Here is a 288,358-nt window from a genome sequence, read left to right on the forward strand (position 1 = left end):
ATTGCAATATCTGTTCCCCTTTCCCCTCTCTCGCACTTCCCTCTCCCTCGAGTAATTCTACGTGTCGCCAAACTAGGCAGGCAGACCGCTCGTCTACACAGTGTTACCCCCCCCCCCCCCGCCCCATTCCTGAGTAACTTGGTTAAATTTTCCATCCCAATTTGTTTTCTTTTACCAATCGATCAATCAGTTACATTCTACAGTTAATTTAACCACAAGTAACTAGTCGCAGTTTCAAGTCACTTTTGTTAAGTTACTCGTTACGAAGTTACTGCCCATGATTTGTTAGTATACATGGCACGAATCACTGTGTGCAGCTGCTTACGAATAAATAAGAAATAATCGGAACACATTAAAGTGACAGTCCGGTCGAAAACATAGGTCTGGGAAAACCGCCTTATGATTTCTAATACTCCTCACAACAACTGTGCAAAATATTTCAGAAGAAATCGTATCGCGCGATTTATAATCGATTTTTTTCTATGCCGCAGTTGGTCCTGAGTAAAGGCCGCAGCGAGCTCTCGCGTGACGTGCATAAGAGTAATGCCGCACGTGACTTGCGGATGCCTGTTTGCGCGATAGTTGATTGTTGCGTGCTAGCATTTGGCCATTATGATGTTTTTGAGTAGTAATCACGCGTTATGTAGACTAAAATGCAGAGTAGCGTCAATGTAAAGACAGGTATCACGAGGCAGCCTTCTGTTCAGTACACTCGTAGACAAAAACACCTCTCTGCATTCCCAGCAACGGCGCAGTCCTCCGCTCCACTTTGTCCATTGGGGACGTCATGTTCACGTGACGGCTGACGTACATAGAGGATCCTTGGGGCAAGGAGGATGCGAGGGAGAAAAACGAAACCGGATGTCTTCAGAGGAGGATTTTTTATTCGATATCTCGAAAACCACGCCATTTTGTGAGCTGAAACTTTCCACACAGCATGTAAGCCTCCGTGGCAGTTGGAAAAAATCAACTTCCGGTTTTGCCGGACTGTCCCTTTAAGCCACTGGGAGCTCCAGTGTATAGTAGAGGTGACGCTCTTGCTGAACTCACGCGCTTCCTAGCTAGCTCAGCTATCTCAAGTACGAATTAGATCATCAATAACCTGTTAGGCGTGCGCATTCCAATTCACACCCCAGAGCCACTGAACAAAATATATAGCAAGACTGCATAGTCTCATCTAACACGTCAACGTTAGATGCGACTTCGAGCCACGGTTGAGCGTGATCCCAATTCGAGATGCGCGCTTTTTTGTGGTACTTTACATATCATTCGCCCAAGCCCGCATATCCCTCGTCTCCGCTCAACTAACCGTAAAAGAGATACGACAGACGCGAAAAGCGAAGCAGTAAGTCGAATTGAATTTCGGTTAGGGGTATTATGCCGATATCAGGCTGGGTTCCATTTTCAGGCTCCGCGTCCTTCGCAGTGGGACCGGCAAATGGGCTCAGATATCCGATTCAAATTGGCATCAAGTTTTCGAGAAGAAAAAGCTCCGCTGGGGATACAGTCCTCGTTGAAAGCCTTTTTTTTTTTTAACCCTGATACGAGTTGAGCCGTTGCAACATACACAAACCCTATTTTACTATGCAAATGAGCCTAAACCAAGACCGCGCGCATCAGTAGAGCACGTGGAGGATATGACCTTCGCCGTCTGCGGTTTATCTGGTCAGCAGATCAGCACCTAGTCCAATCATCTCCATTGCTCCAAAACACGTGGTCCTCTGGCGTGGGATGAGCGCAGTTCAATGCGCAGCAAAATGCGGCGATGGTTATTTTAACGCACGTGTTCGCCTCAGAACTTTTTAATAGAATGGCTTTCAATGAGGACTGTCTCCCATTCTGCTGTTCCACTTTTTCCTGAAAACCTTAACCTAATCAAATATTTACTACATTATTTCTAGTTAATTGGTTGTTCGGCAGTTGTATACAACATGGAAGGGATTGCAAAATAAACCCCAGCTGAGGAGTACAGACAATGCTCGTTTATCCGTATTTAGTACCCGCTTGGCCGTATATAGTTCACTTACAAAAACAGTACAGTTACGAGGAGGGATAATGCATGAAATGAATAGCTAGGTCGGTCTTGTTGGTGAGCGACTAGCGTTTGCAGAAACTTGGTTGGCTATTTGTTGGATTTGTTAGAATGTTGGAATTTGTTACTTGTTTCTGTGCGAAAGGGGTCCAAGATTAATTAATTTCTGAGCTGTCTATGCAACATATCGGGCGAAGTTCTTTTTGTTATCTTTCCGGAGTCAACTTCATAAGCAGGAATATGTGTTTGCATTTTTATAAGGAACGCTTTAAAAACCCATTTGATACCATTGTTCCCGTTCGGGAACAGAAACATTTCCCTTAAAGCGAGCACGCTACTCTGTTAATGCCAATATGATGCCGAAACCTGCGTGCATCGTATATGTAAGGATACCAATGCTGAAAAGTATGGCTCAAAATCGCGTTCGGGTGTTTACGTTTTCAGCCGATAGGGGGATTCTTCCTCACCATTTCCGAAAGTTGCAACTTTTGCTGGCAAGGAAGTTTTTTACCGCGTGTTGAAGGTACGTCGCCTCTTCGTTGTTCTTTTAACTGTCAGTGTTGATTGCAGAGAGACAAATAAACTTTTTTTTGTTATAAAAGTGCCGAATATTCGAATGTGAGGTAAACATTTGCTGGGTTGTTCCCATTTGGGAACAATGGGATCAAGTACAGGCTTCCCGTATTAAGCTGCTTCACTGTCAGCGCTTCTGAATCTCTCTGCAGATGTCTTCGAAGAAGTCTTTGACGCTAGAAAAAGCTTTGGAAATGGTTCTAGGAGGCAATAACGACGGACACGAGGATGATAGTGTTGTGCTACCCCCACCTCCACCCCCACCCCACCCCACCCACCCACACCCGAAGGACATGGGAACGTGACCGATGAGAAAGAAGACGACGCTGTAGCACGTGACGCTCTGCTTGGTGATGTAGCGGGGTAAGTGAGAGGAAGACGTTCATAGAACGAAAAGCTGTGGGGCGTCAGACATCCAGAGGGAACATCATGAACCCTTGAGAAAGAGGAAAAGGCGCACGGCCGATGCAAAATGGGTGGGGTGGGGAATATATGTTTACTAAGAAAAAAGAAACCCGGTGCAAAATGGTAAAACGTGAGGGCTACCGTTGACAAAACTTTTCCTAAAAGCATGGTATCAGCAATCTTGCCCTCAATGGGCTGCCACCCTCTGCTTTTGACGGAGAACGCTACACTCTTTAAAAAAAAGGGTGTACTTTAACTCATTTTTCTTGCCACATATATCACTCCCTTTTGGAGAGTACAATTACTCTCAAAAAAGGAGTCTCTTCACTCCCTACTGGAGAGTAATATTACTCTGTGGTAGGGCGTAATGTTACTCCCTTGTGGGTGTGGGGAGACTCCCTTTTGAACGCGTACTACATTCCGCACTCCACGTAATCGAAAACTGCAGAGTTCCCACGACCCCTGCCAAACAAGCCAGCAACCACGGTTCGTGGCCCACAACGAAACAAAACCCACCTGTTGCCGAGGGTACGGAAACACAGTTCGAGGGCAGGATAGAAAGGTCTATAGCCGCGACTGAGCCTAAAGCAATCCCCCCTTTTTGGTGGATTTGTCACCCTTTGCACTGTTCAAAACGTTTTTCAACGATGAGATAGCTGCCTTCTGGTGACAGAGATTGAAAGACACGCTTATCAAAAACATTATCGATCCATTGGTGGATCCAACTGAAATGCTTTAGAATTAAAACTTGAAAACCCTTTGGGAACTACCACTCGGAACGCTACAAAACCCTTCAACGACACTTCGCGAACGCTACTAAGCCCTTCCCACGACCCTACGCAACGCTGACGCAAGACAGCATTCGCGGCCCAAAAGAGCCTTTCGGGCTTCCTCCGATTCAGCTTGGCGGCGCTGTCTCGCAGCGTCAGCCACCTTTCGCCACCGCTTGCTTGCTCGCGTAGTAGGGTGTGCTCCTTCGCACAGCTTTCAACCCATCGCGCGTCCAGGCAGACACGTCCGAACCAGTCGACCACCACAGCTACACTGCACCACTGCCTAACACCCTAGTCATAGGGGCGGATCTAAACCTTCGCCCCACTACTACCGCACGTCACGGCACAAGCCAGTCAGTTCCACCGGCACCGTCCTAGCGTGAGGCCACCAACATCTGTCCGCCGGGACATTCCATCATCGCCGGTCAGGACCCATGTAGGGAAACACCATCTCCTCTAAACGTTCAGAACTGAGCTTCATGGCTGGAGTGGACTTTTTGAGAGGTTTCTCAGTGACTACAGGCCTGTCATTACTAGCAAGGAATGGTACTGGCCACTGTTCGCAAACCTCCTGCAAACGCTCCGCATCGCAGCCTAGAGACTTCACCCGGAGCTAGGTTGTGAATCTAAGTACGACGATGTAAGTTCCACGAGACATGTTATGGAGGGACTCTTCACAGCCTGTGATGGTCCGTTCAGCAGGACAGGTCCACTTGGCGACTTCTCTTTCCTCCCAAGAGCGGGACAAGCAGGGCATTACACAGTGACCCAAGGAAAGCAGGACCGCTGCAGACAGTGCAAGAAGAATACAAGACTGGTGTGCAAAGTTTGTGAAGTGCATCTACGCAATCCCTGCGCACAGAATTTGCAGGAGTGAGACTTGCTGCTGGACTGCCTTGATGTGGCGAGAGCCCATTGTTCCCCTTTCGGATATCTCCGTATCCGGACAACGGCTGCATATTTTCCTTTTAAATCCGTAATGGACCTTTTCCGACAACGCGTCTGCGCATGCCCAGCCCCTGTGTCCGCCATCTTTGAGCGGAAAACGTCGCCATGGACCCACCTGCTGGCGACTGTCATGTTCATTGTGGGGAGATAATCGGTTTCAAGGTTACGCGGGCGTTTCAGGTCTGGTAATGAGTACAATGCGCTTTCACCACTTTCCGCATTCTTCTTCCAATCTTCTCTTTCTTATACTTTCCAACGCAACGTGCCAGTCCGAAAAGTGTCACCATTATTGAGGGGAAAGACACGACGTTCGACATTCCGTCGCCAGGGGCGACGCGAATATGGAAATGGTCCATTGCTTATGTCCACAAATGTTTCTTCGACGACCCTTTCTTGTAGGCCTATCGGAAGGCAAGGCGAGCACCAATGGGTTTAAGTAAAGGTAGCCACTTCTCACCTCGCAACGTCAATGTTGTGAACTCGTTCAGAAGATGAGATGGAAGATTCGACAGGCTGATACAAGCTGATACAAGCTAATACAGGCTAACAAGCGAAATACGAGATGGAATTACGTGCATGTAAGTAAGCTGAGCGAGTGACTGAGTCCTGAGGTAGAAGTTACAGTTAAAGTAAAACGTCAGTAATTTACGAGGATAAATTGAGAGGGAAGTGATTAATTACATGGCCGACGGTGCAAAGTGTGAAAGAATATCTTCGACGGAAGCGTCTCTTCTTCTTCCTTGCTCTCTTACAACTATATTTAACATATAATGTAATGTAAGCAAAACATTTAAAAAAATAAATGTAAAAAACTGTATGGTATCTGTCGTCCCATCAGTCTTTCTTTTAGGTCGGTGCCATAGGACACTCAAAGCTGACAGCAAACTCAGCGAAGTGGAGTCGTTAAACGAAATATGCGGTGGTACTTTTATGTGAGAGTGCATTGAAGGGACCCTTCAGAAACAGAAAAATTTTAGTCTGGCGCGTGGAACGACAGCGCTATGTCGTCATAACAACACTGCATTCCACTTCAGCGAAAGTAGAAGGAACGAACACTATTAGAGACCTGTCTGCAGACGTAGATAAGCCACGTGCTTGTTTTGAGCTGGAGTCGTTCTTGGTGCATCATCATTCAAAATGCGTAGCACCCGGCGCTTTCACGACAAAGTGCTCCCGATAGGCGTTCTCGCAAAAGTGTCCGCTGTCAACGTGGTATGAAGACCATTAAGTCACCGGGGATGGTTGACGTCGAGGAGGAATGTCGACTAACTGCCCCCGTTTGTCTCTGACCTTCATATCTGCGTATTTTATCGATCACCGATGTGCGCAGTGTCGCAAATGACCAGGTGCCCGATTCCCTCGGTGTCGGATGCCACGCTCATTTAGAGAATATTGTAAATATTTCGCTTTGTCTTTGTTACCTTTCTCAATCACAATAGAACACGTGGTCTACATGTTACTGTGGTGTTCTAAATATCTGAATACCTGCATGTACGGTCTGCGTGTGCGCGTACACGGGCGGAAAGATTACTTTTCTTACTTACTAGTTCCGTTCAGTAGTAGCTCCTGTTTGTGAATCCTAAATGACTTCCGTTTCCGCGACTTACTTGCGTAATAATGTGTGCACCATTTCCGGCAATTTGCATTTTACATGATCTGTCCATGCAGACAGCCCTATTATGTTGTTATTGTTAGTATTATTACGTAGCTTTGGTGGCGTGTTATTACTGAGCGGTCTGCCAGATGATGTGGCGTCATGTTACTCCAGGTACACTATAAAAACAGGGCTTCACCGCATGGCATGCGCCTAGCTAACCATCGTCACGAATGACAACGTTCTCTCCATTGATTTGATAGAAACGGTGTGTGTGTGTGGGGGGGGGGGGGCGTACGCCATTCTTATGACAATTATGAAGTGCAAATGGCCCTTTTTCACATACGTGTCGTATCGTAGCGGCCCTCCAGCGAACCACGCTCAGCGCGTCAAAACAGGTGGGTAGCACAAAGGACCAAAACCGGTCCGGAGTGGGACCGACGAGCTGGCGCCGTTCGTGCGGTCTCCCCACTGGTCCCCACTTCTGTCGTTCCCGTACTGCGCCATCTAGTGAAGACGGAGATAACCCTCTCCGGCGCCTCTAGGTCATGCGCATGCTCGTAGGCCGCTGTGAAAAAGGTCCATTACTTAGACAGCACAACCATTGCCGGGATTCCAGCCTAGGTCATCTCTTAGTCTTAACATGGAACGCTCATCTGTCGTTGCCACTGGGACTGGTACACTATACAGCTAGCGTACCGTACTTCGCGTTACTCTTGCCCAAGTCCCCCTTGCGTCAACATTCCTTTGCTTTATGCAATTATTTCTGTCACACAGCGTACGGCTAAACACACATCTACGACGCTATATTCTGGTCAGTAAACGTTACAGGAGTAAGACAGCGTGCGGCAGTGCTTGCCAAGCGCAAAGACACAAATCTGAAACGGAGGAATAAGACGTAGTGGTATAGATCAGGTAATCGAATATAGCGGAAAAAAACACAACATAAGCCTCACAACGCTAGTCTCATATACTTCAATTGGGGAATAATGGCAGTTGAAGAAAAGCAACCAGCAGTGACATTCGAACCCACACCCTCTGACTGGAAATCAGAGGTTGTGAGTCCGAATCCCACTGCTGGTAGTTTTTCTTCAACTGCCATATTCTCCTATTGGAGGAGTAAGAATTTCAAGTTTACCTCCATGATCTATCTCTGACAGTACACTCTAAGAAGAAAAAAAATGAGTAAAATGGGGAGTAATTGCAGGTTCTAGTCCCCTAGACTGGAAATACGCCCCATTTTAGTCCCAGAACCCCGACATTTACTCCCCAGGACTGCAACAACAACAACAACTTTATTTTCGGCCTTGGAGAGTGGGGAGTTTCATCGCAACAGGCGATACTCTACCCCAGTGCTTGGTGGAATGGGGGGAATAAAATAACGTGCCCCTTTACAATAACGATCGAAGTCCGATGGTGTCCAGAAATGTCAGAAGAGCTTTGAGCGCAGAGCGTTGCTGGGCTGTATTGGGCCAGGGACCAAGCAATTTCGGTAGGGAGAAAGGGCGAGAGTCCAGCTGACGAAGAGACTCGGAGAGTGTGATTCGGGAAGGTTCGTAGTGAGGGCAATGAAGAAGAATGTGCTCCAGATCCTCAAGAGCACCACAGTGGCAACAGGTGGGAGAATCAATTTGTCTCAAGCGGTAACGCCACTGAGCTGTAAAGGCCACATCGAGGCGCATGCGGTGGATTAATGCAGCATCCTGACGAGATGTGTTTCGTGGCATGCGGAAAGCGAGCAAATTGTCACTTAACTTCGCGAATGGTCTTCCGAATGCAGCTGTCTACGTATACGTATGTGCCCTTGGTCAATTTGATGGCATCGTGCAGGCTGTATAACTTAGCCAACTTAGAGCAAGAAACAGTTCGCGCTTCGTTCTTCGCAAATTGTGCCCTATGTTTGCCGCAAGATCACTCGATATATCACGGTTGGCTGTCTGATTCAACGTTTTTTTTCTTCTTTATCATATCACATCACATCACATCTTCATGCATGCACACGAATTATGTAACTGGGACTCTTAGAACAGAGCGGTCTTCCCTCTGTGACATTCATTTACTCCTGTGCAGTTACTCCCGAACGAGGCTCTTTTTTTTTTGTGTGTGTGGCAACACTTTTAGTCCCCAAAAAGGAGTAACACTACTCCTTTTTTCCTAAGAGTGTATTTTAAGCCGTTAAAACTTCAATGAAATGTCTCAGAGGGCCGGAAGTGCAGGGTAGCTTCTCAACCTGTGAGCTCCATAGGACTGACTATATCTTGAATCTGACGCTCGGCGGTATAGCGGCGCGTTGTGTAGAGTTGTCCCAGGCGAATTCTGTGGATGGCTGTTTGGATGGACCTATGCTGATTTCTAGGGACGATACCATTTAGTTTCCTGATCGATGTGGGATAGGTAGTCGGACATTCTGAGATTTCTTTTTTAACTGGTGTACCGATCGTTGTACTGTCCGTCGTCGGATATATGATTTGGCGTCAGCTTTTGTGAAAGGAATGAGGAGATCAGCGTCGCTACTACACGCTAAGAAAAAAAGGAGTAAAACGGGGAGTAATCGCAGCTTCTACTCCCCTAGTCTGCAATTACTCCCCATTTTAGTCTCCTAACCCGACATTTAGTCCCGATATTTACTCCCCAGGACTGCAAGGTGTCACTGAACTTCGCGAATGGTCTCCCGAATGCAACAGTCTACATAAAAATGTGCCCTTGGTCAATTTGAAGGGCATAGGGCTGTATAACTCAGCCAACGTAGCAATTTTCCAACCACACATACTAAGAAACAGTTAGCTCATCTTTCTTCGCAAATTGTGCCCTATGCAAGTTGACTCTCCCACCTGCTGCCACTGTGGTGCTCTTGAGGATCTGGAGCACATTCTTCTTCATTGCCCTCACTACGAACCTTCCCGAACCACACTCTCCGAGTCTCTTCGTCAGCTGGACTCTCGCCCTTTCTCCCTCTCGAAATTGCTTGGTCCCTGGCCCAATCCAGCCCAGCAACGCTCTGCGCTCAAAGCTCTTCTGACATTTCTGGACACCATCGGACTTCGATCGTTATTGTGAAAGGGCTCGTTATTTTATTCCCCCCATTCCATCCAGCAATGGGGTAGAGTATCGCCTGTTGCGTTAAAACTACCCACTCTCCAAGGTCGAAAATAAAGTTGTTGTTGTGCACTATGTATGGCGCACGATTTTATATCACTTAATAAATCACGATTTGACGGTTTGCTTCAAAGTTTTTACATGCATGCAGACGAAGTATGTACCTCGGACTCTTACAACAGCGCGTGAAATGCAGTCTCCACTCAATGACATTCATTTACTCCCGTGCATTTACTCCCGAAAGGGACTATTTTTTGTGGCAATGCATTTAGCCCCCAAAAGGAGTAAAATTACTCATTTTTTTCTTAGAGTGTATGCGCAACATGGTAAGACGCGGGAAGATACGCTCCACGTGATCATCCAATGCCCCGCCTTCAAACAGCACCGAGAAAGGCTGGAAGCTGTCCTAAGCAAGCTCGACTCGCGCCCCTTCAGTTTTTGTAGGCTGCTAGGTAAATGGTCCTGCTCGAAATTGCAAAAGAAGGCGGAGAAAGCCCTCTTCGTTTTTCTCAAAGAAAGCGGCATTGCAGACCGCTTCTAAACCTTGACTCAAAAACATGAGACCCAAAGCAAAAGTGTCACGTGTCATTCACTCAAGAGTGACACATGCTACAGACTTTTCTGTGGATACCACCTACACAGCCTACAGGAAATGGAGCTGCAGGCGACATATGAAGTCACCACGTAGCTCCAGCAAACCTCCAGTTAAAAGAAGAAAAAGAAGAAGAAGAAGCGCGTTGTGTTCCACGGTGTTCAGCCTGGTATTGAAGGTATAGTTTCCATTTGGAAATGAGCTCTTCTGAGGCTGAGGCAGGCGAGAGATGCGCGGTTCAAAATCCTGCCACTCTCTGGCTTTTTCGACGACTGCCATATTTCGGTTGTTTCGAGAATAGTGACAGGACAGGTGACGTCCTACTTCATAACACGACACGTTGCCGCCTGCGTCGATCCCGTCGTATGAATGTGTGTATGAGTGAGCAAAAATGTAAGAGTGAAAGGAGGATGAGTGAGAGAGAGTGGCTGGTTTGTCCCTTCAGATGACGCACCCTGGAAGTCGCTGAGAAGGCGTGTTAGCTTAGCTCAATTGGTAGAGCCCTGGACCGGCAATCCAGAAGATGTGGGTTCGACTCCTACAGCTGGCTAACCTTTTCAGTGACTTTCATCTTTCAACGACATACATGTCAGGCACCAGTCGAGCAGACATTAGTCAGCTAAAACTGCTTTTCCTCAGTACGCCTTTCGGTGCGTTACGAAACTATGTCGGAGCACTGTATTTAGGTATCTACTCCTTTGCCATTACCACTAAGTTATTACCTCTCGATTAGTGGAAAAACCACATGATCCATTATCCTACCTATACTCCTCCACCCCTATTGTGAAGGTCTCTCTCTCACGTTTTTTCTTACGATCTTTGACCCACCCTGAACTTGCCCAAATCCCTACGTGCCATACAAGGTTTGGAATGTGTACTGTAGAGTGCAAATTGAATTAAGATGCATAATGTAAGACCCCGAGACTTGCGAGGACGAAGGGAGAGGCGCAACACGGAGTCTTCGTGTTGTGTCTTCGTCGAAGTCACTTCGTGTTGTGTCTGTCCCTTCGTGTTCCGTAGCCTCGTGGCTTTACATTATGCATCAACTTCACACGCTCGCTTGCTTCTTAGCCATCTTTTCATTGAATTAAGATGTCCGCATCGACACAGACTTACATAATCTCCTGGTTTCCCAAACTACTTTTAATAGAATAGAACACTGTGTGAGCGCAAACGATAGGTAGGATCAAGGTCCACAGGGACGAAGCTTTGAAACGGAGGAAAACGTTTGACATCGCAGCCTATACAAGGTGGGCCGTATACAGTGAACCCTCGTTAATATGACCACTGCCGTTCCCGCGGATTTTGGTCATACAGCGAATTGTCATATTAACGAGAAACGCACCCTCAGCGGACCGGACACACACCGCTACGTACAACAGAAGCCAACGTAATTATGATTTATTTTCTGAAAAATCTGTTAACAACGACTACATCAAACGATTTTCAGTCATTAATTTTTCTAAATGGGCAATAGCACCATCAATTGCGGACACGTTATCGACCTTTATCTGCTCAAAAAATAACAAGGTAACCTGTGACGCCCTTACTTCAACACGTGTCACCCTCTCAGCGAGGTACGAGATGGCCTCTCCCAGGACTACTCTGAGGGTCATGTGACGTGGTCATAATAGCGGGAATATAATGCCCGTGTTTGACCCTACCTGTGACAAAAATCTTGGTCATTGTCCGATAAACGGATTGTCGTATTAACGAGGGGGATTTACATGCCGGCGGAACGGTTCCCGAGAAAAACGGTCATAAAGCGAGTATGTCAGATTAACGGGGGTCATATTAACGAGGGTTCTGTAGCTAGACGGCACCGTGCCCTTTTCGAAACAGACCGTCGAAAATCTGACGGCGTTGACGACTTTGCCGGTTTCACCGTGGAAATATGCTATCTTCTGGTAGGAAAAACGTGGACGCTTTCAGCGTTCAAAAGTCGTGAAGGTTCTCTTCATTTTGATAAGAGTGCAGACGGAGAGAAATATCACGCCACACATGTATTCTGCACGCCAGTCGTGGCAGGGTCGCTACGCATTTTCAAGGGTAGACAAGCTGATGTACGTGTTCATACCATCACGGTTGTTTTGTTTGGCTCTCCGTGATTCACGAATACGTGCTACATGCTCCATTTGTCTTTGTTGTTGTTTAGCTTTTGTTGGAATTCACAGAACGGTTCTTGGCATCTGGTCACACTGCTGCAGCAGGATTGGTGCGCTCAGTTGCGAATATAAGCGTGGGCCCAACTTAAATGTGCACCTGTAGAAATTGTAACGGTGCGACGTACAGATGTCAGTGTATCACTATACGTAATGGTGTTCTGGAAGGTGTGTGATTCCGGAGAGAAAAGAAAAATAATCTTTAGCCTTGACAGATTATGATAGGGTACCTTAGGTACAGCGCCGAACAAAAGTACGGTACCATTCGCTGCCAGCGTGTCAATCTATAAGGACGGAACGCGCCGGAGCGTGTTCTGTAAACTTTTGTCCAGCACTGTACTTGTATACCTGGAGCCTGATTGTGCAGTCTTACAATACAGAGGAGCAAAACCACGGACCTGGGGTTGCGATTTTTCCTGGGTTTTCCTCAGACGCTTTCAGACATAAGTCGGCACAGTTCCCTTAGAAGTCGGCCCAGGACGCACATTCCTGCAGGGCGTCAGTCGTGACGTTGCCCACCTCTGTGAGGCCGACAACGGTGAGCCCTTTCACAACCACCACCACCACCTTCTTTTGAATGCGGAACAAAACATATAAACACATAAAAACCTTTAACGATAACGAGCACGAAGAAAAAATAGATGTAAGAGATGGCGTGAGGTGGAATACATTACACACCCTTAGCAAAAACAGTGGAGCAGTTACACCTTTTAGGAGGTAATAGTCGTCGGGTATGTTGTGCCCAAAAAGGTTGCTAACTTCTACCTGCTACCTACGAATGATAGGGTTACCGGTTCTGATTCCGTGAGCGGGGCCTACGTACGCATTTTTGTAGCAATTTGAATATATGATAATTGCTTTTACCACCATTATACACCTTTTATCAAACGCTATGTTGACCTAGGTGGTAACTATAGCAGTTACCAATTTCACTATAGTGAAATGGAATAATTAGCGCAACCTCGCGGGTGTTGAGCCGGTTGACGCAACTCCTATGTCATTGGATATTTTCATGAATGTAATACAGGGGCGTATGTTTGCAAATTTACTCATGGTGACCATCATTCATCATCACATCACGGAAAATGAAGTGCTGGTGAGTGACGCCTGCGATGTGATATGATGGCCTATGACGGGATGGAATGTTGGAGTTGAAGTCGTTTGTTTGGAACTGATGTCTAACGATGAGTTTCAAAGCTGATATCCAAAAATGAGCTTTGAAGTTGAAGGTGAAGTGTGCAATTCTGGGTTTGAAAGTTTATGACTGAAATTGTGTTATTAACTTATGATGTTGAAATTGTACAATCGGTTACGAATTATGAGGTTGATGGGTTGTGATACTGATGTCGAATGATGGATTTTGATGTTGATAAGGAATGATGTTGATGTAATGTTGAGTGCGAGCCTATGGACTGTGCACAAAAAACAGTGGTCTTTTAGTTTCCCAGAAGTGCCCAAAAGTGTCTTTCCTTTATCAGTTGGACACAAAACAGAAAAGACAGAGAGAAAACACAACAACAAACAAACGAAAACCAAAAGAAGGCTTCCACTCGTAAATCTCTCTAAGTGTGAGAAGTCGGTAGAAGGACGCAAATTTCGTGGAAGTCGGTTATACAAACTCCGTTGGTGTTCACTGTTCACCATTACTTCCCAGAGTGCATCCCGCAGAAAGCATTCCGCACAAGTCACGCTTATCGGATTTCTGTCGTTTCGAAAATAGAGTATAACGACGAAGCTGTTACAAAATTTGACATTTTGTGTCAGGTCATAAGCATGACAGCTCCTCGACGTGGCTTCTTAATCCAGGGCTGCAAGCGCGCCATGACTTCCTGGTGCACGACGCAGAAACAAAAAACAAACAAGGGCGTTACTGATGTAACATTTCTGCTTTGACAACTACGCATGTTATATCACGGTGGGTTCGTTTCGGCATGTATGTTTTATTTTTTATTCTGCTTCGGCTTTTGTGGGGATTATTCTGTTGACGAACGAACATATAATTATCTCAGAGAAAGGGCAATTGTGCAGAAGCGTGTCTCGTGTTCAAATTCTCGTGCACGTCGCACTCGTTACACTGTGAAAGCACAACTTCACCACATAGCACGCTCCTAGCCAACCATCATTCGGAGTGATATGAATCTGTCTCGTGCTTTGTTGAAAGTGGGAGGGGGCACCTTGTCGGGACACATTATGCATGTCCTAGGCAGCAGCCTGTCCTGTTTTGAACAAAACCAGGACACAGAATCATATCGTTCGGAATGATGGTTGGCCTGAGAGTGCTATGTGGTGAAGTTCTGTTTTCACAGCGTAACGAGTAATGACATATGTCGGCACAAACTCCCTTAGAAGTCAGCCCAGGACGCACATTCCCCCAAGAGCGTTAAGTCGTGACGTTGCCCACCTCTGTGAGGGCGACGACGGCGAACTCATTTAGCAATACACCCACCACCACCTGTTATAGCCTGAAAGAATGCCGCGCATACAACACTATGCGCGAAACCTATACCTTGCACACTCCAGGACTGGCACATTGGCGAACGTCCTATACCTCGGAGGTTGTTGTGCAGAACGATCTACAAAATTGAGAGTAGATTTACACATTGTAAGGCGAGTCACCATGTTTGTGTGGCGACATGCTGCACGTGCCGCAGGGTATAGTACTTGCGGATAATTTCGACCACCTGGTGTCCTTTTGACGTGCGCCGGAAACCTCCGACACAGGGTGCTGGAAGCAAAGTTTACCTCTCCCACATCGCTACCGTGCTCAGCCGGGATCGAACCCGCGATCCTGAGCTCAGCAAGGCAGCACGTTAGAAAAACTTGTCACCTCGTGCGTTTTCTGCAAGAAATGTGCGTTGCGCAAAGACCCCTCTAGCGTAGCTTCCATCCGCACTGCACTTCGGTCTCACCGGTTTCATTCATCCTCAATACGTACCTCAACTTCAACCCTCCACCTTCATCGTTTCTCTTTTCTTTTTTTTTTGATCCTATAGTCGTCACTCGCGTGTGGTCAACAGCTGCAAGCCAGTTTCAACATCCCCCCGGCCTGTTTTAACCAGTGTACGTGAAAGATACACACATCGACATACATGTTCACACGTGCACAGGCACGCATATACAGGGTGGTTCACCTAACGTGATAGAAAAATCTACCTGGCAACGTACTCGCCGGAGCCCACAGAACCAGTAACCGCCCCTGGACAGCCGACAAGGGTCCGAGCATCCGCAGCCTAAAATGAACATCCATTGAACGTCTCCTGGACGCGTTAGTTGGGATGCTCCAATGAATATACAGCAGCAGACGTCCCACATATATCACCCTGTGGACACCGTGCGCACCCCATCCGCACTGTGTCCACAAAGAGCCGTTCGGCACTCGTTTTCGCTCTTGACCCTCCGCCTCCTTCTTCTCTCCCGCTCTGTCGTCTGACTGCGTCGCCGCCAAAGGAGAAATCTGCGCAGAAGGCTTTTTGTTTCGCAACGCGCAGAAGATAGAGTCACGTGATGTCATAGCCCGTTGTGCGGATGATTTCAAACGCCGCTGGAGAGGCTGGAGAAACATGGCGGCGTCTGCAATGACTTGGAGTGATATGCTAATTTTCAACGCGAACAGCACCAGTACAGCTTGAATTTTGTGAAGAGTTAGGTGCATATGCCTTGTAGGCAACGGATTCTCCATTGGATGCCACTGTCTATGACCGAAATACAGGTAAACGTCCGTTGTGTCTTCGTTTGTTAGCGCTGGCGTTTTGGACTTATTTGTTCTTCAAGTTGCTGTAGCCCACTGCCTAGTGAAAAAAAATGCAATCGATCCTGGCTGAGCTTGTAATAGAGGCATATTAGGACGTGTCTGATATTTTATTTTGCGTTCCACTCACTGTGTTCTTGATGTTCTTTCAGGCATAAACGGCTATACCGCTCAGCATCAGCCATTCATTGCTGTGTGTGTTTCAGCGTCTCCCAGAGAGTGTGGGATGTTTTCTCTATGAGCAGTCTTGGAATTACTGACTGTCTTATGCGTTACAGGTAAGAATACTAGGTAAACGGGAAGCATGGCCAAACGCTGGTATGCGTATGTGCCATAGGCAGAGACCGATGATGCCCGTATTATGTCTGTGGTTTTTATCAGTGTGCCTCGGCGGCAGAACTTGGCCAGTGAATTCCAGAGGCCGGAAGACACAGAAAGGAACAATATAGAGAGACTGGTAGTCATTGATAAGGCGTGAAGGAGCGTGAAGATACACTTGCGTCGATTCCATACAAGATGCCAACTAATTATACGGCAAGTAATATGGATGTTTTTTTTTTTTCTTGTGTACATAACTTTGCGATGTTGTGATCACGATCTGTATGAACGGGAATGATCTGGATATAGCACCTTGTCACGTTCTTTCATTATTTGTACTGCTCATGGGCCGGCAGGCATGTACGAATGCATATGTAAATAAAGTATACATAGAATAAAGTATTTTGGGTGCACACTTGCGTCGTTGTGTTTATCTCATGATTAAAGTTACGATATTTTCATAGGCGCGCGATACCTATGGACCCGGAATACAGAACCCCCACAGGTCCCTCGAAGATCCGCATCGGCGGTCCTACGACGTCCATTTCGCATAATTTTCTCTTGATTAGCACGGTAGTACGGGCGTAGTTAAAACGTAGCCGGGAGCAAATGTGTACGTTCGTGAGACGTACCCAGCATCCACAACTCGACGTTCGCTGGATGTTGATGGGCGGTTACTGGTTCTGTGGGAGGATTGTGGGACTTTCGGCAATTACCTTCTAGGAACTTTTGCCACCATTAAGACAGGCTTTAGGCAAGTTTTAATTGCGGGAAATTTAGTTTTTCAATTAAACTTTGAAAATTACCAAGCGACCCACACTTTTTTACAGAAACATGAAGTCCTGCAAGGATAACCGCAGCCCCCCCCCCCAAAAAAAAAAAGAACTATGCACAGTATCGCAACAGAAATAGTCGAAAAAAGTAAAATTTCCGCTTTATCCCCGCCTGCTCGATTGTCGCAAAGAAGAGCGCACGGGAGATGCGGGGAGAGGGGGAAGAGTTCCCGCTTTTTGTTTATACTTCCCTCTTTGACCGTGACGCTGGTGACAAGCGTCTAATCACAAAGAAGGCAAAAGACGAGGACACTTCCTCCTCTAGACGCACATTTGGCACGGGCTTCTATGTGAAAATCAAGAAGGCGGGACTAAAGCGTAATTTTTACAAATTTTTTCGACTATTTCTGTTGAGATATTGTGCATAGTTTTTGTCGTGTCTGCGGTTATCCGTGGGGGACTTCATGTTTCTGTAAAACAAAGTGAGGTTCGCTTGACAATTTTCAACGTTGCATTGACAAAAATAAATTTCCCTCCGTTGAAAATTGTCCAAAGTCTTCCTAAATCGCGGCAACAAGTTCCCAGAAGGTAATTGCTGAAAGTCCCACAATTCTCCGCGAGTACGTTGGCAGTTAGAATTTTTTATCACTTTAGGTGAATCCCCCTTATAGTTTTTGAGCATAATGTGGGTGTGAAGTTAGCTATGAAAGATGAAAGTCACTGAAAAGGTTAGCCTGCTGTAGGATTCGAACCCACATCGTCTGGATTGCCGGTCCAGGGCTCTACCAATTCAGCTAAGCTAACACGCCTTCTCAGCGACTTCCAGGGAGGCGTCATCTGAAGGGACAAACCAGTCATCTCTCTCACTCATCCTCCTTTCACTCTTACATTTCCATATTTTTCTTTGTTTTCCAATCCAATCACTCTTACATTTTTCTCACTCATACACACAATCATACGACGGAATCGACGCAAGCGGCAACTGTTGAACTGGTTCTCTCAAGTGAAGTTACCGTTCGCAATAGCCTGACTAGGTGAACTATGGCAGTGACGTGATATTGGTGCTGATCAGGGGTCGAAACCGGAACTGAGCCGTAACCGAAAACCGTAAAAAAAACGTTATTTTTTACCGAACTGAACTCGAATTAAACCGTAAACATTTTTTTCTCTCCCCTTGAGCGAACCGGAAGTGAACCGAAAAAACATATGGTGCGGTAATCGTTTCGCCCAACCATAAAAAGTGCCTATACCTTCCCACTGCCGCACACTAGCTCCCTGCATAGCTCGGAATCCTGCCGAATTCATAGAGCGGACAGATTGATAACCCAAGAAGTGGTGAATCCATGCACGTCCTACAGCCTCACTTGGAAAAGGCTCACGACATCCCTGTACATTTTTGGAACTCGAGGTGTAAAAAAAAGATGTGCTACACGACAGCCACACTTTGCATTGTTGCCTAGGCTGCTTCCTTTTATTCAGCGCCGCAGTGTGAAGGCGACGTAAATTTTAATAGTTCACAGTGATATCCACGAGCAACGCAGACGTCTGGCGATAACGGGAAAGAGGTTTGCGCGTTCTCCAGAGCATGGAGGAAGGAAACTCAGGAGCGGCCTCTCGCCCTCTTTTCAACGGGGAGCAGCGTGCCGGCCTGCGCTTGGGACTCTGGGATACTCCTATCGACCACGTGATGCTTTCTTCTCTTCTTTTTCTTTAGAAAATGGCGATAGCCTTTTGCAATGAAGTTCAATGGTATGCGAGATGTACGCCATTTCCCAGCACTTTCCCGTACAGTAAAGTCTGATCTGCTGTGAACTACATGGTTCTTTGTACCTATGAAGTGTAGAGGCGAGGGAGCATGAGGCGGGAAGGAAGGAGGAGCAAGCCATCGCCGGAACCCGATATCACCTATCACGTGTGGTACACTGATTAGCACAGCACATGTAAACTGGCTCGAACGGATTAATATCGGTTCAAACCGTTATTTTGGTTGCGCTGAACCCGAACCCACACTGAACCGATAACCTTGAACCGGAACTGGAACCGAACCTCAAAAAATAACGGTTCCGAGCCCTGGTGCTGATGACGGTGCCCCCTCACAATACAGACGAGATATACAGAAGAGCTGCCTCGCTATTTGTTACTTGTTAACTTTTACTTTGCGTCCCGTTTAATTCATTTTTATGCGACCATCCGCCATTAAAACTCCAGTCATCGTCGTCTAATTTATGCTATGTGTGGAACACGGAAATGAGAGAAGTTGGCCCTCTGACATGAAGCGGTGCATTCCCGATTCTTCGTTTTATTCGCGTTCATTGTGTTTTTAAATTAATATTCGGGTTACTGTATTGTATGTTATCGCTGACGCGGACGAATGCTACTTACTAATAGCGTTTTTCTTTGAGTCCCTATCACCTCCGCTGCATACCGGAGTAATCTTGTGATTGTCCTCCTGCCTCGTTTCGGGTTCCTTTTCCTTCCTCATGAACCAGCTCGCCTGCGCCCTTGCTCTTTTGCCGTCAACTATTCATGCCAGTTCTAGCAGTGGAAATGAAAACCACTAATTTTTGCATCCATGATTAGTACATCTGATATGCAATTATACAACCCATTTTTGTCGTGTTTGTTTAGCTTGTCATGTATGCAAGGCGGACGAGTTCAATAGAGCTAGTAGCGTACTAATGACGATTGCTCTAAATACATGAGGGCGAGTTTAAAGCCACAACGCCAAGCATTGTACTGGTGATGTTACAGGTCGCATCGCAGGTACACTTGTACATCCGCCCCAAGAAGGTAACAGTGCGGATCAAACAGACAAATCGTGTTTACAATCAATGTCGAACTGATCAATCTGCAATGAGTTCTTGTGAACGGCTATATCTCACGATTCATGCACGACATATCTTGTGTCTTGTACTGGGTTGCACTACACTGCACGGTATAGCTGACACTATAGTGCGTAACGCGCAACTTAACATTAAGAAACGGTTGACATTCTTTCACCTTTATTTTGTTACTTCGTTCACTGCCAGCGTTGCTGTCCGGCTACCCACACTGAATTACTGCACGCTCAATGTACGCCCATTGGCATGCCACTCTCGATCTTTCTAGCCGGTCTCTAGCAAAGGCGTACAAGGCCGTCCATCTGAGCCTGTTCCACAGCTCCTTGGTCAAACAGGGATCACACGTCATGCACTTTAATCCCCCCCCCCCCCCCCCCCGCTTCCCATCGAGAGACCGGACTCTTTTCGTGTAATATGAGATACGCCTCAGTAAAATTAACGTACGAGATATACCGAGAATTTCGCAAAAGTGTGCCAGTATTTTTAGAAGGTGCGGCTAATAAAACGTATTGACTTCTATATAATAGTTGTGCTTTGCATATACGGTCCTGCGCTTTTTCATACAAACAACAACAAATTTGATGGTGATGATGACATGATGTGTTGCACTGTGGGGTGCAGTTTTATTTATGTATTTATTTATTTATTTAGAATACTTCTGGCATCAAAAATGCCGTAGAAGGAGGGGCAATAAACAGTACAAAAAACAGGCACAACTTCATTCACGTGACACTACGAATCAAACAACTGATATTAAACGCTAAGCGCAAGAACTCTCCAGTATAAAGCGATTGAAGAGGACAAAGATTCATATTCAACAGCTTCTTGTGGTAATGAATTTCAATAAGTAATCAAAGTTGAAAAAAAAAAGTCAATTTGTTAAACAGTTAGATCGAAAGCGGCACTATTCAATGTGTTTAGTATATTTGTTGAGAGAGCTACTTCTACGCGCCATGTTGATATATAACGAAGGATTGATGCATGTCTGATGATTCAAAATTGACAATAGTGTTTTTAAACGCTGAACCCTTACTCTATGAGATAATGTGAGAACCCCAACGCATCCAATAGTTAATTATGACGGTGAGTCATATCAAGAAAATTTACTAAACACAAAAAAATGCTTTTCTTTGTATCTTTGTATCTCTGCATCAGTCGGTTGGTTGGTGGGTGGGTGGCATGTTATTACCGAACGTGTCGTGACGATGCCCACTGGCGTGTGGCCAACAACGGCAAGCCAGTTTCCACATTACCCCCTCTCCCTCCCCCCGCCCTTCCGAACGTGTCCCGGGTTCGAATTCGGGCGTCTGGGTGGTTTCCCTGGATTTTCTTCAGACGTTTAAGTTTTAATACAACTGTCGGCACAGATCCCTGTGAAGTCGGCCCAGGACGCACTGACAGGCTGAGCGTGGCCTACTCCGGCAAGCAGTGCCATCCCCCCCATCTGCCTGCCTGTGTGGCGGCATGTTGCTCGGCGGGACGACCGTGCGTCTCGGAGAACTCTGCCGACATTTGCCTTACAGCGTCTGAGGAAAATCCAGGGAAAACACGTGGTTCGACGCACTGCAGCAAGAAGATAATGACGAGTGTTAAAACGAAGAGAACAGGACTACGGCAGGCTCTCAACTAAAGCCTAACCACAGGCAACAACACTTATTAAATAACAAAGGTCACAAATATCAAAATCAAGGACATTCAAGGACATTCACTTCCGAACCCCTCTGACACTCGTCCTTGTCTTCTTACTGGATGTGAATCAAATCATGAGCTGGTACCAACTACCCCGGACTGTTCCTATATGGTGCTACGGAAAACACCCAGACAACACAGCCGATGCCGGCGCTTGAACCCGGGTCACCTCTCAGTCTGTAGTACACTCTACAACGGCGCAGTACCCCATCCAGTAAAGCTGCAAACAGTGCGCCAGACCACACGCCAAATTCCGTAAACAGTTCTAAAATAGGGTGCCCAAGTGCTTTGGAATCCTGAAGGAATAAGGATCAGTCATTTCGCATGCCCAGGACCTAAACAGCGTTTTGCGCAATGTCGAGTGACGACTCCTTATTTCCCTGGAGGCCTATATATGCGCATGTAAACCTTATTCGAAAAACTGCCTAGCCTGTAAAGCCGGGTGCATGTTGGTCTACTGTTTAGAATGAGAAAATATGGAATACAGAAAAGGGCGCATGCAGATGAAAATAGATGGATGAACGCGTGAAGGCGAAAATAATGCTTTAGTTCCCTTATGACACCTTGCGCATTGAAACACGTCAAACAATAATATTGTCCCGGTGGACAAAGAAGAGGCTATTGCTCCGTGCATGAACACGTGCGCTGGTGCGAACAGAATTGTGTCTGGACAGATCGGGCTTCGAACCCCTCCCTGCGAGCTTGTAACAATATTGATGCATTCGCTATTGCTGCGGGTTGCACGTACCAGAATAAGTTATTTGCAGAGGATCTTAATTTCTGTGTGGCTGTGTAGCCTACTGTGTAGCTGTATTTCTGTGTGTAGCTGTACTGGCATCAACAAAAGAAGCACTATAGCTCGAGCTACGAATACAAGGGGGCCAAGACAATGAAAAGATGGCTAAGAGGCAAGCGAGCTGATTTCATTCCGCAATGCCCCCACGCGGACGGAGGCAGCCTCCTCCTGACGATGCTCCACTGGACCAATTACGGACTCCACTGCAGGAGAACACGCGCAGCCTGATAGAGCGAATGCGGACGGAGTTACCTGCAATGGCACGTCAGCCTCAAGAGCCTGCCCGTCATGAAATTTATCCACCGCCGTCGTTTCCGTTGAGCAGTGCGAGTACACTGTCTCGTCAAGAAGAAGGACGGTTCCACACGATGTTGTGTGGACTTCCGGGCCTAAATGAAATTACGAAGAAGGAGTCTTATCTGCCGCCCCGCCTTGATGACACGTTACATGCGTTGGTAGGTGCGACGTGCTTCTCCATGGAGAAGACGACATTCACCACTGGCCGAGGACTGTATACTATTCGGCTTACGCAACGCGCCTGCGACGTTCCAGCGACTCGTGGAGACTGTCTTGTCTGAAAGGAAAGGAAAGTTAGGTAGCAAGCGAGCTGGTGGTGACGATCCATGACTTGAAAACCCGAGACGGGGTAGGGACGATAACAGTGTTTGTGTTTGTCTGTTATCGTCCCTACCTCGTCTCGGGTTTTCAAGTCATAGATGCCTTGTCTGGACTATCTCCAGACGTCTGCCTGGTATAGTATATTGACGACATCATCGTACACAGCAGGACATTGGATGAGCACATAGATCGCTTGCGGCGAGGGTTTCAGAGACTACGTACATCTGAAGCTCAAAAGTGCAAGTTTCTCAAGCCTCCCTTCGTCTACCTGGGACACCGTGTTTCACCAGCTTGAGTGCAAGCTGACGCAGCGAAAGTTGAATGCATCGAGTCTTGGCCTGTGCCAACAGACAAGCCCGCCCTCAGAAGTTTCTGGGATTGTGCTCTTATTATCGTCGTTTCGTTTCTTACTTCGCGGAATTAGGTGATCCTCCCTATTAGTTGCTCAACAAGGCACGTACCTTTCATTGGGCACCTAATTGCAACGAAACATTCATTGCTCTGAAATCCTGTCTAACGAAGCCAGCTGGACTTTCGTTCCCCGTGCCAGACGCCCCATTTTTATCTTGAACACTGACGCTAGCCAGACCGGCATAGGGACCGTCTTGTCGCAGGATGGCGAGCAGAAGATGGTGGCATGCTTCAGACGAGCACTTCAGAAACCGGAGAAGAACTATTCTGTGACGTGGAAAGAATTGTTGGCCGTTGTCAAATCAGTACTTCTCCATCATTACCTTTATGGGCGCCACTTCACACTCAGGTCTGATCACGCTGCACTACAGGGGCTGCTCACCTTCCGCAACCCTTGAGGATAAGTCGCGCGATGGATTCAGACGTTACAAAAGTACGACTTTACGCCCCAACACCATTGCGCGCGGAACCATAGCAATGCTGACGCATTGTACACGTTGCCGATGAAACTCCCCATTCATCTTCTTACAAATAAAGTTGTTGTTGTTGTATATTCTTGTTACATATCACACGTAGTCCTCTGAGCTGAGGAACCATGCCCTTGAGGGTATAATTAACGTCCTCCCATCGCAGGATATGCTTGGCGGTACCCTGTGCAGTGGAGAGTCAGGAAAAAAAGCAGGCTACTTTTATAGTCAAATAAAATATCTAACGGAACAAATTCGCTATGCAGCCCATCCTAACGGTGGTGGTGGTGATGGTGAAAGGGCTGCCCATCCTAACGGATTTCATGTAACACGGTAAAGCAACCAATTGTGTTTGGACGTTCTTGAGAGCCTGTGCTTGTCAGAAGAAGATCGTTGGTGTCCTTATGCCAGTAAAAGATAAATTAATCACGAAAAAAGAGTTATGAAGTCTTGAGCCCCTTTACTCATTCCTGCGGAATCACTTGGAACGATAACGTGTGTAATCTGAACCATCAACTGCAGGAGGTTCCGTATGAACGCTTAGCCGTGCTGTCGCATACACGTTAGACCTCATACACCTGCGTGTACCGTTCATCATTGTTTCATCTATCTGTACGAAATTACTTTGTATGGTACTTTCGCGTTACAAAGATGCCAGGGATGGGCAGTAATACTCATATTTTGTATTATAATACTAATACACTTTGATTTTGAAGTGTGATAATAAATTATACTAATGTGTATTACTCGAGTAATACTGGTAATACATTATTGATACAAAAATCGCGGGTTCTCAAGAGGGAAAAAGCAGAAATATACACAATTTGCGCAGCGCTCATTCAGACCGTCATACTCCAATCACATTTTGTTTGAGGCTGTTACATTTTAACATGTTCTCAAAGGGACAATCTTGTACTGCATGTCTATTCGGTCTAAGAAGAAGGCGGGCGAATGAAACTACCTCTATGATCTGATGAGGTAGCGCTGACCAATTTCGAGCACTGTTCACTGCCAACTCTCACTGTGTCAGTCTCGATTTCGTGCAGCTTGGGCAATAAAAAATGGGCCGTTCAAAATTGTGTGGCCGTCCGTGATGCAACTGCCAGACAACTGCGACTGCCAACAGACAACAAAGGCCTTGTGAGTGTGATTACTCATCCTTAGGCACCATGAACTCAAAGGAATGCAGGAGAGCGTCCAATAACCTCTGGTCCTGAGGTCACTCTCTTTTGAAGAATTTTGGCTAATGAAATAATAGGGGTCCGTTTGTGTCACCAAAAATATACGGGATACAGGAAAATTACTGATAAAGACACCGGAGGCACTTTGTAGCTCGGACTTACGGCCTATCAAAAAGTATTACACCTTCATAATACATGTAATACTTTATTTTTTTGTATTATAAATTTATAATATATACACAAATACTGTCGGAGAATGAGTATTACAATACATAATACAAATATCCACAGACTAGTGCAGGAATAGTGTAATAATACAAAGTATTACTGGTTGAGTTTGATTATAGAAAAAAAAAGTATTACTCTTACTGCCCACCCCTCATTAGGATATGCTAATCTTCACGCTCCACCTATGGGCTTGAACCAAGGTAAAGAACCATGTGGATGATATGCTTACTTTATTTTTTATTTATTTATTTGTTTACCATCCCTCAGTAATCAGTACCCACACAGTGGTTTTAGACTCGATATCTGTGTTTTTAGGCGTTTTCTTTTTAATTTTTTCTCTACCAGACCTGGATTAGCTTATCCCGTGGTTTTTTTTTTTGGCATTTTTTCTCCTATCATCATCATCATCATTTAAACGTGTCTCCATAAACAACGTTGCTTGCTTTTTTCAGCATGAATATTTACAAATGTGCAGGGTTGCAAATGACCGGGTAAGGGACTTGTACGTGAAATGTTGGACCGTGAAGAACAGGACAGCTGTCTCCCAGTCCTTCAAAATTTGTACCATAGCGCTTTTGAATAACTTTTGCTGAAGGGCTATAAAGTTAATGACGTAAGAGGTTCGCAGACTGTTCTCACATCAACGATAAACTTGCAGTTACGAGTCTGTGCGGAACCTTTCGAGATTTGAGATCCAGGTCCGCTTCCAAAGCGCAACGACGCCACGTGCTTACCCTCAGACACCCGTAACGCACCCCACCGACACACCCTGCGTACGTACTGCCACACATCCCTAGCGACCTCCAGAGCATACAACCACGCCAGAGTCAACATGCAAACAAGCAATCAGACGCTGAAGAGTTCACGGGTGAACTCTTCCCCGCAGCAGTGTGGCACCGGTGCACGCGGACAGTATCACCTGTCTCGTCGACTACCGATGACGCAATGACCTCGTGACTACGTAGTCTGTCGTCTGCAAGAAGGAAGCACGTGAAACCGAAAGAACTCAAAAGCGGGCCAATACGTCCTCCTCTCAGATCCCTCTTGCCCGTGACGACCGTTCGGAACAGGTTGCCCGGCGTAGGCTGGCCCGTTTCTTGAGGCTGCACCGGTGGACCGGTCTCCGAGATCATTCGAGCCCAGCACGGTGGAGGTAGTGCACCGGTCGTGTGTATACAGGAGTGCTTTCAGGAGAGGGGAGCCAAAGGAGCACGTCTTGACGGAGGGAAGGGTCTAGGACTACAAGAAGAGCAGGAGCTCGGATTCTGGCCATGGGCACGTGAACGATTTGGATTTGTGTGTGTCCCTGGGAGTGTGTGAGTTTTAAACTTGTGTGTTGTGGCCGATGGCTCGAGGCGCCTGCTGATCACCATGTGGCACGAAGGATTTACAGCACGCCAACTTGTGGTGTGGAGCTGCTTGTTTGGATTGCTTTTTTTAGCAGAAGGTGAGTTGGGGGATGTTTCGACACGGCGGTCGAAAAAAAAATCCTGCTGATGTGTTTCTTGTGTGTCTACATCGCGACGGATAGCACTTGAAATAATGTGATGCTAACCCGAGGTGCAGCATTGTAGCTGACGTACAATGTTGGCCACCTCATTGCACCAACCGTGAGGAGCAACATTGCACCTCACGGGCACTTACTTATCACTGATCTGTGACTCTAAATTTTTTTTCCGAATCCTGAAGTGTAACACACACACACACACAAGTGTAAAAAACATCTGTTGTGTAGTAGTTCAGTGATGCTATGATGAACTCTTAGAGACCACACGTGAAATTCGTGTGCTCGTCCTGAGGTTAGGGGGTGATTAACTCCATCTAAGTCAAGTTTTGTACTGTAAATGTTCCCTTGAGAGAGAAAAAAAACAACAAAACACTAGAGTAGTTGCATGTTGCTCTGTTACTAAAGTCGCGAGCAGTTCCATGCTAAAGAAAATGCGCCGACTCTATTCCACACAAAGATATCGGAGAAAGTGCTTATTCCAGATAATTTTTATTTGACCTACATTTTGTATCACCTAATATGTGGTGACCTCACTTTACATATTCCTAAATTGTCACCTCACATATTTAGGGGAAGAGAAAGAGTAACCACAACAATACGAAATGAAAAATGCCAAAGTGTCCTCGCGAAAGACATTTGCACGTTCCTCGAAAACCGCCTTTCAGAGCACGACTTTCACTGCGCCATTGTGTGGTAACGGAGCCCGGCAAATTATGGCAGGGATGCGGAATTGAGGTTGACCTACTGCAAAACGATGCATTGGGTGGAACCCTAGGCTACCTAAATTACGTGCGTCGATCTATTATAAAACTCCCCGTGGCTTACGCTTAAAGGGAGCGTGCTTTCACGACACTTATACGTCTTGGGCGTCGAGGAAATACTGCCACGACGCAGTCTCGGCATGGTAATGAGCAGTTTTCCTTGAGTTAAATATTTTCGTCACTCCGATTCAGCCTAAAGAGTGCCGATAATATCCTTTAAGAATAGACGCTTAGACAGCCCCGCTACCGAGAAAGGCACGTATTGACTTCCTGCCCTGGTTCACGTAGCCTGGTATCTCCAGCGATAGGGTGGCGACCGAACTCGACTTAGCCGTAGTCGTCGCCTCTGGCGTTCTCTCATTTAACTACATAGATTACAGCATTAGAATGCAGCGAGTTCAATGTCTCTGTCGAGCTGTAACTCAGAAGATAGGCTGCATCGCGATGGTTGAGACTGATAGTTCGTGAAAGAACAACAAGAATCCAGTCACGCATTGTCGAAGATCTTGAACACTTTATCGCTTTGTCACGGCGCTTTCAAATTGAAATTTAATGTGTTGATGCAGTATATGAGTCTTGCAAGGTCGACAGACAAGTAGGTTTATGCGTCCTTGGTGTGATTCACTACTAAAGGCAATAACAATGGCCTGGAGCCGTTAGGACGGACACGTGAAAGGAATGTACGATATTCTAATTAATTGATAAGGGGAAATGGACAATCATCATGCGTGTAAACGCAAGCGATGGGTGTTGCACGCTCGATCCGCTCCGCTCCTTGATCTGATTTGGGATATTTCCTTTAACTATATAGCTTCCTGTGGCTTCTTTGGAAGTGTGCACGTATAAGTGGTATGCAGGAAGCTGCATGGTTAAGCTAAACAGGGCAACTAAGATCAAGTTGTGGATGTACCAGGCATACCATATACTCAACGTACATCCTTAAACGATTTCCTGTGACATCGTTGGGCGCGTATTGTCTCGAGGAAAGCCTTGCGACAAGGCTCTGCTGAGCTTCAAATGTGCGTCGCAGCGCCAGAATACCGTCGCCCGGACACTAACAATACCTTTAGAACGAAATTGCTGTAGCATTATTGCCCTACTTCGGTTTCGGAGGTATTGTAGAGCTTCGCTAATGTTTGTAAGGCGCTTGTGCTATGCGTTTCATAGCTGTGGGATACACCTCTCATTCTATTTTATACATACGCGTACCGAACTGGGCTGTTTAATAACTTCCGGGGAGGGGGGTGGGTATATGTTTATTCACACAAAAAGGAGATGTCAGCCAGGCAAGTGCCGGCTTCCTACTCCTCAAAAAAAAAAAAAAAAAAAAACTTCCGTGGGACTGCGCGTTATGCATGAGTTGAAGCTCTGAACGTTGGTGCGCCTTTGCCGTATTTCACCTTTGTCAGATTGTTAAGCTAATAAAATGTGAAATGGAAAACGAAAGCGAGACGTGGCTGAATTCGACGATGCGCCACCGTATACCGTTGAATAGCCATAAGTCTTCTTACCGAACATGACCGACCTACCATAACATCATATTTAGAGCGTACCCTTAGCGGTTAGGATCGAGGTTCTAGTTGTATAAGCTACTATTAACGCGATTTGTGTATCTGGGGTTCGTTTTTTCGTACAGCTTGGAACAAAAGTTCACGGAACACCGGGATGTCGTATTTCTCCATTGGAGCGACACCCTAACAGCAAACTGCAGTGGACACGCAGCTGAAAGATGAATAAAATAGCCGGTCGCCCGTTTCTTATTCTATCTCTTCCTTATAGTTAGCAGGGGGGGCCGCTCCAATGAACAAATACCCCAGAGCCGTGTTCCGTAAACTTTTGTCCCGAGCTGTACAAGAGTACAGCGAGTTGAAATATCAACCGGCTTGGTTTTGTATGAGTATTCTTTATCAGGTTCTTTGTCCCACTTGCCAGTCGAGATCGAGTATCTTGCAGGAGACTAGCTTTGTTGGAGCACGTTACCCTTACCTTTATCGCTATCTGTGTCATACTTTCTTGCGCCTTTTTAACTGACGTACTGTTAATAAATCCTTTAGTTGAGAGTCTGCAGTTCCCGCTGTTGTGTGTTTCTACCGTTGTGTCCCGTGCTCTCTTTCGCTGCAAGTTTTTACTCATGGCTATGTACCAACTACCCCAAATTTCTACCTTGGTTTTGTAATTATTTCCTTTTCCGTAGAACAACGCGACGGTAACGAATATAAATCAGTAACACGGAGTCATAATGAACGGAGAATACGCATAGTAGCTATATAGCTATACTCGGTAGCCGTACTACGGCGCCTGCGTGCTCAAAGGCAAGACGATTCTTGTATCTCACCTTTCATAACGGTACAGTGGGGCGGCTTCGTTGAAAGCGTCTTCTTGACATCAAACAATGCAGGTAGGCGCATTCTCTTCATTCGGCACAATGGCTACCTTTGTGACAGCGGACACACACCTAAAGATCACAATCTGGGCGTGCTAGCCATGTCGCCTCTGCAGGTCACACTCCGGAGAATGTATTCCACTTCACACAGGCAATGAACGGCCCTTTGTGCTTGCTGTATACAATTTAAAATCTGTGTTAAAGAGGAGCGAAAAGCTCTTGAATTTGGCCGTCCAACTGTTGCGTTGTTGTAGACACGTGGAGCTTTCAGTGTGCTGCATAAGTGTGACACGAAAGATAATAGTTTGGCGAAGGGTCCCATTGAGTTATCCGCACGTCGGAGCAGTTCGTCTTCTGGTTTCTTGTTTTAGTGTGTCTGTGAGAATGCAAGGACCCCTGAAAAATGATTGCTGACACCGACGTTCTCGCGTATTTAGCGCACGCGAGTCTCTAGCGACTTCTTTTGTCGCTCTATGGTTTTTTCTTGTTCCTTTTTTTTTCTTTCTTCTTTCTTTTTTTGTGGGAAGATGCGTCGGAGCGACCACGTAGAGGTTAAGCCAGGCACCAAGTAACGATGTTTTACTTGCAAAAATAATATATATATATATATATAAGTCTGCATAAGCATCAACAGGAGGATCATCCTCTCTTCTAGTAAGTGGTAGCTCGCACGATCCACCGCACGCAAAAACGTGATGTAAATTTCGTTTTTGTTTTCTTCATAATTGCTTATCATTTTTTTCAAAGAAGTATTGTTATTTTTTCATTCAGTGCAACAATCATCTATTGCAGTGTAGCGTGAATAAATGAGGGTTGCGTGAACTGTAGGAACTGAAGTGTGGACAGCTGAACAACTACGTCAAAATGTTAGTTGCTAACCTAAATGAAATGTTTGTTTTGTCGCCTGAATAGTGTCTCTTACTAAGCTGGGCAGCTACAAAACAACAAAAACTTTATTTTATGATTGATGGTTATGATTGGGAGTTTCACGTGGCTGCCATTTCTTCATTCTGGAACGATGGACGTAAAAGACTGCATGTTACTTCCGTCCTAACGATATCACTAAAGCTTCTTCTGAGCCTTCATGCATCATAAAAGAACTACAATAATTATAAAGAATAAAGCAACACGCCATAACAAGCGTCTTTCGTCTGTAGATCTCTGTTATTAAGTGCCCGTGCTCCGAGGCTCTTAATTTAAGTGGGCATTTGGCACATCTGTTCGATGAATAGAAACTCAATACTACTAGCCACGTTGACTTAACCTGTGAGTTATATGCCACTCGACACCGGAAGCCCTTAGTATCTCCTTCTCCGACGCCTTGCATATTCCGAGGCACGTCCTCGCATCATCCTGCATGACAATTACCCCCATGCAAACTGAGGCACGACCTTGGCACAGCTGCTTGCCATGCAACACGACCGTTATAATCCCCCCATTCGCGAAATGTCGCGGAACGAGAGTTCTTTCCTGCCTTCTGTAATCCCAACCCGAAATAGCCCTACTTGCCGCATTGAAATGATGCCGCCAGATGCCGGTTGTGGCGTGCCTGGTACGCACGCCGTTAGGTCCTCCGTGATCTCTCGCGGGTCATCGTGGAAACTGGACGCTATCAGAATCTACGTGAAGGGGCGTCACCTAGCGGGGGCACTTGCGAGACAGTCCTAACCCGAAAACATACTATTCCGTACGAAGTCGTTCAAAAGGAAGTATCCGGTCTTGGGTGCACGTTCGGGCACCACGCCCCCTTCACCGACTCTTTCGCGTGAAGGCTGCCGGCAGGATTTTTCGGAAGGGAAGTAATGGCGTTGCAACAGGTGCGAGATAATGGGGAAACTTTTTTTAATCGTGTTAATTGTAACAACAGTGTTGTAATGGTGGCTCCTCGTGTAATTTCTTCTGCGCGCGGCGTTCGTGATATTTTATGGTGCAAGCGATTATTATTGGGGCCGCGGAGTCTTAAGTGCGCGAGTTTTGGAAATGTGGATTCTTGTCTCACTGCATGTCATATTTTTCCCGTCGCTCCTGGCGTGCGTGATTGTTTTTATCAAGTAATTTGCCTGTCATGACTACCAGTAGTGGTTTCCAATTATGAATCGCAATGCATGTTCGCAGCCTACACTGAAATATTGGTAATGAGATTAAATAGCCTGGGCATGACTTCCTCATATTCAAGACACATTGAATACATTTAGTTCTCATTTCTTCTTTATCTCTTTTTCTTTCTTTCCTTCATTATGTTATGGATAGGTGATAAGTGCTATTCAGTTTCGCTGTCTAAAGGATGTGGAGCAGCCGGCGTCTATCATTAGATGGAGCCAATTCTCCATGTTTGTTTTTGCACTCATTTACTCACTCATGCACTAATCGTGATGCCAGGCTACTGGAGTAAGGCTGTAAAACGTACAGATCTGAAGGTCGAAGTGTTAAAACTTCAAGTAAATGAGAAAGAACGAAGCACCAATAAAGCATGTAATAACGAGATTTCGTACAGACTCTGCACGGAAACTTGTTACTAAATGTTTGAGTGATGTTTTTTTCTTCTTCTTTGTTTATTTCAGATATTTGTTCTATGTAAGTTTAGAGGAGCCCGTTTCTGTAAAACCTGTACGATTTCTTGCATTTTAACAATAGCCCATCGGTGAGGCACTTGTCCTAATTTATCCTCTTCTATACTTCGCTCTATTTTACCATGGCAGAATCTTCCCCATAGCAACAGAGAACGCAATGCGACTCGACTCGTGAACTATAATTTTGTCATTACTCCTGCGGTAACAAATGCGACACTCCACCCATGTCTTCGTCACGGTTACCTGCGTGCATCGGCGATGCCATAGCTTCACCATTGCTAAAACTCGATTCAGTTTCGATATCAAGCCACCATCAGAACGCAACCCTGAAAAGTATACTGGATACCTCTCCAAGGGTGCGTTTTTTTTATTCTACCCGGGTAATCCCCGGGTTACGCACCACGTGTCCTGAGTGAGATGTCACGTGACCTGAGGGAAGGTACCTCCCTTTAGAAATCTTCGTCCATTACGAGTTACGCTCGTCTCATCGAACATGGCGGCAGAGGCAGACGACGTTTTTGACGAGGACATGATTGTAGAAGTTGCGGCACTTGTGCTGCTTGACGCATTTGACGAAGGGGAAGATGATGACGAAGGAAGAAAAAGGCATGCATCCAACTAACAGCAGTCGTGCTAAAGCCACCGAAATATGCTCGGAATCCGAAAGTTAAAAGACGCGGGACTCTCACTTGACGTCGCGTGACGTCATAACCCTCTGCTACCTACCTGCTGAGCTGGGTCAGTGAGAATAGGTACCCAGCGTAACCCTCGAGCGACGAGAGTTGAATTTTCGCCGGTAGGTTATGACGTCACTTCCGTCACTCTGGATTTTTCGCCCAGTAAGGGTTTTACCCCCGAGTTACCCGGGTAGAATAAAAAAAAAAACGCAACCCAACTGAGAAGCCCGATCCTGATGCGCGTTTGCTTTCAATATTGATCTCCAGGATGTCACCTTTCTCTTTTTCTCGACGCACGATGGCTCGAAAGCGGATTTAAAACGGTCCCTACGTCGGGGATTAATGCGAAGCTTCTATTTATCTTGCGGGAGCCGAAAATAAGAGTCTTAAGAGACGTTTAGGGCCAGGTGCAGGTGAGGTGGGGATTCGGAGCGCTTAGCAGATACCCGATAGACGTCCCGGTTATTTATGAATTATGAGCCGCAAGCACAAAAGCCACTGTCTTCACTACAGGGCTATCAAGTAGTTGTAAGATGATTATCCGCCATCAAATAGACCGTTCTTTTTTTTTTTTTTTTTGTAGTGTCCATATTTACTACTCCACAAGCGAAACTGTTTTCCCATAGTGAAGTCGTGACAGTAAGAATTAGGCCATATTCTTTGACATCGGTTATCTTGAGATATAGGTTCATATGTGCGTGCGTAATCTCATCATTCGCTGAATGGTGATGGTGGTGGTGACGAAAACCGGCTTGCCGTTGTGATGCCGTAATGGTGATAGCAATTCGTGGTTTACTGCTCGAAAGACGTACGATCAGTGTGATCGGTTTCTGGACTAACTTTGTCCACCTGATGGTTTGTTAACGTGTGCCGAAATCTCCGTATTTCGTGTCCCTCGCGGAAGATGGTGTGTCTATCCAACACGTATCCCACCAGGTTGCTGGCATCCTCGGCCGGGTTCGAACTCATCGTTGGGTGCAACGGGCGACCATTAACTGAATGTACCCTTAATTAAACCATCGGTGTCCATGTGTATTGGATCAGTTCGTGACGCGGCGCACGATAAAGTATAAATGCGAGTCTACGGATTTCCGTGTTTCTAAAACACGACAGAAAAGCGCTACTTATACCCCTGCCACACGGGCAGCTTTCAATGATTCTTGAATTCAATGATCATTGAACACGCGTGTGGCGCCACCAAGCGTGTAACATGTCAACTTCGCAAAAAGCATTGGATACGACGCCCCCTGAAAAGGTCGACACGTTACACCGTAGGTGGCGCCACACGCATCTTCAATGACGATTGGTTTCAATCGCCATTGAAGAGTGCACGTGTGGCAATGGTATTATGTTCCTCCGCGGTATCTACAAATTACATCTGGAGACTGCCCTGACCAGAAGGGCGAGTTCAGCTAGAAACACTTCGCCCAAAATGTGGATGCACCCTTCCCGACTCGCCCTTGATTTTATCGCATTGTGCACAGCCTCCTTCCATACATATTCATCGAAGCATCGCGTCGATCTATTACGGTACGTTATAGCCCTGTGTATAACCTTTCACGACCTAACGCGCTCGGGTGAACTTGATGTTTGCGGAAAGAGCAAGTGAGCACCTTCTCCGTCCTCCGTTTTAATCCTCCGAAACTTGAGCGGTTCTCACTGATCGGGATCAGCCGTGCTTATTTCCCACCCGTTAATAAGGTTCTTGGGTTGTCTGTTCGTCGGTGAGGATTTGAGAAGAAAATTCCGCCGCTCTTTCCCCCATGTCGCGTCATGGTTCGCTTCCCGTGGCCGAATCGGGCAGAAGGCCTTCCTTGACCTTGTGTGTACTCTGATGCGCGAAGCAGGGCTGCACGCAAGTAAGAGGAAAGTCCTTTCGGCCGTGGATTTTGAAGTTATGGATTTATTCTGACCTGGGTGATGACGAAAAGGTAGATAGCGGAAAAATATTTTGAGTTTGAGTTCGTCAGGTGACGAATTCAATATTTTCCGTTTATTTTCTATAATCAAACTCAAACTCAAACGACAAATATTTGGTGCGTTGCTGAAAGGTCTCCGATTTTGCTGGCAGAGTAGAGCTAGTTTTCACCGTTATTTTAACGAGTTTTAACGGTACTTATATTACGAATTTTTGTCTAAGATCTGTTATTCACATGCTTCTTCGAACTTTTTTTGGTTTCGATAACTATGAGCATGGCAGCTAAACACTGTTAGGATATGCTCTATATGGATGCTAAAAGCCGACCTCTACAATCATATTTCGAAGGCGTGGCCATGTTACCACTGCAAACTTTCCGCAGTCTTGATGGAGATCATTGAGATACATTTTTTGACAGCTTCATTAAGTTCGGTGTGGTGGCGAAGGTTTTCTTGTAATTTTACCAGGGTGTGATTTTAGTGTAATAATGCATTAACAAGTTGCAAAATAAGCGTCAAATTACAATTGTTATATTATGTGTACATGACGTACATCAACGACATTTGTGAGGATACAAAGCATTTATTGAACATAAAGACGGCTTACGTCTGCATTTCACTACCAAGTATGCGCTAATGAAGTTGTCGTTTTCTTATCTGAGTAAGTGTGACATATTGGTATGAAAACTGCATTTCACGCAGTAGACCGTCTCACCAAATCGTGCTGCACTCACTGAACACGAAAGTGCCGAGCGATGCTTATTACTGGAAGCTTCAAAACAAGATTCACCTTGTGAACCGAACAGAGGTGAGGAAAGAAAGATCTATTGTGAAACTACCACGGCCTTCGCAAGCAAGGTGTGGCCTCTCGCGTAAGGGTATACTTAAATCCTCAACTGAGGGTGATACTCTTATTCTGGACCTGGGCCATTCCATCCTGGCAAAGCGAAACCTCGTGGTATCACGTAATAATGCCGCACCCTGTCACGAATTTGAACGTTTTTGAGCCGTTGCCGATGCACCCTAACTTGAGGGCTGTTACGCCTATAGTGCAACAGTGCTTTCTAACCATTTAACGCACCTCGATCCCGGCCATGCATGCCAGTCACTCGGATAACCCGACGGAACGGTTCAAAGCGGTTATTCTGTCGGAAATCATTCAACGGCCTTTGTGTTCTGCGCGGCGCTGAAGTTTTAGAACTGCGTCGAGCTTGTGGAGAGTAGGCGGATTGCTGCGCGTACTACGCGGTGATTTTGTTACCGCATCGGCGCTGCAGGATTGACAGGTGAAACGCTTGTTTGTGTTGAGTATGGCAGGTGTAAGTTTCAGCGGCGGAATGTGTGTTGATAACTGCAGGGTAATAAACGTACGGCTGTTGGCCGTCAGATTTGAGGTTGTCGCAAGAACTCGTAGCGATACTTGATATTGTATTGCTGGGTTGTATCCATAACCGCGTTTGACTTGTTTGATTGCATAAACTGTTCGCGCCGCGCCTATATAGCGATGACTATTGGCACACGCAACACCAGCATTTGCTGTGCTGAAACCCGGCACAGAAAGAACCGAGAGAGAAAAACACGTAAAACAAGTAACCTATATTTCCTAGCTACATCGTTTTTATTCGTCAATAAAACCGGTAATTGCTACGTGGTCCTGAATTAATAAATCTTATCGATAAAAGTAGCTACTTATACTTCAAATTGCCCCATTCATCATTATTAATTTATATATGTTGTTGTTGCTTTGGGTCACAATTCAGGTGGCGAATTTCCTCATTCATTGTCATGGTGTATTTGTTGTCGTTGTTTGTTTTAGTCGCAGTTGTCTCGCGACGTGAAGCCCCGAATTATTATTAATTAAAATTGTTTTAATTTCGTTAAACAAGAAACCAAAGCCGACCTTCGCATTTTTTTTCCGAAGCAAAACAAACGTTATAAGAAAACGGAGTTTGATACCCACAAACAACTGCCGGTTTATTTATTGACAGTGCTTCGTTTATGCCGCATAACATTTTGGGGTACTTCCAATGCAGACCTCATAAATTTCACGCGCAATCAGGCATGATCTCATGAAAAATGAAACACTGACTCAGGCTTGTTGCCTCGCAAATTCGCCACAGTCTGATATGCAGATTTCTCCAGTAGGCGTACAATCAATCGTTGGTTGGATGGCTAGTAAAAAAATGAAGAAAAATATGGAGGTGTTGGCCCACAGCTCTACGTTAGGTCTGCTATTCCAGTACGCTTGTGGAAGCGAGGTCTGGCTACCAAACAGCCTAAAAGGAATCTAATCGTTGAGATCGTGGATTTATAGTAACGTGCCATGGCATTCCAGATTATAAAAATGCTTGTTTCATTGGACAATATTTATTCATTCAATTAATTCACGGCCCCTTCAGCCCTTAGTTCACGTTCGCATGTTCACTACTGCGAAAATAAATCACGGCTCACGGCTCTGTCACAGCAAACAACCGCCCCAAATCCCCACCACGATTTCAAATATTTCATTTTCCGCTTATCTCCGACTACCTGGTACGAAGCACATTAAAACGGAAATTAAAAAAAAAATATTAAATTATTTGGCGTCGAATAAATGTCGTCGCACAGATGGTGAGGCCCCGCGAATTCCACCCCTCCTCACTCAGCTTTGTCACCGCGTGCCAACTAAGGAAGAATGCCGCTTTCTATACAGCGTCCATTTCTGTCTCTTGACGGGAACGAAAAATCGCCGCCAAGCAAAAAGATGCGCATTGCGGAGCACATCCGTTTTGGTAGCGATCCTCAAGGCTGAGCAGTGAGGGATCAGGGACATCTTAACCCTGATTCGATCGCAGATCCCCCACTATTTGCTTTATTATTGCTTTCAAGCAGCGTGGCGGCGTGCCAGCTTGCTCGCTAGCGTTCCACTTCGAGATTCCCGTCCTGTCAAACTGGTTCTTGCTGGCCGTCGACATAACGGTTCTTCCCTGCGTTAGGCGCCTTCTCTGCATAGCCTACTTGCCTACTTGATACCAGGAACAAACCGCCTGATGGAACGCGGCGGCGTAAAAAAGACGTCAGGTGTCGTAGGGTCGGATATTTGACGCAAGGATGCCATCTCAACGGCTTATCCGGGATCACAGGTGGATTAATCGGGAAATGATCGAAGAGCTGTTTCGGCGTCTCGTTCCCCAATATACCTCGCGGCTCAACTATAGGAAGGACGACACTGCATAGTGCGAGCATCGTTAACACCTGTAATTTATTCCATGACAGATTGCAGAGTTCTGAAAGCTCTGGATATGCAATGTTGTGAAAGTTCTGATACTTATTAATTTTTTTTGTCATGAAAATGTAGATTGGTATGGAAGTCAAGCACTTTCGCCGTGGTGTTATGTTCACGGCCAGAATCGTTTAGCAACGCAATGGTGCCGCCACCAATTCTTTCAGTCAAAGCTGCATATGATGACGAAATGGTTGGTCACCTGTACTGTTTACGGTACTTCTGCACGCCGTTTTTGACACGTTTCAACTTACCGTTCGTTGTCGCTGACGGCAGCAATTGAATAATGGTCGCAGAGAACCATCTTTTTCTCTGCGTCCATTAGGTAATTTCTGCCGTCAACAATACAAAAGAAAATGTCATTTTTCTAGAAGTATAATTGCATATAGTTCGCGATCTAGCGTACTGTCTTTAGTGTGGAATGTCCCATCCTCTAGGTAGCAATACAAGTAGCGTGACAACTGTGTGCATGTGTAGGGATTGCCCTATGACAGTGCAGATATATAATTTCGTCCCGGACTTATCCATGTGGAGTTCACAACGCGTCGATAAATTTTTCCGGGAACTATTTTTGACAGGACTTCCACTTCCAATACATTAAGTATTGTGACTTGTGACTTCTATATACGTTAGGACTACGAGACATTGCGTATTTACGTTGTGCCTCGAGATTGTTACCGACGGCTGTGACACTATGTTGTGCTTCTTGTGATGGCTCTCCGTCTTCTTTCATAGACGGCACTCTTCCTCCTACCGCCGTTCATTTTCTTTTCCTAGGGTTGATGTACTCGGCTAGCCAATCCGACTTAGTCGGGACCCACCTGCCCCTTCTTTTTTCTCCCCGTCCGTCGTCGTCATCATCATCATCATCACATATAGCACGTATTTTTGAGGCGCATTATGTCTTGTTTCATCCTTTAGTCTTCAATAGAATATTTTGGGAGGCGATGTGGTTAAGCATTGTGTCTCGTCCCATCTTCCAATCGTCAGTAAAAGACAGGCTGTCGGTGAAAGGGGACTTCATAGGGTAGTTATGTTGCTTAATGAGAACACACACGTTGTCGCTGAACGCTTCGATCGCGTGCAACTATTTTTTTTTGTATTTTCGCGCGAGAAGCATACGAGAAACGCGGGCGCAATGACAAGAAAACAACGAATTTGTCTCCGCGTTAGACTATGTAGAACTGCGGCGACGTATTACACACTTTTAGGGTCGCGCGACGACTTTAGGAAGTGTTATAGGAGCAGTGTAATAAACAACACTGCCCGCGCCATGTATTCATGTACAGGTACCCTGAAACTGATTTTATTAGGACAGCCTAACTAGTAGCGATTACCTGATAATCGTTATACATCGAAGTCTGGAGAGAGCAAGCAAATAACGAACATAATCGAATCCGCTCCAACCGTCAGAAACAGAAAACTCACGCCTTCCATATATGAGTGTTTACCTGCATACTAACCTAGAAGGGGGGATCATCTTATTGGATGCTTCGAGTGTGGGCGCATTCGAACCTGCTTTTCGTGTACGCATGCATGATGTATCATGTAGGTCGTAAATGCTTTGGCATCGAACTGATTGGAGCAATCGTAGCGGGCTGCGCACGGGTGTTGTCTTGAAGGTCAGCGTTGTGGTCTCTATTACGCACGCAAGCAGCTAGATGATCCGAGTAGGTAGGGCAGAATAAGGGGGCACTATGTTGCCGCTAGTAATGTTGGAGATATACGCTGACGGGGCATGCATAAGTGAACACAGGAAACAAGTTGCTGTCCTCGAGACGGGAACCCTGGCGAGCAAAGTGCGAAGTATCATTACGAGCGCGCTTGGGGGAAAGGGCCTTGTTACGTATACCATCACCGAAGTAATCAGGTGGGGAGGGCATTGTGGGTGCCAAGACTAAGCAATTCCCCGGTTTCTGCGTCCTCACAGTAAAGTATAAGGTTAATCTGAATTCTTGTGGGTGTAAGTGTTGCAGTCGTGAAATTGCGTGCGTTTGTTTAGCAACATTAGACGCTAGCGGTTAGCACGAGTGGAGTTCAAATGGATGAACCGGCAGTGATAATTGGAAAGCGCACATACGGGTTAAACAGTAAAGGGTACTTTCTAATTCTACTCCAATTTGCGTCCTTCTGCGGGATTCTATAGAATATTTCTATAGAATTTCTATAGAATTCTACAGAATATTTTCTATAGAATTCTGCGCAAATTGGAGTAGAAGAAGAAAGTACGCTTTACTGTTTAACCCGTATGTGCGCTTTCCAATCATCACTGCCGTTTCATCCATTTGAACTCCACCCGTGTTAACCGCTAGTGTCTAATGTCGCTAAACTATTATTCTCATATTAGTCCATATGATTCGTTAGAATAAAATTGTTAACATTTCCGCGTACTTGTACGCAATTTCAGTGTTTATGACGTGTATTTCAATCATTCCTTTTTGGAGCACTTCTTGTGATCATGAAACAGTAAGCTGCGCATTATTCGATAGGCTTGCCGAATAAAACAAGATACTAGCCTGTCATAGCACGCTTAAAACAGAGTTTCACCTCATAATACACTCCTAGCCACCCATCATCCCGAATGACATCGTTTTCTCTCCTGGTTTGTTGAACACGGGAGGCGTACGTCTTTTTGAGACACTTTTACTGTTACGTTAATTGTCCCAGAAAGCCGTACTCGCCCGTTTAATAGTTAAACAATGAAAGACAGCAGGGCCAGCAAGTGTCAGCCAAGCAAATGGACACGAACTCTGTCCCTCTCTCATGATGATGATGATGATGATGGTAGGAGAAAAAATATGGAGATGTTCTGTCCCTCTCTAGTTGTCTCTTACGTTATAGAGGGTCTCAATGTTTTTCACGCGTTGTGTGGCAAATACATTCTGTCGTTTACTAGGAAAACAGTGGATTCTTTTCTGAAATTCTTCGGACCAGATTTAAAACCCAACAACGAAACCTGCAACCCTCAGGACGAGAACATCGCGGCCACCAGAAACATATCCCTCACACGTCTCGCTCTATCCTCACTATACCATCCGACTTCCTCGAGCGTCTTCTACGTGGGATCCGCGTCGTTGCTCTCATCCTTCATAAAGCCGCATACCATAGATACAAACAACCTGCTCTTCGTTCCAGAAGGTCGTCTGACCCTTTGCCACGTTCTGGCAAAAGGAAAAGTCGGCCACGAGAGTCTCGCAGCAGGGCTGGAAAAACGACACAAAATCGCTAATCACTTCCACGAGGAAGTTCCTCCACGTTCCTATCCACGCGGGCAACTTCCTGCGCCCGCACGGCAGCGACTTCATCATTTAAAGGCAGTTACCTCAAATAGCGTATCGTGGAAGCAAGCATTACATGGATGGATGCATGGCCAGACGTCAAAATAGGTCACATGTACAGGGCGGCGATGTTTGTCTTCACATTCCACTTAACGTCGTCAGCCGAGTTAGAATGTTGGTATTCTTGAGAGATCGAGGGTGTGATTAATGTGTACTCCCTGGTTTGGGGCTGCACTCCGCTTACGCGAGTGTTTGTTTAGCACTTTATTCCGCGTCTTTCTTTCTCTGTGGTGGTGATGTAGTTTTATCATGAGGTTGAGCTCATGTTATCCGGATATTTTCGAAGTTTTGGTGGTGGTATCGTTCACCTCAATGTGTGAGAGAGGGTCGATCACCTGTAACATGAGAGAGGACACGCTTCTACTTCGTTTATTTCTGCGTTTCTTATGTCAAGTTAATGGTGTGACAGAAGCTTATCTTTCCAATGCCGTGAATGTGAATGAAGTGTGACAATTTCTTATTCTTGCTGACCACTTTTCATATCGCCTTAGCTCCTGCCTTTCTGTTATCGGGAATCTCCTAGTGTGCAATTCTGTACGACCTGTGGTGTGTGTGTATTATTGTCATCACACCATTCCGTTGTCTAATTGGGCCTCTTGGAGAGGTAAATGGTCACTTCCTCGCCTCCTTCCACGGATTTCAGCTTATATCTAGATTATATAATTTAGCTGTAAACTAAATTAGGTCTGGACAACAACAGTAGGAAATGTAAGGAACTAATAATGAGTAAAAACTCTTACAATACAAACCTTTAAACACGTTCTGTGGGGAAGTAAGCAACAACTCTGGTTCTGAAGGCGGGGCCTCTGCCGCAATGTCGACATACCTCCTGCCACTCCGGCACTAGTTTTGGTAGTTAATCAAAGTTACGATATGGCTCGTGTATGGCTAACTTTTCCCTCTTTCAACAATAAACATAACCTTCTCCCGATTAGTTATACACTTTTTGTTACTTTCTCACAGTACAGTTTGAATACAAATATAAAATAACTTTCTGCCCTATGTATGCCTTTCAGATTTAACCTGGTGTAATACACATATAGCTATTCGCTAGAGTAAGCCTCCTTTTATTTTGACGTGTAATACAATCAGTTTCTCAAGCATTCACTGGATCTGAAGCCGAAATAGCTACACCGATGTTCTTCTTCTTTTCCTTCTTTTTTTTACATTTCAAACTCGAAGACTGGGAGGTAGCGGGTTCGAATCCTACCACCGGCTGTGCTGTATTAGGTTTTCCCTAGGTTTTCCGAAGACTTTCCAGGCAAACGTCGGCACAGTTCCCATGAAGTCTGCCCAGGACGCATACTAACCTCCCTGTCACCCACTCCTTCCTGCTGTCCTCTCTCCATCTGTCCACATCAGGAACGTCGCTCATAGCCGCAGTTGCTTCGCGGCGCTAACAGAGAATAAAAAAATGAAACTGTGATCCAAGTCTGACTGGATTACATAAAGGATCAGAAAACATCGACCCCTGCACGATGCCTTTTGTTTTAACTTCGATGTCTTCCAGGTCATTGTTTCCCGTTACCTGGCTGCCCTGCCTTTGAAACAATGCATAATCGATTCGCAACGGGCCGCAATCGGCCACCTGAGCCTCGTTTTGTTACGCTCTGTCGGCATCTTTTCTGTGTCACGGGTGAAGCTATTTTTCCGCCAACGAAGAAGGTTAGATAAGCGGTCCGCCTCCGCAACAGCAGCAGAGTTATGTAGATTATATTGCATGGTCAGCTGGATATGTGCTCGACAAGCGTGTAGCGGTCCAGTTTTCGCCCATCAGTGTGAGACGCTCCGCGGTGCTCTGATGGCCAACGCGTATAATTTTACAAAATCTATTTTTGGAAGCTGCGCGGTTCTGCGTTCGACTAGTATTCGTCTCGTTTTCGAGTGGGATTTGTGTTACAGATAAGGATGGGGCGTTTGCCGAATTTTGATGGGACCAATCTGATCGAGTCTGGCACTGAGGATATGTGCTCATTGTATAGAAATATTCTGTTTCTACTTTGGCTCGATTCAATTCGTTCACTTCGTTCGTTCGTCGTTCGTTAGACTTCACTTTATTCGCAATACGTTAAAGTAATACGGAAGGTGGCAAAAAAGCAACAGAAATGCCGCTTGACGAGGGTATTCGCCCTCTTAAGAACCCTGTTCAAATGCAGCAATAAAGATTTGAACTTGCCGCCCGAACACTGGGGTGTCGCTTTTTTTTTCCTTAGAGTGATGATACCCTATAGCAGCAACCAAGAGCGGACACAGATACTGATATACTATTGATAGCACAGCCGGTCACCCGTTTCGTATTCGACCAGCCGTATTCGACCCTAGCCGTACCACCACCACCACACGATAACTACAGGACATAACACAGCACGTATTCAATGTTAAATATATATAAAAAAAGGAAGACACTGATGCGTCAGCTAGCGAACAAGGCTCTCAACGAACTTCTCGGAAGCTTTTCGATATTAATATTTCTTGAATATACTCATTCGAGAGTGTTGCGATATTACGACGCAGTGACCGCCTTTCGTAGTTGGTGCGAGAACGGGAAACTTTTTTCATCCCACACATTCAAATTTCGGGCAGAAAATCTCATTTCAACCTCAAGGGTCATTCCCGAAACAGGATTCAAATGAACGAATTATTCAAATGAATGAAATCGGTGCACGGTGGTTTCAGCATTTCTGCAACCGCGAACCCTGAATAATAATAAATATCAAACCATCTAGATCAAACTACTTATCAAGAAGAGGAATGAAAAGAAAATATTGCTGGATACCATGTTCTTCTTCCCGCGGGCAAAAGCCATGAGGTCATATGGAGGAAAAGGATTTTTAAATATAACAAGAAGCAAGTATTTACCTGAATTCGATCCTACGGATTCTCTTTTGGATGTTCGAGTACTATCACCTGCAACTTCCCTCACAATTATGTCAGAATGCCGCGTTCCTTCTTTGACTTTGCGTTCGTGAAAGATATCAACCCGAAAAAAAAAAAGAAAAGATGAAAAACGACAACTTTGTTTGATGATGATGATTGGGGAGTTTCATCGGCAGAGGTGGTACCCTACCCCATTGCTGATGGTGATAAGATAAGATAAATGCAATAATGAATCACCTCACAGTAAGGACAGAAGTCCGACGGTGTCTAAAAAGGTCAGAAAAGAGCTTTGAGGGCAGAGCGTTGCTGGGCTGGATTCGGCCGTAAAAGAGATGAAGGAAGGATTGTTTGTATTGAAGGAATTGAAGGAAGCTTGTTTTTAGATTTTTTTAAAATTTACGTACAGTACAAATAGCACCCAACCTTTCCACTCCTCTTGCACTCAGCACTTTGACACCTGTCAATATACTGAAAGGAATGATAATACATACCGCACAATACAGACAGCAAGATGTATTGAAGCAGACAGACAAGTTTGAACTTTGAAAACGCTCCTCTTAGGCAGAACACGTAACCATGGGATAGCTGCGTTGTGGTCGTGTATACGGTAGTGTCCTGAAATGTGGCGCGTTGTGATCGTGCACGGTAATGTCCTGAAATGCAGCCTGAACCTTAAATGTAGCTTGTTAACGCTGCCTGAAAGTGTTCCGACTTTCGCGAACGCTAAAATTGCAAACAAGGAATGAAATATTTATGAGTTTTAGTGTACCGTGCAGTGTCGCCTTTGCGTACGTAAGGAATAGCGTGATGGTTCTGCGCAAATCTCTCTTTATCTCTTACGTACGCAAAGGCAATAGCGCACGATATCCTAAAATTCACAATTGTCCTGCGGCTACCCGCTGCGTTTTCGCATTTATTTGTTGTTCATGTCCATTTCATTTGTATCCTGTTGGTTCCAATTTACATTGTGCTGCCACAAGCAAATGTGTCAGAGAGCTTTTTGTCAGTCAGTTTCTTTATCTTATCAGAAATATTTATCAGTCAATATCTCTGTAATATGTATTGCCATTTTAGCTAACAACTGCGGACCAGTTTAAATGCGAATTCGCTGCGCACTTGTACGCTAAAAGTTACTGATTCTAAAAATACCACGCTTCAGCTGAAATGACTGATTGAAGGTTCATCGAACCACGCGGAACTCTTTCTAACATCCATCACTTCTCAACAGTCTCGACCGGGTACGCAGGTAACACAATACCACACACACGCACAGTATTCCCTCCAATCAGCTTGTGCGTTGAAAGTGGAATTTTTCTCTATTTTTATGGTAGTAAAAAAAAAATAAAGACTGCTTCCTGTGTGGCTTTCATTTTGGCAGCCTGCTATAAGCATGCACCTCCGCTTGCCCGAGGCCCGCCGTTGTGAAACGAGTCAGACCAGCTTCTGCAGTAAATAGGCCGGCGAAGGATAACAGGGGAGAGAATTACGAGAAGATGAACAAGACAAAGCCTCTGAAACGCGTGAAATCCGGGGGGATGGTGTGGGATGTATTGCGTGCTTTGATTATGAAATGCTTCGCCGCTTGCACGACATGCTGATTAGAGTCGGACTTCCTGTTGGTACAGCGTTGCGATGTGTGAATGACTGAAGATACGTGTGAATGGAGATAATAACACGTGTCAACGCGAGTTGAAGACTTATTAGTCGTCGGCTACGAGTGACCCAGATGGTGGTTGATAGACACATTGTCAAGGTATTGTCACGAAGCGAAATGGGCCGGCGAGTCGTCGAATAAACAGCAACCGGTTTATTAAACTACTTGGTAGCTAAAACACAAGAGTGATAGCTCTCTCAACACAACTGAGTCCAAAGAATGAATGCTCCAGCCTGGAGCGCACAAGCATTTAAGCGTCGCGCCGAACAGTCTAGAAACTGCACGTGCGTTTGCCAGAGAGCAGGTGATGTGTCTGGAGTCTTCTTCTTCAACGTGTGCCGGGATGAGATGTACCGTTTCGTGCCTGCCCTGGAAGTTTCTCGAAGATGATTCGTGGCAATATACTGTGTGCTCGGCACTCGGACACTTGATGGTTGTCAAGCGTACCTCATTTTTCGAGGTATGATTGCCGTTAGCATTGAACCGAAAATGGTGTTCTCCTACATAAGTTCATCTCTGCAATGATGGAAAGCGCAGGAAGGTATGATGCAACGGAAGAGTTTTGAGCTTAGGGTCTCCAGTCCTGGGCGCGGACGAGAGGACTGAACGGTAGCTGTGGATGCCGGCACTACGGTTTTGGGCGTCCCGCTCGTTAGTTGTAGCCAATGTCGTGCTGAAGACTGGGAGGTAGTGGGTTCGAATCCTAGCACCGGCCGTGCCCTCTGAGGCTTTCCCCTGCATTTTCCGAAGACTTTCCAGAGGAATATCGGCACAGGTCTCCCTAAAGTCGGTCCAGGACACGTACTAACCCCTTCTGTCTTCCACTCCTTCCAGCTGTCCTCTCTCCATCTGCCCACATCCGTACGCCGCTCATAGCCACAGTTGCTTCGCAGCGCTAACACGGAATAAAAAACAAACAGAAAAGCAATTCGGTTTTAGCGCAGCTTCGTCGTTGTACAAGGCCACCATGACACAGCTATTACAAATTTCGTTCGCTAACCCAGTCGAACTACTTTCTTTAGCTTTCTTTTCGTCACGTCGACGTCCTTCTGCTTGTTTTCTTTTTCTTCGAAGCTGTGTATAGTGGTCACACAAGCTGCGTGCGCAGTAATGCTTATCTGTCATTAAAACCAGCCTCTGCGAAAAATGCACATGTATCTTTAGAGAGAGTTTGGAGCAACATTTGAAGAGTGCGTTCGGAATACGCTTTTCAAGATATGCGCGCAAGCCGTGATGAGGATGATGACGATAACGATCCCTCCTCACTCTACACATACATAGACAGTTCGCCTCTTCTAATTTCACGTAGTATTCTCTCTCTCTCTCTCTCTTTTCTTTTTTTTTATTTTTTCGCGGAGGCTTACCACGAATCGGTATAGCTGATCTCCTTCGTAGTCCTTGTGGTCCTGGTAGGCCAATGTGGAATTAGAAGATTCGTCCATGCAAAATCATTAGACGGCCTTAAATTGCGAGGGAACTTTTCCCGTAATCATGGTTCATGATCCCTCGATAACATGCTCTTTTTGTCGCCCGTTCCCTGCAGCTCCAACGGTGAAACACTTCCTGTGATCGTCGTCACGTATCCGTTGTTGTTGTTGTTTCCCTGTAGTGTAAAACAGCGCGGTCACCGTAAAACAGTCACTGCAGAACAGTCCACCCTCCTCGCGTTCGGCCGCTTGTTCGGTCCAGTGGGTGCCTCCAACCGAGCGAGACAAAACGTTGTCGCCTTCCCTGCTAGGTTGTTTGCTGTCGACAGGACGCATTTCACAACCTACTTCGCAGAAATATTTGAGTACCGCTCATCCTGATATGCGCATGACGACATATGCATGTCCTTTCCTCTTCGTGAGTTTCAGGACGAAGCGTGAAAAGAAAGCCGTGCTCCTAAAGTTTCATGCGTCCTGCTAGTGTGTGCTTCCTCGTTCATTAATTCTCTTTTTCGTTGAGTCGGTATTGTCCGACTCCTCTAGTCATCACCCTTAGTTCATGCATGAGTTGGACGTAAATGATGACTGTGAAGAACATTACTGCAGGTTAACGACAGCGCGCATTAAGGCAATTGGAAGTTTATTGGTCGTGACCTGTACAACGCGGCAGGGTGATGGTGATGTGATAAAAGAGAAACAAAAAAACAAAAACAAGGACGCATAGGCACAGAAAATACAAATAGGTGAATGAGTTAGAGTGATGGACTACAACATGCTGCATGGCCGTAGAAGATTTCAAAGATGATTGCCTATTTCTTATCGTTTAAAAGCTTTATACGGGCATTGTCTACTTGCATTGGTATTTTTATGGAAGTATTGCAGCTCCATGAAGCCGTGAACAAAATGCGTAATCATCTGACAAATGGTCAAAATAAGTTTATGGACATGAATATGGTGGGAGCGCGAAGAAACTAGAGGCAGACAATCTACCAATCCGATCATAATTCCAGGACTACGTTTTGCTGTCGGAGAACTCAAAGGTACTAAAAGAAGATTTACACTGAGAATGAATAGAACGCGAAGGGACAGAGACAAGACACGGACGGCATTCGCCTCTTGTCTCTGTCCCTTCGCGTTGTAGTTATGTTTAGCGCAAACCAACACGCTCTCCATCCATCTTCTCGCACTAAAAGAGGATGGACGTGAACTTGTGCAACACGTTGGTGTAAAGCCATTTTCCTTTGGTTGGAAACAGACAGCGTTCATCAGAGATGATGTTTTAGTACAGCAATTAACCGCGTGTTCCTATCGAGGTCGCCAAAGTAACCGGGACAGGGTACTTGAAACACGCTTTGCTGTGTCACGAACGTTAAAAAACATAACTGCTAATGGTCACTGTAACTGCAAGTGCCGCAGAATTAACGGTCAGTGGCGGCGGCAAAACCGGAAAATAGGGGATACGGTATGAGTGGTTAATTTCGCAGTCTTAATAATTGGCGAATTCGGATGGAGGCACGTCTGGGGAATATTCCGCGGGACCTTAATTTCGCGGTACGTTGATCCTGCACCACGGAGTTCTTAGGGTGTGTCACTTACTACCCGGGACTTAACTTCGCGAGGACTTAATTTTCGCGAAGTTCACGAATGCGGATTTTTTCGCGATTTCGCGGAAAATTAAGTCCTCGCGAAGTTAAGTCCCGGGTAGTAAGTGACACACCCTAAGAACTCCGTGGTGCAGGATCAACGTACCGCGAAATTAAGGTCCCGCGGAATATACCCCAGACGTGCCTCCATCCGAATTCGCGAACTTAATGCGAGGACTTAATTTTCGCGAAGTTCACGAATGCGGATTTTTCCGCGAAATTAAATTTAATTTCGCGGAAAATTAAGTCCTCGCGAAAATTACCATTTAGTATCAACAAAACGTTATGCAGAGCGGTTCGTCACACAAAAAAATTAAAACTTGACCGGAAGGCGCTGTCATGCTTTCGGATTTCTTGAGGATACATTAGAGCATAATCGTCGATATCGCGCTTGGCTCTCATGAGGACAAATACCCTCTTCAACGAGTCTGTGTGATGTGCTAAGGGCGAGTATGCGTTCAGGGCAGACTTGATTGAAAAAATGTGTCGTCAAGCTCATCCGTGTGGGAAGTTTCTGGTAATACACAGGGAAAGCCGTGGAAGGAATAACCTTTGTGGTGGGATTCGATATCAATATCTTCGAGACTTTAGTATGTCCTTGGATGCTACCAGCAACGTGTGGATGCTGTGTGTACCCGTTCAATTCAAACTTGAATACAGTGAACCTTCGTTAATATGACCCCCGATAATCTGACATACGCGCTTTACGACCATACTCCTGTGGAACAATGCAGTGAAACCTCTGCAAATCCCCCCCGTTATATGACAATTATGCATTATGACCAAAATTTTCGGGAACGACCATGGTCATAATAACGAGGGTTCACTGTATTCATTTCAAGCATTACCAGCGACATGTTCGAGTCGATACAGCATTCTCTGGTTTGCGGTAGTACCAATGTGATGCTGAACACTGTCAGGTAGCGAGTTCAAATCCTACCACATAATGAAAAATAACAGTTCTTCGAGAGTTCTTCATGGCGCCAGAGCCATTCTTTAAACCTTTTCTATTTTCAGGGACGGAAGAGTGTCTAAAGCATCATGATCCCTGCTTACCGACTTTTAGAGGACCTTCTAAAGATTAGAAATATTGACGAAACGATTAACTGTTGTTTTTTTGGACTGTTCAATAGAGCTTGTCCTCTGAGTCCTCTTAGCAATGTAAGCTGTAAATATCATGGGATAATAACGAAAATACGGAATCTAAAATCTGAACTGTAAAAATTCTTGTTCGAACCGTTATTCTTTGTGCGTGTGAGTGTGCCTCTGCTGTGCTGTTCGAGGTTTTCCCTGGATATTCCGAATAACCTTCAGGATGAACGTCGGCACGGTTCCCTGCGAAGTGGCCCCAGGACGCATACTAACCTCTCTGTCTTTCAATCCTGCGTGTTTACCTCTCTCTCTGTCTATTCACGTCTGTGTATGCCGCTCAGATTCACGATGTCGCCATGCCAGCACTGAATACGAAATTTCAAACATCATCCTTCCTTCGCAGCGATATCAAATGTAGAAACCAGGTAGAGACATCTCCATATTTTTTATTGCTCAATCAATAAGTCAATCACCATACACCAGCAGTACTCCAAGAGAAAGAGAGAGAGCAAAAAAAAAAAAAAAACACTACACTACCATACTTCTTCCCTGTTTCTCACATGTGTTCATCACTATACTGTCCTGCCCACCATTAATATCAGCTCTCAGTTGACTTCCGTTCCGAAATCTCTTGATAGCGTGACTCTATAAACGAACCTCCGCTGATCTGGATTGAATAACTTACAGCGAATCCTGCCAAATTTGTTCCGAACGAAAAAGGAAACGAAAACACGATTCTGGGCCGTTCTCAAGAACGTCTACTCCCTGCAAAGCCTTCCTTGGTGTACCCTCCCCACCCACCCCGCTCAACGCTCTGGTTGCCTTGGTTGTAATTCGAGGAAGCCTGCAATTACTTCGTAATTGAAGTGAGGTGGGCGGAAATGAGAAGACACACCCGACCTTCGTGCTAATGTTACGTCTGAAAATGTGCGTGCCTGAGTGTGCACTACATTCGTGCAAGAATGAGGACTAGCGTCCTGCAGTCTATATCTGTGTGCGCTGATGTAACGCTCTGTGGCTCACGCTGAACTGCTATTATGCGGGGCTCGTTATGTGATGACGAACGGGTGTTTATGCGCCTCAGGATATCAGGGTGCCGTTATTCACCCGGTGCTCACCACCGGGAGGAATATTTTGAGGAACATGCGATGTTTTGGTTTGGAACGAAGGTATGCTCTCGCCTCTCGCACGTCTTGTGCGCCAGTTAGGTGTCCGTTCAGGCTTCAGTGTGTCACTGAACCAGCGTTGCTAGGTGACCCAGTGCTGCCAGCGTCTTGCTCAATATGTAGCCCGACTTGCTGCAAATCATCATAGTTACTGAATGCATCACGTTGGAAAATAAAAGAAAGGAACATAGACGGTTCCTTTGAGATTGGAGGTAAATGGGAGATCATTAACTTGGAATTCATGTAGTGTACAATACCGCGACATTCTTGGCTGAATGCCAACTGTTGGACAACATTGAGCTGTTGCTGTCAAAAAAACATCAAGGTGGTTATACTGGTTCCGAGATATTGTTTTAAATTCACCGTCCATGGGGATGAGCGCAGGGTATACCTTCCGCGATTGGAGGGACTTCATCGCTTCCATACACACATGTACGCACATTGATTGATTGATTGATTGAGATATATACTTGTACGCAGAGCTGATTATGATATGGCACTGTTTCCCGCCATCAAGACTTAACTATATCCGATTGCTCTTTAAAACATTCGTGCGATGATTGTGATCAGTTCAAACACGATTACCCAATAGACGATTTTAGAAAGATGCGCGCGCCACCAAGCGTACGGCGCAAAGCAGCATGGGAACTTTGAGGGACACTGCTCAGTCGTCTGTCGGTTATGGTTTACCGCGGCTGACGCTGCTTCTGCGCACTCCGGGAATGTTGTTGTTCTTCTTCTACCTCCGTCTCTGGACGTCTCGTAAAGACCTGTAAGGTCCCATGAGCCCGCGCGTACCACAGGTTGCGCTTGAAAGGTCTTGAATGGCTGGTCTTCCACGATGGTGCCAATACATATATATATATATATGAAAGGTGGCTCTGTGGCACATCTCATAGAGTCAACAAAGGCAACAGTTGGCAATACAAACAACACAAAGTTTATCTTACAGTTAGCAATGCAACGGTTAGGTTTTTGAAACGTGATGTGGGCAAGCTTGTGCTTGTCCCATCCTACTGTTGGCAATACAACGGTTAGGGGAAGTTTGGGAGGATGAGTACACAGCCTTCTGTGGTTTATCTCATAGAGTCAACAATACAAGGTCTCAAAAACGTATAAAGGTACGTGAAAATGTATACAACGGTCGTCGGGGCAGCACCCTTTGCGTTGTTGGTTCTGAGGAAGCTTTTTCCTTAAAAAAAGGTCTATTGCTCTTCCTTGGCAAAACCAATCTTTGCAACAACAAAAAAAAGTTTCAGAGCGTGCGCAGACCGTGCATGCAGTACGCAGGGCCTGACCGTCAGACATCACGGGACACCATTGTTTAAATGACGTAAATATTTAACTTATCAGCATCTCATTCAGATTACGAGCTAAATTGCGAATCTGGATAAATTTCCGCTTACTAGTCCCGTCCTTTATCAGTCCCAGTCAGGACTAATTATAAGCAACCACGCAACTCACAGCAGAACCGAGTAGTACACGTAATTATCAGCCTCTTTCTATGTTAAAAGCATCTACAATTGATCCACACCTTCACACCAAAGGAACCTCATTTCTGTCGCTCCTAAAGCAAAGCATGTCGCATCTATATACACCCAACTATAAACGACATCGGTAATTTCTAAAAGTGAAGTGATCCGTCTGTGTGAAAGCACGTAACTGTCTGTTGCTTTCGGTATAGCTGCGCTTTGAATCTTCGAAGTTAGTGTGACAGCTGTGGCATATATGTATTAATTAGTAAAGATTACGATATAACAAATAAATAAATAAATAAAGATTACGATAACGAAAAAAAATTACGAATTAGTACGGCTTTTCAAACACCCGTGTGACTGCAATGCAAAAAGGAAATCCGGACGCATCAACCTAGATTCTCGTAATAGGCAAAATGTGAAAAACCTGTTATGAAAAATTTGGTTTATATATGAGCACTTCAAATGCTCAGCTTGCGAAATTTTCATGTGGATTTTAAGATTCCACATGGATGGAGTTATACTGTACTGTCCACCTCGGCATAAAAGTGCATCTTGTATAGGGGCTTCAAAGTATAACACAAGTAAATTTGTAAAAATTGTAAATTTGTCTGGGTTTCAACGTGGTTCATTCGTGTTTTTCATCATTTGCGAACTTGAACCTCCTGTTGAATAGAATTCTGTTAAACTGAAGTATTTCTTTCTTTCTTCTTCTCTCTGTGTCGCATATTGTTGTGCGATTCAACAATTTCAACGTAAAATACGAAACAGAAAATCACATCAGCTATCTAGTGGAACTAACAGCGAGAATGGCAAAATAGTTCCGATTGTGAATGTGCGTTTAGTTACGGAGATGTGTAAAAAAAGGTAAGAAATAACAATTACTTCGTTGCTTCGTCCGTCTAAAATTAAGTTTTAACGCGTCATTAAATCTTGAGTAACGTTAAAATTCTACCCTTATGTCTTACAGTAATTGTGCACCGCGGCATTATCCAATCACCACATCGCCACTTATTCGAAGCCACTCGATTTCATCAGAAGAGAACGCACGTTTATCTGCGACATTGATACCGGGAAGAGTGATTGCTCGTGACGATAAAATTATTCACGACGAAATCGTAAGGACGTCGTATGTAAACCAACTTGGCCGTCCCTCCAGGTGCTATCTTTGTCTCAATGCTGGAACTGAATCATTCATGAGGACACTCATTCGAACGGAAGCAAAGCTTTCTTCTAGACCGTCCAAGAACGGACGATGATCGGATCCTCGCGTTCAGATCCACGAGAGGAAGTTGCATCGGGGTCGACTGCGTCGTTGTTCCCTCAGCCTCGGTGAGCGTATACCTGCTCGCTGGAAACGAATGACCCCGAGATTTGAGAGAATATCGACGGCGGACTTAAAGGTCGACGCGGTGTCACAAGTAAGGGCGAATGTTTAACTGCGGAAGTACAATCTACGCGAACGTGGCAGGGAAAGTGGCAGGCAGCCCGTGTAATTACGTGGGAACGCAGGCCGAATCGTGCACGGGTTCTTGGGCAATAGGAACGAGTTGGCTTTGGTATGTGGTTGAGACGGGGGTTCTTCGGAGTGACTCGCCGTAATGTCTTGCCGGTTTGCTTTCGTCCAGGTGTTGCGCGGGGTTTATGTCTTAGTCCTCCTTCCACGTTGTAAGATATTGTGTCCAGCCGTTCAGCGTACGCAATTTTGTTCAAGAAATTCGCTTGTTGTTGTGAATGAGCCTTTTAGAGGTTTTCCTCTCGGGGTTTTCTTTGTAAAGACTCTTCCCGTCCCGGTCGTTTAAATACAGTGCCAATGATGGGGAGGACTCCGCGCAGCAGCAGAACAGAATCTTTCGCAAATATCGGCGGCTCCTGACCTGACTTCTGTTTCAATCCCATATAATTTTCGTAATTTTCGCGAGTGCATTACTTCTTTGCGGATTTAGAAATCGTCATCCTATTCGACAAACTAAAATCTCGCGAAACACTTGGCAACAATGACGCAGAAGTACAGGAAGTGAAGGTTGCAACGAACGACTGTAACGAAGTTCTACTGGGCGCCATTGAGTGATATCTTTTCATTCTTTTTTTCTTTTACAAATCAATCAATCAATCCATCATTGAACATCGATTAAACACTCATTCCAACGTCATTTCATCATACTCATGTGGTGTAAGTTTGAACGTAGGCATAAAGCTCGCGTATGGACGTTTTGCCTTTACCGACCACATGCAGATCGTGTACCACAAAACTCAGGTCCCAGGAAGTGTTCGCCTGCTTGCATACCGTGGTTGCATACCGTGGTTTCGCCTGTTCGCAGCTCCGTGGTAAGGCGTTTGCTTCCGAAACCAACGAACTGTGTCCCCACAGGGAGTTTTTCAGGGATTATTTTGCACATTAGGGGAAGCGGAAGAGGAGACGTGGACAAGGAGAAGAGATCAGCTGTGATTAGAGGAGGGTATAGTACGGTATGGCCATAACCTCCTATATACTACATGCCTGCCCAATGAGCCAAAATCGACCGTTTACGCTATCGTATGGGAGCGCGAATTTCCTATAGGGTCGGAACCACTACTATAGTCAGAGGAGGGACAACCTTTGCCTTCCCCGTAACAGTGTATCATCTACACTCTGTGTGTAGGAGCACGGCGCCATGACGTATACTGCGGATATCGCATCGAGATAACTATCATCACCCTTCAGGAAACTAGCGCCACCGTTGTGGGCTATCGGCGCCTGTATGTTTCGAGAGCATTGGACAGGCACGCAGTATAAGACGCTATGGTATGGCACGCTCTGGAGCTGACAAAACCGCAGCCATGCGACGTATCGCCCTTGAACAAGCTATGAGTAAACATAAACAAGATTACAGCAGACAAAACAGAGCGAAGCACTACCCAGGACGGCAAAACAAAACACAGAACGGAAGACAGTAATAGAAAACATAACTGTTGTAGTTATTACTAGTAGAAATATACATCACCAACCCACCAAAATTTCCACTGTTATCAACGCAACATACCTTAATACATACAGTTTGACAGTTTAGTAACTTTTTTTTGCACATTTTTAATTCCAATTTCATTTCGACGTATCTCGATGAGAAAGCAAAACGTCCTGCCTGCAGTCTCACCCACAACGTTCATCCATTTAGCCATTGTAAGGAATTCTTTTCTCTGCATCCTGCGAAAATCGAATACCACCAAGGAAGTTGTGTTCTATAATGGCTGGGCGCGCTGCGGAGAGCTAATTTGTCAGAGGCGTCGGATTTTAGCGTGTTGGGCAAGGAGAATGTGGTCTCCACAAAATTGGGCGCTGTCTCCGCGTTCTACTTTCCTTGCTGCATGCCGTTGTTGAGTGGTTCCGGAACTGAGAAACGCTCCGCTATTCTTAGGCAGTGTGGACAACCAGGCGCCTTATCGTTCAACGTAAAGAATTATCTAGGAAGTGTTAATAGAAAGCTCCTTGTTTAAGTGCGACCACATTATGTAAGTGGTACGCATTGTTCTCTCATGTCAGCTTCATAATTCGCGGGACAAAACTACGTCTATTGTTACAGAGTTCCTTGAAATAGACGCGTGAAAGCTAACAGACAGCGTTAAACACGTCGTTGCGTTCCCTAGTGTGCGGAAGAGGGCTTTGAAAGGTGTAAACACTCGTTCTGAGTATTGACTTATTAGGACAAGCTATTATTAGGGCACGGCTTTACTTATGTGTTACGGTTTGTGTTCCCCGCTGCGGAAAACCCAGTGCTCGGATATTGATGGCGTGAAATTTTCACGTGCTTTCGAGCGAAACAGTTTGACATTTCATCCGCTTCTTACACCGCATCAGATAAGGTTTGGAAAGCAACTGATGTATGGTGAGAGCAAGGGGGGGGAGGGGGATATGTTTATTAAGAAGAAAGAAGGAAATGTCAGCCAGACGGAGGTCGGCTTGCTATTCGAAAAAAAAAAGGAAAATGGGGGAAGAAAAGAAAAGGAAAAGAAGAAAAGCAAGTCATGCACTGAAGCAACGCGAATCAAAATAATTGTTTATGCAGACCGTTACAGACAGTTGATGGCAGTCCGATAAGTTGATCCGACGCGACAAGTGGTAGAAGCCATTGTTCAGTTTCTTATGGACAGTGCTGCTGCTTTTCATAGTTAGCTTTTTGGCCCTACTTATGCGCGGCATTGAAGACTTACCTCAGCCTTACCTTAATTACCTTACCTACTTACCTTAATTAGCCTTACCTCATCTCGACGGAACTAACGCATCCATTATTCGTTTACCCTATCTCATCTAATCCCTTGCCACTACTGGCTACTGCAATAATGCAGTTGTCCTGTCCACGAACAAGTTGTAAGAACATCAAATAAAACTTGCTCCTGCTGCTTACGTGTACTTCGCGATCTTTTACATTCTCAAGCTGCGTCCTTCGACTTCCATTGGCGGAGAATACTTTACGATTGGCTGTCATTACACAAGGCTAGCTCACTTCCATTCGCTTGACGTTTCTTTCTCAAAAAAAAAACAACAATGCAAAAACGTCGGAACTGATCTCCCGTTTTATGGAACGTCGTGGAAACGGAATGCGGGATGAACCTGATCCGCACAACAGACTCTGGATCCGAGTGTGTAATTTCAGGTATATACATACAATTCTCGTGAAGCTATTTCTGCTCTTTGTCGATTCCGGCGTATTGTATTCTCCTTCAAATAGGACCGGCTCAAGTGCTACCATAAGGAGAAAACGACAAGTTTGTTTTATGCGGCCCTCATTCAACATACGCACGTACCATTTGATTGAGCTTCATAGACGCACGTGAGCGTGAACGTTGCCTCACTGGACCTATATGAGAAAGAGAATATGATTTTTTTAGTTTACCCCTTTCTTTTAATTTTTATTTTTTTTGTGTGTGGACGCTTTTCATGTGGCTGGTTATGACGTAAATTGAATAATATCAAACAAAATTGAATACTGCCCGATATGGATATCAGACGGATAGAGTAATAACTGGACAGCGTGCATGATGATGACCATTTACACCTGGAAAGAGAAAATTCGAATTCGAGTGAATTGGTCTATGACGTGACGCGTATCAACACTTACAGCTCCTTTCTCTAGAAGGAGATATTGGATCTAGGGCATCGTAATTCCTGCAATAAAATACTTCACGCCATCGTCATGTATGTAATTGCTGCTGCTGTTGTTGTTATTGGTAGAAGGATACCACCTCTTTCTTTCGTTTCCGTTTTGTTATCCCGATTAGTATTGGGAAAAAGCGTCACAGTCTATTATATGTGGCGCACGAGCTTGGCATGTTTGCTAGATATATAAGTGAACTAGCTAAGCACAGATAAAAAGCCAGAAGTTATAATGTCGTATTTATAGTACGCGCACTGACTTCACATGACGTGCTAACAGAACAATACAAGGTTTGACGTTTCGAACTGTCTGCGGGCCTCATTACCAGACACGAAACGGAACGCTGTCTGAGTCCTACTGTAAGACGCTTTTACAACGTTCGGGAAGTTTGAAATTGTCTCTGTGTACCTTTTTTCTTTGGGGTTCAGCTCCTCGACCTTTCTTGAGGGGTCACTCTCTTTAAGAATAGTTCGTCGTACTTTGCTCTTGAGGCTGACGTTAGGTTACATTAGAGACAGTAATGAGAGATCGTCAAAGAACCGATTAGTGTCTCCAACTGAAGTTCCTTCAACCGTAAAACAAAGGATATTCAGGAGCACGCTAACTTACACGAAGAAGCCACGCACAACTAAAACTCTCCAGTTTCCCATCTTATACTATCACACACTTCCCCTCTACGCTCACTCTCTCCCTATACTTCTCACTGCCACTGAATCGGCACTGGCTTCGTGCTTCGTTTTCTTCTTCGCAATCATTGTTCTGGGTGAGATTCGCCAGTAATTTAGCCATTGTCTCTGCCGCCTCGGAATTTCTCTCTTTCTGCGGGAACGTTGACGCCCTAAGCCGGGGACAACAACACACCCGTGATTACCCGGGCCGTTCTTCTCTTCCGGCCTATTGCTTCGCCGTCGTCGTTTTCACAGGGGGCAACACGGCCATCGGAGGCACAACAATCGCAGAAACCGCGACGAGAAGTCCGGCGAGGAATACTTAGTGGACTTGGGAGTCAGGACGGTCGAACTGCGGAAAGGATACACTTCCGGCGGAAGTGATCCTGCGTGGGGTCACGGTGATGTAAGGAATGCTGTAACGGTAACTCAAACTGTGCGTTGCCTGTACGCGGTCTTCGGCTTTTATGAGTTCTAAACGTTTGTGTCGCTGGTCTTAATTGACGTTTACGGCGACCATTACGTCTTTATGGGTATTGGTTTAAGGAAATCGATATTCAGCTGGGCTTTTGTATCTTCTATGTGTTGCTTTCTGTATGGTTAATGGGACTGAGTAGAGGTCAATTGATTCTAGACTTTCACTCACAACATGGTGTATTACATTCTTGGTTGTCCCAAATACAAGGATTACTGTCCTGCTGTCCTCCATTACTGTCCTCCATTAATGAGCCGATGAAACCTAACAGTGCTGGAAATGTTGGCCCGTGCAAACGAAGTTTTTGTTTTCTCCTTGTCGCTCCGTCTCCGTTACGGAATAGCTCCAGCTGACAGGGAGTTTTAGCGAATCGTTTACGCTTGAACGGAACGATCGATCCGAGTGTCACACGTATTACGAATCGGCGAGCGAGTCGTGGGGAGTACGCGTTCGCATGAACGACCCACTCGCGCTGAGTCGTTTCGTTGTGTTCGGCGAGCACGACCGATTGACATCGCGAAGCAAGATGGCGGTTGTTTACAACAGCGGAGCTGTTGGTTGTGGGATACTGCCAGATGTTTACTGATGCCGACGATGTATACCCTCTGAGGTAAGTTGTTGGGTGGAACGACGTATTCATTAGAGCATTTCACACGCGTCAGCGACAAGTTGTGGCGCCAGAACATGTAGTTCGTGTGAGGAAGTTTGTGTGTATATATGCCAGGCGCATAAAGCTATCCCTATCTAGCTATCCCTATCCCTAGCTAAAGCTCACCCCTATGTCGTTCCCTGTATGGTCTAACTATCGCGAGGGGCTCACACACGGGTGGTGAACCGTTTTCAAAACAAAACTGCCTTCTCCTGAGAGAGGGAGATACATGATGACGATGATTCATCAACGTCAGACCGAGTTTCCGGACTGCGGCGTGCGTAGCAGCATGTTCACCACGCACGGTTGACGCACGGTGACCGACGTAGTTCACCTCAACTACAGCTTTCTTCAAGAGAAATCGGGGAAAGTCTGGAAGTACACTGGCGATGTGTCACATATATAACAAGAAAATATGTGAATGGTCCACCACGACCCACTTGTTGCTCGATCGGTCATTCAAAAGTATCTGTAGTTCGCTTCCCATAAGCTTTTCGAATCGGCAGGATCGGTCAATGGAAAATGAAGAAGAGAAAGAAAGCAGAAATTATGAAAAAAAAAATATATATCTAAGGGTCAGAAAGCAATATGCACATACAGGAAGGGAGTTGCCTCACGACAGAAGCCGCCGATATTTCGAACAGTGACTGTTCTTCTTCTTTGCCTGAAAAATAAAATACAAAAGCCGACACTGCAGATTTTTGTTTAAGTTTAAGTTTGTTTAAGTTTGGTACAAATTAAACTTAAACAAAAATCTTCAGTGTCGGCTTCTGTATTTTGTTTATGTGATCTACAGGACTTGACTCCCCTCTTCGTATACGCTTCTTTACCTGAAGAAGAACAGTCTCTGTTCGAAATATCGGCGGCTTCTGTCCTGAGGCAACTCCCTTCCTACATATCTACCGGTTCGCTGGATTTCTACTAATATGCACATACAGTAATTCATATTATATGGGACATCGGTTACTCTGAATTCCTTGTAAGTCTTGAATAGACGAAATCGAACCGTGTAAACGTCCAACTTTTTTTTTATTTTTTAAATACGAACGTCCAAGATCAGCATTATTCATTCTGTGCCTTCACAAATGTGAAATGCTCTTTGAGAACTGCATGCAAATGATACAGACCTTGAATGTAACTCACGTGTTGGGCCACGAGACCTTGCCTTTTACCTGTAAAATTTTTTCTCCTTGAAAAACCTGCCTCTCGTGCTGATCTCATTACCTCTGGCAGGAAATTATTGAATATGACGTCGACTTTACGAGGGCTGAATAATTTCAAAAGCTGCAGGAGCAAGCGACCTATTGGCAATATACCGTTTCATCTGTGCCAAAGACGATTCTTCTAGAAGTTTCTCTATTGATTACGGCATAATAAGTGAGCGGCTATACTTCCTGAACGATAATCTCCCATTAGACGTTTAAATGACAGCCCTAATTTATGTTCCGTAAAATCTTCTGGGTATTCGTAGCGTTGATTCGTAATATGAAATTTTTTTTTAGTTCGGTGTGGGACTTTTTGCTGCTCCGTATTCAGGCAGAAGTTGTCGGTCGTCGGGCTATACGCACGCATATGAGAACGCGAGAATTTGGTACTTTAGCACAAAAACTTTCTTACGCAAATATACTGATATACTGATGACTAGGGTAATTAAAAAGAAACAGACTCCTGAAATCATATTGTCCTCTTCTTGTTATATTTTAGCAGTGATGACCACTAGTTAACTACATGTAGTTAAACTACTAGTTAAGCTACCTGATTGTAGTTAAAAAGTAGTTCGTGTCTGTCCGAGGTGTCCCTCCGTGAACAGTACCCCTCCCATCTCTCATTACTCCCATCACTCGTCTCATGCTCCATCGAATGTAAATAGTGCATATCCCTCTTGTATCATGAAGTGTAGCAATGTATATATCGCCCCTCATAGCCTCATAAATAGCTCATAAATTGTAAATATTGTTTTGAGGCGCCGTCCATGTACTGACCGTTCCACGTCGTATTAAATTTTCCTACCACAAAAAGTAGTTATCAACTACTTGAAGAAATGTAGTGGCAACTACTAGTTAAACTACTATTTCGAGTAGTTAACTACAGTAGTTATTTACTGCAGGCGCCAACTACTTCCGATTTTGCCGCAAGCTTTACGGCACGATTGTGCTTCCGACTTTTACCTCGAGCAACTGGTTTGATGAGAACGGTGGCGCGGATCAATTGTGCCGTGCATGTGTACTAAACCTTCACTTTTATCACTGCTTGTGATTCATATTTAGGTGTCCAAGAGCACTATAGAATGATATTGGTGTTGAAGGACAACGTTAAGTAGTTATAAATGTAGTTAAAATACATCGCAGTAGTTGAAGAAGTAGTTTTAACTACCTCCCCTGAGAAGTAGTTGAACTACTAGTTAAACTACTCCATCGCGAAGTTATAGTTAAACTATAGTTAGTGGCCATCACTGTATTCTACTTTTGTAAATTTTTCATTAACGGCAAACTCACGCACATCCCCAACTGCTACCGTCCAGTGCGTGTGAGCTGTGATCTCTCGGACGTGCCTCACGCTTCGAGCATTTGGCGGTACGGCGATGATGCTGCATCGCGAAAGCCATTTAGCCGTCGTGCCGGGATGAACTCTCTTCGACCGGAGCGTGACTTTCTGCGCGGGACGGGGCTTCAATTGAGGAAGGGTGCTGTCTTCCAAGAAAGATAGTCCTTCGTGTACATACTGCGTGTTTCTCGGTCACCCCCACCGGTTTGTTGATGATTTCGCTGGACGGCCCGGAGCGATCACAACCACGTTCCAGATTCGGGCTTTACGAGCGCCAGCTTTAGTATTTCACTGGCCGCTGTCCCAGTGAACTGCGCTGTATAGGTTGTCGAACGGCAATTAGCATACATAGATGCGATTCGGCATCCTCTTCGACGTTCGGTTTATGGACGTAGTGGGAATGCCGAAGGCGTACCAAGGCATCCACGGGCGGAACATTGTGTGGCGTATGGGAATCTGAAGTGGCGAACCTGGTGAAGTACACTGGTGAACGCGTATACTGCTGAGTCACTGCAATATAGCCACACGTTCCGGAGCGGGTGGTGAAAGAGAGTGTAAAGGGAAATAAACAATACATGCTAACGGTACTTTCGATAGTAAGCGTTGATGGTACGTTGACTGCAGTGACAGATCATTGATGCAAGAATATACGGCTATATCTGTTGATATGGCAACAAAACCGTTTCAATGTGGCAGCTTCACATGGGCCGTCATGTGTCATGTCACGTGACACGGTGTCAAGGGGCGGGGGGGGGGGGCGTATGTTTATTATATGAAAAAGAAAACGAAAGAAAGGGAAAGGTTGGCCAAACGGGGTATAGGGGTCACAGGGAGTGGAATATGTTTATTAAGAAAAAGGAAGGAAAGGTCAGCCAGACGAAGGTGGCTTGGGGACGAAAAGCAAAGGAAAAGAAGAAAAGGGGAAGAAAAAGGAGAAAGGGGAAGAAAAGAAAGGAAAAATAAGAAAAGAAAAGGGAAGAAAAAGAGAAAGGCGGGTCACAGGGGTACCATATGGTGGCCCTGTAAAGCGACGGACAGACCTGCGCGGTGGATGGCCTTATAAAGCTGTCGCTTTAAAAAGAGAGAGAACATGTACGCAATTTTAGCATGCATCGCCTTTGCGTGATCCCGTGGAGCTAAGAATAACGCCATTTGTTACTTCTCAATACAGCTTGCTACGGCAGACACGTTTTGAACGCTCAATAAAATATGCAGAGACAGCATATTTACCCCTTTTCCAGCTCAACCAGTACATTGGATTAAACTTTGTCAGTAAAAAAAAAAAAAAAACTGCCGCGCAAACTACGCTTCTACATCGCAGTTACTAAAGAACGTAGTATATCTTGCAGACTTGCCAAAATGTGATTCCGTAGCTGGTACTCTGTAAAGGGTACTCATTACCCGATCGCTCTTCTATGTACGTTACCTCATTCTTTTTTCCCTGAATGACGTAACGAACTACTCTGTTATGCATGATCGCTTTTTGACAAATCGTCTGATCGCATAACAGGTTCACGACAGTTACACGCGGCGGGTCCAGACTTTTTGACTTTCCACATATGTGCACATATATAACCACATTGCGACACGGAGACCCTGCAAATGAAGACCTTTCCAACCGCGCAAAAAATACAAATAGAGCAAAGGTAGAAAGAAACGCAAAATCAAACATCCCGCACACGCTCCCAAGCACTGACCCTTCCACGACACTGACATTCAACCAATCACACATTTTTTCTGAGATGCCGTAACCGAAACGTGTACGTGCACAATCAATCTTACGTGTACATTTCTCACGACGCTATATCAAGATATGTGGGCCATCGCTGCTGCTGTTATATACGAGAGCCGTGTTCTGCAACGTTGTGTAACAATGGGGTTAAGGAATCTGAGAATGGCGAATACACGAGCGTCCTGAATTCACAATTCGCCAGCGGGGGAAGATGAAGGTGTACGCCGTTCCAGACGAGCCGACGGTGATGCTCAAACCAGTTTCCAAAAGCTGCTGGGACGAGTAGAAGCGTGCGAGACGACGTTGAAGATGTAGGTCGAGGTACTTCCACATCGTAAACACGGCATCCGTATGGTACTTCTGCGCGGAGAAGTCAGCTTGTCTGCCTGGTGGAGTGTCATGCAGAAAAAAAAAAAAAAAAAGGAAGACAAAGAAAGCGAAGAGAAAAATAAAAGAAACGAAGCGTTAATGACGTCCGTGCATAGCTGGTCAGCTGCGGTCAACGGCGGTTGAAGCCTTCAATGTCGCGCCCGTCGGCTTTGACGAGGTCCTTCGTGGAGGTAGTCCTATATTGAGGAGTGACATTATACTGACACGTGCGTACGAGACTCGGCTCCTTATTGGACATTGTGGTGTAACTGATACCATGTATACCTTTATCGTAAGTAACGGATACCAAGGTGTAAGTTTAGTGCATAGGGTTTTAAAGGACACGTTTTGTTTTATTTACTTCAGCGGTGCGCAGACTTCGCAAGGGGACAACGGTAGAAAGGGCTGAGTGTGGAGAACCGGGCAAGTTTCGCGAGTTCATAATCACTGGGAGCCAAGCAAAATATATATTTGTAGAGGATCACGAAGGTTGTTAGGGTTTTCAGCGGCATCTGAGAATGACTTTTGGTTGTCGCTGACGGAACGTCTGTCGTTGCTGCTAAATATCGCAACACGTTCCGTGACAGGTCCGCAAATTTGTTTGCAAAATGTTTGTGAAATTGTTTGCAGAAACATTGTTAATTGTTGGAAGGGGACTCCGAGCCAGGGAAAAGACGTACACACAGGACAACAACACCACTTCGTAGTACGTCTTTTCCTTGTCGGCGGTCTAGCTTTTGCCTCCACCTCCCTCCAAGCACTTGGTGAAATAAACATTATTATTATTATTATTATTATTATTTACGACTAGTTAGCCTGCATCTTATCTCTGAGAGTCTACCAGTGGTAAGAAGACGGGGACGTGGGAAGAAACAACCACAAACGCTTTAAACTACAATGTACAGTGCTGGACAAAAGTTTGCAAAACGCTCGAGCGGTGTACTTTCTCCTCCGTGCGACACCCTAGCAGCGTGCGGAAGCGAGCCAGTTCACTCGTTCAGAGGGATGGGCGAGTGTGCTGGTTGCGTCACACTGCGGTAGTTTCGGTATCGCTTAAATGTGCCGGCGAAGTGCTATGGATTGATGTCGCTACCGGAGCACCCCTTTCCTCCCTGTGAACGAATGAACGAGTCCGCTTCCGCCCGCCGCCAGGGTATCACACCGAGGAGAAAATACACCGCTCGCGCGTTCCTTAAGCTGTTGTCCAGCACTGTACCAACTGGCCCGACTTCGCCCACCGTGCATGATGACATGATCGAGGCACTGGATCCACACCTGACATGGCGTCACACTGCTCATCCCTGTTTGTTTATAATCGCAGCGCCGGTTCAGATATTTTGAAGGGTTAGAAGAGATTTAGCAGATTGGAACGTCTTTGCGATAATGGTTGCGAACATCTGGTACACCAAGCACCTGATTCCTTCAAAGCCCTGCTGACGTCACGTTGCTGCTCTTCAATTTGAAACCTTCGTTTTGGTTTTGGTTTTGTGCCCTTGAAATGCTTCTGATGTGCTAAAACTCCCTAATGCATGTGTGTTTCCCTTTGACTTCCCTGAACAGCACCCAGCATCCGCACTATCGCACCGCTTGCCCTTTCCACACCTGCGCGTACACATGCCACTCTCTCTTTCCTTCCTCTTCTGTGTACAAGGGCGAAGAGGTTTTTGCGTCCACAGACACTGCGATCTCCAGAAACCTTCCCGTTAACAGCTACCTTTGTAAAACGCGGAAAAACACACAAAGGCTGAATAGGGCTTTTAGGAGTAAGATGTCACACACCCATGATTTTTTTAAATATTTTCAATCAATCAGTCAGGAGGATGTGTTAGAATGTGCAAGAATGAACGAACAGACAAACGAAAACGGAATTGGAGTTATAGCTAAACAACGACAATGACGGCGGCTGAAGCGCTGTAATATGATTCACAGATAACGGGTAATATTAACGACATCGATACTTGAGATCTTGTCGTGCCGTCCCCTAATACCAGGGTCCGTGTAATGGATTAACGTACAACCACCAGCCTGGCTGCTTTTTCGCTGTTTTATCCTGGAAACAAGAACAATGAATTAATAATGGATGATGTTGAATGACACTGTTGCTGCAACGAGCAGAAGTCTATAATCATCCAATATAAGATGGTTGCTGCTGCTACTGTATTGTGAGCGCAGCCTTATGTGCAAAACCTTTTCTCTTTCCCTTTTTTGGTGTAGCAGGGAGCTTTCTTGTGGTAGTAGCAGAATTCGTCGAGTGGCGGCAGACTTGTGCGCTTTACTCGAAAAAAGTAATTGATTACAATTACTGTTACTACTGCGCGAAAAGTAATTATTTACCGTTACAAATTACTTCATCAAAAATTTAATAACGGTTAAAACGGTAACGCGTTACTTTTCCCGTTACCTTTAAATTACCTTTAAATTTAAGTTACTTTAAATTACGTTAAAAATTACTGAAAAAGGAATTGATTAGTAATAACGCGTCACATACAACTTTGAGTGGCAGTGTCAATGTCTTTGTTTTTTTTTTACTTTATCGATCGACCATTCACAGTTTTTGTGTGCTTCTTGTATGGTTAGAAACATTATTGATATCAACGAACCGCACGTCACTATGTTGGGTTAGGGTCATGCCACCCCAGTCGGATTTCTCTCGGGCAGTTCGGAAATTCTCGCATTGTGTTCAGTGTCTGCATGCGAGTGCGACCATGAGGCGAAATATTCCGAATGAGGCGGTACGGCAAAAAGTGAACAGAGAAAGCCACATAAAAATGCAGATTTAACTTCACCATGACCTGAGACGCGTTCTACGACATCGCGAAAGCAGGCTGCCGCACCATGGTGATAGCAAAGCCGAATAAAATTAATCGGTGCACGCTATTATGCCGAAATTTGTCTTCTCCCTCGGGAATTCGAAACGACTAACTACTTAAGGCACAAAAGAAAAAGCAAAAATCCAGCAAGGTTGCTTTGAAGAAGGTAACGGTAACGGGGTTTACAACCAGCACATCCCACACTCGGCATAAGGCCTCCACCCACCCTCACCCCATCCTCGTAGTTCGGTCATCGCCACAGATGTGTTTGAAGAAAATTTAATATAGCGTGGTATTAACATGCACACAAGGGCACAAACGAGAACACAAAGCCAGGATGAATAAGACTATCAGCAGCCCAGTATGTATAAGATGTTAGCGTTGATGTTGGGGAAAAAAATAAAATGAAAGGGAGAAATTGAATTCATCGCACGACGAATTCGGTTACTTCCATAAACGAACCCCTCCCCACACCACGAGGAGGAGAAAATGGAGTAGGAACCCTATACGTTGGGTTCATACTCAGGTGTGTGGGTACATAGCGGTATGTCACAGGATGATGTCAGCATCCTGAATGAAATGTCGTGCAGTCAGACGCAGTCGCAAGCAGGTCTTAATTTACCTGTCGAGTTTTTGTGGACATCCGACGGATACCGAGATGGATGTTGCGTAGACTGTTTCACTAATTACCTTTCCTCTACTTATAAGCCACCCCCTGGAGACCGCGGCGTGCATTCTGACAGCACCTTTTCGCCCTTCTGTCGGACTAATTAACATTCCTCCTAACACAGCAGGAAATAGCGTCAGCTATGCCCACACCTTGTATTGCCGAGGAGAGCCACGTTCGCTGAAAGAAAGTTTGCCAGCAACAGCTGTCGTTCCGCAATGCCACGCAGTATGTTCCCCAAACCGCTACAGGCACGACCACACAGGTCTCCAGTTGGCATCAGTATATAGACTAGGCGCGGTGGCGTTCCTCGGCAACCTTCATCTAGAACGTTCTTTTCTCTCTCTCTCTCTCTCTTTCTCTCAACGCTCAGATCGCGAGTCCTCTGGCTGTCAATCATCGTGACATGATTAGATTCGAGACCTTGTCCTAACAGAGAATTTTCTCTTTTCTCCTTTCTTGGACAACGTCTGGAATGCGCAAGGAAAGCTAAATATCCGCGGCAAGTGCTGGCATTGTTTCTGAGCGTAAAGTATGCCAGGAGGCGTAGATACCTGAAGGCTAAGTGCAGTTAGCGTAATGTCCAGGTAGGAGTAGCTCGCTCCGTGCTCTTGGTTGATTTGGCTGTGCATGCTTGCGAGACGGTAATTACAAGGTGCACTAGATGGCGTTTCTGTTTCGATTTGTTTGCCCACGAAAACCCGTTCTGTGCGGTACCGCTTTGCAATGTGCAATGTCATTGACATTGACAGCCACAGAGGAAGTTCATGATCTTGGTACAGCGCTGAATGTGGATGCATTGGCTAAAGGCCACAAATTGGTCGTTCGGCAAGTTCAGTGAGATGGCCAGTTACTATGAGCACATAAATGTGCAACATGCACAAATAACACTTTGCGATTAAAGGGACTGTGCAGATACCAGGAGCGCTGGCGCTGTTTCACGCTCCACTTGATATTAGCAAGTCGTCCATCTCTAATATTATCTTTATATTACATCCAACTTCGCCGTGTGTTTTAGATAACTTGCTCTTGTTTATCAGTTGACGGTTAGTTTCGTTTTATGGTATGTATCATTGTAATGTATATATATATATATATAATGCAGGAAAAAAAGCCATTAAATAAACAAGCAGATGACACTAGACGTGTTTGTTACGTGTTTGTTATATATATAATATATATATAGCCTAATGAATATTCAACAATTTCGCACTGTTTTGTAGAAACCGCGTTTCCGTAGGCATAGCTTCACACACTTCACAACCCTTTCGTCATATACACGATAAAGCACATCTGCTTTGAACCAGTAGATTATAAATGCCAGCATAGACGAGCCTAACCAGCAACATTTCCATACCCATACGCATCCACAATGCACAGCATCTCGGATTAAAAAGAACGTGACACGCTCAGCATACCCTGGCATGTATGGTACGTCTCTCTACTTCCGCCACACAATTCTGCCACTTTTTTCATTGAGAAACCTCTTGTTCTCCACCACCTCCCCCTGCCCATGCATGCCGAGCAGGTCTGTAGCGTAGATTGAATCAGTGCGAATCAGGTCGAACTCTCTCAAACAGCACTTTCAATGTCGACATCTTGGAAGCCATGGAGTGAAAGGCATTCCAAGGCATGACGATCAGTTAGAGAGGACCATTCTATTGTTGCGTCATCGGCAGGCGACGTCCATGACGTTTGTCCTCCGACATTTTTTGCTGCTGTATCGGCCGTTCGGGTCACTTCTCATGGAGTATCTCGTGCAGTGTCGAGAAATTGTTCGAACGGACAGCGGCCCTCGCACAAAGAGCGGTTCGAACAAAAGACAGACTGACAGAGAAAGGCGCCGCAGTGGTCTTTGTTCGCGGTCTCTTGGCTTGGCACCGTTAACTGTCTCTGTTCTTACGGGGACCCTTGGTATCCGTTCCGTATAGCTCTGTAACGGCTATGTGGGCCGTTTAGCTGGCGATGAAATCATAATAGATACTTGTGTTTAGGCGTGAGGGTTGTGTCACGGCATTTACATAGCCATCGCAAGACTGAATGTCGGCAAAGAGGACCATGCAAGAGGGGATAATATGGTATGCGAAACCAATTGGGATATGGATGCCTCAGCGATGCAACGAGTGCTCTGGACCAGTTGGCTGAACCGGTGCGACCACAGTATCTGTTTCTTCCCTTCTCTGCCTCTCTCCCTCTCAGCGGCACACATGTTGCTGACTCAAGTGGAACTAAATGATGGAAAACACAGAAAAGCAGATCAGATCCAATTAAAGAGGCTTTGGGAGGACTTTATCCTTCATGTACCCCCTCGACTTTTTCTACATGCCATTTTCCAATAACAGCGCTTTATTTTAATGGTCATATGACGATTGGGGCTATTTTCCTTGTGACGGGCAATACTCGACTCTAGCAGATTCCTTTTTCAACTTCTTTTAAACTCGCCGTATTGAGAAGTCCATTGATCCGGTCCTGACATGCGGGACTCCGCGTTGTATGGCCTGGACCTCATAAATTCTGTTCCGGCAAACTTGCCATGTCTTTCATTGAGCATAGAGTTGATGAACTGATTGAAAGCAATGTTTTAGAGAACTACTAACGTCTAATTTGTTTATTGTTAGGGGAAAATTTATTCAAGACGCAAAGCTACTTTCCAAACAACAAAGAAAACCAACTGTTATATACTACAGTATATGGTGCGTATAACACATTCTCTACACAGGTTTCCTACACATGCGAACATAGATGAATTTGTTTGAACTTGTTTATCACCAACCTAGGGTACACAAAACATTTTTTGTCGGGAACAATTATAACTGATTTGTAGTTAAAAACTCACAAATAACCTGCATGCCGTCTCAAGACTTTTACGCGCAATAGACGAGCTTCCTGGTTAATAACTCAGCTACAACTGTGTACACACGTAGGTGTAACCACTTTGCAATGCTCATTCACTTTCCACGGATGATATCACCGGTTTCATGCCCGCCGCCTCCACGTTTTCGCCAATGTCGTATGTACAAGCTTCCCACAAGATGAGCACAGGCCTCAATCTTTCACCACGCGTCAAGGTTGCTTCAAGTAGTGTTCCTGCTTTCACGTCTTCCCCCGAAGATCGTTGGCCATCTGGGAAGAGTCTTGACGCCCTCATCTCCCACGACGGTCGCCTACAATAGGTGTTTCGCTACAACCTACGCTGTCTCCTGTGGGACATTTTTGTCTTTTGCTGGCCTTAGCTGGGTAAACAGGCGGTTGTAATAATTTAACGAGACTACGTCCTTGTGCCGGTTATCCAGCACCTAGGCTGGCACCACTGCACATGGCATGACAGGGCATGACATTAATATACAAATCGTCATCGTCTCATCATCATGTTTGTTTGTTTGTAAGGGGGAAAAAAGAGGAGAAATTGAACTCGTCTCCCGTCTTGTTCTGCTACTCCTAACATAAATTCTCACCACCTTACTCCTCAAAAATACTTCTCATGTGCTCTACTCGCAAGTCCACTATTCACAATTATCCCAAGATCATGCACAGAGAATTCTAAAAAGGTTGTGTCCACCCCAAAGCTCTGAACAATATTCACAAGTGCCGCCAAGCCAGCGTCCCTCGTGCTCGGTGCTCAAAGTCCCAACACCTTCACTATATTGAAGACCCTGCTGTCTAGTCGAGCAAGTCTTATCCGTGAGCTGTCTCATCATCATGTCACATCCCATTCCGTGCATTATGCCTTGGGGTAGTGGGCGGCACCTCATGCGGCGAATTTCCCCATTCATCATGATTAATTTATCTGTTGTTGCTTGCACAACGAGCTTAGTAGTACTCAGTGTAGTGTATTACTGATGACGGATGCTACAACTATGGAAGGAACCAGTGAGGATCATCGTACACGTTAATTTCAAAAGAACCCCAGATGGCCGAGATTATCCGCAGTCTTATACCCTGAGGCACGTGCAGCATGTCACCACACTATACTGACTCACCTTACGTGTACATCTACTCCAGTTTCAAGTGAATCTCACAATGTCCTTCATTAATACGGTGAACCCTCGTTATTACGACCATGGTCGTTACCGAAAATTTTGGTCATAATGCGAAATTGTCATATTAACGAGGGGATTTGCAGAGGTTTCACTGCATTGTTCCCCAGGAGTATGGTCGTAAAGCGCGTATGTCAGATTATCGGGGGTCATATTAACGAGAGTTCGCTGTATTTGTTTAGCAGTTGTAGAAATGCAGCATGATTTCCAGATCCCACCGTTTAACTATGAATAGTGACTGAAGTTCATTGAACCGTATTACACGATGAGAAATAAGCCACGAGAGTGCCCTCCGCCTCCGTTTTTCATTATGTCGAGCATGCAGTGCTTGATACCGTTCGTTCCGAAAAGAAGTAGGAACATTTACCCTTCCAGTTGCAACTGCCATCAGCCCATCGCATGCGCGCACCGATGCACTGGAAGCGATGGGCCGTGCATTTTCGCGTGTATGAAATGAATCATTTTATTCACACTTGGCTCAAGCGGAAATCGATTACGGAAGTCGGAAACCATCTGCTATTATGACCTCCATTTTATGCCTCAAATGTCCGCTATTACACGTCAACAGCGGACTCACGACGGAAGACTCAATTACAAAGAATATATGTTTTTTTTTTTTTTTTCATTCTGTCTGGATTCACGTTTATTGGTTTCCTTCCTATAGCCCTCAAACTTTTACCCCCGGGCAGCTCCTGACAAATCAAGAGCCCCACCTAACTGTCATCGTGGGAGCTATTTTATATGAAATGTAGATTAATTGATTCAGGAAAAATGCAAACGTCAGGAAGTCTTCCTGCACCATGGCTGTCGTGCGCGAGTAAACCCAGCCATTTTTGCGTGGGAATGCCCTCTTTCTTGTTTTTTTTTTGTTTGTTTTTTGGCGATTATATTGGTATGGGCTTTGTACAATGTGTGTGACGCTTTGGTATGGGCCGTAATAATTCAGTTCCGGCAACTGGATGGCATACTGGAAATTAGCTAAGCCGTGGCTGGCAAACAGGCAAATAGAAACGCAAATCTTCGAAATAGGACAATCGTGAGAAAAAAAAAAAAAAAAAAAAAGAGAGACGCACGGGCGGCGAGGATCGAACCCACACCTCTAAATTGCGGGCCAGGTGCGCTGTGTATCACACCAAACTGACTTTTTTTTTTTTAGTGTGCGCTTAATCCACTGCGGGACGTGCGTGATGCAAACAACCTAGCAGGCCTGCGCACCCGCTAAACAGTTACAAAACTGAACGACGCAAAACATTATATACTGTACTACGTTGTTCATTTTACAACGTTCATAGACACAGTAAAGCATTACCACATCTTCACGGAAAATGCCCCAGTAACAACGGCACACTTCATTGTGACGAAACTTGATGTGCGACTTCCACATACAATGCATGACTGACATAAACACGCCCAGGGGCGCCTCCCAGAAGGCACCGCAGAAGCACACAGCATCCTTGCGTGTGACTAAACAGTGAACAACGTTCTTTGCACGAAATGAAGTTCGTAGACCGCAGTGTCACTCATGGAGCCGCGCTTTTACAGAGAGGTTTGCCATACGCTACCGAAAAAAAAAAGAGAGAGAAATTCAGCTACCACGCTAATGCACATTCTCTTTACTCTATAATAAATAACATCTTGTCTGTGCAATTGTGATGGCCTGTACGGTATATTGGCGTAGGAAAAGGGTATCTATTAAATTTTCACACTAGCACGACTATACGGGACGACTTGACATGCGGCCTCTATAAGAGGAACTGGACAAGTAATTCTCGCGTGTTTTCTCAAACACACACATACGTACACATGAAAGATGGAAGTCACTGAAAAGGTTAGCCAGCTGCAGGACTCGAACCCACATCTTCTGGATTCCCTGTCCAGGTCTCTACCAATTGAGCTAAGCTAACAAACCTCCCCAGCGACTTCTAGGGTCACGTCATCTGAAGGGACACATCAACCACTCTCTCTCACACCTCCTCCTTTCACACTTACATTTTTCTCACTCATACACACAATCATACGACGGGATCGACGCAAGCGGCAAATGTTGAACATGAGAGAACTGATGTTCTGAGGCTGGAACAACATATGTATGTATTTGTCCTTTCTATGTTGTTCCAGCGTCAGAACATCAGTTCTCTCATGTACGTACACATGTTGTCTTTTCTCGTCTGTAATGACCAAGCACGCAGCCGGCTTTCCCACGTGTCGACTTGTCCACGGTCGACGAAACTTATTGGTATACACAGAAGCAGATTAGTCAGTATGGTCGCTAAGTGTGTCAATTTTGTTGCATAACGTCTCGGACGCACCGCAGTGCGGCTAATCATACAATTTATTTTCCGTGATTGCGAAACATTTATCCCACCAGGCGAACAGAATGCTTTCTTGCATGCAGGGACCAAGAGGTATGCAGATACGGCAATATGTGATAAAAGCGAGATCTCGTCGTGTGGTCACGTTATCGGTTACATAAGGCGCTTATTATTATTACTTACGGTTGCTTTATTAACGTGCATTTGTTACACCCATTACATGCAACATTTGAGCATATTCGATATGGGTGAATTCGTGTAAATCGAATTTCGTGCCCTTAATATATTCGACGATAACATGACATTCGGCAAAACGTATGCTGCAATGCTGCACGTAAGCAAGGTATGGGTGTCCATGGGGAGGGGGGGGGGGTATGTTTATAAGAAGAAAAAAAATGCCGCTTACAAATCCCGAGGGCACGAGTTCGAACACCTCTGATGACACCATCAGCTATTCGGGTGAATGGTTTATCTGGATGAGATATTATATTCCGTTTATTAAGAAACGTACACCGTCAGTACCTACAATTGGGTGTAGTTAGTCCACCCATTGAGTATCCAGGTGTTGGTAATTGCCATGGTGTACTAGTGACAGTCCGAAAACAGCTACTGCACCAAACATCTTGAACTCTTAAGTTTCATCTACATGCGCATCGCCGAGCTCCACTGGGCGATCTCAAGTCATGTTATTTTCTTTTTTGTGACAGAAAATGCGTACTTCACTGGCAGGTGAAGCCCATACTGCCTGCATGGCCAGCGTCTAAGGAGCTGTCTTTTCCTGTATTTCTCCATAACTTTCTGTATCTCTGTTTCTTCCTCTTCCTTTTTTGTTTCTCTTTGCTTTTGGGAAGAGCAAGCCTTCATCATGGCTAGCCTTTCCCTTCTTCTTTTTTTCCAAGTTATCAATAAACATATACCCCAGCCCAGATTTACGTGTTTCGCTGGGCGTTTCGGATCAAAAGTTGCTGCGCGACGAGATACTCTATCTTGCCCCGCTGCGCGTTCCAGATCATCCGGTGCAATTTGCCATAATTAAGATTCAGGTGACAAATAAATTCCCTATGTGAAGTCAAGCCATGTCACAAAAAAACCTTCCATGCCGTATATGGCGTCGTCAACCCGCACAGACGCCCATTGCTAACGACCTGTGCTACCGTCAGTGTCGTATTTCTCACAGCTTCGAGATAAACAGAAGAGAAACCATCTTCTACGTGCCTACCTTTCACACACACACACAAAAAAAGGAGAAATAAAACACACACACACATTCAGGACAAGCGTCCAAATGACGGGGACAGATTTGATGCAAAATTCTTTAAAAAAAATAAAAAAAAGCGCGTAAATTTTTGCTCCTTTGCTCCTTGTGTCCTTGCTTCTATAAGGCGTCATTTGGCTGCTTGTTTTTTGTGGAACTATGTACCAACTACCCCGCGTCGCCACCCTTGTGCCTACGTTCTTTCGACTGTGTCGGAGAACGGACCCCAATTCCCGTACAAAATTGACGCGATTGCGGCTGTGCTTCGTTTTTTTCCCTCCATTTTAGCGCGAAAACAACATGACAGATATGCGACCTCTATATGATTCGGTCCAATTAAGTTTCCGAAAGTTCTCCTGTCACGGATCCTTGCTTAGTTTCGCGGGCAGAAAATGCGAGTACTAGTAAGTACGAGTAAATGTACGAGTTCCGTTGCACTTCCGTCAAGCGATGCGCTTGTGAGAAAATGGAAAGTTTCACTATGAGAGGGGATTATCGAGAACGGGCACAGTAAAAGCACAGCCCATTCATGTGATGCAGATATACTATGTGCAAATACTAAGTAAGACGGATGTACCCATGGGCGTACAAAGTTTGATAGATTATAGAAGCCACGAAGAAAAGCTTCCCAGGATTTTATTGAATTTCGGGGGGCGAATCATTGTTCACGCTTCACTCCATAAAGCAGATGCCTCTCATTCTTCCCTGTCAAGAGAAAGAAGGTTATCTCGCTATACCTCTATCACTTTATGACTTCTAACCGTATACAATAACAACGAGGAGCATCCGAAGGAAGTTCTTGGCAAAAATGTGTTACGAAAAGACGACCTCATGATGCTGAAATGTAAGAACCATTCAAATGCGCTATACTGAAGCAGCAAACTATTAAGAAACTGTTTCATAACGCGAACATCACTTCTTAACAGCTCCATTATTATGGGAAACGGAATGAGAAATGTCTGGTGCCAGGGATATTCCACATAGAATTGTAATGTATTATGTTATTGGTGCCAGGGCAATCGCACGACTTGAAAGAGGCATCATAGCACTATTCATGGTGGAATTTGCAGTTTTCCTTATAGTGATGTCATATGCAACTTATTGTGCTTTGCCCGCGTAGCAATCAGCAATTTTCGGACGCGATCAAAGGGCAATATTCAATACCAGGAGGGCCTGGTCGACCTGGGGAATGCGGCGTTGAACGGAAATAGCTGGAGCCGACAAGTCTACATGTTGCACTCCACCACTAAACCCGTTCATCTGTTTGTTCTCACCGTGTGTCGGCGTCCTGGGGTAGCCAGTCCGATTTTGTCGCGGCAAACATCCTCATTTTTTTATCACATCACCATCAGCCGACCCGGTCCGTCCGTGTCGCCGGTCTGTGTCGCCGTTGATGACGATATGTTGACTAATTTTTATTTAAAACAAAGACCTTTACAGAGGGGGCATTGCTACTCAAGCTTAAGAACTCAACTTTCCTCAGATTAAGTTGAACTTGCGAGGGAGGTGCGAGACAGAACAGACGCGTAATGCATCGGGGCATTTTAGCGAATATCCGTGGAACTATCAGAAAACGTTCATAACATGCGGTTACACCCATTTTTTTTCCTTTCAATCATCATCATCATCACACCCACGGTCTGTGGCGTGTTATATATCGATGTCACGAAATCCATAGCATAGTTGAGAATCCCACTTTAGCAAACCTGCATCATGGCTAACCTTTCCCTTCTTTTTTTCTTCTTTTTTTCTTTCTATCAGCATTAAACATATCGCCCCGCCCCCACTGTATGCGCGCCTGGTGCACCTTCCTGAAATGTCTTCCCACGAAAACATCCATACCGAATGACTGGAAGCTATCGAATTAGGTTACGATGTAAGCGATATAGGCGATAGCCATCGCTATAATGACGTGGGACGCTTGCTATACATACACTACTTTCCGTTGTGTTCATTCACCTTCAGCACCATTTTCCGCGGTATTTTCCCCGTATGGCTTCAGTGCCCACGGTCAGGCGACTGCTATATACCGCAAAAAAAAAATTGTGCCTTTCTCTTGATTTGGCTCGCGAATGCCCTCCGGAGAGTGTTCTCATCATGAGAAAGTCTTCGACTATTTCCCGAGGACATCTATACGGTCATACTTGGACTTTCATCATGGGCAATTCCCAGGGCTGCGGCTTTCCGCGTGATCCTGGAGCTGTCCCGAGGGATATTTTTTTTTTCTACTGTGCCTTCTACGAAACCGTTACTTGTGGCTCCTCGTTGGACGAGAACCATCACACTTAAGTGTCTGTGTCGCGTGTGTTTGACTTAGGATGAACGGTTGCGTGACGTGAGGAAGTTTAGATCGAGTGCAGGGGATAAGGATTATGTGGCGTTCGGCGTATTACGAGCAGATGTGTAGGTTCTGGACGGGGAGGCCATCGGGTAACACAAAGCAAAACGAGAAACGAAACAGAAAAAAGAAACGAAGACATTTACGTTGGGACTGGCGGACCCTTTTGTAGTTTCATGACGAAATATTTTTCGATAGAGAGTTGTAGTGCACCGCATACGCAATCGCCTTTGCTTACGTAAGCGTACGATGCACTAAAAAATTCACTAATGTAATAACGGCAATCGACGCCGTGTATCACAATAAGTGTAACAATCAATATGTGGAATCGAATATGGGTAGAAAAATATGGAGATGTGGTGGTTCCACAACTGTGGATTCATCTGCTCCGTGACGCTTAAAGCTGAGTGCTCACAATTAGGATGTAAACAAGTAAGATGAGAGAAACGGTAAAGAAGGAGTGAAGTTCTACTGTCTGTTACTGTTATGTGTGCGCAGCAGTGCGTCCTACAGTCTTCATAATAGTGATGTAGCAATTTTCTGTTTTCTATTTCGCAGGTTGATAAATGCTTTCATTATTGTACGTTAAAGGAAGTGCACCAGGACGAGAGCCGTCGATATTTCAGACATATAGACTGTTCTTCTTCTTCTGGGCGCCGTCCTTATCATTGTCATGGCATTTGAAGGGTTAGGGATGACTTGTTATGTCTTCAGTTTCCGCAGCGTGCAAGTTTTTATTATTATTGTTATTATCCGTTTCTTTACAATTTTTTCCACTCTAACTTAACGTTGGACCGCACCAGTGATATCTCAAAGCTGGACCATAAAGCCTTGCAAAACAATTCCGCTCATTCATTTCCAGTACACGGTATTCCTCTAGAACTCGAATGGACTGGCTCTGAAGCGCCCCCCAGATCTATCTCATTGCTATATAGCCGGAAAGTTCGAAGAACACAACTTGTTGCTTCTTGTCTTTCCATGACACCCCATACGGAGACAATGGAGAGTTTCAATGCATCCTACGCAATAGCCTTTGCGTACGCAAGGGACAGCATGGTGATTCTGCGCAATGCGCGAAGCTCTTTCTATGTCTTGCGCATGCGCAGAACCACCAATGCTATCTCTTACGTGCGCAAAGGCGATAGCGCACGATGCACTAAAACCCTCCAATGACAACCCAGCTTTGAGCACGAGAAGCCCGAAAACTGAGGTATACACGCTCTGCCGATACCTGAAAAGTACCGATTTGCAACATATATATTGCTTTCAAAATGCAGTGCTTGTGCGCTACCGTGACCTGCAGAAGTCTGTGGGCCAAAAGGAAAGCTAGGGGTGGATTTAACATATGCCCTATGTGGGCGTTGCGTTGTCCAATGACCTGTTGCCACAGGATAGGTCGACCGTCACGACAAGGGCGGTTCACGAATATTTCTAACTTCATCGCATAGTTTAGGGCAAGAGGAAGCGCGTGGGATCAGTTCATTTTATCGACGTTGCGCATTAGCATTCGATGCATTTTGAGCTGATTCACTGTACAAGAATGCAGGAATCTTGAGTTCATTGGTTGTTGGTTCATTATATCCGTACTAAAGAAGCACGCAATATAAGACAGACCTTTGCTACTGATTTCCGTGTCAAATGAGGTGAGACGTGCGATATTGTCTCATAGACTCTGAAGACAACGGCAAATTGTACTGAACACAAGCCATAAAGCGAGGACAAATGATGCTTGCAAACGACAAACGACTTGTAGTTTGTTTCGTTTCTTAAGCATGAGTGCACCGCAATCATAAACAGACGGACTGTAAAAAAAAAGCGTGAAAATTCTAAAAGTACAGTGAGAGTTAATTTTCCTCCCCTCACGCTGTTTCACTGAAAAACCTCACTTCTTGCTGTTCCTCTCCATGGATATCGTTTTTTTTTTCCTTTGTTTCATTAGGTGCGCACCCACCAAATATGGTAGGACACAATCAGTGCAAGCTCCTTTTGTTTGTGTGTGTGTGTTTTCTCTATTTTTCTTTTTCGACCTCAGCAGTAAATAGTAACATTGGTAAGCCAACAGCAACGCTGGCTGCTGTTGACAGCAAACCTATTGAACTGGCGGTAAGAAACAACAGGTAGGCTCTGTACCGACGTTTGGATTTAATTTCGACGACGGCAGCAGGCGGTGGCGTGCTAATTTCTTAGCCTTTTTAGCGTGCTATTTTCGAGCGCTGTGCCTGCCGGCGTGGCGGCATCTTGCTCCGGGGAGGGATCGTGTGTCTTGGGCCGACTTCAGAGGGAACTCTGCCGACATTTGTCTTGAAGCGACGACGGTTGCATCTCCTCGAGATCGAACAAAGAATCGGCTGGGCTCCTCAAACTTCATGGGACGCTCCCGCCGTCGCAATTACGCCAGCTAGCTAGCGTGCATGCTGCTGTGTCCAAGAATTAATTGGATTGGATATTGCATTGTGCTGGAAGAGCTGATGGCGCAACTGTAACAGTTGTGCTCTCACAACCAGAAAAGATACCCATATAGAAAAGGAATCTCAAGAGAGCCGTAAGAAGGATTAGATATAAGACATATAATAAAATGTCTCGAGAAGTTTTAATGATACTAAGGGCCTGGATTACTCAAAAGACTCACTAGACGTCATACACTGCACAACTCACTCCACCATTCAATAATGCTGAAACTGCCACTTTCCTCTCCTTGTCAAGCAACGTAAAAGAAAAGAAAAAAAATCTGGACGACATATATAAAGGTAGAGGTACACGACACAATGCTTAGAGTGAAGCGCAATTCATGAGTGCCGTATCTCCCCCCCCCCCTCCCCCGTTCTCAAGAGCTTCTATAGATTTCACCTCCATATAAGTGTAGCACGTATAGTGGCCGCAGATGAGAAAACGAGTGAAAGTGCGGTATCAGCGAAACTGACACCACGCCTTGCTTTTTTATTCTCTCCACCTCTTCTATACGTTTTAGTCTTCATGACGCAGACACTTTCAAGGCACACGAATAGTGGGTCGCGGAATACTTTCTGAGTCTGGATCCTCCCTATTCGTTGGCCTACATAGTAGTTTGTCTCCTGCGCTAAACTGCCGCCTGCTTGCGTTGACGTCCATTATAGTGATTGTTCTGTGTCAGGCACAAAAGCTGAATGATGTGTCGAGAGCTATGTCGCCGTGTCTGCTGTCGCTTCCGTTCTCTTCGCAGCGATGCTCCCGATGCTTGCCCTGGATATAGCAGGCGTAATGAAGACACTATACCAACGTTTCGCCCACGCTCTCGGTTCCTCGTAGGATCTCTGCGTTGTGTAGGATACTCTGCCTTTCGTTGACGATGTGTTTCTGTCTGAGAAGGATTGTTTGCGCGAAAATGGTTTGCGAGAAAATGAGGAAGTTGATAATGAGTAGCTACAGCTTCTGTACCATTTGCGAAAAAGATACAATAGGATTTATTCGCGTGACATCACTCACGGGGGGGCACCACTGTCGCTAGGAGAGTTTGCCACCATGATGTAAGTCTTGCGGTCCTCACCCTCCAGATCTCCCCTCTCATCGTGCTACAGAGTCCATTTTCTCTGTCTAATTTTCTGCACTGTGTCACTACCGCGTGTACCACATTCGGGTAATTTCCACGTTTTCAACGTTAGTAGTCTTGTATATTTGATGTGGACGACGGTCTCGGCTTTTCGATGCAAGTGTCCTCTGGATAATAATAATTGAGGGATTACATCGCGAGACAACTGAGATCATGAGCGACGCCACAGTGGTCGGTCTGTGGATTGCTTTTGCCCACCTGAGGGTTCTTTAACGTGCAATGAAACCTCATCACAATTCACCCCGTATTTAACGTCCCTCGCGGAAGACTGCGTGTCTAAGCAACTTGTACCCTGCCACCAAGTTGCTGGCGTCCTCGGCCTGGTTCGAACCCGCGATCTCGAGATCAGAAGGCGAACACGCTACCGATTGAGCTGCCGAGGCCGGTTTGTCCTCTGGAGAGGTGACGTGAGTTAATAAACACTATTGATAGCACAACGTGTCAGTGTCAGTCAGAAAACGTAGAAGCTTCTTGAGATTCCCCGTCAGTCCAACCCTATCGCGATTTTTTTTCTCCATTTCATTCTTATCATCATCATCATCATCCGTTCTTAGCAGGAACATGAGATGCCTCTGCGCCTTTGTTCCGCAGTAGTCGCAAATTTAACAGCTTTTGGACACGATACCATTTAATTCTCCCGTTCTCGACACATATTAGAGACGATACATTGATTACGTTCCTGCGCACTCTCATTGTAAAACATCACTCCCTCGTCCCATGAAGTTGGCCCATGTTTATTGACACAAGGTCGTGGTGCTACGCGGAACTTTAGACTCGTTTATTGCTCTCCTTCTTTTATGATAACGGCGATTTTGGCATGCGGAATCACATTTATTTAGATTTCTTGCTATTTTCTGATACAACAGCTACTATTACTTGTTTCGTCCGTATTTTTTAACCTATGGTCTTAGGTCTGCATGCCCCGTACTTGAACGCTTCAAGACCAAAACACCGTAATAATACATCATCAGAGTGAAGTCCCTTGACCGCATGTTGAGCACGACAACAGACAGTCCGCTTGGCTTCATCACGTTCCAGAGACACGTCCTGATTAACGTGACAGAAGGGTATAACTAAGGCTGGAGAAAAAAAAAAAAGACCGGAGGACACCCCGACAACTGACGGACGGTTAGGTCGCAAACCAATATAATTTTCTTTTCCCGAAAAGGTCAGGGACGCTTTCATTTCTTTTGCGATTCTCTCTCTTTTGGGATCGTTGGAGCACAACGGCGGCAAGACAAAAGCGAGGGGTCACGTTCAAACTTTTATTCGACTCTCATCGTGGCCCTGCCTGCAGGTGAGAGAAGCGGAAGTGTCTGCTCTCGTGCGTGACGTCACAGGTGATTGCGCATTCGCCGCCACTAGAGCTTCACCGAGCTCCCACGTGACCTCTCGCTCGTGCTGCCCCGTGCGGCACCGCAACGCTCTTGACTGCAATAATTGCGGGAGAATGCCGACAAGTTAGGCTGCTAAATGAGCGAAAGTTCGTTTATGGCGCTCGAAATGCGTAGAGTTCGCGGGTGAGCGGCATAGGTGGGGAGTAACGCGTTACAAAGTAGTGCGTTACCGGTAACGCGTTACATTCGACTGGTGAAATATGGTAACGCATTAAATTTGGGAGAAAAGTAATGAGTAACGTAACGTCATTACATTTTTACTAACTAACGCGTAACGGCGTTATGCGTTACTATGTGTTCGGGAACATTACTTCATCGTCTAAATTTGAAAGCTTGAGCGAGGACCGTGCCTGCAGAATACGGCAAAATCCCCGATTTTTTTTTTTTTCTATTATCCTTCAACATTGACAAGAAGGTCACATCGACACCCACGAAGACCGCAAAAGGAGGGTTGTCGACCTACCCTGGTTGAGATGTCACCTTTGTTTACCACCTCTGTTTTTCACTACCTCTGGTATTCTTCGGACGAATGGGGGAAAAGCGGCAGAAAAGTAGCCTCTACCCTCTGAACAAGTAACAAACACCAAGAGATTGGCTGCTTCGATTTGTACTGTGCGAGATAAAAGGTCACCGTCTCTATCAACCTTGACAAGGAGCACTGACTGTCATTAGACGTCCTCTCAGCCCAGCGGGCGAAACTCACAGATGAAAATTTTGAACACCAACTACTTCTGCGTTGCAATAAATCGTATATGTAAGTTGTGTTCATGCGTGGCCCGTGTTTGTGTCCAACATTGCTTGTACTGATTTCGGAATGCATGCTTATGTGACTCAACCAACAATGGTACATATTATAAGGACAACTGATGAAGTAATGCAAAAGTAACGCCATTACTTTTCAGAAGTAACGGCGTTAGTAACGCGTTACCTACTACCGCAACAGTAACGAATAACGTAGCGCGTTACTTTTTGAAAAAGTAGTGAGTAACGGTAGTGCACTACAAAATAAAAGTAACTTCCCCACCTATGGTGAGCGGCGATGCAGGGGTCCATTCACTCGCCGCTAGCTCGAAATTCTTGGTCGTGTCGTGGGAGGTGTACTAACCTGAGCTGTTCATGGATAAAGCCGTATACCCCCTTTTTTGCTAAGGCTAAGCCTCATCGTAGGAAAAATCGAATGCTTCCGCGTATGTGTATGGCGTACTTGGTGACAGGGTACAAGTTGCTCAGACAAGACCGCCATCTTCCACGAGGGACGTTAAACACAGCGTGCTGTGTGCTGAGACTTCGGCAGAAAATCCCTGAGCTGAGAAAAAATAATCCGCAGACTGACCACTCTGTCGTGATCATAATCAGTCGCCATATGAGGTCACTTTTTTTTCTTTTTCATTAGAGAGCTTTAGTAGACTTTTTTTTTTTGCATCTGTCGATGCGATACCCGGTACAGCGTTGTTCTCATGGCGCATGCGCAACGCTATCGGAGCTCAGCTAGCGTATCGTCGGTACGGATCTCCTCGAGTAATAGCGTAACGCGTTTGACTAGTATATCGGAGGTATCACGCGGGCTGTGGGGCCCCGCGACAAGAGGAAGAAGAAGACTAGGGCAACTATATACGCGAGAAGCAAGATAGCAAGATAGAGAAGCAAGAAGGAGAAAGACGAAGAAGAAGAAGAGAAGAAGAAGAAGAAGAAGAAGAAGATAGCAAGAGAAGCAAGATAGCAAGAAGCAAGATAGCAAGATAGAGAAGCAAGAAGGAGAAAGACGAAGAAGAAGAAGAAGAAGATAGCAGTGCGGACTCCCGTAGCACTCTGATGTTGCTCAAGGTGATTGCGGGTTACCCTTTCGTGGATGCAACGAAATGTATCGCAATAACAGAACCCATCAACAACGTAACACCGAAAGGCTACACGGCTCAGGGTTCGGGATTAGCCATGCGGGAGCGCTGCGACGGTAATTAACTGTACCGTCTCCTTCCATGGTGTACTAAAACCCCAACAGCGTCGGTCTCGCGTATCGTGATATCGTTTCTGATTATCGTACCGTGTACCGTACCGGGACGTTGCAAACAGGTTTTCCAGAACTCACTATTATCGTTAAGATGTCTAAAGTTATTATATTCCACGGTACCAGCGTAGGCCATCAAGGCATAAAAGTCGCAGATCCCACAGTTCATCTGTAAATCATCTCTCCCCAGTTTCGAAATAGCAGATGACACTGTCCCTTATTTTCGTATTTCCCATTGAAACAATAATAGAAACGAAAAAGAAATGTGAAGGAAAAACAAGAACAACAAGACATTACGTCGATGGTTCTCATCCTAGCTTAGATTAATTTGTCAGTGAAAGAGTAAAAAGGTACACAAACTAGCAAGACGATCCACACGCAAAACACAGCAACAGGATCAAATTTCACATCCCAGCACGGAATGTCAAACTGTGTGCCCTCGCCCACGATCGACGTCTAAACGCGAGAACAAAATCAATGAACACACTTCTCTCATGGGATATCTCGGCTGGCATGGTGTGTTATTTTTGCCTGATAAATTCCGCATCGCATCATTCGGAGCCGTGTTAGTTTCAATACACCGCGGTCAGGAACGTGCTTCCGTGGCTGTAATGGTCTTGATATGTGCATGCACAGATGTTCGTGTGTGTATGTGTGTGTATACAGTGTATACAGTGCTATGCTTCGTAGATATTCCTGTTTCAGATCCCCTATACGAGAATATTTACCGTGAGCTGTTCGAGTCGTAATCGGGGTCATATTTGATGGTGTGGGATTAAGAGACGCCGTTAAATGGGGTATCAGAGACGGGAATTCCTTATGAATTAATTAAAGCCATAAACATTTGTTACGCACATGGTCGTAGAGCTTGTATGGTTGAATTACCTACGGAGAAAGGGATCATTTCGCAAATACCAGTCTTGCTGCTCTGCATGAGATTATAAAGGGCCCAAGAAACCCTGTTTTGCAAAGGCGGTATTTAGATATGGTGATGAAGTACAGTACCTGTTCAATGCGTTGTCTCAATGCCGATTTGGCAACGTGTTCGACCGGTCAGTATCCGCTGCTTGGTGGTGGCACACCAGTCACGATAGGGACTACAGGTGGTGGTGGGAGTGGTATACACTACTACAGCCGTGTTCACGCCAAGAACGGTATCTTCGACGTCCGAGGAAAACTCTATAATATAATCTTATTACACATGATATGAAACTAACCTTTGTAAAAAGTAAGTATGACCTGTGGAAATTCTACATAAGACGTTGCAAACACTATATATGCTGGCTTTTTTTTCTTTATTCACATCACATCACATCACATCGCTGGCTTCTGGTGATTAAATACACGGACAAAAAGAGGCACCGCCAATGCCATTCTTAGCTTAAAAGGACACGACTATAGTAACTGTGCTATCGAAGATTCTCCGCCCTGTCTTTTCTGCAAGACTTTCAAGAGGTGCGTGCACAGTTTGTCCAAGAAGTCGGCCCAGGACGCATACTTATCCGCACTTGTTCGCATACAGCGGTAACGTAGCTTAACAATGACGGGTAATTTACGATAGAGCAACATGCTTATACAGTAGATAATGACTAGCTCTCAAACACACACACCCGAGGACATGCTTCCATTTGTCCACGTTTCTACTCCGATAATGGCCCCAGTTGCTTCGTGGTCGTATTCTATACCGGTGTATACCGCGGTGCTGTAGATACCGCGATATTTGTTGCGTGCTGTCTGTGAAGCTTGTAATATGCCAAATACGGAATTCGCCAACCAATAATGAAGGAATGCAAATCTATGCAGTTCTACCGTTTCCTTACTTTTTTGGGGGTAGCAGAATTCGCTTGCGCGAATTCAACCCCCCCTTGTTATTTTACCAAGCACCAACCAACCAACCTCTATGCAGAGTTGTGCCTAACTCGTTACAAGTAACTCGTTACTTGGTAACGGTTACTTTTTTTGGTAACGAAGTAACGATTCAGTTACTTTTTAAAAAATGGTAATAGTAACGGAATCAGTTACAAAAATTGGTAACTGGTTACTGACGTTACTCGTTCCTTTTCTTGAGCTCGGGGGAGCACATTTCAGCACTGCGTGTGGCGCAATGCGTGCAGATTTGACCTGCGTGCTGACGTGTGACTCAAAGTATTATTGCAGTCCCTCACTGGATGTGTTGTTGTCCTTTCTCTTATTTCTGTAATCTCCGACCATCACTCCTTCCCAAGAATGGCCACCAATTGTGCTATGGCTAGAAAAAACGCTTTTCGACTTCTAGCCTTTTCTGGTCTTTGCTAAGCTTCAGAGCGCTATGACGCAGCCCCTCGTCTGTTTTTGGGAACCGTTGGTGATCGGTGGCACGAAAACCAGTGTTTTTTCTTGTGTTTTCGTAATCTCCGATCCCCCCCACTTCGGAAATAAGGGAGAAGGTCCAGGCAAACTGATATAGATTCATGGTAACGGGCCGAGAGACACGGAACACGAAGGACGGACGACAAATTTCGAGTATCAGCGTCTTCTGAAGTGCAATTCCTCATTACTAAAGAGTTGAAGGCAAGTGACGGCATGTTTGTTGGCTCCTTTAACTATGCTGCAGTAACGTAAAACTAACTCGTTACCTGTAAGTAACGAGAACTCGTTACTTTCGTAAGTTGGTAACGAGTAACGTATTTAGTTACTTTTTACTGAAGTAACGGGTAACGGTATTTAGTTCCTTTTTTTCGGTAACGGGCACAAGTCTGCCTCTATGCAGTTCAGAGGTCTCGGTTATGAAATGCTGCATAACGCGAAACGCTTCGAGACCACTAATAGACCACCATTATTTGTTGTCTGCCAATTAGCGCACATTTAATAAAGCACAAGCCATGCAGTAAGCTATAAGCTAACAAGTGCCTGCAGAAACTAAATTTTCAACGCCCACAAAAAGGAGTATTAGAAATGCTATTCTTGCGCTCCGCATACACTTTCCGTACACACTTCAATATTTGCGGACTTCTTCAGATGTCGTTCCGACCTACTAAGAAAACTCGAGCATGATGCTTCCCACGGGACGGTATTCGATCAAGGGGGATTACCCACAGTTTGTTGGCAGCTTTAAAATCTCTGGGACCTGCGATGCTGCGCCGACAACGCCTATAACGTCATTGTTGCTTATAGGAAGTCAGGTCTCAAGACGTCGGACAGGTGCGTCGGACGTATCCAGGTGTGACATCATTGTAAAAACCTTGATACCAATACGTCATCATGGTACAAAATTGTGAGAGGAAGCCCTGGGAAACCACGCCGGCACTTAGACAGAGGGGGCGCTTTCTCGAGGAACACACAGCAAAGCCTCTTGAAGTCTTGATATGATTAACTCGACGTGGCAACATTTACACGCATGGACCAGGCCGACAATGACAAGCTGAATATCGTCACCACTACAACTAGGATTCTTCTTATGCGCTTTCGGAATATTTATCTTCTCAAATGTAAGGGGAAAGGAAATTGTATTGCCCGATGGTTAGCTGTTTTGTGCATCTAAATGAATATAATTGGGAGTAGTGCCTCTAAAAGTTACCTGTTTAGCCTCCAACATTCCAATCTAGAACGCTCCTTGTATTAAAGAACGGATAGAATTCGGTATGCCTTCAAAGCATAACAGGGAAACATCCCACATCATCATCATCCATTCATCTATGTTGTTGTTGTTGTTGTTCAAAGCATAACATGTCTAACAAAACATAGCAAAACATAACATACAGCATAAGCATGATGTAAATAAAATCGAGCGTATTTCCCTCTTGTCGTTCTATTGCGCAATTGCACTGCAGTTTGCGCTATCATTAAAATTTGTGATTCAAGTAGAGTAGCGATTCCTTTATCGGTGTACGATATTGCCGTGGTACCCAAAGGCATTCACATTAAATTCACTTCACTTCACATTCAAATTCACATTCACTCTTTAGTGCTGACGAAATGACCAGGAATACTTTCATTCGCGTGACAGGGGTGTTCTCCTATAAATATCTGTGCATGTAAGCAGACAAACTAACACATTCCATTTAACTGGCACGCCGTTCCGTTTGACCGTGATTCATAGCGAAGAGGAAGTTACCATAAATGTGACATGACATGCCCACCAGCATGTTCATGGAAGTCATTACGATCGCCTGCGCCTGCCAAAGCCGTCCGCGTTGACTCTGACGCGTTGAGACGAGGAAGATTCCTCTAACCTCACTTGGAATTATAAACCGTATACTGACCCGCATATCAGGAAAGCTCGTTGAATATGTAAAGAAATCCATCTTCACCTTCACGCATCTCACGCTGTACGAAACGCGTTTAGCGGGGGCCCCGTGACACCCGCGTTATTTCCCGTTGTGTCTGAAAGAAACTGCTTGATACGTGGTAGAAGGTGAGATATATTCGTTTACCGGGACAACAGTTTGACAATGCAGAGCGGCCGCGAGGCTTATAAATAGCATCCGGACGACTGTCGTGCGGATGAAGTTTTGTCGTGAGGCGGCAATTGAACGACCCCTGGCAAAGGGGCACAGGGCCAACGAGTCTTCCTTTCTGACCGAAATCTGTCACGGATGTTGTACGGGGTCTTCCTGTTTTTGCGCCGCGTATCGGTTTTCGTGTACACACCGGAACCCAGTTACTATTAGTAGGTCCAGCCGTGTTATACGGGAAAGAAGTAATGATAGAGTGGATGACGAACCTGCTTTATAATTTTCATCTACTCCTTCCGAGTATACTCTTCTTATTCGCCGGACTTCCTTCAGTGTGATAGACGTCCATTGTTGCAATGAATATGCTCCAAATTCTTTATGGCTAAGAATATACATATAAATTCGTTCTTGCACGTACGTGGGAAAGGACTACCATTTTCAACGTACTGCTACGTAATGCCTGAAACCTATACTTGAAAATACAGTAATTTATTGAAGTCACACGTACTTAATTGCAAGAAGAAGAAAAAAAATAAAGTAAACGGCCTGTGTTTTGTTGTTACTTCAGTTGTTACCGTTACCACTTTACCCTATCTCATAATACCGTGAAAGTTTGGCGCATTGTAGTTTCAAAGCGCGGTCCGGGTTCGCTTATTATGTTTGTGTTTGTTTTGTTTGCATTATTCCCAACAGGGCGATTTATATACGCGGCAAAGCGACAAACATAGGAAGCTTTAGGCTGCACAGCTATAAAGTACACTTACAATAAGACCATTTAATATCGCCGTAAAATCAAAGTAAAAATATGGCTGCAATTCATGTCGCCACAGGGTTAATTGCCCCTAACAGGATAGCAATTACTTTAGTATGATTAAGCAATTATTAGTACCAATACTCTCATGTTCTCTACATTTATATCCAATCTGCCAAACAATCTTTTCACAGTTGTTTCCAAACATATACCGACCACACGGTCAGTTTGAAGCTTCTCGTGTGCTGCTGAATCTGAATATGGAGAAACACACGCACACACACACACACACACACACATATATATATATATATGTGTGTGTGTGTGTCTGTGTGTGTGTGTGCGTGCGTGTGTTTCTCCATATATATGCGTATGTTTCTCCACACACACACACACATATATATATATCTTATACCCTTTGCCTGCTGCTACCTCACAGCCAGCATTCTATTCTTCTTTTAGCGATTGTTCACGATACGGCATCGCTGTATGCGGAGGGCACATCTTCCAATAGCAAAATGGAGTCACGCCATCCATTTCGCTTCCGTTTAAATCACTGTACAAAAACGAAAAAAAGATATCTTTTCTTACTGCCGTCCATTTTGGTCGTACAGTTTAGCAAATAGCCTTTCCGGAAAAACTGTTCCTACTTCCGGTTTATCTTTTTTTTTTCTTTTTTCGAGTACTTTCGATGCCGCTAGATAGCGTTATGAAAGGCGAGGACGCTCGTCTATCGAAAGTTCGCGCCAAAGTGCCTTTAAAACACCTGAGTCCCTCAGCGTACCCAACACAATAGGCGTTGCGTGAGCTGAAATACAGTTCGTGCGCGCACTTTACGTTATCTCTACTCATTCTACCTCGTTGAACTGATAAATAATTCCAGGAATGCCGTTGTGAATAAACCTCCTTTGTTTTAAATCTCTTTTATCCTTTGGCCCAACCGACCGAATTTAAATGACTATTCATCTTGGCACAGTCCCGTGCTTTTCACACCTGACTGACCTATGCGTAAACAAAGATACGCGAAATGCGAGCGAAAATGCGCTCCTCTTCGCGGCCGAATTCGATAGCGGCGGAAGACAAGCATTCTGTTAGAAGAGCGAAAATTTCCATTCGCTTGTTGGAATCTGTTATGCATGTTTGCGCTGGTGGGACGCCCGTATGAATGGCCAGCAGAGAAACGCCTCGCTGCGTTGCGTGAAGAAAAGATGAGAGCGCTTTTCTGTTGCTGGCTTTTGTGGAGCGTTTAGGGCATTGAGATAATGTTATCGGGTTTCCGCAGTGCACTTTCTTCGGCTGAATTGTGGCGGAAAATCAGAAGTAGAATCGTATTTTGATTGATACGGGACAGCAGATGGGGAATTCCGGGCGATTCTGTGCTGTGGCCACTTGGGAATGGCTGGGAATAGGCAGCGACAGGAGTGATAGATGCAGAAGTAGGAGGCCAGAATTCATTTTTCTGAAGAAGCAGGCTTTGTGAAGAATTATTGTGAAGTTTGTAGTGCAGACAATACCGATAAACTATTTTTGTTGGTAAGTTAGGGCGATGCCGATGCTAGTTTGATAGCAAAAGTTAAGTGCAGGATGCGCAGAAGGACATCGTATTCAGCATTAGTCTTCTGCTTGTTAGTATCATTTTCTTTTATATGACCTAGCCTCATTATATTCTAGGAAATCGTTTATACTAAATAAAGCAAAGATTGTGCAATGAAGATGTGCAATAAAAGCACACTATATTAATTCAAGGTCACTCGAGTCAATGCAACGGGTCCAATACTCAAGGATATCCTATTCTAATATGCTTTATTTATCCTATCTATTCCTGATTATTATTATTCATTAAAACATTTTGTGCTCGTAAAATAACATACTCAAATTCAATTTGCAATTCTTGCAATTAGAACCTCACACAGTACATGTTATTGTTTGAACTTCATAAGAGCTCAATCAAATACATCTTTCCTTCAAGTAGGCTTTGCGGGGTACAGTTGCGCTATGCAGAAAAGCGCACTTTAGGAACGCACTATGAAATCTGCTAGCGGGTTTTCTTCATTTTCACACATATTACCTTGCCAGAATGAATTTCAAGCGAAAGTATACGACTGACTTCTATTACGTCATCGTCCTTTGGTCTTTGTACGTCGTATTTATGGCGCCTGTATTTTTCTCCTTACAGCATCCACAGTCAGGCAGCATGCTGGAAAAAGTTCGAACAGCACGTGCAATGAAGATACAAATTTTGCCTGTAGAAGCGACCCAAAGATTTGCATAGCCCTGGCCAGGGTGCGAGATGGATCTGCAGATTGTCCAGACGCATCCGACGAAGGTTAGTTGCATGCATTTGCCATCGTCCGAATAAACACTGCATACGCATGACGGCACAGCCTCGGCTTATCGAGTCTGGCCTTGGTCGCATGCCGATTGGTTATCCAGGGCGACGTAGTTAATATCAAGTAAGCTGAAAGACTGCCTGATACTCAGATTGGCTCGCAGCATCTTGATCTTCGTCATTTGCATGAATGTGTACGAGTGTGTCTGGCTACCTTAATGGCAGGGACAGGATATACGGATGGCTCACGAAAGGAACAAGTAAAAATATGCCAGCTGATACACAGTCATTGGAAAGCATCCCTCGCACCGAGGGGGAAAACCTTTGGGGAAACAGTCATGCTAACATTTAATGTTTGCGTAGTTCATAGCTTGACGGGATAAGAGATAGTTGCCTCATTATATTTTGTCAATGCATGTGCTTGGAAATAGAGGGTGCGCTTTTACTTTGCAAGAGCGGCATAGCGATGGATGTACAGGGTTCGCCAAGATAAACTTCGGGGTTTGTAACGAAGATAAAACAAATAAGAACACTGTAGGAAAGCTAAAGTAGATGTTAGAGGACGTATTATGCCCCAAAATTTTATGTCGATGATGTCGCTTGGTCGTTTAGGGACCGTGAAAAATCGTGAAAACTAAAAAACCGACGCTGCCTAAACTGCTATACCTGTGTTTCAGCTTCTTTCCGTCAGATGGCGAAACAGTCGAAAGCGGCGTTGCAGGGTACGACTCTGCATTCAGTTCCACTTGGTCACTTGGTTTCGATGTCGTCTGCAACGCCGCGTTCGACCGTTTCGCCATCTGACGGAAAGGAGCTGAAACACAGGTATGCAGGTTATGCAGCGGCGATTTTCCAATTTTCACGATTTATCCGCAGAGAAACGGACCAAATGGCACTATCGGCATAAAATTTTGGGGCATATTACGTCCTCTAGCATCTACTTTAGCCTCCCGACACTGTTCTTATTTGTTTTATCTTCGTTGCAAACCCCGAAGTTTATCTTGGCGAACCCTGTACACTCACGCTGCCTGTAGAGCAGATTTTTTTGTTATGCCGTGTTACGATCCGCGAAGCAACGCATATGAACGCCGCACATATGGGGACAGATGGAGAGAGGACAGCAGGAAGGAGTAGGGGACAGGGGGTTAGTTTGCATCCTGTGCCGACTTCAGGGGGAACTCTGCCGACATTCGTCTGGAAACTCTTCGGAAAACGCAGGGAAAACTTCAGACTCCACAGCCGGTGATAGGATTGGCTCAGATTTCGCTTCAGAATGTCCTGCTAAACTACATACAGTGGCTAGAGATTTAACACGCGGGAGCAGCAACGTTGTATCCAGTCTTTTGCTGATTGCCTTTAACACTTTTACTATATTGGCGCTGTTAGTATCTGTTCAGGCTATATAGTACTATTCGACTTAATTATTAGTAGCTTAATTTTTAATAAAGTAAACGAAGAGACGCATGGAAAGGTGAGGATAAAGATGGTTTCGCGAACATCAACCTGAACCCCTATACAACTTTTAAAACACAACAGGACACGAAACAATGACGCGTGAAAACGTACATCATAGAGAGTCGTACGAGCTCACCCCTTCACAAAGTACATTGTTCGTGTGGTGCCAAATACAGGTGTTATGTACATTGTCATCATGTAGCTGGGAAAACTGTTACAGCAGCAAAAAGAGCTTCCGAAGCGAAATCGTATCCATGTTACACGTACCTTTCAAGTAATAATTGCTCCCAAAGTTCGCGCTATTATTTACATTCCAGGTCCCTTTGTTCCGCATCTGAAAGCAGAAGCGTCAGACGCAGACCGCTCATTGTCCTTGCACACAATTTTAGGTCATGGGTCACGGCAGACGAAAATACCAAGGACCGTTATTTGCAATTATTAACTGTTACCTTGCACGCAACGTCCATTGTCTGTCGTAATACACTACGGGTTACCTTCATGTAGTAAACGAGGCTGTACATGCATGCACTTCATACGGTCGATTATAAGTCATAGTTTACCGTCGATTGTTTCATGCCTTACTTTCTTGTCATTGTCGTTAGACTCTTCTGTACTGGAGCATGCAACCCGTCATCGACGGGCAAACGCTCTAGATTGTATCAATCAAAAGCAAAGAGAGTATTAGTTCTAGGGTATCTGTCACTGCCACAGAGCATCGGAAACTACTCGAGAGCGTTTGCCCGCGCTTTTCGATCGCACGATCGCACCGCACGTATATTGGTCAGCAACACTCTCTGTTGGGCTGGGTTGGTGGCGAATTTCCCCATTCATTATCATTAACTTATTTGTTGTTGTTGGGCTGGTTGGTGCTAATCAAGTTACAGGAGGGTCAGCGCTAGAAGAGGCCACAACGGAAAGCAAGTAAACAGAATGAGTTGTCAGTAGCGCTCATCCTGTGTATACTCGCTTTCCGTTGTGTCCTGTTCTTTCCTAACACTCCTTAACTGGGTACGGGTTGTTGCGTTCCGCGCGGTAAAATTGGGTTCATCAGTGCACGGCAACGAAGTTACACGTGGCCGGGGCCGCTTTGTAGATACTGAAGCTGGGCTTCCATGTCGCCCACACGTTCCTGGGAGTAATGTGTTTCCTTATCTAGTTTATGAAAACCTTGCTTCGATTGCATGATACTAATTTCCGAGAATGCATAAGTTCGTATTTCTTATCAATCTGAGACATCTATACCATAAGCCATAAGTCACGTGAACAGCTGCTACGCATATACAATTAAAGGACAGTCCAGAACTATAGTCGCCTCGAATATTGAATTTGTAATTCATTTACGTCGAACTCACGAAGCACCGAAGTCGAATATATATTAATTGTGTTTCCTGCCGTAATAATAAACGGATGACAACGAACTAATCTAAACATATTTACCAGCATGTATTACCCATACACCAGCGTCTTGACCGAACGGGTTAAGACGTCCCGGTCGTTGGTGGTAGCCAAGGCCCTGTGAAGACTGGGAGGTGGTGGGTTCGAATCCTACCACCGGCTGTGCTGTCTGAGGTTTCCCCTGGGTCTTCCGAAGACTTTCTACACAAATGTCGGCACAGTTCCTCCTGAAGTCGGCCCAGGACGCATATTAACCCCCTGTCTCCGACTCCTTCCTGCTGTCCTCTCTCCATCTGTCCACGCCGCTCATAGCCACAGTTGTTTCGCGGCACTAACAAGGGAAAAAAAAACACGCACCCATACTATGACTTGAATGCGTCGTTGTGATTACAAGCCGAAACAATCCATTGGGCATTATCACTTTCGCGTATTATTAACACATTCTATCTTCTCTGTAACTCTGCCTTGGCCTTCATTGTGTCGACCGGCAGTATTTATTAAATAAATAAATACAAAAATATATTCCGTGCACACACGCACACGCACGCACGCACGCACGCACACAAACAACAAGCAAAGAAAAGAAACAAAAGGTGGAGGTGGTAGAGTTAAGAGAGCTCGCCGTTGTCGGCCTCAGAGGTGGGGAACTTCACGGCTAACGCTCTGGGGGAATGTGCGTCCTGGGCCGACTTCTAAGGGAACTGTGCCGACATATGTCTGACAACGTCCGAGGAAAAAAACCTAGGAAAATCCCCAAACGGCACGGACGGCACCGGGATTCGAACCGGGGTACCTCCCAGTCTCGGCAGTGACATGGCCACGCGAGATGGTGGAAGAAAAAGGAATACAGGTATTCGACTCGACACATGCAGCTCTTTCTTAGAACCATTAAAGCACCGGCCCTGCCAGCACATGTGGTGTCAGCTTGTGCAACAACTGACTTAACTTCGTCAACTAATTCAAATTAGGTTGAGGCAGTTACGCCACGGCATTACGCGTGTCACGCTTTTTCGGTGGACGACGGCCATTTGTAGCTCGTCCTCTGTAAGCGGAGGAAAATCGCCGTCCATTTCCATCGCTTTAGGAATGGGGTCTGGTCGTGCCCGAGCAATTTAGCCGTGACAGAATGTTCTTGACGCCCTTCTGTCCCGTGGCGTGAGGTAATGTGTGAAATATTGACTCCTTTGGTCGTCGGACAGAATGGCATCGTTGAGACACGTTTCCCCCGAGTGTGGCAATTGCCTTTCCGTTTTCGGCACAAGGTCCGCGTTTGATGTACGTTCGGAATGTTTACACGTAACCTGATTAATGTTGTTTTCTCGAATGATGTTGATGTTTATGCGAGGGGAGAAAGTGCGAAAACTGTGATTGCTGTAGTCAGTAATGCTTCTATTCTGCAAACGCTTTGTGACCTGGATATTGTGCTTTAATTGGATTGCGTGCATTTTGGGACGTAATCTGCATCATTTGGGCTGTTCTCTTGAAATTGGGCATTTTGTGTGTGAAATACACCTGTGTCGATTGTGATATTTTTACTAATTCATTTTCTTATTTGTTCATTTTGGGCGAACCCGTGAGAAAATTCTAAATTTGTGCTGCTATAATGCAGCACTTTCCGCTCTATAGTACGTACACTACGTACGTACTGCCATTGGCTTCTGCTACCTGTGATCGATTTTCCGCACAATTCCAATATTCACCTCACCCTTCACACATCAGGAGAGAGCCCGCTCCTCCTCCTTTATTTTCTCCTATTCACCTTATCAATCGATTAATCAATGAGTCGTCTTCACCGCTATTGTTGCAAGGTACGCTAATCGTAACGTGCCTACAATCTTGAATCCAACGAGACGTGGTTGGCTAATGGCAATCGATCTCACAGATCTCCATACAATATTCTCTCAGCAAGAGCCTTTTTCATTTGTTAATAAATCAGAGCAAGTTATTACATATATGTGCGAAAAATCACCCTTGGAGCGCATAGCGGACATATATGAGTACGCTACATACTCAGCTACATCCGGTATATATTCACGCAGATGCCTCCACCGGCTACAACTTGATTTTTATCCTTTTTCCTGTCACGTGTTCACTACTCTCCACCCGGGTTGCGGAGTTGCCATTCCGGAGTTGGAATGATTCCGGAACGATTCCAGATTTATCACAGCTCGGAATGGAATTGGAATGGAATGGCGGAAACTGTCCCAGGAATGGAATGGGAATGGAAGTAGGCCGTTTTTCGCGAAAATGGAATTGGAATTGGAATGGTCTGGGCGCCCTGGTGGCTGCTGGGCTAGCCAGTACGGTTACCGGTCCCTTTTCTTTTATTGGTGGAATTAACGGAATGGAATGGGGTTGCCAAGCCCATTCCAGGAGTGGGAATTGGCCATACCTTTTTCATTCCGAGGAATTGAAAGGAATGCAATTATCACAAATCTCCATTCCTCGGAATGGTATTGGAATGGAATTGGTGGCCCCATTCCGCGATCCTGATCAGTATACGCTATAGTCAGCTACATCCGGTATATACTCACGCAGATACCTTCACCGGCTACAACCTGATTTTGATCCTTTTTCCTGTCACGTGTTCACTCCTCTCCACCAGGGTTGCGGAGTTGCCATTCCGGAGTTGGAATGATTCCGGAATGATTCCAGATTTATCACAGCTCGGAATGGAATTGGAATGAAATGGCGGAAACTGTCCCAGGAATGGAATGGGAATGGAAGTAGGCCGTTTGTCGCGGGAATGGAATTGGAATTGGAATGGTCTGGGCGCCCAGGTGGTTGCTGGGCTAGCCAGTACGGTTACCGATCCCTTTTCTTTTATTGATGGAATTAACGGAATGGAATGGGGTCGCCAAGCCCATTCCAGGAGTGGGAATTGGCCATCCCTTTTTCATTCCGAGGAATTTAAAGGAACGCAATTATCACAAATCTCAATTCCTCGGAATGGTATTGGAATGGAATTGGTGGCCCCATTCCGCGATCCTGATCAGTATACGCTATAGTCAGCTACATCCGGTATATACTCACGCAGATACCTTCACCGGCTACAACCTGATTTTGATCCTTTTTCCTGTCACGTGTTCACTCCTCTCCACCAGGGTTGCGGAGTTGCCATTCCGGAGTTGGAATGATTCCGGAATGATTCCAGATTTATCACAGCTCGGAATGGAATTGGAATGAAATGGCGGAAACTGTCCCAGGAATGGAATGGGAATGGAAGTAGGCCGTTTGTCGCGGGAATGGAATTGGAATTGGAATGGTCTGGGCGCCCAGGTGGTTGCTGGGCTAGCCAGTACGGTTACCGATCCCTTTTCTTTTATTGATGGAATTAACGGAATGGAATGGGGTCGCCAAGCCCATTCCAGGAGTGGGAATTGGCCATCCCTTTTTCATTCCGAGGAATTTAAAGGAACGCAATTATCACAAATCTCAATTCCTCGGAATGGTATTGGAATGGAATTGGTGGCCCCATTCCGCGATCCTGATCAGTATACGCTATACTCAGCTACATCCGGTATGTTCACGCAGAAGCCTTCACCGGCTACAACTTCATTTTTATCCTTTTTCCTCTCACGTGTTCACCATACTCTCCACTGCACACAGACTCCTGTGAGGTCCGCGGGTAAAGAAAAACGTCGACGGTTTTCTCAGAAGACCAATGCAGTGTCCTAGATCAGAAGCACGTTGCCCATATGACGGCGAAAATACGCCTCTCGTTTAGGCGCGCACTGTCGTTATCGACCCCGATTACCGTTCGGCTGTGCGTTCCATGTAACCCCCTTAATCATTTCCCTCGGGCCGCGCGCGCCTTTGGGAGAACACACGAATCGCCGACGGACGTGAGAAATTTACTCCTCTACCAATGTAAGGGGATATCGCGTCTGGATTTAGCCCGTTCTCCCGCATGAATGATCTCCATTACTGGTCTAATTGGGTCGCTTTGGATGCCGGAGTTTGGGCGAGTAAAATACCCGGAATAAGTGGAAAGCCGTCGGGGTTCCCACTAATTCCTGGTTGTTTCGCTCATATTAGGCGCTCTTCGAAAAGTGAAGAGCATTCGAGTAAACTCTCTGCAATTCGTGGCTGACTTGGTTTCGCAGACACGCTGAATTGAAGCGGTACATGCGCTTTTTTTTCTTTTTTCTTTTTCTCCGCGATGGCGGAGTGATTTAGGTCGGCCGAAATTCAACGCGGGGAAAATGGGGCGACATTTGAACCGCGGTATGTCGCGGCATTTCTGCAGTGACAGCAATTAGCCTGTTTGTAACTGCTCGGTTATTTTTGCCCTGACTGAGAAGGGAAGAGGTGGAAGAAACATCACGTGTTTGGACGGGGTGACTGGGTCCTGCAGTATTTGTGATGTTTCTCCAGTATAGGTAGCGATCATTGAAAAGAAAGCGTAGGTCCCTCTTTAGCTCCTTTTCGAGCTATGTACACAAGGTTGTTATAAAAAAAAATTGGCTGCATCACCTTTGTGCATCGTGCCAAATGTGTTTAAATGCCACTTAGCTTGATAGCGCCATCGTTGAATGTATATTGTTTGCGAAACTCTTTGAAACTCCATTGAACTTTTATTGAACGTCTTCTAACAACAACAGCTACCCGCATGACGGTGGGATGAGGTATTTCAAGGCTTCTAATGTTAATGCCGTGGTTAAACAGTTTTATAGCATACCGCAAACACAGTCTTGTGATCACGCATTGCTGGCACTGCCACGTGGTGTCACGACATAGTGCTACAGACTATAAAACTGCAAGCCGTGGTAGCTGCACGGTGACGCTGCAGGTCACGCTGCTGGGAGGCGTTGGGTTTGAATCCTACCACCGGCCGTGCTGTATCAGGTTTTTCGCGGAAATACGTTCCGGACGGATGCTGGTGCAGTTCCCCCTGAAGCCGGCCCAGGACGCATACTATCTCTCTTATCTCCCAGACCTTCATGCTGTCCTCCTTCCGTCTGCTCACGTCTGTACACCGCTGATAGAAATGAAATAAAAAAGTATAGTAAGTGATTACTCCGTACGTAAATGCAAACTACTACCATTGTTTTAAAATGCTCATGACTACATAGTATATGAGCACGTCTTTCGAACATCCACCGGACAGGCTGTGAAAACATGGAAGGCGGGCAGCGCCGTCACGTTTAATGAATTTAAAATAATAGAAAGGGGGAAGAGTATAAGAGAGTGCAGCTGAATAAATCAACGACAGTGTTATTAGTATACGACAGTATTCTAAGCTTGTTCCAATGTTATTTGACATATCAGTACATATGTATTTATCCATACAACGTTTTCAAAAGACCATTTTGCTTTTCCAACCCTTGAATGGAAAACCAGCCGAGGCACCGGAACGCTGATTGCTTGAATGTCACGTAACATTGCACGTATACTCGTGCAGGGTGTGCACTAGTACGCTGGTTGTTTTTGTAATTCGTACCAATTTCGCTATGTCAGCTCGGTTCAATGAATCTGGTAGTGCATACACTAGCCTCGTGTAAGTATTCTGCACTTGCACGAGTTAATCCAACGATCGCTTTCCGGATGCTTGCCACGAAGCACGTCTTGTCAAAACGCTGCATTAGTTCATCGGATGCGACACAATGTGGCTTTTACAGCTCAGTGGCGTTACCGCTTGAGACAAGTTGACTCTCCTAGATGCCATCACTGCGGTGGTTTGGAAGGTCCTTCTCCTTTGAACACAGTAACAACCTTTCATACACACATACACTGTAGATAACCTTATTCACACTTGCATGTTAATACCACGTTATATTGAGTTTTCCTCAAACACCTTTTAGATCCACTCTTTCAGTGTCTCTGAGTCGGCTTGACTCTCGTTCCCTCACTATGTAAGAATTGCTTATTGCACGGGCAAATCACCAATGCTGTGCCCTAAAAGCACTTCTAAACCTTTTGGACACCGTAGGACTTCGGTCCTCGCCGCGAGGCGACTCATTATTCCTTCTCTTCTTTTAAAGTGTTAAGAGAGGTCAGCCTATACGAGGCTTGCTACTCTTTAAAAAAAATTTCACACACACAGAATTCTATTCCATTTTACCACATTACCGCCAGCAGTGGGGTGGGGTGGCGTATCGCCCTTGTTGTTGTTTATCCGAATACGATAACATTAAGCACGTATTACACAATGAACAACTACAACGAAATCAAATACACTGATGACTCTATGCATCGGCAAAACCTGGTTATTGCGTAAAATTGCACAGCATTAATTGCGTGCGTGATCGCAAAGTTTGCTGGCCTCTGACCAAGGGGAGGATGAAAGAAACTGGCATTTTCCAAAGCGGTTCAAAGCAGGTGCAGTTCTTGACCCAGTCAAGGACGTTTACTAAAGCAAGTTTTTTTTTCTTTTTCCCCCATAGAAGTGATTTTCATTATTCAAACCACGTGGCATCTCCGGCTACTCTTTGTGGAATCTTGAACCGGTCACTTCCAGTAAATATTTCACCGGGAGCGGCATCACTTTCTATGTCCTGCAACCTCTTGCGCGGTGCTGAAGGTGACATTGAAAGGCTGTTTTACATATTATCGAACTTGTTTTTTTGTAGTGTCATTGCACTGCACGGTTGATTTGGTTAAGTGCTGAGGGATGTTTGTGACCTTGAAATTATCGGTCGTCCGAAGTGGCTACCTTGGAAGGTCCGCAGAGCTAATGATTTGTGACCCTTTCGGGAGAGAAAGCGCACAGTGCGTAAGTTAGGATGGAACGTGAAGACACTGTAGACACTGTAAGTGGTTGCGTGGAAAGTTAATGGCTGCCAGATGGTTGATGGACGATCGCCGCTTTGGTGATCAGAGCATGTCGCGCACGGCAAGTCAGTTTAGATACACGATTTCTGACTTCAACCTTACAGGAGCAGGATAGGTGTCATAAAGTTTTCATCCGTGGCTTTAGAGCAAATACATTGGTTCCTTAATTGGTTCACTGCCGACGTTAAAGATGTATAGGCCGGTATCTGTTTAATAGAAAGAAAAGAGAAAAGAGGATATGTCAGCTAGGCTCTCAAACAAACATCAAAAGATGATGGAAGATGATGGAAGACGAAGGAAATATTAAAAAACGAAAGACAGGTATATGGGGGCTAATTGATCGTGGCCACCTCCAACTGTTGTGTCACAGCATGAAGAGAGAGAGAGAGAAATACATGATGACGATGATATGGGGATGACTTCCGCTCATTGAGCAGAATGACTCACAGCATGACTCTGTAGGGATGTCCTAATTTCTGTTATATATATAAGCATGTTATCGTCAGACGCATAATGTCCAGTTATTCAGTTAACTTTACTTGTCGGGACGTGTTGTTATCCCATTGTAGGCTTCCGCTATCGCTGCTACGATATCATATCTCGCTTTTTGTGTGTGTTTTATTTCAACACTTTTGGGAAGCGTCAACCGCTTCTGACGGGAACGACATAAATGAAATCGACTTTCACGCTATTTCGTGCTGTTTTTCGCTCTGATTTCTCCGCATATAATTTACGGTGTCTTGAGTACACGAGCAAATTCTCAGAAAGCGCAGGTGACGTCCACACATTTGAAGCCCCCGCATTTTGTCGATTTCGAAACGCAACATAATGTGACGGTAATGGTGCTGACATAAAAATGTCAAAAGTGGGGCAGAATAAGACGTGAACAGAATGGGAAAATGTGGTCGTGCTAGTGTTCTGCTCATTTTTCCTGTGTCTGCTATCTGTCGCGAGGCAAGAAATCTCGGAACATTGACGAATGAGTCTCGAGGGCTCTTTAGAGAAGCGACCCGTCTGACCCTTACCAGGACGTCCTCGCACGGAAGGAGTGCTAAGTAGCAGTTTCGACACGCATATATATCAGCGAGTTTCCGTCGATCGGAAGCTGCTTACGAAGACGGTTCAGAAAACATTATCGGCAGGATACCGAGAGCTACCGCGACAAAAACACCAGGACAGGCGCTCAGTACCAACGAGAACATTCCGGAGAATGTCGGCAGCGTTAAAGGGACTATCGCATCCGTCCCGGTCGATTCCGAAACTGCAGTGCTGTTTTACTCCGCGTTCATCACTCATAATAATGCCGAAAACCCGACGCGAATTGGTAGCGTTGTTCCTGCGTAGTTTGCATGGAGGTAAGAAACTAAGGAGATGCCCTAAGCGCCTCTCCCAATGCAAGCGAGCGTGCTGTGACCCGCGCATGGCATTGTGGTTAGTTGCCCACACACGTGACCCATAAACGTCACGGGAAGACGTCATAAAACATGGCGTCCTCCATGTCCGCGGCGTATCTTACCTGAATACAGAGACGAGCTGCGGCCGAATAACTTGTTTCCGCTTTCATAACATATTTGGAGTTCGAAGTTATCACACCCGTTGAAACACAAGATAGATCATCTCAGTGTGGAAGCAATGGATCACTAAATCGCTAGAAGATATACGTACGTCATCGTGACATTGCCTGGCTTCTCTTCTGTTTTGCTATTTTGCTGCGATTTATCACGCGGCAAATGTTGAAACAACCCATAACCTTCAAAGTATTGTGCGAATGGACTCCTTGAAGGTAAGGCGTTTGCTGAAGATGAAGTTTGCTAAACTTCAAAGCCTCCGCGCAGACCGCCATAACGCCGAAACATGTGGGGATCACGTGACCGGGCAACTAGATGGGCGTGGTATTGCCAGGAGCGACCGCTAGAGGGGTCCCACGGCTTTCCGATCTTTTAGCCCTCTCCTTAGTTTCTTACCTCCATGGTAGTTTGATATAAAACTTCGCAAGAGCAGACGACGCATTCCGGGATTCCCTTTCTGGAAACGTCACACGGACGAGGCCAATCACTGCGCACCCTTTGACATGGAGAATACCAATCACGGAGCCGCCGGAGGGACCTTGGTAGCCTTGGCAACCGACCGACAGGCGGGCGGGCGAGCGAGGCGGAATGCTAGGGCACGGCGTCGTCTCTGTTACCGGCTCGCGGAATGTTGTTTCTAGTTAGTGTCGAACGTGTTCGTACAGTCAGGAGCGTAACGTCATGTTTCACGTAACATGGTTACGTCTGCACTCACACTGGTAAGCGAAAGTCAGCGTATTTACCGAGGACTTTTCACTCAGTATAGTATAGTGCGATGCGAACGCCAAGCAGACGATCTCGGAGACAATTGCCTGCGCTGCGCTCCCATTCGTGTGCCTGGCTTACGTCATCATGGTGTTGGCTGCAGACCTTTAAAACTCGTTTACTTAATATGTAAGCTGTTTTCGGAAGAGAAATTTGGCAAAGTTGACTCTGAAACGATGACGAACATTATCATCCTATCGGTATCATACATACGTTCCCGGATGCGATAGTCCCTTTAACACAGAAGCAGTCCTGCATTCATGTAACCTGACGTATATCATATGTAAATGTGTAACAAGTTGATGCAAACGTATAACGTATAAGACTTCAAACGGAGATGCAGAGGTGGATCCAGGATTTTTCTGAGGGGGGTCCTGCCTTGGAGCATGCTATTACACCACCAAGGCCAACTGAAACTATTAATAGCGACTGAAATTGAAGGGGGCAGGACATCCGGATCCCCCGCCCCAAAAAATCCGCCCCTGCGGCGAGGTCGTATGTAGTCCTCGTGATGTCCCTAGAGGGGACGATCACCAAACCGCGCAACGTCAACTTGTATCGTTCAAGCTCATACGCTAAATATCCGAAACATCAACCTGCAACGAATGCTCGTGTGACAAGCGGTGTTTCGCGGCCCCACTTTCTGGTTCCGCAGCGCTCCCAGAATAGAAGCAATTTCTCCGGGAGAGGTAATTATGTAATACCCCCGGCAATGTAAATATAGATGACGCATGATATCCGTGTGCCCTGGTCGGACGGGTTCCCATGGGCGGACGACGAACTGGAGCTGTGATGTCACCAAGCCAATAATGTTTGTTTTTGTTGTTCCTGGATGGCTGTTCGTGTTTGTCGTCTTTGTGTCGTATAGTTCACGAGAGGTTTGATTTGATCTGATTTGTAAAATAGTAAAATGGAGATGTTAGTCGCAAGCCACTCCAGGAGTTCACGAGATAGTTTAGAACTGGATGCTAGATAAAATTGATCAGTTCGTGTTCTGATTGACTTTGTCTAACTGTCATGACGTCGACTGTGCATCGCAACGCCAATTTAATACAGTAACGCTCTCATGTGTTCCACTTACTGTTACCAGGACTGACATGAACCTTCAGTACATGCCTCCACTTGAGTCAGTGTGCCAGTAAAATATGTCCCTGTTATGGCTCTCGTGAAAACGCCTGCAGATTGGCGCTTGGCAACAATATCAGCTAGAAGAAAAAAAAACAAAAAAAACGCGCACACACGCAGTAACCACGGCATTGCAATGACCCTATTCCAGATCTCTGATGACACAGAGCTAGATCCGGTTCCCTCTTATTTCGCATTTCGATCTCAATGTCAATGTCTGATATATTTCACTGGGACATCCCACGTCCGTTAAATGTATGGCTCCACACGTACATTCCCATCCTGATAGCCGAGATTCTGGAAAACGACGCCCCGCCATTCTTCCCCTTTCCTGTCGGCTCGTGAAATCACGTCGATCAGCAGCCACCCATCAATATGCGTGCCATGGCGGATGCACCTGCATAATATAGCATCTGACCAAGATCTCTGTGTCGATTTCGAACTTCCCCCGGTGTTAACGCGACGCGTGAAGGTCATGCTATCTGCATTCGGTCATTTGGGTGGATCTTCATTAACGTCGGATGTTGTCCTTCTATACAGATGAATGAGAGAGCGGTATTAATTAACGTAATTAACGATGATCCTACGTGCGCGTTTGTGAATATAGGGAGCCGATATAATTTCGTGTGTATTGGCACCTCTGTTACTCAGTTCAATATCAGTTGTGAAAATGTTCTGAGCAGAGTAGGGTCTTAAAGAAGTTATGATTCAGTGCTCGTATTACTGTTCTTTCGCATTATTCCTGTGAATGTCTTGGTCAGGGAGCTGTGGAGACTGGTAAGGAATAACGACGGTACTGTTAGAGTAATGAAGTCTTTAAGTAATGGAACATTGTATATAGTGTGCAGTAACAGGACAGGGACACACATAGAGGAAGACACAACAGGACGACTGCAACGTGTTGCGTCTCCCTCTATGTCTGTCCCTGTCCTTTTGCTGCATACTATCTACAATGTCACATTACCAACTACTCCAATTATCAACAGTGCTGAAGTAATGACAATTGGCGTGAATAATGAAATAGGTTTTCACCCTTGGCATGCCAATACTTAACGTAAGATCATTCACGATTGCGATCAGTTCATCGCACCTTACATTTGGTGTCTTATTGATTGATTGATCGATCGCGTGTTCGATGTTCGTATAATCTCCGGACATGCGTGTCATTTTCAACTTGCATTTGCGCACATTCCATCGACAGTGCATAAGTATGTAGGGTATACAAATATATATTGTCATTCCTTCATCTCAAGTCTTTCTATGTGCCGCCTTTTCCGGCAATTAATGCTGCGATATTCAATAAGTGAATCTTGTCGTCACTCTTAGTGTCCTAATGCGCGCCTTCGTATGGGTTTTGCGTGTGTTCTTTCGGCGCTCTTAATACAACTACACTCTAAGAAAAAGAAAAATGATTAGTTTTAGTCCTTTTGTGGACTAAATGCATTGCCACGAAAATTAGTCCCTGTAGGGAGTAAATGCACGAGAGTAAATGAATGTCACGAGGTGGGGTTCTGCATAGTCTTATTCCATCGAATTCACGAAGAGCACGCATTTACGTAGACTGTTGCGTTCGGGAGACCATTTGCGAAGTTCAGTGAGTATTTGCGGTCCTGGGGAGTAAATTTCGTGGCTAGGGGACTAAAATGGGGAGTAATTGGGCAGTCTAGGGGACTGGAAGCTGCAATTACTCTCCGTTTTACTCCTTTTCTGTCTTAGGGTGTAGTTGTGCTTGTATGTCCAGTCATGAAAGACAACCCCGTTTCACGAATTGGGCGAGCCACGAATCCTGTTCATTTCCATGTTGACCTCTTTGATTTCCCTATGATTCCTTTAAGGCCTCCCTACCGTATTCTCCGTATCCTATATCGTATTCCCTGCACTTATAGCACCCCTTTCCTTTTATATGACCGTGCACAGAACAACCCAATCGTAGACTTGTGCACCACTTTGTCGTTACGTATACTTGCTTGTGTGTTGTGGGACCATCGTTTTATGTACAGTCGCATATTGTCCTCGCCTTCTTGAGTTTGAGAGTTTGAGTGTTACAAAAAGAAAAAAGAGAGAGATTCCTAGTTTCGTTTTTCTTTTTACGAATGACATTCATTTAGCTATGAGCCAGCTTAGCATGCATGCTCACGTGCAACGTTACACATGTATGTGCGTGTTTCTTTTTCGTGTGCGAACACTAAGGTTTTGTGCTGTCCTTGAGCACGTAAATATTGAGTCTTGTTATCATTAGAAAAACAAACACATATTAGAAAAGGCCACGCGTAGCTGAGATATATCGCCTTATGAAGATGTGCATATCACAAAAAAAAAAAAAAAAAGTGACAAGTGCAGAGCTTTCTCCTAGCTTTAGTTTTTGCCCTATTAGGTTTGTCTTTATTGCTTTCTTGTCTGAGTCGGAAATCATAACACAAACAGCACACTTCACCGAAAGTGCGATTACATAAGCGTGGGCAGGTAGATTAAAGTTGTCCTCTTCGTGGAGCAGGCTCTTCGAAATAAAGCACCGCAGTGATAAGACCTCCCCCCCCCCCTTGTAAGAAAGGCCGATAACACTACTCAGTAAGGAATAAAGGTAAAATACACGTAAAAGTGCTGCTCTCGTGCCCCCAACCTTTAAATAAAGCGTTTTTATTTTTTATTTTTGTTAAAGCACACGCGTTATTTCATTAGAGGAAGGTGACCTTCCTGGAAAACGAGCTATCTTAATAAGATACTCTCGAGAGCGAAGTTACAGGATGAGAGGTTAACATTTCCTCTAAAAATGCGAGCACCCGGATGAGACTAACAGCGAACCACGTTTTTTCAATTAACGCCCTTAGCACGCGGAAGTAACAAAGATTTCTTAAACAATAGCCGTAATTTATTTTGATAAATAAAGGAAATTGCAGTCGCCCACGAAGCGGCTGACAGTTTATTCCCGAGGCTTTTTTTACGCTCTAGAAAACATTACAGGAAAAGGTCAGGACTACAAAAGACTCCAGAGTATATGTTGTTCCGTATCTGTCTCTACGTACGCCGACAAGATTGCAGAGCACGTGCATGACTGTACGATAAATTAATTTTTTTCTTCTCTCTTTTAGTTGCCTGATACGTTACAGGCCCAAGGGAGCAATTCGAGCGTCCAAAAAGTACTTCACACACCAGAAACGCAAAATATTTGATAAGTTACGTGATCCTCCTCTTTCTTTTTTTTTTTTTTTGCAATAAACCTATATTCCCCCCACCCCCACCCACCTTGCAAGCCGCGTCGGAACATAAATGTTTCGCGACGTCAAGCCCCGAATTATCGCAAGAAAGGCTGTAGAAAAAAAAAAAAAAAGAACGCTTTTTCTCATATCTCTGCATATCTCATGTTTCCGCATATCTCTCAATCTATAGCCTGGTAAGGTTAATTCGTACTGCCTCACTAAAAGCCTGTTGCAGTCTATTCAAAAAAAAAAAAAAAAGAAGAAGAAGAAGAAAGAAGAGATTATATCGTTTGTAATTGGGAATTCCGCTTGTCGTTTGCGTGCACAGCATGTAATGTGTGCCGTTGTGGGTTCAGTGTGGAAACGACGAATGTATCATGCACGCTCAAGTCAGTGCAAGCTTTTCTGCACTACAACGACTAGTCTAATTCGCGACAAGCTAGCAACAACAACAACAAAAAGGTTTTTTGCAAGACTTCTATCGCACGTGAGTAGGTCAAGGACACCAGAACTGCAAAGTAAAAGTGGACGGACATTGCACACCAGCAAGCGACAGAGCAGCAACGTGAAAACAGCACGATATGCAACAAGCAACACTGTACTTCCAGTCTGACGTTGGCTGTAATGTTGTTCCTGTGACGCATATGCTGGCCCAACGCCACCAAGTGACAGAAAGACTGGTTGCTTAAACGGATACGACGTAGTCATTGAGGGCCCGCCAATCGTGACTGTGCCTTCGCCGGCAGTATCTATGGTGACGAGCCACCTTGAGCCACATGAAGAGCCACTAGTAGCCATAGCAAGCCTGTGCTTGCAATCGTCCGCAGCGGTTGGCTGATACAGACAACAACCCGACCTTCCCAAGGGACATTGGTTCATTCTGCACGCTTTAGCTCTAATCAACCAGTATCGTGCCTTGTATGCCTTGTGCAATGGCATTACCTGGTCATGAAGGGTTGATGCGATGACAGTCGGGTTATTGTTGATTCGCTAAAAAAATCCAGATCATCATCATCATCACAATCGAGTTAGCGCTATGGTTGTTTCGGGGAGCACGAAACTTTGTCGTATCGAGGACTTGGATGATTATTCAATCATCACCTCATCATTTCCTATCACATACTGACCAGTGAGCCCTGAGGTGGTGAGCCACAACTCAAGTGGACAATTTCTTAATTCATCTGACACTCCATGAAGTTGTCGTTGTCTTTCTCTATAGGCGGCGCTTGCTGTTCCTGTGAAACAGCTACGCATGTTGCGAGTGGGCGCATGAACGTGGTAATTGTTAAAGTACCTGCTTTCCTACTGGCAAATTTTGTAATTTTTTACTGATCTTACATTCTTACTGCTTCAATTACATATGTGCGAAATGCATCGTTCTTACACTTACCGAAATGGTACGCAAAAATACCCTCGTGAGCTCCTTTTCCGGGCACTTGACGCGCACGCGTATGATCCCAGAGTGCGAGCAGAGGTAACGCCGAACATGCACTTCCTGAAGTAGTCGCAAACATTCATTTAAAAAAAGAAGCTTATCACCCAGTGGCACGCAGAGCGGGCTGGGTCGCGGCTACTTTCGGGTTAAAAAACGAATGCACATATAAAGCAGCATTCATCTTTTCAGGAAACACGGCAGCCCCTTCAAATGGAAGGAAGTTACGTTGACCAGGAAAAATACAGCAATCAGTGATTCAGATGCATATGAAATACCGCTACTGAAATCCGATGTTGAAGGCGGGGCTTTTTTTTCTTGGCCTACATACGCGAAGAAACCCGAAATTTGCTTCGTCGCGTGGAACTGACGCCCAACTGACGCGTGGAACCCAGAAGTGGAAAACAGAGGACACATAAATAGCAGCAGAAAACAATGTATTGTTCTACCATTGAATTGTTGGGTTTTACTCTGGCTTAGACTGACTTAATATTAGAAAGAACGAAGAAGAATTACGTAATGCTATAGATGTGATGTGATGTGATAGAAAAAAAAAAAAAGGAGGAAAGGTAAATGGAAAGGCTGAAAAAAATGGGGATTTAACGTAATGCTATATATTTTACTTTCATGCACGGCACAGGTGGTGAAGTGCGATACTTTTCGAGTTCGAGGGATACAACCGTGAAGAGGGGTTGTGGCAAGGCTAAGATTTTATAGCTAGGATGACTTTGTCCCCTTAAAATGGGACTCCGCAGCAAAATCACCACGAAGGTTGTGGTATATCCGTAACCCTTGGGGTATCAGGAACATGTGTACGAAATATCTCGTTCGAAAACTACGCAGATTTTATTCAAACTAATGTATTACGAAGCGAGCGCTTCACCTCCGTGAAGCAAGAGGGCGCTGAAAACAACACACTGCTCACGTCATCCGGCATCCGGCAAGGGAGAATGCAGGTTGCGAAGCAGACGACAATGATGGGTGACCTCACGGTATCCTCCTCCGGATGAACCGCCGTAATATGGACCTCTGTTTTTGGCTCTTCGCATTTCGGTTTCGGTTTGCTATTGTCATCATTTACGAATTAATTACTCGCGCAAAATGAATGCGAATGTTGATTCGGAACGGTGTTCGGTATGATGCTAACCCGATTTTTCCCTCTTTTTTTTTTTTTTTTGAATCCTTGCGAAGCCTCCCTTTGACAAGAATTATTTTCTGCGTGTCGTATTGGCGAGTTAGAAGCCCTCGAACACAGGTACGCGTCAAACGATGACGTCAGAGAAACGAGATCTACGACCATTTCAAGTGGATGTCTTATAAGCACGTGGCCTCTATATCGTGACTGTTTTATTGGGTGGATACGCCTGCAGTGATGCAAGAGCCAGATGAGTTTCGGTATTCGCGATGACGACTTTCTACGCTATGTCTATACCTCGTTCGCTGTAAAACGTAGAATTCATGTTCCCATCGATACAAATAATTGTATTTCACATTTATTTGCCATAATGCGGTTTGGCGTGTCGCAACCCCTTTAAGGTCCGCGAAAATGTGATAACGGTAGGCTGCTGTGGAACGACTGCTTTGAGCTAAAGTAAACAGATGCCTTGTTGTCGTGAAAGCTGAAGCAATACGCTACAGTTGCCTCTCAGGGAATCCCGCGCTATGCAACAAGATAGTCACGTGATAAAAACGACCATTATTTCTCACCTTTCCTTCCGAAAACATCCGAAAGAGCACCTGCCATTGAAGTCGAAGTTTGCTCTATTATGGAAGCATCAGGGAACAATAACATTACTTGCGCGCAATGACAAATAACGTGGAAGATAATGGACATTACCGTGGGCGGATGTCGTCGGAACGCGTTCCGTTACTTCTCTGTCTCCCAAGATCTGCCCATATTTCCGGTTCTTGCCTGACGTGGGCATCTCTGGCCTTTAGGCTTATAGTAATGCCTGTTTGGCTGTCTTTCTTTCTTTCCTCTTAGCTGGTGAGTTTATTTTACTTTCACATTTCGTGTTACAGGTATGTATTTCATTCATACGGTACCAAAATCACGGACCTTAGAAGCTCATGAATCTGGGAATAATACGGAAGGAAGTGTATGAATGTGAAATATGTAGAATGCGGGAGTGGCTTTCTCCCTTTCCGTGCTACAATTTAAGTACTGTGTTTGAGGAAAATTTAATATAACGTGGTATTAACATGTGAGTATGTATAAGACCATGTAGGGTTCGGGATGTCTAACCTCTCCGGCGGCGAAGTACTACAGCAATACGTTCAGACAAATACTTACGGCCAAACCTCACAACTATACAAAGAGCACAAGCCTGCACAAATCATACTATATACAGTTCAGGACATGCAACCTCTTCGCCAGTGAAATGCAACAGCAAGACCGTCAGCCAAGTATTTACAACAAAAACAAGAAAAATAGGGTACACTATGTACAACGGCAAGACATAAACTCAAAAGCATGTGCAACAAAACGGCAACAGAAGGCTGCAGTACGTACAGCAAAATAAATCATGCATATTGTATGCTGGAATCCGTTCTTAGATGAGCGTTTATAGGCAGCCGTTATTTTGCGACATATTTGTCTCAATCCAGCCGCCTAGTACAGGCGCAACAGCTGAACTATAGCGTACATTTTATATATTTATTTATTTATCTTTCCGTGCCCACCGACAGTAAAACCCTACAAAACGGTGCACTGCAAAACCAAAATAACGCGCTGTACAAGGCATACACTAGCAAAGTTTCATTCAGGGCACATTAAAAGGAAAAAAAAATGTGCAGGAGAATATGTAAACCAATAAAAGACAGAAGGTATGTCCGCATCACGCGGAATTTTTACATCACTATAAAAACATTGCATATCACGAGACGGGGAGTAAAAGGTTGAAGGAGATTTGCTTTGCCTGGGGTAGAACATAAAAACCAGTAGCAGCTGGCACGTAAGGTACACCTACTAGCGCCGTGTACTATTTTATAAAGGAACGTCGTATCTGGAAGGTACTGCTGCCTACTTAAGAATGCCTTATTCAACTTTAATATATTATGATGATGTTCGGCCACATTCTATTTAAATATCTATCATAGATAATGATATTATCTAGTTTAACTAGTTTCAGGCAATGAGGCTGTGCCTTCAATAAACAGCCTCATACGACAGAGGCGAACTCAAGCCTGATACAGCTAAGACCATAGAAAAGACAAATCAGCGAATCAAATATGAGGAAAGCTCCAAGAAATATGACGCGTAAATCTCGGCCTCCTCATACACGAGCTAAGGAGGAATGACGATCGCATTGTAGAATATTGTCAGATTTCATACCGAGGTTACGAATAATAACATTAACCCCCCATATTGACGCACCATCTCAAGAATAATGCAATAACGCTAAGTGTTTTCTTTTAGCAGATATAACTTTATCTAGTTTAGATATTGATTAGGATAAGATACAGTTTTGTTGAGTGGATAATAATATACACATTGAAATATATTCATAAAGATTTAAAGGGACGTCGCAGAGAATATGTTACGGGAAGATATTTCGATATTTTGGACATAATTTCGATATTTCGAACAGGAAAACAGTCTCTGTTCGAAATAACGACTACTCTTGTCCTCAGGCCCTTCCCTTACAATTTTCATACCGGTTCGCTAGATTTGCCATCTTTTACACTATACGTACACAATATATTATGTATTGCACAAGATAACATCAATATGTAACAAAGAGAAAGCACCAAAGTACACTACACAGAAACATTGTATAAACACATGACCAAGCTGTCTTGTGTTCGAATCACATTTTTATGTTACATGAACGCTAGAAAACGAAAACATGAACACAAAGACAAGTATGTGTAAACGATACGCTAAACTTCACTATGATTATTTAATTCATTTGATGAATACGATTCCAAGTCAGCCATATCAAAGAAAAGACACGGAAGCAGCTTGACTTCACTGTAGCGTACCAGGAGCCAGCCCTTATCTCTGCAGCGCTCACAAAGACGCTTATACATGGTCGCTTATCGTCATTCGGTATTCATTACGCCTCTTACCTTCTGAAGCACATTGATATATTTAGCTCACCATAACTCAACGGTGTATACGTTCTATCTTCGGCATCCATAGTCATCGTCATTAGAAGCGCACATAAACAATGCTCCCCTGCTTACACGGACTCGGTGCGATTTGGCGTTATTACCGCATTCTAGATCATAACGCTCTGCTTACGCAACGAGGGGGGAAAAAAATGAGAGGAAGATAAGGATGCTTCCAAGTTGAATAACCGCCATTCGCACGCAACGACCGAGAAATGGGACACAAGCCCCTTTTCTTTCTGTCACAAGCTAATTAAGACACTTTTAACGGGACGCACTCGCGACTTTCCCATTGTCTAGGGCGTTTCCTACGGCACTACAGTAAAAACTTTCGTCGCATGCGGGGACGCCCTCTGTGGTGGAACGACGAAACGTTTCATTCGCTTTGACTTCGTGTGAGTGCTGTTTGTTTCTTTTCTTTGTTTCTTTATTTTTTTGGGAAAAGGACAATCAACTTTCAGTGTGGGATATTTGAATGGACACACAACACAACACTGGACGATGGCGGGACATCGGTGTCGAGTAGTGCTGGGGAGGATCGTAAATAAAAGATCATAAAGGGACATAGCCAGGGAAATAAAAGTTGTGAGAGGCACAACCTTGGGCTTCGGGTAGAAGAACACAGACAGACACAACGAAACAGACAGCACGAGGCTCAGTTCGAGTTCGCAAGTTTCAGCCTTGTCCTGTCTGTTTTGTTGTGTCTGTCTGTGTTGTGTCAGCCCAGGACACGTACTAATCCCCTCCCCCTGTCTACCACTCCTTCCTGCTGTACGTAATACAAAAATATATCTGTTGTTACACAACATGCTCAAGGTTATGCTGTCCACTACTTCCTATACGTCACCACTCCAGCTTGCTTGTCTTCTCCTCCTCGTTTCAAATAAAAGTTGCCTCGGTGGACATGCTGGTAATCTCTCCATTTATTGATTGCAACATGACGGGTTTGAGTCCGGTACAACACGCCAGCACTTCGGTGGCGTGGTCCATATTACTTACATATCTACTAGGAGATGAGGCCATGAAACACAGAGAGACGGACACATACCTTACATCAGCCAGCTGCATGCTTTGATTAAAGCTATGCATTGGGAAGGCATTACAAGTTTGATTCGAACCCGCGTCCAGACGCTAGGTTACACCGTGCTTGCTACCCTCGCATCAACGTATACCACGCACACACATGCTCACACTCAACACATTGTCTCTTACATCGTTGCGAGTCACATTAACCCAGACGAACACCGTAATGGCTGGCAGCGTCTTTTCTCAAGCAACAAGAAAGTTGAAGTTCATTTTATTTTCACGGCCGCAGAAAAAACTGCATGGAGCACCTTCAAACACGTTTCTTGATCAAAGGTGCCACGAGCGTGTTCGTCTGTGTGAGAGTGACAGGCGACAATGTAATAGAGATGCGTGTATGAGGGAGAGCTGAATGTGTGCTCCCCTGCGTTTCATCGCGTGGCACGCTTGACATGGCGCAACCAGTGCAACAGGCAGCATCTCTTACCGTAAATCGGAGGCTGTGGGTTCAAATCTCACTCATGGTACCTCTTCGTCAACTGTCTTTCTTTATTATGGATACGTAGACATGTCGTGACCTGCCAGAGGCGTTGAACACAGAGACCATGTGCTGAGATTTGAGGCGCACGTTAAAAATTGGTAAAATCAATCCACGGACCCATAACTGTTAAGTTGCTCATAATTATTGTTGTCTCGTGAAGTAAAGTCGTTAATTATTCGTTATCAAATAAAAGGGATACGACGAAGAATTCAGATAAAGGAAGTGAGTGGTAAACGTTGAAGCGTGTTTTCCCGTCTGGCGATTCTGATCAGTACATAGTCGTGTTCAACTTAAGAAGGAAAAGAAATCTAATCCGTCAGCTCTCAAAATATTACTGCGCCGAATATAAAATGGCTGGACGCAGAGAGGTCACGCTCTCTCCCTGCGCCAGACAATGTAATCCATCACATTCACTGTGCTTCCGTATTGGCTGTGAAGACTGGACGCATGATACTATACGCTGCAGCAGAAAGTGCGCTCCCCTATACTGACGGCGCGTGGTGGCGCTGCAGTATTTTTCCTGGCGCGCTACTGCGTCTCCTTATCTCCAACGGCGTATATAGTTGGCGGACTAGATTTCTTTTCCTTCTTGAGTTGAACACGATTATAGCTCCCTTTCTCCTCTCCTATTCTTCTGCTTGTTTTATTTCAATTTGTTTTTGTATTTCAATTTAATTCTCATTAGCTAATGTAGTCCAACTCTGCAGCGATTCAACGTCCCCATTTTGCCCTTGTTCCTAGCATCACCGCCACCATCGGCATCACCGTTTTCAATGTTTGTCGTTGCATCAACCATATTGCCTTGCAGAAAGTATTAACTTTGCTTTTTGCCATGGAATACACACATCTTCGGTACGTAAGCTCTGCGTTATCTCAAAACAACGGGTGGTACATATCTGTCCCGAATGGGTTAGCGATGCAGATTCTGCCACTGGGTGTTCTGTTCTCGACACGCTGTCCTGATGAGTATCAAGTAATGTTACGAAATAAAAGTAGGTGACTCTGTTCGAAGGTTTTTGTTGTCTCTCACACAATTTGAATAGTAAAGAACGGATAGGTAACTGGTGTTAGAGAACAGGCGTGTCGCTGATGCTCGATAGCGTTCATAGTTATTCAGCGTCGCTGTTGTCCTGATTCCGTGTCTGATAAGCATTCAGAGTCTTAGCATCTCGAATAGAATCAGGCGACTGTGTGTGTACGTCGGAAGAACTATGGCAGCATATCGGGCATGAGAGACAAAAGATAGGGCTGGCAATTCGTTGTTTTACGTCGCGAGACAACTCTGATCATGAGCGACGCCAGAGTGGTCAGTATATGTGGATTGACCTTTCCCACCTGAGTGTTCTTTAACATGAACCGAAATCTCAGCCCACGGCATGCCGTATTTACCGTCCCTCGTGGAAGACGGCGTGTCTAAGCGATAAATAAGCAATGAAATGAAAATACACTTTCGATATTTGCGTGTCATATTAATGGGTGAATAATGAAGAAAGTTGACAAGCTAGCCGAAATACCTGCATATTTATTGGGCACAAAGAAGAAACAAAAGAAGAGGGGTATATATGTTTATTGCAAGATGAAAGAAGAGTTTAGCCAGGAGACTGAAATCGAAATATACTAACGTGCTAGTGCCGAGGCAACGAGACATCGCGAGACCAACACAACACCGAAGGCTCAGTACGCGCACTTGCAGCCCACCGCTAGAGCCTTTCAATCAACTTCTATTCCTTATTTGAAATGCGAAGAAAGAAGAAAAAGAGCAGGAGTCAACAAGAAAGCACCATGAGAAACGCCTCTAGAGTGTCTAGTGTTGTACGTAGCGCCGTTACAGTATTCGATACTTTTTTCGGTATCGAAGTATGGATCGCGATTCTTTTTTAAATCTGTATCGGAAAAGTATTTCCGTTACACATTTATGGTAACGCGATCTCCGCGGCGTTACCGATACCGATACTTTCTTGGTGCCCCACCTTTTCTTCACCTCCATATTTCTTACTCTTATTCATTGTCACTGGTCCGCCTAGCGTTGTACAAGAAGCCTATGGACACGCCTACGTGCTCCGTATCAGGAATCATAGAAAACACGCGTTCACTTTTTTCTTCGAACATGGAGAAAATAACCACGCTGCTTGAGGTCAGCGAACAGAGGTCAAGTTCTTGACAGTGCCCTCTGCGCTCTGCTAAAATGCGGTGTCGCACTGAGTCACGCTCGCAAAAAACTGTGCTATTGTTAACTTCGAATATCTTTCCTTGGTCATTGGACTCCACGGTTTGTGTGGGAAAGACAGTAACGTAATTGTCATACTGTCCTCTGTCAGCTGCCGGAGAAACCACGGCCTGCTGGGATGACAGAAGAAAACTTCTAGAACCAGCAATTGATAATAGTCAAGCAAAGTGTCCGAGCTACATAATAAATATCTTGTCTTTTTACTGCAAAACTATCTTCTCCTAGTTTGCTATTATGGAAATGGGGTGTTCACGTAAGCGAGATTTCTATGTTGCATCATCTTCGTATTTCCAACAAAAGTATCGGGCGAAGTATCGCGTTACTTTTTTAGCAACCGTAGCGGTACGCCGGTACAGTTTAAAACCCGCCGTTCAAAATAGAAGTATCGATATCGGTATTTTGATACCTTTTTGTCACGTAAAGAGTATCGGTATCGCTATACCATACTTGGGTAACGGGTACAACACTGCGAGATACTACGGTTGTCACGTTTCGCCATGAAAAATACCGGCCGAATGAGTGGGACCAAGAAGGAGAGGAGGCAAAGTGAAGACTAGAGGAAAATTGAGAGTGTTTCATGAGAGAGAAAGAATAGGGAAAAGTGAAAGAGAAACGCATCAGGAGAGAAAATATTCGTTTAACAGCGTGGACAAAAAATCAAAAACTCTGTTCCGTCTGTATTGTTGGTGTTATAATGTAGATCGAGGACAAGAAACAAGAGGCACTCCTACGACTACCACAGCGGAGATGGTCCCGTTTCAAATTCCCTCGATTGGTTCACGGAATTTGCGTAAAGTTATCCGTAGAACGTCTTCTGCGGTAAGATACCGGTAAAACGCATCCGGTATTGCCTTTCATGCGGTAGCAACAAATAACCGGCCGGGTGGCACACACTGGCTGGTTCACACCAGGGGAACCAGGGGCTGGTTCATTCCATTCCCAGGAATGGAGATTTGTGACAATTTCATTCCTTTCAATTCCTCGGAATGGAAAGGTGTGGTCAATCCCCACTCCTGGAATGGCTCGGCAACCCCATTCCATTCCTTTATTTCCAAAAGAAAAGAAAAAAAAAAAAGAAAGAAAATCAAGGAAGAAAACTCATGCATGACACCTTTGAGGCTTGTGCCTTAAAACGTAAATGTAATTCCAGAGTAATGCCATTACTTCCCCCCCCCCCCGACCATTCTGTTCCAATTCCATTCCTGCGAGAAAAGGGCCTAATTGCATTCCCACTCCATTCCTAGGACAATATCCGTTATTCCATTCCAATTCCATTCCAGGCTCTGATAAATCTGGAATGATTCGGGAATCATTCCAACTCCGGAGTGGCAACTCCGCAACACTGCTTCACACTGCCGCGTTTACGGTTGCGCTTGCTCTTACGGTGAATCATCGCCATGGCAACATAGCCCTGCTCTCCGCAAACGCAGTACGTAACGTAAACGTACGGGAACGTGAACCCGTTCCGCGATGAGAAGCACGTAAACGCAAGCCCTATACGCAAGCGTAAAACGCAGCACTGAACCAGCCTTAAGTGACACGTGCCCTGCAACCGTTACGGTCTTGACGGAACTCTCCACCAAAAAATCGTGTTCCGTCGAAATGCACTGGGCAGTCCCTCGTCCGGCCGCTGAAGTAACCCTATCCACACGTGGCGAGGGTCTTCATTCTATAGCGGAGGAGGCCGCGAGAGAATTTGAAGCGGAAAGTCGCCTGTGGTTCAAAGTAGAGCAAACCAGTATCATCCTGTGTGTCGTAACGGGCCTCGGGGACTCGGTCATCCAATAGAAAGACGAGCTAGTGATGATGGCGGTGTAACCTCGAAACCCTACCGGCCAGCGAGTAACACGTCCGGAATTTCCTTGCTGTGGGATTTGGCAGCGATATTTTGTCATCGCGTTGTCCTTGGCCTATTTTCGACAGGAACGTCCCTGATGTCTCCGAATGGGGTTCGCCATCGGAGATGGTCTGCGTTACGTAAATATTGGAAGAATAGCGGCAAATTACTTGGTACGTTACTACCACTGCAGCAGTCTACGAGCTCTTTTGTTGTGTGAAAGTTTCCATTGTCGGTGACGTAAGAGATGTGGAGTCGATGAACAAGATTGCTTGATTCATGGACAAGATGATCGCACAATCCCGAGCAGTTGCTTGTTGTGCTACACTGAACAGCATCTGCAGAACGTCACGGGTGTTGATAAGAAAAAAAAAAAAATAATAATAATAATAATATTTGCGCCGATTGCATATTCCACACGGTGCTTTATGGAATAATACTGGTATCATGATGTCAGTTATGGATAAGTTCCGAGGAATGCCTGACAAAATACGAAACAATTAAGGGATTCTAGTTAGCGTGAAAGCGGAAAAGTATCATTTTGTAAGCGATAAAAAACAGTACTATACTGCTGTATCACATAGATAAGTGTATTATTCGACAGGGAGAATCACCTGAGATGCGGAGATTGAAACATAGTTATAATTTACATGATTTTCATATTTTACATTAATTTAGTTCATAGTTGCAGTAGCGAATGCGAAGGTATTTTGAAGGATTTTTGTTAGAGAGGGTGTGACACCTAGGCCTACTGCGACGAATATTCGTACATGTCCGTAAGATGTATCATATCAGTATATTTTAGGGGATGTCGCGAAATTTCTGGGGAGGGTTGAATGAACTTGGGGAAAATTGGAAAATACCTTCGACCGCGGCAAAGTCCTCATCAAAAGGCGTGAAGTTTCTTTGCCCGATACCGTCAAATTGATACGAAAGGAAACTGAAACGGGAGAAAACAAATTATAGTTAAAAAATGCAAATACTTTATCCCGATTTCTAGTTCAAAGCAGCGATTCGTGGAACCAAGACCGAGAAAACGAAAATTCGGCGAGGACTTTCCATGGTTATTCCATATGCATGTAGTGCCTGTAATATAATATACGTAATGCCACGCCTTATGCATAGGGCCCTCCTTGCGCACATCACCTATTAAAGTACAAACGTAGAACTTTAATTGGGTGCAGTCTACATCTTGTGTTTCTTTTTTTTCGTTGTGCATTTTATCAAAGGGAAACGAGATGCAAATTGTACACACTGCTCCAGAATTGAAGTAACCATAAACGTCGGATCAGAATTTTTCGTAACACGGCGCCAGGCATCAAAGGAAAAGGCTCAGTGAACCTCAGCACGAACCCGAGTGCTCTTAAAATACTATACAGTGTGGATTGAAGGCGATATGCCTTCTCAAAAAAGCAAAATTCTTCAGCTGTGAAGTTTACCTAAAAAAAAAAGACATACAAACACAAACAGAAAAACGAAAAAAAAAACGACTGGAGAGCCGCATGAAGAAGGAGGCATGGCTAAGGACATTGAGAACATCACGTACCGACGATAACAGAACCTGTCAGCCGTCAACATGCATGTCAACAAGCAGCTGTCCTGTCTACTTCTAGCTATGTCCTTGTCTTCTTGCTGCTATTCGCCATAATGAACCTATACCAACTACCCCGGAATGTTGCTATCGTCATAGAGTCCTTGCATTGTTGACATTTGCGCTCAGAAATTATCCTATCAAGTGCTTCTTCGTGTCTAGTCACGTTGCAGTTACCTCTCGTTCATGTTAAATGCCTCCACTGGATGCGTTACTGCGAGGAGGCCATCTGAGTTGCGGAAGAGGTTATCATTCCTGACCATGGACATTGAGAGATCGAAAGAGAAAGGATGACTGTGGACATAGCCGTAATTAATCGAGGTAATTGGGTGCATCCAATCCCGTGGGACATTAATACGGAAAGGCTTACAAAACAACCGTTAGGCTTCCTGCGTTCCGTGTAACGAATGCTTATCGCCCTGCTTCAATGACGTCGTAATCACAAATGCTGCGTAAACGCAGGTTTCCACGTGGAGGGCATGATTTGTATAACGTTTCACATAATCGAGTCGTGTTTGCATGTTTCGTAACCTATAGGATGGATGGGTGCTGCTCTAAGTGTTGGCTTCGGTGACTCCTTGACCTGGTTGACTTACCGCTTATTGCAAGAGTGGATACTTGATCATAGGTTGTGTCGATGGAATTGCGTCGGGGTATATTATGACACCGATGTGGTGATTCGAAAGTACACAGCGAATTTATTCTCGGCATGAACGCTACTTCTTTCTCTATAGAAGTGGATGCGAAGATGGCGGAAGCTTTTCCTTTTTGTCTCTGATGGAACAATGATTTGTTCCACCTTATTTTATTCCACGAATATAGGCTTCCTTTTACGTGCGAACACCCAGGCAGTGTTGGGCAGACATGATGTGCTTCTTGGGGTGGTGTTTTCACGGAATCGAAGAAGAGGTACATGAACTTTGTTGCACATGTATAAGGATTATTATTCTCCACACCTGTCCACTCAGGTGGCCTGTGCAAACATGTGAGAAGAACTGCAGCGGCATGAATCCCCCCATGAACGTCAACTCTCTGTTGTCTTCGCCTCCGCCTCTTCTCTCCTTTGTTCGGTCTTACGTTCTGCAAATATTACGCGCAAACTGAATGTCAGTGGTTCAACTTGTCAGTGTCAGCATTCATGAGTGGATGATGTCATCGTGAGAGAGAAATTTGTAGAGAGTGGGTGTATACGCCACAAAAGCTACGGAGGATATTCTTGTCTGGTACTGTTGCTACAAACTCAGAAGTCTTGAAAAAGGCAGGGTGACGCAGCTGCCTAAATGCGGGGGCTCAGTGTCGCCCGCTGCGATATTATCCTGCACACTCGTGAAACGAAATCACGTCCAAAGTGCCGAAAACGAGGAACTGGGCCTGCTGGTAATAATAACAACAACTTTATTTCGATAATGATGATAAAACAATGTTACGTATTTGTTGGTAATGCATAGGAACTAAAAGCTATAAAACAACAAAAAAGACGAGACAACACAAGTAGAGCAACTTTTCTTGTCTCGTCGTCCTTGTGGTTTTAGCACTTTTAATTGCGATGCCGAGTGAGGTAATTGCAGTATCTCGCTTCTCAGAAATTACTGTAGTCAGACGAACTGTGTCGGTATATTTATTAAAGAGATTTGGAAGCAGTTTTTGAAGCCGACCTGGTTTGTACGGCGTTTTGACCCACCTACATTTTCCATTGGGAAGAGGTGTTCTCGTTCTCCGGCTTGATGCCAGAACAATACACGCCTGATGCCGTTGACTTCAACCCTGCTGATGTGCATTACATCACAGTTGTGCACTAAATCCCGCTAAGGACTACGTGCGGATGTCGCAACACGGAAAATACTGTTACTGTGAGCGCAACCAAACACGTTGTCGTTCGCAATATTTCGTTCTCTTGCTTTACCGTGTCCCACAGGTACCCCACATGGCCTTCCAGTGCCTACCTCTCGCAGAAGTTGGACATCGCGCATTCCCCCTATAGACCTATAGGGAGAGCTTCTAATGCATGAGCAATGGCCACCGTTAGAGAATGTCGTTTATGCACGCGATGCGCTCCTAACGGGACATTATGTCATATGCGCCGCGGGTTGTCACATATTCACGTCACGTCCTTCAACCGACGCTGCGTCCCTGAAACCTCCTTTCTGCTTTTTTTTTTCCTGTCTTCCAATTACATCTGGCTCTTCTTCATCGACCTTCACTCGAGTATTTACAGGTCATCTATTCTACCATACAGTGTCGCGCTAATAGTTGTGTTTTGGCCCGTTAAATGGATGGCCAGTTGCTGAAGGACGTGAGACAGGGAGAGTTCCAGGATGGAACGGTGGTTCTCGTTCATAATATGCTCACTAGCGGAATCTCGTCTGAACCGTTGGCTAGTGTTCGAAGGACACAAAACACCCTGCGGATGTGTCACGTGTATTGTCAACGGGGGTTTTCTCCGATGATTGCGAGATTGAGGTGATAACAGGGTGCGAGAGGTTCGACAAAAACAGGCTGTTTTTACTTGTCATCTGTACAAAATGGTATCGGATGAGTGAGTGACTCTTACACTGCCTATTAAGAGTCAGTAACGGTTATTATGGCGAGGTGAGAACGGTAGTCTTTTGAGCGTTGGCAACGGGTTGTCTTAGCGGGCTGAAATGGTGGCTCATGGCATTGAGGATGAACGGGGAAAGCAAAAGTGATAGTATCACGAAACAGTCACAAGGAATTCCTTGACCACGAATTGTAATTGTATGTTTCTCACCGGCTACTCGTGGACGAAAGCCCTTTCAATGGCCCCCTGCCAGGTGTTGATTACACTACTCTTTCTACGCGGTCCTCATTACAGGATGGAGCGAAGGACAAGCCGTATTGGAACAGACAACGAGACACACGAGCAGTGCCGTTGGCACTCATTCATCGATTATGAATTCAACATTTTGATACGTCTAGTATTTCGCTTAAGGCCATCTTTTCTTTCGCAGTCATTATAGGCAGAGCTCAGCTTGCATTGAGATTCAGAATCTGAACGGATATTGCATTGTCTTCGACTTCGAATTACCATAACGTTACAAAAGAGCTGAACCAAACAGTAGCATATTTTAGAAAACAAGAAATGCTTGTATGTCCTTAGTCTCCGTGACTGATCAATATCTTAAGAGAAACTGAAGCACCGCGAAGACAATAGCCAGTTCGACTTCGTCGCGACTTCTTTTTTTTTATACAATGCTAGCGTCGCGAAGCAACTGTGGCTATGAGCAGCGTACAGACGTGGACAGATGGAGAGAGGATAGCAGGAAGGAGCGGGGACAGGGCGTTAGTTTGCGTCCTGGGCCGACTTCACGGGGAACTGCCCCGACATTCGTCTGGAAAGTCTTCGGAAAATCCAGGGAAAACCTCAGACAGCACAGCCGGTGGTAGGATTCGAACCCAGTACCTCCCAGTCTTCAGCACGACCTTGGCTACCACCAACTCGGCCATGCCGCTGGTTTCGTCGTACCTCACATCCTCATTTTTTTTTCTTTATCACATCGCCATCACCATCACGTCGTAGTGAAAATTCGAGTGCAATTGCTTTGCTTGCATGGTGGCCTCGTCCGGGCAGCGCTCTACTTTGTACTGTGGATCGGAAAAACAATGTCGAAATACCGGTCCACTTTATGGTCTCGTAATCTCAGTATGTCACACTACAAAGTTTTAATAACCCGTGCTTGCAAAAGGTAAGGAATTCTTCGCATGAGATACGCTCAACCGTTTGTTTTGGACTATGCCCTAGTTGTGTGTCTGGCCTACCGCACATGGCACAGGCTGTTGGCGTGAACGCTGTGAGAAAGTGACCATGTACGAATGTGAATATTGTCATGATGACATTGTGGGCCCCATTGACTCCGGTGAGCCAAATTCCGAAACAGGAGCGCGAGCTATGCTCAAGATAACAGCAGAACAGCAGATGCATAATGATGATAGCAGGAGATGTACACTGAAGCGGCCTTCGGTAGATCAGTCGTTAGCATGTCTGCCTACTCACCCCAGGTTGCGGGTTCGAACACCGCCGATAACTTGGTGCTAGGATACAAGTCTCTTAGGTACGCCGTTTTCCACGAGGGACGTTAAATACGCTGTGCCGTGTGCTGAGGAACCTTCAGGAGGGTCAGAGTGAATCCACAGACCAACCACTGTGGCGTCGCTCATGATCGTAGTTGTCTCGCGACATAAAGCCACGAATTATCATATCAGTAGATTTATCATTTCATATATATTATCATATCATATTAAAGTAGAGGCTGGTTAGAGATGGGCGCGCATAAATACATTTTTGCCGTCTTTAAATGTAAATCCAAAATACTTCGCCGAAATATGTATTAAAATACAGTATTTAAATGCCCTAAATACTTTCATGAGCAAATAATTAAAATCAATACAGACTGAATAACTGCTTATATGAGCATTGAAGCATACCATTACGAAGTAGCAGCGTTCGTTCAACATGGTGATATTAATGATTAAATGATTTAACTAGACGGTTTTATGGTCCATGCAGCTCCTCTTTGATCACGCGATGTTGATTCGTGAAAGAAACGAGACTCACCACAGGAGTTGAAGAAAAAATATGCGTATACAGAAATGCCGTAACATCTAGACATTGGTCCTGGAGTCCTTCTGGGGTGTCAGAGCCAAAGGCTGATATATGGTACTCAGAACGGTATTTGTGGAAATGAGTAACGGTGATGACATTTGATTGCTGCCACATGTACCGTATCCACGTATGCACGAAAGAAACTTCGAAAAGTGTATTAGTGCTTCGAACGAGGAGAATAACCTCTAGCCTCTAAGTAAGGCCCCGGTCATGACAGTACATGCAGCTGTGAAATTTTTAAATATGCGCATTTTATGTATTTACATGTAGTATTGTTTGCAGCATTTAAGCAAATAAATACTCAAAAACAGTATTTAAGTACAAACACAAATACAAATACAAAGATATAAATACATTTTTCGGGCTGTATTTAAACGCAGGATATAAATACATGTATTTATATTTTAAATACGATGTATTTAAATACTGCCCATCCCTGAGGCTGGTACTGGCTGCCATTTAATGAACGCGCCGGCCTCTGACCGTTAACGCCTCTCTCTTCGCGGTACTATTAATTATCTAGCGCATGACTCGAGAGGCGCCCTTATTAAGGTTCAGGCTGAGGATGTGGAATGGTATAGACTAAGAATACTATAACCGCCCAACCACGCCTTTGTCGGGTGTCACCTGGAAACACCGATGACAAAGATAGATAACCTATTAAGTAATTTTTGCTTTGCGTGAACTGATTCACGCCTTTACCGTTTCCTGTCATGATATATGTCCACACCCCATCTTATCAAGCATATCGTAGCGTAACCCGTATCCAATTTGATTAGGCACCGTATCCAGTAAGCATCGATCTATCTTCATGATAACCGTACGGGCTACTGTGCCTTGGGGGAAATTTGTTTGTTTGTTCATTTTTATGCTGCTATATAGGTTCGGGTCATTTTGTGTGCACGCGTTGACCCTATCTCTAGCGGAAAGTGTGCATAGGGTCGGTTCCGCAACTTATTTTCGACTTTGCCGTCGGCCATACGGTATGAACCGGAGAAGTCATGCGGCAACGCATGAACGAGTTGCGGCGCAACCTGCCCGAAGTCGTTAAATGTTCTCGCGCGAATTACTGGTGCCACGTTTTATGGCTTAGTATTGTTTTATGACTAGCCATTCCAATGCCATCTCCGATATATGCACGGGACTGCAGAGGAGAAACAAAAGTAACATATCTGTGCGTGCGTAACATCTGACCTGACTGCGGCAAGCAATTCCGCCACCACGAATAACATCAAGTGGCTAACAACTGTCTGCCCCATAATTCCAGAATTCCGCCCAGAATCTTGCCAGCGGACAAGACAGAAAGAAAGCCGTACTTGGGCAGAGTAGATCTTATACCTATTGCTGAAAGAAAAATTGTGGATGACTCAGCGTCGAGAGAAAATGTATTCGTATGCCGCATATGTAACGTTAGCGCCAGGACGGGCTCCCAAGCACGCGATTTCAAGCAAGCGAAGGCGATAGCGACAATTCTTTCAACAAAAAACGAACGCGACAAAAAATATAGGTGTCGCTCTCATTCTTGCAAATCTGCAATACGCTTGCTTGGCAACGCGTCTCTAGGAGATGGAACGCTGGCAAGCCTACCTTAAAGCCTTTATCGCCATATACAAAGAAGTATAGGATAGACCACCGCGTTAGTTTTCACGCGGCAGAATGCGCAGCCACATGAACCTTTCGGTTTATAGTGTGTTACGGTTTGTTACGGACAGCCACTGTGATGTAAAGCTACATGTAAATAAATTTTCTGAATGTACGCTCCAAGAAAGAAATGAGAAATTTTAATCCTTTTCAGGACTATTTGCGTTGTCACAAACATTAGTCTCTTTGGGGACTAGATACACGGAAGTTTCTGCTAAGTTCAGGAACATTTTTGCGGTGCAGAGGAACAGATTTCAGTGTCAGAGGTGTAAAATGGGTAGTATAATTTTCTGTCTAGAACCTGTAATTTCCCCCTTCCCCAAGTTTACGCGCGTTATACAGTAAAAAAAGTGCTCTGAAGAGGTGCTGCGCGTTATTTAACGGTGCGCGTTATACAAGGAAATATTTTCCGACCGAGTTCCTTTTCTGGTCGGTGTCGTACAAATTCTAGCCTCTTCCAGGGTGTGCTGTGAGTTTCTCCCAAATCTCTTAGGGTAAGCTGACAAAGCCGACGAAAGGGCGCTGGACTTAATAAAAATCAATGATGCTGCTTAAGGATGCTACTGAGCAGTCAATAATCCTGAAATCGTCTTTAGAAGGCTGGCGTGATTGAGAAGGGACGCGAAACTGAATATGTTTCAAATAAAGCATATGCATAAATTATACACCGCCTTGGTTTATTGCGTATGGTGGTGGCAGTACAGAAGCTTGTAGCGACATTGTGGTGCGCGTTATGCAACGGTGCGCGTTATACATGGAATTTTTTTGAAATGCGGCCCGTTTTTAGTGGTGTGCGTTATACACCGGAAAATACGGTAAATGAAAAAAAAAAGAAACAGAAAGAGAGAGAGAATCTGGTAGGAGAAATGCGGAGCTGAAGAGTCATCCAGAACGCAGTCTTCCGAAAAATAATCCGGTGTTTTTCTATATGACAATCAAATTGTTTGCATCTAACGAGCGTAATCCAGCAGCTGAATATCTCCGCTTACACGAATACTAATAGACTGACTGTTAAGCTTCGTTTTATTCTTTGTCATGCAATGGGCAACAACCGGGGTACGGAAAGCATGCACGCCGATAGGATTATTTTACGCCCCGCGTCCTTACGCTATAATGTAGAGCAAACAACATCCATGTAGCACAAGGTGCTGTCCTCTATGAACTCCAGATGATGAAATAGCACGTAAAGGCACCGCTTTGCTGATACGCTAATACGTCCATATGAAAAATGACGCTCGATATCATAATGTCAACGCCACGTCGAGTCACACCGTTAACTTACGTAATTAAGGTGAAGGTGAGTATTTAAACGAAGTGTCGTAACTGCACCAAGTCGATTACGCGTGACTAAACGTCGCGGAAATCTGCATTCAATATGAAGGTCGGACACGTGATTTCCCAATCAGTCACTAATCAGACTAGACGCACTTGAATTGTGCCCGTTGTCGCACGCAACGTGTTCCTGATATGTCCCCTCTGGCATACTCGCAGTATACCCTTCCTGAACTGGGCGTTGGTTCGCACGGAAAGTGCCACTCCTTGTCTCTCTGGGACGTTTTATGGCTAATCGAAAAGGAGCGAGGAAGTGATATATTTAACATGCAAAAAAAAAAAAAAAGACGAAACACATTTTCCCCATTCTTAAAAAACAATATGTGGTTGAAGCCCTTTTTTTATTCATCAAGCCGTTCTATATCATGAGTCACGACGTGCAATATTTTCGCTGTGCAATCAAACTTGCAAAATCGCCATTAGATGGCAACCATCAGCCCGACTTGATCTCGTCGCTCGACGTCAGCACAATCTGTGTGGCATCGGGTCCGCATAGGGAGCAGCTGCCTTCATTGGCCACCAAAAATTCGTTTGCTACCACTACAGCTACGGCGCCTGCGTCGCGTCAAGCTACGTCACGAGTCATGTGATCGGCCTCCTATCGGGGCTTCGAACGTCTACGCCCTTCGTTCGCTCACACGCTCTTTGATGGAGTGGAGGGTTTCTAGAGGGTGCGCAGACCAGAGGCCTCTCTCGTGCGCGCTCCTTTCACGTTTGCTCCTTTCACAGACTGCGTGCTCGCGGTTGGTTGACTTTCACGTCGTGCAACTATGCGTTGCGGGATGTTTACGTGCGCCAGTTAAGGTACTCGTGGCGCAACCAAAAAAGTGTTTCTCCACGACAAACACCAGCGCGTTATCCTTATTGCAGTTGTGCTCTTACATTTTCCTCATACCTGCAAACCATTACGCGCAATTGAAAATTATCCTCGCAGTTTCGTATAACTTCAACGATTGTTATCGCATACTCTACGTTGCATCAGCGGGTAGACAGCTAATTTTTTTTAAGGCTCGAATTATTCCAGACGTTCATTGTACGCATTTGCGCAAACAAAGAAAGCGTGAGGCTGGAAGCATGAAGCTCTGATTACTGGTCTACAAGCACATGTTGCCTTAGCCACCTTGCAAGGTGTTTATGGCGATGTGTCCTTCCTATTGCGTAATAACAAAGCCACCACAGTTATCCTTTGTGTCAGTAACGGATGGCGCGGGTAACTTACGTAAAATCTTCACTGCGTTTTCGCGAACGGTGTTGAGCTGTAAGGTACCCTACAGCCAGAGAAAAGTGCTAGCCACTATAGTCGTGTTGAACTTAAGGTGGAAAACAAAATCTAGTCCGTCAGCTCTCAAAATATTACTGCGCCCGCAGATGGGATGGCTGGACGCAGAGAGGTCACGCTCTCTCCCTGCGCCGGATAATGTAACCCATCATCCTCACCTCCAGCGGCGTGTGTAGTTAACGGGGTAGATTTCTTTGCGTTCATAAGTTGAACGCGACTATATAGTTTTATAGCGATAGTTTCTACTGCTGCTTTTTATTATTATTCCGTATTAGCACCGCGAAGCAACTGTGGCTATGAGCGGCGTACAGACGTGGACAGATGGAGAGAGGACAGCAGGAAGGAGTGGGGGACAGGGGGGTTAGTATGCGTCCTGGGCCGGCTTCAGGGGAACTGTGCCGACATTCGTCTGGAAAATCTTCGGAAAACCCAGGGAAAACCTCAGACAGCACATCCGGTGACAGGATTCGAACCCGTGTCACCTCCCAGTCTCGGCGTGGCAAGGGATCATCTTAACCACTATGCCACGGGAGCTGGTCTGTACTGCTGCTCCGCAGTCGATTACAAACGCGGTCGTCTTCCCAACAAGAGCTCGAGAACATACCGATACCGACATTTTGCATGGATGCACAGCGGGGGGAGAAACTAAGATTCTGACAAAATCTCATTACTAAAGCAGGAGGCAATATTCCCGCAGTCTTCTACTAACGAGTAAGGGATTAGTACGACTTAGCTTCTCTTGTTTCTGCTCTGAAACTCTCTCTTACTTGTGGATCTCCGCATGCTCTCATTTCTTAGAACGTCGTGACGCACATTGCATGTGGTATGTGGAGAACTCGTCAAATACACTCTATATCATTTCTGCTGAGCATGAAAGGTCCCACTGACACGAATAAGTCGTCACTGACTCAATATTGTCTCGTAAGCGACACTCCCGCACATTCTGGAATGTCTGCAAGAATGGCACCAGCGCGTAGTTGTTTCTTGTCTCTTGCAGAACGGTGTGTGTCGCGAATGCAGCTTGTATAAGACATATAACGAGTATTTCCCAGTATCTCTATTTGTAGATCATGCTTTCCGACGTACCACGATTTTGACAGCAGTGGCGGACACGACGTAGCCCTATACTCCAGACCAACATCAAAGGGCATTCTACTGAAACATATTGACGTCGTGTATGACATCGTTGTACATGCGTGCAGAACATCTTGCTTTAATGGAGTATAAGGCGTCTCGCATATCAAGGCGTGCTATATCTAAAATTTGAGCAAACCCAATGCTCCAAACAGCGTGTAAAGAAAATCGAACCAATGTAAGCGAACTAAAGCCAGCCGATGGCCCCATTACAATTGGCTTCGGCTAAGCACTCGTGAGGCTGACCCATAAATTCCGAAGCTTTATACGTTGAGTCGTTCAGTTTATTACTGACGTACCACCTTGAAAGTCAGAGCACGCCTTCCTAGGCACATCAGAAATGAGTGTGCTCTTTCAAACATTGCATGCCCTGAGTATGATGTCCTAGAGCGATAAATGCGTCACAGACGCGAGCGTCACCGCTGACAACTTTCCAAACGACAACAACAACTTTATTTTGACTTTGGAGAGTGGGGAGGTTCATCGCTAGGGGCGATACTCTACCCCGTTGCTGGTGGGAATGGGGGGAATAAAATATCGAGCCCCTTCACAATAACGATCGACATCACAACGATTCACAAGTCCGACGGTGTCCAGAAATGTCAAAAGAGCTTTGAGCGCAGAGCGTTGCTGGGCTGGATTGGGCCAGGGACCAAGCAATTTCGATAGGGAGAAGGGGCGAGAGTCCAGCTGACGAAGAGACTCGGAGAGTGCGGTTCGGGAAGGTTGGTAGTGGGGGCAATGAAGAAGGATATGCTCCAGATCCCCAAGAGCACCACAGCGGCAGCAGGTGGGAGAGTCAACTTGTCTCAAGCGGTAACGCCACTGAGCTGCAAAGTCCACATCGAGGCGCATTCGGTGGCATAATGCAGCATCTTGACGAGACTTGTCACGTTGCTTTATAAATGTGATGTAGTAAATATCGGTCGAATTTTAGCGGGAACATATCGTTTAATACAGTGTCCCCTATATTTAGGTCAGGAGCTATACAAAGTGGGTAGACGATCATTAATCTTCAAAGTACAACACATGTTATTGCGGCACACGCTTTCTACGTTTCAGTCGTCATCGTCATCTCTGAGTTTTCTTTTTCAATTCAATTCAGTTCGATTCAACACGTTCCAGTCTTAATTAGATGTGCGTGGAGTTTCTCTGTCGCTGTAGGTCCATAACAGAAACCCACGTCTGGATTTACGAGCGTTTCCCGATTTACGTCGATTCCCTGAGCATGACGCAAGAACTTTCTTGTCGGACTCTTTCCACGGCAGTAACTCTCAAATTGCAGACGGCGCGCCGGCTTAGAGAAGAAGGAGAAGGAGAAAAAATAGACAAAGCAGTGGGGGGGAACCCACATGTTTTTGCTTGTTCTCTATGGTGCTATGCATAACAACATGTCGCAAAGATAGTTGAAGAAACGTGTTAACTGAGACCGACATTTCTTCATTTTGTATTTTACAGCGTGCTACACGGGCGAGTTCCAGTGTCGCAGCAGCTATTTCTGCATTCCCGAACGACGAGTACAAGACGGTTGGGAAGACTGTCCAGATGGATCTGACGAAAGTGAGTTTGGCCTGCCAAATTGCAGTCGCAGCATTATGACTTTCAAAACTTTCATTTTGGGTGCGAAGAGCCTTTATGTAACAGAAGGACAACACATTTCCTTTCTCATTCTTCGGCAATCTTGTTTCCTGAACGTCATCTCGAAATTTCGTAGGGTTTTAGGAACAGATAGAAGTGCTCAAAAGTGTGAAAATGAAATGAAGCAGAGGTACAGTCATCTCGTGTGTGATCAACCAAACGCCTGCGTTAGGGTTCGCACTCGATGACGATCGGAAGATACATTCGGCCGAAGTAAAACAAAGGGTTAGCTTTAGAGCTGATTAATGGACCACTGAATGAGTTGTGTAGCCGTTATAACAATTTACTTGCCTTTATGAACTAAAAATAACGCAGCGATATCCGAGCAATTCACCATTGATGAGTACATTGATCGTTGATCGTTGAGTGCATTGCAAACCCGACTTTTGCTTTTTCTCGTTTAACCAGTCTCGTACTCTTGCTACGTACACACCGGCACATACAAAAACTAACCAAGATTAGTTTTTGGAGAAATCGTTATGCAGATGGATCGTTACGGATAAAGAAAGATCGTTATGGGTAACGATCTCTGCGTCGCGAACGACAAAATCAAAACCTATCAACATGTTACTAATACACCCGTTACCAAATCAACGGCTATGTAAGTACCTCTGCAGTCTGTTCAAGCATGTCCCCTGTAGGGCGTATTTGCATTAGATGTCTTTCCATGTGCCTCTATAATTTATACATGCACGTAAACTCGACCAAACCTCATGCAGGGAGTGCAACCGTTTGCAATATAGCGCTACAAGCGTTGAGAACAAATCGTTTAATGTGCAATCCAGCCATCTCGGCAGGCCATCTCATCCTATACAACAGTACTTCCACAATGCGTTTACGTTCCAGATCCCATTCCTCTAACGGCGCGAGCGGCGCACGTAGCATAAAATACTGTCATCCCCGCTATCCAAACCACCACTCGGACATCGACGAACGTAAATGAGCCAGAACCCCCTTGGCTTCATCGCTTGGACACAAGAATGCATCCCTTGCATTCCTAACCGGCGATTGCCAGAGAAAGACTCGGAACGTGACTGACCCATTTTGTAGGCAGTCTCCGCGTGGGTCATTCTGAAGAGTCAGCAGCCGTTATTTTTATGCTTCATATTGAGAGAGACCGAGAGGAAAAACGATGATACAGAGTCAACTCTTGAGCTCGGAATAAGGTCACTAATGGAGCCCCGAGAGAGTCTTGACATAGTTCCCACTCTCGCGCGTGCATATTTGGTTGAGACCATGTCCGCACTTTATATACACGGCGATGTTAGATGAGATAGGAGTGTTCATCGCATGATGTGTGTGTATGTGTGTGTTGATACTCGAGACGACCCTCTAAATCTCTTGCCACAATGAGCGAGGTTTGTGGACACGATGCAGGGCAATCGACCCGAATGCGATAAGGAATATTTGCTGTGCGAATGTCGTTCTGAGCAAATAAGCGTTGTATTTCCGGCCGCTGTCTGAGTTCCTGTTCGGCTGGCTTTAAGGACGAGAGGAAATTTAGTTTTTGGTTTTTCTGTCCCTCCGGCATGTGATATGTCTCATGTCGACGTAGGGATGCGACCATAGGGTTCGTTGTAGTAATTTTAACCGCACCAGAACCAAAGTGTAAGTGGTTTGCGAGACATGACCTGTGCTTTACTATTGAATGAAATAGAGAGAGAAAGAGATAAAATACACACCTTCTTGGTCTTTCTTTCCCTCCTTGTTTGTCACTTGGTGTTTCCAATCACAGAGGCGTTAATGAGTACGCGCTCCAAGAAAACGACAACGATCACACGGGACGCGAGAAAATGCAGGATATTTTAATCGCTAGTCGTTTTCTCGTGTCCTCTGTATTTGTTGTCATATTCTCGATGGATCAATATCAGTTATCCGAACTGTTACATCAACTACGAGTATGCGACGCGCTATATCATTTCTACCTGTGTGCAGCATGCCAGAGCGATCAGCACCGCTGTAGATGCGGTTTCCCACGCTGTATCGATGCCACAAAAGTGGGCGATGGCGTCAGAGACTGCCTCGACGGCTCGGACGAAGGTGAGGACATCATGTGTCGCTGCTCCAGAGGAGCCTTTGCTTTTGCTATTATGACGCACGTATTAAAATACTGCGAAACGGTGGCAATAAGCACTCTTATAGCGCACTTAATGTAAACTGGATGCTACCAATATTATAAGAAGAAGATGGCGTAGGGACGCATTTGTCTACGATGGCGGCTCTTTTTTTTTTTGTGTGTGTTGATTTGTACTGATTAGGTGTGTCACAAAATTAGTGAGCCAATCTTGCTTAACGATTTAGCCTACTATGTGCTTCCACGAACATTATATAATTAAGGTTATTTGCTCCAAAGAAAAGACGCGTGTTCCGGAAGTGATACCTAAAGCTGAGCTTACAATGTTTATAGAAGTTGAGTTGTGTAACGGTGCTTTTGCATAATCTACAATGCCAAAATATTTTGAAAAACGATCATGGTAGCAGATCGGGACTTACAAATGACGCTTCTCATTTTATGCACCCGCATTGCCTTTCGGAAGTATGATAAGATTTGGTGTCATCGAAACATTGTGACAACGCTAAGACAACTCCTGTGTGTGTTTCGTTGCTTTCATATTCATGATTGGCCTCACAATATGTCCAGTTCACTATGCACTTCTATGAAAGTGGAACTCTGGTCATGTTCAAAAACTACCGAAACGCACGTGATCATCACCATCATCATCGTCATCATGTGTCTTGTTGTTGTTGTTGTGCTCCGAATGAAATTCCTCCGTGAAAAACCTGTGCGCGTCATGCTCGTCACTGCGAGTGTTCTGGTGACGTCACCAATGTGGCGGAAAGAAAAGCGTCGCCTTGCACGTACCGGGTTAGGGTGGCACAGTATTGTTTGGTTTGGTTGAAACACCTGTACCAATAAAAAATATTGATTGATTGATTGACAGAGAACCTGGAAATCTTAGATCATGAACGTGGTTCGACATTAAGTATAGCTGATGCCTCTCCGACAAGTTCCCTAATATATAGTTTCTGTTCCATCTTAGACGAAGCGAAAGGGAAAGCTTACAAATGTCCCAACGATGGATCACTGCAAGACCTCATGGCGATGGAACGAAGGCGTCGATCAGGTAGGGAGCATGTTCTCTCTTTCCAGCTTAGCAAACGTACTGTGTCTTACATTGGCTATGTAGTTAAACGACTTCAGTGACCAACTACTTCAGAAAGCACCAAGGAAACACTAGTGCATGTCACATCCATGAATGGCCTCAATAACTTCGTAACCCTGAGGTTGTCGGAGTGATTCAACAGTAACATCGAACGTTTCGTGTGCCCCAAACACATTTTCATTTTTTTTTCTCTTTTGTATGGATAAGATGTGAAATATCTCCCTTCATTCAAATAGGTATAGTGTCTGTCTCAAATCTTAGAACCTAACGTGGAAACTACTATCCGTGTGAACCAGGTGTTCATTGTTTTCCCACTTGACTAAGCCTCCTCCTGGGCAGATATTGCGAAGTTTTAATGTAACAATTTGAAGTCGTCATCGACGGCTCAGTGGGTAAATTAAAACTGCGGAGCCTGGAACGTACCCTTTATTCGTTTCTTCTAATTATTTCTTAAACACCCGTCAATTCATTCTACTGAATTATTTGCCTTTAATCTTTATATAACGTGTGCGCCCTATAAGTGGTACAGCTTCCATGGGCGAACGCGTCTTCCGTATTCCATAATCTCAGGATTCTTGCGAGATCGCAAGCTGCTAATCCCCAGGAGTTGAAACAGATATTATCGCCCGGCAGCAGCACTAGAGTATTCGCTAGACTGCGAACGAAGGCTGATCCTTCGCATAAATTGGAGGTAAAGAAAACTAATTAACTAAGAAAACGAATGCCATGAATGAAAACAAATAAATTAATAACAAACATTCATAAATAAATTTAGGAAGACGCTTGTGTTATTCCTGCTGTTTAATAATAGAAAGAAACTTCATCCCCCATTGACCTCGTCTCTCACGAATAGTAGTTTTCTTTAGCTTCTTGCGCATACCATAAAACCAACCTCGTGATGCCCAGAACAATCATCGTAGTCATGTGACGATAAGTAACGCGCTGGTGCATGCGAAGTGGAGAGGTGACATTTTCATAGTGGATTTTAGGAGCGTGACTTATGAGAGCACAGGCTAAAAAAAATGACCCGTGCTGTGATGTTTCTGTAACCAGACCGACGGAGAGGGGCGAGACACTCCGGCCTTATGACGTTCACCGTGGGAAGAGAAGTTCCAGCCGAAAGTCAAACGGAGTCCTACGATGACTCTGTCGTTCATCCCACGGGTCTTCTAACAACCCTAACCGGCTCTGAAGTCAATGGTGACCGCACGACCTTGTACACGACTGAAGTACGCCGGGAATACGTGCGCGGCACGTACACGCAAGTTCTTGAAAGCCACTCCAGCGTCCTGGATCCCGCAGTGTCACTTAACGAAGTCCTGGCTGACGCAGTGCACCAAGAGACCACTCACGGGTTCGAAAGTTTCGGCTCACTGAGTTCTGGAAAGGTATTTCAGACTGCAGTGAACGAATTGGCTTCGTCGCTCAATACTGAGATTAAGCCCAGCAACACCGAGAGAGAAAAGTTGACCACTGTAGTCGGCTTGAACATCAGGACCGGCCAAATTGGGAAATTGCCAGATTCCAACCCAGATGTTCCGGTAATAACTGTGACAGGCACTGAAGGGTCACTGGTGCAAGGTGCGGGACACGACCAGACGACGTACAAGGTGTTCACAGGAACTTACGTCAAGAACGATGGGGACAGTGAGAAGACCTACATGTTCTTCTTCGGCAACAGACAAGTTGGCGTCGAGGCGACCCCTGCGCTCGCGGAGTCCGACAAGAGTGAGCACTTTGACATCAGGTCAGGAAATCAGAAAGGTGTCGTTGTCGATATATCGCATAACGTTGGTGTCATACTTCCAACACGCACCGTCACGAACATTCAACCAACAGAGCCTCCTCAGTCGGAATCGCTGCTGTTCGCGTCTGGAAGTGACGGAGGCGGTAGTGCTATGACGGGAATGTTCATCGAAGGGTCTGAACCGCTCTCAATTGAAGGAATATCGGCGTCACCGACTGCGACAGCTAGTACCATGACGGTGACCTTGGACACTCCTGTGAAAACCGCAACGTACGAAGCCCTCACTTCAAGCAAAACTCTCAAACACACGCCAACTTTGTACAGGCACGGAAGAAAGTTCGAACCAACAGCCTCAGGACGTAAACTAACAAATGTGGACGGAATGACTATCATAACAGACAAATTCTTCCTACCGCAACATCTGGGCCTCTACACGACCTCTCCAGAGGGCAGCCCGTCAAAGACAGCCGATGACTTCCTCGACGTCATTGATCATCAGAGTATACCAGCTGATGATCAGAGCACATCTACTGAAGAGTCTGTCGTTATGGTCATGATGAGAAGACCTGTTCACCAGGTGCCGCCCTTTCCATTCCATCCTGATTTGCTTACACACAGCCCCTCTCTCAAAGATATTCGGGCAACGAGGACCGTTGGCTCGAACTCTAACGAGGCTGATGACGACGACGTTGGCGATCTGTTTGCAACTGAAGCGGAATACGCCTTCGACGGAGAAGGCAACCGTCATGACACGTCAAAAGGCAGCAGGACAAGAGTCACTCTCTTCGGTTTCGTTGACTTTACCACTTCGATTTCTGGAACCGAAGTCGTGTTTCAGCCTGCAGCGACAGGCCTCTCGTACGACTTTGGACAGACCAAGTTTTCACAACCACAGAACGTCTACAATCCATTTAATATTCCAACACAAAATTTGGACGAAAACTTGTCGTCCTCTTCCGAAAGTAGGGATATACCTTTCGGCACTGCTACGCGAGAATTCATTTCTAAAATGTCAATGCTCACATCGACGTTCAAGGGTGGCGTTGAAATGCAAAGCACGATGTCCACAGTGACAGTTGCTATGGCAGCGAGGTCTAGGGGACCTAAGGTTGAAGATGAAGATTACGCTGTGTTAGACACTCCAATTTTCGACTACAGTGGAGACTACGATTTGGCGTCTAATTTCGTGACCTCACCTACCATTGAAAGCACGTCAGTCGTCAAACCAACAGAACTTTATTCGAGTGAAGTAGTGTCACCAAAATTGGAAAATGCGTCCGATGATACACGGGAGACTTCTACTGAATCACCTCCAGCTGATAGTCAGGACCTTACGAGTAGTACACCAACAGAAAAGTTCGCGCATGAAGCTGCTCAGTCGTCAGCAGCAGCCAAGCAATCTGAGACTGTAAAAGCAACGCCAACATTGAAACGCAAGAAGACACACAAAACAGGCTTAGTAAGCTCCACGTCAGGTACAGACGTTAATGGTGACCTAACCACAGAATGGACAACGCTTATCATTGGTACCGTAATAAGCGGCAGGTACGCTCATGTCATAAGAAGCACATCAAGCATATACAGCGGTCCCCTAGAAACCGAAATACCTTCTACGACAGAAACACCTGCAACGTCACCAGGCCTTGTGTCGCCGATTGATATTCAGATTGAAGGACGCAAAAACGCGCCTGTTACAGAACCAAGCACCGAGGGGGTGACTGAAGACGTTACCGAACAACAAGTAGAAACGACAACCAGCCCCCCAGAGGACCAGGACGAAAACTTGGATGTCTACAGTATCACGTCAAACTTTGAGATACCGCTGATAAATGAGTCACGGTCTGTAGAAGAAAGTCACGAAACGGCACTGTCCGGACAGGAGCAACCCTCTGTCGTTGCCCTGTCAGATGGATTGTTTCTGTCAACACTGGTGCCTAACGTAGAACCATCAGTCACATCCGAGTCATCAACCATCCAACTCCTGACGGATGGTTTCATTCTACCGGGCTCCACTCCATCGAGCGAGGAAACTTTCGATATCGCACCTACTAAGTCTGACGGTCATCGTATCATCACAATGGGTTTCATACTTCCTGGCTTCGACCAAGACAAATCATTCGACGAAGTCACAAATGGAGACGGCTTGAAAGTTCTCACCGAAGGGTTCCTCCTCCCCGGGATCGATGATCAGAGACCGGCTGATGTTACTGATGATTCCATGCTTAACGACGGAGTCACCGAAACAAGTGAAGCTTTGTCCAGCGAGTTACCGTCAGCTACATCATTTCCTGTAACTGACTATAGTACGACTACGCCTCTCGTCACTGGAACGAAGGATACAAGCACAGGGGCTGATAATAAAGTTGCGACGACGTCGTCTGACGTATTTGAAAACAGCGATGAAAACTTGAAGAACAAAGTACAGGACAAAGAAACAGCTGTACAAGATCACCTTCTCATTGAAATAAGTCCAACCCCAGCAGCAGGAACAGAGACTCCGGTTCCAACAGCTGCTGAAGATGCTGACACGTCCTCGTTGGTCGTTTCACGTGATTCATTCAGCAACGAAATATCATCAGAAATGGTGAAATCATCCGATAATCCATTGCCTCCTCTGTTGGAACCATCGCCGGCGACAGGCATGCCAACTACGTATTTTACCACATTCACCTACTACTCTACCATAAAGCTCGACGGCAGCGACGTGGTTTCTACGAGAGAAGAAGTCGTGTCAAATGTTGTAACTCATGGCGAGAGTAAATCTGAGCACGAGAAAACTCCTGAAACACAAGTGCCTTTGACATCTTCTTTGGAAACGCCACATTTGCATCCAACAACGTACTTCACAACGTACACTTATTGGACAACGCTGTTCAAAGACGGGACATCGACTGTTGTGAGCAACCTTGAAACTGTGTCCAATGTCGAGAACGATGTCCGCAGAGCAGAGCCAAGTACGTCGTCACAAGCGTCGTTAGAAGTGGCTCCGTCTACAGCTGAGCCCGTCACAACATTTTATACGACATATACTTACTACACTACTTTCTTGAGTGACGGCACGCCTACCGTTACAACGAGAGAGGAGATCCTCTCTAACACAATGAGGAGCGGGTCTACGCTCGCTCCTACTAATGAAGAAGCAACTGACACGCCGTCCACCGAAGTGTCTGCAACGCCCACCATGATGCTGTCAACCTACTACACAACGTACACCTACTACACCACTCTGGTGCGCGGAGGGAGCACAACCGTGCGAAACAGAACTCACGTAACTTCAAAAGTGAAGACGATTCCGTACACATCAGAGATCATCACAACACCGGTTGTGTCGACGTACTATACAACGTACACGTACTTCACGACTCTGTTCCGCGGCGGTTCGAAGTCAGTGAAGAGCAGGGAAAGTGTCAAGACGAACGTCGTCACTAAATACCCGAAGACCGAATCAGTTTCCTCGACACCGCCAGTTCAGGTGATAACAACTTTTACCACACTCCTCTCTCCTGTTACTGTGTACAGGAATGGAACACCTCGCGTGTCCTTCTTGGTAAGGACGTCTCCCATCACAGTAACACTTGGAGCGACGCCTGAACCGACTGAACAGGTTGTGCCAAGGATAAAACCTACGGCGACATCTTCTCAGCCCTCCTACTACACAACCTTCTTCAGGGACGGTACGCCTGTCGTCTCCACACTTGGAGGGGCAGCTCCAACCGCGGAAACCAATACACCCGAACTTGCTCCGTCCGTAAAAACCTTCTATACAACCTATACATTCTTCACGACGCTGAATGACAACGGAACGCCATCAGTCTCACGTAGAGAACAAGTTGTAACAAATTATGTTACCATGACTCCGCATGATGTTGTCAAGCCTGTCAGCGAAACAGCGAAGCAAACAGAACATACTAGGTCACCGTCTTCTTCCGAGACGCCTGCGTTATTTGGGTCCCTGCCTTCTGGGCTGGACTTGAGGAAACTCCTGAACAACGTCCCCGTAACTAAATACACCACGTACACCTACTACACCACTTTCTACAGGGGCGACAGCACTGTTCTGTCCAGTAGGACAGAAGTAGTCTCCAACGTCATGACACCGACACCTACTTCAGAGTCTGGCACGACTTCAACCGTGAGCTACTCAGCAACGGCCCCTCTTGGCGCACCGCAGATCGTTATTCGCAACAAGCGAAACGCTGGTGAAGACAACTTACATCCAGCAGAAGCAAGAGGTGGAGATGTCATCGCCACACCCGTCACGTATTATACAACTTACACGTACTTCACAACTTATTTGAAGCCTGATGGAAACACAGTTGTGGACAGCAGCCTTGACATCAGGTCATCGGTGGTCTATCCCGATCACACGATTAGGCCAACACGTACCGTGTTCCATGAACACGGTCATCGCACAGAGCCGGTTCGCATATTCCCTTCACATCAAGGCGGGTGTGTCAACTGTCGTCACGACACCGAGACCATTTACACCACTTACACAGACTACATAACCGAGTTCCGTCAGGGAAGACCTGTTACCTCAACGAGGTACCACACCGTCACAAGGTACGTTACCGTCACTCCTGGACAAACTGTCTACGAACGCAATCGTCACACACAAGTCCCGGTACAAGGATGCCGAAACTGCAGGCATGACCCGCAATACACAACTTTCACCTACTTCACAACGAAGTTTATAGAAGGACGTCCAATTATTTCGACACGCTATGAAACTGTGACAAACTACGTAACCGTCACAGTGACCGAGCATCCTGTTGACCAGCGGATACGACCAACAGAGCCGTACCGGCCAGTTATCATTCATCCTTCACGTGCGAGAGATACTGTGTACACGACGTACACCTACTTCACGACGAAAATCATCCAAGGACGTCCAATTGTATCAACGCGGTATGAGACACTTACCAATTACGTCACCGTCACAGTGACACAGCAGGGAGTTGATCAACGCATTCGGCCGACTGATACGTACAGGCCGGTCGTCATACATCCTACACCAATCCGGGACACTGTCTACACTACGTACACCTACTTCACAACACGATTCATCCAAGGTCGCCCATCTGTTTCCACTCGTTATCATACAGTGACCGACTACGTTACGATAACGGTAACCGAACGCGACCGAATTAGACCAACCGAAATCCACCGACCTATATATCCTACAAGGCACGAACAAGGGCCTTATCATACAGCGTACACAACTTATACGTACTACACCACACGGTACATCAACGGCCGCCCAGAAGTCAACACGCGCTACGAGACTGTAACTAACGTCGCAACAGTAACCATAACTGAGAATGCCACACCAGAAGTGCACCAGCGTGTAAGACCTACACAAACTGGGCCCTACAGGACGTATCATACGACATATACCTATTTCACCACAAGATATGTAGACGGCTCTGCCATCGTGAACACCAGAAAAGAGACCGTCACAAACACGGTCCTTGGAGAATTATGCCGAACGTGCCCCGTCGACCACAGCAGGAGAACATTCATTGAAAGCCGTCGGCAAACGGCACCGCCGGTTGTGGTGACAAGAACTGCCGCCCCGCACGGCGACATCCATCCCACCCCGACGACCTACTACACGACGTACACTTACTTCACGACGCTCCTAGAAGGCGGACGTCCCGTCGTGTCTACGAGATACGAAACGTACACAGACGTGGTTTCAGGCCTCGTGTTGCCAACTCGAGCTGAACCACGACCAGGAAGGACTCAAGACGTGACACTGGAAGATCTACAAGTTCAGCAGCAGATTGTACGAGTAAGACGTGAAGCAAGCGATGACACTAACCTCGTGGACGGCAGCCGTCTTTCACCAGATGCCGAGCAAGCAAACCCCGAAGACGTTCGACTGCATCTCCCCCTCTCCAGAGCAGAACGCGACGTGTCTCTTGTAGATGGTGACGCCCAGGCCCCCGCTAGGGAAGGCATCCCGAGCAACGGTAAACGAAGCCTATGTGTTTCCGCTCCTTGTTGATTAATCCACTAAAACCCGCTCGGCCGCTTCCTCTCGCTTCGCTAATCCACACGCACCGACTTCAGATCGATAGCCTGTGCCCTGTGGTGCTCTTTTGTGTTAGTTCCTCTGTGTTGTGTATCAGGTGTGTCTTTTTTTCTGGAGGCCTTTCTCTGACGCTCTAATGTGTACTAATGCTTTAGCGTGTAGTGTGTCCTGTCTGTCCATGGCGTGCTGTTTCGCTGTTCCTATCTGTGTGTTTGCAAGATTAATGTGTGTAATGTTGTGCATGCTAGGGTTTGGATCAATGTGTTATACGATAGCAGCGTGGGACCACTCACGAACGTAACTAAACCTGTTTCTTTTACTGTCCTAACATAATCTCAACCCGTGTTTGAAATTCATCAAAAAAAGGAATGTCACAAAAGTTCTTGCTATGTCCTTCTCAAACGAAGAACAATGGGATATACACAATATTAAAGCCGACCCTTGTGCGGGTGAGTAGCGTTTCATGTTCCAATGCGTTACATACAAAAGTACGGAAACTTTCCTGAATCCAAGAAAGGGAACGCAGTTATACTCGCCTACCACAACGCTACAAGAGTCTTCACCTGAAGTAATGGCTGACGAAAACACACACAGCAATTTGCTACCTGCATCGCAACGGGCCACGACATTACGCAGCGTGAGATACAAGCAAATGGTGGGAGCACATGTGCCAGCTGAATAGCTGTCATACTTCAGATCGTCGTGTCTGCACACGGAAGACAGCTGTCTGTGGATCCTGGTGGTTCTGGCAAGACTTTCCCCCGTATGAGATCAGTATATCGTCACACTTCGAAAGAGCTCATCAGTCCAGTCAGCATAGCCGTCAGGAAACATTTCTTCCAAGTACTCTATAGCTACTCTTGACCCAGAGCCAGCGTGCACAATTTACTTATATCAAAGTACTGCATTGCAACCACAAGTGAACACAGCCAAATAGCACGCTCTCAGGGAGGCCCTGTTCAAGCATTTCGTGCCTGAGTCCCCTCCTTGCAAAAAAGAGCCAGTTTGTTGCTTTGATTTTCTTGTAGCAATGCTTCTTGCAAACTCATCTTTAGACTGCCACATATAAGGATTAGCAGGTACACAATGCTAAATTGGCTGCACTAACTTTGGAGGTTCCGCTTTTATTTTGTCATCTCTGTGCATACAGCAAGCTGCTTTCGTTTAAGAGATCACGATTTGATTTTCATGCTTACATAACCTGCACTTCATTTGCTACAATGCAGCTGCCCTGGACGCCGTGCCAAATTGCTGGTAAGGCCAAGCTGATTACACAGTCGCCAAAAAACAGGAAGAATATAGTTTTATTTTAAAGTAAACGTACGCAACGTTAAAACTTACAGAACGTGCACTCGAGCTTTCATCGCTACCGCTACAGCTACCCTGCAGCAGCTTCTGCGACGCTTCTTCAAACGCTTCGCCTTATGCTTTGACGCCGACAGCCGAATCCAAGTAAATTATAAATTGCGGATATGTGACGAGGCTTATGATGATTTTTCAGGTAGGGACTCAGCGAGCCAATTAACGGACAGCACGCCAACTTTCGCTCAATTCCGCCATTTGGCAAACTCTGTAAAAGGCCGCCGAGGGCCACGTCGCTTCTTGCCCCAGTCAGCGGCTTCTTTTCTTTCTTCTTCTCAAGAGCAAGCTCTAACGCCTCTCGTCTCTTCGTCTTTCAAACCATCTGTATACTATAGACAAGCTCTCGAAAATGAAGAGCAGTACGAAGTTCTTCGTAGAACAGCAAAACCAGACCCGTCTTTTCTTGCGGCTCCTTCACCGTTCACATTCTACACCACCTTCTCTTACTTTACAACGCTCTTGCAAAATGGAACGCCCACTGTAACCACAAGACTGGAGAGAATTACAAACACCTTTACGGGAGTCGTCTTGCCAACCAGGGCCCGCTACGTACAACCAACAAAAGCGTTTACTCCGTTTGGACGTACAACGTACGGCAGATACGCCGCACCCAACATAGCGTACAACTTCGGGAAGCCCAAAGATACTGGTCTGGACGTTGTGCTTCGTTCGCCGCGATTTGCTTCGAGGAAGCTTTTGTCCGTACCAGATGAACAGGAAAGCGAACCATTGAGGAAGAGGGTCGCTAGGTCTGTCCACGATGACGTGCATCCGACTGGTCTCATACAGTCTGTAGAGGCCAGGGAGGTTAAGAACGGTATAACGACAGTCTACGCTACGGAAGTTTATGGGACAATGATCGACGGCTCATACGCTCAAATAGTCTCTAGCGCTGTCAGGATTATGTCAAATACTAGGAAGGAGCCAGAAGTGACCTCCAGGCCACCACCAACATACGAGGCTCTGACCCAATCTCATTCAAATGCTCAGCCAACTGGATTAGTCTCGTCTGTAGTCAACATGGCCGTACATGATGGCACAACTACCGTATACACGACGAACATATATGGGACGTACATTAAAGGGATGTATGCCCACGTGGCACAGACGACGTCCAAGGAAATTTCCCCCACGCCAAGTTCGACAACAAGATCACAGTACAAAACTGGTCTCATCAACGCTTTGTCTAACACAGTAGTAAATAACGATCTCACCACAATCTGGAAGACACATGTCTATGGAACGTTCGTGAACGGATTCTACGCACATGTTGCGTCTACCACGTCGGAAATAATCAAACCGACGCAGACAGCCGTGCTCAAGCCAACGCCTTCGACGCTCCCACGACAGCCTCAGGAGACCACCAAAAGCAAGCAGTATTCGACGGGTCTCATTTCGTCCAAGACCAACACCGTGGTTCAGGGAGGGACTCCGACAGAAATAATTACAAATATATACGGCACGTACGTCGGTAATTTATACGCCCAGGTGGCTCGAACGACAACGAGAATATTATCAAGCACGACCGAACCGACGCCGACATCACCGAACACAGTTCTCAAGCCGACTCCTTCGAAATCAGTAGGCGTAATTTCATCAGCAGTTCGCAGCGAGACGCACGGAAACGTAGTCACTTATTACACAACAGAAATCCATGGGACTTTCGTCGGTAGCTTATATGCACAAGTGGCAAGGACATCGACTAGAACATCCGTACTTCCGACTTTGTCGCCGTCAACAAGTGCAAGCAGGCCACCATCAGGGGCAGAACTTCTCTCGAGTAGTGTTTTGAGCACAGATATTCGAGATGGCACTACAATCTTACATGTCTCAGAGTTTTATGGCACCTATATCGGGAATGCGTACGCACAGTTCGGAAAGTCTACCACGAGAATAATCAACCCCGCTCCAACAGTGGCTCCGACGACGGCCACGCAAAAAACGGGTCTAGTCTCTTCAACAGTCAGCACGGAAGTCAACGGTCGCGTCACTACTCTTCACACAACCGAAGTGTATGGCACGTACATTAACGGCTACTACGCGCACGTTGCACGACGGTCCTCGAGAGTGCAAGAACCAACGGTAAACCCGACGACCACGACCTCCGCTGCCAATTCCGAAACTCATGTTTCGAGTGTCGTCAGGACAGAGATAAATAACGGCGCTACAACTGTTCACACGACAAATGTATACGGCACGTACATAAATGGGTTCTACGCACATGTGGCTCGCAGCACCTCCAACGTTATCACCCCGACGGTAACTTCGTCAGCATCCTCCGATGGAGGCCTCAAGACAGGACTAGTCTCGCGATCGTTTAGATCAGACGTTGCCAATGGGGTAACAACCGAATACACCGTCGATGTTTACGGTACATTTATCAACGGATATTACGCTCACGTAGCAAGAACTACAACAAATACTCATATGGGACAGGCCGAGACAGTGCACTTGCCAGCGTCATCTACGATCATAACCCCAACAAGTAGTATTGATTCATTGAGCTCTACGACAAGCTCGAGCACTACATCTAGTATTACCTCCAGTAGTATTCCTACAACCAGTATTTCAAGCAGTACAACAACATTCTTCCCTTCGCCGTCGCGTCAGAGTGAACCGGCGACGTTGACGACATCTTTCTACACCTTCGATTTCGAGACACCGAGAGCGTCTTCTTCGAAAACCACCCTAAACTTCGTTGAGCTCGACACTACTACTGAGAACATACTCGATGAGATTGGGCGTCCTACAACACTTAGCGTAGAACCGTCCCTCGACGAGAAATCAATCGTTCCTTCTTTCAATGACGTGTCCCTTGCATCTTCAGCTAGTTCGGATGCTGTACAAGAGGCACGCACTAGGGAAACACCGTTGATAACTACAATAGAAGTTACCGACGATGTCACGACGGACCGTAAAGTAGAAGAAGAAGCCAAGCCACCTACGATTAGCGTAGCGGCCGAGTCCACTCGTACCAACGAAATAATTGAGAAAGAAACGAGTGTAGTTAAGGAAACAAGTACAATCAGGTTTCGGCCAATATTTCCATCGCGTCGCCGATCGACATCACAAAAGGCGACTACGCAGGTGATAACAGAGCCGCCGCCGGAAGAAGACGATTATGACGGCAATGAATTCCCAAATGAAGATGACGAATATTACAACGAGTACGAAGAGAAGGTATCCAGACGTCCAGAAAAACAAAGCTCTACTAAACGCCACCGTCCAACGCGCGCAGGCTACGTAAGGGGACCACGAGCGCATCATGGTAGACAACACGGAGAAGAAGACGATTATGAGTTGTACCAAGAAGATGATTACGAGGACCACGTCTCTTCGAGAGAGGATGAACGCCCTTCAAAAGCTGTAGAGACGAAAGCTCCTCCTCCGCCATCGTCGCATATCAGTATTCGTCCATTCCGAACAAGGGGAAGGTCGACCTTCGTCGTGCCGACGAGACCAACTGGAAAACCAGCGTTCACTTTGCAGATTCGACGACCACCTGGTCGCCAGAGATCGAATGGTCGTAGACCGCACAAAGAGGAAGTAGGGGATGAAGCGGACGATATCGATGAACAGGAAGCATCGCCAACTACAGTGGCGACTCCCCAACTGCACATTGGAAGAAGAAGAGGAAATGCAAGAGTGTCTCCGTCTAAATCTCACGGCCGCCTTAACTCATTCACAAGGACGCGGCAAGCGTCCTCGGAAAAGACTCGCGGTCCCAGTAGGGGCAAGGAGGATGATATTTATTCGGACTACGAGGACGAAGATGAAGAGCTGGGAAACGACCGGCCAGTCCAACCGCGAGCACGTACAAAAAACAACCCGTTTGCAAGACAGGCAGGACATGGCAGGTCGCGAGGAGCTAATGGAAGGAACACAGCCAGGAGGGGTACAGTTAACGATGAACATGACCTGAGCGAGGAGAGTGGTCCAGGAAGAAACCGCAGGCGACCTGGTTCTACCAGTAAACCACGAAGGAACCGGAACAGAGGAAGAACACCAAATCTCAAGACGTCCTTTAACGCTGTTGGTAAAGAGGACGAGGATTTTTCGAATCCGAACTTCCCATTTGCGGGCCTCCGTCCCAATCGGCGGAGGTCATCTTATGATCCGAGAGCTGCTAGGAGGTCATCTATATCCACACCGAGAGGGACGACTAAACTTCCGGTGACCCTAACGTCGGTGATTACGACCACAAAAACTCTACCGATATACCACGGATTTCGAACGTCTTTCGCGACGCTAACAACTACGGCACTGGACACGAGTGTGATACTACCGACCATGTACTCGACATTTGTAGACGAACTTGGAAGCACGAAATCCTTGGTGAGCTCGAGAACAAACATTGATGGCCCTTATACAACCATCACTGAAGTGGTCATTACAACAGCCGACTTTGAACAAACTAGGATCGTTCCCATAAAAATTGGATTCAGCACTCGTACTGACACATTAACAGAAACAACTGTATTAACGCAGCTCGCCACTGTGTACAGCACCATAACCCCAGATGTGATTCCCTCAACACCAGCAACTGCTCCTCCTGCTTTTCCGGTTCCTTATTATCCACATGTTCATAACCAAGATTTTAGCCTACTCACATCTTCCTACGTAACAACGGAAACAATTATCACTTCGACAGTATTGCCCATTGTTCTTCGTGGAAGGACCTTGCTTAGTACAATAAAGAAAACACACTTTTCTGAAGCGACCATTACGAAGACTGCATCTGTTCCTGTACCCCAGATACCGACCCCAGCCCCGTACCACATACCACAGCCGTATTTCGCTGTGCCCCAGCTAACTACGCTGTTGACATTGTACGTTACTGGGGAACAGGGCGATATTCACCCCGTTGTGACGACCGTAACTGTGCCCTTTTATCAGCAGCATCCTCAGCATTTCTTTCACACTAAAGTAGCAAGAAGCGTACCAAGCAGAACCACTGAAATTGCTGCTTTGGCTTCCACAGAATTTGTAGGAACCCAGGAAAACAGAGGTGTAGATTCAACAACTAGCGACGAACAACCGCAAGGAGTTCAGCTTTTCAGCTCAGGCGTGGAGGCATCGTTTGAAAACCCGTCTGCTAGCACGGAGTCAACAAGGAGTCTGAATGGTGCTTCCGTCCATGACGATTCCCACACGGGGAGAATTACAACGATAACGCAGGGATCAATCACAGAAGCCTACGAGGAACCTGCTACGATAGTTGCCCAAAAGCCTCACAAGTCTCCGATTATCAAGAAGCACCAAAAGACATATTCAAAGGCTGGCCATGATGTCCGAGATAAATACGACGTCGACTTTAAGTTCACTGGAAGAAAACTGCAGCAGTTTGAGGAGCCAGAGGAACCCATCAAACGCTCGCACGACTTCACTAGGATTAGGGGAAGAGCCCGTATTCGACCCACCGCTGCACGAGTATTCACACTGCCAACTCCAGAAGCTCTCGTGAATAATCCGAACCATGGATTCCAAGCTCCAGAAGGGGACCTTCTTGAATTTAGAGGCCATCAGGAAGACTTGCAAGACTTTAGAGTGCATGGTGTTCCAAGAAGAGAACCGCAAAGGAACCGTGCTATTGACACTTCCCCTGGTTTCAATGGCTTTCGTCCTGTGAGGCCTGGAGCTGAAGAATTTGTTGTAAGGCCGCCCCATGTACAAGATACTGATCTGAATGTAGGAGCACCGCACAGTCTTGGCTTTGGTCAGCAGCAGCATCAAAGCTTCGGCTCAGGTAATGTTCCTGAATCCCCTTCACTCCCTCCCTCATCCCCAGTCCTGGAACCTTCACTTTCCCTGAATGACTACCCCTTATCCTCTCTGGGAGGTGATGGACACTACATTCCCTCTGGTGCTCACGCGAAAGTGGTGGATGTGGTAGACGCTCATTCCTTGAGCTCGGTTGGTGCGGTGGATGCGGTAACCCTTTCTCCCTCACAAACAACCGATGTAGTTGGTGGGATAACCTTCTCTCCTACTCCTGACATCCCGTCTCACCTGCCAGGAAACGTCAGGCGGATCAAGGTGTTGAGGCCTAGCGGTGGTGTGCTCCCTGGTGACGGTTCTAAGAAAATCCGGCGCATAAAAATAACGCGAACATTTTCCCCGACAGGTGTACCTACGCTGTTCGACGACTACCGTTCACCAGCAAGACCGCCATTCCAACAGCAATTTGTGCCGTTTAATCAATTCGTTCCATCCCAAAATGGTGTTCCTGTTTCTCAGCCGCTGCATAATCCTCAACCTGGAGTGTTACGTATCCCACAGGACATTAACATCCAGGGGGGTCCTGCGCAGGAAATTGGTTTTAATCAGTTTATAGATGATAGGAACAGGAACCCTTTCCAGGGTTTTACTCCAAATGCCCCGTTCCAGCATACTCCTACAGCTCATCCGCCAGAGCCTATTGTTCAGCACAATCAATTTTCACCAGTCGTTCCTGAGCAGAACCACTTTTCGCCAATTCATCCCGTGCAACAGTTTGTTCCACCTCCTCCTCCTGTTCATAACGAACCCCCGAGGGAAACAGGGCTCGAGCAAAATAGCTTTACTGGTGAACGGCTCCAAGAACACGTCCCAGAACCTGTGGTACCATCGTCAAGGAGGACGGTGTTCAAGAGGATTCGTCCGACTGATTCCAAACGAATTGGCGAACGGAAGACTTCACTAGTGCGCAAGACTCGACCTGTTGCTCCAACCCCTTCAGCTGACCTTCAATCTCCAAGCGTAGACCCTACACACATCTTCGTGTCATCAGCTGTTGGCGATTTCAGCAGATTTATTGAGCCGACAGGAGTCACGAGTGCACCGGTTTCAAGATTCCTTCAAGACGTCAAGCCCGAATCTGCTTCGGAAAACCACGACGTCGATTCCGCACATGAAGACACGAAGCAGCCCGAGGATGAGGGTCCCCACAACAACCATCAATTCAAAAAGGTGATTAGGATCCGGCGACCAGGGCCGGGTAAAAATGGCCAAAGAAGGAAGATAATTCTCAACCGTCGACCAGATGCTGCTGGTCTCCAAGCTAATGATCCAGATGTAAAAATTCACCAGGCAGCAGTTGACCAACATATCGATAGTTCAGACCATGATCCAGAGTCTACGGCAACATCGAAAGACACGGTAGACATCAGTCCCTTCTTGGATATTGGCGCTACTGTACCCCTGACATACTATACGACGTTCACGTACCTGACAACATTCCTTCACGGGACTGATACGGTTTACAACAGCAGGGAAGCTGTGTTGTCTACTGTGGTGACGGTACCATTGAACACAGATATTGTTGAAGTGATCCAGAGTCACGGCGGTTTTACAACACCGTCGGATGGGGTTTCCATGGTTAATCTCGGTTCGAGAACGAAAGGCGCAGCTACGACGATTGTGAATCTCGAATCTCGATTGCAAATCTTCAACAGCGATGTCCTCAAGGGAATTATAGCTACGCCAACAGCGGCCCCTTTCGTCAGCTATGAAACCGCTTCGCCAGCAATAGACGAACCCGCAAAGTTGACTTCAGGTGTGGCGTCTGGTACAGTAAAACTGGCTGATCTCGAGCATCTGCGGAAGACGCTATATACACTGTACACATACTACTATACCCTAATTGACGGACTTGAAACCAAGAACTCTGTGCGCTCTGAATTATCTTCCACGGTTCTAGCAGATGATCTAAGTGAAGTCGCGAATTCCATCAGGCACACAAGTATAACCAACGGTATACTCCCTCTGGGGTCTGGACCGACGACAGTTCACCTTGGCTCGAGGGAAGTAGATGGGACAACAACAGAAGTCAACCTTGGTATGCGCACTGTAGTCAAGTTCGACGGCGTTAAGGACGCAGTCATTGGTGACATTAGCAATCATATTCAGCCCACAGCCACTTATGATTCACCGCTACCCACGGGGGCCATCCACGACACAATCGACATCCTTCCAAGTTCCGATCGTTCTTCTTTGCTTGAAGATGCCCTGCAACCATCGTACACAATTGACAACGATGACCATCACAGAAGAAATCTTCAGGCGACGCCGATCATTCTCCTGCCCATAAATGACCACACAGAGGGTCCGAGGGCTAAAGTTAGAATAGTGACCACTAAGGTTCATAGACCGGTTGGGGGTCTCAAGTCTGGGGTCTTCCAAGCTGCTCCAGGGATACGAGTGCGCGTTCGACCTGTCATTCGCCGACCTGATGGAAGCTTAATAAAGGATGACGAAAATGTAGAGTCCCCTCCCGTTGAGGTAGAGCTGGGAACAGAAGAAAAGCACAACGGAGCTTCCCTTAACCCAGAAGAAACCGAAGACACTGAATCCACTGAGCGTAAGCGTCTAAAGGTCACACTTCGAAGACCTGTTCCAGGTGATCAGCTTGCAAAGACCAATACCATCAATACTCGTTTCGTGAGACCATCTCGCTTCGAGATCACAACAAAGCCGCGCTTCTATGTGGTTACCAGAACGAATGCAGCTGGCGTCGCAAGGCCAACGAAAAACCCTTTCACTGTGAAAGTCAGCAAGAGAGTCAAGCCATCCAGCGAAGTTGCAGCAACACCGACTGTTAGCGTGTTCTACGAAAGGTACACGACGACCACATCGGTGCCGGTGATCTTCGGGCTTCAGACCAGCTATAGAGAGGTGGTTCTTACAGCTTCCACTCCAGTAACTGTCACCCTGAGCCCAACGTTCGCGCCTGTTAGCTCCGGATTCATTCAGCCTTCACAAACTGTTATGCTGACGTACTTTACGACGACCACGTTCACAGTGCCATATACTGTCGGCGACCAGACGTTGTTCACTACAGTACAAGAGACCAATTCTAGAGTTGTGACAGAGACAATAGGTAAGCGCCTGTTTTTGTAACTTTCGTGCTTGTATTTTGCTTCATGTGTTTCAAGAAACTTTTGATGATGCGTTTCTATAAACTTTATTTTAGAGGCAAGCCGAGTGCACGATGACATACCGGCGTCCCAGTCTCATATTCAACCCCAACAGAGCGCTAGAGGTAAGCACAGTGCTTGTTAAGGTGGTCATCCTTCCGAGTCTTCCTCTACTCCTCCTCTGCCCTCTACTCCTCTCCTCTACTCCTCCTAGTGCTCACTATCCCAATTTATCTACTTATTTCCCTCGTTTCTCAAATGTTCTCGATAACTAATAAAAGGCGTACAAAACCCTGTTACAGGTGGCGACTACGACACCAGGAGACTTTATTCGTCAGAAGGCTACGCGTCATACTTCTCACACAGACCAGGCCTTTCAACTCGAGTGTCGGACGGCGTCACACTTATTGTTGCCAGCAGTGGCGATGAATATGCCACGCCGCACCTGCACTCGCAACCAACAACACCTGTTACGCTGCAACCAACACTTCTGTTGGACGCTGTGTTGATGAAAGAACACTTTGGAGGACAACCAATCTCTCCACAACCATTCTCGGTGTCGTACAGTACAAGAACGCTGTTTACGACATACACGTATTTCACGACATTCTTCACTGGGGATACGACTTCAGTTGCGAGCTCAGAACAGGTTATTTCCAACACCGTTACAATACCGGTTACACAGAAGATCGAACCAACCGCGACGCCACAGTTACCAGAAGTCCGAGAACCGAATACCTTCCTGGAAACCAGTGAACGTGTCATCACCAGTACGTCGTACAATACCTTCACATTCTATGCTACGTTGTTTAACGGCTCCAGCTCTGTTGTAACACCCTTTGAAGAAGTCCAATCACAAGTATTTACAATCACGGAGTCGTTTACGATCACGAAGACATTACTTCCATCCCAGTCACTCTTCAACTACATACCCGTCAGCAGCCCAGCGTTCGAGTTGCAGCCAACTACTCAGCTCAGCACAGTCTATTCTACACAAACCAATTATATTACATTCTTCCAAGGAACGAGCACCATCGTTTCTTCGATCGAAGAAGTCTTCTCGGACGTTGTTACACTCACAGTCAAAGATGGTCTAGTCAGCTCGACACCAGTAAGCTCACTTGCACCAATAGCAGTCTCGTCGACTGTAACAGTACCTGAGTATAGTACCAGAACTGTGCTAACGACGCAAACACAGTATGTTACGTTCTTCAGCGGCAGTCGAACAATATTTTCATCGATCGAAGAAGTTGGAACAACTGTTGTCACCGAGAAAGTTGGCTCCAAGTCGTCCATCTTCTCGGGCGAAATCGCAACGCCCGTCACTTCAGTACGACCATCTCTTACCAGCAGCTGGTACGCTCCTCCTGCACCATCATCGACTTTCATTCAACCATCCTCATCCACGAGCCCTGCGGATCTTGTTCCTTCTGTCCGAACTTATTACACAACTTATACCTACTTTACAACGTTCTTCACAGACTCCAGTTCGATTATTGCAAGCCGGGAGAATGTTGTAACGTCTCATGTGACGCTGTTCGTTCCCCGGGCGTCTCTGACGGCGACGAAGAAGCCTCCTGTGCAAACTATTGCCTCGTCTTCAACTTCAACAGCAATTTCAACCACGCAAACAACGCCACCTCCGCCTCCCAGCACTACCGTACCTGTCCCGACTATTCCCACTGTCACCACTCCACCGTACGACACCAACTTGTACACCACTGGAACCACATACACGACGTACACGTTCTACACAACACTATTCGGAGGACAAGATAAGATCATCATATCTAGCGAACAGGTGGTCCCCAAGATTGTAACCACAAGGAAAGGTCTCCGACCGACTACAGCATCCACCCGTCTGACGCCAACGCCAACTGTTCTGACGCATCTCACAACGTACACCTACTACACGACTCTCGTCAGCGATGCAGTAACGGTTGTGTCATCATCGGAAGAGGTTATCACACAACTGGTATCGACAACCATCGACGCTACTACATCGTCGACCTTCGTTCCTGAAGTTAACATTGTGACGTCGTCGTTCTACACTCCAGAAAAGAAAGAAACGGTGGCAAGCAGATCTACAAGTACGCGAAGGCCAGCAGTTAGCCTGGTTTCGAGAGTATCAAGTAAGAGCCAGTTCCCCATCCAGACTTCTGTTCAATTGAGGCCATCTGTGTCATCTCCATCGCTGTCTTTGACAACACCCACCTCAACTACGTCGTACTTTACAATACTGCCGTCGTCTAGCTTCCATCCTGAAGAAGAAACGCAGCCACTTCTTGGCATGTCAACTACAGTGATTGACGGATCTACCGTAATATTCTTTACCGATATTCCCAGTGGTGCAGACGAAGAGGTCGATGACTTGATAACGTCTTCTCTGTCGTCTGTTCCTAGCTCGTCGCAGCCCCTGTCCCCTGTTTTCGTGCCATCTGAGACTGTGAGTCCGACTTTAGTGAAGGGCAGCCAAACGGAGTTAACGGCGCCAGTGACATCTACAACAGTCCTAGAAAGTAGCACGCGCTACGTCGGTCCCGATAACGAAACGACGAGTTTGGCGCCCAACGCGACGTTATTCATCATAACTGGAACCGACGGCGTTGTTACTAAGCTGACGGAAGCTAAATTCATGTCAAGAACCGCGGCTGTGGTGCCATCTAAAGCAGCTGCCCCATCAGCTCCAGAAATTATTCCGACAGAGATTCCAGTAGTACATCACCCGGCGCCAACATTTGGTGCTGGAGGTGGAGGAGGCGCCGGAAGTGGAAGTGACGCGACCAATACTGCACCATCCAAGCCAATTAAGCCGGGAACAATTATCGATTTAGCCGATGTCATCGGAGGCAGTGCAAACCTCGGCGGTAACATTGGCGAAGCTATAAAGGGTATCGTCCACCTACTGTCCAACGGGAAGAAGCAGAATGACACATCTGAAGCTGTAGATCTCAAACCGAGCCATGTGAACGAACAAGCTTCTCTTCCACCAGTAGGAGCGACGGTCAGCCAGTTTGAGGAACCAGTGTACATTCCTGTTGGAGCTATTGCATCAGACTCTCCAGGACAAGACACCCAAGGAAGGAATCCAGCTAAACTACAGGGCAGACCAACGGGCGTTACTATGTTTAGCGCCGTGAGAAGCAGCAAACAGTCTATATACGGTGACCAGAATGCACACACCGATATTATAACGGGAGCTGAAACAATCTTTATCGCTCCTACAGAAGTATACTTCCATGACGAAACAACTGACGCCCCTCCAGAGGTACCAGATAGAGTCGACAAGGATGAGCATGTTCACCTTCAGGGAAGCGTTCGAGGTCCGGCACTCTCTTCATCATCATCATCCTCTCATCATATTACGCCAAACCTTGAAACTGACGCCGAAATAATCACAGGCGATAAGACCATCTTCTTTAGTGACTTTGATACCTTCCCTGTACTAACGCAAGCGGCGAAAGGTCAAACACAAGGTGCTGTAGAGCAGAGCTCGGAAGACAAAGTTGTAGGAGAAGAGACCATCTTCTTCCCAGACCTCCCTGCCCCTCCATCCTCCGAGCCCAGCGACATTCAAATAACCGGAGCTACCACGATCTTTGGAGACGGTTTCACGCCAATACTTCCTGGGGACCATCAACCACGGTACCCTGCCGAGAGCTCGGAAGGATCGAAGTCAGCGAGTGCCAAGTCCTCGGGAGGTGCCACGACCATCTTCTTCCAGCTCGATGGTGACCGTGCGCCCATACTTCCATCCGTCTCGACCGTCACTCAGTACATTACCAGCGTCGAGTCCATCACCCGTACACTGACGCTTACGACGACTAAAGTGTACTACACGAGAGATAGTCCACTCACTATAACATCAGTCTTTACAACCACGATCGCTCCGAGAACCTTTGTGTCTACCATAATCGGAAGCCGCACCATCCTCGGCACGCTGCCCGCAGCAACAGCCTCTGTACCTGCTCCAGAACCAACTGTGAAACCAGACCCAACTACCACTGTCACTACAACAACGCTTATCTTCAACTCTATCACAACTACCGTGGTACGAACAGTGGTTATCCCAACGGATCAAGTCGCCCCATCAAAAACAAGTTCCGTATCTCCATCAACGGCCTCCGTGGGCGATGCTGCGCGCACACGAACACCTCAGTCGGGAGATAGCTCCACTGGTTCTCAGCCGCCAACTCCACGACCTCCTTCAAGAAGGTTAACAACACCACGGACGACACCTTCGCTCTTCTCGAAGAGGCCAGTGATTGCATTCAGAGCTCCAACTCGCACTACCGAAACGACGAGCAAACCCGCTCCGACCGGTCCGAGGCCGAAGCTACCGTTCCCGAAGCCTCCACCAACGACCACGACAACACCCAAGCCAACGAGACCGCCGATCAAAAAGAAGCCTAGCAAAGATATTCCCCTGGAAGGTCTTGCTCCTGTCTGTCTACCACGTTGCAATGATGGCAACTACGAGATTTGTAAGGAAGCCCTCGATGGAACGTGGTCCTGTGAGTGTAAGCCTGGATACGGAAGGCAAGAAGGCAACAAGACATGTGCAGGTACCGTACATTCAGTACGCCCAATTGCTACAGGCGCTTAATTGTCTCTTGGACATTACGCGACGAGTTTGTTGTGCGAGAGCTTTATTTATTGTGTCTTCCTTTGCACTTGTTCGTTCTCCGCTCATTCCGAAATTGTGCGTGAATTGCAGAGATCGAGACGTATGTCGTGGTTCTGCGCGTCGTGAAAATGGGCGAATCTGCTGTCTCCTACCGAACTGAGTTCTCCAATAGCCTTTCTTCAGAGTTCCAAGAAATTGCAGATGTCGCTAAGAAAGGAGTAAGGACCACATTTAGTTCAGACATAACCCGTCACAATATAATAAGGAATGAATCGATCCACTTACGGAACACGTTATGTATTCCAGATTAGCGATGCGGTGAAGAAGACAGACGTAGAAGATCAGTTCGTGTCTTCCAACTTGAACAGCATTTCAGAAGCTGGTGATTTGGACACAGCAGACAGCTCTCCACCGGGAATTTTGTTAAACTTTACCGTTGCTATGAGAAAAGGTGACAAGATAACGCCAGAGGTCATCCACGAGCAGCTTAGTCGATCACTCCGACAGACAAACTACAGCATCGGACAGAGCGTCCTCTACGTGAGCCCAAGTGCAGAAGGAGTTGCTGCTGTCAAAGGTACGTGTAACGGCAGTTCATGTAAAGAAGCAAAATTGTTTTTGAATACATTGCTGTTTCATGCGTGTTTTTCTGCCTAGATTTCGACGAGTGCGAACATCCAGACCTCAACGATTGTGCAAGATTGGCCAAATGTGTTAACTTGCCAGGAACGTACAGCTGCTACTGCAAGGACGGCTTCCAGGACCTCGATCCCTTGCGACCTGGGCGTATTTGTTCAGGTGAGTCCAGAAGAGTGGCGCGATATGATTTCGTTGTCACTGACAACAATAAAAAATTACCCTTAATTGCACTTCCAATACAGTTGGTTACCCGACGAAATGGGAGTTGCCACACAGAGTGCATCTGCCCTTCTTTGAGACACGCCAATTTTTATTCGCTTTACTGGTGCCTTCACGGCAACTGACAAAGGGCGCGTTCCATGTAGCAGCTCTACCCAAAGTGTTATGTGTACCAAGTCCCTAGTACTACGGTGCCTCTACTAAACAGTCTTCCAGAGCAACGAGCGCGATGGGCGCCCCGACAAATTCACCAAGAGCGCCACGCTCCGGAAAAGGAGGGACACCGATCTGTAAAAAGCAGCGCGCTCCATGCGCTCTGGAGCCGCTACTTAAGGAGCGCAAAGGCTTGCTTTGCACTTACAGCAGGCCTGCTACCTGATGACTCATTAACGATGGCATGTGATGTTCAGTGCGCTTAACACAAAAGAGCGTGGTGCACCAACAGTAAGGTACTAAAGCAACAGGGGGCAGAAGCAAATGACGCTATAGTGTAATGTCAGCGCCTTCTTCGATATTTTGAAGTGAGGTCCACTGCTGAGTCTTCTCGGGTAGTCAGCTCGAGCGCAGTCAGTCAAATCAGTCGAACGATACAATTTCCCGTCGCACGCTAACAGAGCTTGCAGAGTTATACTTCCTTGTGCTGTTAATGCGTTTATTGTCATAAAAAGGAGTGCATATTGGTAAACACGCATATCATTTCCCCACCAGGCGAGATCAAGAACTGCGACCACTGCAACGCACGAGGAACATGCGTAATATCTGACGAAGGAAAGAAGAGCTGCAGGTAAGCGCCCACCTTCAAACCCTTCGCCGCCTAATATTACGTGAGCTGTTTACCGTAACCTTACGCCCGTTGCTGATCAGCCTTGCTGACTTGAAATTCATACCTCACTTCCTCGCAGATGCAACCGTATGTTCCTGGGACGGCGGTGCGAGATTAATGGTCTAGGTAAATATAACTTTGTTTACAGTGTATAGTGCACCCGCAATTTTTCATTGCGTAGTCACATGAGATTCCCCGGGCGGGCGAAGACGGAAAGTTGCCTCCATGCTCTTATCTCTGAGATTCTCCCACGCAGTTCTCTGCATGAGAAAGAGGTTCTGCGTTGAGTGTGCACAACAACTTGAGCTGCACCGACGAAAATTTTGTTGCAGGGATAGAAAGCATTCCTTTACAGTAGCGGGTAGATCTTTTTTTTTTTTTATGGGTAGGTGGTTCGCGTGCAAGCACAGTGTCTTTCACACTGTTTGTTAATGCAACTTAAGCTTCGCGAGGGGAAAGTGGTGAACGTGGTGTAGGGCATGTGGTTGAAAGCGTCGTGGTTTATACACCTAGTTTCGAGGGTCGGTCTAGTAGATAATTTAAAGGGCATGACACACACGTGTACAGTCTGTGTCCCACGTCCCACGGGTGGGCAGTCTTCAATGATGATAGAAAATCAATGTCCGTTGAACATGCTAGCGCCATCGAGCGCGTACCGTGTCAACCAGTGAGAGAGCATTAGATCCAACGCCCCTTGAGCAGTTGACATGTAGCACGCTTGGTGGCGTTACGCGTATGTTCAATGTAGTTCAATGGCCATTGGTTTTCGATCTTCATTGAAGACAGCCCATATGGCAGGGGCAATATGGGCACTCCAATTTGGTCCTTTTGGGTCCTAGCTGCCTTGCCACAAACATTTGTCCTGGAATGTCACTGAGTTGGGTTGTCATTTCGCGCTCTCGCCTCACAGGTCTATGTACATAAATTTGTGTCACGAAAGCAAACACTTTGATTTTGAACGAAAGACATACGTCCTGTCATAAAACCTTGCGACTTGCATAGGGCACTATTCCTTGTTCTGCAGGCATACTATGGCTCAATTGTGTTGTGCCATCAAATTAAAAAAAAAAAAAAAACACGTTCCTGTAGATTTTTGCCTTGAGGGGACAGCTTGCGAGTCTGACGTACTATTTTCAGTGGTACTTCATTTGACACTGTCTTGGCGCGTTATGACCTAAGTTGCTCATGCGCCACAAAAACACCAATTATTATTTGCAGCGTTGTAAGAGTCAATTTCAAGTTAGGGGGACCAAATCAGTAAATTTCAGCTGTAATTACTCCCAACTTGCTGCTCTGCCACATTACCTACTCATTCCTTACACCCCCTTACCCCAACAACTCCTCCCCCCCCCCCCCACCTCGGATTGCGTTAGGTGCGTGGGGAAGTCGCACTTTCAAAGCATTAGAACATAAGTCGTATAAATTAGTGTGATACAACGTAAGTAAGACGCTAAGTCTCTACGTAGCACAAAGAGATTACTTTTCTATAGAGCATCTTCACTGATAAAGCAGCAGTGGGAACCCGCTTTTAACAAAAAGAAAATAATAACAACGAAGAAACAGACGTCTACGACATAGTTTACATTGTACGATGAAGATGAACACTCGAAAGCAGTTTTACGGAGCATACGATGTCTCTTTGATTCGCGCAGTGTTAGCCATCGCTTTGCCCATCGCCCTGGCCCTGCTGGTGGTGATGGTGTGTGCCATGGTGTGTCTGTGCCGGCGTTGGAAGCGCAGGACGAAACGAGCCAAAGGTCCTTTTGGCATGGGAGCCGCTAGTCCTCCAGGAGGAACGCTCGACAAAAAAGCCATGATTACTGACACGTCGAGCGAGAGCAGTGGCGAGCATGCTCTCAAGCACTCATACGCATTCGACGGCTTCATGGTAAGTGAACGCTTACGCTTCAGTTTAACAGCGTTGTAGATGTGTTTTCACAACGTCTCCCTTGGCGCTGTCTGTCTTGTTGGGAAGCACGTCGTTTTGAGCGATGTGTACTGATTTTCCATCTTTATCGATAAGTGCTTTCTGCAGAGGCAGAGCATATGTGGTTCCTTAAATATTTGCAAGTTCATATTTCATTTCGTTTATTAATCAGTCGTCAAGGACCCCGCCAGGTGGTATTACATAACGTAGTGAGCTTCATTGCAGTAAGAGATGAAGAGAAATCTAACACTTAATGTGGAATAACGGGTCGCAATATACAGGGTGTTCAAAATTAAGCTTTCACTAGCATTTTATAAATTTGCGAACAAAAGCAAAACTGGTGGTATTTTTCTGTTCCTTTAGTAAGAAACAGGTGCTACATAATTAGCAGCACCTGTTTCTTACACAAGCAGCGTAAAGTTATCATCCGGTTTCCTGTCATCGCTGTGTTTGCGTAGCGCTAGTGAAAGCTAACACCCTATATGTAGTAACAATATTGGTTGGTATTTCTGGAACGCGCAGAGGCAGCAATGACACAAATATGGTGTATCTGTGACATTGTTTATGAATAAGATACTCTTTGAGGGCGTTGCAGTTCCGAGTGGAGACGTCAAAGGCATGTCAAACCCATGGCGAATTCGTGTGGTCATTTCGTAACAGCGTTTTTTGCCATTGCGTTAGATCCCGAGCAGTCATGTTCGCTTGGTCAAAGCGAAGTAGTCTCGTATGTTCGCATGGCGCTTTCCAGGCGCCCGAAATTTGCCAGCCAGCACTTTTTTTCACCCGGCCTCGACACGACCGGGCAGCGGGTTGCCCCACTATATCCGGCGTCGTCACATCCGCACTGCAAGGGTGGCGAGGGCTCGCATTGGCCAGCAAGTTCACTTGGGTTAGCAGACGACGAAATCCGAAGAGGAGCGACCACGGTGCCCCTGGCGTGATCCAAGTGGCCAAAAACCGCTAATATCCCTACACTTATGTTCTCGTGACAACGACCACGTAACCCATGCAGCGCGTGGAATTTCCGAGCGCAGCCCTCCTCGGTAGCTCAGTCGGTAACGTGTTGGCTTGCTAAGCTCAAGATCGCGGGTTCGATCCCGGCCGAGGAGGGTAGTAATGGGGGGAGGTAAACATTGCTTCCAGCACCGTGTGTCGGAGATTTCCGGCGCACGTCAAAAGAACCCCACGTGGTCGACATTATCCGCAGCCCTACCCTGCGGCACGTACGCATGTCGCCACACATAGGCAAACAAATCTTACGTGTAACGTCACGGCGCCATTATTTATTTATTCCGAGCTCGAGGCCGTGTTGCCATTAAGTGACCACCCGAATTCGCCATCAGTGTTCAAACAAGTCACTCTTATTACTATTCCATCGTTGATCACGACATGCACGTGCTATACATGCTAACTTTTGCTATCCTGTGCCGTGTAGCCTGTGTATACAGGGTGTTCAAAATTAAGCTTTCACTAGCACATTATAAATAGGCGAACAAAAGAGAAACTGGTGCTATTTTTCTGGTTCTTGAGTAAGAAACAAGTGCTACATAATTAGCAGCACCTGTTTTTTACACAAGTAGCATAAAGTTAGCATCCGGTTTCCTGTTATTGCTGTGTTTGCGTAGCGCTCGTGAAAGCTTAATTTTGAACACCCTGTATGCACAATGCACTATGCCACAATGGTGATATTTACGTACGCATTTCTTGTTTCTCAGCACGAACGTGTTCCTATCTCTAGTACGACGCAAGAAATATGTCATCAAGGTACAAAGAAGCAAATCCCCAATCCTGTAGCGCTCATATATCGTAGTTTGCTTCTAAAGAAAGCAGCTCGGCCCTAATAAGCACGCCGTATAACGTAGAACTAACTCAAGGGCGCTGCCCAGATTCTTGCCTGCTTACTACGACGTTATGTTTCCAGCTTTTCGTCTGGCTCACACGAAGACGTTTTGCTTACTTATTACACGAGTTATGCGCGGGCGATATTGAGGCGCGTAGTCTTGTATGTGGCCCATAAAGTTTTGGGTGGAGCTGGTGAACGTAAAGGCTTCTCGTAAAACTGCTGCTGATCGGTATTTTATGATTGCGCTACCAGCGTTTAGGCCCGTTGACATTACACAGACGCGCTTAGCGCGAGAGAGGTTATGCTCGGGCCGATATGTGGGGAAGAGAAAATAAAAGTGGCATGATTGATGTTCACTGCTATCGCGGATGTCTCTGAGTCGTTCGCACCACCGCTGCATCAGTGGTTCTGGGAAAATTGCTGAGTCATAGCCGAAGAAATGAGGTTGCCACAGATACGCGCGTGCTAAACTTCTTTCTGGGCGGATATGTCGCCAGATGCTGGAGAGGCCCTTGAAACTGATTCCCATGCCCAATCGCACGATTAGGAATCGTTAATTATTGGCTCAGGATAGGGCGAAAAGGAAAGATCAGTTAGCTGCATTTCATTAAACGGTGAAATTAGAATATTCATTTGAAGTCATCAACACTATGTTACAGTGAAGGAGGGTTTGGACGTTGTGGTGACCTCCAACTCATATTGCGCAATTCTGGCGTGTGTTACTCAGCGGTAAATGCCGTTTAATTTAGCCCCCTCTCGTCATTTCGTTCCCGTAATTGGTTGTCGTAACAGTTGACCTTCCTGGTATTCGGTAATGGAGTAATGTGATAATGCAAGGAGAAATAATTGGTTATAGCGAATAATTGGGCTGTTGCTGAAAGCATGTAACGACTGTCATGAAGCATTACACAACATTTATTGCATTGGCACTAAGAGACTTGGAGGACTGAAAAAATTGCAATTTTTATACGGTGCCTATGGTACTTTGTGTGACTCTAATCAGAACGCGTGAACGATGTAAGCGGCGCTTTGCCCATATTCTGTACCGTGCCAACAGTGCCTGATCCAACATAGCCAAGACCTTTGCCGACGTTGTGCATCGTGTACGAGCATATGCAGCGAAATTTATACCTGAGTTACTTCACGATGACAATGAAAATGCGCGTCTTTTTGGCACCAGCTCGCTTATACCTGCTCCCCTTTTTTTCAAAAATAATCGCAAAGAATTTTCCATATAATATGGGAGACGTGTCGAAGAAGACGAGCTATCTTAGATTATTAAGGTATTTTGCAATATGTATGGATACGACCAAGGAAAAAAAGGGAAATCCCCATAAAAGTATCGCCATGAAACCCTGAAACCTCTCTCGTATCATCTACGCTCTCCAATTCCAGCATACAATTATAAATTTTCATCACAAGTTCTCCTTCCTTGCTTCCTCGCCGTTTTACCGTTGCTGCATTGCCATCAGGCTCTCTTATTTTCACGACCGTAAGCGCTGTATGCACTGCTGTCCAAACGCGGTCTTAAAATGCAGAGAAAACTCTTGAAGAATCCGCGTGGAAGGCACTGTGAAAGTCTGTGTCTGTCTTTCCATCCAATATGCATGCATAATCAATAAGGCAGCAGTAATAACTTTCGAAAACTGCCACCAGAAATATATTCCATTCACAATTCTACGCTTTATTGCCAGCGCTCACCGCGAACCACGAAATGTATTTCGAGTATGTCTTTCTTCTCACCCAGATGGCACTTTTCGTGCGAGGCAGGAAACACTTCAGAATTGGCTGGATCTTAAGCACAACTAGTTTACTTGCCTTTTATTTGCCAACAACAATCGTTAGTTTCTGCGAAAGTAACTGCACTGGCTATAGTGCTGAACCCTTTGCTTGTGCATCATAGTTTTGAGTTTAAACCATGAAGTCACATGCGAAAATATCAACAGAAACGCATAAAAACATATAAAAATACATAGGAGTTTACTGAAAAAATAATAAAACCTTTATGCAATAGCCCCGAGGCTCCTTAACGTTGTTCCTCAACGGGAAAAGAAAAAGACATCAATGTGTCTTTCGCGCAAATGTCAAATGTTCGCCTTGAGCACCGTTAAATATGGACTGGCAAGGATATAAAAATCTAGCATAATATGTATATACGTATTCAAACACAACTTGCAACATCCAATGCTATGAGCGTGCAAAACATCTATCACTTTATTTAGCAGCTATTAGTCTTACGCCCCTTACAGAATAACAGCAAGGCAGCTATTCTTCTCAATTACTTCCATGTACATCAGCAGTTGTGACATCTCTTACTACTTGCAGTTTACTTACTGCCTCACAATGTTTAAAACCCTTTTCAAGCTCGCACTTCTCCATCTCTCCCACTCATCTGATCTCCACGCTCATCTCCACCACCCGCCCACTTTCTTCTCTCCTTTCTTATCTGTTCTTGTCTCCGATGCCTAAAGGTGTCCCGTTTCTTCTCCAAGGACCACACGCTCCAGTCGAAGAAGTCCAGCCGGAAGAGCGACATGAGCCTCAACAGAAGCCTCTCCACGGGATTCAGTGTCCCCCACGTTGTCATTCCTCGGGCGAGGCATAGCCCTCACAGACCACCCCAGGTAAACCACGGCGCCCACCCCAACCCGTCCGCCATGTGGTGACCTACTCATCCTCCTCTTACACCTAACATTATTGAAAACAAGGAGCATGGTCGGTAATAACCCTTCCTCTCCTCCCCTCTACGGGTGTACAGTGCCGCACTCTTTAGCCCAGGGGATAAGATAAGATAAGATTTTTTTTTTTAGAATGGACTCTATGCTCAACAACCGAAAGCTTTATAGCTTAAATAACAGAGAGAGAAAGATTAGTTTTTTTTGTGGAAGGATGCCGTGGTGTTCGTCATCGACGGTGATGCCTGCCTCGACGAGGATATAGCCTCGCTACCATGCTGTGAGGCAAGATTGTAGCCTCGGTGCCAGCTGTGTGTTTGCTTCTTCGGGACACTTATGGTGAATTGAACTGAACCAGTGCGACGCTGAAGGCAAACCCCAGTGAACCCGGTGACATGTGACGTAGTGACGTCAACGGAAGCCCTGTTGGACTAACCACTCAATTTTCTAACCTTTTTGTATCTTCGTGGATGCAAAAGTGTACCTCGTGTTAGTCTTTTTTTTTTTTTTTTCGTTTACACGTGGAATACGGGGAATACTGTGCCAATACGCTGGAGACGAGAAAGGCAGAGATATTTCCCAACCGGTGACCTCAGAACTTTTGTAATCTATTTTGTGTTTCCCACTTCCGACTTGTGATACCGTTAGTCTGCGGGCAACGCTCAAAAAAGTAAGAGTTCTAACGGAAAAATAAAATAGCAGAGTGCGGTCATCGAAGGTGACACGCACTTAGTGATGCAAAAAGATGAGTACCTATTTTAGGAATTGTTAGAAAATCAATTGCCATAGGGCAATTATCTCCGTGTGCGAGATAAGGAATGTATTGTTACACATGTATAGCAAGATAACTGTTGTACGTTTACGACGTCTATTTTGTTGTTGTGAGAATAAACGACTTTTTTCACTGTCTTATGGTCCCTCTGGTGGTGTATGTGTGTGACATGCAGAATAATACTTTCCGTGCATGATGACATGTGTGGGACTTGCGGGGAACATACACTAATAATGTGCCTTGCCTCTTAGTTGAACGAGCTGCCCCGGAGCGAGTGATGATTTATGTTAGACGCTCTACCATGAGAGAGGGAGACACAGAGGGAAAGAGAGAGGAACCAGAGCACCCGGATTTATGCGGGGGAACTGATTGAAGTTCATTTCGCTATAACTGTTTAACGTGGAATGTGGATGCATATCGTTACAGTTAACGGAAGCAGACGTTACGTATTTCGTATAGAAAACTCTGAATTGAGTATGTATGTCTTTAGATTGATCGTGCCTCGGCAAATTCGAGCATCTTGTGGGTTCCGTTACCCCTGCGCAACATAGATTACATGGTTCAGTTACAAGTAAGCACAGCAAACAATAACAATTGTCTGTCTTTAGTGATACACCAAAGCCGGCAAGAAGGTAGCTACCAGTTTTCCGTCTCTCTCGTGATCGATTATGCAGGCAGCTCTTTCGACGTAAGAGAAAAGAAAACTACACATACTGATGATGAAACCCCCTTGCAAGACTATTCTTCTTCAGTGAGAAGGGATTTCGGTGGACCTTCCTTCCTTCTCGTTGCATCTACCTTTTTCTGGTACCTTGTCTGTGTTTTCCTTCCAATGTAAAAACACGTCCTACTTCAAAGCTCCCTGGTGTGGTTGCTAACTCCCTCGGACCTGGTGTGGCCTCAGACCAACATCGAGGGTGTAGTGTGAGTTCCCATAAGCTGTTCGCATTTTTTTAGCACATATATAGTGTTCTAAACTCTTCTTTACACACTATGCAGGACAGACATAAAGCCTGCTGCATCATGTGATATCTGGTAGCAACACGTTCGATGTCTTGGGCAGCGTGATAGTTCTTGTCTAATTCCTTCCTGCATTGCAGTCCAGACATGCCAGTGCTGGAGCTCTGGACGCTATGGGACGAGAAGCACAGCTTGGAAACATGCAGAGCAGACTTCTTTATGTATTAGACGGCACCACAACAAACGTGAGTATAACGGATCAGGTGTCTTAACAAACACATTGCGCCTTCTGTTACCGAGATTGGGACTACAGTGGCACCGCTACGCCTTTGTCACGGCCGCTCCCTGTCAAAGTTTGCCTGCGAATTTCGTCTATCACCACATCGGTGAAATCGACTGCCGAAACTTAGTAATGCACGACGAGGCACGTTATGGAGTTCTGTTCAGTAAAGTTAATTTGAGGAGCGAAATCTCCGTTGGAGGCTCTTCTAAGGAAAGTGATGTAGAATAAAACACGCCAAGAACGAGTGAATCGAAGAGTAAAAGTGGTGTTCGCACTCTCAATGCGCAGTGTGATAATGGTATGTCTACAAATGTTGTTCTGTTTATGAACGTGGACCATGATCTACAGATGTCAGTCTGATTGGTCCTACGCAAACCCGTAATGCATAATTCTTATTGAGCGAGAAAGCATCTAGTCGTAGATCAGCTATAGATGTGCAGTCACTGTTGCAAGGTGCCTTATCTTGTTTGCCTGGTTCATTCACTGGTTCGTTGGGACCATGGCATTTAAAGCACCATCATATTTTTAAAATTCATGAAACAGTGCTTAAACTATATAAAAGGACAAAGAGACGAGACAACACATGGCATTGACGTACAGCGAAATGATTTTATTGAGGTAACATTTGCTCTTTTACACCCTATATACCCGAGTTGAACGGACTCGATACGTCACTAAAATCATTTTGTTACAAGTGAGAGTCGTGTGTTGTCTCGTTTCTATGTCCTTTTATGTAGTTTAAGTACTGTTTGATCCCTTATAAAATGGTCTTTCACCAACAAGCCCAAATTGCCACTGTGTACCTTCATTGTCTCATCATTGTCATCAAGTCATAAGTTCGGTTACATTCGACGTCGTAAACTGTTAGTATGGTGTTAACGAAGTCGCCTAACACATACTCCTGTGTACACCTGCCTGCTTCTCATCACCTGACAATCTCTTACCTCATGCTGACTGGTGTACCCTGGTGTAGAGTGTCACCAACATACATTCCAGACCAGCCACCAACATACAACCAGTTCATCCAGAACCGTCAGCTCATGCACAAATTCCATACTGTGAAAAGCCTGAACTCCTCGCTCATCGCCACTACGTGTATCTGTTGCTTGTGCTTGTTTGTTGTTGTTGTTGTTGCCTAGTTCTACTGCGCATGCGACTTTACAAGCAGATTAATGTGAATCTCCTTGATGCAGTTACAGTCACGACCGAGACATGATTTCAAGAAGGACGAAAGTCGTTTCACATCGCTTCCTGACCAGAACACTTTTAATTGGTGGAGCACAACGAACTCCCGTGATGGCAGCGAAGCAAAAAAGAGGACGCCACCTCCGAAACCAACACCAACGGGCGCGCCGGAAGCTTCTCCAGAGAAGAAGGTATTGCCCGTTTGCGGATCAGAACAGAATGACATTGTTTCACCGTTCCTTGAAGGGCGGAGTATTTTACTTGCTACAAATAATTTTCTGCAAGTTAGGTAGGGTAGGATAGGGGTAATATCTGGATTACAGATACGATGCCAACACGCCTACAAGTTCACGTAACCACGTTGGAGTTGCGTAATAAAAGAGACAAACTTACGAGGGCGGTTCCAAAGTTTTCGGAGTTTCGCGAAGGCACGGCGCCATGATTTTGATGTTGATGTTGAGGTTTAGTTCTTGTGCCCTAAACTCAGATGATGTGCTTCGGAAATCATAACCGAGATTATTTTTAGTCCAGCCGTATTCACCCCAACAACACCGAACATCCTCTGGACGTACGAATAACGTCCGAACAAACGTCCGATGGATATCCCTCAGATATCCATCGAACGTGCGAAGTTGTTAAGACATTATTCGTACATCCTGAGGATATTTGGTGTCGTTGGGGTATGTATTTCAAGCTCTACGATATGCATTTTGTCTACGCTTAAGCTCGCTCATTCGCATGACATTGCCAACAGCGTATGGTACATTTGTTTCGAAACAACATTCTAGGATCCTGCACAAAGCGGCACGAGACCAGAAGCTCCGCCTCCTCCGCCCCCAATTCTACCTATCGTTCCTGGCTCTTCTCGGTGGCTGGACAGTTCAGCCCGCGCCACCGAAAGACTTCGTCAGCAAGCCCAACAACAACACAAGCTGGCTGAGTCCTCGCAGCCAGTTTCCCAACCCTCGACATTCTCCAGGGAGATTTCGAGGTTTAGAAACACTGTGGTTGACGCGGCGCAGCATAGTGAAGAGGCCCCGTACTCCACTGCGGACGCCTGCGCTAAAAAGAGGTAACATTGCCGTCGCTCTCTGAGTGCAGTTACCCGCTGAATTGCGCGAGGTTTATCGGCGGAGCCTTCCCCCCCCCCCCCCCGCCGGGAAAATCAAAATTTGTAAATAGCACGAATCCTGTACACTTTACTCATTGATATGGCCCATGAATTCCAAGCGACTGCAGAAGCCGACGCCTCTCTACGCAGCATACCTGCTCGTGCTAGAGTCACTGAATAAGCTTCACTTCAGAGTATCGACACTGAGGTTCAAAGGAGAGCAGGAGCGCCATCTTGTTTCCGCACCACACCGGTACCATCCCCAGTTGAGGATCACAGATGGCTAACGTAATGCTTGTTGTGGGATAGAGAAGCGTGTATGATTGTTGTGCGATAATCCATGTATTGTCAGGCAGAGCGTCTCGAAGATGTCAAGGTGAGCTCAAGGCCGTCAACTGCTGCTTGCAAACGAAAAGAACATTTCACGCGCGCGATAGAATGCATCGTGCGCTAACGTGCGCAGTGCGCGTGCGCGTGGGTAGCGTGGCGCAGAAACAAGATGGCGCATGCTCGCTCTTGGAACTGAGTGTCGATACTCTGAAGCGTAGCTTATATAGTGACTCTAGCTCGTGCAACATTCCCTCGCTTTTGCCCAGTGTTTTACATGGCGGGGCTACTCGTAAAGCGCCGCTACTGTATTCGCTACTTCTTTTCAGTAGCGGAGTAGCGATCTCGCTACATTTTAAATTGGTAACGAAAAAGGTATTTCCGCTACAAATCTGGGTTGGTGCGGACACGACGCTAATATGCTAATGTCGATAAATACCATGTCGAGCTCTGAAATTAATTGCTACGCAATGTGTTGACAGAAACAATGCACGGGAAGCAGCAAAACGCTAAAGGTTGCGGGTACCTATATGCTGGTGGCCATGTATTTATCGTCCTAGCGCATGGGCGGATGACCAACCCTGCACGAGCACAGCGGCTGTCTGGTATATTGTCGGCATGATTATATCCATAGATTGAGAAGTTACCCGTCAAAAAGAATTCGTTACAAGTTACGTTAGCGTGTGCAAAATGTAACTAAGTTAATAACGAAGTTCTTCAGCCTGACATGTAGCACGCAGTTACTGAGTTACTGAAAAAAAAAGAACGAGTTACTTCCAAGTTACTTCGGACACAAAATAGCGTTACGCAGGTGCAGCGCGCGTGAGCAGTTGAGTTAGACGTCGAGTTGCCTGCGGAAGAGTGCAACACGCTTAGATTGTTTTCGTTTAAGACCCACAATAGGCCTCTCCCTGTTTGTAAACAAATGACGTTACAGTGTTCGACAGCGCTAAAATTTGGTGGACTTGAACTACACCCGAAGCTAAAGGTGAACAAGGTCGCGCAAGAAAGCCACGGTCTTGAGGGGATTAGACCCTCGGTCCTACTTTTCTTTCAATGGGCAGCAGCGAACAAGTGCCCGTTCGTGGAACCCAGCCCTCTTCTTCCGATTTGTTTCGGTTTCAGTCTGTCTACCGATGCCTTGATGACGTTTCTTTGGTAGAGGTCTATTCGAACGCTTTGCATCTTACTCCCTGTGGGCGCACAGTGGTCCACCTTCATTTCAATGGCAGCGGTTCTTACTTTCTGAATAATAAAAGAGAGAAAAGGAGAATAAAAGGCGAGAAAGCAAGAAAATATGTGGACGTGAGTGAAAAGCGAGTTAAAAGTAACTTGGAACTTAACTTAAGTTACTTTGGCAAAGTTACCTGGAAAAGGAACGAGTTCTTCTGAAAGTTACCACGGCGCAAAAGGACCGAGTTAAGGTACAAGATACCAAAAAAAGGAACTTAGTTACAGTAACGTGTTACCTCGAACTCTAATTATATCCGCATCGGTGGGCGGTGGTGTGCGTGTGATCGGCATGCATAACAGTGGAAATAATCCAATTTCCACCATTGTTTATGTCCCTCATTTTTTTGCTTCCGAAAGAGCGTCGCGTTTTTGCAATGCTATTAGAAAGGGCGCACTGAAAGAGCCATGCTACGAATACGAAAGGCTGCATTGAAGCGAAACTAGAATTACTGTCACCGTTTCAGACCTCTTTGGTTAGATCCTCTTTGGAGCTCTATGAATACAAACGTGTATTTGTGGACGGTCGTCTGAATGGCACTTGGTCAGCTCAATCTCAATTGTACGCCAACTATTATATGAACAGAATAAGCAACACAAACGAAATCGCTGAAAGGAGATAGTCAGTATAGTGCCCTGCGAAATCGTGCTGCTCTGTGATGAAATATAGTATTATCTTTTCTTTCAGCACCATATCTGAAGCGGGTCGCTCATGCGACGAAACGACCGTACGGCCAGACGTGAAGCGGGTCAGGTCCTCGCCGAAGTTTGATGATGCTGTGCCCAGCACCTCAAAATGCACAAACGGCCAGGTATGAGATTCGCGCCGAGTACTCTGTGCCTGTCCGACACGTTTGATAGAAATCGATTATGTCACGTCGTTGATAGAAATTAGTCACGTGTCATCTTGAGATTCCTCGCAGTCCTTTGTTTTTTTCTCTTACCTACTTCTTCCTTACCACCACCATCTTTTTATTGTGTGTGTGTGTGTCGCCCTTTGTGTCCTGTCTCCCTCCTCTACTACTAACGCCGTCAGCCTTCCCTATTCGCTGCGAGATCGACATATAGGGGGCGACACTGTCACCATTCTATTGTGGATAACACATGGGCTGATGTTTGGAGTTGATGATCCTTTTCCGTAATCCTTGTGTATATTCGCCGGAAGATCACTTGTCCCGCGATGGTACGATACTGTTAGGTTCCCCAATGGAGCTCCCATCTACTGCACTGAATGCGGAATAAACGTGTAAAAGCAGACGACGCGTCCACACTATACGGTAGTTCTCCGTTCTCCGCAGCGCGGCGACACCGTTCGATCTCGGAGCGAATAGGTGATTGACGCGAGTGAATTTTCAGCAACGCTGAAGTCAACTACCACTTGAAGGAAGCTTTTCAAATAACTCATAACTAATTCTGTGCAATTACGTTTCAAGCAGCTATACATGCAGGTCAGGATTATCATTCTATCAGCCTATCTAGACAGATAGAAATGGTAAGAGGCTTATGCGTTGATTATGTTGTTGTGGGTGTTAAGTTCGGTGTCACGGAGGTGTCTATACCCATTTCCGTGGTTCAGATATGCGTTGTCCCATTCTATAACGTCCTTTCGATGATAGCACCGTGCTGTTCATTTAGATATAATGTATAGCACGTAAACAGGTTCAATCTATCTATCTTCGCCCGGAGAGCCGTAGGTTGCCTTAAGGGAAAGTTTCGGGTGTATTCTTGAAAGATGCTCAACTCAAACACTCCCTCTCGACTCCAGTGAGTCGAGCAAAGAATCGTTCCTCCACTTCAGGAGTTATTGGGCTCCAAGGAAATACCGGCGCTACCGTGTAGTGCCCTAAGAAAGCGCGAAGGATTTCCTCCGCTAGGGGAACGTTTCGAGTTGAAGGTCGAGTAGAGGATCGTTTAGGAATACGAAATTTTTGCTACTTAAAGGCGGGGATAATTTATCTGTCACGTACCATAACCTCTGCGTACTGAAAAGGTTTCCCGACATCTGACCATGACTGAAATTAACAAGGTATGACGAACAATCGTCAACGCCGCCGCAGTTATTGTACTTTACTGTGAAACGAATTTCCAAGTTGAAACCCTGTCGATGAACTCATCCACCCCGCCATCATCCACAGTGCCAAGATATGCAATTTTGTGCCGTCTTAGCCCCCGAGCCAGTTCATCCATCGTGCTGAGTCATCCATCGTTCTATTGCGTACTCCGCGCTGCCCTATCCATTTTAAGCTGATAATCCGCTGTGCTGAAATATCTGTTACCCAGGCCGTTGTCACCAAATTGATGACGCCGGCTAATTGAGTTTTCAAAATCAACCGTGGGTGTGTAATGAACTGGATATTCACAAAACAATTTCAATTACAGACAATTTTGACTCGAACAAAACCGCGGGCTTTTTGCGCCAAATTGATATGGTCATTTTTCTTACATATATTGTGCTCGTACAATTGCGTTCGAACTGCCCCGTGTCTTCTATTCCTCCGAATACAGTGTGTCCATGTCAGTCGTTCAACATTGTCCATAACAAAAGGCAGGCCTCTTTTAAAAGCCATGCAACTCTTTTTTTTTTTTCGTATGTCACGGCATTCAACAGTATAGAGCATTTCAGCGAAAGTCAAAAGCTTGCGAAATAGCTAACTTCAAAAATTAAGCGCCGAAAGAAAGCCAAGGTAGCAGAGGATGGGTGCACATAGCCATATATGGCAACCCTGACCTGGGTGGGTGTTCTGGTATCACAGGCCGCTTTTCTTCGGCAGTTATGACAGAAAACAGACTCATAGGACATGAAGTGAGTGTATACCTTCCTTGGAAACCGGCAAAAACCCTAGTGCTGGTTTTTATCGGTTTTAATTAATGATGACGTACCAACCAGTGCACGCTTAAACGGTGTGTAACATACTTTGGAATCAATGCCACGTAAGATAGCATGACAGCGCTCGTCTGCAAATAACGCGGCCGTGCCTGGAATGTTCTAACTTCTTGAGGGTGGACCCCGTCAGAAAAATCCGACATCGTCCCAGTGATCGCATGTTTTTGCCGGTTTCCACATTACACACAGGTAACATTTCTGAACATACATCGTTTTTAGCGCTCTAGGCACTCCAAATACTGCGTAATGTCTGAACTTAAACGCTTTAGCGAAAGCACATGCCTGCTATTTCATTCATTCTGAACACCATTGCATTCCAAATAAGCATTCCATTTAGCCCTGCATTATGTAGCGCAAGAAATATCAATGTTCAGGTTCAGTCGTGCACTTCTCTTTCAGTTCCCTCCCTTTTTTTTCCGTTACAGATGGTTTACTTACGCTCTTAAATAAACTATCGTAGCCACTCTAAGCAACTGAGCTAAAAAAATATTTAGCTCAGTTGCTTAGAGTGACTACGATAGTTTATTTAAGAGCGTAAAAGGCGCGTTCCCAAGCACGCGATTTGCGGCGCCACGGCGACAGCGACACTTTTCTGTTCCGCGCGGGCGGTAGCAACAACAGGTTTCTCGCAACCGTATGGTTTGGTTGCCAACATCTCTTCAGGTTGCGCTCGCATATAAATAGTTCAACGAGAAGCCGAGGCATGGAAAAATTGTCGCTGCCGCTGCCGCTGTCGCTCTTGCAAATGGCGGGCTTGGGAACGCGCCTTGAGCGTAAGCGTAAAGAAATATACCGCTTGTAAGAAGCGGGGCACGACCAAGACCGGCGTCTACTTTTTGGTCCTGGGGGAGAGGGGGGGGGGGGGGGTAACCCGCCCGTACCACACAACTTATTTGGTCGTGTGTAATCCCTAAGCACATGACCTCCTGAAACATAACACGGAACAACGGAATGAATGACAAACGTGCCCAGCCATGGAGCTTTTAGCACGCAAAAACCATTGCAGGAGTGAGGAACGCAGTGGTAGGAGCAGCAGCACTTAACAGTGACAGGCAGACGCGAATTTATTGTGCAATGCCAGAGTGAAGAGTGCAATCGTCCAGGCGCCGCTGAGACGCCACCTGGTTACGACGATGGTTGTATTCCGAAAAAGTAGCGGTGACAACGGCGCGAGCGGCATGCAATAACGAAACATTCTGAGGAGGTGGTATGCAGGCGAAAACTACAAATTGTAGGCTGTCATGGGGATCGAGAACAAAAAGTTTTACTTCATGTGCCACATACGCACGTTGGTTTATAACGGCGTGCATTTAATGATCCACTGATGATCCACTGTCATCGGAGTGTGGGGCGCCAAACACCGTGAACTCCCAGCCATCCGTCATTTCTGCGCTCCCTCGGTAGACATCTGGGGGGCAATTGCCCCCTTGCCTCTCCCCCCCTCTCCCGCCCCGTAGACGCCGGCCCTGGGCACGACGTCTAGGCTGCGGAGCTTGTGGGCTTGCGGAACTCGCGCGGCTTTAGAATGGGTCACGCACGGTCCCTCATCTACGCTGCCACCTCATCCACTGTGCTGCTTCATCCATCGCCGTAAGACATCCACAGAGTGGATGCATCCGACCCGTGCCATGTCAACCACCGAGCAGTCTCATCCAACGCGCTAGTGTATGTGCTGGCATGGTGGATGACCTGGCACAGTGGATGAGGTTACACGGAATCGGGTCTACCAACGACGACAGCCCAGTAGGTCCGTCCGTAAAAGTTGTGGAGAAAGAAGGAAAGAAGTGAAGGAGGAAGGTTTAGAATGTCACTTGGCATCTATAAATCTACCGCATTTAGACGTGTTCGGTAGAATGCACTAAGATGGTGATAATCTCCTTGCAATACAAATTGTTAATTGAACTAGTAATACATATTTCCTTAAATACAAATCCGTAATTTAATGTCGGAATTCCTTAGAGACGCGCTTCTATGTCGTTCACTTCTCTTTCCCTCCCTCTCATCTGAACAGCACCTACGAGTGTTCCTTTTGAAAAGGATAATCACGTATCCTAGGTTCCCGAATGATCGGTTTGAGGACCACATCTCTTGCAACGGGTTTAATGTGGACGGAATGGGGTTACGCACCTAGCTTATTGGCCGCTCTGAGAAACCGAATAAGGTTCATCAGCCGAAAACGATTCATTATACTCGATTGAGTAGACAGCTGATCCGTCGTAATTGGATCGCTTGTTTTTTTCTCATTTCGAAGGACGCTGGGCGTTTCCAGGAATGCGGCCGGGAGATCAGCGACACGAGTGACCTCGCTTCAGGAGTGCACGCAGTGTCCACCAGCAGGACGCGACGGGTGAGTAAGCTAGAGGGAAACTATAGTATTGCACGCTTGGCTACCTTTACAGATTTCCCCGCCTTCTATAGAAAGGTTTTTAGTTTCGCAGATCCCTGCTCCTTCTAATGAGCACAGATATATGCTATACGTATAGCGCTTGAGGTTAGCATCTGCAGCAGGGTTGCGGAGTTGCACTCCGGGGTTGGAATGATTCCAGAATCATTCCAGATTTATCAGAGCCCGGAATGGAAATGGAATGAGATGGCGGGAACTGTTCTAGGAATGGAATATGGAATTAGGCATTTTTTTCGCAGGCGGAATGGAATTGGAATGGACTGGTCTGGGTGCTGCACGGTCAAGGGCGAAATAACCTCGTCTTTTTGCTTTTTCCGTAACGTCAATCTCCTCTATAGCGCTGCTGGGCTACCCAGCACGGTTACCCGTCCCTTTTCTTTTATCGATGGAATTAAAGGAATGGAATGGGGTTGCCAAGCCATTCCAGGAGTGGGAATTGGCCATACCTTTTCATTCCGAGGAAATTGAAAGGAATGTTATTATCACAAATGTCCATCCCTCGGAACGGAATTGGAATGGAATGGGTGATCCCATTCCAAAACCCTGCTCTGCAGTATCGCACCTTCTTCCGACTCTTGAAACGCAATGCGCTGATTATCACGGTTCTTGCTAGCTAGTATTTTCCAAGAAGAAAAATAGATGATTCGATAGCAAAGCTATCTGTGATATCTTAACGTGGAGTAATAGTCTCCTTAGAAAGGACTGGTTTTCCTCCGTTATGTACCTGCTTATGCCGCCATACATATGCAAAAGAATAGTTTTCTTGACGAAGCTAACCTAGGAACGAGGATCGTGTTAAAGGAAACAGGAACATAAAGAACGACAACCACGAGCACTCACTATCAACTGGAACGTTTGGTGCAGGAGAAGCCCTTTCTTTTAAGGACAATAGCCGCATGACATGAACTCGACAGAGCGGGTCGAGTTGGACTCGACCCGACGCTGTTTACATGGGAGGGATGTTTACCCAACGGGAGGCGGTCGCAGCGACACCTCGCGTCGAGTCGACACGTGCAAGCGAAGCGAGTGTCCAACTCGACGCGACCGCATTTACATGAACCTACATATCTGATCGAGTGAGCCAACCCATCCCCCTACTGTCGGTTTGACTCGACTCGACCCGGCAGCGTTTACGTGGGCGAGATGACTCGACACGGCAACTCGGCTCGGTCCCGTCGAGTTCATGTAAACGCGGTTAAGAAGAAAGTCTTTCACTCTCACTCTATGTGGAGACTATTACGAGGCCCGATGCCATGTACTGAGAACGCACAGGAAATGTGCAGACTGGGTGACTGCTCTTCATACACTATGACAGTGTGTCTGTGCGCATGAGAGGAGGTAAACAGAAGAGAAGTTACGTGGCATGCCAAATAATAAGGGGCGAGACTAACACATGGTGTGTGTTTAGGTATATGACTTTGTAAACTGAATGTTTTTTTGTCGCCGATGCTGAGTCAGCGCTGGAACGCACACGGTCAACTTCAAACTTGATGCGTCCCTTATTTGAAGCCCAGCAAACGAGGGCACGGCTTTCCCAAATGGGGAAAGGAGGAAGATAGAGAGATACGACGTCCTTTGACCTATTTCACTATCACCATTTTGGGTCCGATAAAATATTGCTGTTAATCTTCCTAGGAGACATGATATATAGTATTGCTGAAGATTTACAACTTTCCACTAGAGATAGAAAGAGAGAGAGAGAGAGAAAAAAAAGAGTAGACGGCGGCCAACGTAACAACAGTTGCTGTCTGCGTTCATGAAATACGTGACCTAGATTACGCACGTGCACCATCAAATTAGAAAGCACTCTAGCGATGACACGGCTTCTTATTTCTTCTGGAATGCAATTGGAAGGGCAATATGGCTCAATCCAACGGGAGATATGGAATGCCCGGGATTCCTCACTTACTGTGGTTTCTCCTGGTACTTTTCAGGTTTCGTCTAGATCGGACCTGTCGTGCGGAGACCTCGACTTGATAGCACGCTTCGAGGACTAGGAAAACGACTAGTGAGAGAAGACCGCCAAGGTCGAGGATTCAGAGCAACGCAGCTGCCATATTCGACGAAGGAACATTCGATGCAGCTCTGAGATGCCCAAAACTTTGTGTCATTATGCAAGCGTTATGCAAGGCTAAACTTAGCAAGTTGTACTGAGTCAGAAGAAAAGTACAGCAAAGCAGGTATTGTGTTGTATTTGCTGTCGGAACCATGAACTACAGTGCATTTCAATCTGTTAATACCAGGGTGGTTGTCTGAGGCGCGCTACGGGACAGTCAGTTTTCACGGTGTATCTGTACATAGTACTCTCAGTCAATATTTGGCAGTGTAACGTATTACTTCTCCACTGTGTATTATCACCTGAGCTCTACGAAGAACTGTCGTTGTCACAAACGTGAACTTCCTAACTTAACTGGAAAAAAATTACTTCGATCATTTCCTGTTCTTTTTTGTTTTTCTTTTTTCGAGAGTCACCTGCTTTAACAGGTTTGAAGATGACATGTACCATAAGCTCAAACGTAATATATTACGTGGTTTGGATGATGTCTCACTGTGCTTTGTAAATATGCTGTGTTACATAACAGGCCTTGCAAAACGCCGACTCTTTGCTGGCAAATGCCGCAGTGTGCTGCGTTTTTTCTTGTGTACAATATGTGACTTGTTGAAAATAAATTGAAACTAATATGCACCCGCCTTTTTATATATTTTACCAAAAAAGCGAGGTCCTATAGGGTAGCGAAATGTAGCTTTGGACCCAGTGGAGTCGACGCTTTTATTTACGATAATTTCCGTCATCAGCTACGGTCGGGCAAATCGGCCCTCTGTGGTCCACCGATATCTGAAGACTGCAAGCACAACGTGCCCAGTACACCGTATGTCCACGTCGAAGGAACGCCAACTTGGTTTCGATGAAATCGCGGAGGAAATGGGTTGGACGGATGGGCCTCAAAACGTAGAACCTGGGTGCGGGTGCATAGGGGTTTATGGATTAGATCAAGGCTCTTTTCTTCGTGGCCATATCTGCAAAATGAGCCCTGCACCGAGAAGACATCTGCCAGCCACCCCACAAAACCACGTGTTTCGGTTAAGCCGGTTTCACACTAACATTTTTCACGTCCGTGTTTTTCACGGACGAGAAACGGACCTAATAATGTCTATGGTGCTATTCACACACGCACGTTTGTTCACGGACAGCGTGTTCGTGCCGAGAAACTGTCGGCGTGTTCTGGCCCGTTTTTCACGCACTCGGCTCGCCGCGTAGGAACGCCCATTCACACAACCGTATTCCCGGTCCGTGTGCATCCTGATACTGATAAAAATAAGAGATGAATCAAGAAGGGGAAAGGAGGTGCTCTTTGACGTAGGCCATCCTCGAGGACAGCGGCCTTACAAGATATGCGAGACAACGGTTTCTGCTGTTCCTGTAGGATTGTATAATAATAATTCGGGGCGTTACGTCGCAAGATAACTGTGATCACGAGCGACGCCTCGTGTCTGAGCGTCGAGCCGACGACGTGTCTGAGCAACTTGTACCTCTCCACCAAGTTGCCACCGTCCTCGGCCGAGGTTGAACCCGCGATCTTGGACTGTAGAATTGTAAGGTCCATCTCTTTGGCCTGCTGGTTGGCCATTCCGTGAATTCAAGGCATGACTCTCATACCTTTCACACCGCGTCATTTTTGCCTGCCGCGGCAAGACAAATGATTTGCGACAAGAAATGTTGCAAGCAGGGAACATTTCACCCAAGCAAAAATATAACTTGCGGGTATAATTATACGTAAAATATAAAAAAATACTGTAATATCCATGACATGACCGCTAATGTAGCACCAGCAATATGTACTTGATTACAGAGAGGTAACAAAATTTCAACGTCCTAATATCGTTGAGGAGCGGGAGCGACAAAAAATGCATCCAAAGGGAGCGTGGTGCGCCCGAGAAACACGGGCAAGAAACGGACATGCAATAATTTTGCACGGAGCGGGCACACGGGAGGGGGGGGGGATATGTTTAATAGAGTGAAAGAAAAAAGGAGGAAAAGAAAAAAACGAAATGTCAGCCAGGCTATTGCCAGCTTGCTATTCCGAAAAATAAACTGAAAAATAAACAAAAAGAAAGAAAACGAAAGAAACCCAAATAAACTAAAAAGAGAGAAAGGGAAGGAAAAAATGAAAGAAAAACAGGCACGCAGTGCAGTGCGGTAGGCACGAAACAAAGTCCCAAGCACACAGGTTCGGACAGTGCGAATAGCGCTCTCGAGCAATCCGTTTTCTACCCGCTACAAATTTCGATATGATACGGAGGAGAAAGCCTGTCTATAGCCTGAAAAGGCACGGGGTTAAAGACGAGTTCGTTCCGTCAAAATCGCTTAGAATGCGGCGTGGGGAAAATCCGTCGGTACGGTAGTGTGTATGGCCTACACGAACCCAAGTAAAGCGTGTGAAAAGAAAAAAAAACAGGCACACGTCTCGAACACGGTGAGCACACGGATGATCACCGAGAAAAAAAAGCGTTCTCAACACAGACGCGAAAACCGTCACGTTAGCGCGAAACCGGCCTTATCGTCATCTCACAAACGAAGATTGTTGGTGATTCAGTAAAAAGCAGAAAAGGAAAGAAAGACCTGTTGTTATCTGCTCGTAACCTACGATTAGGTTCCTCGGCATGATACGCTTGGGGCCTTCGCAAATTGTATCGTGTGGGAAGCAGGCCGTGCGGCGTCTGACAGTCCTCTTGCAGGGAAACGAAGGGTAAGTAGTTCGGTTTCGTCTTTTGTAGCAGGCAGTGCAGAGCAACAGGAATAGCAACAGTTTCACGTGTTTCAGCTTAGCAGTGAACACCCACGGGAGCATCCCGTCCGGTGCTCAAGCGCGGGTTCGGGCTAGCTGTTGTAGGATGCGTCAGGGTTAGATCTGAAGCAGCTATAGGGCGAGATCGATCTGTGTTCACCGTGCTGTACTCCGTAAGCTAGGGAGAGAATATACTACGGGAGAGTGCCGCATTGCCATACTCCTGTACTTCTCATTAGACCACGGTGGCCATTATTTATTGATGCGTTTGCCCCGGCCTGCATCCTGTATAGCTACTACAACGAGGTCTGGTTAGGCCTCGTAAAAAGTAAAAATGGTGCTCGTAACGCGTTGTAGCTAGTGTTGTAGCTAGATTCAAGTTAATGTGCATAATGAGCGCGAAGCTCGCGTTATAAAAAGAAAAACAATTCTCGCATAAGGTTAAGTGCGTGACATCCTTCAGTCTCTGTGGGATAGTCAACATATTTTTTTAAATCACACAGCTCCCTGAGGAGTCGTTCAGTTTGCGCACTGTTGTACCCGCTACCAAAACTAAGTAATGGAATACCATTGCCCGCTACTCCCCGCAAAGGTAGAGTAATTTAATTAGGCAGTTTTAGCACACCGTTGGTAAGGTTATCGTGCCTGTCGGAGCCAATCACAGTTGTGTGTGACTCAGGATCTTATCCACTGATTGGTTCCGGTTGATACGGCGCGACGCAAGCCACGTTATCAACGGTTTCCTACTCTCTAATAGCGTCACCCCAAATTCGAAAAAGAACGCGAACACCTTTCCGTTATTTTTCCGCTACGGTTCCCTCGTCGTTCAGGCTATTTAAATGCCTTCAATTAGCCCAACATGCGGCCTAAATACACCACCACGTGTAGCCAAGATATCTGATGTCGTCCTTCGGGTTGTGTATACACCATATTGCGGAACGCTATATTTTTTTAAGTGTGTTTTTCTGCGATAACAGTTTTGTGTTCGAAATATAGCAGCTCCCAGCCTCTTACGTCTGCCTCTACTTCAGCAGATTGCTGAATTTTCCTTGTATCTTCCTAGGTTACAAATATCGTATGTTCCCAAAATATATAACATATTGATTTAACGACAGGGTAATATCTCTTTCACGAGGAACTTACCACGTGTGGATATACGTATAAGACGTACGAATTTCGATGTTCGTCTTTTGCCAGACATACGTTACCGCATTTCGTGCTTTATTCACTTTTGTGATCATTCCCAAAATAGATAACTTCGAACGAGAATTCTAATCTCATTAAGCCATTGAAAAATATCATTAAAATCAATCCATACATCAACATTTCGTCTACGACGACCCATCTGCCTCCTACAGGATTTTTTGCCCGCTATGGTTCCGCCGAGAAGCCTCGCTAATATGCGTTTCAGATTCAAGCCAGGAGCAAGGTGTATCGTAGTGACATGGGAGGTACACGTGCAGGATCATAACAGGATCTTCCTGTTGTGCGTAGTTGGAGAAACAAAGATGGAGGGTGCGCTATTCCAGCCTTAGGTGCTTTCTTGACTAAATCAATTTTCTACGTTTAACTAAAGCATTTAAGCTTTATCATAAAAGCTTGCGCTCGAAATCAGTTGATCGACACGGGTCTGCTTTATTAATTTGTCTTGTCATATTTCTTCCCCGTCAATAGTAAGCCTTTCGTGAAGGCTACCCACCAGGAGTATGTGCTATTCAGTGTTGTACGTAGCGCAGTTACTACTAGCGGCACTACCGTATCCGTTACTTTTTTCAGTAGCGGAGTAGGGATCGCGCTACTTTTTTAAATAGGGAGCGTAAGAAGTATTTCCGTTACAAATTAGCGGTAGCGCAATCTTTGAGCGTTACCGCTACCGCTACTTCCCGATCGCAGGTTAGCGACAGCTCGACTTCGATCTATCATGAGGCCTCCACTCTGCCTGCCTTCGAACAAGCTGCCCATTATCACGACCCATTCTGCATATAGACCGGGCATATATCCCGAAAGGAAGGCACAGAGGTCGTCATCTTACAAAGAGGCTGTGTTCCCTATTTGGGATCAGACTTGTACGTATTTGGAGTATTGTATTTAAAATGCTATATTTTAAATACAACTTGCGGCATTTTGGTACTCTACTCAATACTTTTTGTTTTCTGTATTTGTACTCTATTTAAAATACATTTTATGGTATTTTCTACTCAATACTCTAATTACATATTTTGGATCTCCCTCTCAAACTTTCTGTGTCTCGTCTTTCCATTATCTTGCTTGTTCAGTGGAAATTTCCTGAATCCCTCGGACTTGACCCGGACATTGGCCCTTCTTGGAAGTCTCCAGAGATGAGATCTTGCCCCGTATGTACTAATCCTTGGCGGGTGAGGGTTCTATTATGTGTGCCCTGCTGACGTGGTAACGCCGAATTGTAACCTCGCCGAGCAGGGACCTGCTAGAAGTTTGATTTGTTCTGGGTCACATATACTTAGTGGAGTTATGTGGTATCTCTTTGTCATCTTTTTGGGACTTGTGTTTAGATGATCCTATCACACAGGGACGGCTTGCATAGTACGCGGGTTTTAGGTGATTCATGTCACATAGCGGCGACTCACCGCATTGACCAGTGACTGGTGACTTTTTGCGTTCAAGGATAAAGAGTATCTTAATTGTATTTCAAATACTTTTTGAAGTATTTCGTACTCTATCTTAATTACTTTAATTTTCATGTATTTATACTCTATCTTAATTACATTCCACGTCAGTATTTATTATCTTATCTTAAATACATTTTTGAGTATCTTGTACATGTCTGTTTGGGATTAACCTTCTTGATGTATGATTGGAGTTGTCCGCAAGCTGAGGTAACTCCTACTGCATTGTGGAGCCGTCCCCGCTAGCTATAAGTCATGGTACTGCTACTTTTAACATAGGGTTGTGTCCACATGCACCACATTGCAGCACATACGCTTAGGTGCTTGAGTGTTGCCATTTCCTGTCCGCTGCTATGGAGGGACCATGGCCTGCTACATAAAGCACCTTTGAGTATATGGAGGAGAAAGAAAACGGTAGCGTGGTGTTTAGATGTCTTTCATGCGCCTCGGTGGGAAAACTTATCTGTGCGTCAAGGAAGTCCAATTTGTCAAAAAGCACACCAAGGTATGTTTACTAACTTCTCGTTCCGGACAAGCTCAGTTCTTTTTGTAACAACGCTGTAGAGCTTTTTAGCGGTAGACTTGTTTTGTGCTTTATTTGCTTTAGGGGAACAGAAAAAGATATATGGGATATCTACCGAAGCGGCTTCATTAAATCTGTAAGAATGGGCTTGCAAATTACAGCCTTCAGGCGACCTACGTCATTTATTATTTTGAGATTGATTTTATTATTTTTTGTTTTATTTATTATTTTCAGACATTGTTTTATTTTATTATTTTGAGACGTTTGAAGTACGTCATGAACAATGTTGTTCGTTTCTCTCCTAAAAAGTAGCGTATATGAAGTATCGCGTTACTTTTTACGAGTAACGGTAGCGGTATTCCGCTACTTTTAGGAACGTGTAACGATATCGGGATTTCGTTACTCTTTGCTCAGGTAGCGCGTATCCGTATTGCGCTACCTTTTTTGGGTAGCGGGTACAACACTGGTGCTATTATACGATGTGTAGCTGACATTTCGTCCCCTTTGTCACCCGATTCGAAATGATAGAACAGCTGTCTGCCATTGTAAACACAAACTTTCCCAAATCCCCCTTGAATCTACAGCTGCAGTGTCTCATGTGCAGTGGGCAAGCCATCAACTGTTATCGCCCAAAAAGCAGGTGCACCTGGATCCCTTGAACCGCTTGTAATCTTGCCTGTTCATCGCTGATACAGTTTTGTTGATAGATTGAGCTACGGCCATATTACAGCCACCGTATTCTCCTTTGTAGACCTCCTCCAAACTCGAAGAGTGAATTGCTCTGTCGTAATTGTACCGATTGCTACACTTTCTATTCTCGGGCATCACTATATTAACCCTTGCTAAGGATGGCACTTCGACAGGAAGTGATGATGCTTTTATGAGAGGGACCGATAATTGCGAATCCCTTTTTCGTCCCATAAACAAGCACAACCAATCGGCAGCATCTGTTAGGGAAAACTTTATTCACATTCACATCTCGTTCTTTTTATTGTATTTTCTCCATAGCACACTATCATATTACACAGGGCCGAGACGACAATGAAGGACAACACAGTGCGCCCTTTGTACATCGTTGGAAAAAGGAAGTGTTTGCTCTGCAAGTCTTTACAAAATAGGCATTGTCGCACGTGACATAAATATATGTATATATTTATATGTATATATACACACACACGCAGTACCTGTGTGTATACATGTCGAACTGACGCAGGTGCTTGTATGAATATTCAGCCAACAGAGTAAAGAAACGCAAATGGTCGTAAGAGAGCGAAAACGAGTGGTGGAATGTGGTTCCAGGTGCAGGAGTGATTGTGAACTCTGGCACTAAGCGCGAAGCCACTTGACGAATGCGTTAACGTCTTCTTCTTGTTCCGCATATTAGTATGTTATGTGTGTTTACATGGATGCCCACGTTAGGTCCAGTGTGTGTGTTACGGATTTAACAGATGATGCCGCTTCGCGTTCTTACCTGAAAGACAAGTCAACAATGCAAACAGTACACAGCACGCTATTTCTTACGCTTAAAATCTACCACGCTTATCGTAGCGTTATTTGCTTGATTGTCTTTCATACACCTCGGTTGACAACAGACATTTCAATCGCACGGGCTGTGTTCATGTGCTTTGTGGTGTACATGATGCACAGCATATTATGGTACATATACACCTTTACAACATGTTGTGTGCACGACATGCATTTTCAAACCTTGACATGAAGAAGTAAGCTCATTTGCTGCTTAAACAAAAAGCAAAAAAAAGGACCACTGTACTAGGATGTTACGAACAGGGAACGGTGAAGTAAGTCATAAATAACGAAGTATAGATAAAGTAAGTTGTTATAAACACTCGACCCCATCGAGGGACACTCGGTCCCTCTGACAAAACGTCACAGACCTCTCGGCCTCCGAATGCGGTACATAATTTTATCGTAAACTTGCGATAACTGTGTGTTCACATTTGAAAGATGCAAGCATGTTCTATACATTCGTTCGATGCATCTAGTGTACTCAGCATGTCATTAGCGTAATTTCGAACAAGAGTTATGAAGCGGCTTCGCTTGCCATCGAGTAAAAGGCGGAGAGTGAATTCAACCGAGAACAGACGGAAACTGCGGAACCCAAGGTTCCAAGCACAGAAAACGTGTCGCATTTACAGTGGATTGCGCCAAACGGGGTGGCCGAAAGGGTCAACTCAAAAATAGCAGACTACTCCGCAAGCGCGAGGCTGACTGGCTCAGTAGGCTGCGGAAGCGGTAGATCCAGTAGTACAGCAGCTCCATCTGTAGGGTAGAAGAGAAAAACCAAGAGATATAGGTATGAGAAAAAGCAATAGTTAAAGAAAGAGCAGAGGAGTATGAGGGCAGGGAGGGCACTATGGAGACTATTGAGAGACTAATGCGAGCGCAATGCGAAATATCGTAATGGTGCACGGCGTATAGAACGCGATACAAAGTGTCCCGCTCTTGACGCTTCTGCTAACGTTTACCCATTTTAGTCGTGAACGCTTTCGCAATCCTTCAGAAAACAAGGGTGTGCCCCTCCCCCCCCCTTGATTTCAGACTCGAGTACATGGTGCTGTAGGTTGAAAGAGTTGTAGCTTGAGGTTTGAAAATGCTCTTGTTGAATGCTGATACGTTTTGAAGCTCATAAGCTGGGTAAATCGTTAGGATGAAACGAACTTCATAACATGTTGTGTGTGCTATGGAAGCACTGAATATGTGTCACTTGGCTGCAGGAAGGCGTTGAACGGGCTGTGCAATCTCTGTTGGAATTGAGCCATGCATCACCTTCTGCTAAATCGTCATATTTTATGACGTTTATTTCGCGGCTGTTTAACGTCCAACTTTTTCCCTGCTTCTTCGCGTAATGTGTATGTGCTGTCGTTGAGTTTCAAGAAGGGTGCAGCAGGATGAGCAAGAGTTCCTGCCCCTTACCGTACTTCTTAAACCTTGTGTTACCTTTCCCTCGCCTTTGCTTCATGCTCCCGGTAGCTCATCCCGGTACCTCATCCCGGCACCCACCCCGCGAAAGCGCGCGCTATATAGTTTCACTCGTGACTGCATAGTAGCTCATCCTCGATTAGCTTCCCCCTTAATTTGCGTCCCCCTCGTTAGATCATGCTCGCATGCGAATATCTAATTATACTTCTGTGTTACATACACTTCTTACGGAAAGCCATTATGGTACTGCGCGTCATATAATGGCTATATTGTGCCTGGTATCTTTCAAGAATACATATAGTATAGGTATGCGCGTGGTAGCATAAGTTACTCGAAGAACACAAACGCATCGCGGACAATCTTCACTTAATGGCCTTCATAAATCCAAATAATGAAGGCGACCTTAAGCGCACTAAAAGCACTTTGTGCATCAGCTTCCAAAGTGTTGTGCAACCCTAATGGTCGTGCAATTCATAACACGTGCCGCACTAAAGGTGGAGGAGGGATATATGTGTACTCGAAAAAGTATATGGGGAAAGATAGGTCAGTCGAACGCAAGATAAACCTGCTAATGGACGCTAATGGGCTATTTAGAATAGGTGTTCTTAGGTAACTCGCTCCCAACATTTTTTTTTTTTTTTAATCTTGACAGGAGGTATCAACAAACTTACGACACGGATCTCTAACGAGAGGTACATTATTCAACACGCCATGCCTGTAAGTGGTATGTGCGAGGTGCTCGAACGAAAAAGTGCTCAATAATTCCAATTAGGTAACAGGAAACATTCGCTGCTTCTTGGTCGCTGAGTATAGTAACACATTGCACATGAATCCATCTCACAGCGCGACCCACAGCGCAGTCCGGAAGCCACTACGGCTGCTTTATATTAGAGAGTATTAGAATAGGGCGCGGCCATTCAATCATCAAGCGGCTGCATTGAACGCCCTCCTACGTTTCCTACGTTCCATTTTGTGACACTTTCTGGTCCCTCTTTTGTGACAAGTGTTCCCACTAGTCGGGACGTTTGTCTTCCCCCCCCCCCACCTACTGGATTTTCTCCTTTTCTTATTCAACTAACTGCGGCTAAGTGGCCTGGGGCAGCCAGTCTGACTTTGTCGTGACTTAAATGCCCCCTTTTTTTCTTTTTCTTCTGTCACATCACAGGGCGCGTGAGGCTATGAAATAAAAAATTTAAAGACGAAACAACTTTATTTTTAGGATCACGAATGGGGAATTGAAGGACGATCAATGTAATTAATGCGACGGAAATGCGCAAGCATTAGGCGTATTCTCATGTATTTCTCTGCGCTTACAGCCAACCCACCACCCACCCACTACCTCTCTATCCACCTCTATCCACCCCTAACTATCACTAACTATCACTGTCACTAACTGTTACACACTACCACTAACTGTTACAAACTACCACTAACTACACAGCCACAACAGCAGCGCCAGCCTTCTTCCTCCCCGACGAGTTGCCTCTACGCCGCGCTGCCGGAGAGGAAGGTCTTCCCTTTACCAGGGCGCATGCGCAACACGCAGGTATGGGAGGAGAAAGGTTTTCTCCGAGGCTTCACACATCCATCAGACGGTCACGATTTCCCAACTTGGGGGTTCTAATGCTAACCATTAAGAATGTGACATCAGCGTGCAATCCTGGTGCGCAAGAGACTTTTAAATCGCGCGGGTAAAGAAAGCTCATTCCCTTCGCTGCCAGTCTGTGACGTCATCTCAGTCATCCAATAAGAAGGAGAGCGAATTATTTCTTTCTTGTCTGCTTTTTGCAGTTGCATTTCGCGCCGCCCCTCCCGCGTCTAACCGCGTGTAAACTAATTTCCCATGCATTATACTAATTGAAACACAGACTTTCATTTGAGATCAAGTTTTTGCATTTTTTGACATTAGGGAAAAGAGTAACAGAACGTACGAGGACGATATGCACTTGGAATACTCACACAGGCTGTCACACGGCCATCACGTCTTTGGAGCAAATGTGGAAGTTGTTGATTTCGATGATTGGTTCGTAGCCGAAGGTTAGGGAATCTTCGTAGCGACCGCTGGCGACCAACCGCACGGCCGTCGTACCACAAGGGATCTGGATTGCTTTGCTGCCTGGTCGAGATAAAAAACGAGAGAAAATGTCCCCAACGTTACATTCTTGGTATTTACGTTTCGTGCAAGTACATGTCTCATCTAGCGGAACCCACTGCACCATGAATGACGCCAAAGTTAAAAATTGCCCATCGCCTTAGTCATAGCACGCGTTTTTGTGTACATAAATTTCGATGCCACTCGTTGAGGTTTGTACCGGTACACTTTGAACGCAAAAACGTCGTGTGATTTATATACCATTTGCGCGGGATCTCGCCAAATACACCTCCCAAAGACCAGTGGTGGAAGGACGATGACGAGCGCAATGCAGTGCAACTGATTTATGAGTGCTATACATCAGCTCTATACGTACTGTGTGGAGCACCGTTGTGTGAAATGTCCATCCGGTGTCGTTTTGCGAATTGCCGGAGGGTACTTCACCACATGTCATGATGCTGCAAGTTCTTTTGGCATGATAAAATCGGCCTCCGGTTTCACCGACACATGTTCCGCGCTGGGGTATAACGAAGTTAGGATTTCAGGAACAGTTTCCTCACCATCCTGGTGCGTTTATAGCGGCATTAAGTAATATTATTATTAGTAGTAATTATGTTATTGCATGCTTGAGTATATCGCAGCGAGGGCACCGGGAGGTTATCAAATGCGGTACCTTTACTTACTCATGAACAGCCTGTGAACTCAAGTCGTGCCATCTCATTGTTCAGTGCCCCAACCTCACCTCTCACCTGCATACGCATTTCCCTCATCTTTTCATTTTTAAAAGTCATCTTTGTCTTTAATCTATATAATCTTTCTTTCACCTGTTGTTAGTTTACCCTTTATGTTCAAATTCTTTTCTTGTTATTTTACTTGCATTTATTTGTCTTTCGTTCTTTTTTTTTTTTGAATAGCAAGCCGACATGCCGTTTGGCTGACCTTTCCTTCCTTTTTTTTTCTTTGTTCCAATAAATATACTCCCCCCCCCCCAACACACACACACCCATGCAGTTTTGCTAAGGCGGGGGGGGATATGTTTATTAAGAAAAAAGAAAGGAAAGGTTAGCCAGGCAAAGAGCCGGCTTGCTATTCCGAAAAAAAAAGGGCGGGGTATGTAACCAAACAACCGGTGCTGCCTTCGACCGCTGCTTGGAGATCACATGTTCCACCGGGCCTTTTTTGCGACGCCGTGAGGCAGTCGCAACCATGCCACGCGAGGTCGGGGGAGGAACTTCTCCAGCGCAAGCGTAAGCACGCCAGGGCGTAGGGACGACGGCGTGTGTGGGTGACTACGGAGCATTGCGTTTGTTCAGAATTCGAAATCCGTCCTCGGTGGATCAGCTGGTAGCGTGCCTGTCTACAGATCCCAAAGTTGCGGGTTGACGCCAGCGACTTGGTGGCAGGGTATAGACCTTGTCGCGTTACTCTCAAACCACCAGTCCTTGGCGCTCCTTAGCCTCGTTCCCAGCGACGACAGAACAGGGGTGGACTGTCAAAATCGCTTTTCCTCTAGGGATGGATACTGGTGGCCGCCGTCTTTAATGAGCACGACTGACGATAACGTAACACTCCATATAACTAGTCATCCGGTAAACATCTGAGTAGCGTATCAACGTTCGAAAGATCAAGGAAAAAGAAGATCGCTTGCTTCCGCGTGCGATATGCACAGTTGTACAAGTGAGGACTGCTGGCCGATGCGATATCTTTTGAACACCGGTTCCCGAGCGGGAGAAAATGAACGGGGACGAAGTGAACACGAACGTACACGGAAATGAACGAAAACACACGCGGGAAAACGAAGGAACTCGGCAAACGGCAGTCCACTCCACGACCTACTAGATTATAACGACCATGTCATATCGGGCAACCCCTATGAGGAGCCCGTCCGCACGATCCGCTTGGGGCGCTACTCATCGGCCCGCGAGGTCTGTATCATGATTGGACAATGGAAATTTGAATTTTGAACGCGCAGAAGCGGACGCACGACTACCGTAGCAGACGACAGTAACAGCTCCTATGAAAACGCGTAGAATGATGATGATAACCAACTTTAGAAAGAAGTATCTCCTGTGGGACATCCACCGCTTGTGCAAAAAGAAGAGACAAGACGTGTGTCGAGTGAGCTCTTGAAGAAGTTTGTGTAATATTTGTGAATTTAATTGCGCAGTGCCGATACACCGCCCGGTGATTGTGCTGGCTCCCAGATCCACTGCATGATGAATTAATTATAGAGCTTGGAGCAATGCCAAATGATCCTTGGTTGTTTCTTTAGCGCAGCGCCGTAACGTTCGTAACGCTGTATCGTAACTGGCCGTATCGTAACGTTTAAGGTGGTCGTAGTCCTTCCTATACTATAATAGCCAGTATTAGTAGATCGGAAGATGTTCACGATAACGATTTCGGAAATATGATAAACCAATCGCCGTGTTTCTTCGAAGCGGATGACGTCACATTGCTGAGCTTGGATTTGATAACTTCCCTTACTGTATCGTTTTCGTAGACTGATTCCGGTGTACTAAACTCGCCAATGATTGCGTTCCTTTAGCTCAGTCGTGTGCGTGCTAGAACCACGCGAAATGTCCCATCCGTAGCTTTTCGCTCGAACGGGTGACGAAATAAATCCAGTGAGCGCTTGAAACACTCAGCTTATCTGCCTGTCTCCAACCCATATCTGGTATCTTGCAGAGGAACTTACTTCACAACAAGAAAGCTGCAATTTGATCGATAGCGGTACACGCAATCGCATGACATGACGTTACAACATTGAAGGGCTAAACGCATGGAGCGTTTTTCGGACGTTTTCAGGACGCGGGCGCGCTCGGCGTGCGTGTGACCTCGTAAAAACCAGTTTTTCAACGCGGGCGGAGGGCGTACGCCGGAATCTGTCGACTACAGATATTCGCGCGCGTCTGGGCGCGTTTTCCGAGAAGTAGACAGAACCATGGCCGTCGTGCGGCAGACAAGGTGGCGTATGAGCAGCTCACATAAATTTTTGGAACATTATCCATCACACTAAATTTACTTGTACATCTTAATGATGTATGGAATGAAGGAACGCAGGAACCACAGGAAAGAAGAGCATCTGCACGTTCTAACAGATATTTGTGGTCGACGAATATAGCAAGAGTGGCGCGCGTCACTCGCTCCGTATGCGTCCCATGCGTTTCGGGTGGTCGCCTCGCTGGCGTTTCTTCGCCGCGTGTGCAAGGCCATGGCGTACGCGCGACGTTTTGACGCTGAGAAAACGTCCAATGCGTTTCGCCCTTAACGATGACAAAACGTGGTAACACGTCGTCTGGCTTGCGCTAACGCGTAATAGGCCTGCGCATTTTAATAGGCTGTGACTTTGGCATCTTCCTCAAGTGTACTGACGTGTGTGTGTGTGTTGCGCCAAAGCAGAAAATGTAAAAAAATGAGAGGCTGGAATTGCAAATATTAGGTGATAAAAATATATAAAGGGAGAGCAATAATTGCCGAAGTGAAGAGCGCTCCATGAAAAAAACGAAACAAAACTTCAATTACACCCTGACTCGCTACAATGTACCTCCCTGTTAATTTAAACTCGCGCTCCGCCCATCGGCTTCTCTTTACAACCCCGAGCTATTCCGGCAATTTCTTAAGAAAAGTAGAAGTTCATGCCCGCTAGAAACATAGCACTACGGCGCAGCTTTTATTCTTGGCAAGTTCTTGACGCCTAGTCAGGGTTCGAGCAATAGGCTTAACTCATCAGCTTAAATTGGCTACGGCGCTCCGAGCACACGTTTGAAGAATTCACCCCATTGCATACGAAGCCGTAAAAGAGAGAACGTTCGAAGCGTCTCGCAGCGCAATTATGTCAGTTAAGTTCGTTTGCCCCGTTGCACCTAAGCGTCTTTTTCTCGCCCTACAATGAGAAGTAATGAACAAATGAAGCTGAGTCCGCGCCAATGTGCACAGGAAGGGAAGAAAGGAAAAAAGAATTAAGCTTGACGGGCTCGATTTCCTTCAGGCCTAGTAATTTTTCGTGGCTGAGTTTGCTCCCTAGTCTTGCATGGCCGAGCCTATAGATCCCAATAAATACAGCTCTGGTAAAGATGCGAGGCTGGTGTTTCCCGACGGCGTCTTTGCTTTGTGTTAGCACAAAGCAGCTGGGGTCTGAAAGCAGATACTCAAAATTGTATGCACGTTTTTGGACATAGCAAGCTCTAACGCAAGCCTAAAGATGTCATCATACGGTTTTAGGCTGCTTACTACGACTCTGGGACAACAACAACACATATGATGATGAGGATGAATGGAGACAAACGGACAGATTATGCATGTAACTAAACTTAACGGCTCACTGCGGGAGTCTGGAAATGGGCAGTAGGAGGCTGTCACGAAATAGACCGTCACGTGGTGTGTTATTATTACTATTTTGAGCACGGGAGATATACAGGGTGTCCCAGAAAACGTGTCATTAAAGTATAATAAAAAAACTACGCCACCTAGAATCATGCGGTCAACGGCATTTGTTCTTACAAGGTTTTTTCCACCTCCTGATGTGAATGACATGTAACGTAAGTTTAATTATGTAAATTTTTGCGAACTGAACTCGGAAATTTGCCAAGTCAAAGGTCACTTTTTTACACCACCAATATGAAGAGCGTGCCGAATTTACTGAAATTCATGATAATTGACCGTGGTATTCTGGAGGTATCCCATCGAAAAAAATAGCCGAAAAAAAATAGTACCTGTTTCGTGCAGAAATTTAGGGAGGTTTATGAGGACCCTGAGAACAAAAATTCCCCATGGACTTTCTTAAGAAGTGAGTCCGCCTTAACTACGTTTACTTTCTGTTACGTTACGCTGAGAACACAGTAGATGGAAAAGTGACGTACTTGCTGTCGAGTCTAGACCACAGACGTCTCCTACGGTAAGCATCGTGGCAGTGTCGAGCCCGTTGCCGCCCATGAATTCGGCAAAATCCGTCATACCTCTCTTTTCACACTGAAAGGAAATACAATGTAACATAAATTGTTTGGTAATTGATGCATGAAATATGTACTGTGACAGCTATAGTTGGTTTTCCGTTCCGGTGTCGCACACACGGTTTGTGCGGCACCCAACTCCGCATGCAACGTGGATGAAAGTCATGGCTACTTGTTAATCTTCAGGGATTGAATCCTGAAGAATTCTTGAAGGATCTTGAAGTGATAATAAAGCTGAAAGCCAGATTGGCAAAAGGAAAATGTTCTTTGCTAAAGTCGTTTTGCCCAAACCGACACGGGTTCACAAAAGATAATTACAAGCGGGTCCTTTGACGTGTGCACAAGGAGTATTGAAGAATGGGGATTATGGAACGAACTGTCCCCGGAGGAAATCGCAAAATAATACCGCCCATGAAATGTGCCACCAAGCCTATGAAATGTTGTTGGTGCGACTGACCGATGCTCACCGGTGACCGATACTAAATCGATCTTTGCAGTTCTTACACTTTGCACTTACACAGAAAAGGATTATTAGTACCGTATTTTATCGCTCCCTCTTTTACGTACTCTTCTTTTTTTGTTTCTTAAGGCCACCCCCATGGCGCGTATTTCACTCCGTAAAACGCTCCGTGAAAAAAGAAGCCCGTGATGCGTGGAGCTTGAATACGCAGAGTATGAGGAACTGCGTGAACACGAGAAACCGCGAGGCCCCTGGCAACACTTCTTGGTCTGCTTCGTTTCGGTTCGAACACGTCTTCGGTTCGACTAACTACTGCGCATGCGCCACTCTTATGCGCCACGTGAAATTCAGAATCCTCTTGACGCTCTGTTTCACGTACACGAAACGGATTCTATGTGCGTGAAATTTTACGCTTTACGTGACACGCAACGTGTTGCGCGCCGGAATACGCGGCACGTGGGACGGCTTTTAGACGGCAGTCGTCTCAAAGGGCTCTATACAAAACCCTGAACTATTGGTTTTGTTTATTTGTTTGTTCTGCGCACAATGATAGTTAAGAGTTATGCAACCCCAATGCACAACGGCAATCAATTTTCGTGAATCGTAGATCCAGATAGTCGGCATCTGTGGTTAACGTTCCCGACAAAATACGGATATCTATGGTTAATGTGTTCGTGGAAACGGGATGCTACGGAATCCATCTAGGCAGTGTACTACCAGGAGCGAAGCGTAATCGAATGTTGGCTCCTCATGTATGTTATAGATAACGTGAAGAGCAAATGGACAACCGTGCAAAGCGGTATGCAGGAGTTTAGTAACAATGAGCGTGAATGAATGAGCGTGAGTTTCATCCTTCTCTCTCAGCTCGTAACAATATTTTTGGACTTATTCCCAACCTCAGATATTGGTTGTAGCAGGTTGGACTACCTATATCTCGTTTAATCGAAGACGCGTATCAAAATTTGCTCGAAACTCGATTAAGTTGATTAAAACTACCTGTATATTGCATGCATCCACCATTGTTGCCGAATAGCCGGGGGCGACATTGAATCAGGCACTTCGACGCCCACCTCATCCCCTATTCATCGGACCGTGCTAACTTAGAAGGCGTTTGTTCGAAGATGAGTGCGCCGCCTGCAGGCCACAAGTGTTTTGGTATGCAAATACATCACTTATTTACAATATCGAACCCACAAGCCAGCCACTGTTTCGATCTCCGGCTTTGTGATTTGAGGAAAATAGTGCACCGTTCGCAGTGGCGCTGATCCTCTGCAGAAACTGGTGGTCATCTGCGGCGTTACGCCGCTTCTGAAATGCACAGTGTTTCCGAGAGAACTTACCACAGTCTTGATCGATCACGGCGAGGCTCTGGCATAGACGGCAGGCGTAATGCTGTGCAATTGCAATAATGCAGGCGTATCGCAGGCGCGCAGGCGTATTGCAGTGCAATTGCAATGATGCAGTGCATTTACTGCACTTGCACTACAGTGTTTGTTGCTCTCAAATCGCAATTAGGGGAGCCTGGACAGCAGTCTGGCTCGTCAGCAGGCCTTACCTGGACAACGTTTGAGAGGATGGTCACGTAGAATATATTGCTTTTCCGGCTGTCTCAACCTTCTCAAACGTTGCCTTACATGGATCTGCTGACGGGTCCTAATGATGGGGAAACGGCTGTCCAAACGCTGCGGACTGCCAAGCGTCGCAACGGTCAGAACGTGATCTTACCTTGGTGATAAGGCCCGTCTCAAGTTCAGAGCTTGGAGATGCTCCTACACCCTGAGTGCCAATACTCGTCGCCAGTATCCTTAAGTTCATAGGATAGATAAACACGGCAGAACAGTTGACACGTCGGCCGTAGTTTCGTATCGTGTACACGGGACTGGTCGACAGTGGGTTCAGAAACACGTTACACCCTGCAAAGAAAAGACCACCAGATCATGTACACCAGTCGTGGGGAAAGTTACTCCACACAGTAACTGAGTTACAGATCAAGTTACGACACGAACAAATTAACTAGGTCACAGTTACTACACGAATAAAGTAACTGGTTTGCAGTTACTACACGAACAAAGTAACTAAGTTGCGGGTACATTTACTCTGCAGAAGTAGTAACCAGTTAAGTTAGAGCTATATCCGCGCTCTTGATTCTGAGTATCGGTGATAGCAGCATGGTGGTTTGGTGTAGAGAAAAATAAAATGGAGAATGTGGCACTCATGAAGGGAGCCGGCAACTCCAGTGATAGCTACTTGATTTTCACATCTCCGTTCTTTCAGAGCTCCGGGCAGTTGTGTAAGCCACACACGCGGCAAAGAGTATTGAAAGAAAATACGAACGCTTTCCGAAATTATTGAGAAAAACTTACGATTCAGGATGTAACTAGTTACTGAAAGAAGTAACGAGTCACAGCTTAAAAGTTACTTTCTTAGGAAGATTATTTAGTTAGTTAGTTTTCCTATCACTAGCTACTTCTAAGTTACTTCCCAAGACGGATGTACACTAGCGCACACTATCGAGGGACTCTTTTCTGGGATTTGTGTGTTACATCTGAGTTCAACACGGTGTTTTTCTTTGTTTTTGTTTTTTGTACCCTTTACAGATTTTTTATAAAAAAAGCCACGGAAAGAGCATAGATGTCGTTGTTGTACTTGAGTTGTAATTGAGTTCTACGGCCTTGCGAACATCCTCTGGAAGAGAGCATGCAACTACAAGGTGAGTAATTACCTAAAATTCATTAACTAACTGTATAATTCGAGAATTTCGGGCAAAAGCGAGATTGCAGAACGGGAGACAATCCTCGTTGAAATCCGTTCCATCTCTTAAAAATCGAGGACAGAGCGTGTGCAGTGAAATATCTATAGCTGAATTTCGGTGTGCAAATGAGCCGAAACTAAAGAAACCGCTCGTCAGGAGCCCACCACCTCGCCGACGGAGGCCGGAAAGCGGTTTATCTGGCCCGCGGGTCGGCACCTACTCCAATCATCTCCATCGCTCCAAATCACGTGGCCCTCTGACGTGAATGAGCGCTGTACTCCTTGCGTTCCCGGTCGCCGCGGTCTCGGTATCGGCTCATATGCATATCGAAATTCGGGTATGGATATTTTAATGCACGTGCGTGTTTCAGGAATTTTTAAACGTAGAATGGCTTGCAACTAGGATAGCCTCTCATTCTGCTTTCTCGTTTTTGCCCGAAATCTCCTAATTAAAGAGTTAATTAATGAGTTTTAGGTAACTAGTCATCTTGTAATGGCATACTTTCTGCGGGAGGATGTCCGACTGGCCGTACAACTCAACTGCAAAAACGACATCTAAGCTGCTCTCAAAGTTTCTTGTAAAACTTCTGTAAAAGCTAAAAAAGAACACACTGTATAATAGTTTCGCGCACGCGATAACAGTTTTTCGTCTCAAGTACACTTTGGACTACACAAAGAGGTAACATTGGTAACAATGTATCAGTTTAGGAAAGCTATGCTGGCCCCACAAACTTTTCTCTTGGACTTAGGCGAAAATGGTGTGGTACCGATGCGCCCCCTGTCGCAATTCGTTACGTACGCAACAACTTGTGATAACAGGAATACGTAATCCGCTTCTACCGCTGTAACATCCGTCTGGTGACTTTTGCGACTTAAAACAAATTCGAAGCACCATCAGAAATTGAATATATTGACAGCTATACTAGTGATATGCAGATATGGAGATTTTCAGCCGTGATTTCGGTACGAAATATCAAAGCACACTTCGAAAACTCCTTTCCTCGATTTCTTTTTTTCTTTTTCGCTGGGAAAACTGACTCCAGCGGCATTTCGTTTCTGTCAGTATCCGTGCATATAGGATCAGTAATTTCGCAAAGCATTCTCAGATTTCACAACTGTCGACGGTTCACCAAAGCAAAAACTACGAGTAAACCACGATGAAAACAGAACTGATCTATCGTCATTGCAAGAGTGAAACGCAAGGGCTCAACGCATAATCTTCTCTCTTTTTCGAAGCCGCGCGGGATCAGCTCCATACAGATGAAAAGGTTCCGACACAACTGCACTTTGCTGTTGATGGGTGATTTTAGTCTGATGGGTATCGCAATCTAAGCGCTTTATCGTTATAAGGTCAGGAATAAGACCCGAATCTTGAGAAGTAATCGAAGCACCAAGTGTTCGAAACACATGACGAAGAATTCTGTTCCCAGACAGCTTAAGACACTCACTCTTGGGGTTTCGTCTGAACGTGACAAGAACGGAGAAGTAGTTTCCCCTCGTCGGTACCCTGTAGAGAATGGCCCCGACGTTCTGAGATGTGGCGAACGGCTTCCTGGGTTTAATGGGCCCGCAGTACTCCGCGAACCTCTGGTCCATCGGTTTCGGATGGTCCTCTGGGCTAGGAAAAAATTGGCCGCTGTGCTCCCACCCATCGAAGACCTGTGGCGATAAAAAAAAGAACAGTTTTTAACAATCGAGCGATATGCGAGCAAGAAGAATAACTGCAATTCAGTAGTAAACTGTCTGCGCAGGCATGACCATGTTGACAAAGACAAAGGTATAAAATGTGCGCCACCGTTCGTTTTGCACAGTGAGTGCCACCGTACGACGACTACTGCTAATTTGTGTAGTTTATTCTCAAAAGTTAACAAACGACGGTAACGTTCGACAGTGTATTGCCACATTAACATATATTTTCGCAGTAAATTGTGTTCCGTTCCACAATCTGAGAATGCGCAAAGTGTTTCTCATGCTATAGATATCCTCTCCTTACCGCCAGGATACCTTTGTATCGTGCTTGTAAATGACAAATAAATTACATATGCCAAGAATAGATTAAGGATATACAAAGGGGGCATAGCGAGCTTATGAAGGCTGTTTCATAGCTTGTGAGAAAATTATTGCAAACGAATCAAATGTGTTCGGGAGACGACATTATATCTAGGATTCCGAGTTGAGTTTTCGGAGTTTTCATTTTGGAAACTTCGGGGCTGTTTATCGGTGTTTTCGACTTTACCGAAATTCGGATTTTCGGAGAAATTCGGCTACTACTCCTGATCCATTTTTTGGTTGTAGATCAGTTTGAAGTCGAAAAGTAGGTGTGAAAGAAGGGGGACAAAGGTAGAAGGAAACGGGAAAAACCGTAAGGCCGCCACGTGGGCCTTGGAAAAATCCAATTTTTTTGAAAAAAAAAAAAAAAAAACACCGGAGGGAGTGTATCGGACTTTGTTGGATAAATTCGAAAAGTCGGAAGCCTCCTTATATCACACATGTCGTATTCGCTGCATTCTTGGAGGCGGATCCGTAAGAATGGTCAAGATACATCAAATTTCTTCTTAAAGTAATGTACCACATACCCGGCATTACTTCCACCTGAAGTAAGGTACAAAGTGCTTTCTTGCAAATATACTTAACGTAAAGTATAAAGTACCTTGATAAATACTTTAAAGTACACGGAAATGTAGATGAAGTACATCGTAGTTTCTATCAGCCCACGTCTCACTGTTCGATGATGACAAAAAGTGGTAAATGATGATGATGATGATAAAAGAAAAAATGGGGACGTAAAGTGCTTACGCTTTTCATTGGCATTGTTACCAAGTGCTCACAAGGTGCGAGGCACGGGCACTTTATTGTTTACTCATGGATTTGCATTTAAACGCGCACAAGCAAACGGTGGTGCTCGTGCGAAGTATTATTTCTTGTGATGGTCACAGCGCTGCTGATAACGTGAACCATATGAACCAAGAGGACACTCTTTACACGCAGGAAAGAAGTCAACATGAAAAGAGTGTACGTTTCTCGGCATCCCACAATCCACACTGCCTCGTGACATACCACAGGCTGTCTATAAAGTCAATAAGACAACCATACAAAAACAGAAAACGCAATGAAAAAATGAAAAAAAAACGCAGTTTTGTAATGATGAAAGATGAAAGTCGCTGAAAAGGTTAGCCAGCTGTAGGACTCGAACCCACATCTTCTGGATTACCGCAGTTTTGTGTCTTTGTTCGCGACAATCACGAAATAACCCATATAACCCAAACGAATTTATTCAGAATAGGGCTGACCGTTACATAGCCAACGACTTTTCTTTTTCTACATCGGTAACGAACATAAGTATGATTTAACCATTCAAGAACATCGCCGTCGTCTCACAAGATTATCCTTTTTTCATTTCCTCGCATTTTTTTTCCCATCGATCCTCCCACGTTATGCCTACGAATAAGTGCCCCCGATATCTCGCTCTAACGTTATTTTCCCGCGTCTAGATCATCCTAACAAGGTAAAGCGTTTTAACCGTCACACCGACGTATTGTGGAAGTCCTTTTCTTTGCTCTACCGTTACTGATTGGAGTGGTCTTCCAAACTCTCTTGCAACCATAAACGACCATAAAGCATTTCTCAAACGCATTCATGACTATTTCATCCAAGATAAATCATTTTTGTATCATGCTCTTTTTATTATTATTAGTTCATGTATCATACCGTGTACTTATGTACTGCTCCATGTAATGTTCGCGTGCATCCTTGGAAATTTAAAAAAATAAATAAATAAATTCTCTGTTTGCACTGAAACACGCAAAGCGTAAAAATCTGAAACGAAAGCATGTTAGCGTTTTCGTCTCTCCCTTTTTCATTTATCATATATGATGATTAAAAAAAATCATATATTGTGAAAATCACACGGCCATTGCGCTGACATCTGAAAGAAACAATGCAATACAAAGCAGGAAGGAATAAAATCGAGTATTATCAACACGGAACAGACATAAACATAAATTACGGTGCTACCTATCGCAGTGCATAACGCATGAACCTTGAACCCGCATTTATTTCATTCATTCAACCCGCATTCATTTTATGTTCCTCTCCTGACCTGTCGCCACCGTATTTTCTTGTTCTAATAATGGCCCTAAGAGTCAGAAATGTTACTTACTAATGTGTCCTTTTTTCTTTTTGTGTTACCGGCTACTATATTTGAGTGCTTGATGGAAGAATACCGAGCAAAACTACTTAAGGTACAGTACAAAGTACACAATTTCAAATGTACTTTGTTTTAAGAAAGTTTTAAGAAAGTTCTAAGAAATAAGTTTTAAGTTTTAAGAAATGTACTTAAAGTAGTACTTGGGTACACTATACTTCAAGTACTACCCATCAGTGCGGATCCGTATCTACAAAGAGTAATACGTGCGCCTGTGCAGAGTTTAACGCGCACCATAAGACCATAAGAATCTCCTTGGCACCTTCCCCGGTAAGGTCTTTTACGCTTCCTTTCTTCTTGCGCGAAAAATAATGCTATACCCCATGAGAGAGTACGAGGCCGCCTCTATGTCCAGAGGGTTAAACGATGTCCGCCTTATCTGTCCAAGATAGTGCTCCACAGATATGGGTGATTTCATTATTTCAGAGCGCGCTTGAGAGCGCCTGCAACGGCTGCGATTGGGCGCATTGTCACGTCGCGTTTACATTTCGCGGGCTTTCTTCTTAGGCCGTGAGAACATGCACACAAAGTGTACCCTTCTGGAAACATGTAGGTCGGGTGTTTCTCAATGAATATTCTACAACTTTCTAAGCGACACCTCGGCCCTTAGGGCTGCGGTCCCACTCCTCCCTATGAAATCGGGCACTTCCGTAGCAACATTGTGCTGCCCGTCTATGTCAGTTCTTGACGATATTGGCTCCGTTAGAAATCTGCTTTTGTTGGCTAGGGTGGTACGAAGCCCTTTTTTCCATGGAGAGCGTAGTTACGACGCCATAAAGCAGAAAACATGACGTTTTGCTCGATTAGGACTGCTGTGACTAGCAAGATTAGACGCAAACACAAGGAAACTGCGCCGTCTAGGTTTTTGCATCGTGTTGTATCATGACAAGGCTGGCACATTATATTTTTGGTATACACTTTTTATAGTACACTGACTCTGTGAAAATGATGAAAAATTTTCAACTCGCTCTTTTCGGCCATTCTGTCGAGTCGTGACGGTCAAGCTGTTCACTGGAGACGTAAAATTATCTGTACAACGATTCCTGAGAGTGGCAGAATACGCACAACATTTGTGATTAAGTTTCGTTAAGTACGTGTGCCCACAACTGCCCACAGCCACTGACATCGAAACTGGTACTCGCCACCTATTGTCGCGATTTGTAAGCACTCTTGATTGCAACCCCAGAGCTTCGTGGAAGATCGTGCTCACTTCAAACCGAAACCAGAAAGTCCAGCTGTCTTATGCACCTTAGCGTAGCTTCGAATATGGTGTATATGGAAATCAACGCTATAAGTAGAGTTTCATGTTGATAGCGTTCTTTTACGTTGGAGTCCTTGGTGTTGGAAATGAAAATAATTCAAAATGAGGCAAAGATTCGCTATATGACGCATTTACAATATTGAATTGAAATTTGCTCATAGTCATTGTCTTAGCCTTTTATAACCATATTGACAGGACAATTCGCAAAATCTGTCTTGTTTATGACAGTGGACTATATCATGCAAATTCAAGGGACTTGGCAATTGAGGACTTAGTATGGGGCTTCGGGCTATGAACTTGTGAGAAATCTGGTTCTTATGGAAACCATTCGTCGATTTTGGTTTTCTTATTTATTTTTATTAGCGGGCATACTTCACAATAGAGATCAGTCAGCGGTTTCGAGATAAAATGGTGGATTTTGGAAAGTCATGACAGAACATTTTACCGCATGTAAACTGGCAGGATTTTCGATGTCACCTTTTTTTTTTTCTTCTTTCCACAAATACGCGTTTATATGCATGGATATTTCTAAAATGCGCTGCACATTGTGTTTGTTTGCAATGTGCAAAAAAAAAAAAAACACGAAAGGTTCACAGAATCCCGTGTCCCGCAACTCCCAAACACACGAAGTGGACAGACATGTTTTCGGGCTTTTGTAGCCTTCAGCGTTCCCCTGAAACGGTTCAACCTGTTTGCTCAACTCCTGGTCACATCGATTGCTGTCGAGCTCTCTGGAAGGTACTTCCGCTCACATGGTCCAATTGAGTTCAATGGCTTTCCAAATATCTGTCATGTTTGAACAAGATAAGAAAAACTGGGGATAGAAAGCAGGACAGGGGCACTTACACAGTATCCCTCCTTATCGCTTCTCAATGCAAGGAATGAAGAAAACGCGGTGGAACAGCAAAATACATATGCGGACAATCATATACCGCGGACAAGACTGCTCAGTCGCCACATCTGTCACTTGTGACACTGACTCAGGGATAAATAGATATAGATTAGGAAGGGGAAAACTGCAAAGTAAGGCTTGGAACGTTCAGCAGCCATTAAAGGCGCTACCTGCTCCACTGCCAGGGATGCGTAACCGCGGCACGCTCCGAGACTGAAACGAAAAATACACACAAACATAGACGAAAAAAATTTAAAAAAATACGCGCGTCAGATGTCCTGTTATTTGTGTACGGAATCAGCACAAGAGCAGTTCATTTTCATTGTTCACATTTCACGGCTTAGTCTAGAATGGTTCAGGAAGGCAACTAGGGGGGAGATCGTTTGTCTTTGATTGTGGGGGGTTATCCCTGGGACCCAAGAGCTGAGCGAGAGAAGCGGGGTGGTCTGTCAAGCGCGAAACATCAGCCGGGAGCGATTCTCTTAACCGGCTACGAACCATAAACACTCTACACCGTCTACACTCTAACCGTCTACACTAAAGCAACACTCTCGTCTCGTCTCACGTCTACACTCTAGCAATATGTGATTGACATCATCCAGTACAACACGCGTGAGGCACATTGGTGAGTACACCAGGCACAGTCTGAAACGCAAACGTCAGCAAAACGGGACACCAGTATGAGACAATGAATGAGCGTCTCGGCCGAACGGAAGATACGGTTGCAGATGCAGAATCGCAAGTCTCGGGATCCAGCCGCTGCAGTAGAGCCAAGTGAGGCCCATTGTCAGCGAACCGTAGCCGACAGTAAATGTCTTGTGCAACGCTACGCAGTAATTGAAAAGAATCTGATAGTGGGAAAGGAATGGGATGTGATCCTCGCATACGATGTGCCTTTGTCGCGAGGAAGTCCGCCATTTTGTTTCCCGAGATGCCACGCCGACCGGGTAACCACCGGGTACAACCTCGTGACCACCCTGAACAACAGTGTCATGGATAAAAAGTGCGTCATGCACAAGTGAAGCGCACGACTAGTACGGATCACGTGAACGAAGGGCAGACAGAGCGACATTGCTTTCGCAGTCGAGAACCCAACGGTTAGGCTTTGCTGTGTATGCACCGAAGAGCCTGGATAATTGCATAGAGTTTCGTTGCGGCGAATGACGACGATACATGGGATAACAGGAAACATCTCTCAATGCTGGTGTCAGGCATCGCAAAGGCGGAAGACGTCTGCAGGATACGTCCGTGTAGAAATGGGCATGACCGCTATGAAACTCTGCTATCACGCTCAGGACGCACTGTTTCATCCCAGACGCTTGCTGGTAACTCCAGGGACATAAAGGAAAACCATAGGGCGAACGCCCATGGCGCAAACGCGGGGTGCTCGTGGCATGAAACCTACCGGGAGCTGATCTTCGTATTGAGTGACGAGCTTATCAAACTGACTGCGAAAATGACGCCGACTGTTAAGCCTCTGAAGCAGTGAATGTTTGCTATGATGGGTCACAAGGCGCAGGTAGCGGCGCAGTGTTCCTTGCACGCGCAAACCTTGTGCAGGTGGTCCCTTCCATAAACACACAGCTGCAGGAAGCTGCTCGAGGTAAACCTAGCACAGCATGTAGGCTTCGGGCGAGTACTCTTTGCAACACCAGTTCCGGTGCCTTTGAGAGTCCATGAAGGACTGACAGAGAGTGTAGCACCGTCTGACGCACCAAGGACCTGCGTATAGTCGTATAGGAGAGACTGGCAGGAACTTCCCTGTCTCATGCCACCCAAGGAACGCTGTTGTATTCGCGGTCGAGCTTTGCCGGACGTCCATATGCAAACATTATCTGTATACATAGAAATATGGACATTTCTGGGAAGGAGTTCCGGGAGATCACTTGGCACAATATTAAATAGCACAGGGCTAAGGATACTTCTCTGTGGAGCACCTAGCTTCATCGTACGTTTCTGCCTCGGACCATTCTCTGTCCGCGTGAAGATCCTTCTGTTCGCCAGGTTGCCCTATCCATATCGTGTGCCCCTCAACACAGCTAATTACAATGCTGTGATAATATGACCATGGATTACGGTGTCAAACGCACGTTTGGCGTCAAGGAGTACAGCGACTGTTATGCGTCGTAGAGTGCGCTTATGGTCAATTCGGGTAGTGAGGTCTGTGAGGCAATCCACTGTACAGCGGGAGCGCCGGAATCCTGCCATGGCTTCTGGCAGACCCTGATATACTTGCAACAAACCAGTAGGTCAGACGATACAGGACCTTTCATTTCATCACCTCGCATACACAACTGGTTAGACTGACTGGCCGAAATGATGTCGCAGTCATAGATTTCCCATCGTGGCTTAGGTTCTTGAGCATGGCGTGAAGGAGATGCCATCTTGCCCCACTGATCTGTGATTCTGCGAGTGTCAGTGACACTGACTCAGTGCTCAGAGGTCTTGCATTTACCCGTACTTTATCTCCATCCAAGCAAGATTGTGGAGAGCCATAAGTCTCTATAGGCTATTTTGAAAGTGAAGACATTGTGGGTCACACGTTGACAGAGTGTGTAGGTAGTTGACTGGCGACGTTAGAAAGTCACGTTAAAATGAAGATTTCGTTTCTTTACAATTTGTGTCTATATATACAGGATTAGTCTAGCAAACGTTACACATTTTGATAGCATCGTAAAAATAGAAGACAACTCCAAACTCTGCAGACTGGTAGCCATTTGTCTGAAGTTTTGTTGGAATTTTTTCTGAATATTATGGTCCCTAGAAGAAAAATTAAAAATCAAACAAAGTTTCTCTCTATGCATTTTCTATGGCCTGTCTCACTCAAAAGCCGCCATTTTCTGTTGTGTGCTATTCAGTTCCATTTCACCACACACAGGTGGCACCGGCATACAGAGCAAGACTGGAACAAGAGAATTGGTGCATAACGTCAGAATCGGCATGTCACATCGTTGTAGGAAGCGCACTACCTGTGTGAAGTGATGTGAATGTGAAGCAGACACAAGACAAAATGGCGTTGTTTGTGAGGGAAAGGCCATTGAAAATGTACGGGGCGAGATTTTGCTTTATTTTTAATTTTCTTTCTGCATGACCAAAGCGCTTATAAAAAATTCGAATGAAACTTCAGATAAATGGCTATCAGTCAGCAAAGTTTGGGATGGGCCAAACCTGGTCTTCTATTTTTATAGTGCGATCGAAATGTGTAACATTTGCTAGAATAACCCTGTATATATATATATATATATATATATATATATATATATATATATATATATATATAAACAAACGGAAAACGTGAAAAAGCGCTTTACCATTATCTTTACCAGAAATTTTGTATCTTTACATTTACAGGTACATACTTGCGATATGGCCTACTCAGACGTAACATTATTCTGACAGCCAGCTTTTGCAGGCGTTCACGCAATTCTTTTCATTTATTCGTTGTCCGGTTGTTTGAATCAGAAATAGTTACGTTGAATTCATTGTAGAGCAAAACCCTGAGGACTCGTGTGCGCGAAAGTGGAAAACGCAGCGGCGTCGTATGGTGAAGCGTGCAAAGGCGGGAAATCGAAATTCCTTTGTGCGTGCTGCGGACCCTTTTTGTATTGAGATTCTTGAGGCTTCCGTATTGTCTATTGTGACGTAAGTGTGTGACGCTATGTGACAAGAGTGTAGGAGTATCATTGTTATGCCAAACATGAACAGGAATACATTTCTCCAGGGTTACATTATTATAAGCTACGTACCCATATTTCTCATAAGACGATGCAGGTACCAATTGATTACGATATTAGAGAGTTTCAGAATGAGGGACCCAAGCGCATTGGGTTCTCAAATAAATAGCGTTGCCAGTACTGCGCATTCCCAAATCCGAAACCACGCTATGGACTTTGGGTGCTCTTATTTTTTGTCGAAACGAGCGTGGGAATGGCTTGCGCAGTGCTTACGGCCGATGCCAATCCACGTAAAGGCCACTTGAGCCTGTCGCTGGAAACGACCGATCAAGAAAAAAAAAAAAAAGAAAGAGAAAGGGAGAGGTTCGCTTTTACGGTGCCAATTATTTTTACTACTAATGATGCAGTCCGTTTCCAAGTGCTTTCATTTTTTTTTTTTCATATTTCTGCTTGTCCTCTAAGTCTTCGTTGTTAGCGTTTATAAAGATACGAGCGTCGAACGCGAGCGAACCGTTCTGTGTTCGGAAAAAGGTCGCCGTTTACGTTTTGGGGGCCCTATTTGCACGTACGCTATTCTCAAACTCGTGAATAGCGTTGCGATGTGCACGGGAAGTTCACAAATTTTCAGCACCTGACATCTAACCCTAACACACGTGGAACAACCGCTGGGCCATTGTCTGACTTCCATTTCATTCCAAGGCGAAGCACGTTAATTCCCCCTTTTCCGCTGAAGCAAAAACAGCATTGTAGATCCACACTACCAGACGTCCCCTGCTGGAACACTGCTGCAGTTGAAATGCGATAATGGATATTAGGTCCATTGTTCCCTGTGCTCATATGCATACAGCGAGCATCGGGGAATAAAGACTGAACGAACTCTATTCGAAAAGGCCCGATGACATGGAATTGAACCAAACAAACAGACTACGACACTTTTCGGTGGTAACTCCCCTTTCCTCCTTCCCCTCATTTTCGTTTTTGTCGTTATCGAGAAAAACAACTCCGTTGCTGTTCCGCGCGTATAACAGAGACAAACGACGGTATAGAAACTTTTCGTGATGCTGCGGAAGATAGGAAACACAAGAGTGGGACGAAGGAACCTCTCTTGTGCAGGTGGGCCAGCAACCTACTAGTCAGTTGTTTTACTTGTTCATAATGAAAAAGGAATAGCAGCCAGGGACAAGGACAGGCTAGCTTTTAGCTGACTTTGAAGAATCAGCTAATGAGCCTTATCTACTCAGCTATCTAGGTACAATGGAAGAAATAATGGCGACTGCAACACACGACTAGTAACAGCATTCATTAAGTTTGGTGCATGTTAGTTGGAACATAGTGCATGTGTGGAAGTATGCCCTGTTTGAATTAGACATCAAATAATTCTATAGCCCCAGAAGAACATTAACATAAACTAGAAGGGCGTCATAACTTAAAACTGTCCCTGTAAAATATATCGTCATCTCTGTTATCTCGTTTCTTCGCTTAATTTCGCTCGGTTTTCGGCGATGCGACGTACGGGACATGATCTTCGCAAAATTGAGCCCCTAACGGCTGTCGCTGTAAAACTGCGTATAACATATCATATCATACACGACATGCACGTCAAACAAGTGGGAATAAATCTGCTCCTGTCATCTGGACGATAGGCGTTTCACCGTTTTAGAAGCAATGGGTGTTTGAAAACGCACTAAGGTGGACACGGCGTTCTTAGCGTCAGTTAACTGTACTGTAAGCTGTACGCTGCATACAGAGTACCAAACGTGGTGGAATTGCACGGGTTTTTTTAGCTTCGGTAGAAGTTTTCCGGTGTCTCTAAATTGTTTCGTCGTTGTTGTCGTGCTGAGGCTCATAGTGACTGAAAAACTGAACTGCATTTCGGGACAAGTGAACCCCTACAGGTGTCGCCTCACAATTCTAAAGACGTCTGTGATTGGCTTAGGCGTGAGCGCGACGCCTCCGAGTCACAACGTAGTGCGCCCGCGTGCTTCGAAACATTGCTTGTATTGTGATCATGTTGAAAAAGCACTCGTCGAGGACCACGTGCTTGAAGCACATTTGCATGCTTTTAGAGCAAACCCGTAAAATATTCTGATTAACAAATCTCGTAAATCTGCTTCCCTGCCTGACTGGCGTCCCTCATCTTTTTGTGTATCCCTATGCACCACTCTCACTATGCCCCACTATCCGCTGGGTGAGGCATACACATCTATGACTATAGCTTTTATACGTTACAACTCGCGTGGCTTCTATCGCTCTCTGGGTTGTTTTCGTTCACGCCGCTCCTGTGATAGTATCTTTTCTCTCTTTCCCTTCTCCTCATTGAATATTCTTCTCCGCAGCATGTTTGCACTGCGCAACTAAGCAGTGTTGTTGCTGTTTGAGTTCCGTAAAGCGGAAAACTCCATCGAACACGAAAGCGAAATTGCGGCAGTTACGGATCAGCGCGAAATATACCTGTCGTCTGCCGTTGCTATCATCCATTGAGTGTTTCTGCTGGGGCCCGCTAGGTGGCAAGCAGCCAGTTTGAGAGGCGAATTGTGACTGATCCCAAGTTCTCGCTGTCACTATACCAAATTTAGTCTACACTACAAGCAAAATGCACATCACGCACCTAGCGTCCAGGAGCCATCAAGCCAGACCCCGTCTTTAATTCGCATCCTAATTACAGAAAGAAAGACTATTTTGATTGTTGTTGATCTTGACATCACCGAGGTTTAGACTTTGCCTGTGTCGTGCTCTTCTTTGTCTTTCTCCCCTTTCGGCTGCGCGCGCAACAGCAAAACAGGCCTAGATACTTTTAACGAAGTCTACCGTTAATGTACCATTAGGATCGCAGAGTAAACAACGGCAAGCGTGAGGCAAAAGGCTCTGTTTACGAGAGCACTCTGCGCTTCACAGATGAGGTAATTACGTGGGAGTCCCTGCAAGACCCCTACTGTCGCACGAAAAGGCAAATGTTATCACGGAACTTCTTCTTTTATGTATTAAGGTATGGCACATGGACTGAAGACATGTCCTCACTAGTGACTCTAGTCCTCACTGGAAGGAGAGTCAGTTATTGCTACAATCGACGAGCTTCGACAGAGCAGTGTGGTGCACAGCTACAGCGCAATCACAATGCCGCCACAGGAAAGGGGGGCGCGACAGTCGAGATGAGAGAGGGAGAGTCAGCGGTCTGTCTGTGATGGCCGCATGTTGCGGTATGGTGTATGTGTGTTTGTGACCCACCCGGTATTACAAGATACATATGTACGTATATAAGGAAATACAACAGTGGCTACGAGGACGGTACCCGCACCGCGAAGGCGAGTAACCAACACCAACGTCTTTCTCACCTGAGTAAGACGCGCTCGCGACACGCATGTATGAAATCAGCACCCACTGGTTTCTCCTATCTCTAATCTATCTGTTGCAAGACAATTTCTTTAGGGTAATAAACACGTGCAGCATATGGTCCACTTTGAAGTACAATATTGGCACAACACTTTCAAGCGTGACGGAAGTAATATGGTCTGCGGGACTGCTGACTGTTGATTTCCGGAAAAAGTGTCGCGAGCAGTATACGCACCGCATCAAGCAACCATCCAGGCAGCGTCACACCAGGTAGCCCTAATGCCATGGTGTGTCGCGGAAGCGTTGAAGGGTGACTACCTGCAGACGCAGCTGGAGGAATTTGACGACAGCCGTGAATCATGGACGTCTTACACTGAGAGAATTGAAGCATATTTTCATGCAAATGAAGTCACAAGACAAGAAAACAAAAAGTGGATATTTCGGATTAGAGGGATCCCTGTAATGCCCATCGTATCATTTCCGATCCTCGTTGCTCTGTAAGGCGCATTTCCGTCCCAACTCGCTCTTCTCCAGTAGGAATACCCAATGTATCATATCTGATACGTTGGGAGGAAGTTTCCGTGGCCGTAGTATGCTACGCTTAGGCGTTGCCCGCCTAAGCGTGGACGACTGCGGCAACAGTTCCGTCACCACCAGCAGCACCGTTTTGACGTGAAAATGTCTAAGTTTGGTTTGGTAGTCAGGGTCGAAATTTACGTTGCAACGAATTTCACGATGCGGTAACTCGGTGAGTAATAAACTGATAGCAACCGACTGGCTAAACTCAGATAGCTTACACTTGTTTACATACACAGTTTAAAAGCCAAGACAGCGAGGGCAACAACTGCAGTCAGCGGTGAACCTTGATTTGATTTGATTTTAAAAGAAAAAAATGGAGATGGTAGTCTCGAGCTACTCGGGACTGGCTACTCCAGGCGATGAACCTTGCTACGGCGCACTCGTATTGTTCTCTTTGTTAAGCTACGAAAGGAAACCTGTTGCTTGTCGAGAAGCCACATCGCCTCTGGCAGCTATCACCAACGCGGGTTACGGCGTATCAGAAGCACACGGAGCGCCGATAGACCAACGGACACCGCCCCCGAACAGTTTAAAAGCCAGGACAGCGAGGGCAACAACTGCAGTCAAAGTGCATATCGAACGCGAGCTTCATTCCTCTGAACAAGCGAATGAATGTGACTGGGAGGACTAGTCAGGGAACTGAGACTAAAAATGGTAAGAAACCGAATTGTTGTTAGTGCTATGTTGTGTCGACTCTTTTAACGTTCCCCTGTACTGGGTTTTTATCGCTTTTATTAGAGACTAAGAGACTGTTTTCCGGTTTGCATCCCCGCTTGTAGTCATCACAAGTCTTCCACACCCGGTTCCGCATACTACAAGATTGCAGAACCTTTTTTTTTTTCATATTTCAATTTTATTTGTGTTGCGTGTCCATACATACAGATACAAAAACGTGAAGGAGCACGTGGGAAGGAGCTTCCAGTCTTTGCTGTGATATGACTATTTCTTACGTGTTCACAATCCCATATTTGACACTTGTTAAATTCATCATCTCGCCTTCTTTTTCTCTCATCTCATCTAATCTTACCTAGTATCCCCTTTTCTTCCCCCACCCCTCTTTTTGTTGCCTTTGCAAACCGTCAGTGCACGTTCTGTATTCAGTACTCAATGCACAAATAAATATTTTTTTTTCTTCTTCCAGTATCATAGGCGTCAACAAATCAAAATAAGTAAAGTGCGGTGCAATTATAGAGCAATATACTTTGTGGTGCGCGCCAGTAAGCTTATAATAATGCAAAGCTATTTAACTGGTGCGGGTGGCACCATTCTGTAGAACATTGCACGCAGCCAGGAAGGCTCCCTTTGGCACATCGATGTTAAAGATGATATTGGAAAGATAGATAATTCGTTAAAGCCACCAATGACAGTAATCTTTGGTATAGTTACGCGCCTGTTGGCGACTTTTAGCGACTTTTTACCCAAATTTGACGAGAAGTAGCGATTTTTTAAACGAAATTTAGCGACTACCAGTAGAAAAAAAGGTGACAACACTATTTGGCGGGCGCGGGCGAGAGACGGAAATATAGGGGTACGCGTACCTTGCGGGCAGTGTATCTCGCGAACGCGTGAAGCTAGGGCACCGATCGAGGCATTGTTGGAAAGCGCTTGAGATGTTCTAGCTGGACCATAAGCGATGTCCGTTTCAACAACAATAACCACATTTTTTTGCAAATTTTAAATATCAAAATTTTGCCAGAATGTTGGCAAACTAAAATACGATCAGAATCGAAAGAAACGGCAATCAGAAGAAAGGGCGTCTCGAGAAGAACCCAAAAAGCTCCTAAAGTCCAGCAACGAGCGGTCGAGAGAGCTACGGGAGCGCCAAAGGAGATTAGCGGCGGAGGCAAATTCGACTGCCGGCGCGCGCAGCGAGCCCTCTACCGGCGGGGCAACTTCGACTTGCGCGAGTGTGAAAGCAAGCCGCCTTAGCGTAGCCTTCGTTGTAAAGGGCTACCGAAAAGATAGGGCTACCGGTACAATGGAGCAGAACAACGCCATACAAGTACTACTATGTAAAGAATTACAAAATAATCTTACAATACAAGAAGTCACATTTAAACGCAGCTTTCTTTTGACTTATTGATTGTTTGTTTTATAGTAGCTCCAGTCTACCAAGTTGGTGGTACTGTTGTACCATCTGACGTCATTTGTTTGCAAACAGGGATAGGTCTATTAACTGTCCTGTGGGGGCACACGTCGACAACTTATCGAGAAAAAAAATCTAACTACTACTATATCATAATGCTTCACTCAGGTGACTGTGCCATGTTCCATGCTTTCCATGCCGTTCCATTTTTTCACCCCAAAATAGGAAATGGAACATGGCGAGTATTTTGTTCGTGGTAGGGAAGAGATAACATGAACTCGTCCTGTCTTAACGTGTACGCTTATTTCCGCACATGTGTAATAATATCTAGCTTACCATTACGTAAGTTATACACAATAAGACATATAACTTTATCAGCGTGTAAATATCAAAAATAGCAAGCGATTGAAATGCAAACATAACCGTCTCGGAGGCAGGTAAAAACAAACAAAGGCGAAGAGCCTTCTTTTGAATCAGATATAGTGGTCGTAGTGTGGTGGAGTATATCAATCTGTATGTTTCTATGGTGGGAGGGGGGATTTATTGTCAGAAAAAGAACCACAGAAAAAAAGAAAGGGGAAAGGTCAGCCATGCAGCACGCCGGCTTGCTATTCCCTAAAAAAGGAAAGAAAGGAAACATATAAACAAGAAAGAAAAAGAAATAACAAAAAGGCAAATAAATAAATCAACAAATAAACAAACAAATGTTTCTATGGCGTAACTGATGTGTGAGGCAACTAGTGCGTGGTACAGCATTATTAAAGTACGCGCAGGAAAAGGTGCCTTAGCTTATGTAAACCATATATGCCTGAAGACACTTATTTATGGGTTCACGTCAGTGTAAATGTACGTCGAGTATAACTCCCAAAAATGTCACGGAAGGGACGTGACGTAAAGGTTTTGTCGATAGCAATACGCTTAAAGAGCTTGCATCTTTTTTTCTTTTTTTGATAACGGCGAAATATCACAAAGCTTTATTTTGTAATATTAGGGGCAAGCTTATTGTTAAACGATAACCGAGATGAAAACTTAATCAAAGTAGCGTTTGCACATGTAAATAAATCGTTAAAGTTATCCCCATGTACGTCCCTGCGTACGGGATATCCTCGAATGAGTGAAAACCGGCAATTTAAGCAATCTCACACGACAGTGATGGGGATGACGAGACGTATCGACAGCGTGGTACCTATACAGGGTGTTTCATTTTAACTGCAACAAATTTTCATAAAAAGGGGAGTTGCCTTAGGGCGGTTTTACTTTGATCATTGGATTACTCGACGCGGCTGCTACTGCGAAACCAATTTTTTGCTCAGTTAGGCGACTAATTAAACACGTTTTCGTCAATCTTTTTATTATTGATTTTAGGGAGTACATTGCAATTGCAACATTAAAGCCTGATCACCACATGATCCGCTCGGACCACTGATGAACCAGTAAAGTAATCTCAGCGCGTGCTATAGACCTAACTCGTATTTCACCTCGGCCGTCCGCTGGGAACAGAAAGTGACATCACAAAAAAATTTCATGCGCGATGTTGGCAAACAGCCAAACACTTATAGCGGTATGTTTCACGATCTTTGTTTTGTTTTTCTTTTTCCTTCCTTTCGTTCATTGATGTGTTCGCAGTCGCTTGCCGTGTCAGTCATTTCATCCTGCCGGACACAGCTCTTGCCCTTCCCCGGTACGATAAGCGCTACTGGTGATGCGCAAAGCTCTTTGCAAGCGAAAAAGAAAAGCAAAAAACAAACAAAGATCGTCTTTCTGTGACGCTATAAGTGAGGGCGGAGATATCGACGTCACCGTCGCTCTTTTTGCCGATCATGCACTTGAGGTGCTCAACAGACCAGAGATCTGTAACAATTGAGTCTGGCGCGCGCTGCGATTACTATCGTGCTTCATCAGTGGCTCGAATGGATCATGTGAAGATCAGGCTTTAATATGACGACTGCAATCTGTTCCCTAAAGTCAATAATTAAAACGTTGCTGCAAATATATCTGTTAGTTAGCTACATCATGCTTCTCGGGGCACTTGAGTATTCGCGTTTTTCATGACCTGTAGGTGGCGCATCTAAACTCCAACATGGCGAACGAATCCAGGTTGTCGCTTAGTTTCGATTTTGAGATTTCTGAACTGCAGTGTTAATTCTCGATGCGTTGAAGGCGAACGAGTATAAAACGCTGCTCACATACTTCTGGCAGGCGTAAGCCGGTTGTCGTGTTTGATCAACCACATTTCGTGAAGGTGAATTTCACGTTTACCGGTTGCGAGGCCGAAGTAGCAAGCAGCGAGTATCCTGCGCCGCAGGAATGTGAGAGACATGCAAGCACGTGATATCTGTGCTGCAGTTCTCTTACAGCTAACATCTTCTAAGTGTGTAGCTGATTCAAATGAAGAGTTACAAAACTGACTTGGTATATGTTTTCACGCTATCTCTTGCGCTTTCTTACACATAATGGCTATTCAAGTTTGAAACAAACTTGTTCTGTTTTGTCTAGGCAAGTGTTTACTTCCCTTCCTGACGTGAGTTGCACAGAAGTGTGCTTCAGAAAAAAAAAAAAGAAAAAGAAAGAACGTTCATCAGATATGTAAGCAGTACCGCTCCAAGAGCTCTGCCAGACACACACAAGCATTGCTGATGTAACAGGTTTGCTGATCTTGAGTCGCTCAATCCATTTCTTCAGAGGATGCGTCGAAGTAGACGGTATTCTATGTGTGGAAAGAAGAAAACGCTGAAAGACAAACTGGCTGTCCCCTCGGCGCGCAGAATCGCATTGTGACACAGAACGAAACTAGTTTGGTTTAGTTCGCTGGTTCTTGTCTTCAACGTTTACCTCATCCACGATTTCAACAGCAAAATACGGGTGCAGCTCAGCGATTCATGCAAAAAGCAGCAACTTCTCCGCAAGTGTACGTGAGGTCGGCCGGGTGTACCTGGTTTGGCTAATCCCGAGTTTCACCGCGGTGCGGCGTCGATGTGGCGAAAAACGCGAATTTGTTCCGAGATCGAACGGTGTCGGCACGCTACGGAGAACGGAGAACTATGACAATGTGGACGCGTCGTCTGCTCTTACACATTTATTCCGCGCTCAGTGCAGTAAGTGGAGCATCGGGGAACCGGCATCGGGGCATCGGGGAACAATTGCGGCACAAGTGAATATGCACAAGAATTGCGGAAAAGAATCATCCCCTCCGAATATCGGCCCACGTGTTATCCACACTAGAACGGTGACAGTGTCGCCCCCCTATACGCTGTGCAAGTGCGTCTCTGCGCATGAGAGGAGGCAGTGAGAGGGAAGAGGGAGGGCGCCGCCGTAGCCAATGGGGCTTTCCGAGTGGAGTAACCGGGAGAGGAGATATGCGCAGAACGCTCGGTTACTTGCATATCGTATAGGTCGACCTCGCAGCGAATAACGCGCGAGGACTTTTTGAGCGCAACCGCTGTCAGTCCGACGAAAGGAGGTTGGAAACCCGGCCCACAGAGTGATAGTAGAAAAAGTAACAGTTCCTGAAATTGGGAGAAGGAAGGTATGGTCCCGGCCGAAGCTGGACGCGATAGGCAATGTCTGTGTTATCTTTCTACCACGCCGGTGTGGGCTGGGTTTCCAACCTCCTTTCGTCGAACTGACAATGATTTTGCTGAAAAATTCGTAACGCGCTATCCTCTGCGAGCCCCGTATAGAGCTCGATTTTCGGCTATTTTTTCCGACACGATAGCTCCTCAATATTCCTGCCAATTATCATTAATTTGAGTAAGTTCGGCACGCTCTTCACATTGGTGGGATAAAAGAGTGACCTTTACTTGGCAAATTTCCGATTTCAGTTCGCAAAAATTTACATAGTTAAACTTAGGTTACCTGAGATGCGCATCAGGAGGTGGTAAAAACATAGTAAGAACTTGACCGCTTGATTCTATGTGGCGTAGTTTTTCTATTAAAATTCAATTACACGTTTTCTGGGACACTCTGCATGTACGTTCATGTGCTCAGAGTTGTTTACCTAGTATGGAGTAGCCGGCTTCTACGTTAGTGGTGCCAATTTCTCCATGTTTTTCACTCGCTCACTCACTCACTCCGCAGCGAGCTGTGCGTTGCGCTACGATTCAATGAGACTAATAATGACTCACACCCTTGAAACATTTTTCTCTGGCGGCGTGAACTCTCGAGAACTCCCGTGCGACAATATTTGTCTGCTACGTATTAACGCAAACATACCGCTAGGCATAGAGAGGCCGCTTCAGGCACATGCACTCAGAGCACGGACGAAACGTCTGGGGTGCATCGCATGTGTCATGATAGCCTCTTGAGGAATCCTGGTTATGGCCCTAAGTCTTTTGAAAGGGACCGTCTTCCGTGACTTTGTTGTCAAAAGAAACTTGGACAAAAGATTGTTTGGGTCTCCTTCCGACTGCTTTGGGTTTCGATAGGTACGCTACGTTTCTTAATATGAGACTGAGCACCAAGAGCAAGCGGGTCAGATCCGCAAATCAACATGTTGTCACATTTCTTTTCTGCGTTGTGCGTTTCTGCGACGAGGAGGGGGAGAGTGGTGGAGTGACGCGCGCAGTGACACGCGCAGTGACGTGGCGTGCTCCTATTCGTGGAGAAGCCCATTGCTCCATGTGCGAGCAGCGAAAAAGGTAAACAAGCCTGACCGGTCGCTTTCACGCTGCGAGTTTCTCGTGCTTTACGTCGTTTCTAAGCGACGAAATGGTAAATACGTGTTGTGGAGTACGTGTTGCGATAAATACGTGTTATGGACACTTAGGTGGAATATCTGTCTTCCGTGTTCCAAACGACAAACGGGAACGTCGGCGGCGGGAGAAGGCAATAATCAACCGTAGCTACTGGCAAGCTATAGATATACCAGAGTTGTTTATAGTCTCTACTTTGACGCCGCAGTACCGAGGCACCATCTTCATGACATTTAAAAGTAACGCGTTACTTTCTATATTCTTTGAAGTCACATTTCGGCGCCGAACTTCTATCCTGTCTGATAGGTCTGGATAATTTACCCGCATACCATTCAACACATCACATCGCCTCCTGCATGCCCCCAAACCTCCCAAACCCAAGGCACTGTACGCTACCCCTTCCCAAGAGGGACATGGATGCCCCGAATGTCTCAGTCGCTGAAGCATTATGTACATCACGCATTGCGGCGACAAAAGGGAGTCTTTCGCTTGGTCTCTGGGTGACGCACAGAGCAGTATCTTCAAAGTAACTTAGAAAATGCCGTAGATGTACAGAAAAAGTATTCAAGTTCGATTACTAAATTCGGCTTTTTTTAAAAATAGGCTTCAATACTCTAGTCATGTTACTGTACAAGTCTAGTCTTATGCTACTTTTGGAGCGGCGTATCTGCTGTTGCAGTACGTCAGTGTTTGACACGTCCTTGATGGCTGCATACAGCAATGTAGCGTGCTATATGACTACATTTCCCATTTCCGTTGGGACATTCACACAAAGCACTCTGGATCCGTCGATAGGTTGACAGCGTAACACTCTCGCTGTATGGACAATCTCTGAATGAAGCTCGCGCATTCGAAGTAATACAGACGTCCAGGAATTCAATCTTAAGCACGCTTAGCCGGCGTTCACACGGGGCAACTTTTCCCAGCAACTCGAAGCAACTCAAACTAGAGTCACTAAATAAGCTACGCTACAACATGGCGGCTCAGTGTCGCTACTCTGAAACGTAGCTTATTTAGTGACTCTAACTCAAACTAACGTCTTCCGAGCAATTTCGAGTCCGCGTTCACACGCAGCAACTCGGTAGCTCCACCCACAAGCAACCTCATGGCGACTAGAGTCACCGGACAATGTGGGTTCGAATCGAACTGGAGGAATCTTTTCTTTAGCTGCTGTTTATCAAATTTCAGTCAGTTTTATTGCCCCAATAGATCATTATTGCATTCCAGAAGTGGCAACTGATATGTTTCCGTGAAGTTCGTAAAAAAAGAAAAAGTTATCTCTCAACTGCACCTGCAGGATTTGAACCCATGAACCCACAACGAAATACACAACGCCATCGGGAGTCACGTGGCAGTGCTCCCCTTTCTGATTGGCCGGTGCACGAGCAACTTCTAAAGTTTTCGGTCGGGGAGCGATTCGCAGCAACTCTGAGCAACTCGAGTTGCTGGAGGTTGCCGGCTGACAGCAACTCCAAAGTTGCTCATAGTTGCTGCAAAAAGTTGCCCCGTGTGAACGCTGCCTTGCTACCTTCAACTTTTTTTCACGTTTGTTCAAACAGCCAAGCTCATCACGAAAGCAAAACGACGCTTCTGATGTCGATATCAGAGCCGTATTCGCTGTTCTACCGCTCCGCTTCGGCTGGACGCTGCCTTGTTTACCTTTTTGGGAGCGAGCACATCTCTCCTCCAGCCAATCAAAGGCGTCCTTGAGACGTCACTGTTGCGTCATGCGCGGTGACCCGGCGCGCTTACAGAGCTTGTAGGACTCTAGAAGGCGAAATTGTATTTTCGGTAACACTGGCGTCCATTTTATCTTCCGTCGTGCCAGTTATTAGAACTGGTTATGCATAATGCATCGTTTGTGGTTCCAAACTACGCAGATCGTACCGAGCGCGTCGTGTACCACCTGTCATGGCAGCCTCCGTGACAGGGAACGTTTGTAAAAAAATGCGGACGATCACGGAATGTGTTGCGATTTTCACCGGCAGCTGACAATCATACAATTTGTTTGTTGGTTTGAGTACGCGAATGTGTACGTTTGCGTGCGTGTGAGCCTTTATGCGTGTGTGTGTTCATGTGTGCGCGTGCGTTTGTGCGTATGATTGTGCGTGTGTGCATGCACATGTGTTTGGGCGTGTGTGATCGTGCGTGCGTATGTCTGTGCATATGCATGTGTATGTATCAGCTATGTGCGCGTGTGAGTGTAGGTGTGCGTATGTTTGTATATATGTGAGCGGCGCATGTGTGTGAGCGTGTGTCTCTGCGTGCACGTTTGTGTGTGTGTGTATGTGTCAGTATGTTTGTATGTGTCTCACAGTTGGTGTGCCACGGACACGGCGATCTCCTGGCACCTTCCTTTTAAGAGCTGCCGCTGTGAAAGAAGCTGCTATGGCTATCAGTGAGTGGCGGTGTCAACCCTACAAGAATGGCGGCACGCATCACCAATACATTTTACGCTGATGACTGCGCATTCAACTCGCTTCGATTGCGCACTACGCGCTCGGATGTGTCTCACAAATAGTATAGTACCAGACGAGCACATGCAGAAGCACTGGAGAGGAACACTGATGCACTGAAAAATAGTGAGAAAGACTGAAAATCACGAGCCTGAGGCGCGAGGATGGGCGGGCTCGTGCATGCGTGCAGAGCGGGCTCGTGCATGAAAACAATGGGGTTGTAGTGCATGGTACGCTATCCCCTTTACGTTTGGAAAGTATACCGTAGTAGGTCTGCACATTTCGCGAAGCTTTCCTTATGTCTTGCGCATGCGTAGAAGCACCAACGCTACCCTTTACGTACGCAAAGGCGATAACGAATGATGTGCTAAAACTCTGCTGCCAGTGTGTCCCTTTAGGCTGGTGTACACTGCTACGTTTACGGTTGCTACCGCGCTTACGGGGAATCGTCGCCATGGCAACACAGCCCCGCTCTCCGCAAACGCAGTACGTAAGCGGAACGGATGGAGTTGTCCTAACTTCAACTTTCTCGACGCATACACCGCAACCGCAAGTCATGCGCCCAATAGGAGGGGAGGATATGGCGCATGCGCACTGTATGCGTGGGCAGCGCGTCAGCGGAGCGCGGGGAACACGCGGTACTGAGGCGTTTCCGTCTTCTCTCTACGGGGTGCGCTGTGAACAGCGATCGTTCGTTCAGGAGGAACGTGACGCTACAACGCAATGATGTGAACGGGGACAACGAGAGTGGCAACGTGAACCCGTTCCGCGATGAAAAGTACGTAAACGCAAGCGTAAAACATAGCAGGGTGAACCAGCCTTTCAGATTTCTTCACATTGCCGCGGACCGCTGTCATGCAAGCAAAGAGACACACTCTGCACGGCCGCTTCGCCGGCAACGCAGGCGTAAGCCACCTGCTCAATCTAATCCGAGAAATGCACGCTGTTACACAAGCGGCGCCCTGCTTGGAGCACGGAAGCGTATAGTTCTTTGGAGGAACGCAACAGCGCGAACGCAAAACATACAGGACGGTTAAGGCTGGTTTAGATCCGACGGAGCGGGGCGTAACAACGCGCGGCGCACCGCAAACGCAATGCGAGCCGCCGCTGGTGAGTTCATAGTTCGACGACACTTGGCGAAGCGCGGCGCGGCGGCGGCAATTTGCGACTACGTCAGCCGCCGTCGAGGGAGTAGAAAAATGCTCTACATCTGGCGGTGGCCAGCGAGCTGTGCACGGCGTGGGCTCCGGTGGACTCGTATTTCCGAACATCTGGAAACATCAAAACTGGAAAGTAGCATCCGTGCCTATATAATAAACGACGGATGAATTACAGAGACAAGGAAAAGAAGAACAGCTGGGAAGACGCGCGGCTTTCTTATTCAATTTAGTGTCCATGTCTGGGGGTACCAACCGTATTACAGTAGTACAAACATAACAGTGCCAACGATTGGAACACGGATTGTCTTTAGTCGGATTCCAGCACTCGGGTGCAGCCGCCAGATATGACAGCTTTCCCACTACGAAATGTGAAAATCCTCGGTGGTCTTTCGTTGCGTTGCGCCGAATCGCGTCAGACTATGATCCCGGTAAGGATGAAGAAGCGTGGCCTAGCGAACGCTAGCTGCCGGAGCGGAACGCGGGCGGCAACGGACGAAGTCTACGTCGGACTCTAAGCCAGCGTTAAACGCATAAAAACGTGAACCAGCTTTTCCGCAACAACGCCCCAGCATGAATTTCCTAGCCTCAGCAAGGGGCGCTGCCTCAGGATCGCGGAGCCTTAAAAACAAGCTGTGCCATTTAGCATGGCTCCGAAGCCTGCTACATTTATCGAGCTGTCTCTCGGGGGTACCATGCACAATATTTCCGCTGTAACGTACCTTGTCAGTGTCCAATTAAATTTACAAAAAGTCTCGAATAAGCAATCATGAGCTGTGCGGCGTGACCCATGGACCTCGCATAGCGAAATTCAGCGATGGATATTTCAGCACACGTGCGCGTTTAAGGGTTTTTAAAACATGGAATGGCTTTCAACGAGGAATATAGCTCTCGCTCTGCGACATTGCTTTTGCGCGAAATCCTCTAATTAAAGAGTTAATTAATGAATTTTAGGCAACTAGTGATCTTGTAGTTACATACTTTATTCGAGAGAATGTTCGCATGGCCATATAACTCAACTGCAAAAAAAAAAAAAAAACGGCATCTATTTTGCTCTGCTAGTTTTTTTTAAATAAAAATTCTGTAAGGAATAAAATAAAAAACACCCTGTATAACGACCACATAAAAGTTGCGCTTTCTCCATTTATGTTCCGCGGCTGTATCGTAATTACCAGGGACTAGTTATAAACTTTCAAATAATCAGCACGCCGTGTAATAAGAGACCAGCTTCATATTACAGCTTTCAATTGTGTTGCCTGATTGTGCTGTCTGCATTTCGTGTAAAGTGCAGTCCGTTTTTACTTTTTGCTCGCGCATGCAGACGCTCGACGGTGGGTGTGACAGAAAATAATATGCTCGTGTTGTCTTTCGCTAGGCACGGGCACGCAAGAACAATTATTAACCGTTCTGGAGATTGTTCAGCTAAGCTGTTATGTTAGCTGTTTGAAGTACTGCACCGAAAGATACCGTGATCGTACCAGGCATGTAGACAGTGCAGTTGCCGTAACTCGGTGCTTTTGAATTTGCACTCGCATAATAATCCTCGTTTTTCGATGGCTGCGCTTTCATTATAGTGTATCGGAAAACTTTTCCTACAGTAAGACGAGAACGTTATGAGGGGGCATAGTTTGAAAAGGTAAAGTGGACATGCGCTTCTTTGAGTACGAGTATCTGTTTCGTGTGTGAGGGAGCGTGCGTGCTTGTAAATAAATCTAGATTCGTGGCTGCCGTTTCCCCGCATGATGTTCTAATGATGAGAATGTATCGATCTTTTTTTCTTTATTCTATGTTAGCGCCGCGAAGCAACTGTGTCTATGAGCGGCGTACAGACGTAGACAGATGGAGAGAGGACAGCAGGAAGGGGGTTAGTGTGCATCCTGGGCCGACTTCAGGGGGAACTGTGCCGACATTCGTCTGGAAAGTCTTCGGAAAACCCAGGCAAAACCTCAGACAGCACAGCCGGTGACAGGATTGTATGGATCTTTAAAGCCGACGTCATTGCTGCGATAGCGAACACGTCATATTTACCGTATTTACCATATTTACACGTATTCCAACCCGCCAAAAAGTCGTTATGTAATATTTCAACGGGCTATATGGGAGGCAAAAATATAAAATTTTCTTCCTCGAACACTTTCCGTCACATGATGTTTTCGGCGTCTATAGCTACAGATTTTACTTCATGCTATCTTCGCTTAAGACGTCCTCGATAATAAGACCGTGCAAAAAACGATTTCGCGCAGTCATCGTGTTACTTCCATTATCCACCATTTTTAAGGGGGGTCTTAAACACCACTATTACTGAAAAAAAAATTAAAAGCTGTCAAAGAAGCACATTCCTATAATGCGATGTTCTTCGACACGCATGAGACGAAGTGTATTCAGCCGTGTTTCTCGAAGCGTGCTGAAGCTAGGTAAAATGACTTTGCACGGATAAAGTTGCTTGAGGTAATAAGGAACTACAGCAGACAAAAAAAAAAAAAAAAAGACAACGCAAATTTGCGAGCATGCTATAATGCATTAGTTGTGTATCATCTCTTCCGGAGAAGAAGAAGAATGCGTGTTCCTTTTACGTGTCATTTCTACCTCGAGTTTACGTTCCAACAGCTCCAGGCATGGACTTAATACGGACAATCTAGGACGTACACCAAACACATAGAAGACGATACAGCGATGTCGCACTTTCAACCGAGAAACACAAAGTGACACAAAGCAGTGAAAACCGAGAAAATATCAAGCGAACGCTTCCCCCTCTCCCCCAAACGCGCCGCCGCGTAGAAACACCTCATCTTATCGTCAGCTTCTATTGGTGTTGTTGTCTCCCCCAGCCGAACCATTTTCCTCTGCTTATCAGCTCTTACTGTTAGAGCTGCCCTATAGACCTTGTTGCGTTATACGCAAACCACTAGTCTCCGTGCGCTCCTTAGCCGCGTTCCCAGCGACGACATAAAAGGGGGCGGACTGCCAAAATCGCTCTTCCCATTGGGATGAATACCGGTGGCCGCCATTTTTAATGGGTATGACTGGCGATAACGTAACATGTCATATAACTAGTCCCGTAGTAAACATCTGAGTACCGTATCAACGTTCGACAGATCAAGGAAAAAGAAGATTGCTTGCTTCCGCGAGCGATATGCACGGTTGTTGACGTGGGGAGTGCTGTATCTGTATAATGACACGTTTTCTGGGACACCCTACATACAGAATGGACGTAGATTCAAACTCTGGTTCACAACCACAATTCGCCACATGGGTAGCCAACTGCTACCCAGAAACGTCAAACACTTCTGTTTCGTTTCTATGCCCCTTAAGTATTTCATTAACACGTCCACCAGTTTCACCAATCCTGCACCAAAGGGGAATTGAGTAGACCACCCCTGATGAACACTGGACGAATGGATCCCTACGGCTAGTGCCGCAGGAACCTCCCATGGTTTTGGAACTCACAAGCGCTGGTAGGAAACTTAGCTTCCTCCGAAGCGACGAGATTCCCCTCACCCCGTGTTTTTGCGCCACTTTCTTAAGGCGGTGTGTGGCGTCCTGGATACAAGGGACAACAACCGCGGGATGGTTGTCCTCCTCCTCCATCTTCGGGTTGCTGCTTGTTGATTTCTGTATACATCTGACCACTCCTCCGATTGAAGTCCTGCGGGTAATCGGCACGCTGCAGTCTGGGCATATAGAAGGCTTCCTCTGGGCAGTACTATTATACTAAGGTTGTGAATCCCAGGCCACTTTTACAGTTGCGGGATCGCGGGACGGGATTCCGGGACTGATTTAAAGGTGAAATAAACAGCACGCATGCACAGCCTCTATGTAGCAATTCCGATTCGTGTGTGCGCCCTGTGTATCTCGCTTGTTCACCTTGTGCGTCAGCGTGCATCTCTCGAACGACGAAAAGAACGCACGACGCTCCAAAGCGTGTGTCGCATGAGTCAACAATGGACACACACACACACATAAATGGGATGATGATGTGATGGGTCATTCTCCGCCGTTATGGCGGTACGCTGCCCAATTGCGCTTGTGGAAGGGATGAGAAAGTGATGATGATGGAAAGGTGTCCTATTAGAGCTCGTCCATTAGTCCAGTGCTGGAGAGGAAGTCAGCAACAACTCGTAGACAGATGTGAGGTGTCCGAACGTGGCCCGATAATTTTGGCTAAGCCAAAACTGGCGTTGATCGACGCGTTGCTGAGCAGTTTCCATGAGGCCGCGCTCGCGATCGTACTACTGTCCGCAGACCAGTAGGATGTGATGTGAGTAAGAGCCACATTAAGTCTCATACGGTGGAAGACTGTGGTAAAGGAACGTGTCCTTCGGCGAGGGAGAGTAAGGGACAATGTGGGGGTCAACGGAGTGAAGCAGAGAGTGGGTGGTGGTTGTGGTGGTCAACGATGGAAGCCTGCTTGGCACCCCGCAAAAAATGATATCAGATGCGCACACTCTTAGACTGCTTAAAAGGTAGCCAATTGGCATTCATAACGCGAGCTATAAATCCAATAATTCGAAATTGTTACACTGCTCTGCGTTGCGAGTGCTCCGATAGTAGGCTTGCACAATTTACTGGGAATCCGAAATCCCAGGATTTCGGGAAGTGAAAAAAAAAAAAAAAAGCGCCATCCTGGGATTTGGGATATCCCGGATCCCAACACTACTTATGCACTACCCTTTTCAGGAGTGTTACGACCCCCTTATTAAAAATCTTCGAATGTTTCAACACAAAGAGAAGGATCGCTTTTTACTTTCTTTATGAGAATGTCCAGCACAGGTGACCTCTCTTTTTTTGCGCTGTGATCGATTACACATAAAGTTTGTTGCACGAGAGAGTGACCCCTAATAAGTAAAAAAAAAAAAAAAAAGAAAGAAGAAAAAAATCTGCGTGAGACAAAAATGGGAATCCTTCTGGATGACACTGGTGAGGGATTTTGCCACCCAAACAGGCGATTTGCATGAGTGTACCTCATGTTTAGGCTAATTAACTTAATTGAACTCAACAGTTTGCCAAGGAAATGTAACGTTTTGCGTTAATTAGAAAGCCCGTGGCCACAACACGCTATACCAATCGTAATTTTTCTTCAAGTATTCCCCAATTATTTGACACCCGAAAGCTTGCCCTATCTGCAAGCGCGTTTTTCGATTTCGCAGTGCCGACACTTCGGCACTTCCAGGAGACACTCCCACTGCACATAGAAACAACATAAGAAAAACAGAAGAAAAAAAAAGGAGGGCGGGGACAGAGTGCGATCACGTGTTTTGCCTTCGCAAGCTTATCTTTTCGCAACCATCAGTTACTGATAATCACCGGCATCGGATGTTCTATGCTGTTTTCAGTGTTGTCCCTTCCTCCTCACCATACTTTAGGCATACTCCTCCCTACACTTCGGGATACTCAAATCAATAATAATTAATAATTCGGAGTTTACGTCGCGAGACAACTGAGATCATGAGCGACGCCACAGCGGTCGGTCTGCGGATTGCTTTTGCCCACCTGAGGGTTCTTTAACGTGTGATGAAAGCTCATCAGACGGTATTTAACGTCCCTCGCGGAAGACGGCGTGTCTAAGCAACTTGTACCCTGCGGTACTCAAATCAATCTCGAGGCAAATTGGACGAGCGCGCGCCCTGACAAGCGACGGTTTTTCTGGCTGTTGTTACGTTTTCGGGTGTCAAATGTTTGTGGGAACAATCTAAAAGATCCTGTATTGTGATTAAAATGGTGTCTTGTGTCTATGGGCTTTCTAATTGATGCAAACACAGTTACTTTCCTTGGCAAATTTCTGAGTTCCATTTAAGCTGATTAGACAAATTAATGAGGTACACTCATAGAGAACACCTGTTTGGGTAGCGAAAACGTTCAGAAGTGTCGTGCAGAAGGTTTCTCATGTTTATCTTGCATAGATATGCAGGAATTGTAATTTCCCTCCTTCCTGCTACTCCTCTGTAAAATTTAAGCCTGAAGGATACCTTTGGAACAACTGCACGACATCATCCCAAACGGTGTCCTGCCACCAGGAGAAAATCGCCTACGCAGGGGAAATTCCTTACTTCAAACATTCCTTCCTTTTTGAGGTAGTCAGCGACCCCCCCCCCCCCCCCCCCCCCAATCATGCACAGAAATGTATGTGCTGCTGAGCACGGGTGCAGACTTAGGTTGCGTTCCTATCGGATGCTACAGAAATTGAACGTAGGTTTGGGTCATAAGAAGAAAGAAGTAACCATCAACCAATGACCACCCTGTTCAACCTGTAACCAGGGAAGGGTAACGATAATGGTAACGGAAACAGAAACGGTATATTACCGAAGCTGATGATGGTAACGATAACGGAAACGTATACGACTGTCCTTCATTACCGGAAACAGAAACTGAAACGAAAATTATCGTCTTGATCGAATTCCGGTAATCGCTATTACTGATGCGCGATGATATTTCAGTGAGTTTTCATTTTATTTCTACATTTTGATGACTCCATCCCCTGTAATGCCCTAAATACTACACGACAGCATGGAAACAAAGCGCAATATTGGATATCGAGGGTGAATCACCCGCTTGCCTACTCGTGACACTACCTACCTACATGACGTCAAGACATGAAACTTACACAGCATAGACTCCATGCACTCTACTCCACCATAGCACGAGCATGACAGCATATGACCTTTTTCTTTTCGTTTTTTTACTTTCTTGATTTCACCGTGGCTGTGGCAGTATTGTATACTACTGAGAGCGTCCACCTACGAATGCGCCATTGGATGACGGTTAGCCCATCTTGGATTGCTGGACCCAGAGAGACTGAAGACAGAAGACTGACCGAAGACATGTTCCTACACGTCTTTAAAAACGTTGCAGGATGTGCATATCCCAACGACGTAAAATTACTTGTATAGAGTGTACGCGTGACACCAAAGCGCCACTTGGCCAAAACAGAGTGCTGACAGAGCCGGACGGGGTGTCCTCCCGCAGCTCTGCAACAGCCGTTCCATTACCGGAAACAGTAACGGAAACGTAACGAAATTAAAAGCTGGTATCAGAAACGGATAACGGAAACAAAAATATGGCAGTAACGAAAATGGAAACTGTAACGAAAAAACGTCCGTTATCCTTCCCTGCCTGTAACCAGACTTGTGCCCGTTACTCGAAAAAAGTAATTGATTACCGTTACCGTTATTTCTACGCAAAAAGTAATTGATTACCGTTACCAATTACTCGACTTCAAATGTAATTGAGTAACGAGTAAAGAAGTAACGCGTTACTCCGGTCGTTACTCTGCATTCACACAAATTATACCTGTCTTTGTGTGCCACAGGAAAAAAGAAAAAGAAAGGAAAGAAAGAAAGGTCAATAGCGGAACAGCTGAAATAACACGAAAAACAAAAATGCTTGCGACAGGTAGATCTGTACGACTACTGTATTTGTCGCCCGGGAAGACGTTGACCCGATTGTGGAAGAACATTGCCTGGAACTTCCGCCATAACTCACTAAACCTCTAAACCCTCAGGTACGACCATACTGGTGTAGGAAGAGATTAGCGAGAGAGACCCTGAAATTCCAGAACGTTAGTACAATGACCTGTGCTTGCTATAGTAGAACGATCCAACAAAGGTTGACGGCACGAGGGGCTTGACTTGGGGCAGAACATCTGAAAAATAAGTTAATCTCTGCCGGAAAAGTAATCAATTACTGAGTAATCGATTGCTCCAAAAAGTAATTGATTACTCGAAAAATTACTTTCACAGTAAAGTAACTGATTACTCGGAAAATTACTCAAAAAAGTAATTGATTACAAGTAACGCAAGTACTAGTAACGCGTTACGCACAAGCCTGCCTGAAACATCCTTTTGATAGTTCACACTGCTAATGCCGTCATTTTGCTCAAGGGACTGCCCGGGACGTACGATTGACCTGTCCCCCAAGCAGCATGCTGCGGTAGGCTTTTGTGGCTGTTCTTAGGCACGAATGAACCAATAAATCAAATCACTCAGGAAAACGGGTCACTAACCGCCACCTTTGAGCGGGCACCGCAGTTGGTGAGCTGTTCACGGCGGGCTTCTCCGTAATGTGGGTCTTAATGAGGCAAAGCGACCTTTACAGGTGCGACATATTAATATTTTGTGTGGAACAAGTTCGACTCATTGCAAATATGAATCAAGTTTACTTATTATTAGTACTAGTGGTAATAATATTATAATTATTGATTTATTATTCATTTAGTTGTGAATACTGCCGGCAGTAAGTTGAGACCGAAGGCAAATAAACCAACAATAAACCAACTAACAAAACTTAACAGAAACTTTAACCAAAAATAACCAATACACCAACAACCATAAACCAACAGCAGAATGATAACACGACAGATAAGTTCACTCAACAGTAATACTCTTCAGGGTAGAACGAAAACAGGACACATAAATTCACTCAACAGGAATACTAAGAACATTCAATAGCCAACCAAAATGAGGATACACGTGGAATTTCTGTGACATCTGCCTGCAAATCATTCCACTGGCGCACTGGATTAACGCAGTGCATTATGGATCAAGTTGTCCCATCCATTTGTGGTTTATGCTTTCACAGACCGCAATATTTATCGCGAAGCGCAATATTAATAACAACGTAAATGTCGTATTTTTGTGTGCCTGCCACGCATATTGTTCCATGCATCGGAATCTTCGGAAGAAGAAATTTTCTATAAAAGCTACGGCAATATGCGCGTGATAGAGGCTAATACCCCTGTCAGACGTACTAATTTAGTGTCACTTTCAGCGAGTACACTTGCAGTAAGTGTCATTCTTTCGGAGTCACACGGCATCTTTTAGTGACACTAAATGCAAAGTACACTTACGATGAAGTGAGTTCGCCAAACTCGCTTCACTTTGCCTGCGATAATCAAGTACGTAGCCTCCACGGCGGGGATTGCGTAACGAAAAGCTTATTTTTGGAAAAGGAAAGAAACAACCCAATCGGAATTTATTTTTGGACAAATTTGTTAAGACCGCGCTGATTTGTATAAGAAAGACGTAAGGATTTTTGGCGTGATTTACCGGTATTCTCGTTCACAGACTGCCCAGTACAGTTCGTAATCCACTTCGCGGCAGCCATATTTGTTGACATTGCACGGTGGTTAAGTGTTACCGGCGAAATCGCGAAATACTCGCAGTGAAGCACTGAATAATGGAAGACAAAAAAGAGAGGGCATCGTGGTCTGAGATAGAAACCTATGCTATCAGAACATGGGAGGACCAAGCGAAACGCGAAAGTGTATGCTGACATCGCGGGCCAGTTGCACGCGCAAGACATAGTAAACACCACCAAAGAGGTGAAGAAGAAGACTGAAAATTTCTCAAATAAATATACTTGTGTTGGTTCGCAACAATTATATTTATGACGTTCAATCGACTTCAACTGTGAAGAAAATCTCTATGAAATGTTTCTGGACGTAAGAAAAATGATTTTACCAAGAAAGCATGGCGCACTCCCCGATGTTAGGTGGGAGTTCAAGCTCGCCCATCGTCATCACCATGACTGCTTAGTGACACTTACTTATGCCGTGTAGCAGGAGCCTAGTGAAAGTGACATTACAGGACGGAGTGCACTTCAAATAAGTGACACTAAATTAGTACGTCTGACAGGGGTATAAGAGGCTCTATAGTCCGAGCTCAATGTTCCTATTAGAATGTTTATACTTTCAACGCTTCCGTAATTGGCCGCAGTTTGCCTCCTATTGGTGAAATGGTATGGAAGCTTCTCGACTCTTAATGGTGCGCTCATTTCGGCAACGAAATGGGATGTGTTAAAAGTAATCGAGTTGCATGGGGGATCGGATTCACGAAAACGAAGAGAGAAAAGGAAATACGCGTAGACAACACTTGCCTCGATTAACCAGTCTTTCTTCCAGTCCTTAACTTTGGGGCTTCCTTTAAAGTGATAGCTTTATACACTCGTAAAAAAGGGTGTACTTTAACTCCTTTTTTGCCACATATATATAACACCCTTTTGGAGAGCACAATTACGCTCAAAAGGGTGTCTCCTCACTCCCTCAAGGGAGTAACATAACACCTTTCTCCCTACTGGAGAGTAATATTACTCCCCGGCAGGAGGAAGGTGTTATCCTACTCCATTGAGCGAGTGAGGAGTCACCCTTTTGAGCGTAATTGTACTCTCCAAAAGGGCGTTATATATGTGGCAAGGAAAGGAGTTAAAGTGCACCCTTTTTTTTTTAAGAGTGTAGGATCTCGTGACACCAGGAGATAGTGCGTCGGCCATATGCTCATTTACAGCGCGCTGAAATTGTGTAACCACCACAGTAACAACGGAGAAAACATTCGCAAACCGATTTCTGTGATCAATTTCGTGTATGTTTTCCTTTTTGTTTGTCTTTCTTTTTCTTTTTTTTCCCTTTCTTTCCTGGGAATAGCAAGCCGCCGTAGTGTAGGCTAACCTTTCCCTCCTATTTTTTATATAACAAACATATCGTTCCCCCCTCCCCCCGATTTCGCAAAACATGAAAGGCTTTCAATTAAAATGTAATAGTATGTTCTTTTAATCGCTGAAAATTTATCGCCAATGCTACCTTATAGGGCTACCGCATTTGAACGCGCTTAGCACAGTAGTGCGTTTTAGTGTATCGCACGCAAGCACCTTTGCGTACGTAAAGGATAGCGTGCTGGTTCTGCGCAATGCGCGAAGCTCTCTTTTTGTTTTGCGCATGCGCAGAACCACGAGTGCTATACAGAGTGTCCCAGAAAGCGTGTCACCGAATTATAATAAGACAACTACGCCACCTCGAATCATGCGGTCAACGGCGTTTGTTCTTGCTAGGGTTTTGTCACCTCCTGATGTGAATGTCATATAACGTGTTATTATGTAATTTTCTTTAACTGAATTGGCAATTTGCCAAGCAATGGTCACTGTTTCACCCCACCCATGTGAAGAGCGTGCCGGATTTACTCAAATTCATGATATTTGACAGGGCTGTTGAGGAGCTATCCCATCGGAAAAATAGCCGAACATCATGCTTTACGGAGCACCCAGAGCATAGCGCGCACCGAATTTTTCAGCGCAATCGTTGCCACTCTGACGAAGGGAGGCTTGGAAACCCAGCACACACCGCCATAGTAGAAGGGATAACACAGGCATGGCTTATCGCAGCGAGCGTCCACTGGGATCATGCTTTCCCTCTTTCAATTTGAAGAACTGTCACTTTTTCTACTATCCCTGTGTGGGCTGGGTTGGCAACCTCCTTTTGTCGGACTGGCAACGTTTGCACTCCAAAATCGTCGAGCGCGTGATGTTCGTGATGTTCAGCTATTTTTTTACGATGGGATAGCTCCTCAATAGCCCTGTCAAATATCATGAATTTGAGTAAACTCGGCACGCTCACATTTGTGGGGTAAAAAAGTGACCTCTACTTGTCAAATTTCAAAGTTGAGTTCCCAAAAATTTACGTAATCAAACTTACGTTATATGACATTCACATCAGGAGGTGGCAAAAACATAGTAAGAAGAAATGCCGTTGACGGCGCGGATACTTTAGGTGGCGTAGTTATATATTTTTTTAATAACTTAATGACACGTTTTCTGGGACATCCTTTATATATCTTTTACATACGCGAAGGTGTTAGCGTTCGATACACTAAAACACGCTAATGACCAAAGATGTATCTATTTATATTTATTCTTTATGATCTAATACGTCGTTTCTTCACAATTTAATGGCTCTATCAGAGCAACCAAGTTTCGTGTTCTTTCCTCCAAATCTAAGCACATCGGAGACGACCTACACCTTCATCCTTCCTCGTTTGGAGCCATTTTAAGCCACTGCTGACGTGGCGAGCCACATCAATTTGAAATCCAATCCATCACAGCAGCCGTATCGCCTGAAAATGACTTCTGCGCATACAAGGGCCATCAATCTTTCCTCGGACTTCTCCAGTATTCCAGTTTCTCACTTCCGAGCCTCCCCCGTGTAAATTACCCTTTACGAGTGCAGATTGTACAAATGGAAACTAACGAGTCTCGAGCACGCGTCGACAGCGCTCTTAATTCTGTCTGTGAACAATAGTGAGAGGGGGAAAAAAAAGCCGATGGCGCCCGAGCCGAGTGGAGAAACAGCGTCTGCGGCATTGAAGCTTTGTGAGCCTGTCTTTCTTCGCTACTCAATCAATGGTCTTCCGCCAGTTGCCAAAAGGACTCCGCGCGCCCGCTCGTCGCGCCACAGCTTCGGCGGCGCCGACGCCAGGGTACAGATACCGGAGCTTTTCAGCTTCAGACGTGCTGACGGAAGACAGATACGGCAGACGTCGCCAGAGCCTTTGTCCCTTTTAAGTGCGACATCATCTCTTCAACGCACTTTTGGGGCCTCTGTGTCCGGTGTCGCGTCCTCCTCGTTTGTTTCTTTATCGCGGTGCCGGTTCAGTAGGGAGATTTAGAACGGTTGGAAGGATTAGAAGGGATTTAGAAGTTTGGAAGGTCTTTGAGATAACGGTTTCGAAAATGTGGTACGCCAAGCTTCGAATGCGTCGTCTTGCCCTTTCCTAGCGCCATCTACCGGGCGATGGGCTGCCACCCACTGCTTTTCCGCCTCGTACTCAACTCCGCACTCCACGTAGTTGAAAGTTGAAACCCAATGATGAGCCCGTCCGCACGATCCGCTGGGGGCGCTTCGGCCCGCGAGGTCTACATCATGATTGGACAATTGAAATTTGAAATTTGAACGAGAAAGAAGCGGTTCGTACACCAGTACACCAGCTCCCGTGGCTCAGTGGTTAGCGTGCTGGCCATGTCACGTCGAGACTGGGAGGTACCCGGGTTCGAATCCCGGTGCCGGCTGTGCTGTCTGGGGTTTTTCCTGGGTTTACCTCAGACGCTTTCAGACACATGTTGGCACAGTTCCCTTAGAAGTCGGCCCAGGACGCACATTCCCCCAGGGCGTCAGTCGTGACGTTGCCCACATACGTGAGGCCGACAACGGCAAGCCCTATCGCCACTACCACCACCACCACCACCATCGTACGAGTACCGTAGCAGACGACAGCGACATCTCCTACGGAAACGCGTAGAACGATGATGATAATCAACTTTTGAAAGAAGCATCTCCCGTGGGACGTGCACCGCTTGTACAAAAATACTAAGGTAAGCTGAAGTACAAAATATTGTAGAAATTGAGGAAGCAATAACCGGGCCGATGAGCAGCGCCACCGCTAGCTTCCAAATGTGGCGCTTTGGAGGGGTGCCTATGACATGGTCGTTATAATCTAGTAGGTCCTGGTTTAAACCCACGACGCGTGCAAAGGACAGCAACCACGGCTCGTAGCAGACGAGAAGAAGAACCCACCTGTTGACGAGGGTACGGAAACGCGGTTCGAGGGTATATGCTAGAAACAGCCTTGCGAACAGTTACTCAGAAATGTAACTAAGTTACAGTTATAGTTACTTCATAATAATATAGCTCAGTTACAGTTACTCTACAGGAATTGTAACTAGTTAAGTTACTGTTCGAGTAACTCAGTTACGTCGCAGTTACTTTCCAAATCAGCCAGGAGAAAGACTCGGGTAGAACGAAAATTTCTTTTTATCAACTTATCAGCTACTTGTTACATTTGCAAATATCTTGCAAATTCCAAATCACATAAAAAATAAAATTACAAAAAGAAAGTTTCGTGAACGAATGTCGCGAGTCTGTGAGGCGATAGCCCTTTAACTTCGACTGCATGAACAAGGCAGTTTAAGGATTAAAATGTCAATTAGCTGAAGGTGATGGCAATTGATGTTCTGAGGCTGGAACACATAGAAAGGCGTTTCTTCAAGTTCGACGTATGCGACTTGCTCGCACAGTGAGTCCCATTACATGTCCTACATCGAACTTTCAAATTGCTACCTTCACTAGAAACCAGATCGACTGTTTCCCGATACATAGGCCAAGGAAACTTCTCAGGTTCTTGCTGTTTTTCAACCAGTTTGAATCTGATAAATCTTAGTCACCAACTTTACTTAAGTCATAAACCCTGGTGTCAGAGCCGAAATTCCTAATTTGACCCCCGGTAACGAGACTACACTTCCTCATTGCGGCTTGCGAGTAGTCTCCGATTGCGGTGCACTACGCGCCAAGCGTTTTGCTTGTTAGTTGTGTGATCGGTGCCTCTCCTGCCTGCAGGGCGTCGCCGCTATCCTGCGTGTTTCATTCGCTTTCAGTTCTGCGGGTTGTTGGGACTTGTGCGAAGCGCAGGAACAAAAAAAAAAAAAAAAAAGAAATGGCCTTTGATGCTTTGCGCTGAAAAGGCTTAGTACGCAAAACTTTCGAAAAAAAAAGGTACTACCTAAGGTAACTGGCTACTGAAAAATGTAGCCAGTTAGAGCTAACAGTTACTTTTCTCAGAAAACAAAGTATAGTTAACAGTTACAAGTGACTGTTTCAGTAACTAGTTACTAGTACCTAAATTACTTCCCAAGACTGGCTAGAAAAGTCTGAAGTAGAGGTTTCGAAGAGCGCTTCCGGGGTGCTAAAACTCCCCAATGTGTTTTATTTCTTGTTGATTCCGTGTTAGCCCCACAAAGATGTCGTGGGTATGAGAGGCCTACAGACGTAGAGAGATGGAGAGAGGACAGTAGGAAGGAGTGGGTTGCAGGGGTGTTCGTGTGCGTCTTGGGCCTACTGGAGGAACAGGGTCGAAGTCACTCTGGAACAAGCAGGATGACCCCCCCCCCCCCAAACCAGGAAAAAAAAACGCTTACGATTGTGTAACGCGAATTTCAGCGGTAACTGTTGTGTGTGGATGTTGAGACATTTATTGCTGATATATACACAACTACTTCAGAGCAGGGTGTCGGAGTGAACCGAAAACCAGAACCGAAAACCGAAGAAAAACGCTCTTTTGGTGCGAACCAGAACGGAATCGAAACCGTATACGTTTTTTTTTTTCGCTCAGGAGGGAAACCGAAAAATGTATTTAACGGTTTTCGGTCCAAGAAAAAACTTCGCCGGTTTGGACTACGAATAGGTGAATGAAACTGACGTCGTGTGTTCTGAAGTCATGTCATGGATACTTTACGAGGGTTACGGTTACGGTGGAATGTATGTCTGTATACTATGACCATTAGGCTTCCTTTGTAAAGTTTTATGGTTCGCGCACATAGACTTAGAGGTACATGTGACCGGTTGTGACTCTCTGCCAATGTGCTGTAGTGTTCGTTTTAATTTCATCCGGCCAAACTCTCAACTAAACAGCGACCCAAGGGGGCTGCGTAACGGCTCCTCTATCGATAATGTCGCGCAACGCGTCCCTTGTTTGAGAGCAGCGAAGTTGAATACACTTACGTATCCGCGAGGGCAAGCGCGTGCGAAGTTGCGCCTCTTTTGTGGACAGGACACGAAGAAAAGAAAACGGAGCCGTCGACCGCGTTTGTGAGTGAAGGTGTTCCTCAATTTGCGTCGCACTCGTGCGGTGGTGCTTGCTGGCTAGGAAGCAGCAACGGACATTCGGATGGGGCGCGAACTAAAACTTTCTTCTCTAAAACAAACAAAACTTTCTGGTTTCGCGCTTTACTACTGCGAACTCTCAATAGTTTGGTGACTACGAACTTAAAAAATTACTCAGGTTTCTTTTAGAAAAACAACATATGAGTTCGCGTTTCACTCATGCACACTATCGTTTAGTCACTCGCAATTTAAAAGTGAACGTATTTCCATCGGAAACAAAACCCGCTGAATTCTCGTTTTTCACATGCAGTTCGACGATCGCGTTTCGCTCGTGATTGATGATTACCTCATCATTACCTCACCTGATGATTACCTCACCTGATGATTAGGAAAAAAAGAAAAGAAATATGATCATGGGAAATAAAATATGAAGTTCATGAAATATGAAATATCCGAGTATACACCTACACACTGCCATAAAGTTGGCATTTCTGGGGAGAAATTAATGGTCCTTAATTGTCACAAACCCGTATTACTGTGGCAGCAACATCAGCTAGTTACAGTTTGACAGCGTATGCGGCTACTCTGAATAATATTAACCATACGCATCTCTTTTTCTGCTTTGTTGGTTTTAGCAGAACAGAAGTTCCCGTCCGTTTTTCGGAACAGCTCCTCTGTTGCAGGTAATCGTTTCTTTCTTTTTTTTTCTTTTTTTTTTTAATGCTAACGGTGCGAAACTATTTGAATGATATCTACTGTGCAACTATAAATAAGGGTATTCGATTAGATTGATAAACAACTCGAAGCAGTGACTTCTACATTTTTGCAGCACGCGGGTTTGGACTGTGACCAGCTTACTATCGATAGGTGAAACTATCGATACTCAAATGAGTAGTCATCTCGACCACCGATAGTACTATCGATAGTGTTTGGATGACTATCGCCCATCACTAGTGGGGAATAAACGGGTTTACATTTTGCAACATTGATATTGTTTTCTTCTGTGAATGAATATGCCCAGCAGAAGCGGAACCGGGTAAAACCGGTATGAACCCTTTGTTTTTTGTTTTTTGCTCCGGAGCAGAACCGGTACCGGACCGTTTATGTGACAACGAAAACCGGAACGAAAAACGTTTCGGTTCGACACCCTGCTTCAGAGTGACGAGTACCGCCTTGTGATCTGTGATGTGAGTGGTGATGTGTAGAGCAGACATGTACAAGATACTCGAAAAACGTATTTGAAATAAGATACTAAATACTGCGATCGTAAAGTAATTAAAATACAGTCTAAATACTCATAAAATTTATCTATTTAGAGTAGAGTAGGAAATACTTAAAAAGTATTTAAGATGCATTCAAAATACTAGAGTCAGAATTAAATGCAAATATTTAGGTTGTGAAATTAGACGTAGTCGTCATTCGCTCTTAATAGCAACTGCATTGCGAAGTTGACGTCGGTAAACGGTCAGTTGGTGTCGGTGGTAACTCAAAAAAAGAAAAAAAAGGATTCCTTTGTGACCACCGAGAACATGCCAATTATCTGCTCCATTCGTGGTGTCATCCTCCTCACGAAGACACTTACGTATAGAGATGGCCGTAGAGATAGAGAAAGCCGTCCACGGACCCAGCACTGAAGATCCGCATAAATCCTCAGCAAGGCCGCGGCCGACCTTCTCAGAAGCAAGCTGAACTCAATGACAAAATGTTCCAGGGGCGATGGCCTTCCTTTGTAACCCTTCGTTTACAACTTCGTATCCTATATGTCACCCTAGTTTGCCTCGGCTCAGTTGCCCTTTTTCTGGAATTGTAACAAGCAAGTTGCTAACCAGCCCTGTTCGCCCGTCTTCCCCGTGGTCGTCGCACGACACGTGGCGCGTGGTTGGCAAACGGAGGTATTGTAATGAAACGTCAATATTTGCCAATGGCCCCATGAAAGTCAAACGAGTCCCGCATATTCCCCGAAAGGATAAAAGTAATTTGAGCATTCAGTAGCAAATACGAAAAACAAAAAGAGTGTTTGAAATAGAGTACAAAATACCTTTCTGTAAAAGTACTGAATAAGATACGTAAATACCAACAAAAGTATTTAGGATACAGTATTTGGAGGATGATACTCCAAATACCTACATGTCTGGTGTAGACCAGGGATCAGCGGGACAAAAATATGACTGATATCGGGACAAAAGCGGGAGAGGAGGAGAGCTGAAAAATCGGGACACTTTCCGTGACAACGTATACCATCTGTGAGTACGTCAAGACTGCTTTTCTTAGCTTTAGATTATTTTAACTTGCTTTGCATCACCGAAACCGATGGCTTTGTGATACAGCCGCAGGCGATATCCCGAGATCTTCCCGTTAACAGCTGCCGCTGTAAAAATCTGCCGTTCAAGACCCGTGATTCCGCTTATGAACTGGCAGGGAAAGTCTAGTCGGTTCTGGATGTAGAGAGATGGATGTTGTTCTTTTTTTTTTTTTTCATCACTCCATTTTGTCTCGTATTTTAAAGAAACTGGGTGAAAGACATTGCGTCCACCGGAAGGAGACGGGCAGACATGGGCTGTGGCTCAGAAAAGGAGATGGGCGCTCCAGGGCAACGTACTTATTCGGCCAGAGCCGATGAGCCAACTGATGGGCCTAGCGAAACCGACTTAGCACCGAACAGACACGCTCGTGTAGCGCGCCGCGATGACGATGACAAAAGTCGGTGAAGTCGGTGAAATGCTGGTGAAGCGAACGTTCAGGCGAGATATATGAAGGGTACCTCGAAGGGGTTTGGTGATTTGGTGCCTGATGGCACAACAGCAACTAGGGCCAAATAGTGCCACGTCATCGCCTCGAAGAGAAGGTCCATGAATCAAGTAATCAAGTCAAGTGTGACAAAGGGCGGGCGGGTACTCACAATTTGGAGGGTCACTTTTTATTAGTAATCGCCCGCCCGCCACATCCGGCAGTATGCGGTACTTCTAGAATGATGTAGTACATGTTGTTTTTCATCCTGACGCGTTCCTTTCAACGTATGTCAACATACATAAACTGCGACTCCCCAATTTATAAGGTCCCTTTCGTCTGACAAGCGACTTTGCGGGGTTCGGAGTTCTACTACTCACACATGGCGGACAACAGTAGAACACGCGATGAAAAACACGTCCGCGCAGATGTGTTGCATTTTTTCGTGGTCTTATCACGCTGGGAAAGCGAGAAACGCAGAGCAGCAACAGTGCTAGCGAACATTGGCTCGCAAAACATTTCATGTTCTGCCGGTGCTTTGCAACTTGTTCACACAGCACAGCACGAGCTCTCGTGAAAACGCGCGCAACAATTTATCATGGAGGACGCACTGACGATACTGGCGTGCTGCGCGGCTGATGATTCTATGGGCAGCGGTGATGGTGACATTTTGGCAGAACTTGAGCTGTACAAGTCAGAAACGAGGGACGACAACAACAAGGAACAACGGCAACGAAGATGGTGGGTCAGGTCATGGCTGAAATGCTGTGCGGAGCAGGGATGCTATGAGAACCTACTTCGAGAAGACCACAATAACTATTGGCGAAGAATCAGGATTGAGACACACACATGTGAGGACCCCGTGAAGCAGGTCACGTCCTTCCGTCTGGTGATTAAACCCAGAGAAAGGCTGGCCTGGGGCGGGCTGCTCGGTGTTGTTCAGGCTGACACAGTGAGACCCGTGATGATGTTGATGATGAAGAAAACGGGTGTAGTTCCATATCGGGACCACTCGTTTTTAAATATTAGTGAAAGAGTTAGGAAGGTAAATATTGCATAGAAGTGGAAGAAGGTCATATACTGAATCTAAAAATGTAAGAATTATAAAATTCTGTGGACGAACTTTTTTTATATGCATTTCAACAACCCCATCTGATTCACTTTTAGCGCAGGAGGAACACGGGAGTGCTAAGCCTAACGGACTCGAGACTCGTCATCTTGCAAAATGTAGGGTCGTTGAATTGGGCTAAATCACCTCACTTTAGTGAGGTTAGTCTAGGTTAGGTTCTACAAATTGGGGGTAGGTCAGGTGGGCGCCCCCCCCCCCCCCAGGCACGCACTAGGCGGTGCGGGCGTCGAGACTGTGCCTCGGGTTAGATCAGAAGGTCCTCAGTAAGGATGGCGGATCGCCTTCCAGAAACGGGCGATAAAATTAAATTTTTATACGTTTCACGCAATATACGAGAGTCATTCCTGTTTAATTTCGTTACCAATTATCTCCTCTTTCACGTAAAAGCGTTTGATTTTTGTTTTTATTCCTTGTTCTTTAAAAAAAGCCAGTGGTCCCTGTACGGAACTACATCCGATGAAAACTGAACTGAAAACTCCAATCGAGTTTAACTCGTTTTCAACATGTCAACTTAATTGCACCAGTGTTGTGTGCAAAATTGTCTGGGGCTAAACCGGAACTGACATTTCCCGGACCCAAGGACAAAGACACCAGCGAAAACAGGAAGCAGCAATCGCAGGCAGGCTTTCTGTCGAGGCAGAAGTATAGCGCGTTCACTACCTTTGTACTTTGTATTTTGCCGACGAACCGTGTGTGGAAGCGGATTTATTGAAAATCCCAAGGCAAGAACCGTACTTGGAACATAACACTACATAAATAATAAACGAAAGTACACAGAATTTGTTCTTCATGCTGATTTCCAGCAGCGTTACTTGTGCTACAGTTCCTACTGCAAGGCATCTGCCATCGTCAAAAACGTACAATAAATAACCGTCCTTCGAAAGATCGTTGTGCGAAACACAATTACTTCCTTGCCGTGATCCTATGTTTGTACAACCACAAATCTTATATAATCTAGCAGAACGGTCACATAAACGTGAAATGCTCGAGGAGTTCGCGAATAGAAAAAAATTATACTTCAGAAAATGACATTCAGCACAACAAAATATATCGTCGAATGTCGAATCGAAGCAAATCAGCAAAAGCGTTTTGGCAGACGTAGCTGGACGTATAGTGCAAGGCACGTGCCCGTAGGCAGTGCGTGCCGTCTCCACGAACGGGATGGAATGGCGGCGGCGACACTCTTACTGCTTTCCTGTGCCGACGCACTGGTCCCGAATGGTAGTGTGGCAACAGCCATTTTTCGATTCTTACCTCCTTCACCGTTCGGACTGGCCGCGCTGGAGGAACCGAGCGCCCCCAAGAGACGACGTCACCACAACAGGTCTCTGTACGACGAAATCTTGGTCGAAACTCTGCACCAGCCAGTTCCTGAGAACCACTGGACTCCCCTCGTCATATTCTTATTTCTCGCCGCCATGCTAATCGGTATGATACTCGCCTTTCTCTGCGTCTTATGTTGTATGCGTTACTTTCATTCACAAGTCCGGTACCGGGCGATGAAAGAGCTCAACGGCGACGACGTTCATGACGAAGGGCTGAGAGAGGCTGCGTTCAGGGCACGAATGAAGCCGGTGGAGACTGGAACACAAACCAGTTCCAGGAACGACTCCAGCTTTCGAAAGTGGTCGTTTGTAGCGAAGCCTGATGAGGCGGAGCTTCAACGTGCGTTCCAGATCAAGTTCCAAGAACAAGAAATGAGAAGGAAGAGAGAGGAAGAAGAAGAACAAAGGCGTCTAAAGCTCCTGCAGTTAGAGGAAGAAGCGAAGAGGGCGAAAGAAGAGGCTGAGCTCCGCTCGGAAGAATACGAAAGGAAGCTGAGAGACGTAGAAGTCATGTCCAAGGAGCTCCTGGATATAAGATCTGGCATGAAGCGCAAGAGAGGGAGGGGTAAGGAAAGAATAACGGTTTGTACAAGGGCTGCGTTACAGCGATTGAATCCGGGGTTCCGCAACACACTAACTGCGGGCTCTTATTACTCAGCAACATGCTACTCCTACTGTGCGTATAGTTACTTCCCCATGTACTACGTTCGTTGATGCAACAGTTAGAGATAGTTGAAAATCGGATACTCCAGGGGCAGAGTATTGGCGTACCATTGACAGTTTTATGTATTTATGTACGGTTGTAGTATGCTGCGTTATACTCCTGTCACACGGGATGATTTAGTGTCATTTTCACGTAGTGCACTCCAACCAGCGAATGTCACTTTCACTACGTGCTTGCTACACGGCTTAAGTGTGTGTCACTTATGCAGTGATGGCAATTACGATAAATAAGAATAAACAGCGGCAAAATTTCCAGGCGTGCGTCACAATACCTTCCTCGGAATGTTTTCTTTGATTTAGAAACACTTCCTGTTAATTTTCTTCCAACATTAAACAAATTAGCCTCAAACATGTGCCACAACAAAAATAGCCGCTGCTGGATTGCTGAGAACGCGAAGTTCTCACAGGCTGTTAACGAGAGTAATGACATGTTTTTTTTGTTTTTGTTTTTTTGCACCGTCTGACACTGTACTTAAATGAAATAAACACGCCGTTGAAAATACTTGTTTAAAAATATTGTGATGTCGGGACCCCTCGCATTTTCTCAATATTTTTACCTGTGCCACAAAGCATGCCGTCTAGGCTACAGGCTTTGTCCGCCGAAGACAAGTGAAGTGAGTTTGGGGAACTCACTAAATCGTTAGTGCACTTTCTGCACAGTGTCACTAAAAGATGTCGGGTGACAGCATAGGAATGACACTAAGTGCAAGTGTCACTCGCTGAAAGTGACACTAAATTAGTCCGTCTGACTGGGGTATTATTTGCTCGATGCTTTACAGCTGTCGTTCCGGGCGTGGCTTCCGAGAGCATGTCGTTTTGAGTTGTCTCTGCAACGAAGCACTCTCTCGCGTGCTCGGCAGGCAAAACGGTGACACAGATTGACCCCATTATGACAGATATAATCCGGATAAGGTTCCTTATATGAGAAAAGGGACAGACACGTAAATTTTTAGTACAAGCATATACGGCTGCAGCGTTCATTCACTGTAGATTCGAAAGTGAGGTGAGAATGTGTTAATGTGTGCACAGTACTAGATTAGTTGGTTTTTGCAGAAATACTTAATCGCATAAACTGTCCAAAACGTCAAGAGAGGTTAATGATGATAATCACGCGACTAAAGTGCGCACGACATCGAACGGCGTGCCGTAGTTATTCTGTTACCGGACGCAGATTGCACCTACCTTTCCTCGGCTGACTCATCGATCTGCTTGTCTCGTCGTTTCATTCCCCTGCTCGGTTGTTGGTGCTTAAGTATTAAGCGGTAGCCGTAGCGGTTAGTAGTAATGGTGGTGAGCTGCTCTGCAACTAAATGTTGCTTTATGGGAAAACGTTGCGGCGAAGGTTCCTCCTTTTTCAGGACGAGATGGTCCAACGACGCGCGGGGAGCGGATATCACATTGCGAGGGAACAATAATTACTAGCACATCACATTTCGTTTGGTCGCAGGTAGAAGAGACACCAGCCTTCAAAAGAGCAGTGGGGGTTCAGAATGGCAGCAATCGGAACAGCTGAAGCAGCAGCAGCAGGAGGAAGACATAGCCCAGGACGAGGCCCACAGTTCATCATCTCAGATGCGCCTAGATTTGCAGTTCAAGCAAGACAGTAAAGGGAAATCCAAGTGCAGCGTGCAAGCGTACGTTGACCCTGCTGTTGACGGCTATGTAGCAGTGGACACACCGTATGATTCTCCACCAGACAACGATATGGCTCCAGGAGCAAATGCGTTCCAACTACGCCATGAGGATAATTTCCGCAAGGAGACGTATAACGTTTCAGAAATTAGGGACCAGGCTAGGAGAAAGAACACGGATACGAGGACCTCTCGTTCAGCATCTTCGTTCGTGCCCCAAGACGTCAACGAATATGAACGTTTAGCTGTTCCTGGATTCTCAAGGAGGCAGAATAATCAGGCGCAGCAGCAGCGACGACTGACGTCATCTAATGAGAGTTACATGGCCAGTGGTCACCAAAGCTCGAATAAGGGTTCTCAAGCGCTCCCTGACGATATGGAGCGAACGAAGTCGCGCAGTGAGATTTCACTGAGCCGCAGGTAGCCTGTCTTGAGAAATCTTGCGAGTCTTTCTTAGTAGCGAGGAGCGTGACACACGTGATCGTGCGTCAGATATTCGCAACATGCATCCGTGATGGATAGGGAGAAAATTGTGGATTGGCAGTTGCAAACCGAGAGAATATATTCAGTCTATGCTGAGCAACGGCGACATATTTCTGTGGTAGTAAACCGTGCCTTATTCCATTTTTGTGTGAGAGCTAAATAATAAGCCCATTATAAATTGTATGTACCCGTGTCAGCATATGCAACCTATATGAAATGCACATCCCTTTTGTCGAGTAGAAGCAGGATACACCTGTTCCAACAGGGAAGCTAGACCCGGTGACCGCTCGTCTCAATACTGGTTGAAAGGATACTTAGCCTCGTGCAGACTTCATCCTATTTCTACAACGGCTTTATAGTGCAGTGTGCTTCAACTCCGTGCACGAACAGGAGAGGTACGGAACAGATGACACACTTCTTCGCCACCAAATTTCGCTCGTAAAACATTTTTTACCAGTCCGCCCAGCCCTATCGCTGGGGGAACTACGCTTCACGCCACCACCAACGCTACCAAGCGAAACTATGTGATACTCAGCGATATACTGTTCCCACATCTTGGGCTTTCGTTACCCTCGCCTTAAAGCTAGATTTAACAACTTCTTGTATGGTGCTTTTGCTGGACATTTTTGTCAGATCGTGGTTTTTGAATGTGGACTGCGTTAGTGTTGTGCCCTAGTCAGACCACTGCCAGTTCTGGAATGCTTTATTCATGACGATGGTGATGCCGATCTAATTAATGCGGTAAGTGGCAACATTTGATGTCGCCCCCCTCTCCTTTTCTCGAAATAAGAAATGTCCTTAAATCTCCAGCTAAAAACAAACCCACATTTACATGGCATAGTGATTGAAATGTGCTGGAAGTGTACTTCGGTGAAGCTGCAGTCCTTTGGAAGGCATGCTGACCATTTCTCCCTGACCGGCTGGTGGAATATATCCATGCTGGTGTCTTACTCACGTTCGTGATCTCGTGTACGTAGACCTGCCTGATTATGTCGTCAGCGCTATTCTGTATTGAGTTCCAGTAAATGATACAAATGCCGTTTGCCCAGTACCAGACTTTCCTTGTTGAAGCAAGAATTTGAGTTGGAATTCGAATGTTTGGAGCAACTTTGACACTGCTTCCTTCGGTGCTCAGGAAAACTTGGTCTGTCATTGCCCACTAGGAATGAACTGTGCCCTCTTTTCAGTGATTTTCTTGGACTTGAATATCTAAAGGCTGAAGCGCATGGCACGAAAAACGAGCCGAATTCCTGCCGAACCGAAATCGTGATGGAACTTTTTACCGTGCACCGCCGGACGCCAGCAAATCGGACACCGAAGTTCGGCCGAAAACTACGATGGTTGCTCGCTCCACTTATTGCACTCTTTCCGGAAGTGACGTTCACTTATTGCACTCTTTCCGGAAGTGACGTTCCCTTGAAATGATGTCTGAACGTGTCCCGCAGACCTTTTTCAGCGCTTTCGAGAGTCGTCCACTAGAAAGAAGAAAAAGGTACACGTCGTCGCTCGTGGAGAGGTGCACAGAATGCCAATCAGGCGACGAAGCAAACAAGAGTGGCGAAGAAACCTTGCTGGCGTTGTCAGCAGAAGCATCGAAAAGAGGAATCCGAAGGGGCATACTCGTGACATCATCGCGTTGCTTGTTGCAGGGGGAACTGAGGGCGGGCTACAATTTGCGCGTCTGGAAACGGCGGTTTTCACAACTTTTGTTTAGCTAGCTATTATCATTGTAGTAAGCAACATATCATTGATACGTTGGGAGCAAATCCGACATGTGATTTCTCTTTTTGACACGTTGTAGTGGATGTGGCAACTAAAGACAGACTGCTATCAGCTGGCATCATTCAACAGATGTCACTTCGAATTCGCACATTTCGGAGCTTATCCAAGAAATTAAAATATGATAAAGTATCAGGTGACAAAAGTACATCAGAGATCGTCGTAGTGTGTCGTTGATCGAATATTTTCCCGTTGCGTGCTGTTTTTATATTTTTTACGTGGTTACTGAAGACACCCTGTGCATCAATAACATAGTCCGTAGATGACACAATGAATCACTGGCGAAAATCTCCAGACGCTGCGCGGTGTGGCCCGGTGCACTATGGGAGTGGCGTTCCCAGGGTCATAGCAGCCAAACGTACCTTGTATAGGTTTCAGGAACACATGAGCAGAAATTGCATTCCTTTCTTATAATGTTGGGCATTGTGGAGTACGGACCAGTCGAGCATTCTGAACTTGCAGCTTGAATCACTAATGAATTACAATCTGAGAATGGGAAAAGACCGAACTCGCGTCCACGCTTTCTACACGAAATCAGCGCATCAGAAATGCATGCATTGTAATTTACTCTTCGTACAGCATCGACGATGCAGTCCGACGTACCAGAGCAATATTAACTTTGCCCAAGAAGTGACGCTGCGAAGCAAATACAGGAAATGTCTCACGTAATGTCAAAAGCAAGGTGTCTTTTTTTGTTTTCCTTGTTAGATTTAAAATAAACACTGAAGGCATTTTGAGCGGATAGGTTACGCTGCAGCGCGGGCGTCCTGTGGGGAAGCGCATGTAACTACCGGACGAGTATGATTGCCCAAAATTCATTAGTTAACCTTTTAATTGGATTTTTTTTGCGAAAATGCGAGACATCAGAATTGGGAGTGACCTTAATTTGAATAGACGCTCTTTCTCAAAAACCCTTCAACGAGTACCTACTTTGAGGTATAAATTGTCAAACTTTGGTCTGCAAAAGACGCGGAACCTGCTCGCGTGGCGTAGCGTTTAGGATGATCGCTTTCCACGCCGAGCCTGTGAGGTGGACACGGGTTCGAATCCTGGCACCATCGGTGCTGTCCGAGGTTTTCCTTGGGTTTTCCGGCACACTTTTCAGGGGGAAAGTCTGCACAGTTCCCCCTGAAGTCGGCAAAGGACGGACGCGAACTAACTGCCCTGTTCCCCACTCCTGCCTTCTGTCCTCTCGCCATCTGTTGGCGTCTATACGCCGTCATAGCCACAGTTGCTTCGCGGCACTAACATGGTATTTAAAAAATCATTCAACGCGAGGGACGATACTCTACCCTAGTGCTGGTGGTGATGTGCGAAATGAAATAATGAGCCCCTTCACAATAAGAACGACATCGCTTCAGCTTATCCAGGCTGGAAAGCGGTCTATCTGACCAACAGATAAGCGTTTATTCCAACCAGCTCGATGGCTAGAACACACGTGGCCTCCCGACGCGAATGGCCATTTCCTTCTTTTTGTGTTCGAGATATGCGTAGTTCTGGCTTCGCCTCATATGCTTACCAAAGTTCGGCGATTTATATCTCAAAGTACAGGGTGTGTGCAGAAAAACATGAACCGCATTTTTTCATGTAATTCTTTGTCTACTTAGCCGAGGAACTTCCGGTGGCGCACGACGGCGTATTTATGCGTGCGAAAGCTACAAAAAAATCCTGGAAGCCATACTCAGTGTAAAAAAATAAACAGAGCGCGAAAACATGGGCTTCCATGCATTAGAATAGGGCGGTCATGACAGTGCATGGTAGTGCATTTCGGTCTCATGAGAGTTATGTGCAGGCACCGCTAGGGGTACTGCCGATGAGCATCCATGTGTCCATGTGGGACATCGTTTCGATTTATGCACCGATAGCTCCCCTAGCGGTACTTGAACACAACTCTCCTACGTGCACCACGTTGCCCTTTCACATACACCCTATTGTCCACCATGTTGCCCTATTCCGATGCACGGAAGCCGACGTTTTCGTTGTTCCGTTTATTTTTTAAGCTGGGTATGGCTTCCACAATTTTTGTACAGATTTCGCACGCATAAATGCGCCGTCGTGCGCCACCGGAAGTTCCTCGGCTAAGTAGACAACGAGTTACATGTAAAAATGCGGGTCATGTTTTTCTGCACACACCCTGTACGTTCCTGGATTTTTTTTTTTTTTACAAAAGTGGGTAGATTCAAATAATGGTCGCTTCCAATTCTGCTGTGTCACATTTTCGCCAGCACATCTAATTAACAATTTAATTAGTGAACCTTAGGTAATTAGTCCTTTCCCACAGGGCGTCCACCTTTCCGCGTAACCCGTCCGCAAAAATGACATCCGTGCTGCGCTCACGGCTCTTTTTAAAAGAATCTGTAACGGATACAAAAAAAGAAAGAAAAAAGAAAAAAACAACACCCGGTATGAAACCATTTGTTATAAAATGCCCCACCGATTCACGCGCGACACTAGATGCTATGTATACGCTATGCAAACGAATTTCCCGTGATTCGCGATAGCACATTTAGGGTCCTGCAGGTAGCGCCCCAAGCGTAGTAGTACGCTACCGCCTGTTCCAAAAGGAAAAATGATATTCATCCGTCCATCCATCGTCGTCTTGTAGCTGGCAAAGCAGTTATTTTGACAATAAATTAACACGATTAAACGTCGGTGGAAAGTAAAAGTAGATAAAATAAGCAATTAAAATGATGCTGATGAAGACTGTATGGGTGTTAACGAGAACGCGGAATATTCCGAAAGTAATTCAGGAAGACGACTAATTCTCATAAATTCTCCCACGGAACGAAATGACTCTTCGTATTGGTTCTACATCTAATGGTGGCACGATGATGATGAGCTTCTGTTCGCTCGCCATTTTCCAGCATATTTTTACTTCCACATTCCGCAGATGCCCAGGGCGTTTGATAATCTCTAACCTTAATCGTCAAAATTATTCTTAGTCTTCAAACAGAATACTTTGCACATGCAAAACACATTATTTGTGCAGAGAAACACATGATACATGTTGGCGAAGAAGCTAGCACGAGTAATTTCTTACGCATAAAATGACAAACAACCGCATTTTCCCGTCAATAACGCCCCCTAAACGTCATGATACGTACGACAAATGGTCCTTGAATATAAATGAGGGCGACCCCTTGTGCTCGGGAGATATAGCATAAGGCATGAAAGAAGAAAAGAAAAAAAAAACGAAACCAAAAAAAGAACCGTCGCTCTTCGCTTTCGATGTAACGTGCTATACCTGCAGACCGCTCCTCGAAAACTGAAAACAGTGCCGGCGATGTACATTGCCATTGTGGCCTCCTCGGTGTTGTGCACAACACACTCAGCGCCGCTGGATCGCCCGCGTCGATTTATCACGTCGTGTTTACCCTTTCGAACGCTAAAAATAACATTAACATTATTCTGATGGTGTGTGGCGTGTTTCAACGCCACAATTTCTACCCCATTCCAGCTGTCATGTGAGGTGACGAGGAAAGGGCATGTCATTTCTCCTGCAACTGCACTCCTTTGTATTGATTGATAGGGCCTGTTCTTACAAACAGCGCTTTGCTTGAGAGCGCTGGAAATCACAAGCTGTTTTCTACCTCCGTGTTCTCACTTGGAAATTGGAAAGCACAGCGCTCGGCCGGCTCTGCAGCTCAAGTCTCGCGAAACTCCATTGGTGACGTGACGCAGCACCGTTTCGTCTTGTGTTGATTCTTGATTCCCGCAGGCTATAAGCGGACGCGGAAGGTCAGTAAGGTGGGCAAACGGAAAATTGGACGCCATGCTACTGTTCACGACGACACCAACCCAACACCGCAAAACCAGAAAGATAAATTCCAAAGCTTCCCCGACGACACGGGTAAAACAGCCTCTTGGTTGGGCATCACAAACCAGCGGTAGAAAAAGCTGACAGGAGCTCAACTCTGACGAGCGCTGTTATTCCAGCGGTCTATAGCAGTGCAAAAAAATACGAATATGGAAGAAGTCTTCTAATGGAAAAGATGACCTGGGCCACCGGGTACCCTTACTGCAACCCCTAATTTGCCCCAACGGCCAGGGTGTCGACACGGCGATAAACCCAAATATTCTACTGGACTCTATGAAGGAAAGCCTGTTGTGAATGTGTTTCTTTTCTTTTCCCTTTTTTATATCTCCTTCTTTGTGCTGGGGCACCTTGCCACCTCACACTATGACGTCACGTTACGTCATAGCACAGAGGATAAAAAAAAAGAAACAGCGCTGTTTTCTAGCGCTGTTGAGCAAAGCGCTGTATATGAGAATAGGTCCCTACGGCCTATATTTTGGATAACTACCTGGATTACCAGGTCATGAGGTATTCATGCAACTGTTGGGCTTGCGCTGTGAATGGTATTCAGCATACGCAACTTTGTCAAATCGATGGCATCGGCCGTTATTTACCCATTGCCTCAGCGTTTCATGCAATACCCTGTGACCGGTGTCCCCAGGAGCAGTAAATCACAAATTAAGTGGCGAAATTTCCTCATTCATTGTCACTTCATGCATTTCTCGTTTATCTGGACAACTACAGCAACCACGAAAGTAGTTTAACGTCTTAGGATTTTCATTTTTAGTTGTAAGCGTTCAAAAAGGTAACTGAAATCGGGTATCCTAACCACTAACCCACTCCTGTCTCGTCTCGTATAATTACTTTTGTACATCTGTTGCTCGTTGCCCAACGCATGTTGCAAGGTGAACGTGAAAACATGTAGAAATAGACCTACATGATTTTTCTAAATTCCTTGTTAGCACCGCGCAGCAACAGTGGCTATGAGCGGAGTACAGACGTGGAAGGGCGGAGAGAGAACAGCAGGAAGGAGTGGGGGACAGGAGGGCTAGTATGCGTCCTGGGACGACTTCAGGAAGAACTGTGCCGACATTCGTCCGGAAAGTCTGTTGGAAAACCCACTGAAAACATCAGACAGCACAGTCGGTGCCGGGATGCAAACCCGCGTCACCTCCCAGTCACAGCGTGGAAGAGGATAATCCGATGATGATAATGAACGAAATGTATGAACGATAATGAACGAAAGGTAGTGACGATTAATGAGAAAATTTGCCGTGGTTCCCTATACCTTGTGGCTCCGTGGTCATGATGAGATAAGAAATGCTGAGGTGACGGTTGAATCATTACCTAAGTCCTTGGTATAACAAAGTTACGTGCATCGAGTAACATACAGCACCCACCCAACAGCCAGCGCATGAACCCTTTGTGACAAGGTAACGCCATCGCACAAGGCATAAAAGTCACAGTATGGTTCGAGTCAAGTTAATATAAAGCATTTGGAAGAGTCCAGTGTGCCTTAGAAAGAGGTGGAATGAGAATAGTGTTTGACGGTGATGCATTATATTGTGCAAGGGATTCAGCATTGATGCCAACGTGAACTGTACCTAGGTAATGTTCTTCACCCGATGCTGTGCTGCGATACAGATCACATGCAGGATCTCTGCCAACAGAACACAGTTAAAGCGTATGATCGTGCAGTTTTGACACAAGGTGTCAGCTCAAGTCTGTGGACCGAGCTACTCCACTCATCATATATGTTTTTTTAGCTTCCATACACTCATTATGGTGCCATCACATCATCATCCCCGCCAACCCCAGGTGGTCTGCGACATTAACTGCATTCTAGAGGAACAAGTGCGCTGGAGTAGCCGGTTCCATCTGTGGAGCCACAGTCTCCACGTCATTTTTCGTTCCAATCCAATCCAATCCATAGTCTTCAGAGAAGGCCACTCCGAGACAAAGCCAGTGTATCAGAGATACGAAGTGTCTGGAGCGGCGATCTGGTAAACTGAAAAGGCTCATTGCACCATGACAGTCCTAGATTGAACGCACTGACACCACTTCTTATGTGACCATATCCGAGAGGTGCGATCACTGTAGTCCGAGACTGTTATCCGACTGCTCGCTTCTGCATTCCCGTGAGTACCACAGTAGCGATCTACTGCAGACCCGTATACTAAGACATTGCGCGCGAGTAATTCGTACAGTACCGCAACACACACGACACCCTTCCCCATTTCCGAGGAGGACGGTCTGCCATTAGCATGTTCGTTGTATTAGCAGCGCATGCTGTCGGAAACAGCTGTCGTGCGCATTCATATCCGTGCGTCTTAGGACGGCTCTACACGGCGACTGCAGTTTTATGTGCAAACTGTGTAACAACAAATGCGTGGATTATGACTCTTTGATTAGATCACATTTGAGAAGAGTGCCTCAGGTAGGCGCTGCTGAACTCGGTGCATGCAACGTTCGCCGCTTGATTGCAACTTTGTTTATGTATAGTGCCCCCCTCTCTTAATGATGATTGCGTGCACGTAAATGAGAGCAACTTGTGTAATTAATGCTGCGCTCTGCGCGCAGAGTATCTCATCACCTCGACTCACGAAATAGGAAAGCTCGCTGGTAGCCTTCTTCTTCTTCTGCTTTAAATGGGTGGCGCATTGCCCAAGTACAATTGGTCATGGAGATGTGTGGGTTCACTTAGAGGCTATGAGAATCGAAATGAGAAATGAGGCAGTGACGCCGAGAGCGGCGAATTCTTTCAGCTCCACCACCACGAGATGAAGAGATGAACGAAATGACGGAATAAAGAATTGAGCGGGAAAAGCGATTATGGATGCGGTCAAAGGACAGAATGGAGGGAGAACTGACTGGGATGCTATGAGCAGGAAAAGGAATGGCAATGACGGTGCTCCGGAGCGACGGCTAACGCTGAAAACTAATTGCGCACAAGCTGCTTCGTCCACGCATGCCTGACATGAGATTCTTGATTGGTTGTTGCGTTTCACACGTCTTGAGCGATTGGAGCCCTGTCGTTGTGTGTATACGAGCAGTGTAATGGTGAAAAGTAATAATAACAATCCTAATAGCAATATATTAGCAAATTATGCTTCGAACTATGCTTAAATAATATTCCTAACGTTGTTACAACAGTGTTCTTTTCCGACCAATTGACCGCTACTCCAGAAGTTGTTTTTGGCTTCCAATTTGCCCATTGGGTACTATAAGGTTTCATACTTATGTTCGTGGTACGTGGACTACACCTTTTTTTTACTACAGCTTCTACAACCACGCAACCCAGGCGCATGCGTGGTCAAGGTCTGAGATCACACATCGAACGATTTCGCATTGCGTTTTTACCGTATCAAGTTCCATAGCTTCTTCCTATAGAAGAGCTAAACAGAACTGCGACATGTCGTCGCTTCGCGTTCACCACAATTGGTCCTCTCATATTAACCTCTGTGAAGTGGGCTAGGGTACTGTGGCTATCACAGGGAAACGTCCCATGTCATCGTCACTTCTCTTTCGTTTATTGTTGTTGTTTTTGTGTTCCTAGAAGAGTTTTCCTCTTTATACACAGCTTCTTCCTATGTGTTTGGGAACTTGTAATTTCTGCTTCGCTTCGTTATTAATTGTCCAATTAATTACTTACTGCCCAATTCATTTTCTGTATATTCAGGCGTGAAGGAAGATGGGTTCGCTCCCAGGGTAAAGGGTCTACTTCCATTAGTGATTCTCTTAATTAGTGGTAACACACATCTATTTGGGAGCGTACCTGTATTATAGAGGCAGTTCCCCGGCTTGTTTGTGATAAAGCTTCGAAAAGCATTGTGTTCCTCGTTCATCCCAACAGCCGTATATCCTCATTTTATCAATTATAATAAAGCCGATTCAAATCGCCAAAGGGTTTAATTTTGTGAAAGCAGATCAAATCATTTTGAATCTGGATTTATATTTCCCCTGTCACATCAAACCGTTTTTCAGTCTGGATTTGCAAAATCTTGCACTATATCCACTAAGTCGGACTGAGGAACTGATAGAGGAATAGCTTCGGGGGTGGAATAATGGCTTCGAATCGGCCACTATTAGAAATACATCACGTAATCGCTGTAGTGCAGCATGCATGTCTCCCTCAGAGCAAATGACGATCAACAATTGCATATTTCGTCAATACAAAGAGATGGAGAACAAAACTGTAATGCGATTACTACCTGGTGGTGTAGCACGAGATGTTATTAACAAATGCAAACAACAAAGTGGAAGCTGCTTTAAAAAAACGCGGTGATATGAAGTGGAAAGGTCAGCCCGACAGCTTATTGCGTAGCTTACGTACAGGGAGCCATGTGGAACAAATCTTACCCATTCACTGGGCAGTCCATTTGGGCATTGCTCAATCGAAAATAGAATGCACGTGCCTTTTATGAGGCTTTATGAGGCTTTGATTCCGGTTTGAACCCAGATCTAGAATTCCGTATCTATAACACTGTATGGTATAGCCAATAGGTCGCTCGGTTTTACCTTCGGAAGTATCGCGTGTCGGTTTAATAATAAATTTCCACAAACAAACCGTGGAAGGAGAATGCGAGAAAAAGAAGGGCATGCTATTGGCACCTGTAAAGAAGACTCCAGCGGACAAGTTTCGATCTGTTATCCCACCAATATCGCTTTTTGACCTAAGGTTACGTTTTTCTGAAGCTGCCTCGGCTATATAGTGGTCGAATCAATGGTCCCAGTGGGGAGACCCTTTTGCTACAGTGCCATTGACAACGGGTGACACGCATACCGTTTTTTTACATGTAGTCAGTTTAGTAACACTAGAAGTATATAACTAGAAATATGCCATCACGTGCAGTTATCTGTCATCGAGGTAGGCAATTGACGTGTAATGCAATGCAATGGACGCAATGGACAATGGAGGCAATGAACGCTGGAATACCGAGCCCCAGTGCTAGATAGCGTGGACTGCAGTACTTGATGGTGACCATTCACACCTAGAGTCACGTCTAGGTCGTGACGCGTTACCTTTGCTTGACTTTTCTCGCTTTGCCCCGACGTCTTCCTGCTCCCTCTTTGATAGTGTGCCATGAAACATCCATTTATCTGCCGTTAACAGTACGTCTTATTTTAGCGCCTTTCAAACAAGTTGCATCTTCATTATAGCATGCCTTCATGCCTAGATAACGCTCTCGAACCTCAGAACCCACGTCTAACCTCATCCTTACAGATGAAAGGTCAGCGAAGGCGAATTACGCTAGTGGAAGTCCAGCTTGCACCTCTTTGATTGCCGGTCAAGTACTCAATAGGACACTATATACGCTGACGTCGAGCTCTCGTCAGCACGGCAAGGCCTCGTTCAGAACGACACGGACTCACATTCACACTTGCTACATTATTTCTTACGCACTCTCACGTTCACACACAGACGCATAAACCGGGAATGGTGGCACTGAATGGATAGTAACGCAAATTCTGGAGCCTGAATCGAAAATTAGGACAGATACAGCATTTAAGCCTCACCAACGCCAAAGTAATTATCCCAGAGACGTTACTATCTACTTAAGTAGAGCCTGACTCAGTTTGTTCATACGGGTGTGAATGTGAGAGTGCATAGATGACAATGTAATAGAGAATGTGTCAGGAGTGAAGTGCGTATGTGTCTCTTTCTGAACCAGGCGCTGATATGCTTACGAGAGCGCGATGTCGACGTAATATCATACTGGTACTGCACGTGAACCATAACACAGGTCTACAAATTTTTAAAACTTGTGTGGTTGAGAAATGAAATGTGCCATCTTCTAGTGACTTTTATGTCCTGAATTTAGGTATGACAATGAAAACAGTCAGTTCGCTCACTGGCTCAGTGGTTAGTGTGCTGGCCATGTCACGTCGAGATTGGGAGGTACCCGGGTTCGAATTCCGCTGCCGGCTGTGCTGTCTGGGGCTGTTCCTGGGTTTTTCCTCGGACGCTGTCAGATATATGTCGGCACAGTTCCCTTAGAAGTCGGCCCAGGACGCACATTCCCCCAGGGCGTCAGTCGTGATGTTGTCCACCTCTGTGAGGCCGACCACGACGAGCCCTTTCGCCACCACAACCACCACCACCACCGTCAGTTGGTGTTACCCTCAAACACACCTCAGTTATGGAACTGAGGAGTTTTCGTGTTGCTGCTACGTACTTTTCTTTATTTTTTTTTCAGTATTATGTCTGCAAACATAAAGCCGCACATACGTAGTCTGCTAAGAAGACTGCTCAAAAGTTATTTTTGATATAGCATATCTTGAATTTATCCTACTCTAAAGTGTCTAAACACTACTGGGAATCCTTTTACAAGACCTTGTCCAAATTCCCTCAACAACTCGTCCTCCAACGCCACTTACAGCAACTTGGTTAACCCAACGTCTTTTTTGGCCACTCTGCTCGGCCCAGTCCTGCACAACCAAGTGGGCGGTCACGACTCACGCTCTTGCGCTTCCTTCATGTCTCAGGCCTCTCAGCCAGCCTCTGGGTCCTCTTTTGTGTGTGTGTGCGCACCACCCCTTTTCCTCGTCTTCTTTTTCATTTTGTGAAGGAATAGCAAGTCGGCCTGCGCATGACTAATCATTGTATACATAACGTCAGAGCGACGTAATACATTTCTGTGTATATATGGACAGAAGGAGTTTGTTCGACAAAAAATAAATACACTTTTTTTTTCGAATATCTGTGTCTATTGCGTAGCGGCGCGTTTTCCTAGACATGCTCGGCGCGTACTACTGATAAATGCATCTTTTTTATGAGAATCAATCACAAAGGAACGGGCGTAATCGACCCGGCACTTGACATCGAATGGATCAGAATTGAGAACTGGAGATGATACACGACGTGTTAGATAACAAGCGCGCAGGATGTTATTTGCTACGCTTCTGAAGGATATCCTGTGATTTTGAGAGGTAATGATTTCTATCGTGTACTCCGTACTGTATAGAATTACGAAGCATATTGTTCGTGTTGTGAATCTAGAAGCACGGGCACCTCGTTTTCTTTGATGATAACGTCGATACTGGAAGTATGCATTCTCAATTACCTTTCTGGAAATGCAGCAAAGGCCAATTGAAACAAAGTCACACAAATTGGAACACGATATCTGGAAGAGAGACATCAAATCCAACGCCGGGACATCAATAAGGGGAGTAGCTGCCAGCAAATAATGTGCCATGGTGCTCTTAGGAAAACAATTCGAAAGGTTTGATGCCTGCTCACAGCTTGGGCCGTATAGACGTATCTACGGAGCGGGACGTTCAGAGCCGAGGATGAGAAGCAATATTCGCTGTATGAAGTTAGTATACTTTCCAAATGTAGCAGGTGAGCTGCGCATTTTGTGCCTAAAGAACAGTCAATGGAGAAAGGACTAGGAGAAGAAGAAGAACAACAAGAACAACAACAACAAAAACTCCTTTGCGGTTATAATTCCCGAAAACACTTTGAGAAAGGGCGAGTTGGTTCGCCGTCGAAGTACGAAAAATTTTTCCGCGATGTTTTTCGCACGTGCGGTCCTACGGATTTTTAAAGAGCACGTTGTGTCTGTGGAATTTCTCTAGCGCACCGTACACACGCAACACCAACTGCAGAACGCTTGAAACAAAAAATCTCAACCAGTAAGAGAGATTTCTTGTAAAATTGGAAAGCCTATAGTACTTCATTTGGTCCAGTGCGTTCCTCTGACACATGTACTTCAAAATGTTGCCAGGCTTTTTCGTGCCCCAGCACCCAGAATTTGCCAGCTGGCACTTTTTTTTGCCCGGCTTCAGTACGACCGGGCAGCGGGTCGTCCCACTATATCCGGTGTCGTCACATCCGCACTGCAAGGGCGGCGAGTGCCCGCATTGGCCCGCCAGTCGAAGTTCACGTGGATTAGCAGACGACAAAACCCGAAGACGAGCGACCGCGATGTCGCTTGCCTGATCCGAGCGGCTAGAACAGCTGTATTCCTGGCACTCATGTTCGGGTGGCAACGGTCACGTGATCCAGCGCGGGCAATTTCGGGGTGCTCAAGATCATACTGGTTGTGTCGCAACGTAAAGCCAGGAATTATCGCATCTGGAGCAAGCCAGTCTCACGAACTCACAAGCATTTGAAGACCACGACCTATAGTCCCGCAGGGTCCTGACAAGGCCCCCCTTAATTGCAACCATGTTCATTGCTTCCTACTGATACTACTCAGTTGAACACAAACTATCTGTCCCTTTCGTAGAGCTCGCATTCTATAAGGCCAAATTACTTGTAAAAGGGGCACTGAAATGCAAAGACAACTTGCTCTCGAATGAAAGTCCGTGTTTCAATCAGTGCAATTCAAACAAAATTAGGTCACACGACGTTACCGTTTAGAAGAAAAACGCGATGCAAACAGATCTGTCTTTGGCGGCAACGGATGGGATCCCCAGGAGGCAAAGATTGGCGGCGTCCAATGAGACAGCAGGAGAAGCGCGCGCATTCTACGCATGCGTATCGTGGGCCAGTGGATTGGGCCTGTTGATTGTATATATTCGCGGCGTGATGCGCACTGCTGCATTTTCCAATACCGATTCACTGAATTGTAGCCCACAACAGTTCTCGCGAATGTTCCACTGACAACATTTATCTTCGCGACCTTCGGAGAGCGACGCCAGTCCGCTTCGCAACGTGCACTATGTTTTCCACCGGGACTGCTGCATGGCGTGGCACGCACGTGCACGTGCAGCATGGACTAAAAACACCGATGAACGAGCTGAAGCAACGTTCTCTGCTTAGCGTTCGAAGCAAGAAAGAGTCCGATATAATTTTGATTGTACCTTCGCAACGGAATCAGAGTTTTGAATTACGATAAAAAGTCCAAAATTAACATAGCGTGTAACGTAATTTGAAGTGAACTTATTTTTTGCATTTTAGTGCCCCTTTAAGTGACAGAAAACTAACTTGTTAACTAAGCTTGCAGTCCATGTCAATTGACTTTCAGCTTCGTGAACTCACTTTTCACTCGTCAAAATTAGCTTCCGTGAACTGGTTTCAATCGTTTTTCTTTTCTTTTTTTTTGCACAGGAACTGAAGCTGAACCGCACCCCCAAAAACCTGACGCTTGTGGATATATCGCGGAGCAATTTTTCAGGGCCAACCCCTTCCCCCCGTATGAATTCTGTTATGTCGTGTTCCTTCTAACGACGTCTCCAGGGATGCCAAAGGAATTTGTGTGCCTGTTTTATTTATTTATTTATTTTACATTCTTCCGCTCTGTTTCAGCTATAAACGACAGGCAATAACATAAAGAAAGGACAAAGTAGAGGTATTATGAAAGGCTTAGTACAGAAACGAAAGAAGGAAAATGTGTTATTTTGGTTTCCTGCTATCTCGTTTTACGACGATAATAAGCCGTACTGGTCGTTTGCTTGATCTACAAAGTGTTTCTTTGCTATTCATGTACTTGTTCAAGTGAAGAGGGGGCGAATTCGCAATCTAACCACGTTTACGTGGACCTAAGACGTTTAACGGAAATCCCCTTCGTTAATAAACTTGCTCGAGTTCCGACTTGACGAAGCTATAAATCGATCATCTTACGGCACTGAAGGCTAAGCCGCACGGTACGAGAAAATAGCCGAATTCTGCCTTAACCAAAGTCGCGACCGAAGTTTTTTTCGGTGTATTGGAAGCCGAATTTCGGCCGAAGACTTCTGACCCCGGCGTACATCACTTTTCAGCCACCGAGCTCAATGAGATAATCCCATACTCGTAGGAGGAGATGTCGCAGAGGCGGGAACAGTCAATTAGCCGTTTTGCCACGACATTGTTGCTATAGTTCTCCTTCCGGTTGGGTACCATTGAATGCTTGTTACTTCATCGGTTGACGACACCTCCGATTCCAGAACAGAAATCCTGGCCTCGCCAGATCCGACCGATTTCGGCATGAAACTCCGTTCGCCGAAAAAGGTCCGGTCCCGAATTCGCTTCGGAAAGAATTCGAAGTGTTTTCCTCCCTGCGGTTCACGCTTTGCAGTTCTACGCCTTCTTTGTTTTCCTTTTCCTTCCTTCCTCTTTCTTTATTACAAAACAGCGCTTTTCAAGTTTTTATTCACTTTACCTCCACAAGAGGATGGTGTTAATCGCACGCGCTGCAGTAGATTTGAAACAGATTGGGACATCAATGCACACTAGGCACAGCGAAAGCAATTAACATTCCCTTCGATCACACATCAGAGCTTTGAACATGAATGTTGTGTTCTCCTGGTGTCATGGCTTCTTTTGCACATTTCGATGCAAAATACTTGCTCACGTCCTGTGGTCGCCTCGCGTATTAGTGACGTAAAAGCAGAGGTGACTTACCGTTAGTAATCCTCCTTTCGTACAGCTTATGTCGAACCGTAGAATTTGAAGTTCGATGACATAGTCCGGGTCGGCGGACACGTACAATGCACACACGTTGTCACTTCCCGTCGATACAAAGGTGTACTCTCCTTCCCTCGACTTCTGAAATATGCACTCTGAAAGATAAGGCAGAACGAGGGACGCTTTAAAGACCTAATTACCTTCCAACAATAGCATGATAATTACTACTCTGAAACTTTCCAAACAAAAGCGCTCGCAGTGCATGTTGCTTCCCTTTTTGAAATTCGTTTTGCGAGCTTAGGGGCATTCGATAAATGCAGAGAACCCAGGAGAAAGTAGTGCGTGTAAACCCCTTACTCGCAACTACGGCGGTACGGAAACTTGCGTCACAAAGAAGCGTCATCATGACCGGAAGGGGAGAGCTGGGTTCCAGGAAAGGGCACTTGTTCGCTGCCTCCTATTGAAAGCAAAGTAGGACCGAAGGTCGCGCCCCTTTCAGGGACCATCGTGGTCACCTCAAGACCGTGGCTTTCGGACGCCACCTTGTTCGCACCCCTAGCTTTCAGCGTAGTTCAACTCTACCAAACACCAGCGGCATGGCCGAGTGGGCTAAGGCGTCCGCTCGTTGGCGGTAACCAAGGTCGTGCTGTAGACTGGGAGGTGGTGGGTTCGAACCCTGCCGCCGGCTGTGCTGTCTGAGGTTTTCCCTGGGTTTTCCGAAGACTTTCCAGACGAATGTCGGCACAGTTCCCCCTGAAGTCGGCCCAGGACGCATACTAATCCCCCTGTCCCCCACTCCTTCCTGCTGTCCTCTCTCCATCTGTCCACATCTGTACGCCGCTCATAGCCACAGTTGCTTCGCGGCGCTAACACGCAATTAAAAAAAAAACAACTCTACCAAATTGGTGGCGCTGTCGAGCACTATGACGTCGTTTGTTTACAAACAGGGAGAGGTCTATTGCGTGCGAGCACGTGAAGGTTGTTTACACGTGCTAGGATTACGCGGTGTTCCGAAACTTCAGGTAATCGCATCACGCGAATTTATTATGAGGTTGCTGTCGTCCTGCATTCTGTTATGCAAGTCACGCGAGCAATGATCCCTTTATTTCAAATGGATGTTACTTGTTCACAAAATTTTGTACACGCGCAACATTTGTACTTTATGTAAACGATACACACTGATTTTTTTTTTTTTCTCATTCCCATCCTTTTATTTAACGATACCATGGCGGGAACTTAAGAAGATCGAAGACGAGGCACACACAACAAACCGCCTCTAACAACAAGCTTGACGCACACACACACGCACCTATACACTAACCTTCCGCCCCCTGATCAACAAACCCGATCTTAGGCAGCTGGAATGCAATCCATATCACAGGCAAGTCTCTAGTATGGCTAACCGTTCCCTGTGCTTTTTTTTTCGACACCATTAACCATATCCCCCTATCACCCTTTATCTATTCCTTTACCTTTTTTGTTTCTCAATCATTAAATATAGCCCCCCACCCCACCCCATCACCTCACGTCCTCGTCCTAATTCCCGCCATGGTGTCTTTAAATGGTAGCCAACTTGCCCAACGCAGTGTACTTCTGAATTCCTATCCTAGTATGTGTGAAATAAGATATGAGCTCCAAACTTGAGTAGCTAAACGATTAACAGAACTGCTTGCCATGGAGTACGCCTCTCGGTGCAGCTGCTGCATGACCATCGACCGTGTAAGACTGCTAAATGCTGATGAGTTTCTTTATTTTGTTGTGATGTTTTCTTGAATTTAGGCTCAATTACTCTACTCTACACTCTACTCGTCCTCGCAGGCTCTCTCTTTCATTTTCTATTTACCGATGAAGTACAACTGAACTTTTAAGTGCAAACTTTCGCGACGACAAATACTTCGCAGTATCGCCGAGACACAAATACACGTTCTTCGGTGCAAAACTAAAAATAAAATAAAATACAAAAGCTGTACTATTTTGTTGCATCCACGAAGATAGTTCGTAAGTTGTGCCATATGTTTCACAGTAGATATGCTATCTGGCATAGTTTGTGATAATTTTACATGATATATTTCTATTGACTACGGTGGAGTTGCAAAACCCTTCAAATGGTATATTGCACGATGCAATTACACAGAATGGAAAACACAGAACCATTTCTCTCTTCTCTCTGACCTGACAAGAGGGAAGCTGCCTTGTCAGCGCTTGTGACATTTATTCAGAGTAGCGCGTTGGAGTCAGTCTATTAGGACCGTGTGATTAATTGCAGACCTGTAAAAATTACTTTTGGAAAGTAATTGAATTACGATTACAATTACTTGTTCACAAAAGTAATAAAATTACAGTTACAATTACTCATTTTCTATTGTATTTCAATTACGATTACAATTACTGAAAAGAAGTAATTGCATTACACTGAATTACATTCACAAAGTTGACCGCAGCGTGCAAGATTTGATGTACACATTTACTGCACATGTTCTGTAAGATGGTGGTAGTTGTGCTTGTGGTAGAAAAACAGGTCAGAGAAGTCTTACACAAGGACAAGTCTCTTGCCATGTTAAAGAAATACCGAACATCGCAGTCGAAAGGCTTTCTTTCTTCAGGTATGTGAACAAAGTGCACATTATGAGTGCAGCTTGTAACGTCCATTGGCTTTCAAGAGTAAGGTATTCTCAAAGTTCTTGTCTGTAAGGCTGCACCGTCTCCTTGTCATAACCAGACCACCAACCGAAAACAGACGCTCCACTGGTGCACTGCTGGGCAGCCGAACATTGTACTTCATGAACACCTCGAGCACACAAGGAAGGTCTTTCAAGCACTCGAACGACTCTGAAGTGCGGGTCAATACCCACAATTCGTGCTCCTTTTCCCATGGTGCAAGAGTTTTGCTCCTTCCACATTCGAATGTAAAAAAATCTGTACCGAAAAATGTACCGATCTGAATCGAGTCTTTGGGAAATCACTGTAAAAAAGAAAAAGAAAAAAAGAAACGGTGTGGAACTGACTTCCAAGATAGCGTTCAAAGTAATTCCGAAAGTAATTCAAAATGCGTTACGCGTTACTTGCAAAAGTAATTCAATTACAGTTACAATTACATAAAACCTAATGTAATCCAGAAAGTAATTAATTACAGTAATTCAATTACTTGTAGTTAATTACTTTACAGGTCTGATTAATTGTGCGCTACGTCGATGATTTGGCCTTTGGCCGATATTTATAGCGAAAGCGGCGGGTTTTTCTTTGGGGGTGGGAGGGAGATCTGTTTATGGGAGTTGCCGAATTTGTCGTGCGACAAATTCCATCTCTCCCTATTTTTTTTTTTTGCCAACCTCAACACCTCTGTTTTTTTCCTTTTTAATAAACATATCCACCCCCACCCCCTTGTTGCATGAAAGCCATCTTGATAGGTACGCACACTTGTTTCACTCAAACACCTATATTCTAGCATATTGAGCATGAGTAGTGTGTAGGAATATCACCTAGATGATGAGGGCAAGAAATACGATACACGACAACGAAGAACATATTCAACTCAATTCAATTCAGGAATATGGGTAAGCATTGCACTTGTCCCATCCTACAGTTGGAAATACAAATTCAATTCAGGAACATAAACGGGGCGCTCGCTAGCAAAGCTGCTTCACTAAAGCTTAAAGCCTTTCTAGAAAGTAGAGCCATTAAAGCTTTATTGACGAAATATGCAATAAAAAGGGACACGCAAGAAAACCAGTTACCCGACAACGTGCCGTTTCTTAAGCTGAAAGTCCATGTCAGCGAACACCAAAAATGGCGACGCACGCGACTTATTAACTTGAATTTTTTTATGAGGTAGATGATGATGTGGACTAGAGAAAGCGTGTAATGCCTTGAGGGGACCCCCCTTTCAGCACTGTCTGCATATTACTCCAGACCCTCGCTGCTAATCGCATGTTCCTGTGCATGCTTCTAAACGGACTGGCCACGTGTATAAGGACAATTTGCCTCGGGGCCATCGAATACGCGTACCTATAGAACCGTTCAACGTGCCATATAGCCATGGCGTATGTTGCCGAATTTTTAATAAAAATAGGTATGAGAGCAGCATATGTGCCGTTTTGCGTGTGTGTGACACGGCCATGCAAACATTCTGCCGAAAGGTGTGTTGAACTACCAGATCGCTAATTACCTAAAGTTCATTCTTCAACTTGTTATTTAGAGGTTTTCGTCGAAACGTGGGATAGTAGAACTCTAGCTAGTCATTATTTAAAGTTATTATATTTAAATAAAAACAATTGAAATATCAACCAAACTTCAACTTTAACTATCAAATAGCAACTTCACTGAAATATACAGGGTGTGTGCAGAAAAACATGACCCGCATTTTTACATGTAACTCGTTGTCTACTTAGCCGAGGAACTTCCGGTGGCGCACGACGGCGCATTTATGCGTGCGAAATCTGTAGAAAAATTGTGGAAGCCATACCCAGCTTAAAAAATAACGGAACAACGAAAACGTCGGCTTCCGTGCATCAGAATAGGGCAACATGGTGGACAATAGGGTGTATGTGAAAGGGCAACGTGGTGCACGTAGGAGAGTTGTGTTCAAGTACCGCTAGGGGAGCTATCGGTGCATAAATCGAAACGATGTCCCACATGGATGCTCATCTGCAGTACCTCTAGCGGTGCCTGCACATAACTCTCATGAGACCGAAATGCACTACCATGCACTGTCATGACCGCCCTATTCTAATGCATGGAAGCCCATGTTTTCGCGCTCTGTTTATTTTTTTACACTGAGTATGGCTTCCAGGATTTTTTTGTAGCTTTCGCACGCATAAATACGCCGTCGTGCGCCACCGGAAGTTCCTCGGCTAAGTAGACAACGAGTTACATGTAAAAATGCGGGTCATGTTTTTCTGCACACACCCTGTATATTACGAAATTTTGCTATGCAAATTGGCCGAAACCGGAGCCACGCGCATCATGAGCACAAGAAGAGACACGACCTTCACCTATGGCAGCTTTTCTGGGCCAGTAGATCAGCACCTACTCCAATCAGCTGCATCGCTTCCAAGCACGTAGCCCTCTGACGTGGAGCGCATCTTTCTCCCGGCGCTCGAGATACGCTTGTTTCGGTTTCAGCTCATTTGAATAACAAAACTCTACGGTGGATATTTTAACGTAGTTGCTCGTCTCGTTATTTTAAAAAATAGGATGGCTTTAAATTGTTTACATAATATTAGAGAGGTTGCAAAACGCACTTATCACTTTTCAACATTGTGGGTGTGTACACATTGTTGCGGTACAGCAGCACACCACAGCTTAGCAAACCACGACGCTTTGGCTTGATTGCAGGCATCAAGTGGTCGTCATGCAGGTCACCGTACAATGCACCGTTCACAGTGAGTCCTTGGCCATGTAATGTTTCAGTATTGCGCCTACCAGAAGACCGCGAACAGGAGCTGCCATGAACTTCTTTGGTGTTGATGACGTGGTGTGCCACCACTCCTTGCTTGCTTCCTTGGTTTCTGGCTGGGCTTATTGGATCAGTAGTGGGCATAGTGGTCACCGGTGACAAGGCGTCGACGAAAATCGCCTTGCTCAGAATAATAGAGTCGCGGTAGCGTCTCGCAAGCATCCACATGCCGCTCCTAAGGTGGAGGGTAAGTTATTTTGGTACGTACCTGCTAGACACATTGTGGTACTGCAGAATGTCATGTATGACATGATGCGCCGAGCCCTGATTAATGCTGAATTCTCCAGACACTTCATCGACGGTGACACGCCAATTTCCGTATGAGTCGTTCGATTCCACATATTGCTTCCGGCGTCGTTCACGCGTGAGGCAAGCCCGAGCGACGTGCGCCAGTCAAACTTGACACGGCACATTGGAAGGGTTCTCGGGTTGAAGTCTATTCGGGCGGGCATTGTCGTGTTGAAGCGGAACCCCTCGCTGAGCAGTCCACGAGGTCTCGCTCTTATAGTGGACTTCAGATGTGTCACTAGCAGATCACAGTAAGTCTTGGCGTTCACCGTATGCTCCCTATGCACCTAATGTTTAACACTAATTCCCTTGTGATCCCTCCGAAAGAGGGTGAAAGAGGGAGGACTGTCGCCGCACTCATTTGACTTCGATATTTGGGGCGATATGTTTACATTCGAAACTTGGGTTCATACTAATGCACATAGCTTTCGTCACGAGTAACTATGGGGCTCGAAAATTATTCCTCTTCCTCCGCGTATAGCGTCCAAGAAGCGCTGTACATGCGTCGACATGGCGTTCCTTAATTCCATGTGTAATGCTCCTGGGTTAACCATCTCGCGGACAACTTTGCATGCCGCAGCTTATCCCGTATATGATGAACACCGGCTGACCCAACCAATACTAGCACACACATAATAACTCTTTGAGATCTTTGGCAGTGATTATCTGCGTTCACGAATAGGATCATCTGCAGCGGTTTCGGCCATACCGAAGTGTCGGGACGGCCCGGACATGGCAAGTCGAGCACGTTTGTCTTGCCTCTTGCAAACTTATGTGCCCACTCATACGCCTGTTAGCGATATGCACAGGCACCAACAACAACACTGTGCCTTCACCCTATGTTGATCGGCATCACCCCTTCGCTCATATGAAAACGGACCGCTGCCCTTCCCTCGTGCAGACCTGCTGCAGGCGTGCTTGCAAGTGTCACAGATGTCACGAAACACAACATACAGAGTAGAAGACCTGCACTACCACCTATATTAATTATAAGATGGAGTTAGGAATTGTAACTAAACTTTTAACGTGATTTATTAACCGCACTGGTAGTTGTGTTATACATTTATCTGGCAACTTTCGCAACCTGTTTAAAGGAGCTATGAACTCTACCGAGCTAGCCCGCCGACTGTGTCGGCTCCAAGCGGCGATTTTAACTTGTTGGCTGTGGCACCTTTTGTATCGATGAATCTGATAGGTCGGTATCTTCGCCACATATAGCACGCTGCTAGCCAACCATCATCCCTAGTGACAACGTTCATTTTTAACATACGGCGAGCCCTTTCACTATCACCAACACCACCACCATCATTTTTAACATAAGTAAAATCACAGTACCATTACCACCATTTTTAAGAGTGTAAAGCAGAACGTTATGTGTACCTCCGCGTTGGCATCTGATTGGGTGACACAGTTCTTCAGATGACGTAACAACGGATAGAGGTGTCTGGATGGCGGTGCGTCTACTCGCCCGTATCGGAAAAAAAAGTGCTTTTTTGTATTAACCCTGCACACGTTATGAAGGAGAAGTAGTGAAGAATAAATTGTAAATAGAATTACGAAGGGTAGAATAACAATATTACACCTATTACACCCGTAGCTAAATACATGCCGATAGGAGTTCTTATACCTGCCTTAACATGTTTTGCACTTGTGCTTACGAAACGAAAAAGAAAAGAATAAACAAGGAAAGACAGTGATAATAGGTCACTGGAGCAGATCTACACGTATGGTGTGCCGGCCTATTTGTGTGGCCACGTTCTGCACGTGCAGCAGGGTAGGACTGCTGATAATGGACCTTTTTCACATTCGCGTCGTATCCTAGCGGATCTCCAGCGAACCACCCTCGGTGCGCGCCAAAACAAAACCACGTGGGTAGCATAAAGGATCAAAATCGGTCTTGCAGTCGGGCCGACGAGTTCGCGCGGTGTCCCCACTGGTCCCCACTCTCGACGTCTCCATTAGCTCTAGAGTACGCCAACCCTAAAAGGAGCAGAAAAAAAAAAGTTGCGTTTGCGCAACGCAAAACGGGTGTTGCGCAACACAAAATTACAGCGTTGTGCAAAAACAGCAAAATCTTATTTTAGCACAATTGCTGACCCGTAAGAGTCGGTTGGGAGTTTTGCAGCGCATAATAGCGAAGCAGCAGGATGTTGGAATTTCTTTTGAAAGTCAGACGGACCTCGCACAATAACTATAGTTACGTTCAGTATTCTGGAACATTTTAACTATGGGTGAAATCGGGCGTGTCAGAGGAGCCGCTTCCACGAATAGACGACGGAGACCTTGCGTAATGCAGCCCCAATTTAGATTGGCAGATTTATTCGGCTCGTTTGATTGCACTCGTTCTCTGCGTGAAGTTTCCTTGCAGCGGCATCGAGCCTGATTTGTGAGCTGGAGCGGGAGGGAGGGGGGGGGGGAAGACACATACTTTATGACTCTATGTATTTACGCTACCTGATATATTGCACCGAAGCACTCAGCAGTGCTTCGTTTTTTCAAAGAGAGAGTATATAGCTTCCCTCAGGTTGGAAGAAAATAAAACATCTTATATTGCGTTGGCTATTGCGGATTGGCCTGTCAGAGGCTGGCCCGAGACGCAAGATATGCGAGGCCTGGAGGCAGCAATATACCAGTTGACGATCACGTAGTGTGTGCGCTGTGGGATATCTTATGTGCACATAATTTAATGAACATTGCGATTTTATTTCCGCGCGTCCAGACCGTGACATTTTCGTTAGATTTTTGCCGTGTCCATAATCCATATACAGGGTGTTTGCTCTAAAGTGTCCAAAAATTTTATTTAAAGCGAGCGATAAAAGAGAAACGAGCGCTACTTTTCAGCTACCTGACTAAGAAACAGGTGCTACTAGTGAAGCGGTACCTGTTTCTTACTCAAGTAGCAGAAAAGTGCCACTTGCTTTTCTTTTATCGCTCGCTTTATATATAATTTCTGGACACGTTAGAGCAAACACCCTGTATAGGTATTTAAATTTCTCAAGCTATCCAGGGAAAGGTACACCTTCGTGCGCAATGGGACAGATCCTACGAGCAAACACGTCTTCAAAGCTGGAGTCCCCACAAAGTCGTTCAACGTTGGGTTGGTCACCCTTTTTTCCCTGTGAACCCATGTACCATGTGCATATCAACTTGCTAGCGGTGCATAGGGGAAACCATGTCCGCCCTTGAGGGAACGTTACAAGATTCCGTTAATGTTGTCGGTAGCTACTTCATCCAACGAGGAACGATCGCTCCCACCGAGGAGACTGTTCTCTTGCCCCTCACGTGGAAGCACCATGAACGTTCTATTCGCAAGGTGACCCAGTATCTTTTCATTACCTTCATCTTTGATCGAAATCTCTCCTGCGATGCGGAAGTCCAGGATGTATTGAAGAGCGTTCGGTAACCCCGAGTAACATTCTGCAATTCCTTTCGGGTACTTGCTGGGATAGTTCATGGCGTTCTATGTCCGGTCCACATTATTCGCTTGTCCGCCAGGTGGTTGCCTCCCATGCGTCCATCCGTAGTGACGTGGCCCCTCTTCAAAAACAGTTCTTCCGGCCTACGATTTCCCACGTCTTTACGAATATTACAGCGCCGGCTGAAGCGAAGGAATCGTATTTTTCGGTTTTTAGGACTTGGCATCCCTATGTCACCGCTTGGTACGCTCCATGCACGGGAAATATTCCACGAGCATACATTGTGCCCTTATGCCGTACCGAGCCGAAATTCCATCGCACAAACCTGTGTCAGATATGCAACCTGTCTGTACACTGCAGCATCCTGTTTTTTCCAGGCTGTATACAGGCGATAGCATCTCATTTTTCATGCTACACTCTTCTTTATCTTATACTTTGCATTATTCATTAGCATAATGTGTGGGTCGTGACTGTCATTCGCAGAGGCATTTCTCAGAATGCAGTTGGGAAATTCAAAGTTTTTGCTTTTCCAGAAAAGAGCTATGCAATTTCCATTTATATCGATATCCACCTACGCCGACGTAATAACATTATTCAGTTCCGCACCTGTGGCGCATGTCCTAATGCCATTTATGTTCACTGGACCGGCCAAATGCCTTCATGATAGCGGAACTTTCGATTTTATACGGCGTAGGTTGTCGGTTCCTTTGGTGGCGTACGAACTGATAGCAGACCAAATTCATTTGGGAGAAGAAGAAAGGATAAAGCGAAATACTTTGAAAGGTGTGATGGAGTCCTTTTGTTCGTCCTTTGCCGCTGACACTACTTAATCTGCGCCCGCGATGTGACGTTGATCGAATTGCGGCAGCAGGTGTCTCTGCTTGTTGCAGGGTGATGCTAAAGTTATCCGATAGGTGGTGTCTCGATAACGAATATAATGTGGAAATGACTGCTTCTGATTCCATGGAGAGAGCACAGTGAGTACGCAGTCATAGCTGGGTTACTTACATCCACTCATATGCTATTTTCAACGGGAATGGGCCATTCGCAAAAGTTCCAGGGAGCAGTGCGTGCCCGGTAGGGCGTGCCGTGAAATGCGGTAGCGGCGGTGCATACACCAGTACGACGACGGCGATGACGATCGGAGACGATAAGACGATAGGAAAACCAAATCGCTGCCGTTTTGCACAGCATTTTCCGGCGCGCCCTGCCACACTCTTAAAAAAAAGGGTGTACTTTAACTCATTTCCTAACCACATATATCACTCCCCTTTTGGAGAGTACACTTACGCTCAAAACGGAGCCTGCTCACTCCCTTCAGGCCCCCTTAACTCCCTACTGGAGAGTAATATTACTCTCCAGTAGAGAGTCAAGGGACGGGAAAGGAAAGGAGTTAAAGTACACCCATTTTTTGTTTTGTTTTTTTAAGAATGCAGGGCGCGCGCGGCTTCCTAAAACTTTTTCAAATGGCCTATAGAAGGCAGGAATGACAACCTTGACCTGAAGGGTAACATTTTAGCTAAAGGGGGCGTAAAGAGCAGTATACGCCGAGGCTCAATCCTGGTATGCAACCTCAGCAGAGTGTGGCCTTCGATGGGGGCAGGGAGCGTATACTACTGAATTTCTGGCGCTTCAGATCAAACCGTGAGGGCCGATGGAGCGCGTTGGGAAAATGGAACGTTAGACCTCACGACAATAAGAACGCGCTCGCAATATGACAAGCTCCGTTGCACACTCTCACGGTGTTTCCCAATATTCTCGTGGAAGATTCCTCTTTATAGGAATGTTTAATGTTAGGTTGGTGACCCTGAACAACTGAAATATGCTCCAAAAAACAAAATGAAATGCTACTCTCACGCGATACGTGTTTACCATCAAAGCTATGACATTTTTTGCAGAGTTGTGCCTAACTCGTTACAAGTAACTCGTTACTTGGTAACGGTTACTTTTTTTGGTAACGAAGTAACGATTCAGTTACTTTTAAAAAAATTGTAATAGTAACGGAATCAGTTACAAAAATTGGTAACTCGTTACTGCGCGTTACTCGTTCCTTTTCTTCAGCGCGGGGGAACACATTTCGGCACTCTGTGTGGCGCAATGCATGCAGATTTGAAATGCGTGACGTGTGACTCAAAGTATTAGTGCAGTCCCTCGCTGGATGTGTTGTCGTCATTTCTCTTGTTTCCGTAATCTCCGACCATCACTCCTTCCCAAGAATGGCCACCAATTGTGCTATGGCTACAAAAAACGCGTTTCGACTTCTAGCCTTTTCTTGTCTGCTAAGCTTCTGAGCGCTCTAAATTATGACGCAGCCCCTCGTCTGTTTTTGGGAACCGTTGGTGATCGGTGGCACGAAAACCAGTGTTTTTTCTTGTGTATTCGTAATCTCCGATCACCCCCACTTCGGAAACAAAGGAGAAGGTCCAGGCAAACTGACATAGACTCATGGTAACGGGCCGAGAGACACGGAACACGAAGGACGGACGACAAATTTCGAGTATCAGCTTCTTCTGAAGTGCAATTCCTCATTAATAAAGAGTTGAAGGCAAGTGACGGCATGCTCGTTGGCTCCCTTAACTATGCTGCGGTAACGTAAAAGTAACTCGTTACCTGTGAGTAACGAGAACTCGTTACTTTTGTATGTTTGTAACGAGTAACGTATTTAGTTACTTTTACCTGAAGTAACGGGTGACGGTATTTAGTTCCTTTTTTTCGGTAACGGGCACAAGTCTGATTTTTTGCAAAAGTAATCACTACTTATTGCCTCAACACGCGAAAGTTTTCAAGGAACAAGTAATTTCCTAACAGCCGTCGACATGGTTTTCCATAAAATCCCTTTTCTCAATATGAAGGACGTATAAATGTTTAGCTCGCAAACCATCCTTAACAGTAGCAGCAACTGCAACGTTCTGTGGCGTGTTTTCTGACCATTAATCGAAACAAGTGATATTTAAACGGTTTCGATGCCGTACCACCACCGTCCGTTCGATGCCTCATCACCTAAAAAGTTTCGACATTTTGTTTCTGCGCATCGTCTTTCTTTCATCAGTGCTCAACATGTTTCGTTTGTTGTATCGATTGGCTAATTCTGGTGCTCGTACTCCTATAGCTCCGAAACTGGGAGGTACCCGGGTTCGAATCCCGGTGCCGGCTGTGCTGTCTGGGGTTTTTCCTGGGTTTTTTTCAGACGCTTTCAGACATATGTCCGCACAGTTCCCTTAGAAGTCGGCCCAGGGCGCACATTCCCCCTGGGCGTCAGTCGTGACGTTGCCCGCATACGTGAGGACGACAACGGCAAGCCCTATCACCATCACCACCACCACCACCACCAGCTCCGAAACTTCGTTCGGTGTTGACGTGTTAGGGGTAACTCGTTACTGTAACTAAGCTACCTTATTGGCAACTTTAATTTAGCTCGTTGCTTTTGTGTTCCAGTAACTTCTTGAGGAACTCGCTCCTGTCTAAGGTAACTTTGTCAAAGTAACTTACGGTAAGTCCCAAGTTCCTTTTGTTTCATTCTGGTCCACAAATAACGCAAGCTGTGTCCTCCCCCTCTAATGAGACGACAGTCATGTACGAGCAGGTTGTATACATTCAATGTATTGCGCCATAGACAAACGTGTCCTGTGCAAACGTGATGCATCCTGGACAGGTCCTGGTCGCACGTCACAGCAGACGTCAACGCACAAGCGACCTTAAAGATGGCTGCGCCCGTGATCGGCGGCCAAACCGGTTGTAAACAAACGCATTTGTTGTTCTGGGTGCCGTTCTTGACGTCTTTCCGCCACGGTAATTATTTTTATCCTATAACCTCGCAGTAAAATGCGCAGTTTTGCACATGAGGTTTCGTAATGTCGACCACTTCCGAAGTCGTGATGAAGACCCTGCATAAAGAAGCGCTGAGCGGATGCGGTGCACTTAAACGTAGGAGAAATGGGTTCACATATCGCGGAAGAAGCACAGTATAGTTACGCTGGAACAATACGTTCGTGTCTTGGCTTCATGCCGACAGGAATATGTTGGCAAGTGCTAAAACGGCATGTAAACAAACTCACATGACCTCAAAATGACGTTTTCTATGACGTGCGCCCAGGACGAGATGGCAGTTTTGCGAAAAGCACCCGCTCGAGGGTAGTTATACAAAAATGGCGGGTTTATGTCACCCCTGTGGTTGTACACGTGCACGGCGCTGCTGACTCCGCTCCCTGAGTGTTGTAGCGCGGTGAGCGTTACAAATTGTGTTCTGGCCGTAAATTAGGAGTCTCAGGCGAGTTTTATCATGGAGACCAGCAGTGTATTTGTAATGGCCACTGTGCAGCAAGGTTAGATGCCACACTTGGCGTGGTTCTACGAAATAATCGCAGTGGACAGCAACCCATAGAACCTAAAATTCCGATGCCTGGTTTGTGCTCCGTTGAATAATTTTATTACGAAATCAAAATCATCAAATGCCACCCTGCAGACGCGCATAAAGATGTACGTCTCAAATACCGTATAACTTTGTAAAAGTACAGTAAAAGTATTTATAAAACGTCTTGCACCACCCATTGTGACATTAAAATCTGAATTAATTATAGAAAGGTCAAGAACTAGAAAGTGTACATTAAGCAGCAAGTAACTTGAAAGTTACTCTTTACTTTTGCAAAGTAACTAAGGAACTTCAATTTCGTTTTCATAACTATAACTGCGTTAGTAACTCAGTTTTATGCTGTACACTGTAACTCAACTTAATTTTGCAAAGAGTTTCTTTTGCCGGGTAACGTCCGCTTCTCTGGTTAACAACAGACTGAGCACATGCCTATGGGGAACTGGGGCTCTTGACCAACACCACCTAGAAGAGAATGCCTCTCCAATATCCCCTCGTGATACGTCAGCCTACTCGAATGGTTTATTGAGTTTTCGGGAATCGGTTGAGCGCACCCGGTACGATCAGTTGGGAGAGACGGGAGCTACGCGCATGCGCTTTACCTCGTGGGGATTATCTTTCCCGCGCTGTGCTTCCGCGCTTCCGATCTTCCTCTTTCGGTGACTCCGCAACGATGCTGAAACATGGCCGCCGCAGGCGCGACGGGATTCCATTTACTTAGCAGTAGCCAAGTATTCATTGGATGGCGTAATGGTTCCTCACAAAGTTTCGTTCCTGGCTACTGTCGTGACGCAGCTCACATTCGTGAGGCCAACAACGGCAAGCCGGTTTTTTCGTCACCACCACCTTCGTTCCTCGGAAACCTCGCGGTGTGTTGATATTTCTGGTTCATCATTGGTTAGACTAAAAGTCCGAGACTCGCCCCAGAAAATATCGTAAATGACCACTGCCGCCATTTTGAATGCGGTTCATAGGTTGTACACTATCTCATCGGTCTAATATACGTGTTGGGGTACGATTGTTATTCTTCTGTGAAAGAATATCTACAGTGCATTGGAAAAATGCTTTCCTTCCTTCCTTGCTTAACGAGAGATGGCGCCACGCGTACTGTGGCAGTTGTTCCCCTTCGGTTCCCGAAAGCTCTTTTGGGCGACTCTCCGGTCGGTACCTTGCCACTGGATCACGCACCGACCAACCGATCGACCGTATGCACCTGCAAGGTTCCCGAAAACTCCCTAATAAAGCGCGCGTTCGCCGGGACACCGCTTTCGTGTAATACTATGTAATACTATACCTACTATGAACGTATAGGTCAGCCTCTCGCGCAGTCCCTCAGCTTTTCCCTTTCCCCCATTGCTGCTTTCTGATTTGACAGCCGCTTTGTCACGTGCTTTCTCCAACCTTTTCTTTCTCTCATTGGAAGAGACGTACTGTCGTAGCGTAATCCGAGAAGGATGACGTCACGCGGGGCTACGCTGGCCTTCTGTTTAGGTGTTGTTATTTTGACACATGTGTGCCGTTCCTCTCTAATAAATCTCAGGGATCTGCCTCTTCAGTATACTGGGTGTCCCAACCAACAATGGCCAGCGCTTCAAAAAGCGTGGAGCGTTCTACGCGAATGAAACCATCTGAATGTTGCTATAGCAACCGCGTATCCTAATCGTGAGGATTTATTTATTGTGTACAATTAATTAATTAGATAGAACTCGTAAGCTAAATATTGTAATACTCGTTTAAGGTCAGATGTGTCAACTTAGAAGTAACAGGGTACCTCATGGAACATCCGACCGAGCTGTTTCCAAAAAAGTAGGGTTTGTGCGTACGTGTGTGGTTCGGCTCAAAAGAAAGCCCACGAAATAAAAAAAAATACTGCGTGACAACTCGAGCAGCAGTCGTTACGTGCGGGCCTGTTGTTAACATGGTAATTGTCGCGCATCGTGGTTTATACCAAGGGGTTGGTCTTTCTTTTTTTATCTTTCTCATTATTTTGGGGAACACCGATCGTCGACGTTGGTTTTGTTACCTAAACGGAAATCACATGATGAGGGCGGTATATTATATTAGTACTCCTGGGAAGGATCCGATGTGTTTTCATACATTGGCGCTTGTCAGCGTTAGTTAGCATGGTCTACAGCACCAACAAGAACCATTCAACTAACGCACCTGTGCTGCACTAACTGTTTTTCTTTCTTTTCCCCTAATTTTTCCTTTTTCTTTTTGTTTATTTTGAGTTTCTTTTTTTGGAGTAGCAAGCCTGCATTAGCCTGGCTGACATTTCCATTTTTCTTTCTTTTCATGCTATTAAACGTGCCCCGTCCCCGCCCCACTTCTTTAACTGGGAACTCGCTAACGTCCGGTGTGGTTCAGAGTTCGTGTGCGCAGTTGGAACATCTCGCTGATGGAATCGTTGTGCGTATGCAACGCGAGAAAGTTCGGAACGCTGTGTACGTGTAAATCTACTCAGACTTATATTTATGCACGCCATCAATGTGGTAGCTCGAAGAGTGTTCCCTGGGTTTTCCCAATACTTCCCAGACGAATGTCGACACAGTTCCTCCTGAAGTCGGCCCAGGACGCATACTAACCCCCTGTCCCCAACTCCTTCCTGCTGTCCTCTCTCCATCTGTCCACGTCTGTACGCCGCTCATAGCCACAGTTGCTTCGCGCCGCTAACACGGAATCAAAAATAAAAGAAGAATAAGAGCGTTCCCGATCGTTGGCACACTGGAGATTTCGACACCGTAAAAGCACAAGGCTCTGGGGAGCACAGCGAGGCCCTCAGCAACAAGTTCTCTTATTCAGTTCACTAGTTTCTTTCCGTTCAAAGTTTATTTTATAGTGTCCCATCTCGCAAATTGCAGTCACTTTCAGCTGTGTTAGGTATTCCCATGCGTTCTGAGCCTGAGCATCCGTTGGAGCCATGGCGTGGGTAATAGCAAGGTAATTGAAATTTCTATAAAAAAAAGAAGAACAAAAAGGAAATCGCGAGGTGTGCATGGTTTTGGCAGCTGATGTGCAAAGAAAGCTTTACATACGAAAGAAAACATCGCGAGGTGCGCAGGGCTCTATAGGGCGTTGCTTTGTATTCTACTTGGCAGGGCAGCGAAATTATGAACGTTTTGCGCAACTCATTGTTGAAGTATAACCTTGCGACATGCGTTTAAGAATGGATTCGCGGTGTAGGTCACGATGACGCAATAAAAATGGGTGGTGGTGGGGGTGGCGTTAATGAAAAAGCTCGCCGTTGTCGGCCTCACAGAGGTGGGCAACGTCACAACTAACGCTCTGGTGGAATGTGCGTCCTGGGCCGTCTTCTAAGGCAACTGTGCCGACATATGTCTGACAAACAGCGCCTGACAGCGTCTGACAGCATCGACAGCGTCTGAGGAAAATATGGGGCCAGCGCAGCCTGTGTCAACAACTTGTCCAATGCAGTACCTGAGTTCTACTCATAGTTAGGGGACCGAGAGACACGGAACAAGAAGGACGGACAACAAATCAAAAATCAAATGAAAATTAACAGGATTCTGCTGAGAATTAGTTGTCCGACGTCTTTCTTGTTCCGTGTCTCTCGCGTCCCCTACCATGAGTCTATATCAGCTTGCTTGCACCCTCTCCCTTCTTTCTTTAATCAAGTTCTAGCTGCGTTTTGCTTCAGAGGTCTGCACTACTAAAGCCAATTGTGTTTGATTTAGTTTTTAGTTGTTGTTTTTTTTAATTTAGAATGTCGCATGTGAAACTGGTGGCTTGGTACAAGAGTTGAGCTGAACTTAGGAACGTTGTTTCCATATGTGCGTATAGTCTTAGGCAGCAGCACAAAAATACCAAAGGAAACTATCCCAATTTTTTTCTTTCAATCATCATCATCATCATCACCAGAGGAAACTTATTGCAATTTCCTTCTTAGCTCACAAGTTAACATATTCAGGAGTGTTCCGACACTTAGGCTAGACAGCATCTTGGCTATCTGACCGGAACTGCTGCCATATTACGCACCGTTCCTATAGACTGTTAGTGAGGCCCTTCTGGTCTAGTTTTCACCTATGCAGAGTAGCTACCCGCATTGGATGACAGTCGCATTGGAAACTGTCATGTCACGTTTTGCAGGTCTGCGGCGTTTAGGTCAGGTGTAGGAGGAAAGGTTCCCGAAGAAAAGGCCCCTGGAAAAAAATATCCCCTCAAAAGTGCATCGCACGCTGATTGCTTCGTGTCTGGTCTTTTATTTGTTTGCGCTTGCCGACAACACAGTTTTTAATACTGTGCACACAGTGTATTCATCAGTGATGGCCTCTAACTACTTCTACAGTAGTTTAACTATAACTACTAACTACTTCGCGATGGAGTAGTTTAACTAGTAGTTCAACTACTTTTCAGGGGAGGTAGTTAAAACTACTCCTTTAACTACTGCAATATACATTTTAACTACATCTATAACTACTTAACGTTGTCCATCATCACCAATCCCATTCTGTAGTGTTCTTGGACACCTAAATATGAATCACAAGCAGTGATAAAAGTGAAGATTTAGTACACATGCAGGGCACAATTGTTCTGCACCTCCGTTCTCATCAAACAAGTAGCTCTCAAGGTAAAAGTCTGAAGCACAATCGTGCCGTAAAGCTCGCGGCAAAATCTGAAGTAGTTGACGCCTGCAGTCACCTAACTACTGTAGTTAACTACTCGAAATAGTAGTTTAACTAGTAGTTGCCACTACATTTCTGCAGGTAGTTGATAACTACTTTTTAACTACAATCAGGTAGTTTAACTAGTAGTTTAACTACATGTAGTCAACTACTGGCCATCACTGGTATTCATTAATGATGTAAGCAACGAGAACTGAGTTGTTTGAATTCGTGAATGGTGTTGGACTTTTTCTCCGGGGACCTTTTTGTTGGGGGTGTTTCCTCCGGTTCCGGTTTAGGTCCAACTTCCACACACTGATATCTCATCACTAACTGTCTGACCAGTCCGAAGTTAAACACGTGCCACATGTGCATGAAAAATGACGTTCTCGTCTACTGTAATTAAGATTACGAATGTCATTTTTTACGAAGCTTGTGTCAGGTTCCTCTTTAATGACATTGAACGCAATGAAGACTATGGTTCCCACTAAGTAACTTTTAAAGAATGGGCTGTACTGTACAGGTTCAAAGTGGCATTTAATAATGACAAATGGAATAATAATATATAGATTTAAATGTGGATCCGTTGCAACATGTTTTAATACCAGACGGTTTCCGCACAAGTTGCCAACTCACAAAACGATTGCTGGAAAGCGAAAGTCAAAAGATTGTGTCCTTGGCGTCCTTAGCGTCGTCGTGCGTGTTTTGGTTTCGTCACTGAAAGTTCCTAACTGGAATATTTGTTACGTGAGGATATAATTGTGTAGGCTTAAATTTAATCCAAAATTTAAGAAACCGTTTCAAATTGTTACTGTTTGGAAACAATGGGAGCAAGAGTAGGTATTAGATGGGCGAATGAATTCCGACGACCCCATTAAGCAGAAAATGACATGAAATGAAATGTCATTAAAAGTGTCCGCGTGGCACCGCACGGATGACATTAAAAATAACCGCATTTAGCAGATAACAGCGTTGTACGTAACGCCGCTACAAGTAAACCAGTTACCGTAATCCGTAATCCAGTGCTTCCCAATCTCTGCTAACCTGCGACCCACCCAAGACATAAGATACCGCGTCTCGACCCCCCCCCCCCCCCCCGCTATTCGGGGTGCCACAGGCCTCAATGCAGGAGCACACATTGCTTCACCCCCCCACCATTTCTTCACCGGTCACGTTTCTCACTTTTATTCATTGTCATTGGCCCGCCTAGCGCTCGACAAGAAGCCTGTAGACACGCCCACGTGCTCCGTAACAGAGATTACAGTGAACCCTCGTTATTATGATCATGGTCGTTCCCGAAAATTTTGGTCATAATGCGAAATTGTCATATTAACGGGGGGGATTTGCAGAGGTTTCACTGCATTGTTCCCCAGGAGTATGGTCGTAAAGCGCGTATATCAGATTATCGGGGGTCATATTAACGAGGGTTCACTCTATACCTAGCACGTGTTCATTACCTTTTTCGAACCTGGAGGAAACAACCATGTTGCGCTCAATAAAAGGATTCTAGATATGCCACTGTTTTCCGTAGTGAGATTACACCTAGCGAATGTTCTACTGCTTTGCTGAACTCTGAGGGGATTGACCTCTGGACGTGAGCTCTCATTAAGGAGGATGCGACGTTGTCAAAACTTCAGTGGCGAACTGAGGTCAAGTCGTTGACAGTGCGCTCTGGATTCTACTGCTAAGCTGCAGTGTTGCACTGAGTCACGCTCACGTGCACTCTTGTATTGTTAACTCCGGATATACTCCGCTTCCTCGGTCATTGGACTGCACAGGGTGTGTGGGTCTGACGCTAACGTAATAGACGATTTTAAAAAGATGCGCGCGCCACCAAGCGCGAGGCGCAAAGCAGCATGGGAACTTTGAGGGACACTACTTTGTCGTCTGCTTCGGTTATGGTTTGCCCCGGCTGACGCTGCTGCTGCGTACACCGGGAATCTTGTTGTTGTTCTTCTACCTTCGCCTCTGGTCATCTCATAATGCTCTGAGACGTTCTAAGTACCCATGAGACCTTGCGTGCACAGGTGGCGCTTGCTTTTCTAAAATGGTGTATTGCTACATCGGCCGGAGTAAGCTCCACGAGAGACCATGCTAGGATGACGTAAGGAAACTTTGAGCGCCAGCTATTGCTAAAAGACAACGAATATATATATTTTTTAATTGTGTGTTAGCCCCGCGAAGCAACTGTGGCTATGAGCGGTGTACAGACGTGGACAGATGGAGTGAGGACAGTAGGAAGGAGTGGGAGACAAAGGGGGGTTAGTATGCGTCCTGGGCCGACTTCGAGGGGGAACTGTGCCGACATTCGTCTGGAAAGTTTTCGGAAAACCCAGGGAAAACCTCAGACAGCACACCCGGCTGTAGGATTCGAACCCATCACCTCCCAGTCTTCAGCACGACCTCAACGAAAAAGTGTCTAAGCTATCTGATAAATGTTATGCCTTTTTGTTGCAATACGGTCTTCCCCAATTTGTTATTTTACAAATGTGGCGACGTTGCACCTCGAGCAAAAACTATGACGCAAAGCATCCCGTTACTTTTTTTAGTAACAGTAGCGGTACTCCGCCACTTTAAAAAAAAAAGCATCGATATCGGTATTTCGCCACCTTTTACTCAAGCAACAAGTATCTGTATCGCGATACCATATTTCGGTAACGGTTACTACACTGAAAGTTAATGCCATTTTCCGTGTCCGTGTGGCAAGGGTATTAGAATGAATGGACCTTTTTCACACTCGCGTCGTTCCCTAGTGGCTGTCAAGCGAACCGCCCTCGCTGCGCGCCAAAACAGACCCTAGTGGGCAGCATACACAACCAAAACCGGTCTTCGAATGGTGACGACGAGCTCGCACGATGTTCCCACCCCTGTCGTCCGCATACAGCGCCATCTATTGAACGCGTAGAGAACCTTGTTCGGCGCACCCGAGGTCCTCGGCGCCGCAGCGCACGCGCATAAGCAGCGGAGAAAAAGATCCATTGCGATCGGAAGTTCCAGCGCAACCGGACAGTTCGCAAAATGCGGCGCCAAGTCAGTCCCCCAGACAAATCCTTCAGTCAGGTAGCCGTTATGATGTGCCGCACGTTTTTTGCTTCTTCTTCTTCTTCTTCATCTTCTTCTTCTTTTTATCTTTCTTTTACAAACAACGCAGCATGACGGTAATTCGAGTATTAGTTGTACGAGCTCTTGAGGATTTCGTTTTTGGTTTCTGATAGTTCAGGTGCGCAAAAAGCTCTACCAGCCGAATCATATATCGGAACAAGAACAAATACCAAGAATGAAGCGTCTCCAAACAATTTTAATGTGTGACGCGCTGGCGTGCACAGTCTGCACGTCATCAAGTCATTTCTGACAGTACGTGATGCACAACGATCCTCAAATGACGAGCACATGATCAGACTCACCTCCCGATTCTTCTGCTTCCAACCTGTAGTATGGGTTTGGATTCTGCATAAGGTATTGCTGCAAAGACAAAAAAGAGATATTCTTTGTCACTCAGGTACCATGGTCGTAGTGCAATGTGAAACAAAGTAGCGTGTTCATGAGTTACTGTCAAAGTCAAACATTGAATCACTAACCAACAATTGATCAGGTAAGAGAGAATGAGATACGGCGCATATTGAAAGACTGTAGTGTGAGCTACACGAAATATGCTCAGTTCAGTTGACATGAGGCATACCGCCGCCACGCTTTTTACTAATGACGATAAATTAGAGACATTTGTAACGGGTACAATCAATGGACAATTTGCTTCACACTCCTCAGTTTTCCTTTCACAGTGCAGGACTGAAGGGAAAATAAGGCAACCTTGTACTGGCCGGCGAGTGTGCGTGCAATAATAGCAGTTCCGATGGTGTTGCAAGACGGGCGGACGCCCCGGGCGCGTTCCCTGCGGGGGCTTCGGACGGCAACGGTCCCAGGAGTTCATTAAATAGACCTCTACCCGAGAAACGTCGCCTAGGCTTCCTTCTTTTATATTTTTATTTTTTATTTTTTGTTATTGCGCAGTCTTCAGACAGCGCTTGTAGAGTCGCTAGTCCTGCCTCATGTGGATGGCGGAAGGCGGGACGGCTCTGCATGCAAGCGTTTAACTGACGTGCTCCTTGCGTTCGGTTTCCACAGGGTTCGTAGAAGGGAGCATCGAGCCGTTCATCGGCGTACCGCGCGGTGATCGGTTCAGTCGTCGGTGATGCGGTCGGGGACAGCGGTGGTAGGGTCGAGATTCCCCGACATGACACTCCTGCCGCCCTTCGCTGTGGCGCTAGAGGCTTTGCCGTCTCTTCCTGCTCAGTACTTCTTCGTGTTCCCCATAACCCCAGCATATAAAGCGCTCGGGGTAATGTTACGTTCTGGATCACGCCACCAATGTCTGCGAGGATGAAGCGGATTTCAAGCTACATATTATTGTGTTTTAGAACGGATAGCGATTGATGGCACATCATGTACCTTTCTGTTATTTCGGGGAAGATTACGCGTTATCTATAGACTGAACGAACAGTTTGCGTTGTTATGTAATGACGTAAAACCTTTCAACTGCAAAGTCTCAAATGGCAGAAAACCCCGCCAGACGTTCACTGCAGTTTGGCCAAGCTGCATGTTTCAAACACTCAATGGGTGCGTTAAGTAGGCGCCCCTGAGCACAAGTGTTTCAGACTCCACTCACATAACGCGACACAAGAGCCCATCGCGCACCCGAGAGTGTGAGACTCCGTGCCGCTTTTCGAGCTCCCGTTTCAAGTAAGTGCATGGAAGCAGACGGCAAGCACCCGGGTGCAAGAGATTTTCCGGACCATCTCTCGTGACGTAGTGGTTAGGGTGGCCGCTTTCCACGCCAAGACTGGAAGGTGAAGCGGGTTCGAATCCCCGCACCGGTTCCGCTTCTCTGGGTTTTTTCCGGGTTTTCCGGCAGACTTTCCCAACGAATGTCGGCACAGTTCCCGTGGAAGTCGGCAAGGACGCATACTAACCCCTGTACCCCACTCCTTCCTGCTGTCATCTCTCCATCTGCCCACGTCTGTACGCCGCTCATAGCCACAGTTGCTTCGCGGCGCTAACGCGGAGCTTAAAAAAAAAGATTTTCTGCGACGTACTTCCTTTTCGGCGGCGGCGGGACGACCTTCGAAGTGTGGGTTTGGAAGCAAAACACGGACTTTCTACGTTACCCAATGGTCCGATTTCAGTAAACTCTAATATTTTTATAACTGTTATCATGCCTTCTTATTAGTGGGCAACTTGCACAATGACATGGGCGGTTATTCGCGCCAAATGCAGTGCTTTAATCCTGACACCTTCACGCCATGCAGTCATCTTCTCCGTAAGCAGCTCCTATGGCGTCTGTTACAAATACCTATATTTTCCGTTTCGTTCGCTGTTACAAGGAAAAGTCCTCGCAACCGCCGTCGTCTCTTCCAACGTTGCTATAGGTTCAAACTAAGCCAACGTGTCTTCCGTCTGTGCACTGCATGAGCAGACTAAAGGTAGCGGCATCGGCGAGCGAGCAGTGTAGCGCTCCAATGTTGCTTTTCACTGTTTAGTGGCTGCCCCGAGTGTCTCAAACTCCCGATTTGAGTGTGCCAAAAGAGGGGCGCCTATTTAACGCACCCAATGTTTCTTTTAATGTCTGACTTGATATTTGGAACATTCTGAGTTCCTAAAAATTTGCGTCGAGTTATGTGCCTCTGAGGGATATGCATCAGGAGTGAAGACGCAATCGATATCCTATAATGTCCACCTATAGACTGGGCCGAGAAGGACATAGGTAGTAGCAGAAGAAGAAAACGCGCTATTCCAATGCAGGAACATACTCGAAAACGTTCTTGGAACACGGTGCTCATCAAAATCATCTGTGGTGTATTGCTCCTTGGAATCATCGTAATAGTTACCCTTGTGGCTATTCATCTTTTTTCACACGACGATGGTAAGCCTGAACAAGATCGCTTCTGTTGTCCGCACATCATCTCCTTGCTGGCCTCCGTTTCGAACCAAAGCGTCAACCCTTGCGAAGACTTCTACGAGTATTCTTGCTTCAACTGGGACGCTCGCGAAATGTTCACGTTCCCCGAGAAACTCATCTTTAATGCCGTCGTATTGCCAGCTTTCACTAACAGCCGTAAGGCACCTGCAAGCGTCACCATATCGCATTTCTACCGCACTTGTCTCAGAATCGTTACACAGGGAACCGGCGGTTCCATTACGGCTATCCAGGCGCTGCTAGACTTCCTACAACCGCCTTTGTACCCAAATGCCTTAAAAATGACGGAGATAATAGTTACGCTTAGCTTACGTTATCAGCTGGTACCTAGAATAAACATGCGTTTTGAAACCCCGAAGCTATTGACGATGGAAGTGGTTGGGAGTCGCAGGTGGATAAAAGATGCTGGACCAGAATGGATAACAGAAGCCTTGAAGGCATTCAACGACAACATGAACAGCAGCGTAACCGTTCAGAATCTTCATCAGGTAGCATCAAGCCTGTCGTTTGAGAACCTTGGTGCCACAGAAGTGACGTCATCTGTAAGGTTACTTAGCGATGTTATCCCTGGAATGACGGTGGAAGACTGGATACGCCTGATCAAACTACATGCGACGTACGACACGGTCGAAGAAGTACAGCACACTCAGATCGACGTTCTCCGGCGATTCTTCGCGGTCTTCACGAAGACGACGACCCAACCCGGCCCGCTTGCACTGATCATTATCGAAGCTGGACGAGAAATGTGGGAGAAGTTTGTCGATGGTTCTGGCACAAAGCGCAACAAAATACACCTCTTCAAGCGTTGCTACCAGCTAACAAAACAATTGGGACTTCTGTGGGACATCGCGGTGATAGAATCGCTCACAGACCCCAAGAAGGACGCAGCTATTCGCCTGCTATATTCTGACGTAGTATCCCACGTCATCAACGTGGCTTCCCTACTCGTCAGCGCTGAAGACGTCGACAGGGTGAAGACAACCATCTCAGGCCATCGACTGGACTTTCCATCGAACATGTTCTCACGGAATGTAACTGTGCCACGGCTGACCAGTAATATTTGGCAAAATCAGCTTCTGTTGAAGGATTACGAGCTGGAATTCAGCAAACGTCAGTTCAACGCTGGTAAGGGATTCCAT

General features: G+C 45.7%; 3 protein-coding genes and 2 long non-coding RNA genes across 6 annotated transcripts in view; 4 read left to right on the top strand and 1 right to left on the bottom strand.

The window, feature by feature from the left end:
• The first annotated feature begins 15,605 nt into the window (after nt 1-15,605).
• Nucleotides 15,606-16,581, top strand: LOC135384106 (uncharacterized). Its single transcript, XR_010420257.1, has 3 exons — nt 15,606-15,884; nt 16,076-16,201; nt 16,305-16,581. It is a non-coding gene; the product is annotated as an uncharacterized LOC135384106 (long non-coding RNA).
• A 9,792-nt stretch (nt 16,582-26,373) lies between these two features.
• Nucleotides 26,374-168,036, top strand: LOC135386171 (mucin-2-like). Of its 2 annotated transcripts, XM_064615938.1 has the most exons (17): nt 26,374-26,691; nt 92,330-92,479; nt 132,991-133,092; nt 135,106-135,210; nt 136,212-136,295; nt 137,388-144,056; nt 150,462-154,337; nt 154,431-154,499; nt 154,677-158,939; nt 159,092-159,219; nt 159,308-159,578; nt 159,659-159,799; nt 160,568-160,643; nt 160,762-160,808; nt 162,335-162,570; nt 164,325-164,373; nt 166,945-168,036. In XM_064615938.1, exons 1-17 carry the CDS (start codon nt 26,616-26,618, stop codon nt 167,055-167,057), a joined length of 16,455 nt encoding a protein of 5,484 aa, XP_064472008.1. In that variant the 5' UTR covers nt 26,374-26,615; the 3' UTR covers nt 167,058-168,036. The 2 variants fall into 2 exon arrangements, with proteins under 2 accessions (XP_064472008.1, XP_064472007.1); XM_064615937.1 differs by lacking the exon at nt 164,325-164,373.
• A 3,229-nt stretch (nt 168,037-171,265) lies between these two features.
• LOC135384107 (uncharacterized) lies at nt 171,266-180,923 on the top strand. The gene is made up of 4 exons (XR_010420258.1): nt 171,266-171,399; nt 173,684-173,807; nt 178,131-178,226; nt 180,218-180,923. It is a non-coding gene; the product is annotated as an uncharacterized LOC135384107 (long non-coding RNA).
• Nucleotides 180,924-187,184: 6,261 nt separating this feature from the next.
• The window catches only part of LOC135386175 (corticotropin-releasing factor-binding protein-like), a 161,493-nt gene continuing 60,319 nt past the window's right edge, over nt 187,185-288,358 (bottom strand). The window contains exons 2-8 of the mRNA XM_064615942.1: nt 284,653-284,710; nt 263,099-263,256; nt 200,879-201,089; nt 198,405-198,592; nt 196,130-196,238; nt 191,138-191,294; nt 187,185-188,518 (exon numbers count right to left, since the gene is read on the bottom strand). Of these exons, the coding sequence (XP_064472012.1) occupies nt 191,146-191,294; nt 196,130-196,238; nt 198,405-198,592; nt 200,879-201,089; nt 263,099-263,256; nt 284,653-284,710 (873 nt within the window). The 3' untranslated portion in view covers nt 187,185-188,518; nt 191,138-191,145. The remainder of the gene's footprint in view (nt 188,519-191,137; nt 191,295-196,129; nt 196,239-198,404; nt 198,593-200,878; nt 201,090-263,098; nt 263,257-284,652; nt 284,711-288,358) is intronic.
• On the top strand, nt 244,125-247,376 carry LOC135386174 (uncharacterized). The gene is made up of 2 exons (XM_064615941.1): nt 244,125-244,921; nt 246,527-247,376. The coding sequence occupies exons 1-2, from the start codon at nt 244,198-244,200 to the stop codon at nt 247,132-247,134; spliced, it is 1,332 nt and encodes a 443-aa protein (XP_064472011.1). The 5' UTR covers nt 244,125-244,197; the 3' UTR covers nt 247,135-247,376.

Source organism: Ornithodoros turicata, chromosome 2 (genome assembly GCF_037126465.1).
Source record: "Ornithodoros turicata isolate Travis chromosome 2, ASM3712646v1, whole genome shotgun sequence".
Classification (NCBI taxonomy): Eukaryota; Metazoa; Arthropoda; class Arachnida; order Ixodida; family Argasidae; genus Ornithodoros; species Ornithodoros turicata.

Excerpts from the sequence above, each read along its gene's own strand:
- LOC135386171 (XM_064615937.1), top strand. The coding sequence starts at position 26,616 with ATGTGGCACGAAGGATTTACAGCACGCCAACTTGTGGTGTGGAGCTGC. Across the intron at positions 154,500-154,676 it reads ACCCCAACAGAGCGCTAGAG|GTGGCGACTACGACACCAGG; the intron begins GTAAGCACAGTG and ends ACCCTGTTACAG. Across the intron at positions 160,809-162,334 it reads GTGCGAGATTAATGGTCTAG|TGTTAGCCATCGCTTTGCCC; the intron begins GTAAATATAACT and ends TGATTCGCGCAG.
- LOC135386174 (XM_064615941.1), top strand. The coding sequence starts at position 244,198 with ATGGCGGCGGCGACACTCTTACTGCTTTCCTGTGCCGACGCACTGGTC. Across the intron at positions 244,922-246,526 it reads GAAGCGCAAGAGAGGGAGGG|GTAGAAGAGACACCAGCCTT; the intron begins GTAAGGAAAGAA and ends GTTTGGTCGCAG.